Source organism: Argiope bruennichi, chromosome 11, assembly GCF_947563725.1.
Source record: "Argiope bruennichi chromosome 11, qqArgBrue1.1, whole genome shotgun sequence".
In the NCBI taxonomy this organism is placed as follows: domain Eukaryota; kingdom Metazoa; phylum Arthropoda; class Arachnida; order Araneae; family Araneidae; genus Argiope; species Argiope bruennichi.
Genome location: NC_079161.1, coordinates 9842211 through 10117614, shown reverse-complemented (window position 1 = coordinate 10117614; position 275404 = coordinate 9842211). Strand labels below are relative to the sequence as shown.

The 275404-nt window shown below is 31.0% G+C and overlaps 7 protein-coding genes and 1 long non-coding RNA gene across 13 annotated transcripts; 7 read left to right on the top strand and 1 right to left on the bottom strand.

Moving 5' to 3' along the window:
- The first annotated feature begins 55136 nt into the window (after positions 1 to 55136).
- Positions 55137 to 63243, top strand: LOC129957587 (uncharacterized). 2 transcript variants are annotated; one of them, XR_008782786.1, is made up of 3 exons: positions 55137 to 55308; positions 62386 to 62583; positions 62753 to 63243. It is a non-coding gene; the product is annotated as an uncharacterized LOC129957587 (long non-coding RNA). The 2 variants fall into 2 exon arrangements; XR_008782785.1 differs by having other exon boundaries at positions 62676 to 63243.
- A 20311-nt stretch (positions 63244 to 83554) lies between these two features.
- On the top strand, positions 83555 to 95198 carry LOC129957477 (uncharacterized). 2 transcript variants are annotated; one of them, XM_056069800.1, is made up of 8 exons: positions 83555 to 83634; positions 86108 to 86209; positions 86819 to 86980; positions 88536 to 88701; positions 89716 to 90465; positions 91751 to 91854; positions 91946 to 91973; positions 93064 to 95198. In XM_056069800.1, the coding sequence occupies exons 3-8, from the start codon at positions 86819 to 86821 to the stop codon at positions 93183 to 93185; spliced, it is 1332 nt and encodes a 443-aa protein (XP_055925775.1). In that variant the 5' UTR covers positions 83555 to 83634; positions 86108 to 86209; the 3' UTR covers positions 93186 to 95198. The 2 variants fall into 2 exon arrangements, with proteins under 2 accessions (XP_055925775.1, XP_055925776.1); XM_056069801.1 differs by lacking the exon at positions 83555 to 83634 and adding an exon at positions 84541 to 84803.
- An 18769-nt stretch (positions 95199 to 113967) lies between these two features.
- Positions 113968 to 184694, top strand: LOC129957236 (multidrug resistance-associated protein 1-like). Its single transcript, XM_056069478.1, has 31 exons — positions 113968 to 114283; positions 122444 to 122641; positions 123104 to 123232; positions 123828 to 123956; positions 124718 to 124849; positions 126362 to 126423; positions 127788 to 127922; positions 131392 to 131547; positions 133079 to 133253; positions 134649 to 134903; positions 136893 to 136958; positions 138768 to 138905; positions 140213 to 140359; positions 142458 to 142542; positions 149217 to 149413; positions 151396 to 151575; positions 152657 to 152824; positions 154360 to 154544; positions 155670 to 155865; positions 156958 to 157053; positions 157137 to 157257; positions 159627 to 159771; positions 166881 to 167046; positions 168254 to 168453; positions 170102 to 170228; positions 172226 to 172327; positions 174964 to 175113; positions 177383 to 177541; positions 179611 to 179777; positions 181502 to 181696; positions 184152 to 184694. Exons 1-31 carry the CDS (start codon positions 114239 to 114241, stop codon positions 184261 to 184263), a joined length of 4518 nt encoding a protein of 1505 aa, XP_055925453.1. The 5' UTR covers positions 113968 to 114238; the 3' UTR covers positions 184264 to 184694.
- Positions 184695 to 188539: 3845 nt separating this feature from the next.
- On the top strand, positions 188540 to 195573 carry LOC129957367 (gastrula zinc finger protein xLCGF3.1-like). 2 transcript variants are annotated; one of them, XM_056069656.1, is made up of 2 exons: positions 188540 to 188623; positions 194247 to 195573. In XM_056069656.1, exon 2 carries the CDS (start codon positions 194410 to 194412, stop codon positions 195532 to 195534), a length of 1125 nt encoding a protein of 374 aa, XP_055925631.1. In that variant the 5' UTR covers positions 188540 to 188623; positions 194247 to 194409; the 3' UTR covers positions 195535 to 195573. The 2 variants fall into 2 exon arrangements, with proteins under 2 accessions (XP_055925631.1, XP_055925630.1); XM_056069655.1 differs by lacking the exon at positions 188540 to 188623 and adding an exon at positions 188655 to 188767.
- A 5331-nt stretch (positions 195574 to 200904) lies between these two features.
- Positions 200905 to 231953, top strand: LOC129957086 (cryptochrome-1-like). Of its 2 annotated transcripts, XM_056069229.1 has the most exons (12): positions 200905 to 200975; positions 210007 to 210244; positions 210441 to 210635; positions 211881 to 212008; positions 215292 to 215446; positions 219136 to 219282; positions 221377 to 221544; positions 221715 to 221855; positions 227082 to 227233; positions 229364 to 229433; positions 230434 to 230560; positions 231662 to 231953. In XM_056069229.1, the coding sequence occupies exons 1-12, from the start codon at positions 200930 to 200932 to the stop codon at positions 231790 to 231792; spliced, it is 1698 nt and encodes a 565-aa protein (XP_055925204.1). In that variant the 5' UTR covers positions 200905 to 200929; the 3' UTR covers positions 231793 to 231953. The 2 variants fall into 2 exon arrangements, with proteins under 2 accessions (XP_055925204.1, XP_055925205.1); XM_056069230.1 differs by lacking the exons at positions 221377 to 221544; positions 221715 to 221855.
- On the top strand, positions 200982 to 204852 carry LOC129957085 (DNA repair endonuclease XPF-like). Its single transcript, XM_056069228.1, has one exon. The coding sequence runs from the start codon at positions 201130 to 201132 to the stop codon at positions 203677 to 203679; it is 2550 nt and encodes an 849-aa protein (XP_055925203.1). The 5' UTR covers positions 200982 to 201129; the 3' UTR covers positions 203680 to 204852.
- A 2216-nt stretch (positions 231954 to 234169) lies between the features above and the next one.
- Positions 234170 to 246923, bottom strand: LOC129957688 (XK-related protein 6-like). 2 transcript variants are annotated; one of them, XM_056070145.1, is made up of 4 exons: positions 246769 to 246923; positions 244413 to 244845; positions 242618 to 242829; positions 234170 to 240846 (listed from the first exon to the last, which is right to left on the bottom strand). In XM_056070145.1, the coding sequence occupies exons 2-4, from the start codon at positions 244826 to 244828 to the stop codon at positions 240227 to 240229; spliced, it is 1248 nt and encodes a 415-aa protein (XP_055926120.1). In that variant the 5' UTR covers positions 244829 to 244845; positions 246769 to 246923; the 3' UTR covers positions 234170 to 240226. The 2 variants fall into 2 exon arrangements, with proteins under 2 accessions (XP_055926120.1, XP_055926121.1); XM_056070146.1 differs by lacking the exon at positions 246769 to 246923 and adding an exon at positions 246642 to 246762.
- Positions 246924 to 247172: 249 nt separating this feature from the next.
- Positions 247173 to 271698, top strand: LOC129957687 (protein O-mannosyl-transferase 1-like). Its single transcript, XM_056070143.1, has 20 exons — positions 247173 to 247612; positions 250301 to 250479; positions 251199 to 251302; positions 251982 to 252032; positions 253600 to 253746; positions 255603 to 255708; positions 256912 to 256977; positions 257112 to 257205; positions 257818 to 257973; positions 259068 to 259229; positions 261181 to 261239; positions 261358 to 261450; positions 262123 to 262219; positions 264062 to 264154; positions 266300 to 266414; positions 267399 to 267499; positions 267605 to 267721; positions 268600 to 268726; positions 268821 to 268995; positions 271107 to 271698. Exons 1-20 carry the CDS (start codon positions 247373 to 247375, stop codon positions 271300 to 271302), a joined length of 2478 nt encoding a protein of 825 aa, XP_055926118.1. The 5' UTR covers positions 247173 to 247372; the 3' UTR covers positions 271303 to 271698.
- Positions 271699 to 275404: the final 3706 nt, after the last annotated feature.

Here is a 275404-nt window from a genome sequence, read left to right as displayed (position 1 = left end):
CTTCAAGACTATTCTTGTCAAATAGGATCGATTACATATTTTATTGGCGTGTCTCTTTAATGAGTAAAGCGAGTTCAAAATTTCTTTTCAATTAATTTTTGTTTTCTTTGATTATTTTTTTCATGTTGTATATTTGTTGCTGTTGTTGTTGTTGTTCTTGAACAAATTAATTTTGGGTCGATCACTGCCCATTTGTGAGGCAAAAATTGACTTGCCTTCGAATTAAAGTGTGTATAAAAAAATGACATTATTTAAGGTATGTGGCTACATCCGGGATGAATTTTTTGGAAAAACGTTCAGAAGCTGTTACATTTTTGAATATTTGCATAAAGAAGCATAAATATTTGCATAAAATCTACCAGTTAAGTGCCAAAAAGTTTTTAAAAATCGGAAGAAAAAGGGCATGTTTTTTTTTGTTTGTTTGTTTAAAAAGCGGTGTAAAGCAAAATTCTTGTAGTTTAGAGATTTATCAATTGATTTGCTTAAAGTTTTGTGGACAGCTTAAGGAAATATTATCTAGCTCCTAAACTAATAAATAAGCTGCATTTCTATTGATTCTTTAAATATCGGTGTTCGACTGATAAAAAAGACGAAATTTTCATTTTTTTTCACATTGTGCAGCGCTAAGACTACCACAAGATATTTATAAATGAATAGATTATTTATTCTGTAGCTCAGAAACTGCAAAAAATAATTGAGAAATTATTATACCAAACTGGAAGAAAAAAAAATACGCATTACAGTTTAATGGATGATGTTTTTCCGTAAGAAAATTCTATCCTATTCTGTATTTGAGAAAATAGCATCTAAAGATGCATAGTAGTATTAAAATGTATGCAACTGCAAATATAAAAATCAGTGCAACTTACCATAAAGTAGAATTAGAAACAAAATTTTAACAGTTTTATAAAGGAACCTGTTAAAACATTAAAGATATTAAAAACAACAACAAAAAAACCCCGTTTTTTTTAATGTAGTTATCTACCTTAAAAATGAAATAATGAATAAAACGACCTTTGAATAAATAAATGAATAAAATGATGAATAAAACGACCTTTGAATAAATAAATGAATGAAATAATGAATAAAACGACCTTTGAATAAATAAATGAATAAAATGATGAATAAAACGACCTTTGAATAAATAAATGAATAAAATAATGAACAAAAAGACCGTTGACAAAGACGCATCGGCATATCGCTGGTAATCCATCAAAATCTTTTTTTTAACTTTATCTTATATGAAATGTATAAAGAGAAAGTATTGTGATCGTCAAAATAATTCGAACTCGAGATTTTGATGATCTCCAAGTTCTTGACTTTCCTGAGTCACATTTGGAAGTCATGTCTGTCTGACTGTGAATACGAGAGATAAAAAACAATAAATAGCCGCAATAGATAGGTCAAATGCCATCCTCTAATTTTGAACTAGATGGATAAAATGTCACATATTGTCTTAATACCAAGCTTGCAAATTTCTATGAAATCTTGAAAGATGCAGGAGAAATCTGTCTGGTCGTCTAAATAAAAATGCTTATCACAACTGAAAAACGCAAAGAGATTCATAGAATAAATTTTGGACACAAATTTAGCATTTAAAGTGCAGATACACACCAAATTTAGAAATCGATTTGGTTTGGTTTGGTTATATTAATGTCCCGTTTGAAGCAACACTAGGGCTATTTTGGGACGGCCCTCGTAATTTTGAACCACGGTCAGATGACGAGGACGACACCTGAGCTGGCACCCCCTCCCCACACCACACCACACAAGAGGGAGGACGTTTGGTCAGGACTGATTTAACGTGCAACAGACCTCCTTACACGAAGGTTCTTCGGTGGAATCGGATCACGAACCTGAAATCCTCCGGTTCCGAAGCCGAGACCTTACCACAGGCCACCGCGACCCCTATTTAGAAATCGAATCTATCAGCGAGTTGATCGTCTCTCTGTCTGAATGTTCGCATTCATGTAAGTAATATAGCTAAAAAAATATCCAACCCCTTAAATGAGTGAAACTTAATAAGATTTTAGTATATAAGGTGAAGATCTATATCAAAATTTAAAAGAAATCTGTCAATGAGATCACCGTCTATTTGTCTGGGCATATACATGTAAGTAAACACCACCATTTAGGTAAGGGCAATTCAATTTATAATGTTATTCCCAGAATTAATAGTTAGGTCTCAAATTTTGCTTCCAATTATTTGTCAGAATAATTATGCCAATTTACTTGTATCTCGATTGCATATTGTCAAAATAATCTTCCCTCGGATCGCATTTCGAAATGTTGATATTTAACAAAGCGTTTCGCAGATTTTAATGATACAATGGACTGTATATTTTACAATCTGCAGCCAATTTAAACGAACAAGTCAACGAACTGAAATAAATATACCTTATAAGGCAAATTCATTCATAAAAACTAGCGCCCATAACTTTCTCGTATATTTTTTAATAAAGTTGTTATCCAGAGAATGTCTTGCATGGCACTGGCGTATGATAGTTATGAAATATTAACATTTGGTTTGAATTTAGAAATTTTACTGAATCTACTGTGTGATCCTTGGCGAGTTTTTTTGAGGGATTACTCCTGCCATGAGGGTTAATGATATTTGAAAATCGAATTTTCATTTTTGACGCGTTTTCCCTAATCGATTGAAGCAAAAATTTGACACAGAACAAATTAGTCACAGAATTTCATGCCAAATTTGATATCTTTAATATAATACGTTTTTGAGCTATCGTGTTTACATGTTTCTGAAAGTACAGATAGATACACGGTCAACCCCTTGTTGGATTTCGTTCAAAATCTGACAGGTGCCTACACTATAGGTGTTAAATCTGTGTTTCAAATTTTATCCATTTAGCTCTCTTGTTTTTGAAGCAATCGTGTTAACTTCACAATCCAACAATCGGAAAGACAGGCATACTTCCTCTGAAAGAATTTCTTTCAACATGTTATAGAAATCTACAAATTTGATAAAAAGACCGTGTATCAAATTTCATCCGTCTACTCAAAGGGTTTTTGAGTCATCTTTATCACAGACAGACAAACGACAGGCATAATGTCAAAAATATGCTTTCCAAACTGATGGAAATTTAAAACATGGAGATTTCTTCAAAAATTCGTGTTGATGCTTTTGAATAACTACAATATTGTTACGAATCTGTGAGGCGGCTTCCCAGCATAATCAGTTCCATAGGAGGTCCCAGAGCTTGGCGACCATTCGGTGACGAATTTGGCGACTTTGGCGCCAAAATAGATTATACCCGAAACATCGAGAATTTTCCCGAACCGTCCAGTAGGAACGGAGATACGCCTTGAACGTTCCTGATTGGTTGAGAGGCTTCTAGCCCCGCCTCCTGAGACCTATAAAAGGAGCAGCCTGTAGGTGACGGGTCGAGTCGTGACCCAGCAGTGGTGGACAGGTGGTGAATTGAGTCGTGGAGTCGAAGAGTAGTCGGAATCGACAGAAAGAAATGGCCTTCCAGAGATTAGCGGAGCAGCGACGGAGTCAAGTGAGTGCTGAATTAAGTTGTGCGCTACGGTCTGCATTAGAGTCTGTTGTGTGCTGTTGTCTGCACGTCTCGGCTGAAGATAATTGTGTGCTGTATATAGTTGTCGTCTTTGTGCTGTCCTGTGTGTCTTCGTGTAAATAAACGTCGTTGTTTCCTTTTCTACTGCTGATTGAGTGTTCTCCACACCATATAACTCCCACTATCCAAACGAACCCCGGAAATTTCGTAACAATATCTTCTCTATGCTTTGTATTCAAGAAAGTAAAAATTCTTACCCTCATAATGAAAAAGTTTCTTACCAAATTTTATTTACCATGCTTCTTGTATATTTGAATAATCATGTTTATATATGAATGGGCAAACAATCTACACTGGATGGTAAAGACTTCTAAGCAAATTTGAGCATCCTGGCTGAGACTAACTCTGAATCACAACTAGAAATCTCAGTGCTAAAGGGAATACCAATTTTGTCAAATAATAGAGAAATGGATGAAAGAAGAAGAAGAAGGGGGGGGGATATCTGTAGTGACCCCAAAACTTTCTCGCATTCTCTCTAATAAAGATGAATTTGTGTTTTGGACGCATTTTTTCCCAACTGATTGAAACGAAAATTTGACACAAGACTACAATTACAACCACAAAACCGCACACCCTATTCGATATATTTAAACCATTGCCATTTTGAGTTATCACGTTTAGACAGAGATGCATAATCCACGATTTTTCGAATAACGCATAATTTTGCTATTTTTTAAATATTTTTTCCAAATATCTGTTATTTCAATCATATTATTAATTAAAAATTAATACTAAATATGAATTTATTAAATGTAATTAATACTTAATTTACTAATTTAAGTAACGTGTGATTGAATTAATTTGTCTATTTCAGCTTACTTCTTAAATTTGATTCTTTTTCAAAACTAATTATTTAATTTCTTTATTGGAGTAAAGCATTTTCTGAAAAATTTGAATTAAATATATATGTCATTTCTTTAAATTGTTTACTTTAGTTCTATATTCTACGAATAGATGGCGCCAACAGTGAACAGAATATATGCAAAGTCATGCCACAAGCGATTAAAAATTATTTGAATGGAACAGTGCATCATCAAATGCGAATATCGGAAAGTCAAGGGCACTCTCATGAAGTGGAGCGGCGACGTCACACTTTCCAGTGAAGCCTCCGCTCCGATAAATTTCAGTGATTATTCAATGATTCGATAATTTCAATAACCGGTCCGTTCACTTTTCAATCCTTTCACAGATTTCTCCTTTTCTGTTTTGTTCGAGAGCTTCCATTGTAAAGATCGTATCGATTGTTACTTTCTATCGTGATCCAAAACCTGTAATCGAAATATCACCAGTAAGATCCTATCAAGGATTTTAATCACAGCCCTCTTTGAAAAGTACTGATCATTCATATTCGTGACTTTTTGATATTCGTTACGCAATAACCGCTCGTAAAATATTCGTCATCCCTACGTTTATATGCTTCTGAAAATGCAGACGGACAGACGTTCAATTCCTCGTTGGATTTGGTTGAAAATTTGACAGAAAATTTGGTTAATATTGTATACAATATAATTAATTCCGTGAGCTGCATTTTTTCCATCTATCCTCTTTGTTTTCAGTTATCGTGTTAACTTATATTCGAACAACCGGACTGACAGACTTTATCTAAATAGATTTTGCTCAAAATTTGATGGAAATCGCCGCATTTGGTTTAAAGACCATTTACCAAATTTCACCGTCAAGCTCAAAGCATTTTTGAGTTATCTTTGTGGCAATCGGACATGCAGACATTTTGTAAAAACGTGTTTTTCGGACTCAGGAGTCCACACTGTAGAGATTCGTTAAAATTTCGAGTTCAAATCGAGACAATTTCTACGCTTCGTATTCGAGAAAGTAAATTTCTCTGCTCTCATTAGCACTTTATACTTTTTAAAATAATCCACAGTTTTATATTTAATATTTATGGAGCTTATATTATTTTATATAAAAAGATGCAAACATCAAAATTATTCTGAAATGAATCACTCCTCTCACAATAAAAATCGTATTATTGAATTTAAAATAATCTCACTAAACCTCCTAAATTGTTTTAAAAAACGTATGATAAACATTTTAATGTAATTCTAATGTAGGCTTAAATGTGACACTACCAACATATTAGTTGTTAGCTTGTAGCAACTTAATTTATCATTGATAATGTTGACAATTTGCGTTACAAGCATATTTAGGATTTTCTTACTAATTATTTTTGTATGAAGGTTTTTTAAACAGATATACACATTAAAAGTTATTGATTTTAGAATATATATTATAAAAATATTTGACAGACTTTAGTTACAACCTTTAAACATATTTTTCTCTTAATATATTAAAAGTCATTATTAAATCCATTTTTGTTTCAAAATTAAATTACAATAGACTTAGTAAATTTTTAAGTGCTTTTGGATCTGTAATGCGTCTCTGGCTTTAGACAAAAAGATGGCCTTGTTGGCATATTAAGCACAAAATTAGAGATAAAAAATTTTGAGGTAAACATTGTTAAAATTCAGTTTGTTGCATTTTTCAAATTATGATGTTGAAATATGGGCGAATGAAAAGACAGACAGTCAACTGTCCAGTTTAGTTTAGTTATATTAACGTCACGTTTTAAAGCAACACTAGGCCTATTTTGAAACGGACCTCGTAATTTTGAACGACGGACAGATGACGAGGATGACATTTGAGTTGGCTTGTGACTTGACTTTGCATATAATCCGTTTACTGCCGGTGCCATCTATTGGTAGAATATACAACTAAAGTAAACATTTTAAAGAAATAAAATATATATTTAATTCAAATTTTTCAGAAAATGGTTTACTCCAATAAAGGAATTAAATAAATAATTTTGAAAAAAAATCAAATTTAAGATGTTAGCTGAATTAGATAAATTAATTCAATCACACGTTACTTAAATTAGTAAATTAAGTATTAATTACAATTAATAAATACTATATTTAATACTTAGTAATAATTTGCAATTAATATGATTGAAATAACAGATATTTGGAACAAATATTTAAAAATAACAATAGCAAAATTATTTTTCATTCAAAAAATCGTGGATTATGCATCTGTATCAAATCCGTGATACGATTTTACTGGTGATATTCCGATTACAGCTCTTGGATCACGATAGAGAGTAACAATCGATACTGGTAGATATCGATTCGAGAGCTTCCATTGGAAGATCGAAAGTAATACGATCTGTCCAATGGAAGCTCCCGAACAAGAGTTCAATCATGCATAGGGAAAGCCAATTACCCACTGAAGTGAACGGACCGATTATTTTTGGAATTATCGTCTCATTGAATTGCTTATCACTGAAATTTATCGGAGACGTGAATTCACTGGAAAATGCGAAATCACCGATCCACTTCATGGGATGGACTTTGACTTTCCGATATTCGTATTTGACGATGCACTATTCCAAAAAGATCATAAGGTTGCATATATTCTGTTTACGGCTGGCGCCATCTATTCCTAGAATAGAGAACTAAAGTAAACATTTTAAAGAAATAACAGTTATATGTAATTCAAATTTTTTAGAAAATGGTTTTCTCCAAAAAAAATTTCATTTTATGACCATTTCATTTGGTCATGCAGTTTTCATTTTATTTCCATTTTTACCATGTATTTTGGCCGTCTCTTTGGCAGCCGATTGTTTCCAAAATGTCACACAAAACCAAAGTTGTAGTCACAAGATAATATACCAATTTCACGGATTTAAGACATTGGACTTTGCGAGTTATGTTCTTTACATGTACGCGAAAATGCAGACAAACGGGCAGTCAACTGTCTGACAGTTTTGATTCAAAATATAATAAGTGTCTGCATTTTAGATTCTAAATCTGTATATCAAATTTTATTTACATAGTTCTTTGCGTTTTGTAGATATTAAGTTCACTTGGTTCTCTAACAGCCAGACAGACAGACTTTCCATTTAATGGATGTCGTTCAAAATTTGATAGAGATCTTGAAATTTAGTCATAATTCTATATATCAAATTTCAGCCGTTTAGCTCAAAGCGCTTTTAAATCATCGTGTTTGTGGATAGACAGACATTGTGCCAAAAAAAAAATGTTTTTCGTACTCGGAGGTCTAAAACATGAAAATTCAAAAAAAAACTCCGAGTTCGAATTTTTTTTTTTTTCACAATTATAAAATTTTATTTTGTGAGAAAGTAAAAAATACAAAACTCTCATATACGGAACACTAAAATTAAAAATATGCGCACTTTTGGCCCGTCCAAGGTTCATAATTTTATACGAGAGATGGATTAGACAACAGTATAAGAGAAACCACTCTTCCATATCAGCCTCGAGTTATTAAATTTGAAACTGCAGCCAGGGACTTCTTTTTTTAGTCGATTTGTTTTATATTTGTAAGGATGGAATTTAAAAATATATTTTTTTTTCCTAATGTGCTAGAATTCTAAAATTTTGTGAAAAAAAATCAATGAAATATTCTTTAACACTATGTTTGAGGACATTTCTTATATACCTATCTCTACAACACGTGTCAATTAGATGTGTGAATGACTACATATATTTAAAGAAAAAAATCACTTAGAAGGCAATATAATTTTGCTTTATTTAAGTAAAAAATAAAAAAGTATAAGATATCTATTGATAGAAAACTTTTATTTAAAAATTTTAGTACACATTTCAATATTATGCATTCATTTCGAGCATCTTTTACAAAAATACTCAATTGTGTTTGTTCACTTTCCGCAAACAATCTTTTCACATATTTTATAAGTGTTATTGCTTCTGTTTCTTTTACAAAAGCCAATTTGATAACCCCTTGCTTTCTTGCGAAATACTAGGAAGAACATAATTTATACTTTTATATTTTTTTTATTTCATCTGCAAGTTTATTTGACAAATAAAATAGAAAATCCTTAAGAATAGTTGATGTAGTATGTTCTTGTATGAGATCTATGCGTTTATTGCCGCTAAATCTCAAAAGTCGAAAACCAGCTTGAGAGGCCGTCGAAAAGATGCTACCTTGATGGTATATTTGCGCGCTGTTTGGTATACTATGTCGACTCCCAACTTTGTCTCATTATAATATATTGTTTCCTGGGTATGCTTGTTACCGTCTTTTAACACTAGGTTTACGATCGCGTCAAATTGACACACATTCGTAAATATGGGCATACCCATAAAGAATTATAATATTTCAACACGTTTGAAGAAAATAGACACCGACATATATTTACCTCGTTCAACAAATACAAGTCAGTGCAAGAGATAAAATAGAAATGCGAACTTTGTAATTTTTCTTATAATATTTGAGATTTGTCAAAATGACGCTCGTCCGTAAGCCTAGTGTTAAACAACACTTAAGTTTGCAAAAAGTACAATTTTTATTTTCTCGTTACTATGCAATATAACCATTTCACTTTATAAGATTTTTTAATTGGGATTAAAAAAACTTATTGCAATGCGGAAAAAATTTATTAATAATCTGCATGATTGAAATTTCTTACTTCCAGCGAAAATAAAATCAAGCTTAAACGTGTTTAGAGCCATTTCTTTCACCATTAGTACTTTCTAAAACACAATTTCTTACTGGTATTTGTTTAAAATTTTTATTTAACGTTTTTCGTATTTGTAATGATGCAATCGAATTTTAACTCATTTTTCTAATACTATAGAGTTTTAAAATTTGGCCTCTTTGCCCATTCCCCTTAACAATATATTATTTTAATATTTTTAGACCTTGATTGTTAATTTAATTAAATGAAATTTAAGTTTAAAAAGTTGAATATTGTTACAAGATAATTACAAAGCGCAGAATATATTCTTACTTGCTCATATACAAACTATAGGGAATATACTGTAATTGTCAAAAAAAAAAAATCGAAATTTCGAAAACGCTTTTCTGATAGAAAAGAACCTAAACAAGTTGAGCAAGATGGACGAAATTTGGTATATTGTCTTTAAACTAAAATTATAAATTCCTATAAAATTTTAAGTAAATTCAGAAGAAATTTGTCTATCTCGATTTTCGAATATAAATTAACCGCTGACTGCAAACTAAAGAGAGATAGACATATCCTCTAAGGATCGACCATTTCAATGACATCCAAGTATTCCGCCTTTTTCAATGTCAGACAGAGATATATTTTGTGACTAAGGCCATTGCTGAATCCTGCACGATATTTAAGTACAGAAGATGTGACGTCGTCATGACCGCAGATAATCTCATTTACATGGGAGTCCAAATACTTTTTGGTAGATAGTGTATAATCTCAAGTTCTGTTGTTTGAAATTGCCTTCTGGATTGCTATTTGTGCTATTAAGTATTTAGTATTTATTTATTATTACAATTTAGTATTTAACTCATCTTTTTGTTTTTGTTATTGTTGATATCAAAATTCTTTTTTAAATTCTAAAAAGTCACGAACATAATAATAGAATATTACTCTATCCTGGAGTTCTTTACCAGGGCTTCAAATACTTTTTACAAATGTAGCCTTATTTGAGTTCATACTATTGGCCTTCTCAAGTGTATTCATAATCAAGGAAATTGAAAACAAAAACAAATAACTGATCTGCAATAAAAGAATTTAAAAAGAAATATAGTTTATAGTGCTTATTTGTAAAACTGGAATGAAATTCTTAGAATTAGTTATTTATTGCAACTTAATAAATAAAAAAAATCCATATTGCAAAGGCTGACAAAATTTTAACAGCATAAAAAGTTTTCAAACAATCATGATTAGAACCTGGACCTATAGCTTAAGGAGTTATGCTCTAGTCCATTGATTTGAAGTGAAGTAGATTATAATTTGCAAAGATTTTTGGTATAGTGATATCTCACTTCGTGTGAATTCTGAGGCGGAGAGGGGAGTTCCTGACTGCCTTAGGATTGAGACAGTCTCCTGTTAATCAGAAAAAGGTAATTTTTCTCGTGTTTCTATCGCAAGTTGTTTATTATATTCGGTAAATATAAATATCATGACTATGCGGATGTTTTCTGGTACTTTGCTTTAGGCTAAAAACTGATAATTATAGACAATTGCCATTCTGACAGTTTTTTTTTCAACCTAAGTTTTCTGAGAAGTCAATTTTTTCATAACCCTGTAAGTTTTTTGCTGTAAATGAAAGTGAATAATGTTTGACGCTAGTTTTTAATGTTTCTGTAATTAGTTGTCTGTGGAATATTCATTCTCAGCCCGCGTATATTATGTATCCTCGTTTGTAACGTTTTGTCACGCAATTTTATTGAATGCGAAGTTGGTAATTGTGAGCCATTGTTCTGAAAATTAATTTAATCTTATTTTCGTCACTTTTTGGACGTCTTTTGAGCATTTTCTCTTCTACTTTTCTTATTTAAGCGAAATATGTGGATTAAGCTCAAATTATTGGCTTATAACAACTGCTTTATTGTTGAAGAATTTTTAATTGAAGTTCGAATAAGAAATTTATCAATTAAAAGTTTCAACGGCTTATCCCGACAAACAATTTGCTTGTCCATTTGGGTCACAACCTTTATGTTCAAAACCTTTATGGCTATATATTAGTATGTTCAATATTTAGTTCGCAAATGCAAAACAATCGCTTTCTAACTGCATTTTATCCCTACACTATGAAATCTGAAACTATAGAATTACGAGAATTTGAACAATCGAATTCAAACGTATTCCGATCCATTTTTTAATGAAACTTCTAATTTCTCAAAGCATATTTCAATTCTAACTGTTTATTTATTACTCTTTATCTCGGTTGGTTTTCTCTTGAACTGTGAAATTTATACTTAACAAGGAAGTGTATATATTTGTTGCCGAAGTTTACAGGACAGCCACTAAAACTATCAAATTCGGCACAGGTATACTTTATAAAATGAAAATGTTTATCTCTAAGCGATTTTATGAAACTTTAATTGCATACTAAATGAAACCTGAATTTTCTTGGGTCATTATTTCCTGAAACATCGAAGCAAAAATTTAATTTCTGCATCTATTTAAAATTTAAAAAATCGTCTATGAAATCTTATTACCATAAAATTTTTCAGAATTTTCACACTTTTTAAAATAACTATTAGTTTTTCTTGCATTACATTATTTTAATTAACATTCAAACCATTTGTATTGTTTCATCAAATAGCAATCGCATGACTTCCTTCCATTTCTAGAAGCTTCAGGAAAAAAAAGCTTCTGCTAATCCTGGAGCAAACTGTAATTACATTACCTTAAAAGATAACTTGAAATTTGATATAAAATACTCGGAAACTTAATTTTGTCGAACTCAATAAACATTTAAACGATGTCATGAAATGATGCTTCATTAATAACATGTTTCAGTTCAGGAGAGAATCATGAGCGTTAAGTTGTATTAACGAGATTCAGCATAAAACGAAAGCAATGTTCCCAGCAAATCAATTAGTGGTTAGTCTGCAATACTCTCCAACCTCAAAGCGCCTGTATTGGTCATTGAGAATTGCAAGTCGCGATCCTTTGGGCATCTGAAGCTGGAATGTTGCAGATATTGTTTTAACTTTAGAAATTCGTCTAAAACTATAATGTGAGCTTAGTAGCTTCTCTAATGCGTTGAATGCAAAAATTTTATATGCAAGCGTAGTGTTAAACTTTGAAGATAAAAGGACCAAAACGAGCCACTCTGATGTCGAAAATGCAACATATGGTTACAAGTGGAAAATACCGCTAACTTTGTTGACTACTCAATTATTTATGTAGAAATTTTTTGTGGAGTTCACATTTCAAAATGATACACGTTGCAATTATCCATTCCATTTTGTTCCGGAAAAATTTCAATCTTAAAGAAAATTGCATCTTGGGGCATTTGAATGATTGGATTATGTCGCACCTAATTAGTTATTCTTTGCGTTTTGATGGGTTTTAATTTGTCATGCCATTTCTCATAGCTCATTATAATCGCTAATATTCGAACTCGAGTTTTTGATGAATTGTCATGTTTCAGTCCTCCAAGAGTTCGGAAACTGTCTTTAGAGATGTCTGTATTTGGCCATAATCGAAACTCGTTGAGCTACAACAATGAAACGTCGCTCAAAATTTTAGGACCTCGGTTAAATTTTGGACCAAACCCATTCACAGAACATCTGTCGGAGTGCAACACAATAGCTATGAAGTATAAAAAGGTAGACGCTTGATATGTGGTACAATTTTAACATCTAAATTATCTGTGCCACATCTTGAAACTAATGCAGTCAATGGGTTGACTGTCAGTAAATATATTTGCATGTGAAAAAAACTCAACATTTTAGTAAAATGAAATCTGGCATGTGATTTTCGTACAACAATTGATCTTCTAACAATTTTAATTTCGATAGACAAAAAATCCTTACATTCTCGGTTCACTCTAATATTGAAGCACAAAACGGACATATGTGGACCTCAAATAAAAACTCGTAGTAGTCAATGGTTCACAATTTTAATGCTAGGGTAAGAGGATAACATCTGTATTGGTGAATTTCTTGAAGGCGCTTCGGCATGTTTTGTCAAGCATTTGTTCCACATAAAAAAAAAACTGAATAATTATCTAGCATCAGCTCAACACCAGTATGCTTTCTTTTAATTCTTAAGTTTCGCAAAAGATGATGAGTCTGATTCGTGCACCGAATTACTGAATTTTTAATCTGCAATGAAGTAAAAATATAAATTAAAAAGGCAAATCGCTAAAACGCTTCACTACCCAAATGCCCTTTTAATAGAAATTAAAATGCTCCAAATAAGTTGCATCATCTGATTAGCAGAATAAATCACTGTCAATGGTTTTATAAACTGAGATCACTTTAAGGGTCATGTCAATTTCTATATTTTAAAATTGTGAACAGTTTAAACACGTTTCACTGATGTATTTCCGTTCTTTTCAGGCCATTCAATCTGTCACCTCATCTGCTATTCCCTGGATACTTGGTTAATCTAGAAAATCCGAAAAAGGACGGGATTTTAGAAGACTTGCTATGCAAGAATCGGCTAATGAGAAAACGCCATGGAGGCTGACTGCTGTAATTACCTGCTGGTGCGTTACGCCTGTACGGGACTTCTGCAAATGTAAGTAAATTGAAATCATTATTTTTCTTAATTATCAATTTATACTACCTCTCAACTTTTAAGCCTAGATGCCGAGTGTCATGTTTCAAGCAGCTTACTTAAAATTGTCTCCTAAAATTACAATATATTCAATTGCTATTTATTGACAATAAAATCGTACTAAGTATATTACTAAATGAGTTTGCTGCATGTGCTCGGCAGAAGTGTTGATTTTTTAAATTGCGACTCCGTATTCATTCATACTTTCTAACATATGAAATACTGAAATCGTCGAAAAATTCAAATTCGAGATTTTGCCCCCTCCGATTATGAATAACAATAAGTTTATTCGTCTGTGATACAATTCAAAAACACTTTGAGACAGACGGGTGAATTTGTTCTACGGTTTTTACGTATGATTTATAAATTTTTGCCAAATTATAAGCTAAATACGCCCTAAAGAAATCTGCCCTGCTGTTTAAATACAAATTAGCGCCAACTTCGAGAGTTCAGATGAAACTTGGTACGTATTTTAATAGACTAGTGTTGCTTGAAAATGGACATTAATAGAGCTAAACTAAACTTGGTACAGGCTTAATATCCATAGGTTAGATGTCCATTAAATTTTGAATCAAATCTATCAAGGGGTTCACGTTGGTCGGTCAGTCTGTAATTTCAAAAGCATATAAACATGATATATCTATACTTGTATAAAGCTCAATGTGTGTGTTGGCGCTCTACAGGCCAGACCGTTTGACCTACAGCTACCAAATTTTGTACATGTATACCTTGGAGTCCGGGAATGTATACCTGTGGTCCCTTTTTTGAATTTTTAATTAGAGTTTGAATTATTAATTAAAAACTATCTTTCCCGCCAAAAATCCTTTCATTTTCCCCACCGCCAAATGTGTAAGTCTTCAGTTTTTTCCCTACCAAAATAAGGCTAGGATTAAGTTTTTTCGGCCGATTATTTCAAACGATTCTGTTTATTATCTTAATGTTTGAAGCATTTTAAATAAAACATTGTTAATAAATCGATCATTTAGATTCATTCTGAAGTACTTTTGAATTAAAATAAAACAGAATAAAGGAAATTAAAAATTATCTGCATAGCGTTACCCTAACTGGAGTAGAAAATTTCACGCATATGCGTTATCGTAACTGACGTTGAAAATTCACGCATGAGCATTGTGTTCTGATTGTTGTGACTGATTGCGAACTTGATTTAAATTATATTTAGGTTAGTGGCATGCTTTTGTTATTAAATTGTACTTATGTTACTTATATATTTTTTGTATATGCTTATAGTTTTAAGTGCATCGTTTTTTAAGTAGTTTTTTAACCTGTTTTCAGCGGATTATTTCAAACGATTCGTTTTATTTTCTTAGTGTTTGATGCATTTAAAATTAAACATTGTTAATTAATCGATCTGGCCATGGTGAATCTGAGAAATTTTTGTTGAAAAATTCTTGAAATAGTACATAAATTAAGAAAGATTCTTTAGTTTAAACGCTCAGTGACTGTTTCCAGTAATCATTTACAAAAAAAACTGTTTCAGTAAAAGATATTATTATATTAATTGCAGATTAATCCTTTCCACTTTAAAGTATAAATTCTACGGGATTTAACAGAAAATTAGACATACATATTACGTTATGACTGAAGGCCTTTATAATATGAGTGAATTATATGAATATCCAAAATTTGAAGTTTAAAAATATTTAAAGAAGATATTAAAGTAGGAATTGCATAAAATATATAATTAAAATTTTAACGAACATTAAGATTGGCGAACCGGCTGATCGCCAACGGCCTCTAGTGTATATATATATATAATGTGGTTTTGGGTCAAACCGATTTCAATCGGTTGCGATAAACGCGTCTAAAACGCATTAGTTTTTCGGGTACTATTAACCGCTTGCTAGGTATTAATGGGGACTCCGTAACATTCTTATGGATTTAGGATCACACGATAAATTCTTTATTGAAAACAATATTTCATAATTGTACACCAATGCAATGAAACATGTTCACTGGAATAACACCTTTTTAGAGTATGTGAGTTTTGATGACGACTTCAACTGGTTCTTATTTGTACGGTTAAGAATATATTTTATTCTTCAGTGTTGAAATTAGTTACAAATTGCAAAGTAAAATTCTTAAATTTACCGCTGTTCCCAATAATTTTACTCAACTAAAGCAGTCTAGTCAATTAGCAACAGGCTGTTTCAGTCATAAACTCTACTTAAAATCGTCCTTTCAGCATTTTTCAATTTGTTCATAAAATTAAAGTTAAATGTTTCAGAACTTTTAATTAAAATCCGAAATGTGCTCAAAATGGTTAATGGATCTGTTGGCATCTAGAATGTTTTTAACCGATTGAGTTCAGGAGTAAATTTACGCCATCTAAGTCAAATGCCGATGAAATTGTTCATGCACTCCACTACTTCAATTGCGCGCAGTGATGTGGCTCTTTCATACATAAATTACGAGTTTAAAATGCATGCGGTTTATTTAATATTGGACGCCTTTCTTGAACAAATGGGTCACCAGGTGTAAAACTCACAAAGTTCAGTTAAATATTTGTGCCTTGGTCTCTCAATAGCTTAATCAAAATATTCAGCTTCAAATTTACAGTTCCATAGCTCACATTATAGAAGCCTTACGACATTTTGTTCATTTTAATATCTAATTTGCTGTCATCTCCAATTTGCCGTACGATTTAAATTTGAATGTGAAATGAAAGTGCTTCAACAAATGCGAACTTTTTTACTGAAACCAGTCATTTTTAATAACAGAAAATCGAATCTTTTAGTATTGTAAGGTTATATGTATCGGAGAATATTTTATAATTCAGTATTTGAAAGAATTCAGGGAACTTCTGATTCGCCAAATTCAGTTTTGTCTTCAAAAAGATTTGAATGCGGCAAATGTTATTTCAATCAATAAATGCACTTCAGAAAATTATGAATTCTACGTTATACAGTTCTTCGATCCTGTAAATTATAGTCGGTAAAATTATCTTGCGTCTAACGGTGTTCTTCCGAGATCAAGCCTGATCTAGTTATAATGCTTTGAATAACATTATTTTACGATTATCAACATTTGCATTATTTTAGACAATCGGCTTTAGAAAATCCGAGCCCTGAGTAGCGCATTTTCATCAAGACGATGCTTTATTTATAGAATAGGCATTCAAATTTTCATGACTTAATACATTTTAATTGCAAAAGAGTGGAGCTTTTAATAAAATAGGCTTGAGACATTAATATTTAATGACTTATAGAATATAGGATCCATATAAAAAAAATTTTAATGTATAAAAAATCCTGTAAACGTAATTTATAGGAATATTTGGTTCAAACTATATGAAATCTCATTTAGACTAATTCGCGTATGTATCTAATAAAGTTGTAGAAATCAGCTGTTGGTCCCTGATTACTGTGGCTATCCTATGTATCAAGTTGTATATGCCTTAAATAAGATTGAATTATTGAACTGATAACCATTTTAAAACATCGTAGAACTTTTCTCGTATTGCTTTTTTAGAAAATATCGCATTTCATACAGACATTAATATCGAAAAATGCTAAATCGCTTTTTTAGGTTAAAATTTCAGAAAGAGTTAACTCAGTCTTTTAACTGGAGTTTTTGCCAGCGTAATTGCAACATGATAAATAAAACTTTTTTCTACGCACTTCATTTCTTTGTGAAATAAATTGTTTGAAAACAATTAAAATATTTTCTTAAAATTCATTAAAAGTAGAAACTTAATTTGTAAGTTAACATTGGTAAAATTTAAGATTTTTTGAACTTTAAAACGATGCAAAAACCATTTGTGCAATACTTTCGGAAGTCATAGAGGAAAGATACCGATATTTCGCTTCATTTTCAGTTAATGAAAATTCTGATTGTAATTTGCACCTTTTCCCGAAGTGAAATTTCCAGTCTCTAAAATAAGTTTCTGCCAAGTTCTAGGTCAAACGGTTTTGTATGCAAAGCGAAGATATATTAAATTAAATGAATAGAATATAAAATAGGGCGAGATTTTTCTCGCCCTGTATTTCATTTCCTGTGAAAGCCATGATAATCTTCAAGTCACAACCATTACGCCTATTTCATCAAACTTTACTTTCTTATAAAAAGTATTGCTATTTGCAAAAAAATTCAATTGGGGATTTTTCACAAATTTTTTCTGATGTCTTTAATTCCAAATAGCATTTTTGGCATTTTTTCCCGTGTTTCTGTGAAAATAAATTCAAACGCTATGAGCTAAACAGATGAATTGGTGTGGGACTTAATATCAAATTAGTAGTTCTGTCAAATTTTGAGAAAAGAAATCTAATCGGAGAAAGTTAGTTGAAGCTATCAGAGTAAAACGAACGTAGTAAATATAAAACTTACAGAACCAACGCATAGTTAAGTGCAGCCAACGTATAGTTTGATACACAAGTTCAGCATCTAAAATGTGGATACGGTTCAAAATTGGAATCAAATTCGTCTCAAAATTTGGCTTTTATCGATTTGTACTTTTACATGCATATAAACGCAATTTAAGATCATATACAAAATTCTATTAATTTCAGATTACATTTATATCTGACAAATTTTTGTTTTAATCAAACGTTAGCAACCAGTGGGAGTAGTTTCACGACGTTTCCTCGCATGCTCTCCAAATAAGTGTTATTCCAGAGAACGTCAAATGTAACATGTGTAATTGTATTTTAAGCATGCGTTATGTATATGCAAAAACTTTTTACCACTTTGAAGCATATATCGTTTTGTCAATTGACACCCTTTGGGCCGGCAATGCCTTACTTGGAGAAATTCGAATTAAAATGACTTGTTTTTAAGAATGTTCATTAAACATAACCTGGAAAATAACGTACGACAAATCGGTCTTTGTATCACTGAACCAAACTAATCCTAGCCAAATTCGGAGAACGCCTTGCATGGCATTAGTCTACTATAGACAAGAAATGCTAACTTTGACATCAGTTTGCCATTTCTATTGAACCCGTGTTTTGTTCTTTGGCGAGTTTTTTGCCGATTATTCCTTGGTTTGAAGCAAAGAGTATTTGAAAATCGAATTTGTTTATGCAATTTTTTATACAGTTTAATAGAAAGTCTACGCTTGTAGTCGCAGTCACATGCCAAATTTGTAATACTCAAGACAAGTTTACACATTTCTGAAAGTATAAATCGACCAACTGTCAACCAAGTTGGATTTGGCTCAAAATTTCATAGATGTTAAATCTGTGTACCATTTAGATCCCTTCTCTTTGTAATTACCGCTTTAACTTAAATTCGAACAGACATCCACTGAAAGGATTTTGTTCAAAATTTGACTGAAACCTACAACTCTCGTGTGAAAATTGAGTTTGGTGGACATTTGGAAAAGATCCATACAGAAATTTATTTCGGATCCGAATTTTTATGGTCTTTGTTTTTCCAATTCCGCACCATAGTCTCAAACTAAACAATTCGAACCTGACATTTTTGCAAGTTTCGTGATCTGTGGTTGGCAGCAACTGCAATGCAAATTTGGCTGCTGTTAAAACTCGCCTCATGTAAGTACTTTAGAAGGAATATGCGAAGTGGTTTAAGCTCTTCGGTCGAGGTGGAAGATAAATTAACTGTGGGCAACTGGTTTGTTGCTTCACCTTTTTTAAACGGTTTCTTCCAGTTCGTTTAAACTTTAGACAGAAAGAATGAACGGTTCGAATCTTTTGACCAAGATCTGGTAATGTTAATTTGAACTTGGATTTGAACATTTATCGTATTTTGATTGCACCATCAATGAGCACATTGGCTTTATAATCAATAAATTTAAGGAAACTGCTTTCAATTTTATGCCTCCTCTATATAAAATTTTCGTGTCAACTTTGCTAAAATTTGGCTTAGTTTACTCTGAGGAATAAGTTTTCATACGTCTAGCTTAAAGCTCTTTCAGTTCTTCCATATAGATCTAAGGCTGGATGAACACGGACGCACTGATATAATTACAAAAATGTTTATCTAATTCGATTTCTAAAATGGGGAGACTCGTCAATATCGAGTTTGAATTTTTTGACAATTACAATATTTTATCGATACATCGTATACGAGAAAATGCCAGTTACGCCAAATTTTAAAGTTTATTAACTATTGATCACCAATGCCAGTCAAAATATTAGCATATTTTGCCCAAGGTTCAGTTTTATGCGAAAGGGTAACGTTTATTAAATGAGTTTGGAGAAAGCTATTCCAATTTTTTTGGATGGAAAAAAACTTGTGGTCTTTATATAGTCCAAGTGCCACCTGCTCCATGTCCTTCAATTTTCCTTCCTTCTCTCCTTCAAATTTTCCTTCCAATTCTCCTTCAAATTTAAGCTCTCAAAATATAAAATTTCGATATAACCCCAGAATCACCCTCTTGAGTCATTTCGTCGTTTTCCTCCAATTTACGTACATATCTAACGAATAAAAATGTTGACGGCTAAGTGTTAAATTACATTTTCATCTAGTATAAAATTTATTTTATCGAACTCGAAGAACTGGTCACCTACGGTGGCTAGTGATTTCTAAAATAACAAGCCTTTTGACATGGCATTTGCAATTCGAAATAGCTTTAACTGTTTGGTATACAACTCTGTATACTGTGTACAGATAAGAATCAACTGGACGGGGTCTTGCAGAAATTTTCTAGCATACTTTCTCTTCATTGTCACACTTATCTTCCTTCACATATAATTATTGAACTGCGACGAGATTGAACTCCACGGGTGCTCAACTTCATTTTCAACCCCTGTGTGAGTCTTGCTTTTGAAGTAGAGAATTTTTTCGATGAACCATATATTCAGAAATATAGAATCTTTGTTCGACCGAAGCCACAATTTTGCAAAACTTCAATTTTAGTAAGATGACATAGACAAATAACATTTGATATAAATGCGTCGCTTATGGCGCTGCGTTTTTGAGTTATCAATTTTATATCCATAAGAAAGTACAGAACTGATAAAATCTCAATATATTTATTTCGAAATTTCCCTTTTGTGTTTCTACACTTTAAATGCTAATTCTATATACGAAATTTTATCTATCTAGTGCTTTACGTTTTGTAGTTATCGTATTCATTCGTTTTCGTATCAAATTTTGTAGAAATATAGATATTTACAAGATGTGTAAAGACCACATACCAAATTTCATCCACCGAATTCAGTTTGCGAGTGTTCAAATAAGATCCAAAAATGTTTTCCGAATGCGGAATGGCCTAAAGCGTGGATTCGTTAAAATTTAGAGTTCGAATTTCTTGACGTTCACAATATTTTCTTATATTTCAGAGAAGATTAAGTAATATTTGGTAAATTAAATTTTATCTCATTAAACTTTATAATACTATAAGTTTTATCTCAATCCCACATGTATAGAGGTTTAAATAAAGTTATTTCTTTTTAGGATTGTTGGTTCTTTCATTACTGAATGCATATAAGAATCTACTACAAGCTGCTCCATGAAGGAGGAACCTAACCTGATAAGTTTCTTTAGGAATATGTTGTTCCTGTAAACCCGAGCTTGTTTGCTCTTCCCGAACAGATCGGAAAGTTTCTTCAGAAAATACAGTCCAAAGAGCCCAAGGAATCGAATTTAACATGGTAATATTTTTTGACTTAAATTATAATTAAAAATATTTTTGAATATTTTCTGTATCATTTAAGAAATATTTATAGAATGTTATCCAAAATAGGATGTTTCTAAAGATATTAAATGAGCATGTGCAATGAATACTTGATGAGCTTCACTAACTCTAAATCCCCATTGTAGGCTGTCTTGGCAAGTGCTCTCTACTATTTGATCAGACTTCTGTGGCAGAGTTCTCCGAGTTTCGACTAAATTTCAAAAACCTGACCTTGTTAGCAGAAAAAATTGCAATTCTATTTCGCAATTGCATGCGAAAGATCTTGATACAGACGTTCAAATGATTTCGATTCTCTTTTGTCCATTAGATGTATAATTTTCAATATGTTAATCGTTTAAAGTGTTATGTGCAGTTTATTGCAAAGTAGTGTAGAAATCTCTTTCCAGTTCTGAAAGCCCGAAATACTTCGATTAAAGTTGGATCTAATATCTCACTTCATAACATTCACTTAAAAGAAACTCTTTATATTAATCAATATAAAAATCTTTAGAAGTAATGCTCTCAGTGGCTTTCTCCATTTTCTATCTGGAATTCAAACATATTTAAATATGGTAGGAAACAAATTTACATTCGTCTCCCCCCCCACCCCAAAAAAAGAAAAATCTTCATACCATTAAGGTTAGAATTCGAAACTAATCCTTCTATAAGTGACTGCTCCGAATAATAGTATACAAGCCTCGACGCATCAATAAAACTATTGTCTGTGAAGAATACGATATCTTGTCTTGTGTTTTGATAGACCATGTAAATATAAACATAAATCTGAAACCGTTTTAAATTATAGTTAAGTACTCACAACATACCGTTGAATAAAAGAAATTCCATCCAAGAAATTCAATACTTTGAGCACCGAACAGTATTCAATATTAATTCGTCCGATTGAAATGAATTTTTTTCAATATTTATGAAATTGAGAATAAAATTGACTTCCTCAAGTCATCTGACTTTTTGCCTTTAAAGACTCGAGTCTTAACTCTTCAAGCAATGATTTTTAATTTCAGAGCCGAGAATGTAAATAGGATGGATGTTAAAAGTGTATGCAAGTTTACACACGGTAAAACTGAATAAATGGTGACAATAATTTTGGAATTAAATACTCTGAAATTTATTAACTTAAAAACGACTATTAATAGTGAGTATCAGTAAAAATTCGTAAATTGTACAATTTTCCCCTCTGGATTCCATTTTTCTCCTAGGAAAATAATGCATCAGCATAGGAAATGCTACGCGTTTGTTGTTTTAAATTGTGAGAAAGTGTCCTGAATTACGATTCTGAAATTGGGGTTCAAAAATTAATATGGTGTCTACCACAATAATACAGAAGTAAAGACGTGGAATTAAGATGGAAATATAAATTTTCCGACCCTTTAACTAAGCGCCAAATGCTCATCTTTCTCGATATCGAAATCTTTGAAACTTCAAATAACCAGTAACAATGCATTTTAAAGAACTGAATGTAAAATGGCAGGAACACCATTTTCAATCCACTCTTGCAAAATCCTTCATTAGTAACATTAGATGCGGGAAGAATGTTTCATTTACATAAATTTGCAAATACTTCAATGAAGGAATTTTTTTCACCATTAAATTTAATTCAAGACCAGCATCTATAAATCTCTAATAAATTGCACTTCATTCTATCAATGTTGCCTTCTGTCTGGATTTATCTTCCTGTATCACAGATTGAAGTGAAAATGAATCGGTTTTGTATTAATCAAATCAGTTTCACTAACTTTTTAGTAATCGGTGCTCATCCACCCATGTCGATTCACTTAATTTTTTTTATCCGAAGGTCTCGATTGTAATCGTCATACATTCTTGCGTATGAATACATTCTTACGTATGAATACGTTGTTGAATACAAAAATGAATACTACATTGACCTTTCATTAATATTGCATTTACAACTCCAAACCATGATTGGCACAGTTTGGCCATATTTGGCTCTTTAATGAAACTATAACTTGTCAGCTTACATCTGCAATTGTGCATCTTGGCACAGATCTGAGCCTTGCGTCATGAAATCGAAACTCGATAACTTCTCAGGAGGTACTTGGATACCATTTCAGTTGCAGAAAGAGAAGGAGAAATTTCATTTCTTTCCCTCGTTCCAACTCTGAAGTATAAAGATGGGCTTCTTATTTTAGAGAGATTCAGATGAAAATAACGGGGAAGTGCGCGCGCACTATTAGGGATAGGTATTTAATAGAAAGGCTTAATATATTTAACATTAAATTGGGGATAAAAGGTTTAGGATAGCACCCTCCCCTCCCCCTTTTTCTTAAAAAATAGGACGGGCTAGCTTCCAGCCGGCTGGTGAGAGGGTGGGAAAATATTAATAACTATAAATTCAATTTCTCCCTTTACCACCAAAAGAAGCTTAATTTATACTTTCAGTTTTGGTAGTGTGGTGGAAAAAAATTGAAATTTCCCGTAAAAAGATATCGAACGATGTCAATCTTTCTCATGCTTAGCTATAAAAGCAAACCAGAGGCTCATTGAGTTGTTAGGAATACACATAAAACTTCCTGTTCTTCAAAGCTGAATGCGAAATGCAGAATCAAATTCCACAAATTAGTCGCATAACTCCAAAAATATGAATTGAATACTTATTGGTGCAGTAAAGTCAGGTATCACTGCTCGACTATTCTTGATAAGTCATTCAGTTATACAGTTTTTAATCAGTTTTCTACATGGAAATAATTCATAATCCAATAGAATTTTAAATTTTATCCAGAACCATTTCTAATTTGTTAAATATTTTACAGCGGTTCCCTCTTAACAACTTCATTGTCAAAGAATGTGTAGAATTCTTCCGAAATTGAGCGAGTTCTATAATTATAGATGCGTTCAACTGCATATTTAACGTTTCTTCAAATTTGCGCTACTCTTATTCTTGGAGGATATTGACATGTGGTTATGTTCTGTGGTTTATTAAGTCTTTGAAATAAAATTTACTTCGGTAGCAAACTTAATTTTTCAATTTAAAAATATTTGCACTAAAAGCGCTCTTCTAAAGAATTCAGAAAATTTTATGTATTTTAATGGATTGAGTAAAATTCCCGATTCCAGTTTTTCCCTTTGTTTGATATAAAATTTTTCCATCTTATTTTATGGATCATCTGTTGGAAATCACATTATTAAATACTTGTAGATGCTCAAAGTTATTGAATTATTAGGAAGCTTAACTAATAAAAAAAAAACGAAGTTATTGAGGAAACGCGCATTATGAAACGCTTTCAAAATTAATGTCGAAAAGTAAAAACATGCCCCAAGTCAATTTTAAAGGTGAAAACACATAAGCTCTAAAATGCTAGAATTCGTTCGAGACGAGTGCCGCAACGTTAACCATCCCAGTGCCTATGCAGCAATTCGTGCAAGTCGGAAGTTCTTGGCTGCAGCCTTTGATTTTTGAGGGCAACATTTCTATTAAAATTGCAGCGTTGAATTATATTGCGTAATTAGACATCGTATAATAATTTTCTAGATGTTAAAAAAAGATAGCAAATGTTACAACTAAATGCTTAAATCGGCAGGAAATGTTTACTCAACTGCTAACATAGTCTCTAGTAGACTTTGGAAGTCTATATTTTATCAGGCTAAAGTAACCTTAGTTCAATTTTTCCAATATTTTATATCTGTGCTATGGATTGCCTACTTATTGGTGCAATAGTTGATGTATTGGATAGCTTGAAATAATTTTTTCATAGATCAATCTTCAGTTGTACTTAAATGCATTGAAATTTCTTTCTTCATAACTATTTCCGAACAATACTACTCATTGTCAGAGGATATAGAACTGCAAAGAACAGAGCACTTGCTTTGAGTAATTATTTTTTTAATTCTTAAATTAAATAAATTGATTTGTAAACTTCATATTGGGAATCCAAACTTTTGATATTGATTTTGTATTCAAATATCTGGTAAAATGAATACAACGATAATTTATAGATGAATGTTGGTGAAATTTTTCATATTTTTACCCTATTTCATTCAATTTTATGTGCTTTCAACTTATGTTTACATTTTGTCATTAATACTGCATAAGCAAATATTAAGAATATATTTATATATTGTGCAATTTGAGATATGGGATAATTTTCTAGGAACTTCTAAAATAATGCCTTGAAATGTTACTACAATATGTACATTAGTGTTATGTTTTTACTCCTTTTAACTTAGATAATATAAAATAACTCCTTATTATTGAATAAGTAGTTGGTATGTTTAGCATAGCGAATTCGTTGAATCTTTTTATCCATTGAGGATTTTTCCAAATATTGAGCACTAAATGCTGAAATCAATTCTTCTGAAGAATCTTTTTATATATCTAATTTCCAATTATACTTATATATCTAATTCTTGAGCCTTCAAATTCTTGTTCGTTTATTAATTCTTGCACCCTGGCATAACTTTTCTGCTTATTTTGATACTGTAAAGAAATGAATCCTGCAAAGCTTTTTTCAATTGCTCTCTATTGAGTTGACCAGTAGAAATTACTCATGGATTGGATTTCCACATTTGCTTGGCCATTCTGAAATGGACCAAATGAATCAAGCCATTGTAATGCTTACTGCCTGGTTTTAAATAAATCTTAAAAGTATTCTGATAGTACAGGCTGTTAATCTGCGCTCCTTAAATAGGAGATAATGAATGGAGTTGTAAGATTTAGCATATTTTTATCAAGATTTCAAGATCATAAAATGGTACGTGTGCGCACCAAATTTGCTGGCTATGAAATCATGAGCAAAATTCTTTCAAATCCGTCTGCCTTTCTGTTCGAGTTAACACATTTAAAAAAGAGCTAAATAGATAGAGATGTTAATTTTTTTAACTAGTTTTTAAGGTACACATCTGGTTCTTATTTACAAAACTGCAATCTTTGAGGAAATTGGATATCCAAAATTCAAAGAATCTTAGGAGATGGAATTATTACTTTATCTTTAAATCGAGTTTCTAACAATACTCTTAATGTTATTGAAGTGCAGCATCTATATTCAAGCTTAAAATGACTGCGAGTCTATCATTTTTTCAATAATTATGTAATCTGATGCAACCTGAAATCCTAACAATGTATGCCCATCTAGTTTAATGATAGTAGCTGCCTTGTGTTTTATGTTGGTTTGGAGTCCGAGTTTTAAAATCCAGTATGTTCTTTTTTTATTTCATTAAAGGTTTTCTGGAAATTCGAATATTTAAATAATCCCCAACTTAAAATTTCGTTACATCATAGGGAAAATCATTGCGGTTATTCAGTTGTGTGAAGATTTAGTGCTTCTCGTGTTTGTCTCGTTCTTTTGTCCAAGTCATGGAGGCAACTTTCAATTTGCAACTTTTATCTCTAATTTGGAATTTTGTTACTATTTCACTGTTATAATGCAGTATCCTATGTATTGTCGCCATTCTGTAGTCTACAGTGTAGGAAACCTATATTGTCTACTTTATCGGTAGTGATGCGACTGATTTCTAGAGGTTTTGGCATGTTTAACAGTCCACTTCTTTTAGGTGAATTTCATATTTAATACTATTGCAGAAATAGACCAGTGGCTAAGTAGTATAAGTTTAGTATGCTGAGAAATAGAAGATACTTTTTTCTATGAATATTTCAGGGGAATTCTGAATAGTTAACATAGCCGAGTTGGACGCATAAAAGACAATTGTAGATACTAAGGCATAAGCAGAGGCATCTCGCTCTCTAAAGGACACAACAGCACAACAATGTTCGGAGTAAAACTGAAGAGCGCGCTCTGCGTTTCACTTTAAAATTAGCTTCTGCAGTTTTGTATAAATTTTCTTGCAAAGATTGCAATTACCAAGGGAACTTTTTTTGGATCTCCGTTCTTGAAAAGTTTAAATCTCTAAGTTGACGTATCCACGTTTTTTCATTCGTATAAAGCATTTCGCTTGAGTTCCGCTATTCAAAAGGACCCATTTTAAAATTGACCATCGGTTAAATTTAAAAATAGCTTCTTGGTTATATACAAGATACAACAGTTTCAGTTTATTAAAACGCGAGTCGATTCTTTCAGTAGATTTCTATAACAGAACATTCAAGGATAGTCTCTGAAATAAATACATTGTTCTTTTAGTAAAAGAATCGAATTACACCCAATATACTTCAGGATCTTCGAAAATTATACCGAAATACATTACTAGTTTTTTAAAATTCATTCTTTACTTCAGTTAAGTAAAATCTTTATTAAATTAAATATTAGTCCAGCCCTTTAAATTTCTTTAGATTTAAGAACCATAAAAACGAAGGATCTTAATGTAGTGAGGAATTTTTATGAAGAACGCAATATGTAGAAATAACTTGGTGTCGTGTTTCTTCTCCTTTTAATCGTGAAATTCTAGTGCTCAAAAATCGAAACCGTAATGGATAGTAAGGTATAAGAGGGTCGGGAAAGGGAAGGCTTAAGAGGACTTGTCGTCATCTGGCATGGATGAAAGATTAATAGGTCCGTCTTTCAATATCCCTTACGCAACATGAAAACGAGACTAATTTTATCGATCCCAGAAAGGTCTAGGATAAATTCAATGTCTAACTTCAAAATCCAAAGTGTACATTGATAGTTGAAAATCGTATGGAGATATTGATAGCTTTTATAAGGAAGGAAAGCTATATTTAGTAGCAATGCCAATCAAAGCGAACTTTGTAGGGATGCAGTTAAATCTGATACACATCCTCAGAGAATTTGAGGCTATCCTCCGAAACTGAAGAACGTTTACAAAAGACAGGCTGTCATGCATTGGTGCTCCACCAGTCTGCTCACTTCATGAGCGGGCGGGAAGCCTATAACCGTGAACTACCCGTGTGGCTGTCATCGTCACCAATAATCAACATGCGCGATGATTCCCTGTAGTGCTTCTTGCAGCATACAGTGCACCCACTAATTTGGACAAGGCTCTCTGCATTGGAAAACGTACTTTATGAAAGTACTCCAGAAATGACCGCGCAAGGCATCTCTTCCCAATTCTAATGTCATTTTTTAAATACGATTGTAGGAAGATCATGAACAGTTTGGCAACTTTTGTAATAACAATTTCTCAAATATGGGCTAGAAATTGCATTTTTCATGACAACCTGAAATAAAACTGAATTGTGTTTACTTCTGTTAATTTTATTCGTTGTCAATACAATCATAAACTTACTAGCATAACATTTCCTATTGCAATGTTACCATGTAGACTATCTTATACGAATTCTATATTCCACATCAAGGCAAGGGATAGCTAACAAAGGAAATACCGATGCTTCTTTGCTTAACGCAATTGTGTCTTCTCTACAAAATGCTTAATTCTATTTGTTAAACAATTCATCCGGGAATTATCCATAATATCAAAGGTCTCTTGGGGAGGAGATTCCTTCTGTTAAACTAACTTAAGCGTATTAATTTGTGGTGTTAACGATTGATAATTTGAGAACTCGTTTGAATCCCGAGTGTGTGTCTGTCTCTTCCCACCCGAGTGTGTGTCTGTCTCTTCCCACCCGAGTGTGTGTCTGTCTCTTCCCACCCGAGTGTGTGTCTGTCTCTTCCCACCCGAGTGTGTGTCTGTCTCTTCCCACCCGAGTGTGTGTCTGTCTCTTCCCACCCGAGTGTGTGTCTGTCTCTTCCCACCCGAGTGTGTGTCTGTCTCTTCCCACCCGAGTGTGTGTCTGTCTCTTCCCACCCGAGTGTGTGTCTGTCTCTTCCCACCCGAGTGTGTGTCTGTCTCTGCCCACCCGAGTGTGTGTCTGTCTCTGCCCACCCGAGTGTGTGTCTGTCTCTGCCCACCCGAGTGTGTGTCTGTCTCTGCCCACCCGAGTGTGTGTCTGTCTCTGCCCACCCGAGTGTGTGTCTGTCTCTGCCCACCCGAGTGTGTGTCTGTCTCTGCCCACCCGAGTGTGTGTCTGTCTCTGCCCACCCGAGTGTGTGTCTGTCTCTGCCCACCCGAGTGTGTGTCTGTCTCTGCCCACCCGAGTGTGTGTCTGTCTCTGCCCACCCGAGTGTGTGTCTGTCTCTGCCCACCCGAGTGTGTGTCTGTCTCTGCCCACCCGAGTGTGTGTCTGTCTCTGCCCACCCGAGTGTGTGTCTGTCTCTGCCCACCCGAGTGTGTGTCTGTCTCTGCCCACCCGAGTGTGTGTCTGTCTCTGCCCCCCTGATAAGAGCTTTCTACAGGAAGACCCGTTATTGAAGAGAGCATAAGTTCGTTGTCGGTTCATGGGTTCGTTTAAGGGATTTATGGAAGAATGAAGAATTAAGCATCTTGCAGAGAAAGGAAAGTTACATTAAGCAGAAAACTATCGTCTTCATTTTATGTCGCCATCTCTTCCCGATATGGAATGCAGAGTTTTTAAAGGTTATCTACGAGTAGCGTTGTGATTGGAAAAGCTATATTAATGAATTTATTGTTGTTGAAATCGATTAACAGAAATTCTGATCTTGAGGCATTTTGGTGAGCACGTTGAAGAATTACCCGAAATGGTAATCTAGGATAACTTCAATGTTTTAGACGCTAATTAGCTTGGGATCGACAAAATTAGTCTTGTTTTTATTTTGTAGAAGAGAGTTTCGAAAACAGACCTAGTAATCGTCATCTGGCCTTGATGCCAGACACGTCCCTCTTAAGCTAACCTTTATTCGTAAATGTTCATAAATAGGAAACGTTACTCTTCTGTAATCCATGCTATCCATCTGTAATCCATTTTTTGGACCTACCAAACTCAAAATTAAATTCAAGCAAAAACAATTATTCTCAAATCTTTTTTAAATTTTGTGCACTCTAGTTAAAAATCGTAAACAATTCGGAAAATTATATGTATAATAGAAAATGCAATTTTCAAAATGTGGACGTAGATTATAGGTAAGATATTAAATTTAAAAAAAATTTCAGATATATTTAGTTTCTTTTAGATCAAACTAGACTTCAAACGGTTAATAAACCACCTTCCACCTAATGTATTAATCCAAAATTCCCCATTAGAAATAAAATAAGCAACTGCATGATAGCTTAATTTTTCTTTGCGATATCTAAGACACTGATTTTTGTGCTTTGTTCCCTTAATTCGAAATCTGTTTTCCTAGTGGCTGCTTATTCTAACACCTTAATTTTAAGCATAAGTCTTCAAAAGCCAATTCTGAGTTTTCGTCGAGGGAAAATTCTCGCATATACTAGTTCGAAAATGCAACGAACATTTGAAGTAAAATTTTCTGTTGCGCTAAAAGTAAAAATTAATTCGTGTATCAATTTTTTATTTAATCCGATAACGTAAATTCTCCTATTTACTGCAAAACTTAAAAATAAACACTGCGTGCTAGTTAGATGCGTGCATTCTTCTGAGAAAAAATTGAGCACTCTCTTCAGCTTATAGGAAACTGCATATCGATAAATGTGAATTATAGTATTTCAACATTGACTGAAATGAGAGCAAAAAGCATTAATCGACCCATTACTCGATTGCGAATCTTGCATAACGACTTTTCTGAAAAGTGGGTTGTCAGCTGTATGCTTAACACAATGCCTCGATAATCATTTCTAACTTTGTCGTAGATATGACTGTCGACACATATTTAATAAAAAGCAATTTTGAACTCAAACACAGCTGCAGTTGATTTTCAGTTGGCTGCAATATACAAAAGGGCTCTCTAAATAGACAAATTCATGAAAATTACTGCCCTTTTCAATCGTGGTTCGTAATTTGGTTCTTGGTCTATGAAATGGTTCTCCTGTACTTGTCAGACTTTCATCATTAGGTTCTAAAGATTCTATTTGTGCAGCTGTAGTTCTGTACTCTAATAGTGTCTTTCTTGGTTGTTTATTTAAAAACTTATCAGTTATTTTGTTCACTCTTTATCCGATATATGCTTTTGTTCGTATTACCTTTATGCAGGAATGCTTCAGAAGCATTGGTGTTACACATTTTCTATTAAACTGTTTTTGTGCGTTGTTGTATTCCTAAAAGTTGCCAATTATGCGTCGAAAACCCAATTTCATCTGGGAAATATCTGCTCTTGGATGAAATACATAACACACACTACAAGTTGGGTCCTGGAGTCATCTGTGTATACATGTCAATGTAAAACTGCAAAATGCCAGTCTCCAAGTGAGGTTTGTTCTTGGCCGAGGTATCTTAAGGAATTTTCTGTCCAATTTCCTGCTTTTTATTATATAGACTTAATGTCAACAGTCTTAGTGTGCAGATTCTAGTCATTCTATTTTCCATTTCTTGAGATTATTCAACCTATAAATGAAATGGTGCTCTCTATAATCTAATCGCGGATGTTCTACAAGCGCTTGAATTGCTGAATTTTCTGCCTATCTCTCTGCTAGGTTCAATATTGTGCGTGTAAGCCAAGGAGAAACCATCCGGTTTTATTTCGCCTGTCTTACGGAGATGACCCACTTGATAATCTTGTAAAAATGACTGATTGGTTGCTGGTTGTAGATAATGTCTCAATTGAATCTTTTCCATCTATATGGACATCGGGTGATTGATTGCTTACATCCTGCTACTTGTAAATAAATTGTTTTCTGACTCATAAAATCGAGTTTACTAAAGGATTTTAGGTAGAAACTGTTTACTCATTTTCAGTAATATAGTTGGATTGAACGACTATTAGATTTTCCTATTCAAAACGGGTTTGGTCTTGCCGTGTCGTTTACATAAGTTTGTATTAAGGTCTTGACTCCAATAACTATGACTTAATCATTATAATATGGTGCTTTGAGACAATGGTTGACTCATTCCTTGTTTTGAAAATATGGCATATGAAGTTGGTTATTTCTGGATGGAAACGGAAAGAAATTTTAAGGGATTCTTTGTTTAATTCATTTTTTGTAATTCTGTCTGGATAAAGCTTCTCCGATTGAGTATGGAATCGGTAAGTAATCAGTAATTTAAAATGGCTTCATCCGATTAACTAGGCAGAGTTGAAGGTTAAAATAAAAGGTTAGCATTGAAAGTATTCCAGTTATTTTGCATCTGTGAATTTTTGTTTGTTTTTCACTATCGAAGGCAGTTACTTTCCAATTGTCTGTACTATCGCAATTTTTTTAATGTTGGATACCATATTGTCATTTGTTGGGGGAAAGTGGGAGGGAATTGCATCTTTTAAAAAATATATATTATTTCAGTACTTGCTTTTGAGTTTCTAGTTTAATATTTCAACTTTAAAATTCTACAATACTTTGATATCAAAAGAAAATTCTAGAAGCCAATGGCTTGTTTCACTTCAGCAATAACAGCCATGGTTATGGGCATATATTGATCAATTCTTTGAATATATTCTGTCCTAAATATTTAGGAATTCAATTTGACTGAGCGAAAAGGACGGCGTAGTAAACTTTTTAATGCCTTCTGGTAAGCTACTTAATTTTCAATGATCTTCAGAAATTTATCTCGACTGATAAATGCCAGGAGACGAAAAAATGCTTTACTTCCTGTTAAAAAAATTTTTTTTTCTAGCAAAATCTCTTAACCTATTCAGCCAAGGTGCCTTTTTCGGTTTTTAATGATCATATTTAGAATTTAATTAAAAATTCAAATGCCATTTTAATCCAGAAACTGCCTGAAATCCAAGTCGCACGTGTTCTATGGAAGTGTTCGTCTCCAGAATTAAATTGTATCATTGGATAGACTCGAACACTGTCGCTTAGGAATCTGATTTATTGCATTTCGTAATGGAGATAAATATTGTATATTTGAGGTTTGGCAAATCCTTATAAATTATACTTCTAAATATTTAAAGAACACGATCTTTGATTCTTCTGACTTTCATAAGAAGGTGAAGAAACTGGCTTTCTCAGTCTCTGTTTGCTCTCGCCCATAAGTACTTTTGTCTTAATATCTAGTTGGAGCTTATCTGGTCTTCTATATTCGTAAAAAGCTTTTTCACTTTCTCTTTGCATTCATGCATGGAAAGCATAGTATATCGGGGTTACTTTAAACTCTTCTAAGAATAACAGGTTATTACAATAGTCTTGTTATCTACTACTTTAGTCTAATTCGCCATAGGTAGAATTGTGATCGTTTAAATTTCAATCTATTTTGTTTAGATTACTTCAAATTTCAAACTTATTAGACTTTCACATAGTCAAAGTATAATATTGTAATTGAATTGTGTATGCATATCTATAGAAAAAAACAATGTATTCAATTAGGGAATGCCCTAATCAGCTTTGAAAGTAAAAAAAAATGTCGGAAAACTCTCACTTAGCCTTTGTATTAGTCTTATGCCATATGTTTCATGCATATGTAAATTTTATCCATTGTTAGTGTGTGTAAATTTTATCCATTGTTAGTGTAGGTAAATTTTATCCATTGTTAGTGTGTGTAAACTGTATCCATTTTTAGTGTGTGTAAACTGTATCCATTTTTAGTGTGTGTAAACTGTATCCATTTTTAGTGTGTGTAAACTGTATCCATTTTTAGTGTGTGTAAACTGTATCCATTTTTAGTGTGTGTAAACTGTATCCATTTTTAGTGTGTGTAAACTGTATCCATTTTTAGTGTGTGTAAACTGTATCCATTTTTAGTGTGTGTAAACTGTATCCAGTTTCTAGAGCGTGTCAAGTGTCTCCAGTTTCTAGTGCGCGTAAAGTGTCCAGTTTCTAGTGCGCGTAAAGTGTCCAGTTTCTAGTGCGCGTAAAGTGTCTCCAGTTTCTAGTGCGCGTAAAGTGTCTCCAGTTTCTAGTGCGCGTAAAGTGTCTCCAGTTTCTAGTGCGCGTAAAGTGTCTCCAGTTTCTAGTGCGCGTAAAGTGTCTCCATTCCAAGTGCGCGTAAAGTGTCTCCATTCCAAGTGCGCGTAAAGTGTCTCCATTCCAAGTGCGCGTAAAGTGTCTCCATTCCAAGTGCGCGTAAAGTGTCTCCATTCCAAGTGCGTGTAAAGTGTTGTAAATGGCGCCATTTACAACGAGATCTATAAATGTAAGTGTGTAATCTCAGTTTTATGTATTACAATTGGTTGTATGCAATTTCTAATTATCCTTTATACTTGTATAATCCGTAATGTAAATAACTTCGACTGTGTGTAATAAAGTTGTTATTGTTCAAATTTGTCATTTGTTAATTTATATCAATCGTAAGTTCTCAATTCTTTGCCTGCTATGTAAAATCATTACGGAAAAAAAGTTCGAACTAAAGATTTTAACGTGTTGACTATGTATTTTAATTGCATCCAAATCTGAAATTAACTTGTGAACCAAATTTCGCGTGTAAATTTATTTATTTTATTTTAAAAGTATTTAGAAGTTTTGAAGATCTATTCTTAAACTAAAAATGTTTTTGTTCACAAGTATTTTGAAAGAATGCAATACCCTCTACTAATCTAACAAAATACTGAAAAGTATCTTATTCTAGATAATAAAACTTTGTAAATCTCGGAAATCCCCTATTAATCGTGTGTTAAATTTAAGTTCTCAAAAAATTATTATCAAAAGATTATAATTGCAAAAAAATCCTTGTAAATTAGTTGCTATCGGATCTACTGGAAATGGATATTGATGGAAATTACTCAAGACAAGTTTATGGAGTTTCGGTTTTTGATCTCCGTATTTAATGTAGGCATTAGCTTCTTAAGAAATGTCCAATTCATTCAATTAACTTGTGTTTAAGAAACGTGTTTGAATTGCGTTTCCGATCGTCTTAACTGTAAAAAACCATTTCTAAATCAATGGTCAAAAAACACGGGACGTAAGAAAATACAAGGGAAGCTGGAAAAGTAAAACGTTCTATATTAATCAGTTAAGTTGATGCTTAACAATACAAATGTCTTAAAATAAAAACTAATACAAACGATTCTTCAATTTTGTTGCTGCCAATCTGTTAAAAGTTTATTTAGATAGAAAAGATCATTCACAGAGTTAATTAGAATTTCGGAATTTTTTGATTCCGAAAATCCGGCTTTTTGGTCATTCGATCCAGTGTTTATGTGCATAAAATTTCATTCCAAAATTCGTATTGTGAGATAGTTAATTTTAGATCCTTTTGGGTAGTTTTAAGCAATCCATTATGGGCCACATATTAAAAAATCTGAGTGCTAAAAGCAAAATAAATGCATTAATTTTAATTTCACTTGGATTCCAAAGAATTAACTAAACTTGAATCTGACTGATCGTTAGATTAAAACTCGTCTCCAGATTCCAATTAATATATTTTTAAAAATTTCAGGACTTCATTACCTCAATTTTTCAGAGTCCGCCAGTGGTTTATCCCTCCCAAGCTAATTTTTGTGATTGAAATTCGCTTCTAATACTTCTAAGTGAAATTTTACTTTATGAAGGAACTAATTAGTTGAATGACATTTTAAGCCAATGACTTTATTTACGTTTAAATAAAGGTGGATTTAAACTCAGCCAATCATAAATTTCAGTAAGTCGCACATGAGCAGAAGTTAGATTGCTATTGTCTGTTCTTTCAGCTTATACACAAGATCTTGTTCTCGAAAAGGACGTACTTGCTACTGTACAGTAGGGTGGAACGAAAAAAGGAACTTTTGATTTTTAATTTGGAATAGCGCAGGAAAGTTGCCTTTTAGTGTAGATAAAATAAACTATAAATATGAGTAATATTAGTGTACGTCTTGAGGTATCGCAAGATCGTTAAAATGTCAGAAAATTGAAATTTTTGCTATATTTTAGTTTTTTTATGAAATATTCAGCTTTTGATTTTTAATTTGTAATAGCGTGGGAAAGATGTCTTTTGGTATAGATTAGATAAATAAAAATTATTAGAGTACATCTTGTGTTGCCAGAAGGACGTTAAATTTTCATAAAAACACTTTCTGCAAATTTTTAAAGACTTTTGCAAGTCTCTATTAGGAAATAAAGAGCTTTAACTAGGCGTTTTAATATGAATAGAGAAATACAATTTTTACTCTTACATTGGTATGGCATCCAGGAAACTGAGTCATCACTGAAGTAGATGTTATTGAGGGGAGACTGAGTTATGTCTGCGTTTGGTGATGAGATCAGAGCTGGTGCCGAGTTCAGTTGAGTTTAGGGATGACGAATATTTTACGAGCGGTTATTACGTAACCAATTTCAAAAATTAACAAATACCAGTAATCAATACTTTTCAAAGAGGGGTGCGATTCAAATCCTTGATACGATCTTACTGATGATATTTCAATTACAGGTTTTGGATCACGATAGAAAGTAACAATCAAAACGATATCATTCAAATTTACCGGAGCGGTGACTTCACTGGAAAGTAACAATCGATTGATCTGTTCAATGGAAACTCTCGAACAAAACAGAAAAGGAGAAATCTGTGAATGGATTGAAAAGTGAACCGACCGGTTATTGGAATTATCGTATTATTGAATTGCATATGACTGATATTTATCGGAGCGGTGATTTCATTGGAAAGTGTGAAGTCGCCGTTCCACTTCATGAGATTAACCTTGACTTTCCGATATTCGCATTTGATGATGCACTATTCCATACAAATCCTTTATTATTGCTTGCGACTTGATTTTCCATATAATTCGTTTACTGCTGGCGCCATCTTTTGGTAGAATAAAGAACTAAAGTAAGCAATTTAAAGAAATGACATATATATTTAATTCAAATTTTTCAGAAAGTGGTTTACTCCAATAAAGAAATTAAATAGTTTTGAAAAAAAAAATCAAATCTAAGAAGAAAGCTGTAATAGATAAATTAATTCAATCACACGTTACTTAAATTAGTAAATTAAGTATTAATTACATTTAATAAATTTATATTTAATACTATGTAATAACTTTTAATTAATATGATTGAAATAACATATTTGGAACAAATATTTAAAAATAACAATAGCAAAATTATTTGTTATTCAAAAAATCGTGGATTATGCTTCTCTATCAAATCCGTGATACGATCTTACTGGTGATATTCCGATTACAGCTCTTGGATCAAGTTAGAAAGTAACGGCAACGGCAACATTATGATGTTTCGGAGTTCCTCGATGTGAGAAAGTGGTCATGAGTACCTCCACATCATAATTTGGAATAGATGCTTTAATTTGTTAGTTTAGCGAAAAGTTAAATTTAATTGAAACTAGTTTGGACAAGCGAAATAAAGCTCTAACGTCATAAGATTTGGTATTTAATCATTATTATTATTTATGATATAATTAATTATAGAATAATATTTAGTTTATTTATGGGGTAAAATACAGAGAAATTTAATGGAATTACGTTGCACGTGCCTTATTAGCTATTGAGATTGATTTTTTTTAAAATAAATTTACTGAAAGAAAAAAATTCAAGAAATTTCACGCGTGTAGCTCATCGTAGCTATCAGTGGCCAAAGCAAATAATTTTGATAAATTTAATCCACCAGATTGGTAACGGAGTAAATTAGTTCTCAGTTTTTTTTTTTGACTGAGGGCAAATTAATTTAGACATTATCTATCGCAGCTCTCAATCTCTTCCTCGAGCTGGATACTGCTGTATCATATGCAGGTAGGTTAAGTAACTTGTTACGAATCTGGGGTAGTTTTTCGAAGAATTTAATTGATGTTCTTCTAATAAAGTCCGAAGCAGGTTCAATTTTGTGATCGCCATGCAAGATTTTTCTCCTGATATACCAGGGGGCTCCTACAATCTTCATCAGGTGCCTATTTTGGAAAACTTGCAACCTCTTAATGTTGGTGGGACAAGTTGCCCTCCAAATGTGGGAGCCGTACATCAGTATTGGTCTTAAGATAGCTTTGTAGAGCAGAAGCTTGAGCCTAATCGATAGCTTGCTCCGAGGAGAAATTAAGCTGTTGAGTTTAACACTCGTTCTAGTAGCTTTAGTGAGGGCTGCTTTAATATGACTATTAAAGCTTAATTTGGTGTCTAAAACTAACACTAGGTATTTATATTCATTTACGAAGGAGGCGGATTGGCCGAAAATTTGGATGGGGGCTAAGTCGGGCATTACCAGTTTTCTTAGTAAACAGGAGGCACGCGCATTTACTTGGGTTGACTTTTATTTTCCAGCCGATGAGCCAGCGCTGTAAAACGGTCACGTACTGTTATATGTTTGGATCCCTACGCTGTGTGAGAATGGCGGTATCGTCTGCAAAAATTGCTAAGTGACAATTACTAGCTCTAGGTAGATCGTTAACATAAATGTTAAAAAGACTTGGAGAGACTAAACTCCCTTGCGCAACCGCTCAGGATTGATCTGGAGGATGAAATGACATCATTTACTCGCACCCGAAAATTACGAAAATGTAGGTACAAGCGTAAAATTTTGATAAATTCCGCCGAAAATCCAAGTCCCATGCACTTGAATAAGTGCCCTTCGTGCCAAATTTTGTCAAAGGCTTTGGGCTATGTCCAGAAAAAGTGCACCTGTGGTTTTGGACTTCCCAAAGCCGTCGTGAATCACTTCTGTAACACGAATTAGCTTTTGATTCGTAGACAAGTGTTTCCTAAATCCAAATTGATCAGAAATAATATTTTTGTCGCTGAGAAATTGATTCAGACGCTTCAGAAGCACAGATTCGTACACTTTGCTCAAGCTACTAAGTAGCGAGATAGGACGGAAATTTTGAGGTAAAGTCAAATCGGAGTTTGGTTTTGGAATAGGGACAACCACAGTTGTTTTCAACCAATCCGGGAAATAACACAATTCCATTAATATGTTTATTAAAAAAGTTAAATATAAAATAAACCTACTGGGGGAGGTTTTTAATCATGCGATTTGTAATTAAATCCAATCCTGGCGATTTTTTCGGCTTAACGTTTTTTATAAATTCTATGATCTCCGTCGGCCGAACGGGTTCGAGATTGTTTACGTGGTCACGTGTCAAAAAGCTCCACAGCTGATCTGTGACGTAGTTCGTCAGGCCACGCGGCTGCGTGGGGTGCGAACTAGTCTTGGAGGCTATCTGCCAAAACTTCCACCTTTTCAATGGGAGAAACGGCGAGTTCCCCCGTTCCCCCTCTAAGGGGGGGGGATCGGGGAGAATATTTTTAGGGAAAAGGAAGAGCAGCGCCAGAGGCCCCGAGTGTCAAGGTTTTCTAGCTGAAGTAACAATCGATACTGGGAAATATAGATTCGAGAGTTTCCATTGGACAGATCGAAAGTTATACGATATGTCCAATGGAAGCTCTCGAACAAGAGTTCTATCATGCATAGGGAAAGTCCCTTACCCTCTGAAGTGAACGGACCGATTATTTTTGGAATTATCGTCTTATTGAATTGCATATCACTGAAATTTATCGGAGGGGTGACTTAACTGGAAAATGCGAAGTCACCGCTCCGCTTCATGGGAGTGAGCTTGAACTGCCGATATTCGCATTTGACGATGCACTATTCCAAAAAGATCATAAGGGTGTTTGTATTCTGTTAACTGCTGGCGCCATCTAATATAAGAACAGAGAACTAAAGTAAACATCTTAAAGAAGTAAGATATATGTAGTTCAAATTTTTTAGAAAATGGTTTACTCCAAAAAAAAAAATGTAAATAGTTTTGAAAAAAAGTCAAATATAAGAAGTAAGGTGAAAGAGATAAATTAATTCAATCACACGTTACTTAAATTAGTAAATTAAGCAATAATTATAAATTGTAAATTTTATATTTAATACTAATTAATAATTTTCAATCAATAATATGATTGAAATAACCTATATTTGGAACAAATATTTAAAAATTATAATAGCAAAATTATTTGTTATTCGGAAAATCGTGGATTATGCATCAACTCAGAAACCCAAATAGTCAGACTTCTGAATTACGTTTGTTCAGAATTTGATAGAAGTTCACGAATTTGGTGCGAGCCATATACTACATTTTATCTGTGTAGTTTTAAAAACTTTTCAGTTATCGTGAACACAGACAATTAGGCATTATTTGAAAAATGTGTCTTTCAGACTCCGGAAGATTTGTGAAACGCTCGAGCTCGATATTTTGGACGATTCGAATATTTTCTATTTAAATATTCCGTATGCGAGAAAGTGAAAATTCAATAAAACTGATATTTTTGGGCACAATGAAGTCTGAAGTTTGTTACTTCAATTCTTTTTTATGTACCTTGTTCTATAGTAAACCAAACAAAATAGTATTTTTAGAATAAAGTGCAGGGTAATTATTATCAAAGTTTCACTTTGAAATAGTCAAAAAAGGAAAACTACTGCACCAAATTTTATCAACCCTGGTAATAGTTTGAAAGAAATCATGGGAATTTCTTTTCCACCTACAAAAAAAAGTTCAAAAACGCATCACCAGGGGGAAATGGCGCTGTATGTCATATTGTTAAGCAAAATAGGACATGAAGACATCGTTTTAAAATGTGTTTAATCGTTTCTCAAACTTTAAAAAGATTGCTCCATGTGGCATCGACTATTTTCTGAATGCAAGTTAAATCGCATTACTGCATCCTCAACAGTAGCTCTTAGCATATCAGGAGGAATGTTATTCACATGTCGATGTATCGCACATTTCTGTTCCGCCAAATTGTTTAAATTATCACCATAAACAGTGCTTCTGAGATGACACACATTGAACATGCTTTGTAACACGTTTCAGAAACGATAAAACACATTTTAAACCCACAGAGAAGGAGAGGATACAGGTTTCACTTGAGCTTCTGGTTAACGATCGCAGCGCCTTCTCAACCTAGCAATTCTAAAAGAACTACAAAAGACAACACAATGACGTCACGTGGGTGACATATTGATCGTGTTGGTTATTCCGCCTTATTCTGTGTTTTTTTTTTTTTTTCTCGTCCCTGTGACCCTGCATTCTCATTTCTCCTGAGATTATCTTTTATTTTTGCCTAAATATAATTTTGTACATGTACTCTTTTCTGTTTGTGTGTTTTATATTTTTCAGGATTGCTATGGATCTGAACGCCGATGATGCCTGTCCGAAAATTAGAACCTTCTTTATGTGAAACTCCTGGACAAGTTTTATTCGGAATTCTTCCAGATGAGGACAGTTATGATTTCTTAGGCAATTTGTATAATTGCATGATATGTATATGCGAGGTAACTTTCGTTTGACATAACATTCGTTTTTGCTTTTTCACAGCCAATACCTACTGTTCATATGTATCTCCTCTCGTATAACTGTATTTTAAAATTTGGTGAAATGTAATTTGTGTTGATTATAAATTTTTTATGTTATATTTTCGAAATACAAATATGGCTCTCAGCCCTAAAATGGAACATACTATCAGAAAAATTAAGGTACATCTTAAGGAATGCCAGCTGTTTAACAAACATTTCTCTGATTCCGCTTTGCTCCGTGTTAAAAATTATTAGTAGATAAAGTAAAAATCTTGGATAATCACTTTTTGCATTTGTAAGAATATGATTTTTTTTCACCTGGGTAAAACTGGCCAGTAAATGATGTACTTCAATATTTTGTAAAACTACATGAATTTTTTATGACTAATTTCCACTTATTTTATGAAAAATGTATGAATAAAAAATTTGCTGGTATCTTATGCAAACTAAACATGGACTGTTTTGATAATCATGAAGTGCAAATTTTTTTTAAAACTTCTTTTGCTAGGATGATTATAAATTATAAAATAAAAAGGATGAACTGTGATTTGAACCCAATTTTAATTATGAAAAAAAGGTGAAATATTTTGGCATTTTTTGGAATGTTCCTTATTTGTAATATTTTATTATGTATGCTCAATAAATTTGTTTTATAACATTTTAAGTCTGTCATTTATTATAAGATTTTGGTGCAAAGCTAAATAACATTTTTTTTCTATGGTTACAAAAACTGATAATTAACTTTATAAAGAATTTTCTTTACCATAATTACATTCCATAAATTTTTATATCTTTAAAAAATGCTTGATAAATTAGGAAAAATGAATTTATTACTTCAATATATTCTCAACAGATAGCAAGAAGTTAAATTAATCTCCTTAAAAAATAATTTCATGGGGTTAATTTATTAAAACTTATATTTGAAAAAAAATTGAGAAAAGAATAAAAAGGAATTAATGTGAAAATTATTTTACACTTTTTAATTTTTTTTATCTTCTTATTTTAAAATATTAATACTCTACGAAAGGGATAAATATTTTCTGTTCATATATTTAGAAAATGAATATGATTTTATTTAAAATAAATTTAATACTTTTTTAATGAAATTTCCACATGCTTTAAATTATTAATTCTCTACAAAAAGTAAATCTCAAATAGTGAGGAAAGGGTGCTGGATTAGAATTTTTTCATAATAGTCATGGAGTGGTTTATTCACACACATGAATGAGAAGCAAACAATCTAAAAACTTCCGTCCGTCTATATCTAAAAATAAAGTACAAAATCTACTCCAATCTGTAGAAGAAAGTTGAAAGACTCCTTACATTGATGACTAAATAGTATTTCTAAATTAACAGTACATAAAAAAACTACGGCTGCTCCTAAATTTCATAATTGTCGAAGCATTATCAAAATCTAGGTAAGTTAATGATAGCAATTCCAAAAACTTTTCACATCGTTATCATGGCAACAGGCATCCTCTCCTGTCTTGATGACGTCTCAATGACGTAGACCGGTGAGTTCAATTGCGGGAAGTTAGAGGCACTACTGTCTATTGGAATCGCTATGTTAATAAAGTTGCCATTAGCGTCTATGAGAGTGAGACTCTCTCTGTTTCTCTCCTTCTTTGTGTTTAAACCTGTGTCTTCATGTCCTATTTTGATTAACAATATTGCCTACAGTGCCATTTCACCCCTGGTGGTAAGTTTTTCAACTTTATTTGGGGGTGGGGCAGGAAAGAAATTCTCATGATATCCTTTAAACTACACTGCTCAAAACAATGAAAGGATATTAAGTTTGTGGGTTGAACTTGCACCTAAAGAATTATTTGACTGATTGATACATTATCGACAGACGTAGTAGGCAATATGAGACAAAAATGACATTTGTCTGGCAGAAAAAAAAATGCGTTTTATTAAGTATTTGGGTACAAAAGGAAAAAAAAGAAATTGAGAAAAGGAAATAAAAAAAAGGTGTTTCCTTAAAAGAAAATCGTTTTTAGCAGAGGATGTGGTTTCTCTGGACGGCCAGAGACGTTGAACACATTTGAAGCATCGAGTCAATGAGGCTATTGATGATGAGCTGGGGTATTATGTCCACTCCTCTAGAAGAGGTCTTTCCAGTTCTTCGAGAGTTTGTAGGGGTGGTAGGCTTCCAGAAATTCGTCCACCTAGAATGTCATAATCATGCTCAATTGGGTTCAAGTCGGAGAACACCTGGCTAATCCATTCGCATGATTCCTTCCTCCAAAAGGAAATCTTTCACCAAGTTAACATGATGTGACCTGCAATTGACATCCATTTATATGAAGGCATTTCCAATTGCTGCAGCCTAAGGGACTACAATAGGTCTCAGGATCTCATCTTTATATCGACGACCGGTCAGAGCTCTTTTTCGAATGATACGGGAATCGGTGCGCCCATCAATGGAGATTCCAGCATACCATCATTCCCTCACCGTCAAATCTTATACTTTTGTGCACGAACGCGGGATTGTTTCTAATGCCACTTTTCCTCCAAATGAAAATACGCCTATTATCAGGATGAATAAAAAGACGGGACTCGTCAGAGAAAAGAATATTGCACCATTCCTTTCTCCTCCAGTTCACATGCTCTGTGTCCCACTCCCTACGGACACAACGGTACCTTGCTGTTAACGTGACACAAATTATTGGTCGACGAGCATACATATCTACAGAGTGAAGGCGGTTTCGGACAGTTTGTGCCGAAACTGAGGTGCGAGTTGCTGAGCGAAGGTATTCTTGAAGAAGAGTGCCATTCATATATCGGTATCTCAGAGCTGTTAGCATTAAATAACGGTCTTCATTGGGCATTGTTGAGCGTCGACGCTCTTGCCCTGATCTTCGGTCTGCATTTAAAGTCTCCAAAAAGCGGATCCAGATCATGGAAATCAAACTTTGTGAAACTCCAATGGCTTTTGCTACTTTGACTTGTGTTTGGCTCCTTCCCCCCCCCCAACAGCTCTCGAAGCTTCTGATTCGGTTAAATGGCTTCGTTGAGACATCGCACTGATCGAAACAACACGCTTACTGAATGTCGATCATTCTTTTCCGCTTTGTCTTACATTAAGTTGAAAGCCAAATCAAATTCGCTGCCTTTAAAGCGTCGTCTTCGACGTCAAACTCAAAATTTGCATACTGCGAAGTTTGAAAAAAAAAATTGTTTTTGTGACTCTCTTCTTCCATTTTATTCAAAATTTTTTTGCTTATACCGTTATTTTATACAAGGCTTACAATATCCTTTAATTGTTTTGAGCAGTGTATTACCAAGTTTGATAACGTTTGGTCATGTAGTTTTCATTTTATGGCCATTTCATTTGGTCATGTAGTTTTCATTTTATTTCCATTTTTACCATGTATTTTGGCCGTCTCTTTGGAAGCCGATTGATTGCAAAATGTGACACAAAACCAAAGTTGTAGTCACAAGATAATATATCCAATTTCATGGATTTAAGTCATTGAACTTTCCGAGTTAGGGCATTTAGATGTACGCGAAAATACAGACAGACGGGCAGTCAACTGTCGGACAGCTTTGGTTCAAAATATAGTAAGTGTCTGCATTTTGGATTCTAAATCTGTATATCAAATTTTATTTACATAGTTCTTTGCGTTTTGTAGATATTAAGTTCACTTGGTTCTCTAACAGCCAGACAGACAGACTTTCCATTTAATGGATGTCGTTCAAAATTTGATAGAAATGTTCAGATTTAGTCATCATTCCATATATCAAATTTCAGCCGTCTAGCTCAAAGCGCTTTTAAATCATCGTGTTCGTGGATAGACAGACTAGGGATGACGAATATTTTACGAGCGGTTATTACGTAACCAATATCAAAAAATCACAAATACCAGTGATCAATACTTTTCTAGGTGGGGTGCGATTCAAATCCTTGATACGATCTTACTGGTGATATTTCGATTAAAGTTCCTTGATCACGATAGAAAGTAACAATCGATACGATCTGTCAAATGGAAGCTCTCGAACAAGAATTCAATCATGCAATCTGTGAATGGGTTAAAAAGTGAACGAACCGGTTATTCTTATAATTATTCTATCATTGATTCCATATCACTGAAAGTGGAGCTATCACAGGAAAGTGTTCATAATTATGAAGTCACCGCTCTGCTTGACTTGCCGATATTCGCATTTGACAATGCGTTATCCCACTAAGATCATTTCTAATTGCCTATGACATGGCATTCTTTCCTCTCTTAAGACTCCATCTATTGGCAGAATATAGAACTAAAGTGAACATTTTAAAGAAATGACTTTTTTTTTAAATTCAACTTTTCAGAAAATGGTTTATTCCAATAAAAAAATTAAAATTAAAAATTAAACTGAAATAGATAAATTAATTCAAGCACACGTTACTTAATTAGTAAATTAAATATGAATTACAATTAATAAATTTTATATTTTATATTAAGTAATAATTTTTAATTAATAACATGATTGAAATAACAGATATTTGGAACCAATATTTAAAAATAACAATAGCAAAATTATTTGTAATTTTAAAAATCGTGGATTATGCATCTCTAAGAGAGACATTGTGCCGAAAAAATGTGTTTTTCGTACTCGGAGACCTGAAACATAGAAATTCAAAAAAAAATTCCGAGTTCGAATTTTTTTTCGACAGTTATAAAACTTTATTTTGTGAGAATGTAAAAAATACAAAACTCTCATATACGGAACACTAAAATTAAAAATATGCGCACTTTTGGCCCGTCCAAGGTTCATAATTTTATACGAGAGATGGATACGGACAGCACCTTTGTTACCGAGCATAGACGACAGTATGAGAGAAACCACTCTTCCATATCAGTCTCGAGTTATTATTAAATTTGAAACTGCAGCCAGGGCCTTTTTTTTATTATTATTCAGTTTGATTTGTTTTATATTTCTAAGGATGGAATTTAAAAATAAATTTTTTCCCCTGATGTGCTAGAATTCTAAAATTTTGTAAAATAATGAAAAAATTCAATGAAATATTCCTTAACACTAAGTGTGAGGACATTTCTTATATACCTATCTCTACAGCACGCTTCAATTAGATGTGTGTATGGCTACATATATTTAAAGAAAAAAAATCACTTAGAAGGCAATATAATTTTACTTTATTTAAGTAAAAAATAAAAAATATGAGATTTTTATAGAAAGACATTTGAGATATTTATAGAAATTTTTTATTTAAAAATTTTAGTACACATTATTTAAATATTATACCGTCTGGGTGTTCGAATATAAATTAACCACTAACTGCAAACTGAAGAGAGCTAGACAGATAATATTTGACGCATAAGAATAGTATTTCAAAAGTAGATTTTTACCAAATTTGGAGCCAAATTCATCAAGAGGTTTGACTTTCGTCGACCTGTGCTTTCTCAAGCATGTAAATCAATGATACAATAACTTAAGACCACATACCAAATTTCATTCATTTACGACCATAATTCTATTTCAAAGTCAAATTTTCGTTTCAATCGGTTAGGATAGAGACGCCTAACACAAATTCCCTTTTCGGATACTATTAACTGCATGTCAGGGATTCATCGGCAAGGATCACACAATACATTCAGTAAAAATGCTACATTCGCCCCAAAAGTGCAATTATTACCAAGCCAATGCTATGCAAGGCATTCTCTGCCTTATTGAAGATTCACAAATTTTTTGCGCAGGGCACGGAATAATAACTTTATTACAGAATATGCCAGAAAGTTTTGGGGAACTATTCCCACGGGATGATGTTTATAGACTGGCATACTATCTGCTAGTTGCAGCGAGGTAATGTGATTCGCAGAATTTAAAATCATGCAATAATTCTGCATGGATTGTTGATTCTAGGGCTAGTAAAGTTGACATAGTCAAATCTCATTAAACAAGGTTATTTCAACGTTTTAATTAGATCTTAACTAGTTCACTCTCATTCCAATGGGGTCCATTCACGGTCACGTGTCAGGTAGCAAACAAACCATTTCTGCTCAATTTTCAACCGTTCTGCGCCTGTCGGGATGTCTGCCGAAAACGCTGATGAAACCATATTGCTTAGTAAATATTAAGCTAACCGATCATTTATTAAAAACTTCTGATTTAAAAAAAAAGATATTATCTTGAAATATTTTCTCCAAATTTTCGTATTTATATAAATTTATTTCTTATATTAAAATTTTAATTAGTATTTTCAATGGAAATATTGTTTTTGCATAATTAATTAATATTGCTTTTTAATTCGTTTGGTGCCACTTTATTCTTTCCTTTCCCATATCCTTTTTTTTAATCCAAAGGATACATTTTGACAAATGACTATGGCAGTGTTTTTGAAAAATTACATATGTTCTTTTTTACATAATATTTAATTATTATTGAATGTTGAATCTTATGAATATAGTTCTTTTTAAAAATAATTATTACTCTTAGATAAGTTAATATCTTAAATCTTACTAATAAAATTATTACATTTTTTTTTCTTATGTATTAATATTGAGACTTTGATGTTTTCAGTTTGCTCAGAGGAAAGAACATGAAACTGAAATTCATATATATTGAATAAATTATATTTACGATTTCAAATTATGAAATATAAAAGGTATAGATACCTTTATTTAAATCTAGGCAACTTATGAATCAGTTATTTCATTTTAATTTGTAGAAATCCTTAAAGGAAAACAAAGAACACTTTCATATTTTTTATTTACGCATTACAAAAAAATAGATAAAATATATATGATAATTTTTTGAAAAAATATGATCAAATGGATGTTTCAGTGTACTTACTAACTCAAAAAACTATTCACTATTTATCAACATTTATTTTTCTAGACACTTAGAAAAAATATAAACACAGTATGACAAGAATGTCAATGTAAATGATGAAATCAATTTTAACATAAACATCCAGGATACTATTCAAAAGTTTTTTTTTTTATCATCAATAAAAACATAATGTTGAACAATATACTTTTAAAGCAGAACATTTATGAAATTTTTTTAAAATAATAAAGTTACATTGATAAAAATTATATTGAATGAATATCATAAAATAAAACGAAAACATACAATACAGTAAATTTAATAAATAAGAATAAGGTCATGATATATATATATATATATATATATATATATATATATATATATATAAGAGAGAAAGAGTTAAATAGGATATAAAGAGGAGTTGGAAGAAACACTTAAGCTTTCACAGAATTTTATAATTCTAAATTGATATGTCAAAGAAATAGAAAAAAAAATGAAACATGCATGTTGCAATGAAGTTGGGAATAAAAATTATATAATAAATGCTGATATGGAAATTGATTTTCAATGAAAAGACCTGTATTTATTAAAACAGAAATCACTGAGGTGCACAATGGTATAACATGATATTATGATAACATTCAATTTCAGTTTAAATACCATAAACTATTGAAATTTCATTTTTAACAATAGAATAGATATTTCATATAAATTTACTTTGAATCCATCACAAATCTGCAAATGCAATTAGAAATTATGCTTTCTGGAACCATCCAATTTGCTCTTTTCTTTTAGACACGATTACCCAGCAATAACTGAATAACATCTTTTTGTAATCTAAAAGATGAAGAAAACTTTAAGGTTCATCCTTTAAAAAGTAAAACCTCATAATGCATTTCATTATAATGAAAAAAACTGTTGTTAACTTTTCATAAAAAAAAACTGTTGTTACAAAATTAAAATACCTTGAAACTGTAGAATCTGAAATTTCAAACAAAACAGATAAAAATTCATTTGAAATTCTAGTCCTTAATTTTATGAAGAACACAACATATAAATCAATTGGATGCTTCGACAAATTTAATTTTTGAAGATCTGCTTCAGAATTTTTTTAAAAAAAAGAACATATATAGAGAAAAACCTTTCTTTAGTGAAATCTGTCAATGCCCTCATTTTCATATCGTTAGCAATATTTTCTGGAATGAATCTCTTTCTTTTTTGCAGAATCCTGAAGTTCGTGTAGCTCATTCTGCAAATTGCTGATCCTGTCGATTATTTCATAAAAAATAGTCTGGGAAGAAGCAGAGTACATTCCACTGAAATCAGAATTCATATAAATTTGCTTAGTAATCAATTCACTTGCATTTATATAGTTTACTAAATTACATGTTTTCAAAACTCAAATATTATATAATTTCTTATATATAGTATTCAATTTATCAAATTAAGAGCACTTTTAATAAAGTAAATCAATTATATATAACAGTCAATAAGAAAATTGGATTTTCAATAGTTAGTAAAGAATTCACTAATTTAAAAAATTTATTCACTTCTATTTAAGTTTAGCATTATAGCAGTTATTTTTGCAGCAGGAGCTTTATTTGCAGCAGTATTTAATCTTTTAACACATAATAAGAGAAAAGAAAATGACTTAAAAATTATAACTTCAAATGTAAACAAAATATCCGCTTCATACTTAGCGCAGAACGTTAATGGCAGACTAATCGATGAAAACGGTGCGGATAAAACTGAAGTGTCATGCGCAGAAGTTCATGACATGCGACTTTTACGTCACATGAATTGACCCCATTGTGGATTTTACCACTAACCTATAGTTCATAAGTAATTACTTTTTATTGGTAACACATTTGTTTGGAATCAATAAAGAAGTTTAGATACCACATGTTATGGTAATGACCCACTCCAATTCCCAACTTCAGATTCTACCATTAACCTATGATTCGTAACTAATTTAAGCATTGGTGCCGCTATTACCAGGCATCCATAAAAATAGTTTAAGTGCCATAATGGCATGGTAGTGGGACAGTGGATCTCGGTTTCCCAGCAGAAAAGTACGAGACATGCAAAAGAATACTCGAGTTCAATTCTCCGTTAAGATACACTATCAATAAATAATTGGACAGTTGTGATAACAATTTATTGATATTCAATTTTTGGTCTAGCCTCCACCTGAAGCAATTATAGATCAACATTGTAGGGTGTGCTTTTCACAAATATTTGGATAGTAAGCAGGGTTATTTTCTTTCGCTCGGATCGGAGGAGATATGCAAACCCATTCAACGACTTTGGGTGGCTTCTGCTCTCTTTAATTCGGCGATCTAACTCTTCCGAGATCATTTACAGGATTCAACTCTGACCTGGCTAGTCCAATCGGTTCACCTCATTATAATACCAATACATGGTGCACCCCTCAACATAATGCCGGAGTTCTAGCATAGGAGTAACGCTACTTTCCCGTGATATGGAGGTTCCGGATCGGGAATGGTTGTTCTGTGTTCTATCGTTGATGTGTGTGAATGTGCCTCCTTGTCAAAAAGGTTTCTGCAAGCGAATGTGACGCATTAAGTAGCCAAGTCGAACCCTTGGCCCTAGTTGGAACTACTGGAAAAGCGAGACGCTCACTCGGCTTAAATCGCTTATAGGTCTTGGAAAGTGCCATAAGTCACAACAATATGACAAGTGACATTGCCATCCAGAAAAAAACAACTATCCCACTCTTAAAATTGCGAGAAAGCACATTGTCGTTCAGAATAGTGGAGTCGGCGCTGAGCTTACCATGAATTGGGATCAAAGGTCCTAGTCTATACCACAAGAAATATCGCGAGATTATAATTCCTCCTCCCCCTCCAAGCTCTACTGTAAGTGTAATATTTTCTGCCGAAAGCGTTCTCCATATATATATATATAATATTCCCATGTTGTCATCCAATTGAACCTTGATTATTCCAGAAAACCCATTTACACTAATCTAGGATACAATTCTGACGTGCCTTGCACCAGAGCTGGATGGATTTTGTATTCGAAAGCGTTAGGACGGCAACAAGCCATGGAAACCAAGCAAGTGGGCTTCCTCGCGTTTGTTTATTATTTAATAAATAAATAGTCACAGATACTTATTGGAACTCCTGGAGTCTGTACGCCATCGGTCTGGTACGGTCTACTTCATAGTTGCGTGGGCTGCTGGGTTTAAATGTATTTTAACAACCACCACTCACCTTCTACTTCCTAAATACAAAAACTATTAACGATTTTGGAATGTTTAACTCGCTATATATGCCTTTCAAGGATCGACCAATTCAATGATATCCAACAATTAAACCTTTCTCGATATCAGAAAGAGCTGAATTTCGTGGCTAATGCCATTACTGGATCCTACACGATATTTAAGTATAGAAGATGTGACGTCATCATGACTGCAGATAATCTCATTTGCATGGGTGTCCAAATACTTTTTGGTAGATAGTATATAATCTCAAGTTCTGTTGTTTGAAATGGCCTTCTGGATTGCTATTTGTGCTATTAAGTATTTAGTATTTATTTATTATTACAATTTAGTATTTAACTCATCTTTTTGTTTTTGTTATTCTTGATTTCAAAATTCTTTTTTAAATTGTAAAAAGTCACGAACATAATAATAGAATTACTCTATCCTGGAGTTCTTTACCAGGGCTTCAAATACTTTTTACAAATGTAGCCTCATTTGAGTTCATATTATTGGCGTTCCCAAATGTATTCATAATCAAGGAAATTAAAAACAAAAACAAATAACTGATCTGCAATAAAAGAATTTAAAAAGAAATATAGTTTATAGTTCGTAAATGTAAAACTTGAATGAAATTCTTAGAATTAAATGGAGTTATTTATCGCAACTTAATAAATAAAAAAAATCCATATTGCAAAGGCTGACGAAATTTTAATAGCATAAAAAGATTTCAAACAATCATGATTAGAACCTGGACCCATAGCTTAAGGAGTTATGCTCCAGTCCATTGATTTCAAGTGAAGTAGATTATAATTTGCAAAGATTTTTGGTATAGTGATATCTCACTTCGTGTGAATTCTGAGTCAGAGAGGGGCGTTCCCGACTGCCCTAGGATTGAGACAGACTCCTGTTAATCTGAAAAAGGTAATTTTTCTCGTGCTTCTATCGCAAGTTGTTTATTATATTCGGTAAATATAAATATCATGACTATGCGGATGTTTTCTAGTACTTTGCTTTAGGTTATAAACTGATAATTATAGACCATTGCTGTTCTAACAGTTTTTTTGCTACCTAATTTTTCTGAGGAGTCAATTTTTTCATAACCCTGTAAGTGTTTTGCTGTAAATGAAAGTAAAAAATGTTTGACGCTAGTTTTTAATGTTTCTGTAGTTAGTTATCTGTGGAATATTCATTATCAGCCAGCGTATAATATGTATCCTCGTTTGTAGCGTTTTGTCACGCAATTTTATTGAATGCCAAGTTGGAAATTGTGTGCCATTGTTCTGAAAATTAATTTAATCTCATTTTCGTCACTTTTTGGACGTCTTTTGAGCATTTTCTCCTCTACTTTTTTTATTTAAGCGAAATATGTGGATTAAGCTGCAATTATTGGCTTATAACAACTGCTTTATTGTTGAAGAATTTTTAATTGAAGTTCGAATAAGAAATTTATCAATTAAAAGTTTCAACGGCTTATCCCGAAAAACAATTTGCTTGTCCATTTGGGTCACAACCTTTATGTTCAAAACCTTTATGGCTATATATTAGTATGTTCAATATTTAGTTCGCAAATGCAAAACAATCGCTTTCTAACTGCATTTTATCCCTACACTATGAAATCTGAAACTATAGAATTACGAGAATTTGAACAATCGAATTCAAACGTATTCCGACCCATTTTTTAATGCAACTTCTAATTTCTCAAAGCATATTTCAATTCTAACTGTTTATTTATTACTCTTTATCTCGGTTGGTTTTCTCTTGAACTGTGAAATTTATACTTAACAAGGAAGTGTATATATTTGTTGCCGAAGTTTACAGGACAGCCACTAAAACTATCAAATTCGGCACAGGTATACTTTATAAAATGAAAATGTTTATCTCTAAGCGATTTTATGAAACTTGAATTGCATACTAAATGAAATCTGAATTTTCTTGGGAAATTATTTCCTGAAATATCGAAGCAAAAGTTTAGTTTCTGTGTCTTTATAAAATTTAAAAAATTGTCTAAGAAAATCTTATTGCCATAGAATTTTCCTGAATTTTGACAAATTTTAAAATAACTTAGTTTTTCTTACATTACATTATTGTAATGATATTAAAACCATTTGTATTTCATCAAATAGTAATCGCATGACTTCCTTCCATTTCTGGAAGCTTCAGGAAAAAACGTTTCTGCTAATCCTGGAACAAACTGTAATTACATTACCTTAAAATATAACTTAAAATTTGATATAAAATACTCGGAAACTTAATTTTGTGAAACTTAATAAACATTTAAACGATGCCATGGAATTATACTTCATTAAGAACACGTTTCAATTGACGAGAGAATCATGAGCGTTAAGTTGTATTTACGAGATTCAGCATAAAACGAAAGCAATGTTCCCAGCAAATCAATTAGAGGTTAGTCTGCTATACTCTCCAACCTGAAAGCGCCTGTATTCGTCAGTGAGAATTGCAAGTCACGATCCTTTGGGCATCTGAAGCTAGAAAGTTGCAGATATTGTTTTAACTTTAAAAATTCGCCTAAAACTATAATGTGAGCTTAGTAGCTTCTCTAATGCGTTGAATGCAAAAAATTTTATATGCAAGCGTAGTGTTAAACTTTGACGATAAAAGGACCAAAACGAGCCACTCTGATGTCGAAAATGCAACGTCTGGTTACAAGGGGAAAATACTGTTAAATTTGTTGATAGCTCAATTATTTATCTAGAAATTTTTTGTGCAGTTCTCATTTCAAAATTATACAAGTTGCAATTATCCATTACATTTTGTTCCTGAAAAATTTCAATTTTAAATGAAATTTCATCTAGGGGAAGTTGAATGATTGGATTATGTCGCATCTAATTAGTTATGCTTTGCGCTTTGATGGGTTTTAATTTTTCATGCCATTTCTCATAGCTCATTATAATCGCCAAAATTCGAACTCGAGTTTTTCATGAATTGTCATGTTTCAGTCCTCCAAGAGTTCGGAAACTATCTTTAGAGATGTCTGAATTTGGCTATAATCGAAACTCGTTGAGTTACAAAAATAAAACGTCGCTCAAAATTTTAAGAGCTCGATTATATTTTGGGCCAAAAGCATTAAAAAAACATCTGTCCGAGTGCAACACAATAGCTATGAAGTATGAAAATGTAGACGCTTGATATGTGGTACAATTTTAACAGCTAAGTTATCTGTGCCACATCTTGAAACTAATGCAGTTAATGGGTTGACTGTCAGTAAATATATTTGTATGTGATAAAAACTCAACATTTTAGTAAGATTAAATCTGGCATGTGATTTCCACACAAATTGAGTTTCTAACAATTTTAATTTCGATCGACAAAAAAATCCTTACATTCTCGGTTCACTATAATATTGAAGTACAAAACGGTCATGTGCGGACCTCAAGTAAAAAAAATTCGTGGTGGCTATGGCCTTAACAATGGTTCACAATTTTAATGCTAGGGCAGGAGGATAACTGTCTTGGGGATTTTCTTGAAGGCGCTTCAGCATGTTTTGTCAAGCATTTGTTCCACATAAAAAAAAAACTGAAACTGATTATCTAGCATCAGCTCAATACCAGTATGCTGTCTTTTGATTCTTTATTAAAAGTTTCGCAAAAGATGATGAGTCTGATTCGTGCATCGAATTACTGAATTTTTAATCTGCAATCAAATAAAAATATAAATTTAAAAGGCAAATCACTAAAACGCTTCACTACCCAAATGCCCTTTTAATAGAAATTAAAATAATGCCCCAAATAAGTTGCATCATCTGATAAGCGAAATAAATCCCTGTCAATGGTTTTATAAACTGAGATCCCTTTAAGGGTCATGTCAATTTCTATATTTTTAAATTGTGAACAGTTTAAACACGTTTCACTGATGTATTTCCGTTCTTTTCAGGCCATTCAATCTGTCACCTCATCTGCTATTCCCTGGATACTTGGTTAGTCTAGAAAATCCGAAAAAGGACGGGATTTTAGAAGACTTGCTATGCAAGAATCGGCTAATGAGAAAACGCCATGGAGGCTGACTGCTGTAATTACCTGCTGGTGCGTTACGCCTGTACGGGACTTCTGCAAATGTAAGTAATTTGAAATATTATTTTTCTTAATTTACAATTTATACTACCTCTCAACTTTTAAGCCTAGATGCCGAGTGTCATGTTTCAAGCAGCTTACATAAAATTGTCTCCTAAAATTACAATATATTCAGTTGCTATTTATTGACAATAAAATCGTACTAAGTATATTACTAAATGAGTTTGCTGCATGTGCTCGGCAGAAGTGTTGATTTTTTAAATTTCGACTCCGTGTTCATTCTTTCTAACATATGAAGTACTGTAATCGTCGAAAAATTCAAATTCGATATTTTGACCTCCCCGATTATGAATACAACTGTTTGTTCGTCTGTGATAGTCAATTCAAAAATACTTTGAGACAGACGGGTGAATTTGGACTACGGTTTTTACATAAGATAATTAAATTTTTGCCAAATTATAAGCAAAATCAGTCCTAAAGAAATCTTCCCTGCTGTTTAAATACAAATTAGCACCAACTTCGAGAGTTCAGATGAAACTTGGTACATATTTCAATAGACTAGTGTTGCTTTAAAACGGGACATTAATAGAGCTAAACTAAACTTGGTACAGGCTTAATATCTATAGTATAGATGTCCATTAAATTTTGAGTCAAATCTATCAAGGGTTTGACTTTGGTCGGTCAGTCTGTAACTTCAAAAGCATGTAAACATGATATATCTATACTTATATAAAGCTCAATGTGTGTGTTGGCGCTCTAAAGGCCAGACCGTTTGACCTACAGCTACCAAATTTTGTACATGTATACCTTGGAGTCCGGGAATGTATACCTGTGGTCCCTTTTTTGAATTTTTAATTAGAATTTTAATTATTAATTAAAAACTAACTTTCCCGCCAAAAATCCTTTCATTTTCCCCACCGCCAAATGTGTAAGTCTTCAATTTTTTCCCTACCAAAATAAGGCTAGGATTAAGATTTTTCGGCCGATTATTTCAAACGATTCTGTTTATTTTCTTAATGTTTGAAGCATTTTAAATAAAACATTGTTAATAAATCGATCATTTAGATTCATTCTGAAGTACTTTTGAACTAAAATAAAACAGAATAAAGGAAATTAAAAATTATCTGCATAGCGTTACCCTAACTGGAGTAGAAAATTTCATGCATATGCGTTATCGTAACTGACGTTGAAAATTCAAGCATGAGCATTGTTCTGATTGTTGTGACTGATTGCGAACTTGATTCAAATTATATTTAGGTTAGTTGCATGCTTTTGTTATTAAATTGTACTTATGTTACTTATATATATTTTTTGTATATGCTTATAGTTTTAAGTGCCTGTTTTTAGCCTGTTTTCAGCCGATTATTTTAAACGATTCGTTTTATTTTCTTAGTGTTTGTAAAATTAAATATTGTTAATGAATCGATATGTCCATGATGAATCTGAGAAAATTTTGTTGACAAATTCTTGAAATATTACATAAATTAAAGATATTCTTTAGTTTAAACGCTCGGTGACTGTTTTCAGTAATCATATTACAAAAAATACTTTGTTTCAGTAAAAAATATTATTATATTAATTGCAGATTCATCCTTTCCACTTTAAAGTATAAATTCTACGGGATCTAACAGAAAATTAGAAATACATATTACATTATGACCTGAAGGCCTTTATAATATTATGAGTAAATTATATGACTATCCAAAATTTGAAGTTTTAAAATATTTTGATGAAGAAGGAATTGCATAAAATATTTAACTATTAAAATTTTAACGAACATTAAGATTGGCGAACCGGCTTGTCGCCAAAGGCGGCTAGTATTTATATATAATATAATGTGGTTTTGGGTCAAACAGATTTCAATCGGTTGGGATAAACGCGTCTAAAAGGAATTAGTTTTTCGGGTACTATTAACCGCATGATAGGTATTAATGGGGGCTCCGTAACATTCTTACGAATTTAGGATCAAACGATAAATTCTTTATTGAAAACAATATTTCATAATTGTACACCAATGACATGAAACATGTTCTCTGGAATAACACCTTTTTAGAGTATGCGAGTTTTGGTGACCACTTCAACTGGTTCTAATTTGTACGGTTAAGAATATATTTTATTCTTCAGTGTTGAAATAAATTTTAAATTGTAAAGTAAGATACTTAAATTTATCGCTGTTCCCAATAATTTTACTCAACTAAAGCAGTCTAGCCAATTAGTCATAAACTCTACTTAAAATCATCCTTTCAGCATTTTTCAATTTGTTCATATAATTAAAGTTAAATGTTTCAAAACTTTTAATTAAAATCCGAAATGTGCTCAACATGGTTAATGGATCTGTTGGCATCTAGAATGTTTTTAACCGATTCAGTTCAGGAGTAAATTTACGCCATCCAAGTCAAATGCCGATGAAATTGTTCATGCACTCCACTACTTCAATTGCGCGCAGTGATGTGGCTCTTTCATACATAAATTCTGAGTCTAAATTGATGCGTTTTATTTAATATTGGACGCCTTTCTTGACCAAATGGGTTACCAGGTGTAAAACTCACAAAGTTCAGTTAAATATTTGTGCCTTGGTCTCTTAATAGCTTAATCAAAATATTAGCTTCAAATTTACAGTTCCATAAGTCACATTATAGAAGCCTTACGACATTTTGTTCATTTTAATATCTAATTTGCTGTCATCTCCAATTTGCCGTACGATTTAAATTTGAATGTGAAATGAAAGTGCTTCAACAAATGCGAACTTTTTTACTGAAACCAGTCATTTTTAATTACAGAAAATCGAATCTTTTAGTATTGTAAGGTTATATGTATCGGAGAATATTTTATAATTCAGTATTTGGAAGAATTCAGGGAACTTCTGATTCGTCAAATTCAGTTTTGTCTTCAAAAAGATTTGAATGCGGCAAGTGTTATTTCAATAAATGCACTTCAGAAAATTATGAATTCTACGTTATACAGTTCTTCGATCCTGTAAATTATAGTCGGTAAAATTATCTTGCGTCTAACGGTTGTCTTCCGAGATCATGCCTGATCTAGTTATAATGCTTTGAATATCATTATTTTAAGATTATCAACATTTGCATTATTTTAGACAATCGGCTTTAGAAAATCCTAGCCCTCACTAGCGCATTTTCATCAAGACGATGCTTTATTTATAGAGTAGGCATTCAAATTTTCATGACTTAATACATTCTAATTGCAAAAGAGTGGAACTTTTAATAAAATAGGCTTGAGACATTAATATTTAATGACTTATAGAATATAGGATCCGTATAAAAAAAAATTTAATGTATAAAAAATCCTGTAAACGTAATTTATAGGAATATTGGGTTCAAACTATATAAAATCTCATTTAGACTAATTCGCGTATGTATCTAATAAAGTTGTAGAAATCAGCTGTTGGTCCCTGATTACTGTGGCTATCCTATGTATTAAGTTGTATATGCCTTAAATAAGATTGAATTATTGAACTGATAACCATTTTAAAACATCGTAGAACTTTTCTCGTGTTGCTTTTTTAGAAAATATCGCATTTCATACAGACATTAATATCGAAAAATGCTAAATCGCTTTTTTAGGTTAAAATTTCAGAAAGAGTTAACTCAGTCTTTTAACTGGAGTTTTTGCCAGCGTAATTGCAACATGATAAATAAAACTTTTTTCTACGCACTTCATTTCTTTGTGAAATAAATTGTTGGAAACGGTTAAAATATTTTCTTAAAATTCATTAAATGTAGAAACTTAATTTATAAGTTAACATTGGTATAATTTAAGATTTTTTGAACTTTAAAACGATGCAAAAACCATTTGTGCAATACTTTCGGAAGTCATAGAGGAAAGATACCGATATTTCGCTTCATTTTCATTTAATGAAAATTCTGATTGTAATTTGCACCTTTTCCCGAAGTGAAATTTCCACCCTCTAAAATAAGTTTCTGACAAGTTTACTAGTTCTAGGTCAAACGGTTTTGTATGCAAAGTGAAGATATATTAAATTAACATGAATAGAATATAAAATAGGGCGAGATTTTTCTCGCCTTGTATTTCATTTCCTGTGAAAGCCATGATAGCCACCAAGTCACAACCATTACGCCGATTTCATCAAACTTTACTTTCTTATAAAAAGTATTGCTATTTGCAAAAAAATTCAATTAGGGATTTTTCACGAATCTTTTCTGATATCTTTAAATCCAAATCGCATTTTTTGGCATTTTTTCCCGTGTTTCTGGGAAAATAAATTCAAACGCTTTGAGCTAAACAGATGAATTGGTATGGGACTTAATATCAAATTAATAGTTCTGTCAAATTTTGAGAAGAAATCTAATCGGAGAAAGTTAGTTGAAGCTATCAGAGTAAAACGAACGTCGTAAATATAAAACTTACAGAACCAACGCATAGTTTGATACACAAGTTCAGCATCTAAAATGTAGATACGGCTCAAAATTGAAATCAAATTCGTCTCCAAATTTGGCTTTTATCGATTTGTACTTTTACATGCATATAAACGCAATTTAAGATCATATACAAAATTCTATTAATTTCAGATGACAGTTATATCTGACAAATTTTTGTTTTAATCAGTTAGCAAAGAGTGGGAGTAGTTTCACGACGTTTCCTCGCATGCTCTCCAATAAGTGTTATTCCAGAGAACGTCAAATGTAACATGTGTAATTGTATTTTAAGCATGTGTAATGTATATGCAAAAACTTTTTACTTAGGCAATCCACTTTGAAGCATATATCATTTTGTCAATTGATACCCTTTGGGCCGGCAATGCCTTACTTGGAGAAATTCGAATTAAAATGACTTGTTTTTAAGAATGTTCATTAAACATAACCTGGAAAATAACGTACGACAAATCGGCCTTTGCACCACTGAACCAAACTAATCCTAGCCAAGTTCTGAGAACGCCTTGCATGGCATTAGTCTCCTATAGACAAGAAATGCTAACTTTGACATCAGTTTGCCATTTCTATTGAACCCGTGTTTTGATCTTTGGCGAGTTTTTTGCCGATTATTCCTTGGTTTGAAGCAAAGAGTATTTGAAAATCGAATTTATTTATGCAAGTTTTTGTACAGTTTAATAGAAAGTCTACGCTTGTAGTCGCAGTCACATGCCAAATTTGTAACACTCAAGACAAGTTTACACGTTTCTGAAAGTATAAATCGACCAACTGTCAACCAAGTTGATTTGGCTCAAAATTTCATAATGTTAAATCTGTGTACCATTTTAGATCCCTTCTCTTTGTAATTACCACTTAAATTCGAACAGACATCCACTGAAAGGATTTTGTTCAAAATTTGACTGAAACCTACAACTCTCGTGTGAAAATTGAGTTTGGTGGACATTTGGAAAACATCCATACAGAAATTTATTTCGGATCCGAATTTTTATGGTCTATGTTTTTCCAATTCCGCACCATAGTCTCAAACTAAACAGTTCGAACCCGATATTTTTGCAAGTTTCGTGATCTGTGGTTCTCAGCAACTGTAATGCAAATTTGGTTGCTTTTTAAACTAGCCTCGTGTAAGTACTTTAGACGGAATATGCGAAGTGGCTTTAGCTCTTCGGTCGAGGCGGAAGATAAATTAACTGGGGGCAACTGGTTTGTTGCTTCACCTTTTTTAAACGGTTTCTTTCAGTTCGTTTAAACTTGAAACAGAAAGGATGAATGGTTCGAATCTGTTGACCAAGATATGGTAATGTTAATTTGAACTTTGATTTTAACATTTATCGTATTTTGATTGCACCAATAATGAGCACATTGACTTTATACTTTATAATCAATAAGTTACTTTAAGAAAACTGCTTTCAACTTTATGCCTCCTCGACATAAAATTTTCGTGTCAACTTTGCTAAAATTTGGGTTAGTTTACTCAGAGGAATAAGTTTTCATACGTCTAGCTTAAAGCTTTTCAGTTCTGCCATATAGATTTAAGGCTGGAAGACCACGGACGAACTGATACAATTACAAAAATGTTTATCTAATTCAAAATCTTTATACAGTTCAAGTGTCACCTGCTCCATGCCGCACTTCAATTTTTAAGCTCTCAAAATATAAAATTTCGATATAGCCCCAGAATCGCCCTCTGGAGTCATTTCGTCTTTTTTCTCCAATTTACGTACATATCTAACCAGTAAAAATGTTGACCTCTTAATGTTAAATGGCCTTTTAATTTAGTGTAAAATTTATTTTATCGAGTTCGAAGAATTGGTTACCTAGGTTGGCTAGAGATTTCTAAAATCGCAAGCCTTTTGACATGACATTTGCAATTCGAAATAACTTTAACTGTTTGGCATCTAACTCTGTATACTGTGTACAGATAAGAATCAACTGGACGGAGTCTTGCAGAAATTTTCTCGCATACTTTCTCTTCATTGTCTCACTTATCTTCCTTCACATATAATTATTGAACTGCGACGAGATTGAACTCCACGGGTGCTCAACTTCATTTTCAACCCCTGTGTGAGTCTTGCTTTTGAAGTAGAGAATTTTTTCGATGAACCATATATTCAGAAATATAGAATCTTTGTTCGACCGAAGCCACAATTTTGCAAAACTGCAATTTTAGTAAGATTACATAGACAAATAACATTTGCTATAAATACGACGTTTATGGCGCTGCGTTTTTGAGTTATCACTTTTATATCCATAAGAAAGTACAGAACTGATAAAATCTCAATATATTTATTTCGAAATTTCCCTTTTGTGTTTCTACACTTTAAATGCTAATTCTATATACGAAATTTTATCTATCTAGTGCTTTACGTTTTGTAGTTATCGTATTCATTCGTTTTCGTATCAAATTTTGTAGAAATATAGAGATATTTACAAGATGTGTAAAGACCACATACCAAATTTCATCCAATGAATTCAGTTTACAAGTGTTCAAAAAAGCCCCAAAAAGGTTTTCCGAATGCGAAATGGCTTAAAGCGTGGATTCGTTAAAATTTAGAGTTCGAATTTCTTGACGTTCACAATATTTTCTTATAGTTCAGAGAAGATTAAGTAATATTTGGTAAATTAAATTTTATCTCATTAAACTTTATAATACTATAAGTTTTATCTCAATCCCACATGTATAGAGGTTTAAATAAAGTTATTTCTTTTTAGGATTGTTGGTTCTTTCATTACTGAATGCATATAAGAATCTACTGCAAGCTGCTCCATGAAGGAGGAACCTGACCTGATAAGTTTCTTTAGGAATCTGTTGTTCCTGTAAACCCGAGCTTGTTTGCTCTTCCCGAACAGATCGGAAAGTTTCTTCAGAAAATACAGTCCGGAAGAGCCCAAGGAATCGAATTTAACATGGTAATATTTTTTGATTTAAATTATAATTAAAAATATTTTTGAATATTTTCTGTATCATTTAAGAAATATTTATAGAATGTTATCCAAAATAGGATGTTTCTAAAGATATTAAATGAGCATGTGCAATGAATACTTGAAGAGCTTGACTAACTCTAAATCCCCATTGTAGACTGTCTTGGCAAGTGCTCTCTACTATTTGATCAGACTTCTGTGGCAGAGTTCTCCGAGTTTCGACGAAATTTCAAAAACCTGACCTTGTTAGCAGAAAAATTGCAATTCTATTTCGCAATTGCATGCGAAAGATCTTGATACAGACATTCAAATGATTTCGATTCTCTTTTGTCCATTAGATGTCTAATTTTCAATATGTTAATCGTTAAAAGTGTTATGTGCAGTTTATTGCAAAGTAGTGTAGAAATCTCTTTCCAGTTCTGAAAGCCCGAAATACTTCGATTAAAGTTGGATCTAATATCTCACTTCATAACATTCGCTTAAAAGAAACTCTTTATATTAATCAATATAAAAATCTTTAGAAGCAATGCTCTCAGTGGCTTTCTCTATTTTCTATCTGGAATTCAAACATATTTAAATATGGTAGGAAACAAATTTACATTCGTCTCCCCCCCCCCAAAAAAAAAAATCTTCATACCATTAAGGTTAGAATTCGAAACTAATTCTTCTATAAGTAGCTGCTCCGAATAATAGTATACAAGCCTCGACGCATCTATAAAACTATACTCTGTGAAGAATACGATATCTTGTCTTGTGTTTTGAAAGACCATGTAAATATAAAAACATAAATTTGAAACCGTTTTAAATTATAGTTAACTACCCACAACATACCGTTCAATAAAAGAAATTCAATCCAAGAAATTCAATACTTTGAGCACCGAACAGTATTGAATATTAATTCGTCCGATTGAAATGAATTTTTTTCAATATTTATGAAATTGAGAATAAAATTGACTTCCTCAAGTCATCTGACTTTTTGCCTTTAAAGACTCGAGTCTTAACTCTTCAAGCAATGATTTTTAATTTCAGAGCCGAGAATGTAAATAGGATGGATGTTAAAAGTGTATGCAAGTTTACACCCGGTAAAACTGAATAAATGGTGACAATAATTTTGGAATTATATACTATGAAATTTATTAACTTATAAACGACTATTAGTAGTGAGTATCAGTAAAAATTCGTAAATTGTATAATTTTTCCCTCTGGATTCCATTTTTCTCCTAGGAAAATAATGCATCAGCATAGGAAATGCTATGCGTTTGTTATTTTAAATTGTGAGAAAGTGTCCTGAATTACGATTCTGAAATTGGGGTTCAAAAATTAATATGGTGTCTACCACAATAATACAGAAGTAAAGACGTGGAATTAAGATGGAAATATAAATTTTCCGACCCTTTAACTAAGCGCCAAATGCTCATCTTTCTCGATATCGAAATCTTTGAAACTTCAAATAACCAGTAACAATGCATTTTAAAGAACTGAATGTAAAATGGCAGGAACACCATTTTCAATCCGCTCTTGCAAAATCCTTCATCAGTAACATTAGATGCGGGAAGAATGTTTCATTTACATAAATTTGCAAATACTTCAATGAAGGAATTTTTTTCGCCATTAAATTTAATTCAAGACCAGCATCTATAAATCTCTAATAAATTGCACTTCATTCTATCAATGTTGCCTACTTTCTGGATTTATCTTCCTGTATCACAGATTGAAGTGAAATTGAATAGATTTTGTATTAATCAAACCAGTTTCACTAACTTTTTAGTATTCGGTGTTCATCAACCCACGTCGTTTCACTTAATTTTTTTTATCCGAAGGTCTCGATTTTAATCGTCATACATTCTTACGTATGAATACATTCTTATGAATACGTTGTTGAATACAAAAATGAATACTACATTGACATTTCATTAATATTGCATTTACAACTGCAAGCCATGATTGGCTCAGTTTGGCCATATTTGGCTCTTTAATGAAACCATAACTTGTCAGCTTACATCTGCAATTGTGCATCTTGGCACAGATCTGAGCCTTGCGTCATGAAATCGAAACTCGATAACTTCTCAGGAGGTACTTGGATACCATTTCAGTTGCAGAAAGAGAAGGAGAAATTTCATTTCTTTCCCTCGTTCCAACTCTGAAGTATAAAGATGGGCTTCTTATTTTAGAGAGATTCAGATGAAAATAACGGGGAAGTGCGCGCGCACTATTAGGGATAGGTATTTAATAGAAAGGCTTAATATATTTAACATTAAATTGGGGATAAAAGGTTTAGGATAGCACCCTCCCCTCCCCTTTTTCTTAAAAAATAGGACGGGCTAGCTTCCGGCCGGCTGGTGAGAGGGTGGGAAAGTATTAATAACTATAAATTCAATTTCTCCCTTTACCACCAAAAGAAGCTTAATTTATACTTTCAGTTTTGGTAGTGTGGTGGAAAAAAATTTAAATTTCCCGTAAAAAGATATCGAACGATAATGTCAATCTTTCTCATGCTTAGCTATAAAAGCAAACCAGAGGCTCATTGAGTTAGGATGAGGCTCATTGAGTTAGGATGAGGCTCATTGAGTTAGGATGAGGCTCATTGAGTTAGGATGAGGCTCATTGAGTTAGGATGAGGCTCATTGAGTTAGGATGAGGCTCATTGAGTTAGGATGAGGCTCATTGAGTTAGGATGAGGCTCATTGAGTTAGGATGAGGCTCATTGAGTTAGGATGAGGCTCATTGAGTTAGGATGAGGCTCATTGAGTTAGGATGAGGCTCATTGAGTTAGGATGAGGCTCATTGAGTTAGGATGAGGCTCATTGAGTTAGGATGAGGCTCATTGAGTTAGGATGAGGCTCATTGAGTTAGGATGAGGCTCATTGAGTTAGGATGAGGCTCATTGAGTTAGGATGAGGCTCATTGAGTTAGGATGAGGCTCATTGAGTTAGGATGAGGCTCATTGAGTTAGGATGAGGCTCATTGAGTTAGGATGAGGCTCATTGAGTTAGGATGAGGCTCATTGAGTTAGGATGAGGCTCATTGAGTTAGGATGAGGCTCATTGAGTTAGGATGAGGCTCATTGAGTTAGGATGAGGCTCATTGAGTTGTTCGGATGAGGCTCATTGAGTTGTTCGGATGAGGCTCATTGAGTTGTTCGGATGAGGCTCATTGAGTTGTTCGGATGAGGCTCATTGAGTTGTTCGGATGAGGCTCATTGAGTTGTTCGGATGAGGCTCATTGAGTTGTTCGGATGAGGCTCATTGAGTTGTTCGGATGAGGCTCATTGAGTTGTTCGGATGAGGCTCATTGAGTTGTTCGGATGAGGCTCATTGAGTTGTTCGGATGAGGCTCATTGAGTTGTTCGGATGAGGCTCATTGAGTTGTTCGGATGAGGCTCATTGAGTTGTTCGGATGAGGCTCATTGAGTTGTTCGGATGAGGCTCATTGAGTTGTTCGGATGAGGCTCATTGAGTTGTTCGGATGAGGCTCATTGAGTTGTTCGGATGAGGCTCATTGAGTTGTTCGGATGAGGCTCATTGAGTTGTTCGGATGAGGCTCATTGAGTTGTTCGGATGAGGCTCATTGAGTTGTTCGGATGAGGCTCATTGAGTTGTTCGGATGAGGCTCATTGAGTTGTTCGGATGAGGCTCATTGAGTTGTTCGGATGAGGCTCATTGAGTTGTTCGGATGAGGCTCATTGAGTTGTTAGGAATGCACATAAAACATCCTGTTCTTCATAGCTGAATGCGAAGTTCAGATTTAAATTCCACAAATTAGTCGTATACCTCCAAAAATATCAATTGAATACTTATTGGTGCAGTAGTCAGGTATCACTGCTCGACTATTCTTGATAAGTCATTCAGTTATACAGTTTTTAATCAGTTTTCTACATGGAAATAATTCATAATCCAATAGAATTTTAAATTTTATCCAGAACTATTTCTAATTTGTTAAATATTTAACAGTGGTTCCCTCTTAACAACTTCATTGTCAAAGAATGTGTAGAATTCTTCCGAAATTGAGCGAGTTCTATAATTATAGATGCGTTCAACTGCATATTTAAGGTTTCTTCAAATTTGCGCTACTCGTATTCTTGGAGGATATTGACATGCGGTTATGTTCTGTGGTTTATTAAGTCTTTGAAATAAAATTTACTTCGGTAGCAAACTTAATTTTTCCCTTTAAAAATATTTGCACTAAAAGCGCTCTTCTAAAGAATTTAGAAAATTTTATGTATTTTAATGGATTGCGTAAAATTCCCGAATTCAGTTTGGCCCTCGTTTGATATAAAATTTTTCCATCTTATTTTATGGATCATCTGTTAGAAATCACATTATTAAATACTTGTAGATGCTCAAAGTTATTGAATTATTAGGAAGCTTAACTAATAAAAAAAACCGAAGTTATTAAGGAAACACGCATTATGAAACGCTTTCAAAATTAATGTCGAAAATTAAAAACATGCCCCAAGTCAATTTTAAAGATGAAAACACATAAGCTTTAAAATTCTAGAATTCGTTCGAGACGAGTGCCGCAACATTAACCATCCCAGTGCCTATGCAGCAACTCGTGCAAGTCAGAAGTTCTTGGCTGCAGCCTTTGATTTTTGAGGGCAACATTTCTATTAAAATTGCAGCGTTAAATTATATTGCGTAATTAGACATCGTATAATAATTTTCTAGATGTTAAAAAAGATAGCAAATGTTACATTTAAATGCTTAAATCGGCAGGAAGAGTTTACTCAAATGCTAACATAGTCTCTAGTAGACTTTGGAAGTCTATATTTTATCAGGCTAAAGTAACCTTAGTTCAATTTTTCCAATATTTTATATCTGAGCTATGGATTGCCTACTTATTGGTGCAATAGTTGATGTATTGGATAGCTTGAAATAATTTTTTCATAAATCAATCTTCAGTTGTACTTAAATGCATTGAAATTTCTTTCTTCATAACTATTTCCGAACAATACTACTCATTGTCAGAGGATATAGAACTGCAAAGAAAAGAGCACTTGCTTTGAGTAATTATTTTTTTAATTCTTAAATTAAATAAATTGATTTGTAAACTTCATATTGGGAATCCAAACTTTTGCCATTGATTTTGTATTCAAATATCTGGTAAAATGAATACAACGATAATTTATAGATGAATGTTGGTGAAATTTTTCATATTTTTACCCTATTTCATTAAATTTTATGTGCTTTCAACTTATGTTTATACTTTGTCATTAATACTGCATAAGCAAATATTAAGAATATATTTATATGTCGTGCAATTTGAGATATGGGATAATTTTCTAGGAACTTCTAAAATAATGCCTTGAAATGTTACGGGATAATTTTCTAGGAACTTCTAAAATAATGCCTTGAAATGTTACTACAATATGTACATTAGTGTTATGTTTTTACTACTTTTAACTTAGATAATATAAAATAACTCCTTATTATTGAATAAGTAGTTGGTATGTTTAGCATTGCGAATTCGTTGAATCTTTTTATCCATTGAGGATTTTTCCAAATATTGAGCACTAAATGCTGAAATCAATTCTTCTGAGGAATCTTTTTATATATCTAATTTCCAATTATACTTCATATATATCTAATTCTTGAGCCTTCAAATTCTTGTTCGTTTATTAATTCTTGCGCCCCCCCCCCCTTGGCATAACTTTTCTGCTTATTTTGATACTGTAAAGAAATGAATCTTGCAAAGCTTTTTCCAATTGCCCTCTATTGAGTTGACCAGTAGAAATAACTCATGGATTGGATTTCCACATTTGCTTGGCCATTCTGAAATAAACCAAATGAATGAAGCCATTGCAATGCTTACTGCCTGGTTTTAAATAAATCTTAAAAGTATTCTGATAGTACAGGCTGTTAATCTGCGCTCCTTGAATAGGAGTTAATGAATGGAGTTGTAAGATTTAGCATATTTTTATCAAGATTTCAAGATCTTAAAATGGTATGTGTGCGCACCAAATTTGCTGGCTATGAAATCATGAGCAAAATTCTTTCAAATCCGTCTGCCTTTCTGTTCGAGTTAACACATTTAAAAAAGAGCTAAATAGATAAAAACTAGTTTTAAAAAATTAACATCTCTAAGGTACACATCTGGGTCTTATTTACAAAACTGCAATCTCTGAGGAAATTGGATATCCAAAATTCAAAGAATCTTAAGAGATGGAATTCTTTATCGTTTAATCGAGTTTCTAGCAATAATCTAAATGTTACTGAAGTGCAACATGTAGATTCAAGCTTAAAATGACTGCGAGTCTATCATTTTTTCAATAATTATGTAATCTGATGCAACCTGAAATCCTAATAATGTATGCCCATCTAGTTTAATGATAGTAGTTGCCTTGTGTTTTATTTTGGTTTGGAGTTTGAGTTTTAAAATCCAGTATGTTCTTTTTTTATTTCATTAAAGGTTTTCTGGAAATTCGAATATTTAAATAATTCCCAACTTAAAATTTCGTTACATCACAGGGAAAATTATTGCGGTTATTCAGTTGTGTGAAGATTTAGTGCTTCTCATGCTTGTCTCGTCCTTTTGTTCAAGTCATGGAGGCAACTTTCAATTTGGAACTTTTATCTCTAATTTGGAATTTTGTTACTGTTTCACTGTTATAATGCAGTATCCTATGTATTGTCGCCATTCTGTAGTGTAGAAAACCTATATTGTCTACTTTATCGGTAGTGATGCGACTGATTTCTAGAGGTTTTGGCATGTTTAACAGTCCACTTCTTTTAGGTGAATTTCATATTTAATACTATTGCAGAAATAGACCAGTGGCTAAGTAGTATAAGTTTAGTATGCCGAGAAATAGAAGATACTTTTTTCTATAAATATTTCAGCGGAACTCTGAATACAGCTAACATAGCCGAGTTGAACGCATAAAAGATAATTGTAGATACTAAGGCATAAGCAGAGGCATAAGGACACAACAGCACAACAATGTTCGGAGTAAAACTGAAGAGCACGCTTTGCGTTTCACTTTAAAATTAGCTTCAAAAGTTTTGTATAAATTTTCTTACAAAGCTTGCAATTACCAAGGGAACACTTTTTGGATCCCCGTTCTTGAAAAGTTTAAATCTCTAAGTTCGCCTATCCTCGTTTTTTCATTCGTATGAAGAGTTCCGCTATTCAAAAGGACCCATTTTAAAATTGACCATCGGTTAAATTTGAAAATAGCTTCTTGGTTATATACAAGATAGAACAGTTTCAGTTTATTAAAACTCGAGTCGATTCTTTCATTAGATTTCTATAACAGAACATTCAAGGGTAGTCTTTGAAATAAATACATTGTTCTTTTAGTAAAAGAATCGAATTACACCCAATATGCTTCAGGATCTTCGAAAATTATACCGAAATACATTACTAGTTTTTTAAAATTCTTTACTTCAGTTAAGTAAAATCTTTATTAAATTAAAAATATTAGTCCAGCCCTTTAAATTTCTTTAGATTTAAGAACCATAAAAACGAAGGATCTTAATCTAGTGAGGAATTTTTATGAAGAACGCAATATGTAGAAATAACTTGGTGTCGTGTTTCTCCTTTTAATCGTGAAATTCTAGTGCTCAAAAATCGAAAACGTAGTGGATAGTAAGGTATAAGAGGGTCGGGAAAGGGAAGGCTTAAGAGGACTTGTCGTCATCTGGCATGGATGAAAGATGAATAGGTCCGTCTTTCAATATCCCTTACTCAACATGAAAACGAGACTAATTTTACCGATCCCAGCAAGGTCTAGGATAAATTCAATGTCTAACTTCAAAATCCAAAGTGTACATTGATAGAGTTGACAATCGTATGAAGATATTGATAGCTTTTATAAGGAAGGAAAGCTATATTTAGTAGCAATGCCAATCAAGGCGAACTTTGTAGGGATGCAGTTAAATCTGATACAGATCCTTAGAGAATTTGAGGCTATCCTCCGAAACTGAAGAACTTTTACACAAGTCTGGCTGTCATGGATGATGCACTGGTGCTCCACCAGTCTGCTCACTTCATGAGCGGGCGGGAAGCCTATAACCGTGAACTACCCGTGTGGCTGTCATCGTCACCAATAATCAACATGCGCGATGATTCCCTGTAGTGCTTCTTGCAGCATACAGTGCACCCACTAATTTGGACAAGGCTCTCTGCATTGGAAAACGTACTTTATGAAAGTACTCCAGAAGTGACCTTGCAAGGCATCTCTTCCCAATTCTAATGTCATTTTTAAAATGTGATTGTAGGAAGATCATGAACAGTTTGGCAACTTTTGTAATAACAATTTCTCAAATATGGGCTAGAAATTGCATTTTTCATGACAACCTGAAATAAAACTGAATTGTGTTTACTTCTGTTAATTTTATTCGTTGTCAATACAATCATAAACTCATTAGCATAACATTTCCTATTGCAATGTTACCATGTAGACGTATCTTATACGAATTCTGTATTCCACATCAAGGTAAGGGATAGCTAACAAAGGAAATAGCGACGCTTCTTTGCTTAACGCAATTCTCCCTTCTCTACAAAATGCTTAATTCTATTTGTTAAACAATTCATCCGGGAATTATCCATAATATCAAAGGTCTCTTGGGGAGGAGATTCCTTCTGTTAAACTAACTTAAGCGTATTAATTTGTGGTGTTAACGATTGATAATTTGAGAACTCGTTTGAATCCCGAGTGTGTGTCTTTTCCCACCCGAGTGTGTGTCTTTTCCCACCCGAGTGTGTGTCTTTTCCCACCCGAGTGTGTGTCTTTTCCCACCCGAGTGTGTGTCTTTTCCCACCCGAGTGTGTGTCTTTTCCCACCCGAGTGTGTGTCTTTTCCCACCCGAGTGTGTGTCTTTTCCCACCCGAGTGTGTGTCTTTTCCCACCCGAGTGTGTGTCTTTTCCCACCCGAGTGTGTGTCTTTTCCCACCCGAGTGTGTGTCTTTTCCCACCCGAGTGTGTGTCTTTTCCCACCCGAGTGTGTGTCTTTTCCCACCCGAGTGTGTGTCTTTGCCCACCCGAGTGTGTGTCTTTGCCCACCCGAGTGTGTGTCTTTGCCCACCCGAGTGTGTGTCTTTGCCCACCCGAGTGTGTGTCTTTGCCCACCCGAGTGTGTGTCTTTGCCCACCCGAGTGTGTGTCTTTGCCCACCCGAGTGTGTGTCTTTGCCCACCCGAGTGTGTGTCTTTGCCCACCCGAGTGTGTGTCTTTGCCCACCCGAGTGTGTGTCTTTGCCCACCCGAGTGTGTGTCTTTGCCCACCCGAGTGTGTGTCTTTGCCCACCCGAGTGTGTGTCTTTGCCCACCCGAGTGTGTGTCTTTGCCCACCCGAGTGTGTGTCTTTGCCCACCCGAGTGTGTGTCTTTGCCCCTCTGAAAAGAGCTTTCTACAGGAAGACCCGTTATTGAAGAGAGCATAAGTTCGAGGTCGGTTCATGGGTTCGTTTAAAGGATTTATGAACGAATGGAGAATTAAGCATCTTGCAGAGAAAGGAAAGTTGCATTAAGCAGAAAAGTATCATCTTCATTTTATGTTGCCATCTCTTCCTGATATGGAATGCAGAGTTTTTAAAGGTTATCTACGAGTAGAGTTGTGATTGGAAAAGCTATATTAATGAATTTATTGTTGTTGAAATCAATTAACAGAAATTCTGATCTTGAGCCATTTTGGTGAGCACGTTGAGGAATTGCCCGAAATGGTAATCTAGGATAACTTCAATGTTTTAGACGCTAATCTTCTTGGGATCGACAAAATTAGTCTTGTTTTTATTTTGTAGAAGAGAGTTTCGAAAACAGACCTAGTAATCGTTATCTGGCCTTGATGCCAGACACGTCCCTCTTAAGCTGACCTTTATTCGTAAATGTTCATAAATAGAAAACTTTACTCTTCTGTAATCCATGCTATCCATCTGTAATCCATTTTTTGGACCTACCAAACTCAAAATTAAGTTCAAGCAAAAACAATTATTCTCAAATCTTTTTTAAATTTTGTGCAATCTAGTTAAAAATCGTAAAGAATTCTGAAAATTAAATGTATAATAGAAAATGCAATTTACAAAATGTGGACGTAGATTATAGGTGAGATTAAATTAAAAAAAATTTCAGATATATTTAGTTTCTTTTAGATCAAACTAGACGTCAAACGGTTAATAAACCACCTTCCACCTAATGTATTAATCCAAAATTCCCCATTAGAAATAAAATAAGCAACTGCATGATAGGTTAATTTTTCTTTGCGATATCCAAGACACTGATTTTTGTGCTTTGTTCCCTTAATTCGAAATTTTTGTTTTCCTAGTGGCTTCTTATTCTTACACCTTAATTTTAAGCATAAGTCTTCAAAAGCAAATTTTGAGTTTTCGTCGAGGGAAAATTCTCGTATATACTAGTTCGAAAATGCAACGAACATTTGAAGTAAAATTTTCAGTTGCGCTAAAAGTAAAAATTAATTCGTGTATCAGTTTTTTATTTAATCCGATAAAGTAAATTCTCCTATTTACTGCAAAACTTAAAAATAAACAATGCGTGCTAGTTAGATGCGTGCATTCTTCTGAGAAAAAATTGAGCACTCTCTTCAGCTTATAGGAAACTGCATATCGATAAATGTGAATTATAGTATTTCAACATTGACTGAAATGAGAGCAAAAAGCATTAATCGACCCATTACTCGATTGCGAATCTTGCATAACGACTTTTCTGAAAAGTGGGTTGTCAGCTGTATGCTTAACACAATGCCTCGATAATCATTTCTAACTTTGTCATAGATATGACTGTCGACACATATTTAATAACAAAATGCAATTTTGAACTGAAACACAGCTGCAGTTGATTTTCAGTTGGCTGCAATATACAAAACGGCTCTCTAAATAGACAAATGGATGAAAATTACTCCCATTTCCAATCGTAGTTCGCAATTTGAATCTTGGTCTATGAAATGGTTCTCCTGTACTTGTCAGACTTCCATCATTAGGTTCCAAAGATTCTTTTTGTGTAGCTATAGTTCTGTACTTTAATAGTGTCTTTCTTGGTTGTTTATATAAAAACTTATCAGTTATTTTGTTCACTCTTTATTCGATATACGCTTTTGTCCGTATTACCTTTATGCAGGAATGCTTCAGAAGCATTACTGTTATACATTTTCTATTAAACTGTTTTTGTGCGTTGTTGTATTCCTAAAAGTTGCCAATTATGCGTCGAAAACCCAAATTGATATGGGAAATATCTGCTCTTGGATTAAATACATAACACAAACTACAAGTTTGGTCCAGTGGTCATCTGTGTAAACATGTCAATGTAAAACTGCAAAATGCCAGTCTCCAAGTGAGGTTTGTTCTTGACCGAGGTATCTTAAGGAATTTTCTGTCCAATTTCCAGCTTTTTATTATATAGACTTAATGCCAACAGTCTTGGTGTGCAGAGGCCAGTCATTCTGTTTTCCATTTCTTGAGATTAGTCAACCTATAAATGAAATGGTGCTGTCTGTAATCTAATCGCGGATGTTCTACAAGCGCTTGAATTGCTGAATTTTCTGCCTATCTCTCTGCTAGGTTCAATATTATACGTGTAAGCCAAGGGGAAACTATCCGGTTTTATTTCGCCTGCCTTATGGAGATGACCCACTTGATAATCTTGTAAAAATGACTGATTGGTTGCTGGTTGTAGATAATGTCTCAATTGAATCTTTTCCATCTATATGGACATCGGGTGATTGATTGCTTACATCCTGCTACTTGTAAATACATTGTTTTCTGACTGATAAAATCGAGTTTACTAAAGGATTTTAGGTAGAAACTGTTTACTCATTTTCAGTAATATAGTTGGATTGAACGCTATCGGATTTTCCTTTTCAAAACGGATTTGGTCTTGCCGAGTCGTTTACATCAGTTTATATTGTGATCCTGACTCCAATAACCATGACTTAATCATTGTATTATGGTGCTTTGAGATAATGGTTGACTCATTCCTTGTGTTGAAAATATGAAGTTGGTTATTTCTGGAAGGAAACGGAAAGAAATGTTAAGGGATTCTTCGTTTAATTCTTTTTTGTAATTCTGTCTGGATAAAGCTTCTGCGATTGAGTATGGAATCGGTAAGTAATCAGTAATTTAAAATGGCTTCATCTAACTAGGCAGAGTTGAAGGTTAAAATAAAAGGTTAGCATTGAAAGTATTCCAGTTAGCTTGCATCTGTGAATTTTTGTTTTTCACTATCCAAGGCAGATACTTTCCAATTGTCTGTACTATCGCAATTTTTTTAATGTTGGATACCATATTGTCATTTGTTGTGGGAAAGTGGGAGGGAATTGCATCTTTTAAAAATATATTTCAGTACTTGCTTTTGAGTTTCTAGTTTAATATTTCAACTGTAAAAGTATACTATACTTTAATATCAAATGAAAATTCTAGAAGCCAATGGCTTGTTTGACTTCAGTAATAACATCCATGGTTATGGGCATATATTGATCAATTCTATGAACATATTCTGTCCTAAATATTTAGGACAGAATTCAATTTGACTGAGCGAAAAAAAAGACTGCGTTGTAAACTTTTTAATGCTTTCTGATAAGCTACTTAATTTTCACTGATCTTCAGAATTTTATCTCGACTGATAAATGCCAGGAGACGAAAAAATGCTTTACTTCCTGTTAAAAAAATTTTTTTTCTAACGAAATCTCTTAACCTATTCAGCCAATGTGCCTTTTTGGGTTTTTAATGATCATATTTAGAATTTAATTAAAAATTCAAATGCCATTTTGATTAAGAAACTGCCTGAAATCCAAGTCGCACGTGTTCTATGGAAGTGTTCGTCTCCAGAATTAAATTGTATCATTGGATAGACTCGAACACTGTCACTTAGGAATCTGATTTATTCCATTTCGTAATGGAGATAAATATTGTATATTTGAGGTTTGCCAAATCTTTATAAATTATACTTCTAAATATTTAAAGAACCCGATCTTTGATTCTTCTGACTTTCATAAGAAGGTGAAGAAACTGGCTTTCTCAGTCTCCATTTGCTCTCGCCCATAAGTACTTTTGTCTTAATATGTAGTTGGAGCTTATCTGGTCTTCTATATTCGTAAAAAGCCTTTTCACTTTCTCTTTGCATTCATGCATGGAAAGCATAGTATATCGTGGTTACTTTAAACTCTTCTAAGAAGAACAGGTTATTACAATAGTCTTGTTATCTACGACTTTAGTCTAATTCGCCATATTTAGAATTGTGATCGTTTAAATTTCAATCTATTTTGTTTAGATTACTACAAATTTCAAACTTTTTAGATTTTCACATAGTCAAAGTATAATATTGTAATTGAATTGTGTATGCATATCTAAAGAAAAGAAACAATGTATTCAATTAGGAAATGCCCTAATCAGCTTTAAAAGTAAAAAAAAAAATGTCGGAAAACTCTCACTTAGCCTTTGTATTATTCTTATGGCATATGTTTCATGTATATGTAAACTGTATCCATTTTTAGTGTGTGTAAACTGTATCCATTTTTAGTGTGTGTAAACTGTATCCATTTTTAGTGTGTGTAAACTGTATCCATTTTTAGTGTGTGTAAACTGTATCCATTTTTAGTGTGTGTAAACTGTATCCATTTTTAGTGTGTGTAAACTGTATCCATTTTTAGTGTGTGTAAACTGTATCCATTTTTAGTGTGTGTAAACTGTATCCATTTTTAGTGTGTGTAAACTGTATCCATTTTTAGTGTGTGTAAGCTGTATCCATTTTTAGTGTGTGTAAGCTGTATCCATTTTTAGTGTGTGTAAGCTGTATCCATTTTTAGTGAGTAAAGTGTCTTCATTCCAAGTGCGCGTATAGTGTCTTCATTCCAAGTGCGCGTATAGTGTCTTCATTCCAAGTGCGCGTATAGTGTCTTCATTCCAAGTGCGCGTATAGTGTCTTCATTCCAAGTGCGCGTATAGTGTCTTCATTCCAAGTGCGCGTATAGTGTCTTCATTCCAAGTGCGCGTATAGTGTCTTCATTCCAAGTGCGCGTATAGTGTCTTCATTCCAAGTGCGCGTATAGTGTCTTCATTCCAAGTGCGCGTATAGTGTCTTCATTCCAAGTGCGCGTATAGTGTCTTCATTCCAAGTGCGCGTATAGTGTCTTCATTCCAAGTGCGCGTATAGTGTCTTCATTCCAAGTGCGCGTATAGTGTCTTCATTCCAAGTGCGCGTAAAGTGTCTTCATTCCAAGTGCGCGTAAAGTGTCTTCATTCCAAGTGCGCGTAAAGTGTCTTCATTCCAAGTGCGCGTAAAGTGTCTTCATTCCAAGTGCGCGTAAAGTGTCTTCATTCCAAGTGCGCGTAAAGTGTCTTCATTCCAAGTGCGCGTATAGTGTCTTCATTCCAAGTGCGCGTATAGTGTCTTCATTCCAAGTGCGCGTATAGTGTCTTCATTCCAAGTGCGCGTATAGTGTCTTCATTCCAAGTGCGCGTATAGTGTCTTCATTCCAAGTGCGCGTATAGTGTCTTCATTCCAAGTGCGCGTATAGTGTCTTCATTCCAAGTGCGCGTATAGTGTCTTCATTCCAAGTGCGCGTATAGTGTCTTCATTCCAAGTGCGCGTATAGTGTCTTCATTCCAAGTGCGCGTATAGTGTCTTCATTCCAAGTGCGCGTATAGTGTCTTCATTCCAAGTGCGCGTAAAGTGTCTTCATTCCAAGTGCGCGTAAAGTGTCTTCATTCCAAGTGCGCGTAAAGTGTCTTCATTCCAAGTGTGTGTAAAGTGTTGTAAATGGCGCCATTTACAACGAGATCTATAAGTGTAAGTGTGTAATCTCAGTTTTATGTATTACAATTGGTTGTATGTAATTTCTAATTATCCTTTATACTTGTATAATCCGTAATTTTTCTATAATTCTAGTTTATAGAAGACACTGTAAATAACTTCGACTGTGCGTAATAAAGTTGTTTTTGTTCAAATTTGTCATTTGTTAATTTATATCAATCGTAAGATCTCAATTCTTTGCCTGCTATGTAAAATCATTACGGAATAAAAGCTCGAACTAAAGATTTTAACGTGTTGACTATGTATTTTAATTGCATGCAAATCTGAAATTAGCTTGTGAACCAAATTTCGTGTGTAAATTTATTTATTTTATTTTAAAAATATTTAGAAGTTTTAAAGATCTATATTAAACTAAAAATGTTTTTGTTCACAAGTATTTTGAAAGAATGCAATACCCTCTACTAATCTAACAAAATACTGAAAAGTATTTTATTCTATATAATAAAACGCTGTAAATCTCGGAAATTCCCAATTAATCGAGTGTTAAATTTAATGTGTGTACAATTCTCAAAAAATTATCAAGATTATAATTGCAAAAAAATCCTTGTAAATTTGTTGCTATCGCATCTACCTGAAATTGTATCGATGGAAATTACTCACGACAAGTTTATGGAGTTTCGGTTTTTGATCTCCGTATTTAATGTAGGCATTAGCTTCTTAAAAAATGCCCAATTCATTCAATTAACTTGTGTTTAAGAAACGTGTTTGAATTGTGTTTCCCATCGTCTTAACTGTAAAAAACCATTTCTAAATCAATGGTCGAAAAACACGGGACGTAAGAAAATACAAGCGAAGCTGGAGAAGTAAAACGTTCTATATTAAACAGTTCAGTTGATGTTTAACAATACAAATGTCTTAAAATAAAAAATAATACAAACGATTCTTCAATTTTGTTGCTGCCAATCTGTTAAAAGTTTATTTAGAGAGAAAAGATCATTCACAGAGTTAATTAGAATTTCGGAATTTTTTGATTCCGAAAATCCGGCTTTTTGATCATTCGATCCAGTGTTAATGGGCATAAAATTTCATTCCAAAATTCGTATTGTGAGATAGTTAATTTTAGATCCTTTTGGGTAGTTTTAAGCAATCCATTATGGGCCACATATTAAATAAATCTGAGTGCTAAAAGCAAAATAAATGCATTAATTTTAATTTCACTTGGATTCCAAAGAACTAACTAAACCTTGTATCTGTCTGATCGTTAGATTAAAAGTCGTCTCCAGATTCCAATTAATATATTTTTAAAAATTTCAGGACTTCATTACCTCAATTTTTCAGAGTCCGCCAGTGGTTTATCCCTCCCAAGCTAATTTTATATCATGAAATTTTTGTGATTGAAATTCGCTTCTAATACTTCTAAGTGAAATTTTACTTTATGAAGGAACTAATTAGTTGAATGACATTTTAAGTCAATGACTTTATTAACGTTTAGATAAAGGTGGATTTAAACTCAGCCAATCATAAATTTCAGTAAGTCGCACATCAGCAGAAATTAGATTGCTGTTGTCTGTCCTTTCAGCTTATAAACAAGATCTTGTTCTCGAAAAGGACGTACTTGCTACTGTACAGTAGGGTGGAACGAAAAAAGGAACTTTTGATTTTTAATTTGGAATAGAACAGAAAAGTTGCATTTTGGTGTAGATAAAATAAACTATAAATATGAGCAATATTAAAGTACATCTTGAGGTATCGCAAGAGCGTTAAAATGTCATGAAATTGAATTTTTTTTTTTTTTTTAGTTTTTTATGAAATATTCAGCTTTTGATTTTTAATTTGTAATAGCGTGAAAAAGATGTCTTTTGGTATAGATAAGAAATAAAAATTATTAGAGTACATCTTGTGGTGTCACAAGGACGTTGAATTTTCATAAAAACACACTTTTTGTAACTTTTTAAAGATTTTTGCAAGTTTCGATTATTAAATAACGAGCTTTAAATTGGCGTTTTAATATGAATAAAAAAAATAAAAAATTTTACTCTTGTATTGGTATGGCATCCAGAAAGCTGAGTCATCACTGAAGTAGATGTTATTGAGGGGAGACTGAGTTATGTTTGCGTTTGGTGATGAGATCAGAGCTGGTGCCGAGTTCAATTGATTTGAGGGATGACGAATATTTTATGAGCGGTTATTACGTAGCCAATATCAAAAAGTCAAATACCAGTCATCAATACTTTTCAAAGAGGGGTGTGATTCAAATCCGTGATACGATCTTACTGGCGATATTCCGATTACAGGTCTTGCATCACGATAGAAAGTAACATCGATACGATGTGTCCATTGGAAGCTCTCGAACAAGAGTTCAATCATGCATAGGGAAAGTCCGTTACCCACTGAAGTGAACGGACCGATTATTTTCGGAATTACCGTCTCATTGAATTGCATAACACTGAAATTTATCGGAGCGGTGACCACTGGAAAGTGTTCGGCTTCACTGCAAAGTGCGAAGTCACGGCTCCACTTCATGGGAGTGACCTTGACTTTCCGACAGAGGCGGCGGCAGAGATTTGCCGACGGGGAGACAGGACAAATCCGACAGGGGGCAAACAAAATATCTCTAATCTGGCTTCAAAATAACTCATAATAATTAATTTTACATTTGATTAAAGAAAATGAATTATTTAGCTTCTTTTTTATCCAGATACTGACCCATTCTTTCATTGTTAAAAATTTGCAAAGATATTTGTAAAAAAAAAAAAAATGTTGTTCTCGTTTTCTTTTACTGACTGTGAAAATATCGCTAATATTTGAGCATATTTTTTAGGAGACTCTTGAGATTTAATTGCACTGAGATCTAATTTTAGAAAAAAAATAAGGCTTTATTTTATTATAGGTTGTAGTATATAGATAGGAACACAGATTGAGCCAGAATAGCATTCTATGTTCCTGCAAGTAAATGCATAAGAACATTCTAACAAATGCATAAGAAAATGCTTTTGTTCATTCTAAATGAACAAATGTATGTTCTTATATTGGAAACTATATGAAATGTATGTTGAAAGAAAAAAGTTTTGTAAAAGAAACTTTTTCAGAAATCCATAATAATAAAAAAATATTCGATGTTTTCACCAAAACATTGATTTTTCAGCGCAGTTCCCTACTTAAAATATTTGTTAAATACGGATTGCGACAACGAGCAGAGGTGTTTCGAATCTGAGGAGAATCAGTGTGCGTACTCAACAAAAATTGACTATAGTTCGGACACGAACAATATAGAATGCGGAAAAGATACAGTGATGTTGTTTCTTAAGAAGGCTGGAGAAAATATTTTCTAAATTTATGTATAAACTTACTATTTTACATAAGATATGAAAAATATTCTTACGAAATTTTTATGACTGTTTAAACATTATATCCCCCATGTATTTATTTTTAAATATATATTTAGGCTTAAAAAACCAACGCATTTTATTTAAAAACAATTAATCTTGAATATAAACTTCTCTATCTTCATTTTACAGCACGCGTTCTTGTGATTAAGTACTTTTTTAGTTCGAAGTTATTGCAAACTAACATTCCACCCAAAAACGTGAGTTTTATCCCCTCAGTTGCATGCATTGGTTTTCCCTAACCCCTTTGTATACAATGGCGAATCTGACTCGCTTATGGAATTATTGAATTTTAAATCTGAAATTAGGTGAAAGCATTAAGTAATTTAAAATGCAAAAATCACTTGAAAATGCATTACTTCAAATGCCCTTATATTTTTCTAAGGATTAAAATAACAATAATTGTCCCAAATAAGATCTGTCGTCTAATTAAGAAATTAAGTAAATCCATATGTCAAGGGGTTATTGCGTTATTTTTGAATATTCTAAAAATAACTATTTTAATCATCTTTTTACCTAGGCATCTTAAATCAAAGTCTATTAAAAATTTAGAAGCATCTGAAATTATATAGTTTTTACCGCAAATAGTAATTGAAAGAAAAAAATATATTTAAAAACGATACATTCCCCGATTACATAGTCATAATATTGAATGGAGAGTTTGAAGCTAGGTAGTAATTTATTTATTTAACAAATTGAATGCATATTTAGGTAAACTCTTTTAGTGTATCTAAAAAGCTATCATACCACAAATATTTATTTATTTTTGTCGTCAACTGTTGTCGGTAATATTTCTTTAGTGTATTAATTGTAGCCTGATAAATTATATTGCGAAAGAAAAGATATTTTACTGTTAAATAAATTTAATTTACAATTATACAATTTACTTACTTTATTTAGTGATTTATAATGAATTCATATAATATGACTTCAGCAAAATTATTTTAGCATGCATTTTCACAAGAATGTCAAAAGAAAAGAGCGTTTTATTAAATTTAGTTTAACCTTTAAGCAGATTTTAGTCAGACCCTTCTCATAGTGAAATGAATAAAATAAATTTACCAGTTCGTTACTGCGGAAGTAACAATTATATAGTCAGAAAAAAATGTGACGTTTTCATTTGCCATCTTATTAATTATTCTACTAAATTTAGTATAAATTAAATACTGAATGAACATTATGACATTTAAATAAAATGACTGAGAATTTGGACTCGTCGACATCCATTCGCGTTGAATTTTTAGTCGACCGATCAAACTGAGTTGATAAAATGTGGCATATGTCTTATTCACATGTCGTCTTGTCGGTTATATTGCCAAAAATAGTGCTAATTAAAAGCTTGATGAACTAAATTTGAATCAAATGTCTGAAAATCAGTGGATAGAATTTTCGACATTTGGCACATGCAGTTCATAATCGATCGCCCAAAAATTGTCGGCACAATGCGATATCTTATTCACTTGTAGGATATATTGCCAAATCTAGTGTAAATAAGCTAAATGAACATTTCAATCAAATGTCTGAAAATCTGCAGATTTAACGTCTTCGGTATTCACCGCATTGAGTTCATAATCGGTCGGCCAAAAATTACCAACAAAATGAGAATATCGCCTTATTGATATCTTATTGACTTGTTATCTTGTCGGTTATATTGCCAAAAGTAGTACAAATTATAAGCTTAATGAACGACATTTGAATCAGATGTGTGAAAATCTGCGAATTTAACATCTTCGACATCCATTGCATTCAGTTCTTAATTCAGTCTATCAAAAATTATCCGCAAAATACGGTATATTATTGGCCTACCGCCCTATTGATTATTTTGCCGAATAGAGTCAAAATACTTTAACCGTTACTTGGGATACTTCGACTGTTTACAGTATATTAACTAAAGTGAATTTTAAATCATCATATTCGACAATGTGCAACTCCCTACAACCATCCTGAAATGAACACTTTTGCCGACGAAACTCTCAATCTCTCGCCGACAGGGTCAATTGCCCCCCTGCTACCACCGCCTCTGCTTTCCGATATTCGCATTTCACGATGCACTATTGCATAAAGATCATTTTTAATTGCTACTGTGATTGCATATATCGCCATCTATTGGTAGAATAGAGAACTAAAGTAAACATTTTAAGGAAATGACATATATTTAATTCAAATTTTTCAGAAAATGGTTTACTCCAATAAAGAAATTAAATAGTTTTGAAAATAGCAAATTTAAGAAGTAAGCTGAAATAGATGAATTAATTCAATCACACGTTACTTAAATTATTAAATTAAGTATTAATTACAATTTATAAATTTTATTTTTTACATTAATTAATAATTTTTAATTAATAATGTGATTGAAATAACAGTTATTTAGAAGAAATATTTAAAAATAATAATAGCAAAATTATTTGTTATTCAAAATATCGTGGATTATGCATCTCTACTTAGTTTAAGCCTTGAGTATCAATATTATATTGTCAGAATATTATATTTCACCGCAATATTACCGATGGAATATTATATTTTCACCGCAACGCACCTTATTAATATAGTAGTTTAAAAATATTATGACATTAAAAAGTTTTACGTCTTGTAAATGGCTTTAGCCTTAAAAGTTTTATTTGTCTAAATAACCCTGGTGAGCACTTGGATTTTAATCTGACTGTGTGAGTATATAATTATGACTTCTCTACTCTTTGAGTATCTATCTATCTAACTTTTGCGAACCGAAACCGCGTTTATTTTTAAACAGGATAACTAATTCTAGGGGATGTCCCGTTTATTTTCTCGCCAATATTTTCGTGCCAACTATTTTTAACGCCAAATTCATCCTCTTCCTTCCATTGTGTAATATTTAAAAAACAGGTTAACTGTTATCTACAGTCGCCAAATGTCGCATGTAGATGTAAGTTTTATCAAAACAAGTTTTTGGGAGTTGTCTGCGTTGTTTTGTTGGGGCATGTAAGTTTTTAATAAAATTAATGAATTAAGTGAAATTTATTTAAATTTAGAAATATAGTTTATTTCGATATCATAAACAATCCATTAATTTTTATGTACTAAATTATTAATTTTTCTCTCTTATGGTAAATAAGAACTAATACTAAATCGTGTTTTGTTATAGAGCTATGTATGATTTTAATTTGATGATTAAAATCATTTACGTTTAAATTTCTATATCTAATTTATTTAGATATTAAACTCGTGACATATTTTTAATGTACTTTATTTTTGCATTTCTCCCCATTTTTGTTAAATTAAACAACTATAATCTTGTTTAGCTTGTTGGTATCTGTTTTGCAGTTACATTGATATTATTTCGTGAAGTTATATTATTTTCTGTTCTTATAGTTTGTATACAATAGATTTACGAAATTCTAAATGTAGACAATAGTTAACGATAAATATGAAAATTGAATAAATATGAAATTTATTGTCATTACGTCTTGACTTAAGTTGAAATTCCACTTCGTTAGGAGTTTTTTTACAAATTTAATTCTTGTACCAATACCACTATATATAAATACTTATTTAAAATCTGCCTTTTCATCGTGGTTATTTCTTAATATTTTGCATAACAGAAAATGAATAGCAAAAGCGTTGCAAGTTGGTGGTGATGATAGTAGCATGAAGCAGTAGATATTATATTTATCTATTGCTATCCAGTTTTGAAAATTATGTACAATATTTTTTGTTGCATTATGTGAAGTTTCAAATTTATTTTCTTAAAGTTGCTCATGTGCTTGCACTTTAATGTAGAACTCTCATAATTTGAATAGTTCATCAACCATTGATAGAATTTTATTTTTTATTGTCGGAACAACTATAAAAAATGCCCAATGTTCTTCAGTATTGCTTCCTGTAAGATGTTTATTATGAAGAGCATTGCAAATTAGTTATATTTTGAATTCTGAAAGATAATAAATTTCAAACTTATGAAATAAAATAAAGAAACTTCTAAATTAATGAATAGTAATAGTAATATCCAAAATTAATGTAAAAAGCACAGTGATATTATAGCATATAATAAATCTTATCTAGATAAAACAATGTGTTAGATGTCTTTGATTTGGATTTTATTTTTGGAATCTTGGTACAAGATTCTCACCAAGACTTAAAAGAAACTCAAGGTAAACCTATTAACTGATATAAGTACTAATTTTTGACATTGGTTACAAAAAGATACTTAAAAAACAGGAAATATTTTATATATTTACTCCTAATAGTAAAAGAAGTAATTGCTGCATATTAATCTGTTTTATAAATTCTTATACCCTAAAGCATCATTCTTAAAAAATTTTTAAAAATTCATAATATGTTATGGGTACTTACATTTTTATGTAAAATTATTATTTATGCTATACTGTATATATATTGTTGTTTGTACAATATTATACAAAATTACAGACTAGTGTTTATACATTGTTTCATCACAACTCTTATTCATTAATAATTATGGTTACGAAAAAGTACTTAGGTAAAAAACTAGGTTAAGTAAAAAAAACTTAGGTTATTCACAATTTTCCATTTCCTAAAATACACAATTTTTCTGATTCGGTCACTATTTTTCCATCATTAAGTAGGAAAACTTTTCCTTAAAAAGAGTAGCTTCTTATTTTCACTGCCATTTTTAAAAGAAGTATGGAGAAATAGAATGTCTTGGAACATTTCATGATTGGAAAATAGATAATGAGAAAGTCTGTATAGGTTCTCGGTGATACTGGTCTGTATGAAAAGTATTTCATTCTCAGATTTTTGTGCCTTTACGCACCTTCTTTTCTCTGTATTATTGTTCTGATTCTTCAGTATTTTATATAAAAATTAAAATGTATTTTTTTAAAATTAAGTATCTGTCCACGTGCACAAACTTAAATCTTTAAAAATAAATTCTCAAAATTTTGAAGGAAGAAAAAAAATTTTATTTTAATGATAATTGTTAAATTTCTAATATTTGGAGCTGTGTAGAATATTCTAGTATTGTCTTATGAAATCAAAATTATTGTTCTTCCATTAGTAGTATTGAATTTATCATAATCAAAGTTATTTATTAAAATTTCAATTTATGCATCAAATCATTCACTTAAGCGATATAAAAATGATGCTTTATTGTTTTTTCTTTTTCATTTAATACACGAGCACTTGAAAATAGACTTATTTTGCAATAATAGACAAACTAACTCCATTCTTCAAATGAAGGAGTACAGTAGTGATGTTTCTAATCTGGGACAATATATCCAGTCAAATTAAATGATACTGTTTTCAGAGATACTGTGCGAAATTACTGGAGTTATAATTGAACAATTTTATATATAACTAAAGAAATGCAAATTTTTTACTATACAACTATAACTTACTTTATATCTAATTTTGTATATAACTGAAGAAATGCAAAATTATATAAGTACTCTTATCTAATTATCATTTTCTATTGCAGTGAAAGATTTCAAATCTGTGCTTACTATATTAGGAATACTTCAGCATAAAAGGTTAAGACTACTGTTGTGACAAAACAATTCATCTACAGTACTCTAAAAAGGTATAATAATTTTTTATCTTGGCTATGGATTAATAGATAATAAAGTATATTATTATATTTGAAAGACATTTAAATCTATATTTATTTGAGATTTAGTAAAAAAGAAAAAAAAGTTATGTCAATTGTTTGTCATAGTATATAAACTTAATTTAAATATTTTTTGGAGTATTTAATGCAACAAAAATTATTTGGCTAAACTTAGAAATACTTTATTTCTAAGTTTAGCCAAATTTGAATTTTTTTCAAGCACTTAACTCGCAGAATCTGGCATTGTATTTAACGTATTTAAGACCTGAGCAAAAGTGATATAATTTTGATGATGGAAAACATACTATATTCTCAGGTTTAATCAAATGTTTGATATTAACAGAATTATTATGTATTCCAAAATTTCAACTATAACATACTATACTATAACAAACATACCATATTCTCAGGTTTAATCAAATGTTTGATATTAACAGAATTATTATGTATTCCAAAATTTCAGATTTTTTTAGTAGTGTTTATATATATATATATATTTATAATAGATGGGTTGAAAATTAGTTTCATTTTTCTTAATAAAATGTATAAATTGAAATCGTCTATGAAAATGGATTTTTTCAGATGGGTCGACAGGGTCCTAAATTAGTGCCTTTCTTGCATGATGGCGTGGTCAATAGGAAGTACCGAAATTTAATTTCTGAAGATGCTTCAGGACTGAAATTCAGCATAGTTTTACCTCATAAAACTAAAAAGTTAGATACAGAAGATGAGCTCATCTTTAAGGTGAATAAAAATTTAATAATTTTTTTTATAATTTTCTATTAATGAATTTGTTTATTTCAACTTCAAAAATATGTTAATGGTATTATTTTATCAATTATTTACAAATAAAATATTTAAACTAGATATTATTTTAAATTGAAACTTTATAAACTGTCTTTAGATTTAACAATACATACAAATTTTGAAATAATGGAATTACAGTAATGTTTGCTTTATTTAGGGTCTTCAGTACTAATTAGTGAATGTATTTTTGTATATATTTAATAATTCATTGAAATGTATCAATTAATTACAAGTTATAAGTTTTTGATTATTTATTTGTACTTCATATATACACACATATATATATAATGTGCTTATATGCACTATGAAATCACAAAAATTTCAAAAGAAAATTTGTTTAATATCATAAATAGAAAAAAATTGAATGTACTTATGTATTAACTGCATAGCATTGGCAAACATTTGACTGAACTGCATGTTATTGTTAAACTTTATTCTTTACCATATGCAATAGGTGCACATAGTCAATAGACTAGTGCAGTATATTTGCCAATTAATTGCTGGTTACAGTAAATGTTAACTCTGCTTTTTTTTTTTTTTTTTTTTTTTTTTTGCAATTAATTTCTAGCATGCTGTTAATATACAAGTTCTAAGATAAACTTTGTTTATTATTTTAAAAATATGAAATGTTAAAATATCAATTTTGAGAACAATTAGAAATTGTATTTCTATCCTTTGATTTACTATCAATTAAAGTTGTCTAGCGGAAAATCAGTTGTATTAAGTTTTTACAACTATTTCCTCTCAGGCTACGGAATAAAATATTCCTAAGTCCTTTAAGAAATGTTTTGACCTCTCCCTTGTTCTCATATAGAGACTAAATGATTGAAAACAAGCATAAATCCTGGAAAAGTGCAATTAAATAAAATAAGTATGTTTTATTAATTAGTCTTTTAATTGATATTTCCACATCTTAAAATTTTAAGCATTATCATTCCTTAAATATAAAATTTTTTTTCTGCTGCCATACATGCTAAAAAGTATGTAAGCTTCAATCAAACTTTGATAACTTTTGATCCTATTGTAGCTAATAATAATTGTCAAAATGTTTAGGACAAAAAATAAGATCAATGTATATAATAACAAGTAATTGTGTTTAGAGAATGTGTTAAAAGCCTGGCAATGCTATATTTTTACATTTAACTTCAGTTTTAATATATAGGTGAATATCAATTTCAATATTTGCTAGATTATGGATTAAATAGATCAACTATAAGGGGTATTTTTATATTTTGTAAATATATAATTAATTATATTTTTTAAAATTATAATTAATTTTTGAACCACTTTTATACCAATTTTAAAATTTGAGTTGGTATGTTTAAATTTCCAGTTTTGTGCAAAAATTTTGTACATAATAAATTTTATTTTTTCTATTTATTATATTTCGTAATTAGAAAGACAATTTGAGATTGAAAATCTGATTTCCATGCTTTATGCAGAGAACTTTTTTTTGGGATCAATTTTATATTTCCACTTATGTTTTTTCTAGGATTGGTATGCATTGAATGGTAAAAAGTATATTTTTGCATCCAAGCACTATACAGATGCAAAACAAGCCATGACAGCATCTTTAAGAAAGTCAGATTATGTAGAAAAAGTACACTGTACTGATTACAAACTAACTTACAGGATCTTGAATAAAGCAGAAGTAAAAGGTATTGTTTTAAACTGTTATAAATTTTATATGCATTTTTGGTATATTTGAATTATTTTTTTTTCACTATTTGTTTATTTAAAAATTATCTAAAATATAATTTTTACAATAAATGCCAGTTTTCATGGTACATATTTGCATTAGAACTTGAAAAATGATGCATTCTAATTGTATTAAACCTATCATGAAACACTGCTCAGTTAAGGAAAATATAAATGCACCAAATACATTAGTAGTTGTGTATTTATCCAAACTGTAGCCTTCTGCACATATTAAGATTCACATATTGCAGTTATGTTTTGAGAATAACATTTACTCAGTTCTGGAGTAATCTGTACTTAACCCTTTTGAAAAGCAATGGGGCAATTAGTGGAAGTTTTTTAGCAATCCATCAAAAAGATTAGATTTGAATAAAATATTATTCAATTCAATCATGAAGAGAATGATATCTTTTTCATATTGACTTTTCTGTAACAAAACTCTCATTATTAGGTTTATTACTTTGCATTTTTTATTAATATATCTTCTAATGGTAATTTTGTGCTGTATAATATCACAATAATTAATATTTCAATTATTTGAGAAGCCATATTTTTTTGTTTCTCATCCATATCCAATGGAATAATTGCAATTCAGCATTATTTCATACAAGGTTTGCTACCCATCTTTTTTTATCTGAAATTCTTTATATATGATGTACAATCCATCGCAAATGGGTTAAATAATTAGAGTTTGGTGTGTGCTTCCAATTTAAATAATGCTTTAAATGAAGTGGAATATTATTTGTTATTTTGTTTGAATCAATTGTTTTTTAACTGCAATAATAAGGTAACAGACTTAAGCATAATAATGAAAACTACAGTATTTTAGTTCTACTATCCATATTTTGTAAAATATTTTATTTTATTTTATTTGTTAAAAAAAATTCCATTCCTTGTAGATAATGTTTAGTAGATTATTTTTTTTTTTTAATGTAAGCTCTTGATGATAATATTCTCATTATATTTTCCCACAGAAAAAAAGAGGCTGAAAAAGGAACTAAAGAAAAAAAATGAACTCAAAAAAGAAACTCTTGATAGTGATGCTGCCTTATCTTCTGAAGAATCTGGATATGGAAGTGGGACTGATTCCCCACTTAATAATTATCCTGTAGGTGACAACCTAACTGCTTCTAGTGGCGAAGAATCCTTACAAGCTTCTTTTACCATGGCTGTAGATAGCTTGTTTGGAATAAATTCTCTTGAAAGTACATGTGCTGATGACTTAAATGGATTTCTCAAATCTGAACCAATGGATGTCAGTATTCCAGTTGCCGATTCACATGCTGTTCCCGATTATCTTGTTAACATCCAACCATTTGTTAATAACCTTCAATCAACAGATTGTTTTCCTGAAAGTAGTCCTAGTTTGGATTTAATGGAATGTTTTCCTGATGCATCTGAATTAAACAATTCAGGATTTACAGAGGAGCTTCCCATTGAAAATGGATACGATTTTCTTCAATTGAATAACTTGTCTTATGAAGATTTAAATAATGTGTTGTTAAAGGATTTTCCAGCATTTAATTTCAATTCTCCATTGGTATGTGAAGATTATATTAATGAACAAGCTTCTGAATTGCAAAATATGGAAAAATTACTTACAGAACCAGAAGATTTATTAACTGAAGAGTTATTTGATAAGCTAATGGAAGACATTTCAACTGCTAATTCTCATCCTTCTGTGGCATATGAAGATAATAATCAAGAAAATAGAATGCCTTCAGGTAAGTAGCAAATTTTTTTCAGTTTTTTTCTTTTAATTTTGTTTATATTTTATGCTGTGAAATACTTATAGGGATGTTATAATGACTTTTTAATAATGAAATACATTATGCCATAATTTTGAATGTTTCCTAAAAAAGAAAACACATCTATTAAAGAAAAAAACTGAGCAATATTTCTCAAAACACTACAGCAGTTAGGTAGGAAAATATTATAATTCCAATCTAAAGGAAGATTTCTACAGTTGGCAGTTTAAGAGAGTTCAGCATACAAGAGAATCGGAATTAAGATGAATATGTAGGCAATAATTTATTAAACATACATTGTTTGAAGATTATTAAACATTTTATGAATTTATTAAAGTTTTTAAATTTTATGAATTTTAAGCTGATAAACATTCAATGATTATTCACATTACCTATAGATATATCTTTTGAATTGAAGTAATATTAACATGTTATTGAGAAACTGTATTCTTTATATCATAACAGTAATTTCCCTTTATTAAGTCCTTAAACATTTGCTATATTCTTCAAATAAGTAAAATTTTATAGTTTCAATACATAAAAATATGTGAAATATATTACCAAAACAGAATTGTTTTGCTCAAGGAAAGTTAATGGGCATTTATGTTTTAACCATGGAGGTTTTCTAATTTAAAAAATCTCCAAATTGGATGATAAATATATTTGAAAGTCATCTGTATATTTGCACTAGATTATGGCTAAGAAGATTATTTTTATTATAAAAAGATATTAAAACTGGCTTAGACTATGATAATTACACAATGTGATAAATAATGCATGCACCAAATATTAAATGGTATTGTTAAGTAATATAAACTGTCATCAGTCAATCTGAACTGGACTCTCTCCTCTAATATAATTTGCAGTCCCTGACCTCTGATGGATTTATTTGCAAGCAAGTAATATATGTACCTAAAGCTCATTTTTGATAATTTTGAGAGACAGTTGCTCAGAATTATTGTTTAATTAAAATTTTAGCTTTCATTTATGTTGTATTTTTTCATTTATTGTGCCTATGAATAGAATTATCATATATATTTAAATAAAAACATTCACAATCCATATATTCTAACCTGAACCATTTTGTAAAATTGTATTTGTGTTTAATAGTATAAGATTTTAAACCATAGATTGACATAGAGAGCAAAAAAAGGGGGGGAGGGTTACATTTACTTTCGATTGTATAATTTCATAAGTTGCAAATTTAAAAAAAAAATGAAAAAAAATCTCAATAATTAATTTTTTTTTTATTTGTAAATAGATGCTGACTTGCATGATCAGAAAACCGAAGCAAATGAAAATGTATACTATTGCAAGAAATGCATTCATCTGGGGAAAATACCAATTTTATTGTGTGAACCTCAGGTAGGTAAAAGAAAAAGAAGTCCTTTCTACACTTTTTACAGACATATGTGAAATTTGCATATTAATTATTTCATTTTCCTCTTTTTTTCAGTTTGAAAATGGGCCTTCTGAAGCAAAGGGTGAGTTTTAAGTTTTAGTTTTTAAAAAAATGTTTAGTTTAATTTTCAGTTTACACATTAATAATCCTTTTATTTTATATGGATTGCACCTCATCACTGTAATATAATAGATGCAGTATTAGTTAATTTGCCTGGAAATAATTAAGCTATGTATAATTGAATTCATTATAAACCTATAGTCTGTATTATAAATTATATCTATCGTATGGTCATTCTCAATGATAAAGTTTGCAATATGTTGTCTGTTTTATTTAATAACAATGGTGCATATTTCAACATGGTTGAAATAGTAATCAATATATTTTTAATTTAGAAATAGACTATATCTTTTACACAATTTATATAAACTACATTAATTTTCTTTTGAGTTCAGTGGTTTGTAGAACATCAACTTTATATTATAGAAACATATAAATGTATGAATTTTTTGAAGGAATAGATTTTCTGAAAAACTTAAGATATTGTTTTCCTTTTTATCAAACATAATGCTATTCACAGAAAAAAATTACAGAATCTATGATGAATTGAATTATTACTATTAAAAATTCACTTTCATTTTCAAATAACCCTAGCTTTTCTTTATCTTGTTGTTTATGTATAATATTACGTCATCTGACCTCAGTTCAAAATTAAGAGGTTCATCCCAAAATAGCCCTAGTGTTGCTTTGCAATGGGACATTAATATAACTAAACAAAACTCTGTATGATATTAAAACTAATATATTTAAAATATTTTCTTGTAAGATTGGAAGATTTTGTCTCGATTCGTGATTCTCGATAATTTCTTTTACCCCTTCATGTAATTTTAAATAAATATTACTGCATACTTAGGCAGTAGAAAATAATTCTTGTTTAGTTCAAATTAAATTCTAATATGATTTCAGTAGTATTATTGGTATATGCAATAGTTATTTTTTAATTTTTTTTCTGCTTTAAATTTTGGATCCTTGTCCTATTCTTTTTAAATCCTCTTTAGTAAAAGTTTCATTTTTAATGTATTGGCTTTGTTCAATTTTGTATGTGCTTTAGTAAATAGATATGCAGCTTTTTTTGTAGTTTTAGGTGATCAAATTTGTTTTTGAAATTTTAGGTGAGATCAAGATTGCTTTTGAGGAACGCATATTAAAGGAAATAAATGGATTCAAATGTGTTAAGGAATACAAGTTCATCAATGATCATCTGATGGTTATTTTAGAGCCTAATGATGACTAATTGTGATTTGTTCCAAGCACCGACCGTCTTAACTAATATATTAAACACTGTTGTTTAATATATTTTTTATATTTATGCTATTTACGAATCAGTTCGTATGAATTACGAATCTGTTCGTATTTAATGCGTTTATTCTTATGTTTTTATGGTGGGAACTTAAAGCTTGCTAATATTCAAATATTAAATCATTCGATTTAAAATACTGCTATTAAATACCAAATAATTTGATTTGCTTTTATGTTTAGTTTGTTTTGTGTAAGAAATGTTTCATATGTTATGACCATATGCTTTAAGGATCAGTTAAATTTGCAGCAGTTATGCTTAAGTTCCCCCATTTCTTTTTTAACTCAGTTCTCATTTGAGAACTTATATATTTGTGTTTAAGAAGGCAAGATTTTATATCTTGCTTTCAAAACCAAACACTGACGTAAAGTCTTAACGTATGATTAAAACTCAGTTATGCCTTGTTTTAGGCATTGAGTTGCAAAGGAGTTTTTGCCTTTTTCCATTACTGTGGAAAACCAACACTGACACTTTTTAAGTCTTAACAAACAAAAAAAAAAGTTTATTGTTTATGTTTGAAAATGTTGTTTGGCTGGCATAAATGACTCCTTGTATTCTATTGTAATTATAACTGTTATGTAATTGAACATTTTTTAATAGTTGATTATTATGATACATAAATTTAGTTCTTATAATTATTATAAGATTATAAAACTTTTAAATGCTTAAATGAACTTCATTTTAATAACTGATATTGAATATCACATGTGTCATTCAGATTCTTTTAATGGATGTAATTTATCAGTGTATAAATAAAATGTTTCCAGCTTATATTTCTTCATACTAAACTGAAAATTGGAGAGCTGTGATTTTTTTGGAAACTTATTATGTAATGGCCAAAATTTTCAAAGTCTGTTTAGTGTATAGCTAATATACATCTTTCAAATTTAAGTTTATTCAAAATTTAATTTTGAGTGTAACTAGATAATATCTCCTTCGTATTGGGGGATAGTACTGTTTTCCACAGCAGATTTCTTTAATATTATTTTTTATTGTTACTTTTTTTTACCTTCTTTTCAGTATAGTAAAAGGGGGAAAAAATATGTATTTGATTGCTGATCAAATTTTTTATAAAATTTGACAGCAGGAAGAACAATTTATAATTTGAAATTTTTGAATCCATGTGATTAGATATTAAATCATTAAAAAAAATACAGGATCATTCTTTTCTGTATTCGTAAAATTATGTACTTTTAATAGACTTTTTCGATTAATATAATTGTTTCTGAAAAATTTTATGCTTGCAAGATTTATGTATTATTCTGAAATGCAATTAAAGCTAAAATTGAATTTAATATCTAATATGTTACACATTGTCTTTGAGATTTAATATTGTTTTAACATTGGATCATCCTTTGTGATTTTCTTTTTAGGTGATTATGTGATGTTATTTTTAAGATGTTGAAAAAGATCAATTAAAATATGATTGGCTTATTAATTCTGATGTTCAAATGAACCTTCAGATAGTAAAGAATTAATATATCTTTGTAATTGAATAGTATTACTGTTCATGAATTTAAATAGTGATTTGTGCATCTTTCGAAGTTTCTATGTATGAACAATTTTTGTTATTTTTATGTTTGTTGAAATTTTTTTCCTTTGTAATTTGTTTATTATCATTACATCCTTTTGTAACTTAAAAAAACAAGAACTGTTGCATAGCTCAGCTGTTTTTAGCTCAAAAAGTATACATTAGTGTACATGAACTATCAGCTTTTTTAGGTTTAATGAAATATATATTTCATCTTCTTTTGATGTTTCTTTTAAAATTTACCAACTTGTTTTAGCTAATCTTTTTTAATGCTTCATATTGTTATATATTTTCCTTTGTAATGTTAATTAAACAAGGATGATGAGATTTTATACGTATATGAATTTGTGTTGCACTCTAATAATGTTCATTTTATTGTTTTATTTGGACTATTAACAATATTGTAATTGCATGATTTGACTGCTTTTATAACTTCATTTAAATGTATTGTTTTCATAAGTACTATGAATAAATTTTTGAAAAGAATTTTTTTTCTGCCTTGATTTGATTTACTCTACACTCTGTCGATCTTATCATTGATTCTTACCAGACATGTCTTGACAGCTGCTGCTATCTTTTAAATGAAAATGATTTGCACAAGATTAAGTAGCACCTCAATATGAAATATAATACCAATCAATGTCATATATATTAAATATCATTTGATAATTTACAATGGTCAATAAATACACAAAACTTTTTAATAATCTTGAATCCATATATTTTCAGTGAAACAAATACTAGTTGAGTCTTCTCTTGCTACTAATTAAAGTATTTTTAATACTTAAAAATTTTTCTCAAAATATCCAAACTTGTTATATTTTGGTACAAACTTAAAATCTTTGAAAATTTTTAGCACAAAAGTATAGCATTAATCCTTGATAATATAAGTTGTCTCTTGTGTGATAACAGTGCTTTGTTAGTAAAGTCATGCATACAAATATAGCATTCGATAAAAAATTGTTATTATACATGGCATATTTTCTATTGTGCTATTGTATTGTTTCTATCTACCATTCATTTGTTTGTTAGATCTTCCAATTCGAATCTGTATAAAGGCTGCATAATTTTTTATTTCATTTTCTTTTTAGTTTATAGATTTTGTATATTATTTTAGATTCTATTTCTAAAATTTTAACAGCATATTCAAGTCATTTTACTTAATAAAACTGAAATAAAATATCTATACAGTTCTTATAAATTTTAGATATCGGAATCTTGCTTTTGTCCAATAAAATGTGCCAGACTAGGTATTGAATCTAATATCAAACACCTTCTAGTTATTAAATTAGAACTCCAATCTTAAGTTGCTTTCATAAAACAAGTAGCATAATGGAATGATCAGTGTGACATGTCATATTTCATATTCGTTGAATTATTTGTTGCCTTCAATTATTCAAAACCCCGTATCGAAAACAACATCATGTTCTTGCATGATAAAAAAAAAACAGAGCAAGTGGATTTGACAAAATTCGAAGAATAAAATTTTAAAATATGTGATGAAATTTTTTCGAATTCCTGTATGAAGCCCTGTGTATATCACAGTGAATAAGTCTACACATATCCAGAATCTCTTGCAGAACTTAGACTTTTATTTAATTATTTTCTTTATTTTGAGAGGATATTTAAGTAAAAGATTGAAATCTTTTTAAATTCTTCAAAAAGATATAAATTCAAAAAATAATAATTTTCACTAAACTTAAAATTTAATATAATGAAAAAATAAGCGAAAGAAAAACAAATGCCCAGAGCGGGAATTGAACCTGCGTCAACTGTTCGGCTGCATGACACTCGGATCACAAGGCAATACACGAGCAGTCCCAATACGCAATATAAATCCATACGTATAGTATTATATATATTCTGTAGTAGTGTGAATTCCTACAAGAAAGCTATGTGTATATTAGAAGGTATAAATTTGCACGTCTAAAATTTCTGTTAGAATTTGGACTTTTATTTCATTTTTTTATTTATTTTGAGAGCATTTTTAAATAAAAGATTGAAATCATTTTTAATTCTTGAAAAAATATCACAAATAGAAAAGAAAAATAATAATTTTCAGTATATAAAAAAAAAAATTATAGCGAATTCCTGCATGAAAACCATGTGTATGACAAAACGAGTAAGTCTGTGCATGCCCAGAATCTCTAACAGAATTTTGGCTTTTATTTGAATAATTTCTTTATTTTGATAGGAATTTTAAATACAAGTTGGAAATTCCTTTAAATTCTTGAAAAATTATCAGAAACTGAAAACAAAACTACAAATTTTAAAAAAATGTAAAATTTCCGAAAAAAAATATATTGAAAAAAAAAATTAGTTAAAGAAAAATAAATTCCAAGAGTGGCAACCGAGGCTGCGTCAACCTGTTGGCAGCCTGACGCTTCGACCACAATTCAACATATGAGATGTCCAAAGTTAAAATTTGAAGTCTGGCTTTTGTACCTGGTCTTTTGTGTATTTTCTATAATGGTGCAGATCCCTGCATGAAAGCCATATGTGTATCAAAACGAATAAGTCTGCGCAGGCCCAGAATCTCTGACATAATGTAGAATTTTATTTCATTAATTTCTTTGTTTAAAATTAAATGAGAGATTGAAATCTTTCTAAATTCTTGAAAAAGTTTCAGAAATTGAAAAGAAATTTAATAATTTTCAGTAGCTGTAAAATTTTTAAAATAAATAAATAAATATAAAAAATAGGTGAAAAAAATTCCGAGAGCGTGAACTGAACCTGTGTCAACTATGTGGCAGCCCAGCTCTCACACAACAAGGCAACATATGGGTCGTCCAAAGGCGCAATTTAAAGCAACATGCCTAACGTTTGTGTATTTTCTATAATGGTGCAAATCCCTACATGAAAGCCATGTGTATATCAAATCGAGTAAGTCTGCGCATGCCCAGAATCCCTGACAGAATTTAAACTGTTATTTCATTAATTTCTTTGTTTCCAAAGGAATGTTAAATGAGAAATTGAAATTATTTAAATTCTGGAAAAAACCTCAGAGATTGAAAAGAAAAATAATAATTATTACTAGGTGTGGTATTACAAAAAATGTAAATAAATTGAAAAAATAGGAAAGAAACGAATTCCAGAGCTCGAATTTTACCTACGTCAAGCAGGTGGCAGGCCGACGCTCACCGCACTTCAACATATGAGTCGTCCAAATGCGTAATTTAAAGCAACATGCCCGGCATTTTGTGTATTTTCTATAATGGTGTATACCTCTACATGAAACCCATGTATATATCAAATCGAGTAAGTCTACGCATTCCCAAAATCTCTGACAGAATTTAGACTTTTATTACATTAATTTGTTTGTTTCCAAAGGAATGTTAAATGAGAGATTGAAATTTTTTTAAATGCTTGAAAAAATCTCACTATTTGAAAAAAATAATTTTCAATAGGTGTAGAATTAAAAAATAATTAAATAAAATGAAAAAATAAGTGATAAAAAAGCGAAATCCCTGAACGTGAACTGAGGCTGCATGAACCAGGTGGCAGCTGGGCGCTCTTAACACAGCGCAACATATGAGTCGTGCAAATGAGCAATTTAAACAACATGCCTGGTCTTTTGTGTATTTTCTATAATGGTGCAAATCCCTTCATGAAAGCCATGTGTATAAGAGAAGGGATAAGTCTGCGCATGTCCAGAATCTTGCACAGAATTTAGACTTTTATTTCATTCATTTCCTTGTTTCGAAAGGAATGTTAAATGAGAGATTGAACTATTTTTAAATCTCACAAATCATAAGAAAAATAATAATTATTCCTAGGTGTGGAATTTTAAAAAATTAAATAAATTGAAAAAAAAAACGAATTCTAATAGAGTGGACCGTGTTATAACTTTTTACTTTATATTCCAGAAGAATATTGCTTACTGCTATTAATCTGCAGTGAATACTAGACTCCAAATGTTAAATGCTGCTCCAAGTACTGTTTTCTATTAAAATCATGTGAAATGAAGAAAAGAAAAAAAATCTCTCTAAACTAATTTTTAATACAAATCCTCAAAGCAGCAGTGAAAAGATTCTTTCTTAGTGTACACGAAGAAATGTTGTTAATAATATGTGTAAAGAACGTTGCTTACAACGGCATGTAAAACTATTTGGAACATTAAGTTGAAGCGAAACCAGGGCTAACCTGTATTGAAAAGAAGAATTGAAGTGTTTGAATTTCCTTCAACAGGATATCCTTGCGGACTATTCGGACGGAACAGAATGTTCTCCTCTCAACTCTTCAAGATGTTTTTGAAAGGACGCTTTACGAAAACGAATCTGGATAACATGGAATTTTGGCATTGTTCAAAGATTGTATTATTGTAAACTCAAATTTCGAGCAATAATGATCCTCACTTAACTGTTGCAACGCTTTGCAATAGGTAATCAACATGTTTCAAAATAATGTAAAAGGCATTGTTAAAAAAGGATATTAAATTGAATATAGGGCAATACTGTTTCTGAGTAGTATTGAAGTTTTATATTCAATAATATTTCGCATTGTTCCAGCTATTTATTCTCTTATTTCTAAAATGACTGTTGAAAGTAGAGCTTAATATGCTAATTCTTATCTATTTTCTGGTTCTTATTTTTCCTGAAAACATTAATTCTGTTCCCAAATGTATAGTATAAGAATGATTTTTTTTTCCTACCAAATTATATAAAAATAAGACACATCAAGTATTTGTTAGAGGATATAGTAGTGATTCAGGATTGAATTAATACATTTCCTCTGACGAAATGCATCTATCTCCACTGGCATGTTTGGGTTTTAAAGTGTGATGGTATTTAAAAATGCATTCTCAGTTCAGCTGTTAAAATGGTCACGTCTAACATTCAGATCCCGTTGGTTGCCCCAGCGGAGAAATGTTAACTTGATTGTGCTTGAGGTTTGTTTCAAAAGTGCCGAGTCGATAGCCTAACCTACAACCCACTTCTGATCCATTTCTTTTTTTAAAATTTGATATGTTGATCTGAAAATTCAGCCGAACGTTATTGCATTATTTTTAGCAAAAATATACAACCAGAATCATTTAGAGATTTCTTGTTTTCACATAAAAACTGTACGAAATTTACATAAATAGAAAAAAAAAATGTAAAGCTTTTCAGAAGTGTAAACATAATCAGTGATTTATTCTTTTAAATTTTTTTTTTATTATTGATACATTTTACTTCATTTGAATTTTCGCTGAAACATTTTTAAAAGAACTGAAATTAAAACTTTTGGATATGAAATTAAGCATTCATAAAAGGGTATTTTCTTAAAATTTTCATTTTTAAATAAATTTAAAATTTTAAAATTCTATATAAAAATGCGAAATGTCGAACACATGTAACTTAATAAGGAAAGACTTGTACTTAACGCTACTAAAAAAAAAATGGCGTCAAAATGCATAAATCATACTTGATTTATTCGACAGATTTTTCTTGTCGAAATACTATTCAAATTTTCGAATGAATTTCATAAAAGCAAACATATAAAGGAAAGTTGTATATTGATTTCAAAACAAGTAGCTTTAAATTGCCTTTCAGAGTGCGCCTTGATTTATTCTGTGGTTAGAATATCTGACATAGATTTGTTGAATATATTTTAGCTCACGAATCTAGCCTATGTTTTAAAAATTCATTTGTCGTAAAATATTACTTTAAATTTTCCGATCCCTCCAAGATTTGTAATTTCCCGATTATTTTGTTTCAAATTTTTAACCATAAACTATGATTGCTTCAAAATATCTATATTTTCTGTAGAAATCTTTAATATATAACTTGAAGAAATGCGCTTCATATTACTCAATGTTTTCAGTAGGCAAACGCTTATGAATTCAAGTTGTTTGCTGATTTGGAAACATGTAACTTTAAACTGTACAGCGGAGTGCTTTTTCTTTGGTTTGCGATTAATGTTTCGAACCTCGATAGGTTGAGTATTGTTTTGTTTCCTCCTTAACAACCCCTATACCTTCGAATTCACTAAACTTTTACTAATTAGATGACGAATCCTACTTGGGATATTTATTATAAGTTTAATTACAATAATAATATAAAAAACATTTGAGATATTGAAGCTTTCCTAAGTGTTTTTTGCATTTTAATACTTTTACTTAAAACTAAAAATTCAATAATTCTGTTCGCTCGTTAGACACATCAACGTATACGAAAAAGTTAATTTCAAAGAAAATTGCTGTTGATATTTTTTCTTTAGGCTTTTTGTATTGTTTGTGCGCACAAATGAGAATTCAGTCTTCTGTTTTCGAAGTCAATTGAGACTTAAATGTAATTTGTCAATTGTCATTTAAATTACAAGGGTTAAACATTCGAATAAATTTAAAGGAAAATCTAGTTTCTGTTAAATTTTAGAACATTATTTTTATATCAATTTTAAGCATATATTTTTTAACTGGAACTGCAGATTTGTTAGATTTTGAGACAAAACAGTTGAATGGTTAATAATTATCTGTCTGTCTGTAAATTCTTTTGAATGTGAATACGATCGATGCAACATGATAGAAAAATGAAAACTGATTTTTTTTCGTTTATATAATAAAATTGTAGATAAGTTTCAAATTTTTAACCCAATCAGTTTAAAAAAAGGGGACAAAAATGTATTCTCAGTTCATTTCATCTAATGATAAAGCTAAATGCAAAATTCGCCGAAATTTGGGAACATACGAATAAATCAAATATTCCAATTTTATCTACGATTCAAAAAGATCTAATTCATAAATATTTTTCTGGACAAAATTTTGGGTAGATGTAGTTTTTATAGAGGCTACTGATTTTTTAATTAGTTTTTCTTTATATAAATTTTAAGACCCTGTAGATGGAGACCCTGCATAGGGTTTACGAAAAATCAAGCTTCTATTGTTTAATAATATATTTGAATACTTCATTTGAAATTGAAATTTTTATGAAATTGATTTTTCTAATTTCAAATATGTATACCAAGCTATTTAATTTTTAAAAAGTATAAATTGGCTGTGAAATAAAACCTGTGTATGAAAACTAAATCAGTTTAGGAACAATAATTCTTTTTAAATATTACAATTTAATACCGTCAATGAAATTTGAAATGAACTTTAAGTATTTGAGATTTTTTTGAAGATTTTTGTCTCTAAATAATCCAAATATTTCTTTTATGATAGTTGTGTACTATTACAACTATATTGGCTAAGTTTGGTGGCTCTTTTTCTAAGAATGTATTAGACAATAAAATCGAATTTACCAATTTATACACTATTCACTACTGAAAAGTAGTGAATAGTGTACATTGATACATGAGTATCAAATTTATTAGGTAATCTAAAAATTCTTTAAAAAATTTCATTTTCGGGAAAATTTTAATAAATATCAAGGTGAAAAAAAAATCAAGTATGAAATGTTGATCCAAACAGGTTTTTTTTTTATGCAAGAATATTTGATTTATTTCGTTTCGTCAAATGTTACCATGAGAAAAATTGCATTTAATTAAAAAATCCTAATGAAAAGGCTTAATTATTGGAGAAAATATCAATTTACGGAAAACTGGGGAAATGCTTAATTTCTGTTGCAGCGTACAGAAACTAAGGCATTTTATTTAAAAATTAGCCTAATAAAATATAATACCAATAGATGGCGCCACGATATTTTAAATTAAAGTTTATTATTTATTGTGCATAAGTAGATTGTTGTAGCTTATAAAAAAAATTAATTATAAAGGGATACTTAGTTAAAAAGAAAAGCTACAAAAGTATATAGCCTCTCTTAAAAAGAAAAGAGAAAATTTTGGCAAAGTAAAATCGCATGAGAAAATTAAATTGCATGTTTATGATAGCAGTTTCATCGGAAATATTTAGGAAACGGTTGTTCCTATGATTAAACAGGTTTTCAGAGAAATTCGATAACGTAATTTCAAATGTGTAAATATATTTTTTTAAAAACTTATTAGGAAGAAGCTGTTGCGTTCACCACATTGAAATTTCAACAAGGTTAACGATTTCTGTTTCAATATTTGTAGAGGAGGGGAAAAAAAAAATTTTTTTTTTTTTTTTTTTTTTTTTAGTATGGGAAAGTCGTAATTCAAGGACGGAGACTAAAGAGATGTTTTTTCCCCCTGTTGTTTCTACGATATGTTTAAAGAATTGTCATATTAAGATTTTACCGTATTAACATGAAATCTCTTTATTGCATAGTGTGTGGAGATAAACCAGACATTTTATTGTTATATTTTATCGTTAAATATTTATTGTATGTTTTTTGAACCTACAATGCCTACTTTCATTCGCATGATGATTATATTGCATTATTTGAAATATCCTTGTGCACAGCGATTGCTATGAACTAGTTTTAATTGTTAGCCAATTGTTATTGCATACCTTTTCAGCAATGTTTTATAAATTCGAAATTTTGAATCAAACTACATACGGCAGAATCTCACTTATAAACAGCATAATTTATTCCAGAAACTTGCTCTTAATGTGAAACTCTTGACTAGCGAAACAATTTTATTCATTGAAATCTATGTGAAAGGAAACAAGTTTGAGTTATTTTTGTCAGAGACAGAGACACAAAGCCAAAAATGCATTTTTCAACCTCGGGGGAGTTTTAAAAGGTGGAAATTCAACGAAACAGACGTTCAATTGCTTGTTGGATTTTTCTGAAGATTCGATCTGTGTCTTTAATATAGATGTTGAAACTGTGTACCTAATTTTATCCATCCAGCTCTCTTCGTTTTGTAGTTAACGCGTTAATATTGTATTCGAACAGTTGGACAGATAGATTTACTCTAAATGGAGTTTACATAAAATTTTAAAGATGCCTACAAATTTGGTGTAATGGCCATATACCAAATTTCATCCACATAGTTTAAAATGTTTTTGAGTTATCTTTACCAGAGACAGACAGACAGATATAATGACAAAATTATGTTTTTCGAACTCAGAGTTTTGAAATACGGAGATTCGTCGAAACAGTCGTTCAACTCCTTGTTGGGTTTTTCTGAAGATTTGATAGGTGTCTACAGTATAGACGTTGAAGCTGTGTACTGAGTTTTCTCCATCTATAGTCAGTGTATTTTCTGTAAGCGGTTCAAGGTCACATTTTCTACCGCGTTAAGCGGCGTTCCTACGACCGGAGAATCTTCAGACGGACCACGCGTTCCCCCTTGAGCCCCTCTTGCGGTTTTCTGGGGTGCTTTGATGCCTGTCTAGTTTACCGACAAATTGTCCGTAAACTGGACAAACATCAAAGCACCCCAGAAAACCACAAGAGGGGTCGAGGTGGGAACGCGTGCCTCATCTGCCGTCTCGACAGGTCATAGGAACGCCACTTTACTGGCACCTGACAACCAAAAACGGGGTAGAAAATATGGCCTTGAACCGCCTACAGAAAATACAGACTATAATTATGTTCGTTTTGTAGTTATTGTGTTAATTTATATTCTAACAGTTGGACAGATAGACATACTCTAAATAAAGTTTACTCAAAATTTCATAGATATCTGCAAATTTGGTGTAATGTTCATATACCAAATTTCATCCACGGATTTTAAAATGTTTTTGAGTCATCTCTATCACAGACAGATAAACAAAAATTTGTTAAATTTGCCCAAAAATTTGTTCTTCGAACTCGGGAGGTCTAAACGCGTCGACATCTCGAGGTCGAATATTTTTAATGATTTTAATTCTTTCTCCTTCTATGCTTCGTATATGAGAAACTAAAAAAAGCATCTTCATACCAAAAAGAACAGGAACGGTGGTACGCGCAAATAAAATTGACTCGTCATTCATTACGTGTACGCCAAACGGAAACATTTCACGTGTCCTTCACAAATTACCTTTCGACGTATCTTCAGGAAGTGTGGCGCGACGTCAGTCATTCACTCGGGAAACTGTTGCCCCTCATTTCCAGCACGCGATTCAGCAGCTACAAGGCGCAATAGCATCATCACTTATGTAAAGAGACTCAGGAAAGTTGTTGCGTCATCTGCAGTGAAAGATGGGGCATTATTTTTTGTGTGTGTGTGAGTTTTCCCGCCTGTTCTTGCTATCATCTCTGCTGCAAAGTCGAAGAATTTTATTAATTTTTAATTAATATCTAATGAAGGACACGATTTCATTTATTCTTAATTTCTTACTGAGATGAATCGGGATGGGGGTAAAGGGATTAGGTGGGGGACATAGAAATATTTTTTAAGGGAATTATTAGCTTCTTTAGTTCCTTTTATTTTTTGTTTGTTTATTATTTATTTTTGACATTTCGAGGTAGCGGATGGGAGATTATAAACAGGATTAATTTCCGGTGATGGTTGTTTCATACAAGGTTTTGGATTGACATTTAAAAATAGCGTTAAAGAAACACGAATCAAATGTACAGCTTTTAACTTTGAAAATGACTAGTTTGTATGTTGCGTAAATAAGTAGCAGTAATGTACTTGGTAAGCAGTGGCAGAAATGAGCTGTAGTAATAAACTTGGTAATCAGAGGCATAAATAGTTAAGTAGCGGAATATACACTTGTTAAAAAGTGGCGTAAATAGTTAAGGAGCAGAATATACACTTGTTAAAAAGTGGCGTAAATAGTTAAGGAGCAGAATATACACTTGTTAAAAAGTGGCATAAATAGTTAAGGAGCAGAATATACACTTGTTAAAAAGTGGCGTAAATAGTTAAGCAGTAGTAAATACTTGAAATCAGTGGCCTAAATAAGCATTAGTAATATACTTGGTAAGTGCCGGCGTCCTAGCATAGGGGTAGCGCATCTTCCCCGTGATCTGGGGGTCTCGGGTTCGAGTCCCAGTATGGGCATGGTTGTTCTTCCGTTGTTCTATCTGTGAGATGTGTGAATGTGCCCTCTTGTAAAAAGGGGTTATGCAAGCGAATGAGTGATGCGTGAGTAGTCAAGTCGTACTCTTGGCCCAAGTTTGCTCTACGATTAAAACAAGAGGCGCTCCCCCTTCTCTCCCCCTTAGGCTTAAATCGGCTGTCTTTGAACAGCGGGCTTGTCCGTGGCAAGTGCCATAAGAAACAACAATATACTTGGTAAGTAGTGGCATAAATAATTAAGCAGCAGAATATGCACTTATTAAACAGTGCCATAAATAGTTAAGCAATTGTAAATACTTAAAATCAGTGGCGTAAATAAGCAGTAGTAATATACTAGGTAAGCAGTGGCATAAATAATTAAGTAGTAATAAAAACTTGAAATCAGTGCCGTAGATAATTGAACTGTAGAATATATACCTGGTAAGCAGTAACGTAAGTAATTTTTTTTCGTTGTGTGACTATTTTTTAAACCAAATTTTTGTGCAGTAACTTCTGAGGGTAAAGACCCCTGAGCATCCGAGAGCAGAAGTATGACTTCTAGCTCAAATGAAGATAGCACACACACACCCTTTTTACAAGGGGGATCATTCACACACCTCACAGAGAGAACACAAGGAAAAGAACAACCATGTCCTAACCAGGACTCAAGCCCGGGACGTCTAGATCACAGGGAAGACGCGCTACCTCTAGGCCAGGACGTCGGCAACGTAAGTAATGAAACATCAATAATGCACTTAGTAAGCAGTCGCTTAAATAGTTAAGCTGTAGTAATATGCTTGATATGCAATGGCGTAAATAGTTAAACTGTTGAATATATACTTGGAAAGCAATGACGTGAATAGTTGAGCATTTCCGTGAGTAGATGTTGTTCCGCCATCTATCATTAATGTTTTTCCTACTTTCTTGTACTTGACTTTATAAATAGTCCCATTTGATTATTATTATTGAAATAGATAAACTACGATTTTTAGCAACAAAGGCTGCCATCCCCTGATGGCAAGTGCCATCTGAAGAGAAGGTAACACACTGAAGTCCCCTCTCTATAGCACTCAAATTTGGGTTGAAAAATTACCGTATAAGTAATCAGGTTCTCCTTTTTTTAAAGGGCATAATAAGGGTGACGTTTTCTCTTTCGATTAACGGGTCTATTACTGATGACCGTACCTACCTCTTCAGGAGATTACCTGTGCATGAATCGTGAAATAACAGGAAACTATTTTGCGCGTATCACAGTACCTGGTGACCCGATCTACAGAGACTAGTCATTCAGTTTACCCGCATGTTGAGGTTATCTTCAAGTATTCTTTTTGGTTTATATTGTGCAAAAGTTCAGCACTTTCAAGACTGTCATTCGAATACCCACAAATTTCTTTTCAATTGATCTTCGATACTGTGGTTAGAAATCTAAAATTTAGAAAATTTTCAAAAGGGGATGATTTTCAAAAGTGATTTTTTTAATTAAATGTAATTATACGCGCGATGGCTTGGTGGTAAGATCTCAGCTTTGGAACCGGAAGGCTTTAGGTTCGAGATTCGATTTCACCGAAGAACCGTCTTGTGAGCGTGTCTGGTGCACGTTAAGAACATCCACACCAAACGTGCTCCCATTGGTGTGATGGGTAAATTTCGACAGGGGGTGCCAGCTCAGGTCATCTGACAGGGGTTCAAAATGACGAGGCCCGTCCCAAAATAGCCCTAGTGTTAATTTGAAACGGGACGCTAATAATAAAAGCAGTTTTTTGATGGAATCGGGTCTAGAAATCGCCACTACTGAACCCGAGATCTTGCCATCAGGCCACAGCAATCTGAAAAACTATTGTTAAAGAGGACCGAAAAAGATTTTTACTAAACATATACTTAATATTTTAATTGTTACAAAGCGTTTCTGCGCTAAGGCTGTGCACTTTCCCTGTATTCTGAACTCTGTGCTACGCATCAGTCGTCAAATATCTGGTTTATTCTAAAGCTGCCCTGTCGAGAGAAACCAACTCAACAATTCAATTTTCAAATGGCCATGACAGAGAACCTTAAAGAGCAATCGCAAATATTAAATTCTAAGTGTTGGTCAATGCCAAATAGATGAATGAAAAAATTTAGAACATGAAATAAAATAAAAACATTTCCTTTTTATGATGTTAAGGAAATAATTCCATCCAACAATGCAACATTAACCTGATACATTAATGGTTACAGTGAAACTAACGATGAAATAACAAACCGTTTCTGCTTGCTTCTTATTAAAATAAAATCAATTCCATTTTGAAAGTGAGCACAGTGAAAGAAGCCATCTTCAATGCACCTCTAAATACTCCTATACCAGTAGTTAAATTTTCTGTTTCAAACGTAACTTCCCAATCAGCATGTTATCCAAATATTGGCCGCGGTGGCCTGGTGGTAAGGTTCTGGTTTCGGAATCGTAGTGTTGCTTCTAAACCAAATCCGCCGACATACCACCGTTGATGTGGTGCAGAATTTTGAAGAGGGGAAGTGCCAGCCCAGGTGCCTTCCTTGTCATTTGACCGCAGTTCAAGTTTATGTTTCTCGTCTCCAAAATAAAACTAATTTTGCTTTAAAACAGGACGTTCAAATGATTAAACCAAATATGCAAAATCTGTTCCATTATCTAAAAACTTCATTTCTAAAACAGTCTACTATTACGAAAAGGGTATTCCAAATGTACCTTTAAACATTGAAAAAAATTATTAGAGAATTTTTTAATCGAGATTCAAGACTCTTGTGTGAAGCCTTCTACCATAACAATGATATGCAATTTGATTCTACTGTCTTTATATTATTATTTAATTTATATTGGATTATATTTAATTTATATTATTATATTTTATTTATATTGGATTAACACACACGCACACACACACACACAACATTCAATATTGTAGCAAGGCGCATGCGTAAATCTAGTAACCAAAATAAGGAAAATTACCTTTGTAAAATGTCCTTGAAAATATTTTTAAAAATGAATTGAATTAGAGAAAAAAACTGAAAGGATACAAAATTAATTTTAACCACTTAAATGGCTAAGTTATATTCGACTTTACAGATTCTGCAAAATAATTATTTTTATTGTGTTATATTTGTTTGAAATTTATTAATTTCCGCCTATTTGCTTCTCATAATTATTCATTGCTTTTACTTGTAAATAAGAAAATCACAATTATTAGTTATAATTAATTTTCATTTTTTTAAAAAATAAATTTAAAAAATATTTTTATAATTTATTTAAAATAATGAATATAAATTATAATGTAATTTATTAATATAACTATTATTAAATTAACAAATTATTTAAATTTCATTAATATAATATATTGTTACAAACCTGTAATTTTGCTTCCCAGCAAGACGAATAGTGTCATCCTAAGAAAGACCGTTGTACGATCTGTCCTGTGTGTGCTGAGCGGGTGCCGTGTCAATGAACTCAGAGGTTGGCGATTAACTTGGCGATCATTTGGCGACTTGGCGTTGAATTTGGCGAGTTTGGCGACTAAATGGATAATACCAGAAAGTTCGAGAAGCTTCATGATCCATCCAGTAATAACAGAGATACACTCAGATGCGCCCTGATTCGTCTGAAGATTCTAGCCCCGCCTCCCGGAACTATAAAAGATGGGCAATCTGAAGCTTCTCCTCACCCACCCCCACAAGATACGGCATATATTCTGCATCATTTATTGATCTTGTCGTAACTAAAAACATACTATTCCCTTACGATATCTCCTCAGTCCCGGAGCTCAGTTCAGATCACAATCCAGTTATACTAAATTATTACTTTAAATTTAAAACTCCTAATAATAGCAACAAAATCAAAACAAACTGGATTAAATTTAAAAAAGACACCATAAACAACACTAATCTTAATTCTACAGCAAACAACATTCACGAACTCGACACACTGGTAGAAGAATTCTCCAGCACAATTATTAACAACTTCAACGCTAATTCACAAACAATAGACCCACAAGCCCAATATGTCAACAATAAAGTAAAAAATCTCTACAAACTAAGGAATGCTGCGAGGAAAAAATGGCAAACCACTCGGGACCCAGCAGTTAAAAAAGAATACAATAAACTAAATAGATTAACAAACAAAACCAAGAAACAAGCTATACAAGACGATTGGAAAAACAAACTCACAACCCTTCAACCAAATGACAACTCACTCTGGAACACTGCAAAACACATGAGAAAACAACACACCAAAATATCAGCCCTTAACGGCCCGGCCGGTAAAGCAATTTCCAACACAGACAAAGTAGAAACTTTAGCGCAAAGCTTGGAGCAACAATTTACACTAAATGACATGCACAACACAAACACAGAGCACATTGTGAAATCAACACTACACAAATTCTACACTACACAAAACACAACAGAATTAGATCCCCCCCACATCATAGACTTCTTTAAATTCATTAAAAAATTAAATATTAAAAAAGCACCAGGAATTGACGGCATCTCTAACCTTATCATCAGAAATCTACCCTTAATCACTTTAATCAAATTCTATCACATATTATCACTAATTTTTAAATTTAAATACTTCCCCACAGCTTGGAAAACAGCAGTTGTGATTCCAATTCTCAAACCTGGTAAAGATCCAACTATCCCCTCCAACTACAGGCCAATATCTCTCCTTCCAAATTTCAGTAAAATTACTGAACATTTTATACTTGAAAAATTAAATAACCACCTAAATGATAACAATATTCTAATCCCCTCCCAATTTGGTTTCAAACCCAAACTTTCAACAACCCACCAGCTTCTCAGAGCAGTTGAATTCATCTCCTCAGGGTTTGAGAAAAGAGAACACACAGGTGCTGTTTTCCTTGACATACAAAAAGCTTTTGACAGAGTGTGGCTTGAGGGCCTAATTTACAAGTTAATAAAATATAATATACCACCCCCACTAATCCAAATCATAAATTCGTTCCTTTTCAATAGAAAATTCACAGTTAGAGTAAACGCCACACTCTCCAAACTTCGCTCCATACAAGCAGGCGTCCCACAAGGGGCAAAACTGTCCCCCACCCTTTATTCCATCTACATAAATGACATACCACAAAATTTAAATACTAAACTCTGCATTTTTGCAGACGACACCGCGATACTGGCCAAAAACAGAAACATAAGATACATTACACACGCACTAAATAAACACCTCAAAGACCTAGATAGCTGGTTCCACGAGTGGAAAATCGCCATAAACACCTCCAAAACAGAAGCTGTATTTTTCTCCAAGAGAAACAAAAAACCAAAATTTAACATTAAAATTAAAAACGCAATAATCCCCTGGTCTCAGGAAGCAAAATACCTCGGAGTCATAATGGACAAAAGCCTAACTTGGAAGTCTCATATTAACTACATTAAAAATAAATTCCGAGATAATTCGCGCAAACTTTACCCCCTAATTTCTCGGAATTCCGAAATGTGCAGGGACAATAAAGTGCTTATTTATACTGCGATGCTAAGACCTGTCTTAACTTACGCTTGTCCAATCTGGGCCTATGCAGCTCCAAAAAATTTCAACCATATAGACAGGTGCCAAAACATTATTCTCAGACAAATTTCAAAGGCGAGATGGTTCATGAAAAACGAAGACATCAGGCATGCCCTTAATTTACCTTCAATAAAAGATTTCATCAAAAAAATAGCAACTAAATTCTTCTCAGATTTAACCAATATAGACAATCCAGCAATAAAAGAAATTGAATCCTACACCCCAAACCCAAACTCCAGAAGACCCAGATTAATTCTACTATAATCAGATCAATAGTTTTTTCAATTAAATCATCATCCTCAACCCTTTCTAACCCTTTGATCCCATAAATAAAACCCCTATCTAATCTAAATAAAACCATCATCCATGTTCCATCTCGCCCCTCCTATTGGCAGTCACAAATAAAATCTCACCCCATCCCCCACACAACCACTCTACCGGCAATCTGTGTTTTTGACTCACTTACTTCCCAGGATGCACCTCTGCCATAGCCCAACCCTCCAGCCGTACCAAGACGACCTCGATGACAGACGAAAGCTTCCCATTGGTTGAGAGACAGATCCAGCAAGAACTATAAATGACGCCGCTCCCTGCCGCCAGCCTCATTCAAGACCCTCCAAGTGAGAGTCGGTAAAGAACTGTCATCGCACAGAATAACAGAAGCCGGGGTAGTACAGGGCTCAAAATTAGGACCCCTTTGTTTCAATATCTTCATTAATGACATCAGCCAAAACACTGCAACCCGCCTCTGTCTTTTCGCAGACGACACAGCGATTTTAAGCTCAAACAAAAATAGAAATAAACTTATGGAAGCACTGAATCAACACCTACTGGACCTAGGTAAATGGCTGATCAAATGGAAAATTAAAATAAATATCGACAAATGTCAAGCAGTATTTTTCACAAGGAAAAAGAACCTCCCCCCCACTCCACAGTTGTTCAGACGCCCCATCAAATGGGAAAATAGCACAAAATATCTTGGAGTCATACTAGACAAAACACTCACCTTTGGACCCCACATTAAGAAAATAGGAGATAAATTTAAAAAAGCAAAAGGTGCGTTGTACCCACTTCTGGGCCGGAACTCCAAATTATCGCTAAAAAATAAACTCCTCTTATACAAAACCCTGCTAAGGCCACTCATAAGCTACGCCTCCCCGGTGTGGGGGGCAGCAGCAAAAACCCATGTAAGAAAACTTGAAGCCCTCCAAAACGGAGCAGCAAGGCAAATAGCTAACGTGCCTTGGTATATCCGCAATAAAAATATACTCAAGGACCTACAACTTCCCACAATAGAAAAATACCATAAAGATATTTCATGCAAATATTATCAAAAACTCGACACAAATACCAACCTAGCACTGCAAGAGATCCCCACCTACGATCCAAGGAGCAATAGAAACAGGAGAAGGCCGAGAACCCTGCTCATATAAACACCTAGCCCCCATACGCCTCAACCAGATTAAACCCACGCCAATTAGCCAATGGAACTCTCTAGGACAACTAAAAAACCCCTCATTGTAAATAGGTTCTCTGTTTTGTTTGTTTGTCGTTGTTGTTGTGTGTCCTGTGTCGTCCATGTCTTTATACCCGAAAATAATAGCTATTATATCTGTAAAATATTATCTAATTCTACACTAGTTTATGCTCAACATAAGTTGTCTGTCACGAATAACCATTTCAGCTGAGCGGAAGATGAAAGGCCGCCGAGCCTAGGCGCTTCCAAAGAACCCCAACATCATTGGCATTGGCATTCAAGACCCTTTCCCACTTCTGTGTAAACCATCCTTCGTTCTGCCGAAAGTATTTGTCGATCGGAGATGGCGCCCTACGGGCGCCGGCGCTCCAAATTTTTCCTTGTGTCCTTGTGTGCTGGAGGAGAAGTCGTGTGTATCGTGGAAGAAGTTGTATGGATCGTCAAAAGTTGTGTGTGTGTGAGAGGAGTCGGAGTAGCCGACAAATAAGAGAAATTAGAGGATGAGACAGCAAGAAAGCTGCTGAACTAATGAACTATTAGCAATTAAATGCGCTGAGTCATTACGATTGATTAGTGGTATTTGTTGTAGTAGAAAATTTTTTTGTAACAATATTAATATAATTAAATAATATAATTTAAAATAATAATTATTAATATAATTCAAACATTTTTAACAATTAAATAATATAATTTAAAAAATAAACTAAAACATATTCTTTTTGCAAACTAACTGAAATAAAATATCATTAGTTCAAAATGAATCATTGGCATGGTGGTCAAGTTAAAAATATGAAAACAGACTTATTAATAAAAAGGGCTTCATAATGCGAATTGTCTAAGACACACACACACATAAATTCCCAAAATATTTACACGTTTTTAATTATTTATATTTTTTTATTTATCACTATAAACCAGTGATTTTTTTTAAAATTTCTTTCATTATTGTATGCTTTAAAAATTTCTTACAAAATAAAAATTCTAAGAACAGAAATATTTTGGGCAAAAAAATACATTTCAAAATTACAAACTCACGAGCAGGAAATATAAGATCATTGCATTACACAATGTGAATGGATATACTTTTAAAATAAAATAAAAAATTGCCTTAATAAAATATCTAAGTTTAATTCTTTTATTAAGACTTATTTTATTACGGCGGTATTTTTTAAACGGTATTGAAACAAAACAACAACAAAAAAAAACTACTTTTGCAAGAATTGAAAAACAATTTTCTTCGCAAACAAATTCTCGCATTAAAAAAAAAAGAAAAAGAAATGAAATATATATTATTCGAAAGCTTTCGTGCATTGAAAGAAAATGTCAATAACACGTGACTCGGCAAGAACAGCACTGAAGTAGGAAACCCATTGTTGCCCAAGATTTCCACTCAAACATTATCATTTCACAGAGATATCCAATTCTGCTTGAAATCGGTGCTCACATTTTCTTCTTGAAGACAGAATGACTTGAACAAAGAAACTTCTTAACTTTTGTCTCCATTATCAGCGATTCAAATGACATAACCGCCGTCGGGCTCACTCGTTTTTGTTTTTCTTTTCTTTTTTCAAAGCAGTGCTGAACGAAAATGGACACGTTTCGCCGTGTTGTGTTATTCGCAATTCCACGTGCTTGATCTAACGAAAGACAAAACATTTATTGAAGCAAGCATTATGACGGATGGATTAAAGATGCCAATTTGTGATTCGGCCTTTTGGGTATGCAATTTCTTCTCTAGTTAACTACTTGTTATTCTTGTGACTTAAAACTATATTTCGTAATATCCCTGTATATAAACTGGTTGAGCCATCTGTTGAGCATATTCGAAGTAAATACTACAAAGACTATTTTTTACGTGCTTGCATTCTATAAAGCTTTACATTTCACAAACTAATTAGCATATAATGGTGTTCGCAATAATCAATGTAAGCTAAATTGCAAATTGTTTTATGAACATTATTTTAAATAGAATATTATTCATGAAATAATGTAAATATAAAATATTTTATGAGCATAGTATTTTAATAATAAAAACTAAATAACAAATGAATAAAATGTATCAAGCTTATTGAAATGGTAGTAATAATCTTAAAAATATGAATATGTTGTTTTAGGTGAATAAAATGTATCGCGCTTATTAAAATGGTAGAAATAATCTCAAAAATAGAAATCTGTTGTGTCAGGTGAATAAAATGTATCAAGCTTATTAAAATGCTAGAAATAATCTCAAAAATAGAAATCTGTTGTTTCAGACGAATAAAATGTATCAAGCTTATTAAAATGCTAGAAATAATCTCAAAAATAGAAATGTCTGGTTTCAGGTGAATAAAATACATCAAGCTTATTAAGATGGCAGAAATAATCTTAAAAATATAAATCTGTTGTTTCAAGGTTTGTTAAATTAAAGATTTGTTGTGTGTATAAATCTTGTTTTTTTTATTTGAAAATTAATTTTTTGATTATTGGTTTTTTTAAAATCATTATTTAGAGGCAACGTCTGTAAACAAGTTAAACAAAGCTAATTATTATTATATGCTATCTGATAATGATATAATTTAAATCTATAATAGTAAAAAGTAAGCTCATTAGCCTTCAAAAATAGATTGACTTCTAACTCGTGAAAATAAGCAATTGATTAATTAATAATATTATGTTCAGCGTTTTGGTAAAACACTTGATTTTCAAGCTATTTGATGAATAGTTAATACAAACATATTTAAAATGGTACAAATATTTTTAAAAGAATCTTAAATATTGTTAACTAGTAATAAGTAATTAATAAGTACAAACTAGTTCGAAATGTTTCTTGAATCGAATTATTATAATATATAAATTTTTATTATTAATTTATAATCGTATTGAAATAAAGTATATTGAACTACAATTAACAGAACCGTGTTTGTTATTCTAAACAGCTCAGAGCTTTTCGTTAAATCGTACATTGCGAAATGTTGCAGTTATTTGTGATGTTTACCAACTGCTTGCTTCTTTCCTAACGTTATGTCATACATTTATTTATAGAATAAATAACAGTTTCTTGTTTTAAGACTTGCATATATATCATATTCATGTGACTTTAGTATATTATCGAATAAAGTGAAAAAACGGGAACATGCATATAACTTTAAAATTAAACCTCCCCCTTAAATTTTCTTTATATATTTAGCATTCGAGTTATTAGATCTAGAGCTATCAAACTTAGTACAAATATACTTTGAAAGGTGGGATTGTGCACTTTGGAACGACTCTATTTTGAAATTTTTAATTCAATTTTGATTTATTAAAAATTAAATTTTTGGTTTTTCCCACGACAATTTTCGTTGTTATTACAACATTGATTTTCTCCAGCTTAAAATGAATTTTACATCATCTTTAAAAAAAAATATTCAAAAAACGATTCAAATTTATCTGAAGTACATTTTTTTTTTTCGTCTATTTCAAATTCATTTTTTAAAATATATTTAGGCTTATTTTACAATAATATATATCACTGTTGTTGCAATGAAATTCGAGCCGCTTTTGTTGTTATTGCAAATATTTCATTCTGGATTTTTTTTTTTTTTTATCTCTATTGTGATAGTAAAAGTATAAAGATGTGGCTTCCATGATCCAGAGATGATCCATGATCAGTTGGTTTCCGCTTAAAGAATAAATAACTGTTTTAATAATTGTTTTTTGAAATTATGTTACTCTGAAAATAAAACTTTAACATTACAAGCAAGCAATGGTGGGAAATTTTTTTCATGTGCATGCATATACAAATCAGTTTTCCAATCATGAATGAAATTTCCCTTAAAAATAGAAGGAATTAAAAAAAAATAGCACGTTCAGTTTATATCTAGCTATACTATTAAGTTCGAACATGCATCAAATTCGCCAAACGAAATCGGCAAAGTGTTCAAATGAAGTAGGTAAAGATTATAGAGCAGGTAGGTTGGAGGGAATTCAATAAGTGTTCTCTAAATTTAAGTACCTTACATTTCACCTTAATTTCAAATATATAATATAAACAGAGAGAAAGAAAAATTTTAAAGTGGTTCGAAACTCAAATCCGAAGACTTTATTGCATGATAAAGTTGATTCTTCTATTTTTATTTCATTTTTATTTTCTCGTTATACGGAGTATAGAAAGTATAGAAATTATAAAAACATTTGAACCCGGGATTTCAATGAATCTCAACAATTCAGACCTCTTGGAGTCGGTCTGAGACAAAGATAACTCTAAACCCCTTTCAGTTAGAGTTGTAACTTTAAACCAAACTACATAGTTACCGTTGGGCGACAAAAACTATTCCTTGTAGGGAAAAACAAAACTCTTAAGGAAAGAAACTTAAATGATTTAAATCTTTTTAAGGAAACATTAAAGGACATAACGCACGAAAAACAATAATAGGACAAACAATTAATTCAAACATTTAAGGAAAAGTACAAATCTCGGGCTTAAACATCATGCTTAACCTGAGATTCCAGAGCACAGACTGAAGTTTCATCGAGCGGCCGCTAGGTGGCAAGCTGGAAAAATTGTCCGGTTACAGAGTAATGAAATTTATTATACATCAAATTTATAGATTTCTATCCAATTTTGAGCAAAATCTGTTCATAAAAAATTCTGTCTGTCCGGTTATTCGATTAGAAGTTAACATGAAAACTACAGTACTAAGAGAGCTAGATGGATACAATTCAGTGCACAAATTTAACAGCTATAATGTAGATCCTATCAAATTCTGAGGCAAATCAAACAAGGATTTGAACGTCTGTGGGTCTGTGGCTCTAGAAGTATCTCGATAACTCAAAAACGTAATGAATTAAATCTATCTAATTTGGTATGTGATTTTTCAATTACAATTGTAATTGTATGTCAAATGTTGGTTTCAATCGATTGGGAGAACCCCGTCTAAAGGATACATTCACCTTTATTAAATAATATGAGGAAAAATTTGAGGAGACCCGCTGACGTACATGCACTATTTTTATACGCATGTGCACTTAACTTTTTAGCCATGGTTAATGATTGTGATTGCTAAAACAAATGAGGGTGATCTCTCGAACTTTACCGCATACCCTTATCTTCGTATAAGAATTTGGGACCTTGGATAAAAGTGTAAAAACCAAGATCGCTTAAAGTTTTATTTTCAGAGTTCCGCGCATGAGCATTTTCTGCTTCTCAGTATAATGAATAAAACTGAATATGAACTTGCTTTTCCTTAATGGGCCGAAGCATTCATTTCACCACCAAACTGAAATTTTACTATCAGGCTTAAGTACTAAAATTCCTTTTTTTTTAAAATTATTTCATTTTTGAGTCGGCGTCCTGGGAGAGGGGGTAGCGCGTCTTCCCCGTTACTTGGGCGTCCTGGATTCGAGTCCCGGTTCGGGCATGGTTGTTACTGTGTTCTATCTGTGAGGTGTATGAATGTGCCCCCCCCCTGTAAAAAGGGGTTGTGCAAGCGAATGTGTTTCATCTTCATATGAGCTAGAAGTCAGACTTCTGCCCTCGGGTGCTCAGGGGTCTTTACCCTCAGAAGCTACTGCACCCTCTTTCCGTGGTAACATCATCATCATCATCTCATTTTTGAATTATATATTCTAATGTAGATAGCAATAGACGTTGAATTATTCGACGGATAAAATTTTACACGGATCTACACTCTAGACCAGAGGTTCCCAAACGTTTTTTTCTCTTGGACCACTTTCAAAGTTTTACTATTTTCGGTAGACCCCCTGCTGCTACATTTCTACTGTATTCCCAAAACTCCTAAAAAATATCACCCTAAATTGGGAGTGTTAAGAAGAAAAAAAAGTGGCACATTTTCTTGTGTCCTATTTATTAAAAAAATACTTGTGGTTATACAAAATTATAAACATTTATTATTACAAACAATCAACAAGTGACAAAAAACAAGACTCTAAACAAGCATCCCGGACGAGCGGGCGACACTTTGCAAGTCTCGACATATGGTGTACACTTGTACTATTATCTATTGTTCTATTCAATTCTGTGTTTGAACTGAGTCTCGAATATCTTTGAGTACCTACCTAGTGAATGATGCTACCTGCCTACGTTGATAGGTAAATCCAAGCCAAAATTTTTGTTCTTTATTATGAAAACCAGAAAATTTTTCGTGGACCCCCGTGTGGTCTTCTATGTACCCCTGGGGGTCCACCTGGACCACTTTGGGAATTTATGCTCTAGACGTTAAACCAAATTTTATTTATCTGGTTCTTTGCATTGTGTAGTAATCATGTATACTTGCAATGTGACAGACAAAATAGGTAAATTTTTTCTGAATGAATTTCTTTCTTGGTTGGTTGGTTGATTGGATTTTTATGGCGCAAGAGCCATGTTTGGCTATGCTGCGCCAAGCTTATGGTAAATAAACACTATACTGCGCTAGACGTTTGGTATTCAAAAAACATGTCAAGTACAATTCAGACATACAATTTAAAATTACAAATTCTCGTGATAAAATGAAAAACAAATAAGGAATAGTATCAGTATTCTTACAAATGCAAATTATATCCCAGTAAGTGAATATTATACTAGCGCAAGATATATCCCAGAAAGGGAAAATTTTCCAAAAATGTTAAAACATTAAAATATCAATGAAAATTAAAACGTGAGAATGCAAATCTCATAACATTAAAACATATGCAATATACTTCGAAAACAAGTTAAAAAATTCATTGTAATCTCTTTATTCGATGTTTCTTTAAGTATTTGTTACGAATAGGTGTATTTGAAGATTCATTGTAGAATTTTTTAAGATCAACCAATTGAACCGTACATTTTTGGGGACTTTGTCTAAAAACAGTTTCATTAACTGCAGTGAAATCGGTAGAAGGTTCCGGAGCAGGTGGGGTTTCATCGATTGTTTCGTGAGGGTTGTATTCAATAGTATTATCCGATTCTATTTCAGTGTCAGTATTTTGATTGGGCTTATCTGTGCACATGGTTTCAAACACGGGGTTGGTTTCATCCATTTTATCAGCTGATTTGGAATTTATGGTCTGCGAAGAGCTAAAATTAGAGGCTGGCATAGATTGGGAGACTTGTCGAGGTGAAGTCTTCCAGAATTTAGAATTCGATATATTTTCAGAATTGTGATCTTTTTTATATTTTTTCTTATATGTAACAGTTTTAAATTTATTCAAGTCCTGTGGTATTTCACCGGATGGGACATTACTAGTTTCGCCAGTTGGCTGAGGAACATCAGTTCCAAAAACTGCTGGATCAAATGCAAGTTTCGAAAGGTTTGTTTCTTTGCAAACTGGAGACATTTTACTTTCCGTTTTTTCAGTTCTCACTTCATATTTTGATTTTCCTTTTTTCTTAAGATTCTTTGCAGTTCGTGAAGGAAGGTGTTGAGCAATAACGGGAGTACATGGATTAGTATCTGGCTGTGATTTATTAGTTGTGAAAGGTTGTAACTTTGTAAGTGGAGGACAAACAACTCGAGTTAATTTTTCATCTGTCTGAGTACAGCCAGAAATAGTATTTTTGACTACTCGTGAGTAGGGTAATGAAGCTGATGTATTGGAAGGTTGGGGATACACAAGTTTCCTTGCCTCAGAATATGATAAATTTTTAGTTACTTTTAACTCTTGAATTTTTTTTTCCATTTTCCACTTATCGCAATCCTTGGAATCTGAGGTGTGGGGTTTATCACAATTAACACATTTGGGATCTGCATTGCATTCTGTACTCGAATGTCCGAATGATGCACAGCGGGAACAAGTCTGTTTACCGCGACAAGCATTTTTCGAATGGCCGAACCTCTGACAGTTAAAGCATCTCAAAGTAGTTGGAATATAAGGGCGAACCTTATATCGTGCATAACCAGCAAGAATAGTTTTCGGAAGCTGTGGAGTACAAAAAGTTAAGATTATGTGCTTCGTTGGAATTAATTGACCATTACGCTTTATTTTTATTCGGCGGGCTTCACAAACTGTTTGGCTTTTTAGCTCACTTACAAGTTCAGACTCTGAAACAGATTCGAGATCAAGTTCGGAAATAACACCACGGCAATAGTTCAATGATTTATGAGCATACGTTTCAACAGGAAATTCTCCTAAATACTTCAAATTTTTAAGAACAGATATTTGTGATTTTGTGGCTGCTTCAATCAATAAATCTCCAGATTTAAGTTTCTTAGTATTTTTGACTTCTCCAATGGTTGAGGCAATAAGTTTCTGAATGAGAAAAGGCGAGACTTTATGGAAGGTTTTGTCAGTATGTAAGATGATAAAAGGAGTATTTTCAGTAATTGAATATCCGGACAAAGACGTTTCGAAAAGACCCATGCAAAGTGCAATTCATATTCGGGTTTCGACGGCACCGCCCACCACGGAGCCCAACAAGGGAAGGCAGCCACCGGCTCTAGGCATCCCCAGCCTCGGCGCTTACCTTGATGCTAATCGGAACCTATACGCTAAGGGCCACTTCCAGGAACGTCTACCACCCTTAACGCAGAGCCCCAGAAGGTGACCCCTTCGCTTGATCCCTAGCAAACTAACCACTCTGGTGGTTAGCTACCGACCGAATTGATACACTGGGGACCAACAGTGGTTCTTTGCATTGTGTAGTAATCATGTATACTTGCAATGTGACAGACAAAATAGGTAAATTTTTTCTGAATGAATTTCTTTCAGTATTTTATAGAAATTTACAAAGTTGTTATGAGACTATCATTCCATATTTCATCCGTCTAACACAAACTGTTTTCGAGTTATATACGCAACAGACAAACTGACATGTTCTCAAAAATTTGTTTTCCATCTCGAGTTCCAATTTTCTGGCGATTACAATACGTTCTATTTGCATTCTTCAAATATGATGAATTAAAAATATAGCAAATAAGACACTTAAACTTTGAAATATGATCATTGTACCGAAATTATATATGCATCCAATTTTAGACAGAATCTTCCAAATTGGACAAAGGACCTCAGTGGGCCGGTTTTATAGTCTTGGCTTCTGAATTGGAGGGTTTCACGTTCGAGACCCGATGCCACCGAAGAAGCGTCGTGTAAGCGGGTCTGGTATACTTCAATTCCATCGGGCCAAATATTCTCCCGCTGCTGTGGTATGGGAGTTTAATGAGAGAGTGCCTGTTCAGGTTTCGTCTTCGTCCTCTGACCGCGGTACAAAATGACGAGGCCCGCCCCAAATAGCTCTTGTGTTGCTTTAAAGCGAAGCGTTAATATAATTAAACTAAACAAACTACATTATCAAAAGTGGAGAAATGTTATGACATAAAATATTACTCAATATCTTTATTATGATATAAAGTAAACGATGCACTTCAGTGTCGTATTTAGACATAAAAAAATGTCAAAATTGTATTAGACCAATGCTATTTATGTCAAATAAAAATTCTATTTATTTATTTTACTTTAATAATTATATTGAATATTATTTAATCTGTCCATCCAATTATTACCTTTTATATATATATGTATATAATATAATAAAATAAAAACATAAGTGAATACATTTATTGATGCCAATTATTGTGGCTAATGCTAAAATGTAGTTTTTAAAAAGTCGTTAGATGAAAAACGAGTTAATGAGAATCAATTGAAATGAGAAAAAAAAAAAAAAAAAACCATCAAATTGAAGTGGTGCATATCATGACAGTTATTTTTTTCAGTTTTATAATGGCTGATAAGTAATTGATAAAATTATCATTGAAAAACTCTCCAGTATGAAAAACAATTTTAGATAATTTTAATGGATTCTCCGAATATAATTCGAAAACGGTGGGTAATATAATACACAAATAAAATTTTATATCTTTTTTTTAAAAAAAGGTTCTTTTAAAAAAAACGACTTGAAAGCCTTCTATTGTTTCCTGTAATTTTACAATGACTCTTTTCAGGATTGGGATGCGTTTTGGAATGCTGATGTCCCAGGCCTCACGAGCTGTTTTCGCCATTCCATTTTGGTGCTGCTTCCCTGTACTTTTCTATGGATAGCCACCATTTTCAATTTTTGGCGGGAAAGAACAAGGAAACCGGACACTCTTCGTCCCAAGTCTGGTCCGAGTCCGTGGACATTGTTAACGATAGCGAAGCTGGTGAGAATCTTTTCATACATTTTTTAACGCAATTGAAACTAGCTTTTAATCATGAAGGGAAATTCGGAGGCCAAATATATGGAATTGGTCTGGTCAAAAATTCTTCCACATAAACATAAGAGTTCAATTCAAACAAGTGCTAATACTTACTAATACAGACTAATGCCGAATGTTACCGCGCACCTAACAGAACAGCATCTCATCTCCTTTTAATGACAATCGAAATGTAGCAATGTACTATGGGATGCTTACCTAATCAGGTGTCGCCATCTATTATCCAAAAGAGAAGTTAGAGTAATGCAACTGCTACATACCTTTAATTATTAAACAAATTAAACCTTATATTCTTCTTTCGATTCAAAAATAGGTTTTAAGATTTCTTTATATATATATTTATTTTATAATACAGAATACTAAGGTAACTTTGTGTGGGAGTCATAATTTTATCTTTTTCTTTTGCAGTTTCTGAGCACATCACTCATCCTATGCAGCTTATCCGAGGCGATTTATCTTGTATACCAAGACAGTCTTTCTCTGCGATACATAACAAAAATCTACTACGTGTCGACTGGATTTCGCGTATTCACATTTGTAAGTATTTTCTCGCATCTTGTTTTAAGATTTTTGACTCAAATAGAGGGTCGCGGTGTCCTGATGTAAGGTCTTGGCTTCGGAACCGGTGGGTTTCAGGTTCAAGACCTGATTCCACCGATGAACCGTCGTAAAAGTGGGTCTGGTGCATGTCCTCCCACTGGTGTGGTGTGGAAGCTTGGAGAAGGGGTGCCAGCTAACAGATGTCGTCCTCGTCATCTGACCGTCGCTCAAAATGACGAGGTCCGTCCCTAAACAGCCCTAGTGTTGCTCTAAAACGGGACGTTGACATAACTAATCTACAAAACGAAGAGAGCTATACTGATAAATTAAGACAACTAGATTTTTTTTTGCAGGCACCTCTATAATTTTGAGCCAAATCCTGAAAAGGGTTGAATGTGTGTTGGTGTGTGCTTTCAGAAGCATATAAACGCGATGACTGAATGTATGTTTTGACAAGCTGTTCTTACAAAGTAAGTATTTATGATCGTTCAAGGATCTTAAGCTGTTTGAAATCAATAGCGGCAAGTATTGGTATTTATGGCAAATCATTATTATTAGACTGCTTGTGAAAATATGTATTTTTTTCTTTCAGGCCCTTGCTCTTTGTCTCCAATTCAAGCAACAGAAAGATGGAGAGCTTAATTCCTTTACCTTGTCATTGTTTTGGATACTGTTTACAGTTTGTAATTTTTTCACTTCACCATTCTTTGATATTTTTAGGGTAAGTTGTCAACTTTCACATCATTTTAGTAAATTTATAATTTTTATTTCTTTTAAAATTTGATTCTTGTAACGATGAGTTAGTTTATTAGAAAATTCTCTTCTCATAAACTAATCAAATTATTCCTTTACGGTTATGAAATTTTTTATGCGTATGTATTAAATATAAATATGTCAGACATTTAAAAAAAACCCAGGTATATTAAAAACCAGGCTAACAGCTAAGAGATATTCTTGGCCCTAGATGGAATATCTCTACTGAAACAAGTGAGGCTAAAACTCAGTTTAAAATCGCTGACTTCGTCGGAGGGCTTGTCTGTGACAATTGCCATTAACAAAGACAACACTCTTAATTATGGAGCAGTGGTAACATGAGCACAGAAGAAAACAAAATCCATTTAATATCATCCTAACGAGGGTGAGATAAATCTAGTAAGTAAAAGAAACGAGATATATTTTTATTAAATACTAGTAAAATGATTAAAAAAATTGATTAAATTATAGAAAAATATTATAAGTTTATAAAATTGTATAACTGAATTTGAGAAATGCAAAAATGATTTTTGTGTATATTTTCTGTAGATACTAAAGGCAATTATCAATGTTTGAATAAATTTTAAAGAAAAATCTAATCCAAATATTGAAAAAGTCTCATTCAAATGTTGTTTTCTTAATGAACAACTGGAAGAATGACTATAAGTAATTAAGCAGAAATTTGGTATTCAATTTGCTTGAAATATGTATGTTTTCTTTTATTTATAGGTAGATTTAGGAGACATAAATGATTCATTTACTTTTATCTTTGGCGTCGTCACTTTCATGTTATTAACAGTGGAGGCTGTTCTCTCCCTGTTCACCGACCCTCAATACAGCATTTTCTGGGATGCAGAAAAAGTAAGTATAAATAAGATGTATATGACATGTAAAAGCTTTAGTGATTTATACTATGGCGGCATTAGTATATATTGTTACAAAATTTTCTTCTACTATACAAATACCGCCAATCAATCGTAATAATGCAGCGCATTTAATCGCTAGTTCAACAGCTTGCTTGCTGTCTAATCCTCTAATCTCTATTTGTCGGCGACTCCCGACTACTCTCACACACGACTTCTCTGCAGCTTCAGAGTGCCAATCTTTTATAGTTCCGGGAGGCGGGGCTAGAATCTTCCAGACCAATTAGGGCGTATCTTGCTTCCTACTGGATGGATCGTGAAACTTCTCGAACTTTCCAGCACGATCCCTTTTGTCGCGAATGTCGCCAAATTCATCGCCAAGCTGCCAAGTTTGTTGCCAAATGGTCGCCAAGCTCAGCACGCACAGGACAGATCTTACAACGGTTTTAACGGTTTGTCCCACGATGACACTATTCGTCCCGGGTAGCAAAACTAAAGATTTGTAACATATATATATAATCGTCCATTGCCGTCAGTAACGTAGGGAAAAATAAAAAATATTTTCGGGTTTTTGGTCTGCATCGTTATCGGAAGCAAAATCCAAATTCCTGATTTGGTATCTACCAACTGAGACATGCTTTTTTTAATGTTTATATTAAAGGATTTATCGGTATGCGAATAAAGATAAAAATATGTTATGAAATCATAAACTTTACATTTTTTTTTTCTTTGTCATTTTTAATGATGAATTGTTGGTAAATGTGTTGAGGTCTGTAATTTTTATAACTTTATAGTTAAACCGTATTTTATAGTTATTATTTTATAGACAATTTTATAGTTTTAGGGATTAGTTTCGATTTGAATGTTCGTAAACATAGATAATGAAGATCTCACAGTAAGAAAGAAACATTTTAATGTTACTATATATTTGCATCAAATGCGTATTACAAATAATTATTTTTTGAACCATAAGCATTCGCCAAAGTGCATGGGTTCGGACGTGGGGAAGCAGTCAATGGTTATCAATATACTTTGTATCTGGGAAAAAGTTTCAGCCATTTTTCTTTCATATTCATAATTTTTCACAGTTTTGACTAGCATTACGTTTCTCTAAATAATCTTTTAAGTTATTTTTTATTTAAACTAGTTAAATAGAGTCGCTGAGCTACTTCAGGATTTATAGAATGAACCTTGAAGAATAGAGAGAAAGCAGAACACAAATAGGACAAAGATTAATACCGGACTAAGTAATGAAATGCAGTGACATTTCGTTATGTAAGGAATCTATGGCAACTCTACCTATCGTCATTATAGAATAAATAAGAGAAACCAAGCGAGCATCTCCAAAAGAAATTTCAATTGTAATTAAAAATTAGATTAAAGATTTATTTAGTATATCACATGCTCAAAAAGGTTCTTTTTACAGAAGATGTGGTTAAAATTTAAAAGTTTATATTGTGTTTGAAATGTATGTTTAATCGACAATATATATATTTTTTTAATAATACAGGATGAATTCCTCATGGAACATCAGCCTTTATTATCAAGATTGTTTTTCTCCTGGTTAAATAGGTAAGTAAAGATAAATGAAATACTAGTAACATGCATTGGAAGTCCATACAACATTCTCATATATATATATATATATATATATATATATATATATATATATATATATATATATATATATATATATATATATATATATATATATATATATATATATATATATATATATATATATATATATATATATATATATATATATATATATATATATATATATATATATATACATAACATATTTTGATTTAAGTAGAATGTAGGTTCGAAACAGTGAAGAGACTTTGTACTTTTAATTTCGTTTTATTCTATTCCGAGTGGCAGGCATGATTATATACAAGAAAACGCAGCGCGGCACAAAGCAGAAGTAAGAAGAGCGAAAAAAAGGGGCCGAACAGATGATGACTTGCCTTATATAACATAGGATTTCCGGCCACGCGCCGAGGGAATGACCTTTGACACCTTTTCAAGGGTACCGAAGTATCACTCTCATTTGAAACGTAGTTCTTGATGGCGCATTATTTTTACAAAGGGATTAATTAAACTGAAAGTGGAATTGGATCACGAAATAAGAGAACATTTTAGAATGAAGTTACTATGGGCTAAATTAAGATAAAATCTTGGAAATTAATTAAATCGAAATTAGAATTAAAATATCATTACATATACATATTATATATATATATATATATATATATATATATATATATATATATATATATATATATATATATATATATATATATATATATATATATATATATATTCGTTCGTTAAAATAGTAATAAATACATTGGCATTATAATGATAAAAAAGTAATAATTTATTGCTGTACATTATTTTTAGATTCTATTTTTTGTAGTATTTTTTAAACCATCTTAAATTTTTTTTTCACTTCAATTTGACAGTTATTAGGTTTCAGTTTTTCATTTTCTGAGGGGTGGGGGTCAGTAAAAATAAATAAATTATTTCTATGAAAAAGTAGAAATTATTTCAATCATTGGTTTCTCAGATATTTCATTGTTAAAACTTACGAATGAATACAATATTTGGTAGTACACGTAAGACTTCTTACACAGTGAGCAGCGACCTGGGGAAGAATACAAAAATCGTGAAAAATTTCTCTATTTTTTAAGTCGTATAAGTTTTGTAAAATGAATTGATAAGAAAATATCATTGACAAGTAAATCCTTGACATAAAACATTTCAGTATAGAAACGCTAAATATAATTGATTGATTTAACTTAATTTTTTTCTAGTTTTGGAATACTGCTATTTTTCTTATTTCATTGTTTAGGTCCCATAAATGCATTTGTAAGAAATTATTTTATTAGAAAACTGAATCCTGAGTTACTTATACGAATGTTTTGCAGGTTAATATGGTATGGCTATCGGAACCTCTTTGATACAGATAAACTGGATGTTTTAGGACCGAAAATGAGAGCAACGTATGTTCATCAGCGTTTGCAGAAGCATTGGATTAAAGAAGAGAAGAGATATAAATGTTTGTAAGTAGCAAAGTAATAACCATTTAATAAAATTATAAAGTGTGTAACAAAATTTTTATACTTTCGCTCACCATTCTAGCATCCTCTACTCCACCCACCCCAAAAAACCCGATTCTGCATACGGAAAAAGAGGACCGAAAGTAAGTGACGAGTGAAACGTCCACACAACTGCTCTGGGACCCGGTTTCCTGATAGTAAATTCGAGACCCGATTCCACCGAAGGAACGTCTTGTAAATGGGTCTGGTGCACGTTACATCCATCAGGGCCAAACGTCCTCCCGCTGGTGTGGTGTGAAGGTTTTTATAGGGGGAGCGGTTGCCAGCTCAGGAGTCGTTCTCGTCATCTGACCGCAGTTTAAAATTAAGAGGTCCGTCCCAAAATAGCCCTAGTGTTATTTTTAAACGGGGCTTTAATAGCATAAACTAAATATCTGCTCTCCCCCTTCCCATTTGTCTTACATTTCATTCAACACTCGTGGCAACGAGCAAATGCGTTATTAGGCCTTTTTAAATGCACGTCACACAAGATGTCAAATTGAGTTATGATTGAAATAAAAGGAAACCAGTGATAGTGGTTTCTCCAAAACTTTGTCTCGTGCTCACTCTTAATGAACCTTTAGAAGGCTTTGCACGACAATAGTTACGAAACAACACTCCTTGACCTGAATTTGTCCTTTTTACTCATTTTATCATTAGATCCCTGCCGACTAATCTTTGGCGTGTGGCTAATAGTATCAGCAAATCAAATTTTAATTTCAGATGCATTTTCTCCAACCGAAACAAAAATTTGAATCGAAATTACACTTACAGTCACAAAATCACATGTCAAATTTGATATATTTAAATCTTTATGTTTTTGAATTATTGTGTTTGCATGTTTCCGGAGCTACAGACCAGCAGTCGATCAAGTCCTTATTGGATTTGGCTCAACATTTGAGATACATCTATGATATATATTGTTATGAAATTTCCCGGGGTTCGTTTGGATAGTGGGAGTTATATGGTGTGGAGAACGCTCAATCAGCAGGCGGCAGTAGAAAATAAAACAACGACGTTTATTTACACGAAGACACACAGGACAGCACAAAGACGACAACTATATACAACATAGAAGACGATTATCTTCAGCCGTGATGTGCAGCATACAAATCAGTATAAACAGCAGCATACAACAGACTCTATTGCAGACAGTAGCACACAACTTAGTTCAGCACTAGCTTCACTCCGTCGCTGCTCCGCTTATCTCTGGAAGGCCATTTCTTTACTGTCGATTCCGACTACGACGACAATTCTCCACCGGTTCACGACGACTACTACTCTTCGACTCCGCTGATTCACGACTGCCCGGCAGCTGCGGCTGCTTCCTTTCATAGGTCTCAGGAGGTGGGGCTAGAAGAATCTCAACCAATCAGGAACGTTCGAGGCGTATCTCCGTTCCTACTGGACGGATCGGGAAAATTCTCGATGTTTCGGGTATAATCTATTTTGGCGCCAAATGGTCGCCAAGCTCTGGGACCTCCTATGAAACCAGCTATGCTGGGAAGCAGCATCACTGATTCGTAACAATATTTAGATGATAAAATTGTGCATAGTATGTTGTCCGTCTAGGTCTCTTCTGTTCGTTGTTTAACTTATATATTATAACCTTCCTCTACACGAAGTTTGCTCTAATTGTAATAATAAATCTGGAAATGCTGTGTAAAAACCGCATACTATATTTCATCGTTCTAGCTCAAAGCGTTTTAATTGTTAAAATGTTAAAGTAGAAATGTGATTCATTTTCCAAAATCAAAAATTGATATACCAATGCAAAGACAAGAAGTTCATCTATTTTTAGGCATGCAAGCGCGGATCAAATCCGATGTATCTTGCTAGCCTTAATCTTCTTACCTATGTAAAATAATATTCATTCAGTTCTAATTTGTTTGTGTGGCCTTAACATGATAACTCTTCTTGCGAATCTGTGATCCCTATTAGTGCAAGATATTGTATGATATCTCCACGATGCTGTTCGACATTCTGAATGTCAGCCAATATCGTAAAGATATTGTTACGAACCTGCGATGCGGTTTCCCAGCATAACTGGTTCCATAGGAGGTCCCAGAGTTTGGCGACTTGGCGACGAATTTGGCGGCTTTGGCGCCAAAATAGATTATACCCGAAACATCGAGAATTTTCCCGATCTGTCGAGTAGGAACAGAGATACGCCTCGAACGATCCTGATTGGTTGAGAGGCGTCTAGCCGCGCCTCCTGAGACCTATAAAAGGAAGCAGCCGCAGCTGCCGGGCAGTCGTGAACCGGGACGGTGAATTGAGAAGAAGTCGGAAGCGGCAAAGCAGAGTAGTGTAAACCAGTGGTGAATTGGGTTGCGAACCAGTGGAGTCGAAGAGTAGTCGGAATCGACAGCAAGAATTGGCCTTCCAGAAATTAGCGGAGCAGCGACGGAGTGAAGCTAGTGCTGAACTAAGCTGTGCGGTACTGTCTGCAGTAGAGTCTTGTTATATCCTGTTGTATGCTGCACGTCTCGGCTGAAGATAATCGTCTTTTGTGCTGTATATAGTTGTTGTCTTTGTGCTGCCCTGTGTGTCTTCGTGTAAATAAACGTCGTTGTTTCATTTTCTATTGCCGCCTGTTGATGGAGTGTTCTCCACACCATATAACTCCCACTATCCAAACGAACCCCGGAAATTTCGTAACAATATCGTAAAAGATATCTTGAAGATATCGTATCTTGGACATTTTGGGGACAATAGGAATTATTGGGCATAGAGTTATGCAAGCGATACTCCGACCTAGCCAGAGGTCATACCGGAAACTTGATGGGGCCACCGATGCGTAACCTCACCTATCACGATGAAACAAACGACACTTGATGATACTTGACACTTGCAAACAACAAAGAACTCTCTAGAGAAAATGTATATAGTTACAGAAAAAAGAATAGAAAAAATATTACATTACTCATTAGATTGTGCAACTATAAACTGCATAAAATACATTAATGTACGTTACCTCTTTACATTAGGAGATAACTAAAGACAAGAGATTTGACAAAATATCCCTAATGAAAGATTTAATGCCTGGAATTCTTATGAGTTCTTCGACGTCAAGAGACATCCAATTTCGAGGCCATCTGAGTCTGTGCTCTCGTCATAGTGCATAGGCTTTGATCGCGTGATTTATAAATCCTTTTTAGGTGCCACACTGACGAGTCGAGCTATGGTCAAAGAAATGACTTTGGTGAACAGAAAATACAGAATAAGAAAAAATCCCCCTCTATTCGGTCAACAGAAACGTTTTTAATATGTTGATAGGTCGTTCTGCCTTTGATGGAATTAATCCAACTCTCTCGCCAATCCTTAATTATTAAGGACAATAGAGATATCAACTCTTTATTTCTTGGATTTAAATTTAGATGAATTTGATATAGATGTTTTAGTATTTTAATAATCATGTTCCTTTATTCAGGCAAGACGATAAAGCTGTCCCGACGAGGATTTTCTGCAATCGTGGACCTTCCCTCCTTTTAGCCTTAGCTAAAGCCTTATGGCCATGGCTGTTGGTTGCAGCTGTACTGGAATTTTTGTACAATTTTATTTCATTGATTCCACCTATATTACTGGAGTAAGTTTATTTGAATAATTATTATAAATTATTATGCTTATAAATTCGATTGAATATGTTTTTACTGATATTTTAATTTTTTTTCTACCAGTAATATTTTATTCAAAATTGTTTATTATGTCCATGGATTATTGTGTATTTCTTATCTAGCATCTGAACTGAAAATTTGACACTTGACTGACTTACAATTTACTCCTCGTTTCATATGCAAGAGTTATTGGAGAGGGCGTAGAAATTTGGATAGCACGTTCTTATGTCAGTTTCTTCAAAACCAAACGAGGAAAAATATTCTAAAATGATCTTGAGAAAGTCTTTAAAATAGAGCCATTTGTGTTTTCCTTTTGTTCTACTATATTCAAAAAGTTGCTGAATTTTTCAAATATTTCGTAAACGTATATGAATTATATAATTTGCCTCTAAGTAATAAGTGAGGCAAAAACTAACAGTTTGTCACAAACGGCTTGAAGCAGTAGACGCAGGCGTGTTTTTACGGAACTTTCACCCTTAAGTCCATGAAGTCAGTGGGTTCGTTTGTAGTGGGTGTATGGTGTAAAACAATCAACAGCCTCAATAGCAAATGACGACATTTATTAAACACGAGGACACGAATAAGCAGATGACAAATACACAGCCAAGACGTACATAAGCAGCACGCTTGGTACAAACAGCTGCCCAGAAGTAGTAATCGGTAGCTGACAACAATCAGTGTACACAAAGCGACCAAACAATATTCAGCAGGAGGAGGAAATCTCAGTAACCAGTCACTACGGTCTCTCCAAACGCCTGCGATTCTCACTATCTCCTCGCTTTAGGTATATCCAACTGCCGATTCATTACTGCACGACTAGCTACTCCTCACACGGCTCGATGCTGCTTCTATAATAAACCCCAGGAGTCGGCGCACAGTTCAATTCAGCAATCGTTTGAGCTCCACTCCACGCTTACACTTAACTGGACTGATCCAACTATTCCACCGTTGATTCGCTTTGCGACTCTAAACTTCTCGACGACTCTATACACGACTGTATTCGGCTTGGTCTATCAGCTTTTTATAGTTTCAGAGCAGGGCAGATAAGGTTCTTTAACAATCCAGCATATCTTAGCTTCTATTGGCTCTATCACCAAAATTCTTGAAGATTCTATTATTATTTATTTTCTCTCCAAATTCACCGCCAAGTTTATCGCCAAGCCTTGGAATCGCCGATTCGACATGCGATCAACATCCAACAGAGTTGATCGTAAAACGGTCTTTCCAAAGATTAAACTAACCGCGCCGGGAAGCATCATTAAAGATTTGTAACAGTATAGGACATTAATTGCAGACCAGACAGGTTGCGTTAGGATAGGGTGCCGTAAACCTGTACCATTTAGTTGTATAACAACTAAAGATAAAATTAATAAACACGTCTATTGTAAGCATCTATAATAATGGAAAAAAAATTCTAAGATCCATGAATGAATTCTAATTTTAATATTAAAATTTGAATGAAACTGTGTTATTTTATTATTTTATGAAATTAATTTCTTATAGCTATATTATAACATTTGTTGGAAATGATGAAGCTACGTGGCATGGATACGTGTACGCTTTCTTGTTGTTCTTCACGGCTTGCTTCACCACTCTGTCATCAGTCCACAACCAGCATTTCCTGATAACTGCATCTGTCATTCCACGAACAGGACTCAATACGGCAATTTACCACAAGGTACCGACACTATCTTTTAATTGTATTTGGAGTTATGTTGTAACTAGCTTCATTTTATTAATATACTTAACGTGTGAAATTCAAAGCGTTTTCAACAATCGAACAAAAAACTCGAAATATGTATGCTTGAAGTAAAAAAAAAACTATTTATAACTGCCTATCCCCCACTTTTTTTACTTTCTCGTGTACACAGTGTAGAGAAAATATTGTAATAATCCAAAAATTGGAATTCAATATTTTGACGAATTTGCACATTTTAGTCCTCCATCCATGAATCTCCATTCGGAAAAACATTAAAAAAAGGTCAACCCATTTGTTTGTGATAAAGATAACTCAAAATCGCTTGGAATCAATCAGATGTAATTTGGTATTTGGTCTTTCTACTAAGTTTATAAATTTCTATCAAATTTTCAGCAAAGTCCATCCAGAGGAAGTCTGTCTATCCGGCTGTCCGAATACATGTTAACACGATAACTTCTGAATGAAGAGAGCTATATGGATAGAAAAATTCGGTTCACAGATTTACATCTATGGTGTTGATATCTATCAAATTTCGTACCGAATCCAACAAGAATACAAACCGTCTGTCTGTCTGTACTTTCAGAAACATATAAGCGCGATAACTCAAAAATATAAAGATCAAATTTGATGTGTAATTTTGTAACTTCAATTGTAGCTCTGAGCCAAAATTGTTTTTTTTTTCAGTCAATTGTTAAAAACGCGTCTAAAACATAAATTCGATTTTCAGATACTTTTTCCTATATGCCAGGAATTCCATAGACTGATTGGAGTTATTGATGAAAGGAAAGAACCTCACGGTAACAGTTCTACTACAATTTTTTAGCTTCATTAGTTAACGAAGTCCTCCATTCAATGCAGCTTTAAAAATTGATCAATGAAATAGTTTGAAATTCGTATGTTCATTCACATATTATTATTGCCAGACGGGGATAAGTAATAAGAACTATTTCTTTTTGTGGTGTTAAATATATAAAATTTAATCATAATATTCAATATTCGCTATATATTTGAATTAATACTAAAACAGTATTGTTTAGAAGTTTGAAATGTTGGTAGGGATTAATTTTGTATATGTTTTTTTTTGACAATCTTTACTGCTCAATTACATTACACTTAAAACACTTAATTATTACATTACACTTAAAACAAAATTCCGGAATTAAAAAAATTAAATGGTTTTTCAATGCTTAGTAACAGTGCGCATATACGAAATGACACTGAAAGGAAACGATTTAATTACATCGTTTCCATCTTCCAAAAACGTCGGGAGAAAAGCTGTACATCTGATACCAAAAGGAAAATCCGATGTGCATAACGTTACATTTATTCCCAAAAAGGCAATTCTAACTGTTTTACATTTTGTTTTTTGCCCAGGTTCTGAAGCTCAGCAACAGTTCCAGGCGCAATTACACCGTTGGCGAGTTGTGCAACTTGGTTGGCGTTGATTCTCAAAGAATTTTTGAGCAGATGTGGACAGTGAATTTGGTGTGGAGCTGCCCCATGCGCATCATTCTTGCAATGGCCCTTCTGTGGCAGTATCTGGGAGTAGCCAGCCTTGCTGGGGTCTTTGTCATGCTTTTCATCATGCCGATAACTACTAAACTGGCCTCCACCTCCCACAAGCTTCAGGTAAACTTGATTATTAGTTTTGATTTATATTTGGGACAATATATATCAAATAATTAAATGATCTCAAATGAAGTGTACGAATAGTTATTAAGTATAGTTAATAAACAATGAAATACAGAGCTATTTTCTTCTGGAAAATTAAAGGAACGACCGACCTTGACCCGACCTTTGAATCGTCTGTTAACCCTTTAAAGGGCCATTTTTTTCTAGTCATATTATGTTAAAATATTTTTAGGCTTGAAATTAGAATAAGAAAAGGGATTCATTTAGCTTATTAGATAAATTTAATTAATTAATTTGGTTAATTAAGCATCAAATCAAGACACATCATTTTGTGTAAAATAAATAACTAAAGCATCTAAGTTTCTGTCTTTCTAAAAAAATTTGTCAGAACTTATGCCAACCTACATAAACTCATACAAAGATTGATAAATTTGGTGGGAAGCATACTTCCCACGGTCCTAGAAAGGGTTAAGGAACTATCTTTGTGGCCCACAGCTTCTTGAGCACATGTCAATTACAATCAATTCGCATCTAACGCCAAATGAAGTGCACTTGGGTCTGACACTTAATGACAATGGTTGCTGTTGATTGATCGGTTCTTGATGACATGAAGAGTTTCTTTATAAAGAAAAAAGTTTAGCATCTGGGTGTTTCGACTTTACTCTCCCTTGAAGACATGATGGATTTATTTGAAACGACGGGATACACACCTGTTTTCCCACATCTAGATACAGTAACAATTGACCAGACACAATGACTTTCCTAGTGAAAATAATCCACATCTGGAGATCCGAATGTACATGTGTGGAAAAACCGGAGACGTTTCATCTGGTCTGGATGCCCATAACCATGTGAGGGAAAAGAGGAAACGTTACATTGGTCTCTAAGAATTCGCTACATACTCATAAAATGTCTTTTGTTGTTTCTTTATAAGAGGGATGAACGCACAGGTTTTCGTATCATTTCATAAAACGCAGGTGTATCTAAATATATGTTTTAACTTCAGGAAAAACAAAGCTTTCTAGTTCGAACCTAGAATTTATTTTCTTTCTTCTCTCTGCATGATGGATAATTTTCCTTTTCTGTTTTTTTTCCTGATTTCTGCTAATTCAAACGTAGCAAATAGTTTTTTAACATAAATTTTTATTCAAACAATCTTACATTTTATTCTTCAAATCATCCGCTGTTATTTAATTTTAACAAATTTCATTTAATGCTCTAATTTATAGTTAACAAATCGCTCTCTGTTATTTTCTCATCAATTTGATCAATGTGTATGTTACAATCAATGTAATTAATTATCTCTTACGAATAATGGATCAAATTGACCGTTTTAATCTCTTAATACCATTGACTGTAACATATATATCTTTTCTTTTATTATTAAACACAAATATAGACAATTTTAGAATTTCTCTAATGTAACAGAATCTCTCTAACGTTTGGTCATTTTACAGACATACATTTTATATATGTATATTAAAACTAATGTACTGATTACGAAATAATGCATTTGGGTGATTTATCTTCTTAGTGTATATTGCAATATATGGAGTAATAAAAGTCGTGTACGCTTGTAATATTTTCATATATTGAGTATTTTTAAAGCAATACGACTTAATACTTGGGGAAATATACATGGGAAAATTCATTCACATTTTACTATCAATTGTTATTAATTTTTATTATGATGAAAAAAAAATGCAAAACAACAAACAGAGGAAGAACAAGATTTTTTTTTTTTTTAATGTAGCTTAAATTTACAAAAATTAAGAACAATTCAAGTTTGCATTTAGTTTTTTATTGCAAATGAATGAGTGTTTTAAAGTAACTATAAAAGTACATAATTCTGATTTATTATTTCTAAATTATCTTTTTGAAGATTGCGATTGATTATAAAAATTAAATCATTTATTTCCATTTTTAACTAATTAAATTATGAGAACTATCTTTAATTATATTCAGTTTTTTTTTTCTTTTTATTAGAAGAAACAAATGGGTTGGAAAGATTCAAGATTAAGACAAATGGGGGAAATACTGAGCGGTATAAAGGTAAGTTTGCAAACTTCACTCTTGTTTTAAAACATATTTTTGTAAGTATACCGATGTTCTGTTTGAATTCACAGTATTAACCCCTTGCCTGCCGCGGGTGTATATATACGTCTGCCTAAATCAATGTGTTAACTGCCCCTGGCGTATATATACGTCTCGCAACTATATACGTGCATATATATATTGCACTGGGGACCGAATCTCGCAAGTTACCCTCGGCAGGTAAGGGGTTAAAAGAGTGAGTTTATTTTATTTCAAATTTGTAAGATTTCACCGAATTTTGATCAAAATCTATTCAAAGAAATTCTGTTATTCGAATACAAGATTACACAATAATCACAAAAAGAAAAGAGCTAGATGGATGAAATTCGGTAAAAATATTTAACATCCATAATGTAGTCATTTATAAAATTTTGAATCAAATTCAACAAAGGATTGACTCTCTATCGGTCTGTTTTTTTCAAAAGCATATAACTGCGATAACTCAAAACCGCATTGACAAATATGTCAAATTTGGTTAGTAATTCTGTGACTACATTTGTATTTTTGTGCCACATGTTTTAAACTGCGTTGGGGAAAAACGCAACTAAGACACAAATTCGATTCCCGGATACTATTAACCGCATGCTAGGGATTGATTGTCAAAACAGTCGCCAAGGATAGCATGATACATTCAGTAAAAATGCCAAATTCGCGCCAATTGAAGATTAATATATAATAACTATAGTATTCAAATGCCATATTTCTAGGGCAAATTACCTTTATTAGCCTTTTCGCGACGGGTGTGTCTTATATGCATCACCAACGAACTTCTCTCACAGCCCGGCGACCCACTCGTGCATTTCTGGAAATCGAACTTGTGGTGAATCGCATATAAGCCAGTAACAACTCTTCTACCCGAACGATCGTTTTGGTATAATTGTTAAGTTACTGGACTGCTAACCTAATGGTCCCAGGTTCTATCCTCACGCGTCTCATACCGCTTCAAACTCATGGGACGGTAATGCATATGTACATTTTAAATTGGGACAATTTTTAAATGCCACTAGATGGCATCCTGCGTCCATTACTTTTGAAATAAATATAGCTTTAATGTCCTGACCTTCAGTTTGCTCATTTTCAGTCTTTGGTATTTTGCTCATCAGTTGTTGTGGGGTGGGGGGTTAAGTGTGATGTAAATAAACAGAGCTGGGTTGTGTAATTTTCCACTTGATAGAATCATTCTTGTTTATGATCTCCCTCCGAATTCTTTTTTGCTTTTTATGTTATTACTGTGTAACCGTCAACAATCTTTTTGGGTTTTACCGACCATTCTGTTGTATTTTGGGTAGGTTTCGGATACATTTCGCGGCGCACTTTTCTTTTTATTACGGAAATCCTTAGTTTCGGTTTATTATGGTTAAAAAAAAACGCTATTTGTCAGACGAAGAAAGTGCTCATACTATGAATGAACTAATAATCTAAAAAGGTGGAAAAAATGACGACGTTAGGAGTTAAACTTTATTTTTTGTGATTTTTTTTTCAAAGTTAGGTTTAACAACATAAAACCCCCGTCCTGTGGGATGATTCCTTTTGCATACTCTCCGCCCCGTGCGTGCGTCTAGAATAGAGGCCTCCCATCCCCAGAGGGTTAGAGTGTACAAGAAAATTTGAAGGAGAATTCTCTATTCTACTCTACTCTGTCTTTGCTATACATTATATTCTTTTGCTATAAATTGTAACTATATCGTTTCTATGATTGACCCGCATTTTCTTTTATTATTATTATTATTATTATTGGCAGCTACTTTATCATGTGTTGTTTTTTAGGTTTTAAAGCTGTTTGCGTGGGAGAACGCATTCATGAAAAGTATCGGATCCATCAGAGAGAAGGAAGCCGTGACACTCAAGAAGCTTGCTTTTGTGAACGGAACGATCACTTTTCTTTGGATATGTGCTCCGTTTCTGGTAAATCGATATTCAATATTTTACTCACTCTGATTAAATTCTCATAATTCGAAAGTCAAACGTAGGCTTTGTATATTTCCTAATAACTGACATAGTGCAGAAAACTTTTACGTATTATGTGTAACTTTAATACAAACTATAGGTTTATCTCTCGATCTTTTTCTTGATTTTTTTTTCATTTGTTGATTATTTTTCTCTTTTAAAATTACATATGTTTATATTTACGTCTACTCTTGTTTATAATAAATGTTTTATGTTTTATATGCATGTATAACTAACAGTACAGAAAACGTATGTATATTACGTGTAAATCCAATATATAAAAATGAATTTTTGTTTCTTCGTACCTTATGCGCTGCTGTCCCGTTCAACCGATTGCGATGAAACTTGGGCATCTTATCGCTTGCATCTATCTATTAAACCTCACATCTTTAACAGATATGATTTACAGATATCTGTAAATCTCTTTTCTTTCCTCTGAGTTTCGCAAAGAAATAATATTACAGATTTATATTAAACCTGCCTGGAACAGCCAATGGAAGCAATTAAAGATCGAGCATCGATGCGCTCGTTTCGTGTAAGATTTTCAAATACATTTTTAATAATAATAATTTCTAATGAATAATTCTTTGCTTATTTATACGAAACTTAGTGCCGTGCTGCGTTTTACCTATTAAACATACATTATGTTTAAAGACTAACATAGTTCACACATACTCTGTAACAGTTTGCACAATTATTCGATAATTGTTTGCGACAGAATTATTAAATGAGATAGTTGTTTATTCTTCTTACTCATCTTCTATTTAGTAGATTTCCGACTAGGGTTCCATCTTATTAATATATTAACATTTCTTAGGGCTACTAGGCTGAGAAGTCATAATACATAAAAAAAAAAGTCATAAAATATTAACGTATTAAAAATACATTGAAATAGTAAACTAAATTGACCAATTCATTAAAAGAGGAATTGTATAATGTGCATTGTCTATAGCCATAAAATACCAGAGTCCGCCCCTATTTATATAGGTAATAAGCATGCATGAAATTTACGGTTAAATGAATCGATATAAAACTTGCTTGTTCTGAACATTTGATTTACAATTCAGATTTATCGGAGCACTTTGCAGTTATTCTAAATATAACATAACTGAACACATTCTGCATGTATTCTGAAGCTATATACTTCTGCATCGCTACTCGGGTGAAAGAATTTGGTTTTGAAATAATTTGAATCGATCGATGACTTCCCCTCCCGATTTTCAGTGTGTTTTTGAAAATTTTATTGTTGTAACTTTATTTTGCAGATAGCCATCAGTAGTTTCATGACTTTTGTTCTGATTGATGAAAAGAATGTTCTGGATCCCAGCATTGCCTTTGTTTCTCTCACCCTTTTCAATACCCTCCGATCCAATATGGCCTTCATACCGCAGCTCGTAGCTGAAATTGCACAGGTAAGCTGCGCATATATTAACGTAAGGAAAAGTTATATTACATTCATGTACCATATGTCCGAAAAGTAAGGTTAACTTTTAAAATAAACGAGCAAAGACTACCGGTTCACTGGCCTAGGGGTAGCGCGTCTTCTCTGTGATCTCAGTGTCCCGGGTTCGAGTCCTGTTTCGGGCATGGCTGTTCATTACCCTGTGTTCTATCTGTGAGGTGTGTGAAAGAGACCCCTCTGTAACAAGGGATTGTGCACGTGAGTGTGTGAGCGTCATCTTCATATGAACTAAAGTCAGACTTCTGCCCTCGGGTGCTCAGGGCTCAGAAGCACCCCTCTCTCCCCGATCTCTTGGACTTGGTTTGGATTGGCGTTCAGTCCAAGGGGGATAAGCAGCAACAAATAGCTGAACAAAGACTTTCATTTATGGATTCTTAAGTTCCATAAGTAAAAGATTAGTTTCTTTTTCCTGAAATTTAAAGCCTCGATGTCGAACAGTTGCAGAAGAAATGTTTCAAAGAGGGAGGATGGTAAAAACTTTCTATTATGTGTAATGTTTTCAGATGAGACAACGCTTCACATATCTGAAACGTATTGTTAACCGACCCAATGCTCGATTATTTGGATTATAAAATCCTCATATCGTACTGGCGGAAGCAAGAGACAACTCTAAAGTAAAAGTGTGGTATGGTTTACTGCATGATCGATTTATTGGACTTTTTTTCTTTTTCGAAGTAACTGTCCATTCTGACTGATATGCTTGAAATTTTCGCATTTCCTCAAGTAGAGGACTTGCAACCAAATATCATTTTCCAGCTGTATGTGGAACCATTACTCTAGAGTTTGGAATTGCGATTGGTTTTAGATGAAAAGTTCCCCGGACGATGGATGAGAAGAAAATCAGTCACCGAGAAAGGTATAACTCTTTCCCAGACATAACATCTTTGGACTTCTTTTTATGGAGATACGTGAAAAACATTGTTTACTAATCTCCAGTTCGTGACACCGATGAACTGAAAAGTCGAACTAAAATTCATAAATTTTACTTGGTAAATAGTGCAGTTTTATTATTCAAAATTTATTTGAATTATAAATATTTGTAATCTCATCTGGAACATTTTATTCTTTTTCTGATATTAAATTAATTATGTTACCTTAATTCTTAATTGATAATTCTTATTTTTAGTAATTTACATTTTATTAGTTTAATTTAATTTAATTTAATTAATTATATTAATCGTCATTTAACTGAATTTTTATATTAATTTAAAATGTAATTATTAAATTAAAAAGTAAGTGATTTTAGACACTGCAAATAAATCACCATAAATCATCAATAAATTCATAAATTTCAAATTCATTATAAATATTTGAACATTCGGTACATTGTATGACGGAATTAAAATGATAATTTATTTGAAGAAGGTCTAAAATCATTAGTAAAAATGGTAGATTTAAACCAAAGATCTGTTCTTTGTAGTTATCACTAGATCTGTAAATTGTAATCACGTTGCATGTCGCTACTGAACGCCTTTCAAAGTATACGTGACTTTATTCAAGATACTGTTTTGCGCGGAGAGAGGAGGGGGTTGGAGTTAATCGGAGGATATATCAATATTTCGGGAAGATCATTCCCTTTGGTTTTTGTCTAAGGATTGAAAACAATTTGAAAATAATAACTTAGTTGATAAGAGGGCCACGGTGGTTTGATGGTAAGGTCTTGACTTCTGAACCGGAGGATTTCAAGTTCGAGACCCGATTCCACCGAAGAACCGTCGTGTAAGCGGGCTTGGTGCACGTCGAATCCGTCGGGGCCAGACGTTTTCCCACTAGTGTGGTGTGGAAGCGTGGAGAGGAGCTGCCAGCTCAGGTGTCGCCCTCGTCATCTGACCGCGGTTCAAAATGACGAGGTACTTCCCAAAATAGGCCTAGTGCTGCATTAAAAGCGGAACGTTAATATAACTAAGGCTAAACTTGTTGATAAGGAATCTACTTATGTCTTCCAGTTTGCCGAGAGCAATTATTTTATTCTAAATATCCCTTAATAAATAAAATATGCTGAAATGAAATGTTTCTTTGTGAGTATCATTATGCGTTTTTCATTTCAGAGCCGCGTCTCTTTCAAAAGAGTCATAGACTTTCTGTTGAGTGAAGAATTAAATGGCAGAGCACCAGATAATGACACAACAGACAGTAAGTAATATATATGTGTGTGTAAAAATTTCACGCCCACGTTCTAAAAATAATTATTTTCTGTTTGCCAATTGTTTAGGTCGTGGTGATTGAAGGTGATGAATAAGTAGCGTCAAGTGATTGGATCGCTATTATTGGAATATTCTGGAAGGTGTTGTATGAGCAGTAAAATCCAATGCAAATAAGGCAAATTGATTTTAAAATTATATTCTAACAAGTACAACATAATCACAGATTCTTTGAGATACACTTACACAGAGTACGGTATTAAAGTATATGAAAAGTTGTGAAAGTTTAAACACAAGCCATCATTGGAAAATCACGCGATCGTGCATATATTTCCGATATTAAGAATTTGCTTAAGGATCTATTTCAAAGTGGTTTTGAAATTCTTTTCTGTTCGATTACTTCCCATGTGAGTATTCAAAGGAATGAAATAGTGGATATTGCTGCAAAATTAGCAAACGAATCCTACAAACAGGTCATTCCTTATGTTGATATACCTTTTTCCGTTCGTAAATGCTTTTCCACAATTGGCAGAGCCAATGGAACCTTGAGACTGAAAACAAACTACATATTGTCAAACCTTTTATTAAACTTTGCTCCTTCCTAAATCGCAAATGCAATGTTATACTAGCACGATTATGTATTGGCCATTCTCGAATAACTCATTAATGTATGCTTTTTAAGCAGCCACCACCAACTTATAGCCGCTGTGGTGATAGTTTAACTATCCGACATATTTTGTTTGAATGTCGGGCCGCGATGGAATGGTGGCAAGGTTTCGGCTTCGGTACCGTAAGGTTTCAGGTCTGAAACCCAATTCCACCGAAGAACCGCCATGTAAGCGGGTATGGTTCTCGCTAAATCCGTCGGGGCCAAACGTCCTCCCGCTAGTGTGGTGTGAAAGTTTGGAGAGGGGGATGCTAGCTCAGGTGTCGTCGCCGTCATTTGACCGCGGTTCAAAATAACGAGGTCCGTCCCCAAATAGTCCTTAGTGTTGCTTTCAAAACGGGACGTTAATACATCTAAACTAAACTAATCAGACCTTACTGTCACTCTTCTCCGGAATTTCATTTTCCCACGTTGAAATTCTATGTGCAGAAACTAAAGGTGGTTTCTCTCTGAGTGCGTGTGCTACGAAATTCAGTTCAAGCACTTTCTAGAGAATGAGAAAGTGAAATTCTCGTTTATTCTTTAAACTTTTGTTAGAATATTTCTTCATCAAAAATTAAATGAAATTCGGAATTTTTCCTTGAGAACTTCAGAAAATATTGTAGTATAAAAGGGATTAAACATCCCATAAATATTTCTACAAAAAAGCATGTTAAAAGCCTGAAGGTAAAATTTAAATAAATAGATTGCAAGTTGTCTATCTGGTTCCGAAATAGAACTTCTGACGCAGACGTCGAGTTCAAGTACAAAGCTCTGAGTTTTAACTTGTCTATAATCCAGTTTCTTCACTTATTTGCATAAAAGAAGTATTTTAACCTAGTCGCAGCACGATCGGATACAAATCCAATACCTAAAAAAAATGGAAAGTATTGTTTAGATTCGTGCCAAAGTATGTTTTCAAAAATTGTTAAAATTGAAGATAAAATTATACCGGAATCAGATTATTGTGGAGGTGATTTCCAAGCAATAACAAGTTCGAGTTAGTTGATATTTGAGAATTTAATGAATGGCATTATAATTAGGTTAATAATGTTACACAAATTATGATGAACAAATTGGAGATGACAAATTTACAGGATGAGACTACGATGATCAGGTTCAGAGCTAACATAAAAGTTCGTCTTTTAAACAAAGCCTCGTAATAGTTCGTCTTTTAAGTAATGCGTAGTAATATTTCGTCTACACCCGTAGCCGTCGAGAGATAAGGCCTCAGTGCTGCTTCGTGACGTCATCATCACTAGGGTTATTCTCTACCGATTCGGGAATAGCGAACTGTTGCATACATCGTTTTGTCTCCATTTTAGATGGGGATTTATTTCCTTTTATTTTCAAAATTTGTTGGAAATTTTATTTTAAGTTCAAAGGAGATAGATATACTAAAATCATAACGTTCTTTTTTCGTTGATATTAAAAATGCTAACTAAATAGAAATAAAAACTTACTTTGAACTTTAACAAACATGGGAATTTTTTTTATTGTCTATCTTTAATATAACGATTATTTAAGAAAAAGGGAGTATTTTTAATCTTTTTAAAGTAAAAATTTATGATAAAAGTATCTCTTTAGAATATAAATTTCAAATTTTTCAATGCATTTAAAGAATTTTGCCTGTTTTCTTGAGGGGGAAAGATAATAAATTTCTTCCATTATCAATTGCAAAATTTGAGAACTAAAAATTATTATAAATATTTGTTCTATTTTATTATTAAAGTGTTATTTGATTTCAAATATATTTTTCCGGAGAGAATATTTACAAATATGATAAACATATTTAAACTATTAGTGATTAAGAGTTAAAAGACCAAGATCTTGACGAAAAATAACAGAAGTGTTTTCTTACATTACTCTGTGAAATGCTTAACAAAACAAATCACACAGTTTACAAATTATCAGATCATGACATTCATGCCAACTCTATCCCTCCCCATGTCAAATGCTATGCCTTAAATAATGCATAAGTGAAAAATTTTACAGCATAATTTTATTAACTTCAAAACATCAGTGAAAGATTTTAGATTTTCTCGTTGATTTTACTATAGGCAACATTTTAAAGTTATTTCTAATGTCAACATTCTTTTTTTCCTCACAAACACAAGGTCTACAGTGACAATCAGTTGATATAGCTTTTTTACCAACCTCTTTAAAATATAAAAATAAATTATTTAAATTTCTCAAAGAGGAAATTCAAACATAATATACAAAGATTTATTGTAAAGATAATCTTTGATAAATTGTCTTTATATTTCAGTGAAGTCTATATAATTTAATAAGAGAATAAAAATTCACTAACCTTATAAAAAGCCAGAAATTTCTGCTCAGTATTTGAAGATAATAGAAATGATAAAGTCCTAAAAGACTAGAGCTCAAGTGAAAGCCAGATATGCCTGGTCTATCACTTAAGCCAGACCATTGGGACATTTCTTTCAAGCAGCATATAATATGCAAAATAGAATATGTAATTAAAAGTATCTCCTGTATAAAAGAAAAATTTACATAAAAGCTAAACTGTAATTTCTTACAAACCAGACACGTCTTCTACATATGAAATAATGTATGTGCAAAGAATTTACAATAATCAGATTATTATGTCAGGAATGCTAAATTTTTGCTTGAAAGAAAGCTATTAAAACCAAGGACAATCTCTTAAAATATGGGGAATTTTAAATCCTTTATTGTAACTTTAAAATTTAAACTAAGTAAACAAAATTAATTTTTTTAGATACAATTTATAATATTAAAAAAAATTATTTTAGAGTTTGAAGTTTACGATTTTTTTTTTTTTGTTTTGCAGTTTGTTTCCTACACTGGTTTTTTTCTTTACAGTAATTATTTAAAAATATATTTGTAGATGACCCCAGTAACATTTTGAGAATTTTTTCATCACTATGTTTATTATCACAATAATGTTCAAATTAAGTTTTCAGAATTTAAATAATTTTCAGATAGTCCCAAAGCAATCTTTCTTGGATTTTCAGATGCAATAAAATCATCTTCAAAATTAAAACAGAGGTTTTTAAAAATAATATAATTATGTACAATAGCATTAACTATATTTGGTGTAGGACAAAGAAGCTGGCCCCTGTCTAATTTAAAAATGAGCCCATATCTTTCATCAATTTCAATTGTCTTATCTACTGTTAAATTACTTTTGAAGATATCACATTTTATTTTCTTAACAGCAATAAATACACAATATCCTGCTATGTAGGTTAATGGACCTAAAACCTCCCTAACTTCTTCTATATCCTCATCATTAACTTGAATATTTGGCCAAAATGAAAGAACTACACTTTCTTCATCTACATCACCAAAATCTTGCAAATCATTATTTGTAATTAAAACTTGACCAAAAGTTTTGGAAGATATACCTAATTTTAATAAAGAACGTATTCTAATCTTTTTTTCAGTTTCAAACAGCTGCCTTATAGATATATGATAATTGCCACCTGACATTTGTCGATACAGACCAAACCTACTTTCTAAATTATCTGTTTGAAATTTTCCTGGCAAAATAAAATCTAATCCAAACTTTTCTTTACAGTAAACAGCTATCTCTGCAATAGCATTTGTGGTTACTTTTAAGGCAGCATGTGTTTCATTTGACAATCCACCAGTTGTACAGCCCATTTCTTCCCATTTGTTCAACCAATTTAAAAATTTGTCAAGAAATTGAACTTTTTCATCATTAACCATGTACAATAGAGGCTGCTTAAATTTATCATTTTCTCTTAAACCTATACTAGGGGATTTTAAATTCATAACCTTCCACCAAGTCAAGATTATTTTAATAAACTCAGCTGTATCTGCAAAATGTTGAATTTCATATTTATTGCCAACCTCCTGCAATGCCCCAACAGTATGGTCATTAAAAACCTGTTAAGGCAAGACTGACATTTTGTCTCTCAAGACTTGAAGGAGATAATGCTTTTAATGTTAATTTACAGTTATGTTTAACTAAGTTATTAGCATCAACATTATGTAATTTTCTAAGTGACGCAAAAGAAGCTTGGTGAAAACTTCTCTTCATGTCTTTTCAAAATTTGGGGGAAAAAATGAATTACCATCATTTTTTTGGTTCAACTAATTGTTTCGTACACTTTTAAGTAAATGCACTGGATCAATCATGTAAAACAAAGGCCTTTCTTTATCACATGGATGAAGATAAACCATTCGAAATTGTTTTTTCTTTTTTGGATCAACCTGAGAATCAAATTGGGACATTGCACTTCTGTTAATGGAATTGTTATCACTAACAACAGCAAAGCGAATGTTTTCTAACTTATTGATTATTTTCCTTATCATGCAATGCAAATCATCATATTTTATGCTTTTAACTGGCCACACATGTACAACATCTTTGTAAGAAGAGGTCACACTTGAAATCAGAAATACATGTGCTGAGGTAGCCAACTGGCCATTATTTTTTGAGAGACCAACAATGTTTCCTGCTTTATAATCAACATATGGTTTTATGTGAATCTCATCAAACTGCAATATAACTTTTTTTATCTAAATCAGATAAATACAGAACCCTCTGACTTAAATAATTTAAAAAGTATTTTTCATTTTGTTCTAACTGAGGGTTAATGCCTGGTGATGAGCATAGATTTTGCATTGTTGTTCGGTGGGGCAAAATAAGTTTACTACTTTTTCTAATAAATTGATATGCATTTGGAGCCAAGCCATACAAAAGTGTACAAAACACCAACATCTCTGGGGAATATGTTAATTTTCGCATTTCTTTTAAACATAGCTGCTCACCTATAAATTGGAAAAAAGGATCTTTATCACTATGCATCATGATCTGACCCCGATTCGGAATTATTAGCATTTCAAACTTGATAATGGTAAATACATGTATATTATATAAAATAAATAAACAGCAATAAATGATGCTCAGGAATCAATAATCAAGCAGAGCAAAAATAATTAATAAAGAAAATTATCTTATTAGTACTAGATTCTGTTTAAAAGTAAGACCTATTTCGATATCTCATTTTTGAAGAAAATAAGATAACATAATTCTTACGTTATATCATGAAACGGGGATTTGAATAATATATTAATAAAATTGACGAAATAGTTTACATACCTTGCTGTTCTTGCTGGGTTCAAAATCCTTTCTGTGAATGACGGCAATCCACCGTTTTCGTAGATTCCCATCTTTCGGGAAATTAAAAACTGAAACTTTGGGCCCAGTTTTATAATTTCCTTTACAGTTGGGTACACAACAAGTGAATGGCATTTTATAATCCACAAAACTAGTGATGAGAAAAACGCAAAATAAAATGGCTAAGATTTCACACTCAAACAGAGCGGGAAAACAACGAAATGAACGAAACAAGAGTCAGAAGAAAGGATCACGGGAGTAACCCTACCGGATATGACGTCAGAGCAATAAAGAAATTCTTCGCTGCGGCCTTATCTCTCGTCGGCTACGCTACACCTCGCCTCGTCTAGGTGTCAACTGATAGAAACTCTCGTTTTCTCCACCAGAGGCGCTGCTCAATGGCGTGAAGTGAGATACTCGGTACCACATTAATACTAATGAATATTTTTAAAATTTATATATGGTGTGCGTATGCACCAAATACATATATTTTATGTAACAATATGCATCAACACTTTAAATTTTTTGATTAACATTTTATTAAATGTTAAATAAAGATTTTGGAAAGCTGTTTCTTAGTGAAAATCAACTACCCAAGAAATAACTACATGCCAAGTTTGAAAGGTAATGTTCTGTCCAAGTGTTCTTCCTTTTCCACAACTTTTACATCATACAATCGATTGCGCATTTACAGCTAATATTGAACCTAAAAATTTTATTTTGTTAAAAAAAAATGTTAAGTGACTGGTGTTGATTTAATTATGACTTTTTATGTCATTTACTTTTTACCTCAAAACCTTCTAAACCTCAAAAGGTTCCTATTTGGTTGGATATAGAAATAAAAGAACGTACGAAAACTTTCTAAATTGTTATTTGGTATTTTTCACAGACAATGCAATAGAAATCGACGGGGGAACTTTCTGTTGGACAAAAGAAGATCTTCCATTTCTCCGTGATATATCTCTGTCAGTTAAGCATGGAAGTTTGGTAGCCATTGTGGGGCCTGTAGGTGCTGGAAAGAGCGCCCTGTTCTCTGCCATTCTTGGAGAAATGTACGCCGCAGAAGGAACCGTGCGGATAATGAAGGTGGGTTAGAGGTGAATATTATTCATTTAGTGCCTATTTCTTAAAACATTATTTATACGTAACATTTTCAAAATAGCTCCAATGCACGCCGCAGAAGGATCTGTGCGGATAATGAAGATGGGTTAAGGGTGAATAAAATATGATTAAGTGTCGATTTCTTTAAATGTTATTATGCAATGTTTGGAAAATGGATGAAATGGACGCCACAGAAAGGGCCGTGCGGATAATAAAAGTGGGTTTCGAATGAATATAATATTAATCCCTTAAATGTCGATGTCTTAAAACACTATTTATATGCAACGTTTGCGAAATAGAGAAATTGTTTCCAGAACGAAGTGAATATAAACGTTAAATGCGTAATATAAATTCAATACGTATTGGTAGAGAAAAAAATCGGAAGCAAAAATCGCAAGTTTCAGCAGAAAATAGAATGATTTCTGATATGAGGAAACAGCAAGATAAACAATTGGGAAAGTTAAGTAAATTTGATTGTCACAAGAATTTAAACAGAAAAAATGTAGCATTTTAATTTGAAAAAAGATACTCACATTAACAAATAAATTCTTTGATTCTGTCAGTAGTTTTTGGAATAGTTGAAGAATATTCCAAATTGGTGGTCGAAATATTTGGTGACTTTTCCTTTAAATATGCCGATTTAGTTTGTTTGCATCAAAATCTTATTTTGAAGCTAAACGAGGATTGTTTTAGAATGAACCTTGTTATTTCGTTCAAATAATATCAGTGACATAATGAGGATGTCTTTTAAACAGTTAATTTTCGCTCCAAATTCACTTTTTTTCAAACTGAGAGAGGAACTTCGACATCAAATTAAACGTGCATTGATTCTACATATTCGAAATAATCTTTGGTGAAATCAAGCTTCGAGTCTGAAGCCTTTAATCCTTGAGCAAAGCACTGTACCACAGAAAACGTTTGAAACAATTGAATATTTGCATTTAATAAAAGATGCCATCAAAGTGTATAGATAATTGTATCCCTATCTGTCCCTCACAAAAAATGTGAATCTTGAGAATCAAGAAATATAATATCAAGACTTGCCTACTTTTTCTTTCGTTCCGGGATGTATGGATTTTTTTCTACTATTAACTGCGAAAAATTCCATTTACAAATTGTCGCCATTAAATAATGCTGAATATGATCTGTATTGAAAGATTATATTGAATTTAAAACATACATTAGCACTTTACCCATTACTGCACATAGAACATTGATGAAAGGGAAAAAATCTTGCTTTTCAAGAATTCGCATTGCTTCTACTCTTAAGTTCCAGATTCATCTCTCGCACTTGAAGCTGCATGTTGGCGCGGCCTCAAATAGATAGAAACAGAAATATACCGTGATAAAGAGGAAGAACAGTCTGTTCTGAACATATATACTTTCCTATCATTTTAAGTGAAGTGAATAGGAAATATTTTGCTTCCATGGAGTGTAAGTGACGTCCTTTTGTCAAAAAGAAGGGCACAGTTATTATTTATTGTTCTTTTTAAAGAGGGCTACCTCATAGTAAAAGTATTTAATGTATCACAATACATGTTAAGGCTGCGATAACCTGGTTGGTAGGGCGTTGGATTCGCATCCCTTGGTTTGTGAGTTCGAACCCCACCAACCGAAGACTCCTCTTGTCTATGGTGACTGGTGGACGCATAAATCTGTCTTAGCTATATAGTCCTCCAAATAGGAACAATATCACTAGAGGTACTGATTCAGAGGTGATCGTTCTCTGATTCAGGACTAAATTACAATCTGTGGATGAGTGAAGGAAATGTATGAATGAATGCTGCCTCTTCAAAAGGGCTGTGACGCATGAGTAGCCAAGACATACTCTTGGCATTAGGTGGAGCTATTGAAGCCAGAGACGCTAAAATTCGGCTTGAAATCGTCGACTTTGTCAGCGGGCTTGTCTATGACAAGCGCCATAAGCAAAAACAACATAATACATGTTAATTGACTTTCTTTTCCAGGGTGGTCGCTTGGCGTATGTTTCTCAGCAAGCCTGGATTCAGAATGCCACTCTCCGCCAAAATATCCTCTTTGTAAAACCGATGGAAAGAGCGCAGTATGATTTGACTCTCAGCAGATGTTGTTTGAAGCCAGATCTCAAGATCCTGCCAGGAGGAGATCTCACTGAGATTGGCGAAAAGGTGAATTCCGATAGAAATGTATCAAGTGAAAAAAAAATCAATAATGCTTGTGGCCCTTTTTCTTCTTCATATTATCTTTCTGATCAACATATCTATTGATGAAATAATTTATAATCTGCAGGTCTCTTAACACAAAGTACAACTTTGTTGTTCATCGGTAATTAAAAATGATACCTGAAAGTTTCATTTCAACACGATTATAAGTGTTTAATGTAAATCCCTCCAGAAATGCGGAAGATATCGAAGCCATACGATAACATCCCACAATTTGTTAATTAATTTGTCTAATCTTCCGAGCGTGCTCAAGAATTCAAAATACAACAACCTATTAATAATAATCATTGTTATCGTCTAAATTGGTGTTAATTTAACTAGAAATATTAATGAAATTAAATGAAAAGCAAATTTTTATCTAATGAAACTTACTCCAATGTCTTAATTTAAAAAGAAATTGAATATTAATTATTAATTTTGAAAATTTTATGGTGCTGTGAAATTAACCTTTTGATTACATCTGACATTCCAAATAATTTTGAGCTTAAGATTTAACTCAAAAAACAATTATGGACAATTATGAAAATATAGAAAAATATGACATAGCAACATGCTCATTTGCAGAATATGAATTATATTACATAATATCATTAAAAGAAAATTTCAATAAAAAATTAATTATTGGTCATATTATAGAATTATATGGTATACAGTTCACGATTTTTTCTATATGATTTAATTTTCACACCAATATACTGAGAAATCTTCAAATAAAACATGTAATAATAAATATAAATCTTTATGAAAATGGATATAACTAGAAATCGTAGATCTGGCAAGTCTGAATGTTTCTAACGAGTTTATCTTATATGAGTTGCTTATCTTTGAATTCATTACAGAAATTTTTATTAGTGAGACAATGATAACGTATTCAAAGTTAGGATGCATTAATTTATTGAGTATGTTTTCAAAAACAATTTAAGAAAATGAAGACTTTATCCATCTTTCTAAGAGGGATCTCCAATTTATTTGTTAAAAAAATATTTAGTTGCTAATTTATAATTTACTTATTTTGAAAATTACTCAGGGCGTTAATTTAAGCGGTGGCCAGAAGCAGCGAGTCAGTTTAGCCAGGGCTGTGTACCAGGATGCCGACATTTACTTCCTGGACGATCCCCTCAGTGCAGTGGATTCGCACGTCGGAGCTCACATTTTTAAGCACGTTATTGGACCCAACGGAGCCTTGCGACGAAAGGTAAACTGTATTATTTTAATATTAAATTTGGTTTTGGTCTAAAATTATATGGAGTTAAATTAAATTATCTGTCAAAAATATTTTAAAGCGAATAGGAGAAATGATTTTTGTAATTCAGTAGGCGATACAATGTTGCACATGCTGATGTTACGCAACAATTTTAACTGTTGAGCATTCAGTATTTGTATATTGTTGTACATATTGTACAATAAAAACACATGGTTTAAATAAGAGAAATCAGGAAAACACTTCTTTCATCCAGTGAAATTATACCACATCTAATTATTGACCCTAAAGTGACTCAAAGCACGATGTTAATCTAGCAAATATATTCAAAATCATATCATGATTTATATTCATGATATAATCCAGCAAATAAATTCCAAATCAAATCATTATTTATATTCCCCGATATACTTTTATAAATATTAAGTTACTTTCTAAGAGAATAAGTGTACGTATCTTTCCTAATCTAAAATTGTGACTGCCTAGCATAATGCTACTAGCGCCTTAACGTCACTTTGCATAACTAGAATCGGAGCATAAACGTCACTTTTTTCATCTAGTCAAATTATTCTGCATCTAATAACTGACCATAAAGTAACTCAACACGATGTTAATTTGCAAACAAATTCCAAATCAGATCATGATTTATATTCTATGATATTATTTTAGAAAGTCACTCAAAATTCATAAAAGTATAAGTACCTTTCCTAATCTAAAAATGTGATTGCTTTGCAATATTTGGTTGTCAGTAGAAATAAAAAAATTAGACCATACGACCTTTGAAAAAATTCCGTTTGAATTATAGCAAATGAGTATAGAGCATTTCTTCAAATTAAAGTTGAAATTTCTTATGAAGTTCTTTCGTTTCAAAATTAATAAAGTAAAAATACTATAAAAATTTGCTTGTTCCTTTTTAAAAATTGACTAAACAAGAAGTATATTTCATGAGAGAATTGCAATTTCCTTAATTTGTAATAGTATGTTATATTTTATTCAAAAGTTTAATTTTTGATTTCATTATCATTTCTACCGATTCCTGACAACTAAACATTTAATCTTTAAAAAGACTAGTTTAATATTTTTATCTTTTCTTGTTTCCACAAATGGTTGTCTACCTTCTTTTTTTAGTTCCTTCATTCGACCTTTTATAATAAATGACACTTTTTATGCTGGATTCCGTTTTAAAAATTTTTAAACTCAAATAATTTCACTGAATTCGAAAATTTATTCGAAATATCTCATCTTTAAATAGAGTTTTTTTTAATATATATAATTTTTTTCTAAATAACTTTTCTGATAGTATTTCGAGAGTATTTTTGTATAGCTTTTTAAAAGGAATTTTCCATAAATAAACTTTAAATTATATCACATAAACGATGGAGTTAAAAAAATGAGTATGAAAAGTTTTAAACAATTTCATTTTGATGACAAAAATGAAATAGTATTATATTTTAGAATTTATCATGAGCGATCTGTTTGTTCGAGGACATAAATGAAAATCGTCCATTGTTGTGTTGTTTTCTTTTTAGACCAGAATTCTCGCCACTCATGACATTTCAGTTTTACAAGATGTTGATAAAATCTACGTGATGTCAGAGGGCAAAATCTTGGAGTCCGGCAGCTACAGGGATTTGTTGAGCCAGAAAGGAGAATTTGCAAGGTTCATCGAAGAAAATCGGAAAAAACAGAATGAAGAAGAATATGACGGAGAGAGGTGAATTTCCAAAACCGATATATATATATATATATATATATATATATATATATATATATATATATATATATATATATATTCTTAGCTATATTGCACTTCCTTTGCTTTTATTTTCGGCTGCTGATGTGGGCGTCATTATTTGCAACAGGAATCAGGTGATGAAAATAACACTTGCGTCAGTTTATTTTATTTATTAATTGCCGCCTTTGGCGACTAGCTAATTTGCCGAAGTTAATGACTGTTAAAATGTGCAAGTATTTTAATAGTATTGGCATACTGGCGTCTTCAGCAATTTTTGACTTTCAAAGTTATATAAATTATAGCATTTTAGAAGTTTTGCTTTGTTTATTACTTTATGCTTCTCCCTGATTTTTCTAGTTCTTCCTTATTTTCTAATTCTTCCCAATTTCTTTTTTTAATAATAACCACACCTTAAATTTGAACTAATGACTTTCTCTTCAAGTTTAAGGGGAGATACCAAACATTGTTTTTAAAAATATGAGTATAGAAGTTAAAGTCATCCAAAATTAAATGTTTACAATTGTCTCGTAGATAAAGTAGATAAACCGTGTGTTAACTAAAGTCAAAGATAACACTCGCTAATCTTAACGCGACACTTAACCTTGCATCTATTTTTATCCACAAGACGAAATGATTCGAATCTTCCAGATTTAGAAAGATACAGAAATTATAAGAACATTCTAGAACAAACGAGAAATAACAGAAAGTAAATCAAACACAAAACAATTTTTAATCAACTTGCTGCAATCAAATACGAACTTACGAACTGTCGCTTTCAGTTCATAGCATTCTATTTCTGAGTCATTCCGTCCGCGCAAAGTTAGAGCAAATTTCGTTACACTATTTTTTTTTTTCATAATTTATGTAATATCTTATTGGATAATTCCATAAAATGATTTGATTTTATATAAATTCAGTTAACTAAATTAAGAAAAATTATTAAACATTTTAAGACCGAAAACTTGTATAAAGATTTTAAATGCGTCTTTAAATTCTATAAAATTTGTCATCAAAACTTTAAAATTTCTTTAAACATTCAGTCTGTATTTTCTCTTCCTATTTTGTATTATTCGGATGGCATTGAGTAAAATCGGTGTTTTTCAGTTCTTCAGAAGCAAAGGAGAGCGAAGACAAAGCAACGAAGCGAATGTCTGCTGGAGACCTGAAAGCGCAGATACAGAGGATGGAGTCACGCCTGTCCAAGTCTCTCTCCCGGACTATATCCAGGACAGTCTCTGTGGAAGAGAGCGAAAAGAAGAAAGCTCAATTCATTGAAACCGAAAAGATGGAAACTGGACGAGTAAGTTGATACTGACAAATTTTTGTTAAGCAGATTCCTGAGTGACAAATGAGAGTCCTTTTCCATAATCAATTGACTTAAGTTTTCATGCCTTGTGTTATACTGAGCGAGCAAGGTGATACTGATAAACTTTTAATAAGTAATCGACTTATGTTTGCATATCTTGTGTTATATTAGGTGAGTAAGTTGATATTCACGAACTTTTAATAAACCGATTCTCGAGTAACAAATATCAAATAGAATCCTAAGAGAATCTGAATCCCAGAGTCTCCTTTGAAATTAAAATATTTTAGCCTAGTTTTGAAAATTATTTAATATAAAAAAGATATTTAAAAAATGAAGCTGTAGTTAATGCTTAGCAGTTAAATGTTTAAACATGTAATTAAATATGATGTCAATATTATTCATGGCGTGGAAAATTCCAACAGGATAATGCCCCACCCCACAGGTATACAGTAGTTACCGGATGCCTTGAGGAGCACTCTTCCGTATTTTGTTCCCTCTCTTGGCCACCTAGTTCTCCTGACATGGACATTATCGAGAACTCTGGGATGTTTTGCATCGTGCTGTCCTTAGTAGATCCCCACCACCTCACACTCCCATGGCTTTGTGGACTGCATTGCAGGAATCTTGGTGTGAACTGTCTACAGAATACATTCACAAATTAGTTGAATCCATTCCACATCTTATTGCGAGGATTCTGCGTGCTCGTGGGGGCTGTGCACGATATTGGATTGTTGTACCAGTTTTTCTGGCACTTCATTGTGTTTCCGTATAAAATTGTTGTAATCAGTTGACAAAAAGGTTTCGAAAACTCATACACTCGCATTTCTTCATTATACTACGAAGCACAAAGTGCTCTTATGCAGGACTCAGCCAATAAAAATTAGAAAAATTTGGCCGTAATGTTTCCGGTGTTGGTCAAGGTTCTCAGTTTTTATGCTAGAGAAGGCTGACACTTTTATTAGGAAATATACGAAAAAAAATCGGGAAGTCCATTCCTACAATTTGTTTTTATGCTTTTAAGTTTTACGCCAAATGCCGCAAAGTTGGCTGTAAATCGTACTAATTGGTTTCTTCTTATTCCAACAGGTTAAAGCTAGCATATTTTGGACATACTTTCGATATGCAACACTGCATCTTACATTCCTTTTCATGCTGGGTTTTGCAGCCTTCAAGTGCTTCGAAGTGAGTCGACTCAAAATTTCATGAATCTAATATGATTCTTTTAGTTGATGCAGATTGAATCGAAACGCACGAAAATCTTTCAGATCGGCTCCAATGTTTGGTTGAGTCAGTGGAGCAGTGACGAGCCTTTACCTGATGGCTCACAGAACGTACCGCTTCGAAATATGAGAATGGGAATCTACGGATTGTTGGGATTCGGCCAAGGCAAGTATTACTGCAAATGAAGCATTTATTATTTATGAATAATAAATGTTATGTGAAAAGTTGATGTTAATCTGAGTGAGAAAATATTTGCATGTTTACATTTTAAATGATTTCATTAACACTTTCACTGCCTATTTTCTAATTATACCTAACCATTTATTAGATTACCCATTCTCTACTATAGAGGAGAGATAGCAAAAAAGGCCAGATATCAGGCCTGAGCCATAGCAGTGAAACGGGTTAATGCCTGGTTTTGTTGAAAATTTCTACATTTTTTGGTTTCTCATTTAATATTTTGGAAAGAACATTTTTTATAAAACAAATCATCATTTATCTTCCCACTGAACTTTTATTCTATGAATTAATTATATAATAATGACAATATTCTGAGATATAAAATTTTAGTTTTTCAGGAAATTGAAAATTATTGGGTGTTTGCATGTATTTTGATCATTTTTTCATTTGGCATTTATTGAGAAAAATGGGTACAATATATATCAATCAAAATATTTTCCATCATTTTCTACAACTTTTGCCCATTTTCGTCCAATAAGTCTTGCAACTGATTGTCTTCGAATTTTTTGGATCCTCCAGGCAGTTCTTTATCATTGACATCGAAATCACCACCAAAATGGACAATTGGAATATGACAGAATAGCATCACTATAAGTTTCTAAAAGTGTCTGATGGGCCTCAGCAGCAGATTTCTTCACATCAAACAAAAAAAAATAATGAATGTCGAAAATAAAATTTGGAGCGTCTCAAGATTGGGGTCTTTATGCACCGAATAACTCAATCATATTAGATGGAAAATTTCAAAATGCTAACAATAAAGTAGTAGTAAATTGATAAAACCCAAAACCATTTTCACTGATTAGATACTTCGCATATTTACCAATAGATGTCGCTGATTAAAATACATGCAAGCACCTAATATATCACCTTTAAGTCAGTGTAACTTTCTCTTTTACAATGTAATAATATCCGTGCATTTATTGTGTAAGCATGTATCGGAATATAGGGCGCAGAATACAGGATAAAACCTTTTCATTTATCAGATGCTTTTCATAATCATTCATGAAAAATTGAAATAATTTAATACTAAGAATGAATTGTTTTTCTCCTTTTTTTATGACGGAGAAAGAAGTAGAAATCGGATGATTAAATTGTTTCTCTTTTTAATTTTTAAAGTGAAACACTTCATTTCCTTACTAATTAATTTATCGTAAAAATCTTTTGTAATATACCATTTTATTTGAGAAAATAAGTCTGTAATTTTACAAATTTCAGTGTAGCTGTCTGTTCATCATTACTCATCACCAAAAACTTTGAAATTTAATACTCTTATCAGTTTTATATTCTACCCATTTTCTTAACCGAATGTCTGGAAAGTTAAACATCAAATATAAAATTTAAGCAGATTTGGAATTAAAGTATGTGATTACGTTGAGAATAAATTTTTTGACAAATGCTTTAAAACAGTTATATTTTTGCTAGAATTGAGTAAAAAAACTTGCATGAAACCAAAATATGTCAGTTAACTCTTTATTTACTGAATTATTTTATCATCCATTTTTCAAATTTATTTTTGAACCATTAGTTAAATTTTCGTTCATAACAAGCCTAGGAAGAAATTTTTTAATTAATTAAATTAGCAATAAAAGATTTTTAATGTTAATTTTAGTTCTCTTCTACTCCTTTCTATTGGAAATACGTACTTTGTGTTTTTTAAAATGGTCTTATAAAAAATAGTCGTATTGTGCAGATATCAGCTATATTTAAACGGTACTTTAAAGTACCGTCGGTAAATAAAGGGTTAAATGGCAAAAAAGGGTTTTTTTTTTTTAATTGGGGAACAACAATTTGGGGGTGGGTCGTTAGGGAGGTAAAAAGAGATATGAAGCAAAAAGCTATATACACAACAGACCTGTTGCTCTCTACAAAACTGACCGGCGTAGCCGGTTTGAAAAACTTCTTTATTTCAAAATTGTTAAAATAAGCAGCGATAACGATCCCAAAGTTTTAAAAAAAACTCAGATAAAACAATAATTACCAGTAAAGATCATAATTTTAATGCAGAAAGTGGTAACCTCAGCCGTTTTGCAGAATTGTTCATTTGGTCTACCATCTTTGTTGGTAACTTGGCATCCTTGGCGTAGCAAAGGGCACACTAAAGTACGATTTTACCCTAAATTTAAACGGTTTTGCAAAGAAAACGGTTCAAGCATTAAGAATATTAAATAAAAAATATTTTTGATTTTTGAAAAAAAAAAAGATTTTTAAACATAGTCACCTACTTTAATTTAGTTTTTATTTATTAAAATTTAGTATTACTATTTCTTTTCTTTCTTTACTTGTGCTTTCAACAGGTTTATCGACTCTCATTGCAACTATTATCATGGCCATTGCTTCGACCCGCGCCTCCATTCGTTTCCACAAAACAATGCTTTGGAGTGTCCTCAGATCTCCGATGTCGTTTTTCGATACCACGCCACTAGGAAGAATATTAAACAGGTGAATCTATATTAACTAATTGAATTTTTTAAGATGTCTTGTTCTTTTATCTTAATCAAGTCTATAAGCATATTTATATTATATATTTAAAGAATAATAGAGTACCTTTACTTCTTTGTCTTGGTCTACCCCACGACGACCCACCTACCCGAAGGGGTGTAAGACCTTGAAGGTCGCCGGGGAGAGAACCATTATTTATTTGTTGAAAGGCTTACGATCATCACCATAATATGAGCGATAAATAAGGGTATACATTACAATTCATTTGACTAAAATAAAATATTTAAATTAAATAGTTAGCCTTCCAATTCTGGGATCAGAAGAATAAGTTGAAAAGTACATATAGAAAGCAGTAGCACACATAAAAAAATATCACAATGTCCAATGGATGGAAGACATGATATACTGTACAGCAATATCAAACCAATATTGAAAATCATATATCCAATATCTAAATATCTATCTGTATCGTATATCTATCCCATTATATAAAGTGAAAAATAAATGCATGGCACAAATACAAGGTGAAAATACAAAGCAGATCCAGAATGACAAACACATAAAAAAAAACCACCACTAGAAGGTAAATCAAGTATATAAGTAGAAACGTACAAAGTTTTTAATCGTTATAATCCAACATAAAAAACCACTAGAAGCTGTGTCAAAATCATTACCTAAATAAAGAATCAATTAAAATAAGACTGCAAACAACCGAAGACACAGATCCATTATCCTAGCCTCTTCTGAATTTCTTCACAAATATCTCTCCATATTTCAAAAATCTTTCCCATCATCCTTAGCGAAGGCTCGTTCCTGCTTCTCCTTTAAATCATGTTATTTTGGAAGATGATGTAAAGGAGAAGTTACTTTAGTAACTAACGATCGTTTGCTTCATTCATGATGAAGTCGGGGGTGGATTTAGTTATTTTGCGACGCCAATCAGAGGATATTATAAGATTTCTGTTTTAGTAAAATTGAATTTAGTTTTCACATTTCAGCACACTCTTGTCTTCATCGACATGCCAGAGGTTTATTTGATTTTAATTTTTATTTCTGTTAGTAATGTTATAAAAATATGTATTATTTTTATATAATTTTAATAAATTAAAAAAATAACTAAAATATTTAATTAATTTGATAACTGATACGTCTGCACGATGTTGTTTTATACTCTGAATGCCAGCCAATATCGTGAGGATACCATAAAAGTGTTATTGGACATTTTGTACTAATAGGGATAAAATATCACAGTCACATGGCAAATACATCTCATCTTACGTTTTATGCTGCGCTCTGACATGTCACATTTCCCACAAATTTCGTACCAGAAAGCAATTTTGTTCAGCTCTTTGCTTTTATGAAACAGAAGTGAAAGATGATTGCCGCACAAAAATGTGTTCTCTTTCCACTTCACAATTCTGCGTTATTGAAAGAGTGTGCATTTCTAAAGGACGATTGTAAGCCGATATCAAGGTTTCATTGTGTTATTTTCGGTATAAAAACTTCCAATACTCTAAAGTACATAATTGGTTATTTATAAAGAAGCAGTTTAATAAATTATTATTAATTATAAAACTGCTGCTAAAAATTAGAAACAGTTTAATAAATTATTTCAGCAAAATTAACTAAATATGCTATAAATTCAAAAACTTCAAACAACCTGTTTTCCCGCGAACTTCCGTAAAGCCGCGCTCCGACGGCACATGCGCATCTTCAGACAGGCACATTTTGCCCTCTTTCCTCTCTCTTGTGGTTTTCTGGGATTCTTTGATGCCTGTTCATTTTATCGACAACTTGCGGAAAGCTCCCGACCGATGTCCACAGAGGTGTGTGTGTGTGTCCTACAGTGGGTCAGTTCGTAGATTTACGACCATATCTGTAAAGGCAACAGGCCGTCGAAACGGAGCTAAGGCACCTAGGATAATCAAAATGGCTATCGTCGCGACAGCATTAATTTTGAGTCGCATCCAATCAGGGATTAACCGTATGTCATCTGTATTTTTAGAAACATGTCAACCTGATTACTAAAAAACGCAATGACTTAAATATATCAAATGTGGTTTGTGATTTTGTGACAACAATTGTAGCTCCGTTTCAAAATGTAATTCTTCAAAAAATCTTGATTCCGAATGTTTTTGATGATTACAACACTTTCTCTGGAAGTAACTGCTAGAAGAAGAGACAAGCAATGACAAATATGTCAAATTTAATAGGTGATCTTGTGACTACAACTGTAGCTCTATGTCAAGTTTTTGTTTCAGTCGGTTGGGAAAAACTCTTCTAAAACTCAATTAACTATACGCCAGAGAGATTAATCGCCAAAACACTCGCCAAGGGTCACGAGAGATTCATTGGAAATGCTAATTTCACGCCAAAATTTAATATTTCATAACTGTTATAAGCCAATAACATACAAAGCATTCTCTTGGGAAAACATCTTCGTTAGAGGGTGCGTGAGAAAGTTGTGAGGAGACTACTCTTCCAGATTCTTATTACGTAAAATTAAAAGTTTTAAAATAAAGAGAAAGAAAACATAATGCCGGGTTTACACTCGACCAGTTAGTTATAAGACAGCCAAGTAGGCAGAGCATGTGTAGAAAGGGACTAAATTAAGTTTGCCACAATTTCATAAGATTCAGGTTTTCCATACTTGGCTATATATTGCCGTTTTGGCGTCCCTGAATTTTTTTTTTTTTTTACTGTGTATTGTATTAAAATGATGGATATTTACACAAAGAAACATGGTAAAATAAAAAAAAATGTCAACATATCAAAATGTGGAAAACTATAGAAAAGAAAAGGCAAATAAAATGAAAAAAGAACACAACCTCGCATCAGGAAGAGCAAAAAATGTCGGAATTAATCTATGATCAGTTATCAATTTTTTTCCCGCCAAAAAAAACCCCCGCCAAATACTGCAAACGCATGCGCAGTAAGAAAAAATACAATACAGCGGATGTAGTTGTCCCGACGATACAATTACTTACCATCAATCGAACAGCATTTTTCAGCCTTTCTACGCCATGCGCAGCCTACTTGCCGTCTTATAACTGGCCGAGTGTAAATCTGGTATAAGCGCCAACTGTTCAAAATGCATGTCAGGAACTTTCCATTGAAACATATAACTGTATAATAATTATTATTATTATACTAGCCGCCTTTGGCGACCAGCCGGTTCACCAATCTTAATACTCGTTAAAATTTTAATAATCAAATATTTTATGTAACTCCTATTTTAATAGATTCTTCATCAAAATATTTTAAAGCTACAAATTTTGACAGTCATATAATTCATTCATCTATATCTATACTTATAATAAAGCTCAATGTGTGTGTGTGTGTGTGTGTGTGTGTTGGCGCTCTACAGGCCAGACCGTTTGACGTACAGCTACCAAATTTGGTACATGTATACCTTGGAGGTCGGGAAATGTGCACTGAGGTTCCTTTTTTTTGAATTTTTAATTAGAATTTTAACTATTAATTAAAAACTAAATTTCCCGCCAAAAATCTTTTCATTTCCCCCATCGCCAAACGAGAAAGGCTTCAGTTTTTTTTTCTCCCAACAGTAATGAGGCTAGGGTTAAAATTTTTCGGCGGATTATTTCAGTCGATTCTGTTTATTTTCTTAATGTTTGATGCATTTAAAATGAAACATTGTTAATTAATCCATGTTTCAGATTCATTCTAAAGTACTTTTGAATTAAAATAAAACAGAATAAAGGAAATTAAAAATTTCTAATCCGCATAGCGTTACCCCAACTGGCGTAGAAAAAATCACGTATTTGCGTTACGTAACCGGCGAAGAAAATTCACGCATGCGCATTCTGTTCTGATTGTTGCCATGACAACCGTTATCAATGGATGATTTAAATTATTTTTAGGTTAGTTGCATGCTTTTGTAAGTAAATTGTATTTATGTTAGTTATATATTTTTTGTATATGCTTATAGTTTTAAGTACATCGTTTTTTTAAGTAGTTTTTTTAAAACCTGTTTTCAACCGTTTATTTTAAACGATTCGTTTTATTTTCTTAGTGTTTGATGCATTTAAATTTAAACATTGTTAATGAATCGATCTGCTCATAATGAATCTAAGAAAATTTTGTTGACCAACTCTTGAGATATTACATAAATTAAAAAAGATATTCTTTAGTGCGCATAAAGTTTAAACGCTGAGTGACTCTATTTTCAGTAATCAGATTATAAAAAAAAATGCTTTGTTTCAGTAAAAAATATTATTATATTAATTGAAGATTAATTCTTTCCACTTTAATTTAAAGCATAAATTCTACGAGAGCTAACAGAAAATGACAGAGATACACATTACGTTATGACTGAAGGCCTTTATAATATTATGAATGAATTATATGATAATCAAAATTTGAAGTTTTAAAATATTTTGATGAAGAAGCTATTGAAGTAGGAATTGCATAAAATATTTAATTATTAAAATTTTAACGAACATTAAGATTGGCGAACCGGCTGGTCGCCAAAGGCGGCTAGTACTTATAATGAAGCTCAATGTGTGTGTGTGTGTGTGTGTGTGTGTGTGTGTGTATGTGTGTGTGTTGGCGCTCTACAGGCCAGACCGTTTGACATACAGCTACCAAATTTGGTACATGTATACCTTGGAGGTTGGAAATGTGCACCTGGGGTTTCTTTTTTCGAATTTTTAATTAGAATTTTAATTATTAATTAAAAACTAACTTTCCCGCCAAAAAAATCTTCCATTTTCCCCACCGCCAACTTTTCCGCCAAAAAAATCTTAAATTTTAAACACCGCCAAACGAGAAAGGCTTCAGTTTTTTTTTCTCCCAACAGTAATGAGGCTAGGGTTAAAATTTTTCGGCGGATTATTTCAATCGGTTCTGTTTATTTTCTTAATGTTTGATGCATTTAAAATTAAACATTGTTAATGAATCAATCTTTCAGATTCATTCTGAAGTACTTTTGAATTAAAATAAAACAGAATAAAGGAAATTAAAAATTTCTAATCCACATAGCGTTACCCCAACTGGCGTAGAAAAAATCACGTATTTGCGTTACGTAACCGGCGAAGAAAATTCACGCATGCGCATTCTGTTCTGATTATTGCCATGACAACGTTGGATGATTTAAATTATTTTTGGGTTAGTTGCATGCTTTTGTAAGTAAATTGTATTTATGTTAGTTATATATTTTTTGTATATGCTTATAGTTTTAAGTACATCGTTTTTTAAGTAGTTTTTTTAAAACCTGTTTCCAACCGTTTATTTTAAACGATTCGTTTTATTTTCTTAGTGTTTGATGCATTTAAATTTAAGCATTGTTAATTAATCGATCTGCTCATAATGAATCTAAGAAAATTTTGTTGACCAACTCTTGAGATATTACATAAATTAAAAAAGATATTCTTTAGTGCCCATAAAGTTTAAACGCTGAGTGACTCTATTTTCAGTAATCAGATTATAAAAAAATGCTTTGTTTCAGTAAAAAATATTATTATATTAATTGAAGATAAATTCTTTCCACTTTAATTTAAAGCATAAATTATACCGTCTTCAACCGTTTATTTTAAACGATTCGTTTTATTTTCTTATTGTTTGATGCATTTAAATTTAAACATTGTTAATGAATCGATCTGCTCATAATGAATCTAAGAAAATTTTGTTGACCAACTCTTGAGATAATACATAAATTTAAAAAGATATTCTTTAGTGCCCATAAAGTTTAAACGCTGAGTGACTCTATTTTCATTAATCAGATTATAAAAAAAATGCTTTGTTTCAGTAAAAAATATTATTATATTAATTGAAGATAAATTCTTTCCACTTTAATTTAAAGCATAAATTCTACGGGTGCTAACAGAAAATGACAGAGATACATATTACGTTATGACTGAAGGCCTTTATAATATTATGAATGAATTATATGACAATCAAAATTTGAAGTTATAAAATAATTTGATGAAAAAGCTATTAAAGTAGGAATTGCATAAAATATTTAATTATTAAAATTTTAACGAACATTAAGATTGGCGAACCGGCTGGTCGCCAAAGGCGGCTAGTAATATTATAAAGGCCTTCAGCCATAACGTAATATGTTTCTCTCTAATTTTCTTTTAGCTCCCGTAGAATTTATGCTTTAAATTAAAGTGGAAATGGTTAAATTGCAATTAATATAAGGACATTTTTTACTGAAACAAGGTATTTTTTTTAAATATGAGTACTGAAAACAGAGTCGCTGAGTATTTAAACTAAACCTTATGAGCACTAAAGAATATCTTTCTTAATTTATGTAATATCTCAAGAAGTTTTCTATAAAATTTTCTCAGATTCATCATGAACAGATCAATTAATTAACAATGTTTAGTTTTAAATTCATGAAACTCTAAGAAAATAAACAAAACCGTTTAAAATAATCGGTCGAAAACCGGTTAAGCCTTCAAAACGTCCGTATCCGTTGTCAACAATCAGAACACAATGTGCATGCGTGAATTTTCTACGCCAGTTATGGTAACGCAAATGCGTGAATTTTTCTACGCCAGTTGGGGTAACGCTATGCAGATTAGACATTTTTAATTTCCTTTATTCTGTGTTATTTTAATTGAAAAGTACTTCAAAATGAATCTGAAAGATCGATTCATTAACAATGTTTAATTTTAAATGCATCAAACATTAAGAAAATAAACAGAATCGTTTGAAATAATCGGCCGAAAAATGTTAACCCTAGCCTCATTACTGTTGGGGAAAAAAACTGAAGCCTTACTTATTTGGCGGTGGGGAAAATGAAAAGATTTTTGGCGGGAAATTTAGTTTTTAATTAATAGTTAAAATTCTAATTAAAAATTCAAAAAAAAGGAACCTCAGTGCACATTTCCCGACCTCCAAGGTATACATGTACCAAATTTGGTAGCTGTACGTCAAACGGTCTGGCCTGTAGAGCGCCAACACACACACACATTGAGCTTTATATAAGTATAGATAAATCCCCAGCATTAGAAATTACCAACATATTTATATTATGATTTGTGAATTTGTTTGAATACTTCATAACTAATGTAGATATATGTTGTTATAATTTAATTTAAAACTGATACTTTATGAAAACAATGATATTTGTTCCTACCCAGGTTTGGAAAAGACATCAATACAGTTGACGTAGGCATACCAACAAGACTTCAAAGTGTCGTTACTATGATCATTGCCATCATTGGTTCATTTGTTGTAATTATAACAACCCACCCTATTTTCATAGCCATCATGATACCACTTTGCGTTATTTATGTTTTCATTCAAGTAAGTGATTCTATGTCATAATCTCAATATCATTTTAATAATTATATATGTTCCTTTAAAATCTAGAGATTTTTTTTAGTATATCGGTGTCTATTTTCTATGAGAAAATTAATTAAAAAAATATTATATGTTATATACATTTTGAAAAATATAGTTAGATTATTTCAAAAACTTTTTTATTGTCTATTTTGGATAGTTTGTTAGTTTTAGAATTGCAGTGCTGGTAAAATCATATTTTAAAAACGTGCCGATTTGGAAAATTGCATAATGGCTAAACAAGAATTGTATCTCTTTTTTTCTACTCAATTGTTTCATGTAGAAAATATTTTCTTGGAATCATAATGTCAAATATATTGCATTGCGATAGTTGAAAGTAACAAATAAATAATGCCAAATAATTTGATCGCAAATTCGCCATTCCTGGAATATTCTAGAAGCTATTGTATGTGCATTAAAATCCAATGAATATAATGCAGCTCGATTCTAAAATTACATATAATTTTCGTATTTAGAACATATTTACAGATTCCTTGAAAAACACTTAAAAGTATGCAAAAAGTGCGATGAAAGTATGCAGAAAGTTGTTGAAGAATACACATTTGTGTATTACAAAAATGCGATATTTAAAACATTAAAAAAATCGAAAATACCAAACGATATTTCCTCAATTCTTTCTGGTGCGAGATTAGTTAATTTAAAACAAGAAATCAAACGATAAATTTGTATCGCTATCTGAAGGTCTTAATTAATTAAAAAAAAACCACCAAACGATAAATTAGAAGTACTGTCTGAAGGTGACGTCACTTCATCGAAACGCCGAACCCATAGATTCTCATATTTTAAAAAGAATCCTCAAATTATTTCAATGCAGAGCGCTCACTTTTATAAGATGATTCTATTGATAGTCGAAATTTTTCCTTTTTCCGTAATGATTATCTGGCCTTTTGATGTTTGAGCAAAATTATTTTTTTGACACACATGATCAATGGTTCACAACAGAGAAATGACGTTTACATAAATTAAACATTGACAATATTCTGAAAAGTCAAATGGTCATTATAATTTAGAAAATTACTTTTTGGCCTGATTCAAATATATGTTTAAATATATATTTTAAAGTTTCAGACTATATAATTCCATTATTCATTTTCATATTTCTTCAAATAAAATTATTTAAATGTAGTAGTTCTTGATTCAATACTTTTAGATATTCTACATGGCAACATCTCGTCAAGTCCGACGACTGCAATCCATCTCGCTGTCCCCCGTGCTGAGCTTCTTCTCCGAAACAGTGCAGGGAGCGAGCACGATTCGGGCTTTCGGATCCCAATATGAATTCATCCAGAGGCAGAACAAGCACATTGACACTAACTGCCGAACGTTTTTCACTTCCACCACACTAAACAGGTAGGGCAATGAGCAAAGTCTTATGTTATATATTTTATATCATGACTGACGAATATAACCCATTACACTTCTATGTTCAAAAAGTTCTGGGGCTACTAGTCGCATTTAGTGACCCTCATGTTCACTCAGATAATTGAGTTTGTTCAGAGATTAACCCTTTCGAGGCGGGTGTGTCATATATGCATCACTAGCGAATATTTTGAATTTTAAGATAATGTAAATACTGTTTGTGTGAGATAATAGTTCTGTTGGATATGAATATCAATTTCCATAGGCAAGTCATAGCAATTATTCATCTAGCGTTGCTTAAGCTTATTTTAATACTCGAATAAACTTTTTGATGCCTATTTCTATAGTTTTGACTTCTTTTACTATTTTTTCTCTCTGATAAATGCAGTTTTTGGTGCCATGACGATTTGGTTAAAAAAAAAAGTGGGTTTTTGCTGGAGAATTTTGAATAATATTTTGTAACTCAATAAATTAGTTAAGTGAAGTTTGGGTTGTAGAAACTGTATTTTAGAACTATAGAAACGTCCAAAAAATAATGTGACACGCTCGTATGATGGTTTGTTTATATTTAACTATTGCCATTCCACAACAAGTAACAAGAGCTGTTTCTGTGCCACCTATATTAGCATTTTTAATATATAAATTCTTCAAAAGTAAATGTATGGTGCGATTCTATGCAGAGAGAGGAAGGAATGACCGATTCATTAATCAAAATATGATTCGTTCGGTTCAAATAGTTCAGCGCATGCGCCTAGCTAGTAATTAAAGGTTTTCAAATATTCCTATTGCGAAGAAGGCCTTAATTTTGATACTCCATCGTGATAAGGACATATTTTCGAGTTCCTCCCTTCTGTAAAATTATCCATTAAAATATCATAACTCACACGGTGAGCATTTTTCCTGATCTCACCTCATGTGATGTTTTCCTCGGTTTTTGGTTTGGGGGGGATTTTTTTGGCGCAAGAGCCATATTTGGCGAAACTGCGCCATGCATATGGTTAAAAAGTAAAAACGATCACATCAAAAGCTGAAAGGTCAACAGAAGTTTCTAAATGTGTGCTAAAAGTTTGTAAACTTGATAAAATTTCTAAAAAAAATAAAGTAAGCTGCAATAGAAGAAGAAAAAATGAGTTATCAAATATAAGGGAATAAACGAATAGCTTTCAAGAAATTAAAAAGATTTAGATGGTTTATTTCATCCATCAAGTCACGCAAGGCTTCAAATAAAATTAGTCTGACAGGTGGGACATACGGGTGTGCTTTCTCCAAAAATGAGGTTCTTATGCGTGAAACGTGTATGTCCTATACAGAGGCGAGTCCATTTGACGTCGATCTCTCGTACAGGAAGGGCAGGCCACAATCCAATGAAAGATTCCATCCGTGTAACTCGCTATATATTTGAAGTATCTCGCTCATATACCCATGGATAATCAGACTAACAGACAGAAAATCTTTTTGTAAACGAATTTGGTGAAAAATATTATGTATATCTTCCAATACCATATGTTATTCAAAAATTACTACATCCTACTAAAAAAACAGTAAACGTTAAAGCATAACATTCAGGTAGATGTTTGCATGTATTTTGATATTTTGTTAAGATTCATGTAATATTGCACTTCATTATCATATTTTCCAGGTGGCTTGGAATTCGTCTGCAATTCTTAGGCAACACTGTCGTGTTTATTACAGCTTTACTTTCTGTGATCCAAAGAAGAACCTTTAGTCCAGCGATAGTTGGCCTAACTCTATCCTATGCATTAAGTGTGAGTGTTTTTCGTTTTTGTGCGTGAGTGTGTGTTTATAATCCAAATTTTGATCTTTAAACTATGGCATTCATATCTACAAACTAGCAGATTATACTTGAGATTTTTTAATCTCCATTTTCATTCTCTCTATAAGGGAAAGTATTGTAATTGTCAAAAAATTCGAACTCGCGATATTCACGAATCTCCTTGATTTAGACCCCCATCCCCTGAGTACGAAAAACACACTTTTAAAAATACCTATCTGTCTGTGATAAGGATGGGTAAATAGAAAATTGGTATACGGTCTTTACTCAAGATTTGATATAAATTTAGAAATTTAGTGTAAATTCCATTCATAGGAAATCTGTTTGGTTATTCGAATATCAGTTAATATGATAGCTATGAAACTAAGAGAACTAGATGGATAAAATACTTTACACAGATTTAAATATATAGTGTAGATGCTTCTGAAAGTTTTAGCCAGAACGAACAAGTTGACCATCTGTCGATCTGTACTCAGAAAAACATGTAAACGAGTTTTCTCAAAAACATAATTATATAAATGTACAGTAGACTCCCGATTATCCGCGCCTACCGCACAAAGTTTTTTTTTTTTTTTTTTGACTGATTTTTTCAAAAAGGTGCAGTTTTACAGTTATGCTTTTGTAATTACATAATACATTACAGTGTTAAAACAGTACATATGTATTCATTTTTCTGTGTATCCTTGACGCCTCTCGTAAGTACAAAGCACTTTTCTGTTTTCATTAACAAAATGCATGTTAGGTTAGTTTTGAGTGATATACTAAAATATTAAGCGTTAGTTAAACATTTCCTGCTGTTTTCTTTTACGTTTTATTGTACATAAAACGATTTTTCAAAGTTGGAATGACTGTTTTCTCTTTTGCTATAGCAGTTTTTAGCTTTTTTCGGATTATCCGTAATTTTTGTTATCCGCAGCGGCCGCGCCACCCAATTCCGCGGATAATCGGGAGTGTACTGTATCAAATTTGTTACATGATTTTCCGATTACAAGTACAGCTCTGTGCCGAAATTTTGGATTCAATCGATTGGAAAAATGCATCTAAAACACAAATCGCATTCCATAGATTAATTTCAACAAAATTCGCCAAGGATCTCACAGTAGATTCAGTAAAAAGGCTAAATGGATGCCAATAATCAATATTTCGTACCTATTGTACGCCAATTCTAGAAGGCGTTTTGTGCGATAACACCTTTATTAGAATGAGGGAAAAGTTTGAGGAAATCACTCCATCTGGTTTTTAGATATATAAGACCGTTAATTCATTGTCTTTTTTATTAGTACAGTTTTGTTTGTTTACAATGCAGTTGCAAAAATTGCTTATGTAATGAAAGTCTACAAATGTTACAATGCTGACAAGATTTTTCAGATTTCCAAATATAACGACTGATAGTAAATCTTAGACTACATTATCATTAATCGAAGAATGTTAAGAAGACGTTTTAAGAGTTTTTTTAATAAATTTGTTACATTTGGGTGACAAAAGCTCGCATTATAAAATATATATTAAATCTTCACTGTAATATTTGCAATAAAATTAAACGTAAGCAGCAATGAGTGAAGATGAAACTTCGCTTCTCTGGTCTTAACCAAATATTTATTTACTCTTAAAACTCATCATAATTTTTAATTTTTTTAAGAAACCTAGTTAATATCGATTACAACGTTACATAATATTGATATAAATATAAAAATATTGAAAACATATAAGATTAAATGATTTTATATGTTATAAAAAACATATGAAAGTAAAAAAATAATCTAATATAAATTACATTATTGATATTAAAGCTTAAAAGGAATAATAATGTGCATTAAATAATAAAAAATAATTATATGGATGTTGTATGAGAAGTGTTACAGAAAGGAGTACGATATTTTAAAAAGTTGCACTGCTGATTAAAAAAAAAAAAGAAAGAAAATATATGAAATACGTTTTTAGAATATTAAAGTAGATTCATTTTAATTTCAGGTGACGGAAAATTTGGCGAACTTTGTAAGAATTTGGACTATGGTGGAAAATCAGATGGTTTCAGTTGAAAGAATTCACGAATATTCTCACCTGACTCCAGAGGTCTGTACTCGTTATTCATCCGTACATTTTTAAGGAGATGATCTATTTTTCTCTCATGGATCCATACATTTTAAAAGAGATGATCTATTTTTCTATCATGGATTCGTACATTTTTAAAGAGATGACCTACATTTCTATCATGGATTCGTACATTTTTAAAAAGATGACCTACATTTCTATCATGGATTCGTACATTTGTAAAAAGATGACCTACATTTCTATCGTGGATTCGTACATTTTTAAGGAGATGATTTATTTTTCTATCATGGATCCGTACATTTGTAAAAAGATGACCTACATTTCAATCGTGGATTCGTACATTTTAAAGGAGATGATTTATTTTTCTTTCATGGATCCACACATTTGTAAAAAGATGACCTACATTTCTATCATGGATTCGTACATTTTAAAAGAGATGACCTACATTTCTATCATGGCTCTGTGCATTTTAAAAGAGATGACCTACATTTCTATCATGGCTCTGTGCATTTTAAAAGAGATGAACTATATATGTATCAAATATTTTCCCTCTTCAATACTTAAAAAATAAGTTGTGCAATTTTGTATTTTTTCTCGACCTTTATTTTTGCAACGGTCGATTGTAGATATATAGTTTCAGTTATAAAAAATCTACCAAATGTGCTAACAAACTCACATTATGGTATTTTGGAAAGTAAAACAAGTTTTATTAAAATTTCAAATTCTAACTTCACGTATAGTTTCCCTTTCCCTGTAATTATATTTAGTAAAAGTTTGCACGGTAAAAATAAAATTAAGATAATATGATGCATCCTGAATTTACGATAAAATTAATGTTAATTATTGGAACTCAAAGTTTTCCTTCATATTTGAGTTCAGGAAAGGTTGGATACAATCATCCATGTCCCACCACCAAAAAAATTTTTTTTTCATTTTGTGAAACAATATCTGTCATACTTTGTTGACAGATAAACTATCATAGAACTCTGTATTAAAAATATAAAATAAAAATTTAAAGAAATTATACTGTTCAATCCATTTGTAAAAAAAATGTGTATTTTCAAAGAGTCATTCATTCTACGTTAAATATGGCTATGCAAAATTTCAAGAGCTTTCTTTTAGCTGATAAAATATAAATAAATTATATTGCCTTTGGGTCTATTGCAAATAAGAGCAACATTTTTTTTGTAGTATTGTAGGCCAAAATAAGTCTGTTTTAGCTATGTTGTAAAGTCTTGATTTCAATTTCAAAAGATCTTTAGTTTCAAAACGAAAGAGCAGAGTTAAAACATTTATTTCTAATGAATGACAATATATCGAAACACATAAGGTACATCACTGGATAAAACAATTTTTTCTCCCACGAATAATCCAACAAAAAGCCACCCCTATCGTTTCTTCAAACGGTGGTGTCTCAGGAAAGGCAGTTTTGGATGTTGCAGAATGCATAAAAGGAATTTATTGTTGCGTTGCAACATTCATTTCATTATTAGTTCGAGAAGACTCACTTTGTCATTAACAAATTTATAGAAATTCTTAGAAATGGTACGAGAAATTTATACAAAATGGTTGCATATAAAGTGGTCATCCTCACACATGAGATGAAAAGTTTGAGCATTGAATTGCTTTCAAACATAATACGTCTGCAAGCAGTGGAAGCAGAAACCTTGAGATTTCATAGGGCGCCTGCTTAAAATCTATACGTGCTAATTTTCAAGATCTGTAAAATTGACTTGTTACAGCAATGAATTCAATAAAGAGCAAGATCGATTTGTTACAGCAATGAATTCAATAAAAAGCTAGATCGATTTGTTACAGCAATGAATTCAATAAAGAGCTAGATCGATTTGTTACAGCAATGAATTCAATAAAGCTCAAGATCGATTTGTTACAGCAATGCATTCAATAAAGCTCAAGATCGATTTGTTACAGGAATGAATTCAATAAAGTGCTAGATCGATTTGTTACAGCAATGAATTCCATAAAGAGCAAGATCGATTTGTTACAGCAATCACTTCAATAAAGAGCAAGATCGATTTGTTACAGCAATCACTTCAATGAAGAGCAAGATCGATTTATTACAGCAATGAATTTAGTAAAAAGCCACCTCATCATAAACAGATTTACAGTTGATACAAGAAAACATTTACTTTTGACGTGTGTCATTCATTACAAATTAATATTTTAAATCTGTCACTTCATTTTGAATAAATTTGTAGTGGTATAAGCATTGAGATCTGAGAGTTTATAAAATGAGTTTCAGGATCAAGTGTCTTTCTCCTTGTTGTGAAGAGATTTAAAACCGAAAGATCTGTGTCTGCCACTTGACATATATATTTCAGTCGAAATGTTAATCTTGTGAATAATCTTATCGATGGTATTTTGAATGATCTTAGTAGTAAAGTTAGATATTTAACAATTGAATTGATAATTAAATGTCTAGCAATTTATGATGTTTAATTTTGATAGAAGAAAATATGTAATTAATTAATAATTTGAAATGAGTAAAATAAAGAAAAATTCGATTCAGCTCTAAAATGGAATGGAAATAACGATTAATAAGCTAAGAGGATTTCACTTATATTGTAAATTTCAGTTTTTTTTTGTTTTTTTTTTCTTTATTTTTTTTAGAAAGTAAAAGTTTTATAATTTTCTAGGCATCATGGGAAACGAAATCCATTCGTTTCGATCTGAGCAAGTGGCCATCTAAAGGAGCAATTACATTTCGAAATTACAAGATGAGGTACAGGACAGGAATGGAACTTGTGCTCCAAGGTATTAATGTGGACATCCTTCCAGGCCAAAAGGTGACAGTGAACTGCCTTCTCCTTTTAAATCTTATCATTCTCAGTTATAACAACGTATACAATTTTGTGATTGGGCCATTTGTGTTTGAATAATATTGTTACGAATCTTTAAAATTAATTTCCTGCCATGTTAATCTCCTTCTTAAAAAGAGAAGTTTACAGGAATTCTTAATGGATGTTGAATAGATGCCAGATGAGTGTCCTCCAGCTCTGGCCACAAAATTAGTGAGTTTGTGGGAAAAGCGAAGGTTCTAGAAAATGCCAAAACTATTGCACTATATTTATAGGGCATGGAGATCTAGAGATTCGTCTAAAGAATTTTTTAGAACATGCTTTGTTAAAAAAAACCTATGTAAACTCTAGAATCTGAAGCGAAATCATTCTCTTTGTATTCGAATTCAGAGCATATAATGTGATCTAAGAAGTGTAATTGAAAAATGTGAGCACTAAAGTGCATGCCGTTTATTTAATTAGAGATTTACTGAGTGCTTTTATTATTAGTATCTACAAATTCGTTTCTTGTGTACAACTTGGCTGTGTATTTGTTTCCTGTACTCAGTGTATTTTTGAAATATTCACAGAATAAGGTGTCGTTTTCCATCGCACAGCTTGTCGGTTTTGATTTATTTGGGCTTTTCTGGCGCAAACGCCATGATGTTGAATCAAACTGCGCCAAACAATGGGTAAAATTATATCATTTTCAAAGAGTCATCGAAGAGAAAATGAGGAGAAACTCTAAAATGTAATCGACTTAAATAAATGGATAGAATTTTATGGACTTTAAAAATCTATCTTATCTTTAAAAACGTATCTTATCAAGCAAGAAATACAATGGAGTGCGAGACTTTTGAAAAAGAAAAAAACTAAATGTTGGGCATTGAAATTTGGGCCATCTGACAATTATATGTTGGACAGACATTTGAAAATGACATCTCGAACACAGAGGCAGTTGTTCACGTAGGAACAAGTGAATATGGTAATAAGTGAATATTTTCCATGAAACATTACCTAAATATAATTGAACGAAAATTTTTCTCGAGTGTAACTAATAATATGGTTAATGTTATTTCTGAATAATTTGTATCGCAAATTCAGTTGAAACATTACTCAACTTTACTATATGAAAAACGTGTCTAAAATATATTAGAGCATTAAATAAGTTTTAATAGTTTTAACACTAATTCAACGCTTATTTTTAATCAGTTAATCCTTAAATGCATAATTATTTGCATTTTTCATTTACCATTATTAAAAGAAATTAATCAATTTCTTCTATGCGAATGCCGTATACATATGTGAAATTACTTGTATTGGCGATGATCAAATTTTGAAAGTAATATTTTAATATATTCCTCCACCAGCATCCATAACATAATAATTTTTCATAAAATATTCAACATCTTTGAAATATAATTCATTATTGACGGTCTGGCCTAGGGAGAGTCAAATTTTCGACGATCAATCCTTATGATTTACTTGATACGAATCCGTCTTTAAGATCCTCATGGTTCGCCTCATATCCGAATCATAGTTCTCAGATTTGACAGAAGAGTGCCAAAACCTATTCAGTATCGGTACTATTTATTTGAGAAATTTTAAACAACTTTCCTCTCCATTACGTCCAAGGTACTCTTGCTGACCGCAGCACACATTGACCACCAGAACTCCACTGTAAAAAAAACTAACGATTTTAATCAGTTGGCATATTGAGGCTGCATGTTTACGATCGTTCAAACACAACATTGTGTCGCCATTTGTTAACGTTTAAAAAACCAGCCTAGAACTTTGCTTTTTATCTACGTGCTTTTTATTGCATTAAAGTGAAAAAAAGAATAAAAAACATATAAAGTAAGCAATGAAAATTTTAACTCCCTGTTTTGTACTTTACTTTATAATAATTTTAAGGAAGTTTTTAGAAAAAAGTTTAAATATCGTCAATACAATGAGAAAAATTAAAGACAGTTTGGGTAGTGTAGGAATAATGGGTAGTGTAGCGAGAATTCTTTCCATTCGCCAGAACTATAATGCATCCTCAAATAGGATAACCGAACTCTGCCTTTGGCGAACATTGATTGGTAACCCCTCACAACGGAAAACGAACTTTTCAAGATTTCTTCAGTCGGTTTGTGATTCTTTTGAGTGCATGCGGTAATCCAATATTTACTTTCTGGTTGTGATTGTTTTATAGTATTGATAAATTAAATTTTATTATAAATTTTAATTGAACTAATTCCAATCGTATGTACTTAGATTGCTTATTGCTTCGCAGGTTGGAGTAGTTGGCAGAACTGGAGCAGGCAAAAGTTCGTTAGCTCTTGCACTTTTCCGTATCGTAGAGCCAACCGAAGGCACCATTTTTATAGATGGCGTCGACACTACAGTGCTTGGACTTCATGATTTGCGCTCAAAAATTACGATAATTCCTCAAGTACTGTTCAAGTTTTCGTAAAGTTTTATTGAATTTAGTAAAAATTATAGAAATTTTACTTATTAGATAATATATTAAAATATTAGATATTTTATTTATAAATAGAATATAAAATAAAAACTAATATATTAAATTTTATCTTATATTATTTTATATTATAGAGGGGGTTATAATTGAAGTTCTACTTTGAAATGGTCATAAAAAGAAAACTACTGGGCCAAATGTTATCAAACTTGGTAATAGTTTAAAAGAGGTCATAGGAATTTCTTTTCCGCCCCCCCCAAAAAAAATCAAAAACGCGCACTTGTAAATGCCATAAGTAACAACAATAACAACTGTATTGTTTGCCTTTTAATTTAGTAAGATTAGGGTTCCAGTACTGTTTTTGAACATATTTTCATAGTATTGAATCTTTATCAGATAAAGTCAAATTCTGTCCTCCATTCTCTCCAGCTGAAAGACATTTCACTATCGAAGTCAAGTTTTAGTTATACAGTTGATCAAGAGTTTTTTCGCATTTCAACTATCCAGTCACTAAACCAACCGGCCACTGAGGCCATTTTTCATTATTACACACTTTAATAGCAAATGGTGTTGTTGTTGTTGTTTTCGGTATTCGCAAAATGCGTAATGATATCATTTACATAATACAATATAATTTAGTTTCGGCAATAATGTGCATACAAATGTAAAAATCTTTTTACGTTTGAAAAAAGTACTTCTAAAGTAAAGTAAAAGGAGAAGTAAAAAAATACTTCTCCGTTAACTACACCATAATTGTCGAGATTGTTTCTGTTATTGTTGTTGTTTATTGGCGCAAGAGCCATATTTGGCTATGCTGCGCCAATCAAATGGTAAAATATGATTGTCGAGATAAATATTTTATATTGGAAAAGGTGGGGTGGGGGGGAGAATTTCACAGAATTCTATTCACGTCTATTTATTCTATCGTGAAGCGCTACTAACACATTACACAGGGGGAAAAAACCATGTAGATTTTCACACAGCTTAGGTATTCATGTTACATTTATTAACCCTTTCGCTGTTTTCTTTTTCCGCGAAAATTTCTCCCCAGAAGTCCTCTGTTTTTTGCCACATATAGTATTATTTTCTATGTACAGATTAGTATACATCTCTGTATAGTAATTATATTATAATAGTATACATATATTATATTTGTATACTACAGGATGAGTACAAATGATGGACCGGATTTTAAAAAATTGTGTTTTTGAAACTACTGTCCATATTACGATAAAGGATACATGAATTTAAAGAGAAATATATTCAGAATTTAGAAACGCATTTGTGCAGCATTCAGAACCATTGACAGAGTGATGCTACAAAATGTTTAGAATGAACTGGATTACATATTGGACGTATGCCGTGTAACAAGAGGGTCACACATAGGACATTTGTAACTGAAAAAAACTTGGTATATTTCTCTTTAATGTCATACATCATTTATTGTAATATTGGCCGTAGTTTCAAAAAGATGATTTTTTAAAAATTCGATCCATCATTTCTACTCACCCTATATAATATATTAGTACAGATATCTCTCCACGTATTAGTTTTCTCTGAACAGATTAGATCAAACAAAAATAAAAACTCAAACAAGTAAACATTTACAAAGCGTTTCAAACGTTTAAAAGTTTTAAAATATGGAAGCGCGTTACAGTCGCCCTGCAGAAGTTTCACTTGAACGCGTTAGACGCGTTACGGATGACGAAGAGGTTAAATCCTTTACAGTTACTTTTTCTAACATCCGGTATTCAAACAGAATAATTTTATAAAACATTTCAGAAACTGAAGAATGCCACTAAAACCCAGAAATAAAAGGAAGAAATCGTTTTTTTTTTAATTCAATTAAATCCCTTGCTTTTAAACTACTATCACAACATCGCCTTATCTATTACAAATTGTGTTCTTGAAGTATGAAGTTGCTCAAGCTCGGGCCTTGTCTTTTTAAGTGTGATGGAATCAAAGGAAATGGTTTCAATGAATAAGTATTTGAGAAAAAACCAATTTTTATTAAATTCATGATGAATGTTCTTTTGATCTTTCAGGATCCTGTGGTGTTCAGTGGAACTTTAAGGATGAATCTCGATCCTCTGGAAGAGAATTCGGATGAAGATTTGTGGAGGGCAATCGAACAATCGCATTTAAAAAGTTTTGTTCTTTCTTTAGAGGCTGGGTTGGATTATCAAGTATCTGAAGGAGGAGAAAATTTGAGGTACAGTCCCTTTAAAAACAGCAATATTTCTCATTCTTGCAATAAATTTAAACAGTATTCATTGCTTTTGCAAATATTTTACGAGTGTTTTTCTACCATTGTTAAAAGCTAAGGAATGAGGATTCTGTTTTTAGATTTTTTTTCCTTTCCTATTCTCTCACATTATTATTCTTTCTTTATTTCATCAATTTTATTTATAGAATTAATTAATGAAGGCCTCTAAAATATTAAGTAATATATCGATTAGCTGAAAGACAATAGTTTTTTTAACTTACATATTATCATGTTTGAATCCACTTAATACCTACTGTTAAGTACCATTAAACGACACGATATACGATATGTACGATACAGAAATGAAATGCGCCAAATCCTTTCGATGATGGAATCAACTGTGCGTTTTAAGTGAGACTTACATAATAAAGTCAACCTCTTTAATCACACATTCTATAATGAGGCAATATATGATACAGACAATTAAATTTTACTGCCAATGTAACTTTGTGACTTGATTCAATAGAAAAGTTCATAAATAGAATAGGCAAACGTCACTATACCTGCTGCTACAAGTACAACGATACTTTTATGAATTAAAAGGGCCAAAATATTCTTCATATAATTTTTTTTTCAAAAAGAGAAAAAAAAAACTTGAAAAAATTTTGAAAATGCATTATTGTGTTCATTATCAGAAAGATCCATGCGATATTTAGAAAGATTCAGGCCCGACGGTATCGTTCCCCACGGAGCTCAACAAGGGTTGATAGTTACCGGCTTTAGAAATTCCTAGCCTCGGTACTTGCCATAATGCTAGTAGGAACCTATACACTGGGAGTCCCACCCACGGGGACAGTCCACCCTTAACGCCAAGCCCAAGGAGTAACCCCTTCGCTTGATCCCTGGCAAACCAATCTCTCACGTGGTTAGTTACCGGCCGATTGATACATTGGTGACCACAATGCGCCGCCCGTTTAATGGGTCACAGGCACGGCCAACACGTGGGGTTTTGGCTGTCCATGAGAAGCAAGAAGCAAACAGAGTGGCAACAGCTTCTCATGGAGATTTCCTTCTCTTGCCGTCGAGGGAAGGAAGAAAAACAGCAGAGCAGCAGGCTTAGGAGAGAAAAATCTGGAAGGCAGATTAAGTCATTGTGTTTATATGTATGGGAAAATATAAACCGACGGATTTTCAACCCTTTGACAAATTTAGCACAAATCGTGATTAGAGTCTACATTTTTTATGCTAAACTTATGTACCAAATTTTATCTATCTAGCTGGTAACAATTCTTAGATATAGAATTCATTTGTGGTCGAACAGCGTAACAGAGAGCCTTTTTCAAAACGAATTTTAGTCCAAATTTGATAGAACGCTTCTAATTTGTTCTAAAGTCCATATAACAAATTTTATTCATCTGAATCTAAGCGCCCTTAAGTTATCATAGACAAACGGACTGACGGATGGATAGACGCAGTGCCAAAAATGTATTCTTCGAACTCGGAAAGGTCAGAAACATGGAAACATCGTTAGGCGCAAGTGGGGGAAAGGAGGCTATATGAGGGAATGTCTGAGAAAATCTGGGGGTTTCAAAACATTCATTAAGATACGGAATTTTCTTCTCGAACTCATCAATAATTCTCGAAAAACTTCAAAAAATAATTAATTGTTTTATTTTTGACCTAAATTTTATAACGATGTACATCAAACATTTTTATTTTGCTCTTTTTAGTGTTGGTCAAAGACAGCAGCTGTGTCTGGCAAGAGCTCTGCTGAAAAAGACGAGAATTCTCGTCTTGGACGAAGCAACGGCTGCAGTGGATTTGGAGACGGATAAGATGATTCAAAACACAATAAGGCAAGAGTTTTGGGACTGTACAGTTATCACCATTGCGCACAGGCTGTACACGGTTTTAGATTATGACAGGTGCGTTTCAAAACTTTATAATATATCCATGATCTTAATACTTTCATTTTCAAAAAGCAACGGTTAACGGACTTTGATAAACATCTGATATAATCATCTACGTTTAAAAAGTTCCTAAATTTATAAGTGTGATGGTTTTAAAAACCTACACACACACACCATAAATTTAGCCCGTGTATGTGTTCGCGCGCGCTCTAGAGGCCAAACCGTTTGCTTACAGCTACCAAATTTATACTATGACAAGTGCATCTTGGAGCGATTTTTTTTTATATATATAATTACAAATTAAACTGAATTTTGTCGTTTCCCACGATGACTCCCAAAAATATTACTTCACAAAAATGAATTTTTACACCATTTCAAAATTTAAAATTTGTCCTTTTAGTGATACCAGTTAAATAATAGCACGAATTTTCGCCAAATAGGCGAATGTTGCACATTTCCAACAATAGATTACATTGTTTCTCTGAATTTTAAACATTGCATTATCCCATCAAGTATCTGATCGCATGATTTTTTTTTCCATTATTGAAAGTAAAAATTAGTTTAAAACCTGTAATATAAAAGATAAGAAAGTGAAGCTATAATATCGCGAAATTTAGAAAATAGATTAACCGGATATTTACGTTTTTAATACCACTATGATATGGGATGTTGCCATTAGAAAGGTTCATTTACACAATAACAGAATTTAAATAAGACAACAAAAAAAAATGGCTTCGACGTCAAACAATTGAGTGGAATCAGGAGCATGAAGTTTTATGTAAACGATCTGCCAGAAGTCAAATGTAACCAAACTTCCCTCTGAACCTGTTGGCGAGGAATAAAAATGTGCAATTATTATGATAGAAAAGTTAGTACTATTAACCCTTAACTGGGGAGGTGAAAACTTGGGACTTAACTGGGGAGGTGCGGTCTACGAGACCGCATTTTCTTTACACTCAAATTAAAATTTCTAATGAAAGTATTAATAGGAAAATCAGCCAATATATTCTGTAGATATTTTTCTTGATATATAAATATGATTTAGAAGTTTTTCAAAATATACTATCATTATAAAAGTGTAATTGCGTTTGAACATACATTTTTTCTCAAGTTACATGTTAGTACAAATACGAGCAATATTCTTGAAAAAAACATATTACTTTTTAAATCATATTTATTTTTCCAGTATACAAAGGCATATAGAAAACAATATAATAAAAAATTAAACAGTTATATGGAAAATTAAAAAAAAATAAAAATGGCAATGGGTAAAATTGGCCCTTTTCTTATCGGCATCATTTCTATACAGAAACTTATGAACATTCGTAGCACGGTTTACAAGGACATTTTAAACATACAGGTTAAGTATTAGTATAAAATGCCTGTAAATCAGCCCGTAAGTGCTGTAGATACTTCTCTTGCTATATTAATATATTTTATAAATTTTTCAAAATGCATTACCACTAGAAAAATTAATTACATATGAAATTACATATCAAAAACAGTCGAATTCGAAACTTTCATCGGAAAGGAACACTTTTTCCTTCATTTAAAAGTCTCTGAAGCTGTATTTCATAAGGGGATCAGTAGGTTGGATGATATTTCGAAGACCAAGTTTTACAGCTATCTGCTAAACCTTGTATAATACTGAGGCACTAAAGCCGGGTTGCGACGGCCTGTACCCTTTACGGATATGGTCGTAAATCTACCAATTAACCCATTTCAGGATAACATCAAAATGCGTCGGTCTCAAGGCGCACACAGGTCGTCGGGCGCGACTTAAAAAGGGAGTGCGGTCTCAAAAATGTCACACAAAGAAATCGGCGAAATATTAAAAAAAAAAGCATCCGCTGAAATTGGTTGAAAAAGTGCACGTGTGATAAAGGTCTTGAAACAAGGCGCTACAGGGTCAATCCATTCGATTGAGCTAAAAATAGAACAGGGGTGGCTGAAAGTCCATCCTTTGCGGTCTGAGATACCGCACCTCCTCAATTAAGGGTTAAAAGCCTAGCTTTCTGAAAAGCTTTATGATGACATGAAATTTGATTCCATTAGGATACATAATGCAATATAGAATGAATAATTATAAGCAAAAGAGAATAGATATCAGGCTATTATTGTCATAGTTTGATGCTTAAATATATTCTTATGGAGGAATCATAAACGTTAAGTTTTACCTAAGAGATCTAATCACAAGTAAAAACTACTCATTCCTACTCGCTTGAGGCGACTAGTGAACAATAAAACGAATTTTTCACTTTTGAGGTGTTATGTTTCAAATGGATAATTTTATGTTATTCTTTTCAAAAACATAGTTTGACATCAATTATTATGTAATTACTAAATGTTTTCTAAAATTAAATCATTTTAATTAATTAATTTATTTTTAATAAGTCTCAACAAAAAATGTGCGTCTTTATTGATATTTTTAAAACTTTTTCTAACTTCTTATTTTTTAATTAAATTTTAGAATATTAGTAATGGAAAATGGAAACATTGTGGAAGACGGAAAGCCAGATGATCTGCTGGAAAAACCAGATTCCCTCTTCTGTCAGTTAGCAACTTCTGCTGGTCTTCTGTAACATTAATTATAAGCAATACGAATCAATTCGTTTTTTCCTTGACTGTCAATAAGTTCATCTGTCATAAGAATGATTAAATTATTTACTCAGATCTAATTGGTTATATAAATCATGCTTTTATGTCATGGAATTACAACATTCCTTTTATATTCTGTTAGTATTTTAACATTTGATGTTACCATTCACAAATGTATGTTCATTTTACATTATGATTATCAATAAACAATTACTAGTATGCAAAGCATAAGATAATTTTGCTAGATAATATTGTTAAAAATGTGTAATGTTGCTTCCCAACACGGTTAGCTCAATCACTTGAAAGACCATTTTAAGATCAACTCTGTCGGGTGCCACATCAGTGATCTCAGAGCTTAGCGACGAATGTGGCGACTTTAGTAACAAAATAGATATTACTGGAAACTTCCAGAATTTTAGCGATTGGGCCAATAGTAACCGAGATATGCCTGATTGTTCCAGAACATTCTCTGCACGCCTCCGGAAACTATAAAAGGCCAGCAGTCACAAACTGAAGTCAGTCGTGTATTGAGTCAAGGAAAGAGACGGCGGATAGTTTCGGTCCAGCGAAGAACAAGCGTTGTGTGGAGCTCAAGTGTTTGCTGAATTGAACTGTGCGCCGAGTCCTGGCGTTCATTGTAGAAGCAGCATCGAGTCATGTGTGGAGTAGCAATCGTGTAGGAGTGTGTTGGTAGTTGGCTACAGCTAAAGCGAGGAGACAGTGGATGACTGCAGACGTTTGGAGAGGCCGTTGAGAGAAGCTAGTGTTACGGAATTTCCGGGGGTTCGTTTGGATAGTGGGAGTTATATGGTGTGAAGAACACTCAATCACCAGGCGGCAGTAGAAAATAAAACAACGACGTTTATTTACACGAAGACACACAGGACAGCACAAAGACGACAACTATATACAGCACAGAAGACGATTATCTTCAGCCGAGACGTGCAGCAACAACAGCATACACAGCAGCATATAACAAGATAGACAGACAGTAGCGCACAGCTTAGTTCAGCCCTTGCTTCAATCCGTCGCTGCTCCGCTTAGCTTTGGAAGGCCAGTTCTTTACTATCGATTCCGACTACTCGTCGACTCCACTGGTCCACGACGACTCCGCACTGTCGCTTCCGACAACTCTTCGACTACTCTCTGGTTCACCACTCAATTAACCGTCGGTTCACGACGACTCGGCAGCGGCAGGACTGCTTCCTTTTATAGGTCTCAGGAGGCGGGGCTAGAAGCCTCTCAACCATGCAGGAACGTTCAAGGCGTAACTCGGTTCCTACTGGACGGATCGGGAAAATTCTCGATGTTTCGGGTATAATCTAATTTGGCGCCAAAGTTGCCAAATTCGTCGCCAAATGGTCGCCAAGCTCGGGGACCTCCTATGGAACCAACTATGCTGGGAAGCAGCATCACAGGTTCGTAACATTAGGAAGATTCTCTGCTCTTGCTGAATTCTGTCTGGCCGCTTTGTGGGTTATGGTTGTTATTACTACCGATTACTACTTGTGGGCAACAGTTTGTTGTAATGTGATGCTGCGTGTTGCCTGCCTTCGTCTCGAGTGTATTTGCTGCCCTTGTATTAAAGTCTTCGTGTTTAATAAACGTCATCGTTGTTTCTACTAAAGGACTGTTTTCTTCATCGACCAACAAATCGGAAAAGAACCGTCAGAAGAAAGTATCCTTAATAGTATTTATTACAAAAGTGTTTTATCATTCAAGAAAAATCAAGATTTTCTCATCAGTAATCTTGAAGAAGAATGAAAGTGCAGAAAATTTCATCCAGGAATGTTACTTATAATACTATATATATATATATATATATATATATATATATATATATATATATATATATATATATATATATATATATATATATATATATATATATATATATATATATATATATATATATATATATATATATATATTGTATTTTCCCCATAAACTATGCACAAGATCAGTGCAGTGCAAAACGTATTTTGGACGTGTTTGCTAGTTAGTAATTTGATACATACTTATGTGCTGCACACTAAAGATCATAATACGAATTACGATCATCGGAGCTGAATATTAATTATGTAATTTCGGTCAATGCAAATAGTTAAGATATTGTAAAATATTTTATTGCGTAGAAGTTTATCCATTTCCCGTTTACCGAATTTGTGTTTTTACCTTCATACTTTTTCAATTTTACTTCTTTCTAAATAAAATGCAAGTATTTTATTTAAGATTCAATTAATCTTAAATAAAATATCCTTTAATGCCTTTATCTTGTTAGATGCTAGCAAGATAAGAGACCGCGGTGGCCTGATCATGAGGTCTCGGCTTTGGGACCGGAAGATTTCAGGTTCGAGACCCGATTCCACCGAAGAACCGCCATGTAAGCGTGTTTGGTGCACGTTAAATCCAAAGGGGCCAAACGACTTCCCGCTGGTGAGGTGTGGAAGTTTGGAGAGGGGGTGCCACCTCAGATGTCGTTCTCGTCATCTGACTGCGGCTCAAAATGACGAGCTCTGTCCCAAAATAACTCTAGTGTTGCTTTAAAACGAGACGTTAATGTAACTAACTAGCTAGCTAGCTAACTAAAGGCATTTAATCTAGAATAGCAATTCCCTATTCTTGAAACAATTGAAGAATCTAAGAATTTGTCCACCGAAAATTGATGATTTTATTATCAATAAAATGCCTAATGTATTACCATGACATCGGAAAAATCATTTAACATATATAATTTTCCATACGCATTCTACATTTAACTGAAATTATCAGTACTTATATGTTCGGCGTTTACTGGCCTTTGAATCTATTTAGAGCAATCCATGATATGATACTATTTGATTTGCTGCATCGATTTCATTCGAGAATAAATCGCCACTTGTTATTCTGTAACATTTTTTTCTAATAATCGCAGCCATCTATAAAATAACGTTTCAAAACTCTTCAATGTGGAATATTACTGTCAGAACATAATCTCACATTTAGAATTGCAACGATTTTTTTTTTTTTTTTTGTCTGATACATTTTAGTTCGAAGGCTGATTGTCAAAACTATTGACTAAATTTCAATTTATTGATTATGCATTTATTTTACCATCGCTTCGGAATTAGACAAGTAGAGTGCATATTTAAAAAGAAAGTGGTAAACAAAGATACATTAGGTTTCACTACCTCAGACAAAAAGCAAGAGATTTTGTAAATCATGCATTTAAACTTTTTAATATATGGATTTTTGCGCATGCCCAGAATGTTTGGCTGAATCTGGACATTTATTTCATTGTTGTATTTTATTTCCCCTGGATATTTATATAAATGATTGAAAACTTTAAATTTCTGGACCAAACTTTCAAAATGCAGCTTAGTATTGTGTCGAAGAAATACATTTTGAACAAATTTTAAGCACTTCATTTTTCTTTTAAGCGAGCAAATTTTTTGTAATCCCACTTAAATATATGGGATACAGAATTTAATATTGATCAAAAGTTTCAGATTGCATTATTTTTCGAAAAATAAATACATCAGAAAATGTTTATAATTACTTTCCTACTGTCCCCGCCGGTCGAAGACACCCCGTGTGTGGTGGTGGGGGTTGGTGCACGTATAAATCTGACTTGGTCACAAAATCCTCCGAGACAATTCCCCTGGGGGCTACTGGAGCAGAGGTGATTGTTCATTGATTCATGTCTAAATTACGATCTGTGGTGGAGTGAATGAAATGTATGAATGAAGTCCGCCCCGTAGAAAGGGTCGTGATGCATGAGTAGCTAAGTCGTACTCTTCGCCCTAGATGGCGTTACTGAAACAAGAGACGTTCTTTCGACTTAAATATCGTTGACTTCGTCAGAGGGCTAGTCTATGACAAGTACGAATGAAACAACAACAAATAGCTCTTTCGCATTGAATTAAATTTGTTTCTGTGTTGCATAAAAATAGCATCCTTGAAGTTATCACACCATCAAATTTATAAAATTATAAAAAATTTCGCAATATGTACTATGGTGAAAGTTATTATATTAAATGAATTTGAGCAATTTATCGTATCTTTGGAGTCTTCTTATTCGTGCAATGTGGATAATTTCATTCGGGGAATGTTTAAAACATTACATATTACTCTTTTTTTTCTAGTGGGAAAAAATTAGAATTATTTCTAAATGCTTTCTTGCTTTTAGAAATGTATAAAGCATATGAAAATATAAGCTTGCCATTCAATTAAAACGGTCCTTCTAATATTTAGTTATTCCAATACTTCTAAAATCACTTGATAATATTTCGCTGGATAATTTGAGATAAACAACTGAAGTGAAATAAATTTCGAAAAGCTTCAAATCCGATCAAAATCACATTGGTATGTAAACAAACTTGATAATTATCACTGGAAACTGCAATTTCATTCGTAAAGAAAATTATATTTATAATATAGATACCGTTAAAGGAATATAAATTTTCGAAAAATAAGCTTATATTCGTTTTCACAAAATCAATGAAACTGGTAAATAAATCAGATTTATGTTTTTTGATTTGATTTATTTCATTGCTTATGCAACTAATTTTCAACGATTCCCTAATAGTTTCCCATGATTTTATTTGCTCTATAAAAGTGAATTTAGCTTGCAAAATGATTTTACACTTTTATGTAAATTTACGAAATTAGGTTTAAGCAATAGTAATTAAACAAGAAATCATCTATCAACATTTCATTAGCAACGAATAACCGGTGAAATAATTTTTTAGCTTCGTAGCGTACCGTCGAAAAAGGGTTGATAATGTCATATTAAAAGTTTCCAAATTGTCATAATGTGAACATGTTTCAATTTGTGAAACATTACGATTTCTTACAAATTGAAAAATCTAAATAAAGACAAAATATATTTTGTTTTCTTAACTATTGTATGAAAAAACATGTCAAGTGAATTAGATATTATCTTAGTCCATTAACTATATACAAGTATCACACCTTCTACAAAAAAAAAAAAAAAAAAAAAAAAAAAGCTTATCCTTTTGTGCCAAAATAACAATTGATGAATTTAATTGTTCCATAATGATAGGTGCAGAAGAAAATAAATACTTGTATTTATTATCAAAAAGATAGATTGAATTATAAATGTAATTCATAATTGTTATATTAAGCATTCAAATAGTTTCTGGATTTTTCAATGATTTCACTACTGCATTTTAAATGTACAATTGTATCCATTTGCTACTAAGCTTTGCTTTCTTATTCCTTTCTATAAGAGATGGTTTAACAGTTCTTGAAACTTATTTTATGGATTTTCCAAAATTCCAACAATGTAGATTTGGGAACTTTTTTAACAGTTCTTGAAACTTATTTTATGGATTTTCCAAAATTCCAACAATGTAGATTTGGGAACTTTTGTGGCATGAGATGCTAATTTTATGATGTCTCTTCTTTTAAGAAGAATATGTCGTATGTTTTCTTACATAATATTTACATTTACATCCTCATTTCAAAAAATGAACATGAGCATGAGATTGATTCATCTCTACAATTATTTTTTATTTTTGGAAACACATTTGAAAATTCTGGATATAGGCATTCTGTTTCATATAATCATAATACAATTAACATAATTGCATCTTTCTGCAATTTTTTTTTTTTCAAGCATCAAAATTTAAACAATCAAAACTCGATTTTGCTTGAAATTTTTTTTTCTTTTTTCCCCCCCATTCTTACTTTTACAATTTGATATTCAAGTCAGATAAAGCATTCAGTTCCAATCTATGAATAAAATTACAAAAATAATTATAATTTGTAAAAATTAAATTAACCTAAAAATTAAAAGATTTGTTGAAACAAATTATAGATATTATGGAACAATAATTTTAATTGAAGGCTTCATAATTTTGCACTACAACATAACCCTACAATGGTATTCCCGGATAATTCTCATTTAAATATTCACTTACCATTATTATTCTGCGTACACTGCACACTTTTTATTAATTTATTCTGTGTAATTGAAATAAATAAGAAACAATCAATTGTTATAGTTTAGATGTGTAGAATTAAGTATTGATGAAAGAAATTGCATTAAAAACCAAAAAAAAAGGTCCCTTTCATGATATCCCCCCCCCCTGAAATTCAATTAATTAACACTTTTATTACTTGACAAAACTGTTCAATTCATGAATAAATTATCCAAAATTTCATACAGTTTACTGCAGTAACTAAATTAATGAATTCATTTCCACATTCTATCATTATCTATTTTGTTTGTGGATGAAAATTTGTTTTGGAACATTCAGTCTATAAGTATCTAATTAAGTTAATGACTTTATTACAATAATAAAGTCATAATTCAAAATAAGTATCATTGATTATTTTGGGGATAATAAATTGTCTTTATTCTGTATATAAAGTCAAAAAAAGACATTTGTAATCAAAGATTTTCACTACTTCCTGTAATAAATAAGATATTTAAGCAATACATGCTTTTTCATTTTTACTTTAAAATTAAAGCTGCTTTTTATAGAAAAAATAGAACTGAAAATAGTATATATAAGTATGTTTTGATGCAATATAAATTACCCTGAAAATGTTAAAAGAATATGTTAGTGTTTTAAACTTTAAAAAATAATGTTACTCTTAAAATCATGTAGCTTTTGCACAGAACAATAATCTAAATATATGATTGCATATCTATTTTTAATTATTTCTATAAACAAATGAAAATTGTATTTATATGAGCAGTTAATAAAATAGAATTAGTATTCTTACAAAAATTTCATTTGTGTTATCATATGATTGTTACTAATTACAATTTAATTTGCTAAATGCATTTAAAATTGTATTATTAATTAGAAGTATTATGTCAAAGTGATGCTATTTTGACTACTCTAATTTAAAAGTATTAGCAGGATATATCCTGTTGTATAAGTAATATTATTGTTATTTAAATATTTTGTTTTCTTCTTTGCTAATTTTCATTCATATATCTTTTTGTGTATTAAATTCCAAACAAAATAAACAATGGAAATGTTAAAAACTAGTAAGATTTACTATATCAGAATGTGTTAGATAATCTGTTTACAAATTACAAAGTGAGTGTACTTCTGAAATAAAATTGATATAAATGCAGATCATAAAATCTGCATCAAATCTAAAATATTTTTTACAAAAATAAATTAATAAACTCAGCCAAAAATATTTTCTAATTTTATATGTATTTATATGCACATTGGCATTCCTTAACTTGCACTCTGCATTATACTCCATGAAATTATTTTCTAAAATTTTAACTCAAGAAATTAAGAATGTTCAGAGCAAACAATCTAGAAATTTCTTTGCTTTGAGATACTGTATTTTTCCTTGATTTAATAATTAGTGTCAATGCACATGCAGATCCCTTAATACCAACTATTATTAAAAACAGAATTGTAGTTTTTATAAAATTCAAATAAAGCTCAAGTATATAATTTTCATGGAATAAAATACACTGAGCCGAATGTAATGGCTTTGAAAATGGCTAGATATTTTTTATGGAAATATTTTTGTTTTAGTGCAGATTTCATCATCTGCATTCACATTTGTACTATTTTAAGAGCTACGATTTTCAATTTTTTTTTTTTTAATATTTAATGAAATATTCAAATTCTAAGTGCTTTAATTTTGAACATAATTTTCTTTATGTTGAGTAATAGTTGACATTAAAAATATGCCTGACTTCTAGATTTTTTTAAGTTAAAAGAAGGGCAAAAATCTTAGAAAATACAAAGCTTGAAGAAACTATCTGTTGATTTGATTGCCAGTTTTGAACAACATCCTTTAATAGAAAATCTGTCTTTGTGAGAGCAATAATATAAATATTCCTTGAGCTAGGTACATGAAATTTGTTGGTCTTTATACTGAATTTGTGGATATCTAATAAATTTTGTACAAAATCTGTTCAGAGGATATCTGTCTTTCTAGCTGTACAAATACACGTGAACACAATAACTAATAAGAGTTAGATGAATAAAATTTGGTACATAGATTTAACATCTAAATTGCAAATCCATATGAAATTTTGAACTAATTGTATCAAGGGTCAGATCATTTGCTGGTCTGTACTGTCACATATATGTTAATATGAGTATTCAAAAATGCAATCTCTTTGATAAATGAAATTTGGCTTACCAGTTTACATTAAAATTTCAAATTTGTACCAAAAATTAATTTGAATGAGCAATTGCCTATCAGACTGTAATTTCTCATGTATAAAAAAATGATAATTCAAAAACTGAATGTTTTAAATGAATGAAATTTGGTATGTGATTTTCTTACTTAAATTATATTACTTTGTCAAATTTTGATTTTAATCAGTTTGAAAGATGAGAATTTCCCTTATTGTGTATTTTTTATAGGAAATTTTACAGTAATTGTTCACATTTGTTTAAACTGATTGTTCATCAACATAAATTATTATTAACTATATGTAAAATCCCATCATATTGATTTGATTATAAATTTAAATAATTATCATGTTTAATAATATAACTTATTTACCCAAGTCTATCAAAGGAATAATAGTATAACATTTTCTTTTATATAAAAAAATTTAATTAAATTTTAAAAAAATGCAACTGAAATTGAAATAATTGTTCAATTGGTGGTTAAGAGAAATAAATAATATTTTTTGATTGTCAGTAAAATTCTTTCATTCAGTAGCCTTAATTCTTATTATTTGTGATATATATTATGAATGTAAAATATTTGAAATACATCAAGCACATCAAATTTTTAAATAAAAGTAGGATATAGTTGTTGAAGTAAATTGCAGCGGCAGAATACTTCTTACTCAAATATTTTAAGAAACTATTAATTTTCTTTTTAATACAAATTTCAAAAACATTTTTAATTTATAATCCAAATGCAAATCATTATAAATGAAATTAAAGATTGTCAATTTTTGAAGCATATTACTTTATTATCATTATGATTAACTGTTTTCTAACAGATGATAAATTTAACCAATTAATCCTGTCGAATTGTCCTGAAAGGTATCAAAATATAGAAAATAATAGCAATTTTATGGATTTAAATTGTTAAGTTGGCTTTCCAAAAGAGACATCTAAGTTTGCCTATGGATTTTTACTGGATAAAATGTGAAAATTGAAATACAGATTTTTCGTTTTTCAATAAACAGCTAGTAGACTGAGAAGAATTTTAAATTAAAACTTTTTTGATGTTTAAAAAACCTATAATATGAGCTATAGTATGTTGTGATAACTTTTTTTTAGGTGGGAAGTAAATTTTTTTTTAAAGTTCTAATTTGGAAATTTTTTTAAAATTTTCTTTTCAAATTATAGCGAAAATTTTGGAAGTCCATTTAAATATGTCTTATGCAAAAGGAAATAAATGGTAAAATTTTCAAATCGGTATCTGGATTATTTTTTGAAAAAGTTGGCTTCATCTCTGTCTTGACTAATAATAAAAAGCATTTGCGTGTTCATTTACCCTAGAGCTACCAAGCATGGGTGTTGTTGTTTCTAATGGCACTTGTCCTAGACAAGCCCACTAAGTTTAAGAAGTCAGGATTAAATCAAGGATATGTCTCTTGTTTTTTGAGTAGCACCATCTAGGGCCAAGAGAACGACTTAGCTACCCACAGGTCACAACCCTTTTTACGGGCACTCGACCACAGAATGTAATTTAGACCTGAATCATAAAACAGTCACCCCTGATCCAGTACCCCCAATGGTATTACTCTCCACATGAAGGACTTTGTAACCACAACAGATTTATACGCGTGTCAACCACCGGGGCGTCTTCGGCTGGCGGGGTTCGAACTTGCAACCCAAAGAACGCGAATCCAATGCCCTACCAACCAGGCTATCCAGACTTGGTAGATATATATATTATGGAGCGTAGAAATGTGCATTTCTGAACAATGACACATTAGTGTTATTTATATATAGATAGATTGCATGGAATTGTATAGTGACATTGGCATGCTTTTTTTTTCTTTCAGGTGACTTCGAAGTTAACGAAATGCAAATTATGAGCTTGCAGTTTTTTCGAAATGGAGAGGAAATATTTACTCAGTGTCTACAGATGAAAAGCATATTTTAATGAAGGTTAAATTCTGTTTTGACTTCAGCTCTGTTCTGGTTTGAGAGAGGAAACAGTAGAAAATGGAGTCATCCAACGAAATGAAGGAAACACATTTCATTTGTGATTTGCAGTTTGAAGTGTTTGATGATGATAAAAAAGTCGAAGATGGAATTCAATCTGATGAGAAACAGTTCACATGTGAAACTTGTGAGAGAGTTTTTGCTCTAAAATGTGATTTAAAGAGACATATTCGTTATCACGAATACAGCAACAAAAAACCTTATTCTTGTGATATTTGCAATAAAGCATTTTCTTGGAAATGCCAACTAAGCGAACATTCCTATATCCATACAAATGAAAAACCTTATTCTTGTGATGTATGCAATAAAAAATTTGCTCGGAAAAGTAATTTACTTGTACATTATCGAACTCATACAAATAATAAATATTCTTGTGATATATGCAGTAAAACATTTTATCAAGCAAGTAATTTGAAAGAACATTTGCTCACTCATTCAAACGAAAAGCCTTTTTCTTGTGATATATGCAGTAAAGCATTTTCTACGAAACGTTATTTAGATGAACATTTATACGTGCATACAGATGAGAAGCCTTTCACTTGCACCGTATGCAAGAAAGCATTTTCTCGCAAATATGTTCTAGCGAAACATTATCGTTCTCATACAAATGAGAAACCTCACTCATGTGATATATGCAGTAAAAAATTTTCCCTTAAAAGTTGTTTAAATGTGCATTATCGTACTCATACAAGTGAAAAACCTTATTCTTGTGATGTATGCAATAAAAAATTTTCTCAGAAAGGCCATTTAAATCTGCATTTGCGTACTCATACAAACGAGAAACCTTATTCTTGTGATCTATGCAGTAAAAGATTTTCCCATAAAATTAGTTTAGATGTGCATTTGCGTACTCATACAAACGAAAAACCTTATTCTTGTGATGTATGCAGTAAAGCGTTCTCTTCGAAACATTATTTAGATGACCATTTACATGTGCATACAGATGAGAAACCTTATGCTTGCACGGTATGCAAAAAAGCATTTTCTCGTAGTTATGTTTTAGTGAAACATTATCGCTCACATACAAACGAGAAACCTTATTCTTGTGATCTGTGCAGTAAAAATTTTTCCCATAAAGTTAGTTTAGATGTGCATAAAAATGAAAAACATCCTTGTGATTTATGAGATATAAGATTTTCCCAGAAAATTGTTTTAATTTCGAAATGTTGTGCTCATAATACAAATAAAAGAAGTTATTCTTGTGATGTGTATAATGGAATATTTTCTCAATAATGGCATTTATATGGACATGTTTTTCATTCGAAGAAAATTAACCATTTTTTTAGAGTGTTTGTGATGAAAGAAATAAATATCTGTAAATATTATACAACTTTGCATTATCCTTTTATAAAGAAGAATAAATAATAATTTTCTGGGTGATAATGTAAATTTTTTTCCTCTAAGAAGCAAAGTCGTTTCATTGCCGTATGAAAAGATTTTCTTTCGCGATTTATTTGACCATTCTCTTTGAAAGCTTATTTATATGCACGGTGGTAAGAGGGGGGGGGGAGCAACCACCCATATTTATTCTGCTGTCAGTCACCTTAAATGAAAGCTAAAAAAATACCATCTTAAAAATTGTTTAAAAAAAAGACGCGAATATAATGAAATCAAGAATTCTACACATATTAGTTTCCGTAAAGTTATATTTTTTCTCCTTTGTGTTTTTACAAAATATTTAATACTAGGAATATTGAACAATCGATTTTTATGTTAAATTCTGTTATTTTCATAAATTAAATATCTCCGATATAAATTTTCTTCGCCGTTTATAATGGATGAATATATCTCTACTATTCCACTGCAACACATACAACCTCTTTAAAATGTCAAAACTGTTATTCTTATTGTGTACAAAAAAAAAGCTTTTTTGAGAATATTTTCGGAATTGAAATTCAATATACATTGGTACTAAGAAAACAAAGCAAAATAACTGTTTTTATTATGTTGATTATATTTGATTTCGTCCTTTCATTCATTTTTTTTTTTTTTTTTTTTTTTTTTTTTTTTTACAGATTTTTATACTATTGTAAATTTTATTACCACTATATCTACAAAACATTCAATAATTTTCACTTCAAATAGCAGAAATAAACTACAAAATATATGTATGAAAATTATAATTTTTTGGATGTCAGGATCTCGCACAAGCGCAAAACGCTCTTCTGTATAATGTATTTTGCTAATGCTGTCTAATGTATTATTTTATATACAATAAAAAAAATTAAGATTATTTTTTCCAGAATTGAAGGGCAATCCTGTGGTCACTTTCTTCTTTTTCCAACTATTGATAAAAGCACAGATCAAAATATTAAAGAAATTTCATGGAATTTTTAAAAAAATTCAAAAAAGAAAAATTGTCAACCAAAACCTTCTTCGAAAATTCATAATCTTTTCGATCTATACATTCGACTCTTCTCCGAAACAACGAAACTACTCTACTCTGTATTTATACATTCATATCCAACAACAGAGATCTAAGTTCGAAAAAATGCTCAATGTTTTCCTACTGTGGGATAGCAGTGTACATTTTTATCCGAATTCTAGTTGTTTATATCCACAACTATTCCTTCATACCCACATTCATTCTTTCACCCGCTAGTTGTAAAAAATATAGATCAAAATGCTATAAAATTGCGTAAAACTTTAAAAATGAAGGAAAATTAATATTGTGAACCAAGACTAGATTCGAACATGAAATTCTAAAATTAAAACCAGCAAGCAATGGGCTTCATTTTATTTAACAATGCATTTTATAATTGCGATGTTTTATAATGGCATATATTTTGGTCATGAACAATAGGAATAAATATTTCGTATTTTCATCTTTATTACTTTTTTTCCAAAAGATGGATTCTAGAGTTTTTCACTTTGATAACATACCATGTCTCAACGCTTTAAGTTATTCAAGGTGTTGATTAGATCTCTGTGTATTCCAGCGGAACAAAGACTCCAAGCCATGATGCGCTGATCATTAAACCGAAATTCAGATAAGGTTATTCAATAAAGAGACAAACACAGTAAAGTTTTAAACAGAATGGTAATTAATTTGAATTTAGGAATGCACAATTGATTGTTTTAAAAGGAACAACATTGTCTTGTAAACATATTTCACTTAGTTCGGATTTATTGTCACGATTCGTGGTGTTTTTTTCTCATCAAATTCTTCATTTACTTCTATGCTGATGAGTAAATACTTTTTATTTTCTCTAAAAGAAAAATAAATAAAATATTTAATGTTTTTACCGCATATACTGAATGAATGTTAACTTAGTTGCATCATATTACCATCCTGTTTTGAATATGTAGTGGTCAAATGAAGACGATGATACCTGAGCCCTCTTCATGTATCTGCAGCACTAGCAGGCAGACTGCGTGCTTTGATGATCCTCGGCATCCTATTTAACACGTTCACTGGCACTGCTCAAAGCTAATATTTGAACTCTTATCGAATTGGATTCCTTTTTTACTAACCCAAGAGAAAGGATCATCTATTTAGAAGATGGTTTAGTACAATCAGAATCCACGTGTCTCACTTGTGAACAGCAGGTGAAACACGTGGCAGTGAGCGTGCTAATATTTGTGAAATACACATGCAAAGGGTGTCGGGGTTTTTTTTTTTTTTTTTTCAGATTTAGAGCCGTCCTGTTCTGAAATCGATATTTTATCACCATATATCCACGGTCTTCGGACGAATGGCTAATGTATTCTTCCATTTCCCAACATCTCTCTCAGAAATGATCGTTTCGTTTTTGTTTTTTTTAATATTGAAATTGAAAATTCATTAAATACGTTATAATGTGTCATTTTCCATATTTTTTTTTAAATCATCCAAAATCTTTCAATACGAGAATCGGTGTTTTCAACATGATATGGCTGTTGAAATCTTTCAGTGTGCTAGCATAAGATTCTATTGGATTCAACTCCTAATCCCTAGCTTCATAGAGATTTTGACTACCATGCCTTTACAGCGATTATTTCGTATCAATTTCTTGAAGAAAAGAATTATGAATGACTGAAGTGTAGCACTTTGCACTTACAGAGTATTTAGTTCTTTTCTTGCATTACGCATTTTCTTCTGCATTCTTTGTGGAAAATCATCGACATCGATTTTATTTACAATTAAATTAGCACTGAAGATTACTCTATATTTTTAGCCTTTGGTGGCATGCAAAGTCTTTCTTATTTTATCCAAACAACCAGGAATTGAATTTCAGGTTTGATTTTATGGATAATAACAAGGTACGATGGTTTTTTTACATAGTTTGCGTAAGTTTAATGTTTTTTGTTAATATTGAATTCATTTTGATATTGAAGTAAACGCTTGCCATAAAAAGTCTGCGCACAAACACATAGCAAATATTCAAAAATTAGAAACAGCATATTATAATGACGGTATCAGTTTTATTTTTATTAATTTCTCTAAACAATCCAATATCTCTTAATAACAATTTGAGAAATATAACTTTAAATATCAACATTTAAGAAAGACAAGTGGTAAATAGAAAAAGTTTGAACTATTAATTAAACTTTAATAGCTGGGGGTATACCCCTTATATTTAAGGACCTCTGTCAATGGTGTGGTGGTAACATCATAAGCCAGATAACAACTTCCGGAGAAGAGTGTACACTTTTGTCTAGTGGCTTTGTTACTCGGCTATGAACCCTGACGTTGCGAGTTCGAACCTCAAACTTGCACATTGGTGACCCGGACGTCCCTCACCTCTAAATTGGTGACCTCGGGCGCTGAACCTTCAACCTTCATACACATGTTGTGGCGCCATCTACCCGCAATCAAAGTCGTCAGACTCACGTGACGCTGCAACCCAAAGTCGTCAGACACACTTGGCGCATCAGCACCCACACACGCTCGCCATAACGCTTGGCGCTATTCTAACTGGGTACAGGCCCATTAAGACAACAGCTACTACTAATAATAATTCAATACATCACCACTCAACATCGTTCGTCTCCCCTTCGACTCGCTGGAGGGAGAGTACTGTGGTGAGTTGCATATAAGCCAGTAATAGCGCTTCTACCCGAACAGCTGTTTTGGTAAAATCGGTTAGTTACTGGACTGCTAACCAAAAGGTCCTAGGTTCTATCCTTCAAGCATCCCATACCTCTGAAATGGTATAGGAATTGTATGGGCTAACATGGATGTTTCTACAGAAGATGTGTTATTTCATTTTGGTATAATCACTCGCATTAATATCTTACGGGCTTCTGCCATATTAAAATATCAAAATGAATCCCCCCCCCCTTTCTTTCAATGTATGTTTTTGACTCCTTGCATTTGCTTATCCTACACAACGTCCCCGCTAGGGATGACGAATATTTTAAGAGCGGTTATTACGTAACCAATATCAAAAAGTCAAATGCCAGTCATCAATACTTTTCAAAGAGGGGTATGATTTAAATCCGTGATACGATCTTACTGGTGATATTCCGATTACAGTTATTGGATCACGACAGAAAGTAACATCGATAAGATCTGTCCATTGGAAGCTCTCAAACAAGAGTTCAATCATGCATAGGGAAAGTCCGTTACCCACTGAAGTGAACTGACTGATTATTTTTGGAATTATCGTCTCATTGAATTGTATATCACTGAAATTTATCGGAGCGGTGACTTCACTGGAAAGTGTGAGGCTTCAATGCAAAGTGCGAAGTCACCGCTCCACTTCATGGGAGTGGCCTTGACTTTCCGATATTCGCATTTCACGATGCACTATTCCATAAAGATCATTTTTAATTGCTACTGCGATTGCATATATTCTGTTTACTACTGGTGCCATCTATTGGTTGAATAGAGAACTAAAGTAAACATTTTAAAGAAATGACATATATATTTAATTCAAATTTTTCAGAAAATGGTTTACTACAATAAAGAAATTAAATAAATAGTTTTGAAAATAGCAAATTGAAGAAGTAAGATAAATAAATTCAGTCACACTTTACTTAAATTAGTAAATTAAGTATTAATTACAATTTATAAATTTTATTTTTAATACTAATTAATAATTTTCAATAATATGATTGAAATAACAGATATTTGGAACAAATATTTAAAATAACAATAGCAAAATTATTTGTTATTCAAAAAATCGTGGATTATGCATCTCTAGTCCCCGCCTATTGGTGGTTAAATTTCGCTTCTCTTCTCAACATGTCCCAATGACTGTTGATTTTCGACAAAATATGAAGATTTGTGTTGTCTTTTTACATCATTTTCTTAAATTTTTGACCTGAAAAATTCAATAATATTAATTTAAGAATGTGAATCGATAAAAGTTATTATGTAATGCAGAGATTGACTAATAAAATATTATAAAATAGTGCCATATAAAAATTATGAGACGTGAAAGCCTGCGATTCTTTTTGGTGGCAAATTCAATTAGAGTAAAAGCATTTTACAGTAAAAATAGTTTCAAGTTAAAATCCATTTCATAAAAACGTTTTTCTATCACGTACACACTTACGACAATATCCAAGCATATGAAAATATATTCTTATCCAGATGAAATTGGAAAGATTGGCAACAGTTCCACCGTCTCCAACGTTACGTAAGTGTTTACATTTACTGTTTCAAATTTTGAAAGTTAAATTTGTTTTGAATTTTGATTAACAAAGCGTTTTGGCATGCATTTTAGCATTCATAAAATTAATTTTCTTTCTGAAGATTAAAAAATTAACTGAGATTTATAATTAATTGCAAAAATGGCGGAGCTTTTAGATTTTGAAAATCAGATGTATCTTGAACTCTTTCACGATGATGCTTTAGCTGTCCTTGCTAAAGGGATCGGAATAGAGCGGTTGGCAATAAATTTAATAAAGACATACAACGACCCTGGTAATCTGGTATTTGTAATTGGTTCTACTCCGGTTGAAGAAGAATATATTACTAATAAACTTCAAGAGTCGGGTGTTACATTGCTTCCAAAAACCATAACATCAGAAGTTAGCGTTAAAGATCGTCGCGATGTTTATATGGAAGGCGGAGTTTTGTTTGTTTCATCCAGGATTCTTGTTGTAGATATGTTAGTTGATAGAGTGCCAATCGATCTAATAACAGGCATGGTTGTGTTTCGAGCCCATAAAATTTTAGAATCATGCCAAGAAGCATTTATTCTCCGCTTATATCGAATGAAAAATACTAAAGGATTTATAAAAGCAATTTCTTCAAATGCTGCTGCTTTTACTAGAGGTTTTTCTCAAGTTCAACGTATCATGAGAAATTTATTTGTCAGAAACCTCTTTCTTTGGCCTCGATTTCATGCTGTTGTTGCTAGTAGCATAGAAAGAGCTAAGCCAGATGTTGAAGAAATTCATGTTCCTATGACAAATGCAATGACATCAATACAAATTGCTTTATTGGATTTAATGAATGTATGCGTAAAAGAATTAAAACACATAAATGCATCTCTAGATACAGATGAATTGACTGTTGAGAATGCCATTGCCAAATCATTTGATAAAATCATCAAATACCAACTTGATCCTGTATGGCATCAATTAAATTCTAAAACGAAAAGATTGATTTCAGATTTGAAATTTTTGCGTTCTGTTTTACAATGCCTAACTCAGCAAGATTGTGTTACATTTTATAGAATGCTGAAATCTATTAAAGAAAATGTTACTGTTGATACACAAATGTCTGATTGGCTGTTTCTTGATGCTTCAGACTCGCTGTTTCTGTATGCCAAAGAACGAGTTTTAGGCCCATCAAAGAAGAAGGATGTAGTTAAAGATATAAAAAAGTTATCTTTTGAAGAAAATGCTAAGTGGAAAGCTTTTCGTGATATATTATCTGAAATTTCCAGTGAAAATAAGGAAAAAGAAAATCAATTGGTTATAGTAATTGTAAATGATGATAGTATTAGCAAACAATTAAAAAATATTTTAACTGAAGGTAGTCAAGAATATTTATTGAGTAAATTTTTGAAACTGTTTCCTGATATGGCTTCTGAATTTAAAGGAAGTCGTAAGGGGCAGAAAAGAAAATTGAAAGAAGATGAACAAACTTTGACTCAAATGGTTCAGGATTCAGAAACTACTACTGAGAATACATCAGATGAAGTGAATGAATCAAGTGATAATTTCTTAAAATTTAAGAATTTAAATATTGAATTTTATCCTATTAGAAATGCTGCAGGGAACCATTTTCGATTTCAAAACATCTGTGAACTGCATCATCCAAAATACATGATTTTTTATGATGGTGATATGGAACTTATTCGTAGAATTGAGCTGTACCAAGCTTTAAATTCTGAGAAGAAACTGAAAGTATACTTTCTTGTTTACAGCGGATCATCTGAAGAACAAGCCTTTTTGACTTCGCTTAGAAGAGAAAAAGAAGCCTTTGAGTTCTTAATAAAAGAAAAAGCACATTTAGTGTTGCCGGAAGGGATTGATGGTAAATCTGGTGATCATCCAGATTTAGAAAGGGGCTCAACATTAGCTAGTGATACAGTCAATTCTCGCAAAGCTGGAGGGCAAGTCCGAAAGTTAGAGGATCAGAAAGTTATTGTTGATATGCGTGAATTTAGAAGCGAGCTTCCATCATTGATACATCGTAGAGGAATTGATGTAATTCCTGTTACATTAGAGATAGGAGATTATGTTTTGACTCCCGATATGGTTGTGGAACGGAAAAGTGTTAGCGATTTGATTGGATCTTTAAATAGTGGGCGTCTTTATACTCAAGCTCAATCCATGTGTCGATTATATAAGAAGCCTATTTTACTGATAGAATTTGATCAAAACAAAGCATTTAGCTTACAAGGAAAATATTACTTCAATAACAGTGCATCATCTCAAAATGTGATTTCTAAATTAATATTGCTTACTATTCATTTCCCTGAACTTCGAATTTTGTGGTGCCCATCACCATATGCCACTGCAGAAATGTTTGAACTTTTGAAAGTGAAAAGAGACCAACCAGATGAAAAAACTGCTGCTCTACTTAAATCAGAAGGCAGTGAGGGAGAACTTTCTGCTAGCAAATTCAATACAGTTGGGTATGACTTTGTTTCAAAGTTACCTGGCATCAACTCTAAAAACATGTGGCCTATCCTAAGGAATGTAAATAGTATAGCTGATTTGGTTAATCGTAGTGAAGAGGAATTCAGCACTATGCTGGGTAATTCTGGGGCTGCCAAAACACTTTGGCGAAGTATAAATGAAGAAATGCTACCCGAGGCTCCAACTTCTACCAATTTCAAAAAGCCTAAAAAACCATGGAAATCTAAAAAACCACAACATTTATAAAATATTTAAGTTGTAAATTTTATTCTTTTATCAGATGTTTTAAAATTTTCCCTGGTACATTTCTATTACCCTAACAGTAGCTAAAATGTCAATTCCAAGAATACTGTATGATCCATTTTTTTTTATTTTGCCAGCCGTTAATATGTTATTAAATATAATATTATTACTTGAAAAATTCAGATTAGATAGCAACACATTGCTTTTAAGCCTGATCCAAGCAAAATACCTACCTAATTTATCAAACACTGCAGTTTTATGAAACTAAAATGCATGATTGCTTGCTTTTTTTGTCGTTCTGGTCACTTTAAGTTCATATACTAGCACCTTTGCAGTTGTACCATAAACAGAACTGTGTTATTTCATGCCAGACAACAACTGCAGTGAAATTAACAGGAAAATATAATTTAGGCTTTGTAAATAATTTCCATCATTTTCATTATGTTATAAAAAATAGCTTTGAATTTTTCTTATAAAATAATTAATAATTTTTTTAATTTCAACAATAAGAAGGTTGAAGTTGGGGAAATAGTTTTCTTGCAGAACAAAGCTTCTTAAACTTTTTCCATTCACAAACACGAAAGGTTTTTTTCTTTTTTTTAGAAAAGGAAAACTTTCGAAAGTCCAAGTTTTGAGAAATATTTTTCTTGTTCACCACTTGAATATAAAATTAAGAAAAAGAAAGAAACATTAGTTTCTTATTATTATAGAAGTAATTGAAGGTAGTATTAAAATTTTTTTAAAAATTTTTTTTTGTGCTCTAAAAAAAAAGATTATTAATAATATTATGGTTAACCATAATATTATTAATAATATTATGGTTATTAACGATGTATATGCATAGCAACCTTAATATTATGTTGTTTGAACCCATATGGTCCACAGTTTAAGAAACTTAGATGTAATATAAGGAAATATTGAATATTTTAATTGAAATATGATTTATTTCTGGTGTTATTTATGAATGATTCACATTAATGAGTTTCTTTAAGTGTTGTCTTGAATTATTTTTATCCTAGTCATTTGAACAAAAATGAAATATTTATAAAAAATACTTTTGCTACTAATGATGATTTTTTTTTTTTAAATTGTTTTATCTTCAGTGAATTTCAAACAATATTTATATTATCAGCTATGTTTTTTCAAATCTTGTGCTTTTACAAAATAGCTTGCTATCTTATAATATTAATACCTGTTGTTATCAGATTGATATTTGTTTAAGTAATGTACTTTAATAGAAAGTACAGCATATTTATAACCCAGTTATAAGAATATATATGTATGAAATATATGCATATGAACATGTCTTTCAGCATCTGATTAAATGATATAAAAATTAGCCTTTTCATATTTTTTAATACTTGTCTGAATGACTTACTGCTTATGAATAATACAAAATTCCATTTAATTTGAATAAAATATGTGTAGATATTGTTTCAATAACTTTTCATAGTATTAAACATTTATTCATTTAAAAACTATTGTTTTAATATATTTTTATTGTCAAACGCTATATTTTTTAAAAAAATATTTACTTTCAAATTTTGAGAGCAAATATATTATTATACAGTATTTAAATCTAAATCACTTGTGTATAAATCAAGAAAATTATCTACTTCTATAGACTGATATTTATTGTATTTCTTTTTTTATTTTTTTTAAAATTAAATAATTTTTGTCTTCAATTTTCTTATTTTTTTTAATATGAAATTTCCTTTTGTTTTGAATTTATTGCTTGTATTTTGCTTCTGTTACTTTATGTTATTTTTAAAGATCAATTTTCAATGGATGTACATAGTATGTATATACTTTTTAGATTTATATGCAAAGAATTTATTTTAGATAGAAGAGAAATTTATTATCTCACCTTAAAAGTATTTAACCAAATCATTTTAAGGAATTTCTACATTTTTTTTTTTTCAATTTCTAAAAGTCAAAGAAGGGGGGGGGAGCGAAGGAATTACATTTGTTTCTGAACATAACTCAAAAGAAGAATGAGCTTGTTGTCTGAAATTTAATTCCTGATATTTAAAATAAAATTGTAGATTTGTATTTAGAGATTTAAATTATAGATTTGTATTTAGAGATTTAAATTATAGATTTGTCACAAAGATTGTAGTAGATCCATATCAAATAAATCTGAATGAAATTTATCAAAAATTGATTGTGTTTTGATTTATCTCTTCTTGTGCATGCTATTTCTTAAAAATAATATGGTATGTAATTTGAAAAAAATATGATTGCATAATTATATTTGATTTAAAATTTTTACAATAAAAAGCTAATTGTTCTAAGGAAAAATACCCAAAACATTAATATGATTTTTTTTTTTTTTTTTCATTATGTTGCAAAGCTAAACCCAAAAAATACAATATTGTGCTAATATATGAGAAAGTTGAGGGCAGGTCTCTCCTGCTTGTTCCATCATAATAATTCTAAAAATCTTATGTTTCATGTATTAACAAAAAAATTGGGAGCATATAATATGTGTGCTTTGTTGCTATAATAAGAATAAATTATTTCTTATTCCAAACAAACAATATAAAAACAATAAGCACATTAATTGTATTATTTTGTAACTTTGTAAATCAATAAACAAGAAAAATCATAAAATATTTAATGACGATTTTCTTGGTTTCATAAACTACATGTAGGGCTAAATTAAGCTCTATATGTCTTCTGTGCAATTAAAGCTTTTGAGCTATTCTGCCCTCATTTCAAAACAGGGATTAATGAGCGCTAAAATGCTCCTCAAACGAAATGTGCTTCTCGTTGAAGATATAACAATTATTGGTATGATGGCGCCGAGTTTAAGTTTTTCTAAGACGATAAATCGCCGAATGTGTCGACCTATTTAAAAAAAAATATCATTATATTAGTTTGGCAAGTTTTGATGGGTTTGGCTTGAATTTTTTCCGTCTTGTATAGGATCTGATATTCCATTCTCCTGTTTTATCTCTCCAAATGTGGGAAGATGCATATATATTCAAGATCTTCTACCGACATATTTAGAATTGTTCCGAGTCCCACAGTTTGAGAACCCCCAACCCCTCACTGGCATCATATTGTAAGCCAGGAGTCGTAATTAATTTTTTTCATATATTATTACCCACATTTGTCATCCGCCCGGTTCATTACAATTAGTCGTTTCTAAAAACAAATGATTAAATAATTTATGTAACTTGGTTTTGATAGCGTTATCAGAAATTGTTTTTAAGTTTTTAAAATTTTTACAGCCAAATAACTCATATTATTTTAGAAATATTGCACCTTTCTGTTCATTGTGCTGTGCAATCCCCTAATTTTCTGTTCTCTCCCCTTAATTTGAACTTCAGTTCGAAATTTAAGTGATTAAACTTATACAAAAACGTTTTTTTTTTTTAAACCAAACATGTTTTTAAATAGTCTGAATGTAGAATCGTTCATCATTGAAATCTTATTTGTAAGTATTTAAGGGGAAGTGGACTTTGAAATAAGCAAAAATGGACGAAAACGTGCAATTTTATTTTTATCGTTTCATCACCAAACTGTATGTTTATGTACCAAATGTATGTCAACTAAAATAGTGTTATAAAATGTATTTTTCAATAAAATAAATATTTGAAGTGCTAAGAGAAAAAAAATGTACATCATAATGATTTTTCTCAAAATGACATTCTGATTTGATTTAAATACCTTTGAAATGTTCCAGGTGTTTTAATTTTTAAAGAAATTAAATGAAATTGATAAAAAAAGATTTCGGCCAACCATTAAAAGAAAGTGGGGTCTGCATTTTATATTTCAATTTGTTTTAGCTCGTTAAAATTTAATTTTAGTTCAGAAAAACATAACATTCCTATGAAAATTCAGTAAGTGTGCATAAAAATATTTCTAAAAAATTAGTATTAAATTAAAATTACAAAATCATAAGTACTTTTGTTCCAAATAAATTTACATTGGTAATAAGAAAAAAGGATAGAAAAAAGTAAAAAGCTTGGAATATTTTGAAATTTTTAAAAATTATATATCTTTTAAATTTAAAAAAAAAATATTGTATTTTATTTTAAAATGTTTTTTTTAAAGAAATGTGACGTATTTATATTTTAATACATATACATAAAAAAAATTTATAATGTTCCAAAAGTATCTAATAGATTCCGCTGTCCCCTTAAAGTTTAATCACTTAAATACTTATGACTTAATCACATTATTCAATATCGCAGAGGATTATTCAATATTGTGATACAATATTAGAATGTGATACAATACACAGAAGATTATGTTTCTGATTCTACATAATATTTAACTCAATACATTAAGAAAGAATTTATTAAATATAGCTCATTGTACCATATATATATTTAAAATTCGTAATACAGCAGAATATTTGTCGATTCAAACTACATAAATTATAATTATTTACGTCATTTAAACCATTTTTCTTACTAGATGTGCATTCTTATTATAAATAGCTTAGATATTAGCTGTTGTGTCCCGATTTCAGTGGATTCCTGTATATATTAAATCATATTTGCTTTAAATAACACAGAATTATTGAATTAATAATATAAATGTTTCAAAAAGGACGCAGAAAACTTTTTCTTGTATTTATTTTTCCAGAAAATATCATGTTTCATATTTATTTCATATAATATAGACACGTGCTGAAAATTACATTTTTCGAGATATAGTTTACAATAAGAGTTAATAATCTTTTGATGTGAGCTTTTATTAGTGTGATGCCAATAAAAGCGATTTTTTTCTATGCTAGTGTAACATGCTCATGGAGGTTAATTTAATTTTTATTTTTTATGAAATAAAAATTTGGAAAATATATTACACACACACACATACTGTTTATATCAAGATCCTGAAATTTCGACAATTGTACTTTGCTAACCGGTGGTGTTTAGAAAGTTGAGCAGTTATTATTCTCCAGCGAATAATCTGAGTTCAACCTATTGCTAAATGTAAAATCTTTTCTTTTCATCGTTCCTCTCGCCCCTTTTACGACGCAATGAATGGCTCCTGACGCATGCGCAAAAGCGCGAAAGGTTTCTAAATATGAGAATAAAGAGCACACATTCATCTTTCTTATTAGTAGCGATTTGTTAGAACTTATGCGAATCTACAATCTGCTTATAAAGATTTGTGAAGTTGGTGGTAAATACACTTTCCATGAGAAACAAATTAAAAAATTATAAATTGCAGAATTTAGATATTAAATAAATAAAAAGGGAAATCGAAATTTGCGTAAAATTATTAGCAAGAATATCTCAAATTTGAAGAAACGCCTGCTTGCTACCTTAGCAGTTTTTATCAAGTTCCAAATCGTAAAATTGAATTTAAATTAAATAAATTCGGTAAGAAAAAAAACTGATAGTTAAACATAAAATATTTTAGACATTAAAAACAGAAAACAAATATGTATTTCTGAAAAAAAATTTCGTGAGTTGAAATTTAATGAGCTCTATGTCGCTATAAAAACACCGAAGTTGTGAACTTCATTGGTAAGTATATTAACTATATTTGAATGTAATTGCATTTTAAAAGATATATTTAACGCTTTTCTGGGTTATTATTGTAGATTCTATCGAATCCTCAGCATCCAGTTATCTTTTTACAATACTTTTTCGCGATATTAGAATTTTTTTTCATTTGTTAAAAATATGTAACATAAGTTTGCAGATGAGTGGAAAAATTGAGAATTTTATTTCCCGCTGGAGAGTTAATAATTGTTGTTGTTGTTCATGTTTATAGAACTTGTCATAGACAATCCAGTTAAATTCAGATAATCCGTAGAAAATTTCAGAATAAAGTAATATGGATTAATTTAAGATAAAAAATAGAAAATTTATTAGGATTTAAAGTAGACGAATCGATATTATTACATATATCCGTCGGTCTATAAAGGGTTAAATGGAAACAAACCGTTATTAGATACCTCAGAGACAGGCTTGCAAAAAATATCATGAAAAAAATTATAACAAAAATCTTCCCTTTGAGCAGGTTTAGTTTAATTTAGTTATATTAACGTCCCATTTTTAAAGCAAAACTAGGGATATTTTGGGATGGACCTTGTAATTTTGAAACGCTGTTTAGATGAGGATGATGACACCTGAGATGACACCCCCTCTCCCAATTTCCACACCATACGAGCGGCAGGACGTTTTGCGCCGATTGATTTAACGTATATCAGACCCGCTTACACGATGGTTCTTACGTGGAAGCCTTGTCAAGCATGCTTCTAGAGCGTTCAAAAATGTGCGGGCCCTGGGTACGCGCAGGGTGTCGTACGCAATGTGTTAACAAACACGCATAATCTAAACAAATCAATTGTTTCGTTTTCAGCTCCTGTGACAATCATGTCCAAGTGTCAAGTAAATTCCATCCACTGGTTCCGCAAGTGTCTCAGACTGCATGACAACCCAGCTCTCGTGGAAGCCGTAAAGAATGGCCAACAATTTTGGCCTATTTTTATTTTGGATCCTTGGTTTGTGAAAAACATGAGAGTTGGTCCCAACAGATGGAGATTTCTGGTCCAGTCTCTCCGTGATCTGGATGAATCTTTAAAACAGTTTAATTCAAGGTAAAGCAATGCACACTTTCTTTTTATGTTACTAACCGCCTTTGGCGACCAATTTGTTCGCTGGGAATATAGGGTGTGTTTATGCGTTATGCAAGGCGCTTGTTAAGCGAAGTTTCACTGTATGTATTAATTTTTTTAGATGCAGCTCAGCTTGCGTAATATTATTTTAAATGTTTATTACCGTAACTTATTTTAGATTATTTGTTATTCGTGGGAAACCAACCGAGGTCTTGCGAGATGCAGTGGGGAGATGGCACATAAAGTATCTGACATTCGAAAGCGACACAGAGCCTTACGCAAGAGCCAGGGACGAGGAAGTAGAGAATCTCATGAAGGCCTTGGATGTCGAAGTTATTAAATGTTGCACGAACACGTTATATGATCCCGAAAGGTGAGTAAAACTTCAAAAATCAAAGGGACCAAGCTAATGTAATAATTATTTATGAATTAAATGCAAATATTGAATCTTTATGTTTGATCCATTCGTATTTAAAGATTTTAATCCCTTTTACACTCTTGTAAAAGGGATTGTAAGTATTGTAATTGTAAAAAAAAAAAGTACTGTAAAGTACTTGTGTAAAATATTGTAATTGTCAAAAAAATTCGAAATCGGGTTTTGACGAATCCCACCTTTTAGATTCTTGAGTTTAAAAAACATATTATTGGAAAATGTCTATCTGTCTGTGACAAAGATAATTAATAAATGATTTGAGCTAAATGGCCGAAATTTGGTATACGATTTTTAGATTTTTTTTTTATCAAATTTTGAACAAAATATTCAGAGGAAGTTTGTGTGTCCAGCTGTGATGATAGCTTAACACGATGACTACTAAATGAAAAGAGCTTGATGGATAAAATTTGGTACACAGATTTAACATCCATTGTATAGCCACCAATCAAATTTTGAACCAAATCAAAGCTTTAAATGTTTTTATTAAATAATTTATTCATTTGTCAAAATGCTCATTTGCGAAACAGAACTCCACACTTATAAATATATTTCCTAATTGTAACACACCTAATCCTAACACTTATAAATATATTTCCTAATTGTAACACACCTAATCCTAACACTTATAAATATGTTTCCTAATTCATTGTCTAAAGTTGTTGGTCTTGATCAGGAAAATTCGAAATTACCAGATCTGAATTAGAAAACCAACTTTGGCATTTGAGAACGACTGGTGCGTTTGGATAAATACTACAAATGTTTTTTGTAGCAATCGTTGCTTTACTAGCACCGTGAAACTCAAAAGGCATACACAGGAAATGTACCTCTTCTTGTATAAAAGGAAATGTACAAAAGGCATAAAAGGAAATGTACCTCTTCTTGTATTTGGCTGACAATTTCAACATAAACTGGAAAAAAAATTAATTAATAACGAGTAAACAGTCACTCTAACAAAATGTCTTTGCACGACTTTAAAGGACACAATGAACTGATCAATGCCTAACTAATATCGACATGAATGGAAATGACATTACTTTCCGGTCCCTCTAATATATTGCTACATTAAAGATTTTTTTGCATAAAAATAATTTATTAAAAATTAATTATTTTGTTAATTTTAAAGAAATGCTTAGTAAATACAAAATTGTGTAAACAGTGCTGAAAATATTTAAATTTCTTTTTCAGAATAATTGCTGTTAACGGAAAAGTTCCTTTGACATATCAAGCCTTTGTAAATTCTGCAGATAAAATTGGTTTGCCATCGAAGCCCGTTCCGTCTGTTGACCTACTTAAAGATCTTGTTAAAGAACAAGGTAATATTCTTTTCTTATAAAATTATATTTCAGTTATACAGGTTAGACATCTATTTTATGGATTTGACATTCCATTTGATTAGATGCAGTTCGTATAGGTAATTCTTCTAGGTCAGATGGTCTATATATCTATATATGATCTATTTTTTTATACGAGGTGTCTACTCTGTCCTTGGCCAGTAGCTATTTTCCAAACGATTTGAGATAGACATGCACGTCCAGCAGGAACAATTATTTAAATGATGTAAAGAATTGTGTTTTTTTAGTCAATGAATATATTGCTGAAGAAAATTACAAAGCATGATTCTTATGTAATTTTACAGTTCTATCATTCATCTAATACATAAAAATGGATTTTTGTTTGTTCGTATTTTATGCGCTGCCGTACCGTTCATCCGATAGCGATAAAACTTTGCCAACTTACAGCTTTCAACCTAGAAAATCCATGTTTTTCACATGGCCATTTATATGCTGGGTGCTACGAGTCAGGCAGCCAAGAAATTTGTTTTTGTTAAAAATGACAAAAAAAAAAAAAAATGATTCTATAGTTGAATAATACAGCCCCCCCCCCCCAATATATATATATATATTATTTCTACTTCTCCTTAATTCAATTTCAATGAATGCATTTGTTGTCGACAAGAAAATAAATATCATTCTTTCTATCATTCCTAATTAAACAAGATAGCTTTTCGAATTTCAAACGATATTTCCAAAATTATTTCTTCTTGGGCAATAACATGTCGGGTACCAGCTAGTAATTTAATAAAATATTCTTGATTTACTTTAAATTAACAAAAAAAAAAAGCAGTTTAAAACTACAATCGTTTTATTAAAACTGACTAAGAAAGCTTTTATATTATCTTATCAGACGGTTTTATGACTACCTCTTGGAGGAAGATTCACGAATGAAAGACCAGTACTTCTTCGATTTGTCCGTTAATTGACAAATAAGTAAATTGGGAATAAAATTCCAAAAAAAGAAAATTTAAATCTTCATAATACAGTTAAGTTTTGTTCGCTGAAATCATTGTTTGTTTAATATGTTACTTTGTCAAGAACATTTTACTAAATATGGCAGATAGAACAGAAGGATTGTGTGATTTTGGAATTTTTTTTCAATATCACATTCTTTCATTCCAGCATTATAAAATATATTTCTTTACATCATTTAGAGTATTTTTCTCACTAGAAAGTGGAAAGTCACTAGAAAAAAAATTGCAGTGTTGTAGATTGGCGGCCATGATTTCTTTGACATGATTTTTTTCGTCCTCTCATCAGAACTGTTTAACTAAGAAGTAAGATACATGCTTCAATATCTTGATATTATGATGCTTCCGTAAACTGTGCACCTCCTCTCCCTCCTAATTGCTAAGCCTCTGGGAAGCAACACTTATCTCTAATGGTTTGAAAAATGGTTATATATATATATATATATATATATATATATATATATATATATATATATATATATATATATATATAACCATATATATATATATATATATATATATATATATATATAACCATATATATATATATATATATATATATATATATATAACCATATATATATATATATATATATATATATATATATATATATATAGTAACCAATCTAAAGTAAGAAATAGTTTGAAAACGAAACAAAACAGTTTCGAAATCGCAACTAAAAATTATTACCTATTCAAACTAAAACTAAAAAAGGAAAAGGAAAAAAACCTTCATAGTATTTAGAGAGCGCAACTGCAGCTACTTCTAAAACACAGATGAATTGATACAAAAGTATTAAAATCAAATTAATAGAAAAAAGCAAAAAAACCAAATAAAAATTAAACCAAAAAAATATGAAAAAGAATCCAGCCTGAAGACTTTTTCAAGGGTCACCCTCAGGCGGGCATTCAAAGAAAGGGAATTTTTCTGTGAAGGAAATGCAGACATTAGTCTAATAATGATTCCTCGTGACCCGAAAATCCTCTGAAATTAAGCCCAAGAGATATACCATTTTAACAGAAAGGAAAATACAAAACAACAAATTAGAAGAAAATAACCACTACTAAGTAAAAATACAATAACAAAAATAACAATAAAAACAAAAATACCATAAAATAACACTAAAGGAAAAACGAAAAGGCAAGGACATACCATCAGTAGTCAAGAAAATTTTAAGCTATTGATTGTGATTCCCGCTTTTTAAAAACACTAACGATAAAAAAGCTAACGGTAAATTAGGTAAAAAATTGTAGGCTCTCAGCGCCATCTATTGAGTAATCTAATATGCAAGGAAAGTTCTATTTTTATTTAAGTTATTATTCTACTTTTATTTTACATGATTGAATCATGATATATATATAGCCATGATTGAAGTGGAAACATTATCTATCGATTTATAAAACGCTAACGTGGCATAGAAATCACTCATAGTAATTATTTTTGAATGGCAACAGTCAAATGTAAATAAATTTCTAGCTGAATGTTTCAGATTGCTTCAATGAACGTTTTGACAGCTGCACTTAAATCAACACCTTGCGAATTAATTGCGCTGTAAAGTGTTATTAGAAATGCTCTGTAGCCGGTCCATCATATCGCAAAAAAAGTTCCATTCACTCCGAGGAAAGAGGATGTAAAAGAAATTAAAAAATAGCCGTCAAGCAGAAAGATAATCGAACGCGGAAATAGGCTTAACCATCGCCAAATGGTTAATCGCTGTGACTTATCTATAAAAATTGATGACCTTGTCTTCTAAAAGTATTATTTAACAAAAATGGGGTTTTTTTTTTGCATTATTTTTTATTACCGAAATTTATATTCTTAATTATAGTATTCATTTCGTCTCCGCACATTTTTCTTTATTTTAACTTAAAAAATTTAATTTGATACACAAACTATAGCGATATTTGTAATGTTAAGCGGAAATTCAAAATCATCCGACAAATATTCACTTGCTTGCTTTGTTGGTTAAAATAAAAAATCTTTATTTTCACCATAATTCCGAAGCAGGATTTTCACTTCACTTTTTATTTCACAATATATATATATATATATATATATATATATATATATATATATATATATATATATATATATATATATATATACTTTTCAATGTGCATGTGTAGTAATTTGAATAGACTGATAAAATTAAATTCAAATGTTTCTGTCTTACGGCATAAGAAAATTTTTAAAAATGCATTCTATATTAATAATGTAACTCTCAAAAAGTCAATAATCTGGATGAGCAAGTTATCGCCATGTATAAATACAATTTCATTTTTGTTTGTAGGTCGAAATACACCCGTCGATGATGACTATGACGTAAAATATAGCGTACCCACATTAAAGGAAGTGAACGTTAATGAATCGGAACTGAACCCTTGTTTATACCCCGGTGGAGAAACTGAGGCACTGGCACGCCTTGAGCGAGTCACTCTCAATGAGGTGAGCATTCAGCAATTCAGAATGAATAGATTCGACTATTGACACAAATATATTAAACCATTGCTATATTTAGGTTACTAGTAATTAGATTTGTATCATTTTTTATTTGTTTATTACTACTCTAATGAGTGCATCCCCATTTTTTAGATATGGATTCCAAATTTGTGTTTAGTTTCGTTAGACTCTCTTCCCGTTTAGAAAGTCCCTCGGGGGGGGGCACCTCGTAATTGAGATGAGAAGTTTCGGTATGGTGGTTCGTTCACACCACCTTTGAGGATATACGAAAAGGTGCGAGTGCCTACCTCCCATCGATGACGGAACATACTTCCTTAAGGAAGGGTTGCACCGTGGCCGGTGATTGTCCTTGAGACTTGACCACAGTTCCCGCCAGTATTGCTGTCGCGACGAAACGGTCATTCAAATTTTTTCCACATGTCTTCGGGCGGGTCGGAGTAGTTAGCCTATGATTCCCGTTTAGAAAAAACTATGCGATCGCTGAGTGGTTATCTTGGGATGGAATGCGTGGTATTGAATTGAGCCCAGATTGTAAAGACGATACCATTAAGTCGGCCTCGTTTTAAGCAGACATATACCTTACAAACATGAGAACACTCTATCCATAACGGCCTCCCACCTGTTGGGGAGGGAGAGGACCCTGAAACATGGAGATGAGAAATTTTCTGGTTTGGTGACTGATTCCCGCCATCCTGGTGGATACAGAAGTGTTATGGGGTCAGCCGTTGACGGAGTATACCTTCTGCGGTAGTAGTTGTTATAAAAGCATGTCAAATGTCATTGACTAACTTAGTTTTCTGATAAATTGTATGCGGACGCCAGTAAATAATTTACTGTACTTCATGTTCTAAGAAAACAGTTTTAAATAAAACTCATCCAGAGTTTAGGTATATACAAATATTTACAGGCTTAAATGCCTAAAATTTAACAGTCACAGGAAAAAGAATTCTATAAGAACTTACAACGAACAATTCCTTTTTGTGCCGAGATTACATCTGAAAGTAAACATAATGACATCAGAAGAGAAGCGATGTTGCTAAAAAAGGAATTTATAAAGATGAATTACTTTTTTAAAAAAGATAATAACGTAGAGACTTAACTTCAAATTATATAAATGTAAGGCAGCCTTGGCGATGTCTACTCTACTTTAACAGTTGTACCAGGGCAGTTAATGACCTTTACCACTCAACCTTAGTTCCCGTTTAAATTGCGTTCCGACAGCCTGTGGCCTTTACCGATATAGTCGTAAATATGCCAACTGGCCCATTGTTGGACCATCCTCGTCTATGAACGTCAGTCCGAAACGTTTCACAAAATGTTGGTAGATGAGCAGGCATCAAAGAACCTCGTAAAACCATAAGATAGGTTAAACAGGGCAAAATGCGTCGATCTCAAGGCGCGTACAGGTCGTTGTAACGCGGCTTATGCTGTCTCTACATCTAGTCATTCAGATTTTTCTATGAGCCTTCAGGCGATTCGAAACAGCTGCCTATGGTTATCCATAGCAGCAAATCCGACACAATAGGTTATACGCATAGCAAATCTTCTTTGGAATGAGATTCGAACCTGAGATCCACCGACCTCTAAACCATGGTTCTTCGACTAGATCGCTATTTTTTTGTTTTGATTTCAAACGAATTTAAATCAACGGGAATGATCTCGAAACTTCTCACATACTCCCTTATAAAAGTGTTTGCCATCCACACACACACACATAAACAATTATGGACCTTGTGAAAGATCATGAACGTTTTGCAATTCTTAGTATAGTGGAGGAAACTGAGTATTTTAATTTTGCACGCCGTTTCATCGGTCGATTAAAATCAAAATTGAATGGACTGCGATTTCAGGAACAAGATTACTTAACGAAGTTCATCAGTCTAAGTCGTTACATTTTTGAAGTGATCGCATTTACATGCTTTCAAATGCATAAATCCGTAAATGGAAAATCAAATGACGGATTTGGTTCAAAATTTGATAGGGTTCTATATTTTAAATACTAAAACTGTGCATTAAATTTTTAATTATTTTTGAATTATTAGATAGATATATTCCAAATGTGATATTCCAAATATGATTCCAATGCGCAGATAGATATATTCCAAAAATGTGTTTTTCCGACCTTGTTGAGTTTGGCTCAAAATATGACTAGTATAGTTCGTCAACGGATTCTGAGAAGACCACTTTTCGACGACCCCATCTCATTAAGGGGTCAGATGCGGAACGATATGCGCGTTTCCGGTATAATTATCTGTAATGTTTACGCCTCAGAAAACCGCGAGTCTTCATTGTTAAATGTAAATCTCCTTCTTTCATCTTTCCTCTCACCCCTATTTTGACGAGGAGCGGTTTTAAAAGCGCGGAGGGTTTTACAATCCATTGCTGAACTTTATAATTCGTAAATCTGTGTACAAAATGTTATTCATCTAGCTCTCTTCGTTTTGTAGTTATCGTATTAACTTATATTTAAACAGTCCAACAGCCAGATCTCCTAAGAATGTATTTTACTCAAAATTTGATGGAAATCTATAAATTTACTATAAAGATCACATGCCAAATTTCATTCATCTAGTTGAAAGCGTTTTTTCATCATTGTCGCAGAACAGGCAGGCATAATGCCAAAAGTGTGTTTTTCTAACTCAAAGAGATCTAAAACGTGGAGATTCTGCAAAATTTCGTTCGAATTTCTTTGACGTTTACAATATTTTCTCTATACTTCATATACAAGAAAGTTAAAAACAATAATGAAAGAAAAACTGTTCAATTCTTAGTTGTCCGAGTAAATCAAAAAGCAATGGGTTGTTGGTTCACATTCTCAATTCACGGCTTCAGAAATTAGAAAAAGAAGAGGGGGATGGCGACCGAGGTCTGCTGAGTCTGTTTAATGTTATACTGATAAAAATTTTGAAGCAAACATATAAAACTCCATCAATCTGGCGAATTCTATTTCTGAAATATCATTACGCATACTTGCAGAAAGACAAATATAATTCTAAAAACGGTTTTCAGTCTTCTAGTTGTGACCTGGTGGTAAGGTCTTGGCTTCGAAACCGGTGAGTTTCAGGTTTCAGATCCACTTCCACCGAAGAACCATCATGTAAGCTGGTCTGGTGCATGTTAAATCCAAATGTCCTCCCGCTGGTTTGGTATGGAAGTGTGGAGAGGGGGAGTGCCAGCTCAGGTGTCGTTCTCATCATTTGACCGCGGTTAAACATTACGCGGTCCTTCCCGAAATAGCCCTAGTGTTGCTTTAAAACGGGACGTTAATAAAACTAAACTAAACCAATAAGTCTTCTAGTTAGAGATCTACGCATACGAAGAGGAGATCGAATTCTTTGACGATAATAATAATTTTTCTCCTTATATGAGAAAGTAAAAAATGAATCTAAATATTTTCATTACTAATAGGAAATGTCTGTCGTTCCAACATTTCTATAAGTAATTTAAAAGTGCGAAGTCATTCTTGTGTGAATTACCAAGTTTGAATAATTTTCCATGGACTAACATTAAGGAGGACTTAACAAAACTAAAAGCTGTTAATATTTCCCGGTCAGAGATTAAAAAGAGAGAGATTCATTGTGCAGAACATATTTAAGGGTTTGCATGTAGCTGCGAATTTAGAAATTGTTTTTATAAAATATTATATGCAATAAATTTATTATATGTATTTTCAGGAATATATTTGCAAATTTGAAAAACCAAATACTTCTCCAAATGCTCTCAAACCCAGTACTACTGTGCTAAGTCCGTACTTGAAATTCGGATGTTTATCTGCACGGACATTTTATTACAAGATAAGAGATATTTATCTGAAAAGCAAAGTGAGTATGCAGTTTTTTTCCCCTATTTTCTAAATATCTAAAATTTATTTTTGAATTTGTTTATGAGGTAATGGCAAACACAATATAACTGTTTATAAATCACTACAAACGATCTCGTCAAAGATAACATATGCATGTTGGAGAGATATATCGGATGCTTACTAAATTCTGTTATAAATATGGAGTCATTTTATCTTATAGATATAAAATAGGAAATGACAAATGTATCAATATGATGAACATCAAAAATAAATAGTTGCGCTAAAATATTTATTTGAATCAACCGCTGCGTTGTCGCTATCTTATCTCTTCCGCCTTTGTACGATTGCGCATGAATTATATTAAGACCTAATATTTTCCGTTTCTATGATATGGACGCTTTGGCACTTTTAACGCTACCGGCGAGATATCTCGGCTTTCAGATACTTCCAATTACAGGTTTTTGTGGGCTAAAATTTGTCTCTTATGCCAGTTAGAAAAAAGTAAAGGTATTCTTCAAATATTATTAGAAAGTTCAACCTATGTAAACTGACATAAGAGACAAATTTTAGCCTACAGAAACCTGTAATTGGAAGTATTTGAAAGACGAGATATCTCGTCGGTAGCTTGGAAAGTGTTAAGAAATTCCGAATTTCCACGCTTTTTCTTCTAGCCCTTTGGACTCAGAATACCTAAGATGCTTATCTCCTCCTCAACTTTCAAAACCACCTGTTCTTTATTGATTTTAATAGGTATGCGATTATATTTTAGAGGAATTGTTTGGAAAACGCTCTAAAATAGCTTTATTTTTTAATGTTTGCATAAAAAAAGATTGGCAAAGCATCTATGAAATCAAAATATACAATTTAAGTGACTAAAGTTTTTTTAAAAAATATTAAATATTTTTTGTTAAAAAAGAGGTATAAGGCGAAAATTTTTGAGTTTAGAGATTTATCAAAGGATTTGGTTAAAATTTTGCAGATAGCTTAAGAAATACACTACTTAGTTCCCGAAATTTAAAAAAAAAAATTCTGCATTTCTATTTACACTAAATATTGGGAATCGGCTGACAACTAACATGAAATTTTCAATTTTTTTCACATTGTGAGTCATTGAAACGATTACAGAATATTTCTGAATGAGCAGATTGTTTATTCTCCGATGTATAAAGTTGTGATTATCATCTGATCCTTTATTGTAATCTTAAACTTTTTTTCCAAGACTTAATTTTATATAGAGGCGAAATTTCTCGGTCCGTTTAACCAATATTTGAACGCAAAAGCTTTTATTTCATCATATGTCTTTGTAATTGGATTGAAAACGAGTCGCTTTAAGTGACTAGCTGGTTTACCGAGAGTATTGTTATATCTGATTGCGGATAATTTTCCCTCTTTTATTACTCCATCTTCATGATTCTGTCAAATTAACTGATATTAAAGCCGTGTTATTTTAATTGTCTTAGTTAGACTTTATTTATCGTATTCATTAATCTTTTTTATTGAAACAATCCTATAATGGCGCTATTAAAACATTAATAATCAGTTTATCTTCAATTTTTTAATTTGTCTTTTAATAAATTACACAGATTTTAAAGAGAATCTCTCCTTTTTAGCTTTCAACAATGAAAGAAGATCACGCTATTCAGTATTGGAGGAAACTATGAAAATGTTTTTAATTTCAGGGCAATAATGTAATTTATTGTTAGAAATCGCCAAAAGAATTTAAAAATTTTGCAAAAAAATCTATTAAATTGTTATTCATTTGGTATCATTAAAAACTATTAAATTTTGTATCATTAAAAAGAACAATTTTTTAAAAAAATTTTGAAGTGATATAAAATTTATTAATGCAATAATACTTTCGAAAGTTATCGCGGGAAGATGCCGAAATTCAACTTAATTCTAAATTAATTAAACTTCTAATTAAAATGTGTAAAAAATCGCTCCGAATTGCATGTTTCCCCTCTCCAAGATATACATGTGACGAATTTCATATGCTAATCAAACGGTCTGGTCTGTAGAGGGCCAATACATCTTTATTATTAGCATCTTCATATTATTTCAGTGTCACAGTATAGAGAATACTCAATGTAATTTGATTCCATTTTTTTAACAGAAAGGCTACTCCAAACCTCCCGTTTCACTTCATGGGCAATTGTTTTGGCGAGAATTTTTCTATACAGCTGGTTTTGCTACGCCGAATTTCGATCAAATGGTTGGAAATCCAGTCTGCAAGCAGATACCTTGGATCGATAATGATTCATTTCTTCAGTCATGGGCTCATGTAATTTCTTGGTCGTCTTTTCTCTTTTTCTTTTGTAACTAAGTCTATGCTTTCAGTATTTCTTTTAATCCTATGTGTGTTTGTAATTGCCCTTTTACTAAAAGGGCAATGACTAAAATTAAACTTACTAATATTTAGTCTCTTATCTTATCTTGTATTGATTCTTTTAGGGCCAAACGGGTTATCCATTCATTGATGCCATTATGACGCAATTAAGAAGAGAAGGTTGGGTTCATCATTTGGCTCGGCATGCTGTTGCTTGCTTTTTAACACGAGGAGACTTGTGGGTCTCTTGGGAACGTGGGATGAAGGTAATTAAGTGTTCCCTTTTACTCAAAGAGCGCAGGACTTTAAAAGCAATTCCGCATTTCATAATTATTTTTAAAAACTAGACAACTTTGGCGACCCCCCTGTCAGCCAAAATTATTGAATTTTCAGTCTGTTAACACTAGAAATCAAGGGAAAACTTTTAATTACTTTTCTTTAAGAAAATTATTGCCGTAATTTATTAGAATATTTTAATAAATTTTTACTTACATTTATAAGACATAGAATCGCAAATCTTATCTTTTTCTTTTTTTAGTTTCGGAGGATTGTATATAGTATATTTACTTTTACTGAAGGGGTCCTTTTGACTATTCGAATAAATATTATTGAGAGTACATGCATTTATATTTAAATATGCAACTGCTTCATAGGGATGCACATAGATATAGGTATAAATATAAAAATAAGTATGTGTTTGTAAAATGTGCGTATATAAGAAGCAAGAAGACGAAGCCGAAAGACAGTCAGATAGAAGCTATTATAGGATGTTAGTAAGAAGACGTGTGAGTCAATGTTTTGATAGAAGAATAGATGATCTTGAAGACCTAGATTAGAAAATAAACACTTTTTTTAGTAAATAAAAACAGAGAAATTCTCTTTTCATCACACCACTATACAACAAATATATTGAAAATATAAAAGTTTTTTCTACTTTAACTTCATAATAGATAAGTCAATTTATATTTTTTCTAATTAAATACCGAAAGGGGTCAAAGTGACCCCTTTGGTAGAAATAAGTATATACCAATTCATGGTATACCTAGTGATAAACTGTCAATACGGAATGCAATTTTTTAGTTTCATTTTGTTATTTGACAAGAATAAAAAGCATGAACTTAATCGAATCAGTAATTACTGAAAAAAATTACTGTGTGGATAAACTAAGTACTGTATATACTACAAAATAAAAGCGAAAATGCAAATCTTACTTTGGAATTAATGTCAAAGAAAACAATTACTATATTTTAATTTTAACATTAGTAAAAGCACGCCACTGTGTATTTTGATAAAAGAGTTTGAATTTCATCGCAGCATTACAGATTGTTTATTAAATTAAATTTAAAAAAAATGTCATGAAAAATAAAGAAAAAAATTGTATTGAAATGTAATCTATACTTATAATAAAGCTCAATGTGTGTGTGTGTGTGTGTGTGTGTGTTGGCGCTCTACAGGTCAGGTCATTTGACATACAGCTATCAAATTTGGTACATGTATACCTTGGAGGTTGATAATGTGCACCTGGGGTTTCTTTTTTCGAATTTTTAATTAGAATTTTAATTATTAATTCAAAACTAACTTTCCCGCCAAAAAAATCTTCCATTTTCCCCACCGCCAACTTTCCCGCCAAAAAAATCTTCCATTATCCCCAGCGCCAAACGAGAAAGGCTTCCGTTTTTTTTTCTCCCAACAGTAATGAGGCTAGGGTTAAAATTTTTCGGCGGATTATTTCAATCGGTTCTGTTTATTTTCTTAATGTTTGATGCATTTAAAATTAAACATTGTTAATGAATCAATCTTTCAGATTCATTCTGAAGTACTTTTGAATTAAAATAAAACAGAATAAAGGAAATTAAAAATTTCTAATCCGCATAGCGTTACCCCAACTGGCGTAGAAAAAATCACGTATTTGCGTTACGTAACCGGCGAATAAAATTCACGCATGCGCATTCTGTTCTGATTGTTGCCATGACAACGTTATCAATGGATGATTTAAATTATTTTTGGGTTAGTTGCATGCTTTTGTAAGTAAATTGTATTTATGTTAGTTATATATTTTTTGTATATACTTATAGTTTTAAGTACATCGTTTTTTAAGTAGTTTTTTTAAAACCTGTTTTCAACCGTTTATTTTAAACGATTCGTTTTATTTTCTTAGTGTTTGATGCATTTAAAATGAAACATTGTTAATGAATCGATCTGCTCATAATGAATCTAAGAAAATTTTGTTGACCAACTCTTGAGATATTACATAAATTAAAAAAGATATTCTTTAGTGCCCATAAAGTTTAAACGCTGAGTGACTCTATTTTCAGTAATCAGATTATAAAAAAATGCTTTGTTTCAGTAAAAAATATTATTATATTAATTGAAGATAAATTCTTTCCACTTTAATTTAAAGCATAAATTCTACGGGTGCTAACAGAAAATGAGAGAGATACATATGACTGAAGTCATATGTATCTCTTATGTCATATGTATGTAGTCATTATGACTGAAGGCCTTTATAATATTATGAATGAATTATATGATAATCAAAATTTGAAGTTTTAAAATATTTTGATGAAGAAGCTATTAGAAATTGCATAAAATATTTAATTATTAAAATTTTAACGAACATTAAGATTGGCGAACCGGCTGGTCGCCAAAGGCGGCTAGTTAGTATAAATAAAATAGTAACTTTTTGAGTTTTAAGGTAATGCAAAAATAATTTATGTGAGATAATAGTTTGGGAAGATATAACCATCAATCTCTATAGGTAAGTCATAACGATTGTGCATTTGGAAATGATTAAACCTATTTTTGCTCTGTATTAATCTATCTGACACTTATTTCTTGACTTTTTTTCTCTGATTGAATGAAGCGTTTATTGAACATTTCTAGTAATATTTGCAGCTCCATTAATTTGCGAAGTATTTATTTAAGTGCAACTGTAAAATCGTTCCATGAAACAGTCTGAACAGTTCGCATTGCACTTTGTTTACATTTGAATGTTGCCATTCGACATTAAGTTAAAAAATGAATTTTTGTGCCACGAAAGTTAGCATTTTATATATATAGATTATGATGGAATTTCTAAATTCCGTGACATTTGCTTGCAGAGGCTGCTGTTTAGTCAGAAATGTGCAAAAACTTTTAGATTTGAATGTAACCTAAACCTTTATGCCCGGTTTATACTCGGCCAGTAGGCAGCGCATGCGCAGAAAGGAACTGATTTATGTTTGCCACAATTTCATAAGATAGATTCAGGCACTCCATTCATTCTTTTATAAATTATCCTGAGTTTTTCTTTTTCATTGCGCATTGTATTAAAATGATGGATATTTACACAAAGAAACATGGCAAAATAAAAAAATAAATAAATAAAAAGTCAAAATAGCTAAATTTTGAAAACTATGCGGGGGGGGACCCTCGCATCAGAAAAAACAGAGTAAAAAATGACGAAATTAATCTATGATAAGTGAACAATTTTTTCACGACAAAAATCACGCCGAATTCTACAAACGCATGCGCAGTAAGAAAACAATAAAATACAGGAGCATGTTGTTGTCCCGTCGGGACAATTACTTGCCATCGACCGAACAGCATTTTTTAGCCTTTCTACGCGGGCGCTGCCTACTGACTGTCTTATAACTGGTCGAGTGTAAATCTGTTATTACATTCATTGTCAGATGATAATTTTTCAACATTTCCATATTGTTTATATATTAAAAATAAAACGAAAAATTTAAGAATCAGTTCTCCAACAATTGGTTTGATTTCTGTAATTTTTATTTCATATGAAATTTGATTACCCCCCGCCCCTAGACATGACATCAGTGATCACATATTCTCTGTCTAATCCTCATTTTCGAGAAAAACACAGTATCAAAATATAGTCTTCGTAGGAAAAATGGTAAAGTGCCCCCAATTACTGTACCATTTCGTTCATTTTTTTTTATTTCATATGAAAGCACTTGACGATTAGATATATCATTAATGGCCACCTGTTCTTCTCGTACCCCTTTTTTCTAAATATATCCGAAATAAATTAAAATGCAGACTCCAAAAAAATTGATCGATTTCGCTAATTTTCCTACTTTGTGTAGTACTTTCATTTGATGTGATAAAAGGCAGTTCATAAGTTGATTGGCATTTATTATATATTAATGCTATTAATATTGTTATGAATTCGAGGTTCTTTCGATTTGTTAGTCGGTGAAAAAACACAATCAACAGGCCTCAGTAACAAACGATGACTTTTATTAACACGAAGACAAGAATGCGCAGACAACAAATGCACAGCTGAGACGTATTCAAGCAACATCAGCACACTACAATAAACAGTAGCCCACAAGTAGTAATCGGTAGCTAATAACAATCATAGCACACAAAGCGGCCAGATAGAATTCAGCAGTAGGAAGTAATCTTCGTAGCTACTCTCAACGGTCTCTTCAAACGCCTGAAAATCTCCACTGTCTCCTCGCTTTAGCTATATCGAACTGTCAACTCACTACTACACAACACACAATTTCCTGCTAAGTAATAAGTAAGGCAAAGACTAGCAGTTTGTCACAACCGGCTTCAAGAAGTGGACGCATGAATATTTTTACGGAACTTCCACTACTTACAAGTCTGTAAAGTCAATGGGCTCGTTTGTAGAGAGTGTATGGTGTGAAACAATCAATAGGCCTCAATGGCAAATGACGACGTTTATTAAACACAAAGACACGAATAAATAGATGACAAATACTCAGCCGAGACGTACACAAGCAATACACAGCAGCACGCTTAGTACAAACAAAGCCCACAATCAGTAGCTAACAACAGTCATAGCACACAAAGCGGCCAAATAGAACTCAGCAGGAGGAGGGAATCTAAGTAACCAGTCTCTGCGATTCCCCACTGTCTCCTCGTTTTAGGTATATCCAACTGCCGATTCACTACTACACGATTGGCTACTCCTCACACGACTCGATGTTGCTTCTATAATAAACTCCAGGACTCGGCACACAGGTTAATTCAGCAATCGCTTAAGGTCCACTCAACACCTGCGTTTCGCTGGACTAATCGAACTAATTCACTGTTGACACGCTATGCGACTCTTAAACCTTCTGGCGACTCTTTCCACAATTGCCTTCAGCTTAGATTGCCGGCCCTTTATAGTTCCCGGAACCGGGCAGAGAAGGTTCTGGAACAATCAAGCATATATCAGTTCTTAAAGGCTCTATCGCCAAAATTCTGGAAGATTCCAGTATTATCTATTTTTTCGCCAAGTCACCAAATGGTCGCCAATTTTATCACCAAGCCCTGAGATCACTGATTCTGCATCCAGTCAGCATCCAACAAAGCTAATCGTAAAAAGGCTTTTCCAGTGAATGAATTAACCGTGCTGGGAAGCAACATTACAGATTTGTAACAATATTGCAAGCTGGTCACTGAAGGCATTTATTTAAGATTTAATATCTGTTACTGTTGATTCTTTTAAGTTTTTATCAATTTATATTTTTTAGGTATTTGAGGAACTGTTACTTGACGCAGACTGGAGTCTGAATGCAGGAAACTGGATGTGGCTTTCAGCCAGTGCCTTCTTCCACCAGTATTATCGTGTTTACAGCCCTATAGCTTTCGGGAAAAAGACTGACAAAAATGGGGACTACATTAGGTTTGTGTCGAATTTGTTTTATGCCGGGATATAATCACTTTGTTTAAAATTAAAATAAAAGCTAATTTAAAAAAAAACAATTTTTTAAACTGCAATTTTGTTTTTTTAATTGTTTTAAAATAAATAAATCCAACTTTTATCTCGAATGATTTCTTTATTCAAGACTTTATATTGGAATATTTGATTTTTACTGACTCAATTTTTCATATTTTGCCCAAGTTTAATTAATTTTGAAATTATGGAGGTATTGCCGGAATACTTATAATTTAGAATATATTAATTTTATTTTCGTATTTTTGTCTTATGTATTTTATTTGTGATAATTTTAAAAAAATCCATGATGATTAAAATGTACGAAATCTTATCCATATGCAAATGAAATTCTGTAATTTTTCATTAAATAATTAATCACTCCAATCAAATTTCCTTTTTTAGATATAATTAAGTAATTTTTTAACATTTGAATAGTATTATTATATTGAATGTGTGACAGGATAAACTGACATAGTTATTCAATAGAAACCGTCTCCAAAATGCCCATTTTCACATATAATTGTCTTTGTAGAAAAAAGTTAATTCGCTATGAAATAACTTCGTAAATTATTAAAAGAAAATTAAGCAAGAAGAGACATCAATTAAGAACTATATCTATTTTATTAACGACGCATTTAGCTGGATACTTGAATACATATTGCTGCTAAATGTGTGACAATGGCTTGTAATGTCTTGATCCTGACCGATCAAATAAGAGAATAGCGTTACAAAACTTATTTACAGCCTTATATGTGTACACATAAACAACTTGTTCTCATCTAGGTTAATATTATTTACGAAATCTACACAACAGTTGAAAGTTTAATCGTGAAATAGTTCCTCCATCAAATCGGAGAATAGACACCAAAAAGACGCAAACTGGCTATTAGCTAAAAACGGCTTCTCCAAGGACCGTTCCAGAAATCTACCGATCTTTACCGTCTGGATCCTAACATAGAACCCCGAATAACACGGAGCTTCTCACAAAATCAGAAACAATTTCTTCAGATACCGACTTCTCTCCGAAATCTCCTTCGACGCCTCTCACTACTCTCTTGGGGGCCGCGATGGCCTGGTGATAAGGTCTCGGCTTCGGAACCGGAGGGTTTCAGGTTTGTGACTCGATTCCATTGAAGAACCGTCGTGTAAAATCGTGTTTGTTGCACGTTAAATCCGTCAGGACCAAACGTCTCCCCGCTGGTGTGGTGTGGTGTGGAGAGGGGGGTGCCAGCTCAGGTGTCGTCCTCGTCATCTGGCAGCGGTTAAAAATGACGAGGTCCGTCCCAAAATAGCCCTGGTGTTGCTTCAAGCGGGGCATTAATATAACCAAACCAACCAACCAACTCACTACTCTCCTCTCTCTTCACCTGCCTCTCCCTCTAAAAACAAAAATACAGTGCTTTATTTCCGTCTTATGTTCGCCTTTGATTTTCTCATTGGTGAACTTGAGTTCCCTGTCACCCAATAGCTGCTTCCTTAATGGTCTCCAGTCGATCGAGGGAATATCTGTTCAGGATTCCTCTTTGCAGCTGATCCCTCCCAAACATATGTTATTTATAATCAATTCACAGCTAACACCGGCTAAAGTCCACCTGGATTCGATACTTAATGATAACGGTTGCTGGGGATTTTGATCGTTTCTACATATCTGACCTTTCACCTGGATACAAAAAATGGCGAGACACAATGACTTTATTAGTGGAAAGGAACCACATCTGGAGGTCCGTAGACACTTAACTATGTGTGGGAAAACGAGTGACGTTACATCTGGCCGGAATACCAATAGCCATGTGAGGAAAAAGGGGAAACGTTACAGGCTTATAAATATTATCACATGTTATTGCATGATAAGTAATTTGTTATAAACTTTGTGGAATTGTTTTGAATTTTGCTTAACAGACACATTTTAAAGGCACAATTGATAATAAAATACTGATTTTTTTCCCCCTCCGTTGCATACTATGTTGAAACTAACAAACACAGTTGAGTTTTATATTGATATTAAAATATTACATATTCTTTTATCAATGATACTTTGTTTTGCAATGTAATTTTAAAATTTATTTTCTATATTTACGTTGAAATTAATGATTACAGGAAATACATTCCAGTTCTGAAGAAATTTCCACCTGAATATATTTATGAGCCGTGGAAGGCACCCAAAAAGGTTATTATAATTATTTTTTTCCCTTTAAAGTATTATCAATTGCATGTCAAACAGAACACTTTTAATTATTTATTTTTAAGCGCTTTATGTGCTATAGAAATATACTGTGCTGTGTATACATGTACATTTAGAATGAAATTCGTTAGAAAAGTTGGATGATCTGTCAGTGAATTTCAAACATATAAAAAAAAAGTTGCAGTCAAATAAAATTGCATTTTACAGGGGAGTTCCGGTCACTGGCCACAGAGATGATGTGGGTTCATTCTGTTTCACAGAAAACCGCTAATGGTTTCAATTTTCAAAAATCAACTTTTGCCCTGCATTTTTGTCTTTAAAAAAACTTTCATATTTGTTAAAATAAAAAAGATTTATTACAAAATCTCAACTTTTCCCATCCAGATTTTATTTATAAAAGAAATAGTTTTTAACCAAATCTTACGAAGCTTTCAAAAACTAGCCGCCTTTGGCGACCAGTTTGTTCGCCCAGAATACTGGCATTTCTAGCTGCTTAACTATTAATAAGGAATGAATTTTTAAATTTTCATCATATTATTTAATGAAACATATAAATTAAATGAAATCAATCTACAACAAATTACTAATCTGGTAAATTAAAATGTGATCTAGACTTAATATCAATATACTGTCCCAAAGTTAATAATTTTTGGGACGATTTTTCGTCAAATAGAATCGTGGCATTTTGTTACAACTCTGAAAGCTGTTTTTTATCATTTTGAGAATCATCCAAGATGATGGTCTTTTGGCGAATTTTTGGATAATTGCCACGATTTTGACGTTTTTGGTGAGAATTCAATTTTCAATCTTATCAAAATGTAGTATATATGTTAGTGTTAAATTTGTTTTTGTAAATTTCATTGTAAAATTGTATTTGTAAAGAATTGTAAATTTCAGGTCATTGCGTTTATATCTTTCTGAGAGAAATAGTACTACTAAATAGAAACGATTGTGTATGTTTCATCTTGTTTATGATTACATGTAGCTTCAAGAGCAGCTTGGCTGTGTTATTGGCAAAGATTACCCTTCGCCTATCGTGGATCATGATAAAGCCCGAGTGGAGAATCTAAGACGGATGGATGCTGTATACAAATCAAAACAAGAAAATAAAGGCAAGATAATTTTTTTTATATATATTTCAAATTGTGGCGGAGGTATGAAAAGTCACGAAGCACAATTTAGGATTAAACTAAATTTATTAATTTGACCTAATTCGTAACATATAACAAATTAAAATGTAATTTCTTAGATTAGACTACCTTGGATGGGATTCGAAATATTGATAAACTTGTAGCGATATGTGATGCGCGAAGGATAGAACCTGGGACCTTGTGGTTTGCAGTCCAGTAACTAAACCATTATACCGAAACAATTGTTCGGGTAGAAGAGCTGTTAACTGGCTTATATGCTATTCACCACAGACTCTCCCTCCAGTGAGTCGGAGGTGAGACGAACGATATGGCTGTTGAGTAGTGATGTATTGAGTTATTAGTTGTTGTCTAAGGTGCCTGTACCCAGTTGAGTAGTGCCAAGCGTTATGGCGATCGTGTGTGAGTGAGTGGTTGCTGCGTCAAGTGAACCTGACGATTTTGGTTTGCTGCGTCAAGTGAACCTGACGATTTTGGTTGCGGGTAGATGGCGCCACAACAGCTGTTACGAAGGTTGAAGGTTCATCATCCGAGGTCACTAATTTAACGGTATGTGATGCGTGAGGGATAGAACCTGGGACCTTGTGGTTCGCAGTCCAGTAACTAAACCATTATACCGAAACAATTGTTCGGGTAGAAGAGCTGTTAACTGGCTTATATGCTATTCACCACAAACAGATTAACAGTTCGATGCTCAATCAGTTGAGCCACTAGAATTGATGGTGAGGTTTATTTGTGGGTACTTCAACTTACTTAAAATGGCCATAGGCTGACCATATGACTGAAATTAAACCTGGCTTAAGAGCACCTCGCACAATGAGTGATTTGTATATTGAACCAAAAGAAATGTAACAAAAGTGACTCACTTAATGAGCGAGTAGCGAAAAGACCCCATATCGTCACATGCCGGATTGGCGAGATAATGACGCAGACCAAAAAGGCAGGGATATTTTTCAATCTACCCAGCGTTACAGACGACGGGGGGCGGTTATATATAATGATACTAATAATATATGCATGAATTTCTTTTCTTAATTTTTTTTATTTTAAATTTATATTTTTTAGATAAAGACAAAAAAGAATCTCCAATGAAGTCTAAAAATTCACCGGTGCCAAAAAAGGCACCCTCCAAGGGAAAACGAAGTTTGGACGGAAACAGTCAAAACAAAATATCGAAATTTTTGAAAAATAAATGACATGATTGATTTTGATTTGAAAAAAAAGATCTGAAGTATTTTAGACCCGAAAAAAAAAAATGTGTAGGACTGAAAAAATGTTTTACTATTTTAAATATATTTGTAAAATATTCAATGAAAAATGTATGTATGCGAATATTAAATCAAACCGTGATAAAGAATGTCTCTGTTTATTGTGTTTCATCACAATGTGACATTTATTTATATTTAACTATTATATAAAATAAGTCTTCCAAGAGTTTGTCTGTAGAAGTATCAAAAGACAGAAATGGTTCTAGTTGTAAAGTATTCATAATATACTCGAGTTTCGACAGAGAAGCATACGAGAAGTACGAGAGATGTGATTTCCGTCAACTGCACGCTATACGCTCTTTTGAAAGCTCAAATACTTGTTATGAATGATAGTGCATATTTTATTTTACGATTTTTTGGTGATACGATGTTCTTAATTTTTTTAAAAATCTAACAAATAGCGCACCTATGCCGAAACAGTAATTTTACATTTGATTTTTAATGAAATAACATCATCGGTGAAAAAAAAATTTAATGTGTTCTTTAGTTCTATGAATTCAGATTGGCCATTACTGTATAAGACAATTTTGAGATTACTTAAAGAACAAAGTGTATTTTTGCAATGCTAGTTAATACACTCAAAGTTAAGATCGCAGATGCTGTGTTTAGTGTGACATCTGAAATGTTGGTTTAGATTAATTGATTTATACAGGGTAATTCAAAATGAAAATAGTGATTACAAACGGCTATAATTATTTAATAAAAAGGAATTTATCGATAAGATTAACACATAATAGAGACGGAACTTCAAAATTTAGTATACATACGTCATGGATGTTTTATGTGACTTCCCTTGGTCACACGGACAATATTTAAGCGGTAATCCATTTCACACCATACATTCTGAAGCATGTCTGTAGTCACGACGTAAGCGTATTACAAATGCGTAGTTTGAATTCTGTAATTGTATTGGGCATGGAAAGCACATATACCCTGTCTTTCACATAATTCCAATGATAAAAATCGCAGGGTGTTGAGTCCGGACTCGCCCTTTTTGCCAGGGCTATTTTGGGATGGACCTGGTAATTTTTAATGGCGGTCACATGACAAGGACAACACCTGAGCTAGTACCTCCCTCTCCAAACTGAGACAACATTTGATTCACGACATCAGATTTAAAGTGAGGCAGGTCCACTTACACGACGGATTTTTAGCGGAATCGGGACTCGAGCTTGGAACCTTCCGGCTGTAAAACCGAGATATTACCACTAGCCCACTGCGGCCGACTAAATGTTGGATAATTCTTGGAAAGAATTGGAATACAGCTCTCTCATTTTTCGTGCTACGAAGGCTGCTCACATCGAAATTTACTGACGCAAGTTATTAGTGTTAAAAACTTTATAAATATTTTTACAATATATCGAACCATTTTAAACAGCGGTCAGATGACGAGGACGACACCTGACCTGGCATTCACCCCCCCCCCCCTTCTCCAAACTTCCATTCAAAAATTCTAAGAAATGCTTTTGTTTAATTCCCAAATATCGGCATACAAAATTAAGAAAGTCACCTTAAATTTAAAAATCCCAATGAAAATTTCTCCTATGACAAAACTCGATCCATATCCACCTTCCACATACACATGACCACTTTCTAAGAACTAAAAAACTTATAAATGTCCACAGTTGATCTGAAAAGTGGCTCCATCAATTCAGTATCTTCTGACAGCATGCATCCTATAAGCAGCAAAATTAAAAAAATTCTTTCTGACTTTGCCCCTTTACGTAGCAAACCTTACATTTTCTTCACCAAGACTTCTCCAATAATATACAAGATAGATTTTTTTTTTTTACCTTCCACTAGAAAATTGTTTCATTCCCAATATCTTCTTTATGGTTCTTTCCTAAAATCTCCTACTCAAACCACCATAAGAGTACCTGCTCTTTAAAAAAGATGGGAAGTTTTAACTCTTTCAGAACCAAAATTAAAAGAAATTGCTTCTAGCAGAGAAGTCTTCGAACCCAGGAGAAAGTACAGAACGTTTATGACCAATGCGCACTATGAACAAAGCCACTAAACATGAGGCAATGACAAATTCAGATACTGAAAATATGGTGTTAAATTTCTCATGATGATTATATTCAACATTTATAACTTTTCAATACTACTTTTGAAGTGATCGGTAAAATATTTCATTTTGTAAATACAGTTGTAAGAGATTTTATTATTTTGTTGCCCTGATTATGATACATTAATGGGTAAACTGTGTTTTTATAGGGAGTGAACTTATGACTTAATAGTACTAAGAAAAAACATACAAAACAATTTTCAATACTACACTAGTACTTTAATATTTCACTAACATTTCATCAGATACAAATTTGTATAATTTATTTCATATAAAATGAAAAACCTTAATTCACATGCTTTAATGTGACAGAAATGTTAAAATTGCTCATGATGAGTGTAAAATTTAACTAGAAAAGTTTAGTTTATAAAATTAAAAATTAAGAATCTTATTCATTAATTAGCAATAAAATAAAATATCATTTAATATCAAATACAAAAAAAAATGTACATTTTCCATTTTTTTTCAATATTTCTATACAATATTTAATGATTTTAATTCTTTGACGACACAATCAAATTATCTGACAGTGATTTTTCATTCAGTTCAATCAAAAATAAAAACATACTACATTTTGTAGTTTCCAGATACATGATAAATACAATATCATGTGATTTGTTATTTTATGTTAAAATATTTAAAAAATACTTTTCTTAAACAGTGATGAAAATTTGTACTTAATTTTCAAGAGAAAAATCTAAAAATGTATTAAATTTATTCAATAAGTCAATATTTACAAATTTTAGTATCCCTGTTGTTCCTATTTCTGGCTTTGAAATGTAATGACAGATCATTATTTAAAAGAAGCAAAGTTTTATAAACAATTGACACAATCTAAAAATTAGATTTCAGCTGTTAACAAAATTCATTAAAAAATTAAATCACCTTCAAAATGTGGACACTAGTGATAATAACTATCATTAAATTACAATATAGTTGTAAAACATTTTTTTTATTATTCATAATGATTTAATACACTACTATATTATTTCATTAGTAATACTTTCTAGTAAAAATAGAGTGATATTAAATTCAATTTTTACTTTAAATTAATAATGTGATAAAATCATTTAATTATCAGAAATAAGAACATTCAGGACACTTATAATATTTTGTTTATACATTATTGCTATAACTGATAAAAACACACTCTCTCAGTACTGGATATTTATATGGGCTTCAGTATTTAAGGCTGCATCAGAAACGAGCAAGGTTCAAGCCAGACTTGGAAGATGAACCTCTTTTGGCATTATTAATCACACATCCAGTCTATGAAGGTTCAAGGGGAAGGAGAAGAAGGTGACATTAAAAAATACCTTTCTTTCATTAAGAACGGATGCAGATCAATTCCATGATTTTCACCTTAATTATGCAAACTTGTGCAGTGTTCCATAAACACAGAATGATTTTTTAAAAATGCTATGCTGTAAGAAATACAAATGTGGGTATTATTTACAACTGCACATGGAAATTGAAAATATTCTATCTATTCTTTATTTCCTAAAATAATGAACTGAAATTGATAAAAGATTAAAATTTGAACCACAGTAATTTAATATAATAAAAATTAAAATCCTAATCTATGAGAATAAATATCACAAAGAAATATATTATATAATTTTAATTATTAACTGAATATTGTTTGAAGAGAAATGAATATTCCTTAGCCTTCTTTTTCTTTCTTCCTTACAATATAAAATGACACTTTCAGTTAAACCACAATGTTTTCATATCTCATTCATATTGAATAATATTATATATATTCAATGAATTATAGTCTTAAAATTATTTTTGCATAAATTTTGATATCTAATAAGTTTAATTAAAGTTAATTTTATATAAAATATCTGTGACAGATACATACAAAAAAAATTAGAATTTCTACACATATTATTTAAGAATAAAAACTGAGGGAGATGGAATGCCAAATTTGAAAACAACAATGCACCCACTTAAACTTTTCTTAACTTCTAAAGGAAAAAGATATAATAAAAGCTAAAAGTTACTTATAATAAACTTTGTATAATACAACCTTATATATAGCAAAATCTTTTTCTATGCCTGTAAAAAAAAAAATTCTTGGTAACATGATGCATAAATATTTTCAGCACTTCGAAAGCAATCCTGCATCATTTTTAAGCATGAAAGAACACAATCAACTTATTCCTTTTCACAAATCAACAAAAGGATTATATATAAACAAATTATGCACATCAATAAGTCATTACATAGGGCTTTCTAAACTGTAGAACTGCAAACAATTTCATTGCTTATCTTTCGGGCAGATATACTAGTGTAATTAAATAAAAATAAAATTATTTTTAATGGATACTTCAATAATTAAATAATTGCAAGAGAATTTCCTATTACTTATGACTGCTGCTGCAACAGCAAAAAGTTTAAGAAGCCCTGTATGAAAATTATGACTAAGCTGACAGTGTAACACAAAAATAGTACATTGTTTAAAAAGACAAAACAATTTTAACAAATGACACAGAACTTGGTCAACAGTAGTAAACAGACAATAGAATAATAAATTTTGAGCTTATACAAACATATACATGAAATACATATAGGTACATACATATATATGGATCTTGAGAGGAGGAAGAAAAAAAAATGTTTAAATCACATACAATCAATTCCAGAATTGAAATACAAAACATTACTAGCAGAAATAAAATATACTTCATACAACAAAAACTTCCTATTCAAAATAACATCTCTATTCATATAGGAACAAGAATTAAAAATATTCAATAACAATGATCATATTTTGGGCAGCAAGATCATTGAAAAATTGTATTTAAAATATATTAAAGTTATGATTAGAAAGAATTTCTTGTTTTTAAAATGAAATTGATTTGCAATGTTAAAGTCACAATTCTTAATTCAATTACTTTTTAAATTAAGTTAAAACTTCATATTTATAACAAACACATTTATTTGCTTATTTCTTTTATTAAAAAGATTAAAATTTATGCATTTTAAGGAAAAGAAAATTTACTTAAGTATACAAAAATTAAAACTAATAAATACACAAAAAATACCAGATTTTTAATACTTTGTGTAGAGAAGATTAGCATTTTTTAATGCATCTTACAATGTATTGAGGCTGTATAGTTAAATTTATGCTACAGATAAAAGTATAATTATTTTTTAAGTAAATTTTTTTATTAAAAAAAAACAAAGAACTTATAAGATGAGAATTAACAAGTCAAATTAGACACAAACGAATAATACTGATATCTTCAACTGTGTATTTTAAAACACTTTTTATTTAATTTGACTTGTTTTATGTTAGCAAAAATGAAACTATGTAATCAATTTTTCACCCAGTATCTAAAGTGCTAGTTTCAAAATTTTATATTTTTCTGCATTATTGATGAGAGTATAAATTTTCAATTAATATTTCACTTTAATTTTTGAATCGGTATGTTTGGAAGCTCTGGTAGAAAATTTGAGAAAAAAAAATGACTCTACACCATTTATAATTAACAATTATAAATAAAAGTACAAAATAAAAAATTCCAATTTTCTAGTGCTTTACTAAAAATATGGTTTAAAAATTGTTTGTTAAAACATATAAATGTGAAAACATCACATTTATATCATATCTTCAGATATTTCGGACAAGTTTATTAATTTGGAGCAAATGCTGCTCTATTAATAGAAGTTCAAAAAGAATGAAGAGAGGCTTATCAAAACTTTGATTTTAAAATACAAAAAAGATCAAATTATAAAACGAACTATGCATAGTAAATACATGTTGTAATTTCTTTAAGAAATTGAGTTAAAAAATCTTATTCTAAAACACCATAAATAAGTCTCATTTCTTTCTTTAAAATTTCAATGTACACATATTTTAGCTGCCTTAAAAGAAAGTTATCTGCAAGCAAAAATATGTGATTTCAATTACAGCAAATAGTTCAAAATTCAAGCTTATATTAAGAAGTGAACAATAATACTGTTTAAGTAAAAATACAAGAATAAAAACTAACATTGTTGCACAACAAAAGGAAAAGTTTTAGCAACTAATCTATAAAACATAATTCACTGACGTAAACATTGCATTTGTACTAGAAATGAATGCAATTAATTATCACAATTATTTCAACATTCAAAATTATGTATCACAAAAGCTTTCAGTCTTTATATAAACGAAAAAAAAAAAAAAAAAAAAAAAGGATTATATATATAAAAGGAAATTTAAATAATTTTTCATACAATGTAGCTCACTGTTGTATGATAAGTATAATAATATAAAATCACATTAACCACATAATTAAGTTACATGTAGATTTTTCTTATCATTTAAATTATAGATACTGCCAATCAAATGGTCTTACAACTCACATATTCCATAAGCATACCCTCCAACAGCTACAATAATTAGGTGGAAATTACGGAGTAATGAATATATTGTAAAAACTACAGAAATAAATGAATATAAATAGGGGGGGGGGACCAGCAACTGCTCTTTTTTTGAATACTTAGTCATAGCATTCCTGACAGTGAAAGAATTTCTAGCATGTTTAAGAAATATATATATATATATATATATATATATATATATATATATATTCAATATGAATACAAAAAACACTGTTGCTCTTCATTACAAAAATGATGTTAAATTGAGCAATGACTACTTAAAAAATAAAAGTTCTTGCTATTTAAAGATAAAAAAATATAAATATCTAACAAATAATTTGTTTTATCACCAAAATCACGTTATATGATTTTTTTTTAATTATTTCACTTCTATATTTAGTTAATAATGAATGTGTGTTTGGTTTTGAATAATGTCTAAAAAATGTTTGTTTTAATTAAAGATTTTTGGAAATATCTATTCTTAAATAATTTTGTTAATTCTACATTAAATGTAACATATATGTAAAAAGTGTTACAAATAACTGGACATTATTGGAGGGTATACATAAAGGATTATTCTACAGACATTGATTATTTGTATATATATGAATATATAAATTTAAAAATGAAATGCACGCAGGTATGCTTAGTTAAGAACAAGAAATATATCATCAGCCTAACAATAAAATTTCAATAATTCAATAAAAATCCAAATTTCAATTTCAGACTATTTAAAGAATAATCTGTCATTTTCAAGTAAAAAGTAAAAATTAATGAAAAGTTTACTGCCCTTGAAGACATGCTTTAAAAGATGAAATCTCAGATGACACATTTCTGATCTTGAAAATTAAAATTTCATAATAAAAATTAAAAACATTCAGTCAATAGATTTCATCGAATAAAAACTGTGAATTATATATAATAATAATCTAAATTCATTCACAATTCCTAATTAATAACTCAAAATTCATAAACATACTAAATATAAGCATAAATTTAAAAGAAATCAAATACACAAATATTTATAATAAAAAATAATCTCATACAATGGTAAGAACAAAGAAAACTTATTCATGAAAATAAAAGTCATAAATAACTAATGTAAAATAACCATCAAAATCGGAACAAATAATGTTCTACAAAATTAACATAATTTCATCTATCACTTAAGCATAGATACATTTTTAATTCAATAAAAGTTTAAAATGTCTGCTACAATAAACAATTCTTTTAAAAGCATTTTTAAGCATATACTTGTATAATAAGCCTATCAACTAAGCTCAAGCAAGATGATGAAATCATTAGTATGATACTAATAATACTCATATTCAATCAGGTACATATACAGGAAATTATAATGAAAATGGAATGGAATGAAACGAAATGAGCAACACTCGGTTTAAAATATACATGGGGATTTGAAAATATCTGAAGCAAATTTAAAGCTAGGCAGAGGGGTCCAACTAAACAGATTTATTAATAGGAATTCATTACAGTGCATATTTCCAATAAACAATGAGCCTGCCAGTATGCATTTTGTAGGAACAACGAAATCTAATCGAAGGATATCAACCATTCAACTTATTAAGTGGAATGTAAAATCCTACTAAGTAGTTCAAGCCTACCCAAATATTAATGGAAATCTTTCTAGGTATGCAGTTAATGCCTTGTGGATAATTTTACATTCAAAAGTAAGAATTGTAGGTATTAAAAATATCCACATGTATAAACAAAGCCTCAGTAGTGACGATTCCATCAACACTTCTTGCCACTTTAATGTACTACTTCTGATCATAGATTGCATTAAAATATCTTCTTTCTCCGCGTGCTTTAGAGTTTGGATCAGTTATTTATGAACCACCCTGTATAGCAATTACATAATAAATTAATTGGCACTATTCAATATCACAAACAAATAAATCATTCTACAGGAGGCCTTGCTTTCTTTAACAAATAGAGATAAAAAGGTCTTAATAAGCCTAAATAAAATAACATAAAAAATATCCCCAGGAAAAACAAAACAAAGTGAGTAATAACAACAGGAAGGTGATAGGAGTAGACTCCAGATGATAAAAAGTAAGCAGACAATACCATGCACACATTTTGGCTAAATGTAAAAGCATAATAAAGTATGTAAAGTCCAACAACTCTACCAAGCATTCCAAAATCTACTTTGTACTCTACAAAGCAAAATATGTAAACAAGGCCCATGAATATAGCAATAACAAAGTTGTTCAATGAATAACTAGGATGATTGAAAATAAGACAAGTTGATATAGTAGCAGCATGAATAGCGCAGATTATGAAAACCCAAAATTTAAAAACTGTTGCAAAGAATGCAAGTGCCAGAACTCTAGCTGTAATGGAGCACATCCACCAGAGATATTCAACAATGACGCAGCACAAATCGCTTACTTCCTGACTTTGTTCTGGAGTTGTTGCTGTACGGCTTGGATGATGCTTGCTGTTGACTTCAAAATGGACAATTACGATCGTCAGAGAATTTAATGAAAAGATGATGGAAATGACTTCAGTAACAACTGAAATGGACAATAAAGAAAATAAATATAATTTGTTATAATAAAAAACTCACTTTTTATTTAAACCATCCTCATATATGACAATTAAAAATACAACCTCTCAGTTCAAAGCACTCAAAAGTTATCATAAAGAGGCAAGTTTTATGATATGCATTTTAGATTATAGGCAAATGAATAATGTAAAAAACATTATTTTACTCAAAATACATTAATTAAATTGTTGACAATAATTACTTTTGAGGGGAAATTTTGCACTTAAAACATATACAATTAATATTAACAAGGCATATTAAATTATTGTACAATGACCCTAGACTAAAATATTTTGTTAAAATCTTAAGTTTAATATCTAAAGACTTATTAAAACTGTGATCTCAAATAATAATAAAACCAACAGTGTATTTGTCTCTATGTTGTCTGAAGCATGCAATTAGATTTAAATGACACATACTTACATGGTTCGATTCCTTTAGGGAGGTTAAAATATATAATAAAACAAAATAGCTGTAACTCTTTTAAAATAGCATGGCCTTTAATGCCTGGTACAATCTGAAGTGACAAATATTTTGCTGAGAGAGCTATGTATATTAAATTTTGTATAGAAGAATTAGTGAAAATTAAACAAAATCATTATTTTCAGTAAGCTAAGGTTGCCTATTGATTAATAAGATTTTATTAAATGTTGCCTTTTATAAATGTTTCATGGTTTAATCATTTTTGTTGAATTATTTTAATTAAATGCAATGTTTGTTTTCATTGAGTTGTTTATTTTAAGTAAATTTCATAGCTGTAATATCATGACCAGAAATAATTGATTTATAACTTTATGACCAATCAAGTTTAGCCATATATTCTTAACAACTGTATAAAAGTATATTGTGAACATTTATGTACAGCAGAAGCTGCAAGATAATAATGTTATTTTTATTCTCTTTTCTTATTTCAGTTGAAATAAAGCTGTTTTTATGGCAGATGAAGTAGTTATTTTTGCAGCAACAGAGATAACTTAATCTCACTTTCCAACTTTAAATTTAATGCAAATTAATCGGTTCGATTTTAAATGTATCTGAATGAAAATTTCTATATTTTTTTAATTTTTCCTTAAATAATAAATAAATAAAAATAATAATAATAAAAAGCATAAGAACCAGCGAGTTTAATCCCTAGAACTTAACAGCAAAGGGTGAATTACACTCTCCCAATGATTTCATCCAAACTTACATAAGAAAACCTATGGCATTGTTTTATATCGAGTAATTTAAAACTTGCAAACTTATTTTGACTGGCAATGTATCTTGTGACCATCCATCAACAAATAATTTTATTTCATGACTTGAATTTTAATATGTATGGAAAAATAATGGCAATACAAAGCATTGATAAATTATAAATGAAAATTTTTAGTTAAAATACATTTATTAGCTAAATTACTGTGAAATATTCTAAATCCAGTTAACCTTTAAAATTGTTCTTGAATATTAATATTGAAAACAAAATTTAGAGCTATATTGAAGATTTTAAGGGAGAAACTTACAACCAATACTTTTTAAATCCGAAAATTTATGCATGCAATATAAATAAGAGATGGAACTAACAGTTTAAGAAGTTTGCCTTTGCATATAAAAGAGTTTACAGCATTTTCAATACATTCCAGATTTTAAGAATAATTTTATACATCTTACTCTTACAGAGTTGTTTTATATAGAGTCAAATTGATGAAACAATAATGCTAATAAACTTAATTCAAAGAAAATCAAAAGTCACCACATACTTGTATATTGATCTTGCTCACCAGGTGATGATGATATTAAGATGTACATCTGTAATAATAACTGAGGAGCAGATTGAAGAAATGCCTTAAGCATTTCATGCATTTTGCCAGAAAAAGATCCAGAACCAACACTATGAAATTTTTCAAGGTGAACAGTGCTATTTTCTTCATCTGTAATGGCTCGTATTGCATAAACAAGCTTTTTAACATAACTAAAAATAGAAGAAGTTTCAGAATTCTGCATATAAAATACCTTTGAATAGATTTTATTATTACAAAAACAATGCTTTCATTGAAAATATATTGGGATAATAATTAATTATTCATCATCACTCAGTGTAGAATAACCTAATATACATAAGAATAGTTTCCAATAATTAGCACACTGGAAAACAAAGAAGTTGAATAAATAATAAGGGCTCAAATCATTTTTTGAATTGAAGCAACATTGAATGAAATTATTACACAATGAAATATTTTATATTTTAGACAGATATGCAAAGGATTTTAAAGAGCTAAAAGTAACAACAACACCATCAAGGTTTGTAGACAGTTGTTAAATATGTTCATAAAATGAATATATCAAAACTATTTATAATATTTTTTCAGGGAAATAAAATCGTTTTTCTGAATTGATCAGATAATAAATATAGTTCTATTTCTGTTTGAACTAAAATATTCCAAAAGGTAAAAATTAAATGTTAATATTTAAGAAATAAAATATGATTTGCAAATTGTAGTACATCCATCAAATTTAACAACTGCATACATCATTTGGATTTATAAAATTAATATTTTGAGAGAACAATTTGCCATATGAATTAAAGCTGAATTAAAAGTGTAGCTTTTCACAAAACCACAGCAAATATTTAGTTATTTTGAAGTTTATGAACAAAACAGTTTGTCCTTTAAAACTTCCTTTACACTTTTTTTACTTTAAAAAGATATTTCACAATAAGCCAACTTTTATTAATGAAATCTTTTCTATTATTGTTCTTTTTTTAAAAAAATACTTTTTCCCCTCTCCTGCTTTAGAAAAACTTTTCTTTAAAAAAACCTTTTTCTAAAATAATAATAATAATATATCTTGAATTCAAATTTTAATTTATTTTTAATCTTATAAAATAAAAACAATACTATTATTACCTTATTCAAAAGCAACCTAATATTTAGACACTAATTTAAAAATATCTGATACATTTAATTAACAGATATAAGGAAGACTTAATAACTATTACCCTTTAATTACGTAGTTTTCTCGACTATAATCAACTGACACTTTCATTCAGTTTTGTGAAGAGCTAAGTATATAGATTTAACTAATAGTTCATAGAATATTTTAGTTTTTTGTGGATTGATCACCTTTTGATCAAATTAATACTTGTAAATGATTTACTTGTAGCTTATCATTTGGAAAATGTGATTATTTTATAAATAAGTGAGAACCACAGTTAAGAATTAAAACATATCAAAAACTAAATTTGAAATCTGAACTACTTCAATTAAGTTTATAACAATAGTAGCTCAATATGGATAAAAGCATCAAGACTGCTTTAACTGGTGATCAAACATATTTTGGTGGTTACCATGTTAGCAGAAAAGAAAAGATTTGCTCCAAAATTTGGCATTCTAAATATTGTTTCTGATTCAAATATAAAGCTCTAAAATTTATTTAAAGACTATTTTATTCAAAAAATCAGTAGCAAGATAAAACTATCTTAAAGCACCTCTTAACTATCCATCCTTTAAAGTTAAGTAGTGAAAATATTAATCAAAAAATAGTAAAAATAATTACTCCCATAAAGGCCACAGCAAACATCCAGCTCCAGTGCAAATGTAGAGAACAATCCAGAGAAGTTTCTTCTTAAAATGGACTTCTGGATTGGTAATAGTTACCAGAATTGCATGGGCAATGAACATAACAGCTGGAGCACAAATAAAAACAATTGTTAAACTGAACCACCAAATATGATTATCGCGATAATGACTGATAGCAACAGCAACTCCACTAAAAATGTCTGCTGCAAAGCTGAAAAGTAATATGAGGGTTGGCGCTACATATTTTGCAAATAAAAACAAGCGCCTTGGAAGGGGAATGCAACATATTTTCAGAGAGGAGTTCAGTTCTTCTGTTTCTTCATTACTCCAGCTCTTGCAATCACCCTCCGTACGTATGTACTCGATGTGGTCGGGAGACTCTTGGACATTCATCTTTAGATGAATTTTGACTGTAAAATAAAAATACATTATCTTTAATAAAGAATCATTAACAATTTCATCATATATCATAATATTTACTTCAAAGTCAAAATCAATTTACTGGAAAAAAAAAGTAATTTTCTCATATTATTTCTATTAGAATAATTGTGAAGTAATCAGTTTAAAATACAACATATGAATATTAAAATGCAGTATTATTCACAGATACTACATCTGCAGATAAAAAATTATTTGCAATTAATGTGATTGCAAATAAAGCATTATTTACAGATTGTGTACATTCGTTCCAATTTTAATTTTCTAATTCAACAGGAATACTCCATAAATTCCTGATTACCTGGGAAATTAGATGGTGTGACAATCATGAATAATCCACAAAATGATTTTAAAAAATACAATATTTTAGAACAAATTTTATGTACTGTAAGGAACTTATGTTTATAATTAAGATTTAGATTCTATTTATTTTATTTAAAGAAAAGGAAAAGCAATTATTTAACTTTTTATATCCCTTCTTTTATATAAATTACTGAATGAAATATTTTTAACAATGCTTATCTGTTAGCAGATAATCAAGTATATAGTATATGAAATTAGACTTGCAATCATTTTGTAAAGATGCGACTTGAAAAAAAAAATAGCATTCTCCAAACTTCTAAAAACATTATAAGGATTTTTGATAAACAATAAACTTAATAAAAGCAGACTTAGACCTAGAAATCTGATGAGCTTTTTGAGCAAAATGGATTTTGAGATTAGCATATTCCTAGCTTTAAGCTGAAACTATCATCATTGAAACCATAACCAAAGTTGTAATACATTATAGCTTACTTAATAAAATTTCATTTTATAAGAAATTATAAACAGTTTTAGAAAAATGCAAAATATTACAAATAGCAAAGTTTGCTTCATATTTATTATTACATCAATACCAGAAAGTTGGAAAAAGAATCACTTTTTAGGCCTAACATTATTTTTATATTAAACATTTTTATGCTTCATAAAATATTGAAAAAAAATTACTAAACTCATTCCACTTATGACTACTTAATTTGTTTAATATCTTTTTTCAAATTAAAGCATTTTAAAATAAGTTTAAGGTTAGCTTAGTTTAAAGGAATTTTAATATATTTTCACCATTTATAAAAATGAACAAAAAGGACCATAATTTTAAAAAGCAGAATATGTCAAATGCCTTATAAAATATTAATGAATGTTACTGCAGGCAATATAATTGAACAACAAAAAATTTTAAACTACCTATACAATATTATTTTACTTGATTTCAGAAAAGTAAAATTGAATAGTACCCAATTGACAAAAAGCAATTAGAAAGTATTTCGAATTTTCATTTTTTATAATATTAATTAAGGAATGCTCATATTTACTTATGTTTATCATATATTGATAAACACAAAATAATGGCCATGCTGTTACCTTTTAAAATATAATTTAGTTAATAGTTTAAACAATTTTACATAAAGATAAGGAGAAATAAAATCTAAATATACAGAAAACAATGAGGTATATAAAACTGAGAATACATATGAATCTTTTAATTGCTTCTTTAACACTATGAGCAATAAAAAATACTTCTGTTGGAAATATTTATTATACTTATACTAAAAATAATGCTAGAAACTTAAAAAATGTTATGAAATAAATATAATTATAATCTGTTTAATAAATAAAAAAAATTCAATAGTATATCTTGTTTCATTTATTAAATCCTTCTTACATCTAAATCATATTTCGGAATAAAATTCTGAAGGAAAAAAAAAATGTGAAAACACTTCTCACTTACAAGTAAACTTATTTGACAAATGGGTTGATGAGCATTAAAACTTAATTTAGCAGCCGATTGTAGCTTGTATGTAATAAGAGCGAATGCACAGCCTTAAATTGCCGAAAGAATGAAAAAATTTACTCACATTCCAGAGATATTCAATATTCATGCTTCAATTGGAGATTATAAGCCCCACTAAAGCCTCCCAACCACAACAATTAGTTTATTACTTTTTTTTTTTTTTTTTATCTGTTTTACTTTCGATTTGGAATTGCCAGATGAAAAATACTGATAATTACTTGAATAGAAAATACGCAATTTTTGTAGTATGCTTACGCATGATCATACTTAGAGAACCAGTAAACAATATTTATTTTTAGATTATGTATTCTGAACACGTTTAATGTCTGATTTTAATTTGAACTCACTCTCAAGTACGTAACGGATATATAAGAAAATCTACATGTAACATTGCTTATCAGTTTATACGAAATATCAGTTTATTTGACGAGCAAGGTTAATATCACATTTTGCCGATAAACGGCTCTTATCTATTAATATTGACATTTTTTAAAGGTAAATCTGTTGCCAATTGCGTAGGTGCTTTTTTTTTTTCTTGGATGGAAACTGTAACCATGTTTTATTTTAAATGTCAATCACTTTTATTTTTGCACGATGCTGTATTGTTGACAAGCGAAATACTTGAAAGACACCGACTATGCTTTTCGGTTTATGATCTATAAATCACGATGACCAATAAATTAAAGCAGCGGAAGAAAACTGAAAACTCTTCGAAAGAAAGTGATTCCAATGGCCGTCATTCAGAAGCGATATATAATACCGAAACTAGTTTGGACAACAACGTGTCACTTTCTGCCACTGAAGGAGACGAAAAGAAGAAATTAAATTCTTCCGATCACTGTGATAATTCAAAAAAAGTTTCTCCAAAAAATGGTATTGAAATGCTCACAAAAAAGAAAGCCTTGCAGGTAAATTAAAATTTAGTATTTATCGAATAAAATACTGGCAGAAAATTATTTTATCATTCTGCCTTTACTATGATTTAAATCGGAATTCTTTAGATTTTAAGCAAACTTTTTTTTCATAGATATTTTCTCCTAACAACTTTATAATGCTATTTTCTTTCATTTTTTTTTATTTTACAATAAAAAATATAAATATCATTTGCGAAGTGGATGCTTTAGAATCAATGAAAACAACATTGTGAGAACGTAAATAAAATTAATGTATTATTTTTATAATGATATCTACTAATAGTCTAAACTTGTAAAAAAGTCAAAGACATTTGTGCAATTTTAATTATCTTATTTTTTATTTTTATTTTATCTTTTTCCTTCCCTATTTTTTTTTATTTTGATAAGCCATTTATGCTTTTAATTTATTATTTAATGATTTTATGCAAATATATATATATATATATATATATATATATATATATATGTTGTTGATTAAATTTTATGATGATTGAATTGATATATTTAATTTTAAATGTTATTCATTCTTTATCATTCAACACTATCTATACACTATGAAGATAAATTGTAACATGAAATTGACTTTTTTTTTCTTTCTTTCTATCCGAGTTCTTTCTTTATAAAAATCTGTCTTTGTGATTCTTTTAGTTTGCTTCACCTACATGCCATGACAATAAATGTTATCCTTTAAATAGTTATTATCATTTATTGGCTATTATCCAAAAATAAATTCTGGTATCTATACTTAACTAGAAATATAAGTTTTTGATAATTGTTCCTTTTGAAAATTAAATCAGTACTATGTAATCATTATAATTTAGAAAAGATGCTTTAATTTTTTTAAGGTTAAGTTCTTTTTTAAACTGATGTATGGAAATTTATATATACAACATCATTTGCATCAAAAGGAATTATACTTCTAATTTCTAATGGAAATTCAAAAAGCAATTTTTGGCAAAAGTTTCCTGATAAACTTCTTTTAATTCTAATAATTACTCTCAATTGTAAATTAAAGAAAGCAAAACTTTCAATCTGAGGTATAAAAAAAGTATATTTCCTTGCATTGTTTTTTCAAAAAAACTATTTTTATTTTAAAGAAATGTTCATTTATTTTATAAGTAAGCTATATCTAGGAGGCTTTATAAAAGATAATTTGTGATATGGTTAATCATTGTGAGATTTTATTGCCTTTATTCTTGAAGTTGATGTAGCTTTAAGGTTTTTAAAAGTGAATCATCGGGTATCATTTTCACCATCTAGCCATTGTTCAGAAATACATTGTTTATTTCCATTTTTTTCTCAATTCTTTAAAAATGATTTTGTTAATTAGCCCTTTGAATTAAATCTATTCTGTACATAAATTTGTGATACATTTTTTTATTATTATTTATTCAATTTTAGCAAGTGACATAAATACCAATAGAAACTGAATATAGTTTGAATTTATTTCTAGCTGTCATGCGCTGACTTAAATTTTCATAGAGACATGTTTAAATTATGAAGTTGGTTGCGATCTTAGCATATTGATAGGAGAGAGGTTGTATTATAGACAGTTTCTATTGTGGCTAAATCAAGCATGTTCTTTTTTTATTGTTGTTTTATATAACAAATGAATGCATATTTTCAAAATCCAGTACAATTTTCAACTAGCTTGAACTGCTCTTTAACTAGATTTTAAAGTTAAGTCAGTATTTTCATTCTTTTCCCTCCCTTTGATTAAATTTAAGGCAAAGCGAAAATTTTCATTTTTGATAACTATTTAACTAATTTTTATCTAAAAATTTTAATTTAAAATTGAAAAACTGTGTTTATTTTGTTTATATTAAAATACCATCAAGAAAAAACTATGTTAATTATTTCTAGATTGAAAAAATATAAATTGTTTATAAGTTGGCAGATTTGATAATCACTTAACTGCCTCTTCCTGTTCTCTTATTGTCTAATTAGATGTCACCTTCTGTTAAAAATGCACTATAATTTTCATTCAATCAAGAGTCCATAGAAGCCTCAAGATGTTTATATACCCTTTTGAATTATAAACCCTTATAATTCAGTCAAATTATAAAATCTATGAATGACTTAATTTTAATTTCAAATTTTTAAAATCAAAGAATTTTACACTCCTACGTTATTTGGGCAAATAAATGAATCATCTATCGAAAAGTAAAATTTTCACAATTTTTAATAGTCATATTGTGCATTTAAACATCTAATAAAATTAATTGGAAATACTATAAAAATCACTATTATTTAATTTCGAGAGGTGTAAAGTAAATTTTGAAACTAAATAAATTTAAATAAAAGCAAGTCTTCTCTTTGCCTAAGTGTCAATTTAATTAGTGCTCTGATATATTGGATATATTGTATCTTAATTTGAAAATGTGACAGAACTTTTGTAGATACCTTCAAGATTTGATACAAAAGAAAATCATATTGTGTGCATTTAAAAAAATGTTTGCTCTCTGCATTCTTTATTAAGCAAATTAATTATATGTTTTTGCATGTAACACTTTGCTTTTTATTTCTTTTGTATCATATGATATCTCTTTATATTATAATAAAAACTGTTTTATGGCCCATTTTTTTTCATGAAAATAAAATTTATCTTGGAAAAATTTAGGAGTAAAATTAAATTTTAGCATAGCTTTTTCTTGTGCTTATATTAATTTTTTTTAATTACAGGTAAAAGAAGCAAATTTAGACTCATTTTCTGATGAGGAGGAGGATTTACCTAGTGCCTTTTTCAACAAAAATGTTAAACCACCAGCTTTTCACTTTGAAATTGATGCAGCTGCTTTGACAATGTTTGTAATTGCCATATGCACTCGTATGTGGCGATTAGAAGATCCTAAAAGCATTGTGTAAGTATATCATTTGAAAAAGTAGTAATTGTAAGAACAGAGCTGTTTTGGAAATTCTTGATCTGTACTATCTTTTTTCATTAAAGATTTTGAAATTGAATTTATTGAATTAAACATTTTGAGGTTTATATTTAAGAATTACTTGTGTTCCTGTTTTTAGCAAAGAGAATGACATATATACTACTCCTCAAATGAAATTCACTGTAAAATTGTAATTACTTTCCCTTCTTATTAGTATGCTATATTTCTGTTAAAAATATGTTTGAATTATCTTAATACAAAAGGTTACAGTGCAACAAAAATTATTTATGCTTATCAATTTTTAATTACTGGTGTTTCTAGTAATAACGATTTAGCCATTGTTCTTATCTTCATCTTATCACAATTCCAAAGTATGTGATTGATCTCTAAATAAATAGCTTTGATATTGTTTCAGAATGGAACATTAATTAAATTTTAATATTTTCTATTTGTTCTTGGTCTTCAGTTTTTTTATCATTATTTTGTAAACGTCTGTTGAAAATTATAGAAAATTTTTGATTCTGATTCCTTTAGCTGATGATTAGACTGTCATGTACTATTATAATTTTTCATAAAGATATTTAAAAATGGAAGAATTTATTATAAAATAATTAAAAATCCTTATTCTTTTTATTCAAATAATCATTTATTATAAATGTTTCTTAGTTCTAGCTTTTTTTATTATTTTGACTTTACAGTTTTGATGAATTGCATTATGGAAAGTTTGCTAGCATGTACATGAAACGGACATTTTTCTTTGATTCTCATCCTCCTCTTGGTAAACAACTTGTAGCTCTTGCTGGTGAGTTCTGTAACTAATTTAAAATAACATTGAATATTACTAACCAAACTTTTTATAGCAATTCATACAGAATATTTAAAAACTGTTGATAAAAATATTTAGATACTTGTTATACTTGTTTGTTATGTTCTTGTTATATAATAAAACCTTTTTATCTATATCTTTCAAAATAAAATCACTACAACTTTCACTGTCCCATCTTGACTATCTGTTTCTAATGAACTTCACAAACTTTAACAAAGTATTGAATCGACATTTTCTTATTACATTCATAAATATAATATTCCCTACTTCAAACTTATGAAAAAATTTGCCACTACCTTGATGTAATCTTACTATGATTTGATGTTCATTAGAAATTTATACAACTGTATATTCTGCATTTCAAGAAGTAATGTTCTGCAACCTCTTAAAATATATATATATATATATATATATATATTAATTTGCTTATAAAAAAATTCATTACTTATCTTGTTTAGTTAAAAATTATGTGTATTATGCAGTAATGGATTTTTAATGCTTATTTGATGGCAAGACTGCATAAATGTCTATAGTACCTGTATATCTTTGTAGTGTTTAATTATCTAATTATTTTACAAATTTCATTAATTATTGTCACTTATCATTAGTACCAAGTTTACTCAACTTTCTTTTCAATATGATCATTCAATTTCAGGTTACCTTACTGGGTTTGATGGTAATGCACAGTTTGATCGCATTGGTGGAGGTAAATATTTTATACACAAATGCATTCTACTGAACCTTTGTGTGCAATATAAGTATCTTTATTTTTTTAGAATGTAATTTCAAATGTCTGTGAATTTGAAAACTCTATGATGACCAGTGGAGGGCTAATATTTTATATGATTATTGAGAAAAGAGAGCACTAAGAGGAATTTGTATAGAATAGTTCAGGGATTATAAGTTTTCACAGTTCTTATTTTTAAATTTAATATTTGGAGGGCAAAATAAAATTTCGAAAAACACTCAAATTTTGTATATGTGAATTAGGGGGGATTAATAATTCTAAAGAGAAATTAATTAATAATTAACTGGTCATTAAAACAAAGTAAAGTTACATTAAAGTTTTATTTCTTGAAAAATATTTACAAGAGAAGGGAGAACTTTAAAAGCTCTTATTTTAAAAGGACTAAATATATTGTGATAACTTATTGACTTCCAAAACATACTTTGATTTGTATCATAAAATATATTGGTTGGAATTGAGTTATTTGCTTATTATTCATTCATGTTAAAAAAAAAAAAGTGTTTGAGGAAAGGGAGCACCAAGGGAATTTGTGCAGTATTCTTAATATTATTTTTATTGCAGTATTCTTCTTCTTATTATTTTCTGTATAAGTGTAGTTCTAATTTTTGTCTGAAAATGCTCTTATATAAATATCGAATATTTGTAGATAGAAATGTTACATATCTGTCTTGGATAAGATGTTTTTAAAAATAAAAGAAATAAGAAGGGGGAAACCTAACAACCATTGTCTTATTTTATGCAATTACCTTAGATTGTTTATTAAAATATTAATTTTCCAACTTGTTATTTTGTTAATATAGAAGAACTTTTTTTTTGATGCCATTTAAATTCATATATTGTAATATGTGTTGTTCATAATAAAGAATATATTGTATATGTCTGTGAAACCTCCAGTCATAAATAAATATAAGGGTTATAAAAAAGTGAACTCTTCATAAATTCATTTGATTTCTGAAAAATTTCTTTTTTAAACTGAAACAACTATCACATATATATGCTTCATATTATATATTCATATACATATATTACATCTGTAAAACACACCCATATAATACGTATCTATAAATGAATATAAGAAAGCAGTAGCAGTAATTTTTTTAAAGGTTATTTATAAAATATTGTTCAATATATGTTCCTTATGTTTGTTTCAAATATTGTATTCTGAAAAAAGCACAGCTATAGAGGCCTGATGACAATGTCTGAACTTCATGACTAGAGGTTTTTCAGTTCATGACATGATTCCACTCAGGATGTGCTATGTGCAAGGGCCTTCAGCATACTAAATCTATTGAATTCAAATATCCTTCTAGTTTGGTATATGTGCTGTTATTAATTTTGTTCAATTTTCAAATAATGATTGAAAATTGTGGAAATAAATGTATAAGTTATGTAATAGTGTATTTTCAAATAAAAGCAAGCATACGTGGTGTAATAATTTTATCATGAATTGAAATGAATTAAATTCTTCTGTTTTAAATTAAATACAACAACTTTTGTACATGCTAATTTATATTTTAACTTTCAGATTATTCTGAACATGTTCCAGTTCGAGCTTTACGTGCTGTTCCTGCATTTTTTGGCAGTCTACTTATCCCAACAGTTTATTACTTAATCATTGAATTAGGTTTCACAAGCAGGACTGCCATGCTGGCTGGCATACTAATTATTTTTGGTGAAAAGAATTTATTATTTCAATATATAAACTATTTTGCTTAAAATCTATCTATTAAGAAAGATTAGAAGATTTTAAAATTATTTTGATGCATTAATATGTTCTACTTGACAAATATTAACTTAAGTTGAAGTGTTGTGTGTGTATATATATATATATATATATATATATATATATATATATATATATATATATATATATATATATATATAGTAACCAATCTAAAGTAAGAAATGTTTTGAGAACGAAACCAAAATGAAAATGAAACAAAATAGTTTCAGAATCGCAACTAAAAATTATTTCTTATTCAAACTAAAACCGAAAAAGGAAAAGGAAAAACTTCATAGTATTTAGAAAGTGGATTCTTTTTTTATTTGTTTTATTTAATTTTCCTATTAACTTGATTTTAATACTTTTATATATATATATATAATTTTTAAACATCAATGACCCATATTTTACAAAATTCATCTTCAGAGATATTTTTATTGCTTTGTGTGTTTAATAACTTGATATTTCTTAATTATAATTCATTTAAAAGAAGATTTTTTTCATCATTTATATGGAAATTAAAATTGTTGATAAACATTTCAAATAGTAAAATTTTTTATTTTGTTTAGGTTTTTACTATTTCACTTCTCAGGTATGCATAATGTTGTGAAATAAATTTATCGTAATATTATGGTTCAATTAATTTCAGTCATTTTGTTGTAGCATTTAATTTGCTTAATAAGAAGAGTTCTTATAATTGCATTGAAGATATTTAAGGATTTTCTTTTCAGACCATACCTTCTAACTCTACAAAAGACATTTAATTAAGCTTTTCATTTCTATAAGCCTTCAGAATTTCAGAAATGTTACTATAAATATGAAATTCATTTTTTAAACTTATAATCATTAATTTATTTACTATCTTTCAAAACATTTTTCCATTATGAAAAATGTTTTTAGTAAAGAGAGACAGGGGAAGGATCTCAACAATTAGAGCAATTTTCCATGCATATACAAAATATATTATATAACATTTTTAAAGACTAATGAAAATTTTTAAATAGTTATTTTTCTCATATAAATGTAAATGAAAATATTGTTTAAATGTACACTATTTCACATCTTATATTATGAACTATATTGTAATTCAAATGAAAAAAAAAACTGATGTATAAGTCCTAAAATCAGTTTAAAAAATCAAATTGTGAAGAACCAAAACCTGTTAAATCTAAAATTTAAAAAGTGTATGTGTATTAATGCAAATTTAATTAATATTTTATATATTCCTTTTCAAGTTAAAAGATAATTTCTATATTATATCAATTTTATGAATCATAATTGAATTTTTTGTAGCAAAATATTTATAAAGCAGAATTAATTTTGACTCAAAACTTAATAAGAATTTTAGGAAGAATGTTTTAACTGGATGGAAAGTTGAGTCCCCCAAACAATGTGTTAAACTGTAGTAAGCATTGAGATAAAATTTTTCTAATTAATTTAGTTATTTAATTTATTTTATTTTGATTTAAAAAATTAAAAATTTGCTATTTAAGCCTATTCTTTTATTCTTTTCTACAATACAATGAAGCATACATTTGAACAAAAAGATAATTTATTGTGATGGTTCTTTAATTGGGAAAATTCTAACATGAAATTTGAGATCATAATTTTGAAACATAAGTCCATAAATAGAAAGCCTTTTCATTATAGTGAACTTTCAAGATGATTTTACTACATTTGATTATTTGACTTTCTGTATTGATATCTGATGTTTAAAAATAACTTGAACAATATAATAATTTTTGCCTTAAGTTGTCCTCCCTTATAGTATATATTAATATTTGAACTTTTTTTTTCTCTTTCAGAAAATGCATATTTGACTCAATCACGTTTTATTTTGATGGAAAGTATGCTGATTTGGTTTTCAGCATTTGGTTTATTAGCCTACTTAAAATTCAGGAAGATTTCCAGGTGAATTGTTTTCTCTATTTTTATTTTATGGTTTCTATTTTGGTTTGATTTGAATTGTAAAAAAAGAATTTCTTGAAATTTAAAAATAAAACTAAAATCTTGTGTAAATGTTTCTTAATAGTATATTAATATTATTTTCATCTGTAGTTCATTTGCTTTTATAATTTGATTTTTATAAGAATGATCAAATAAGTTAAATAACCTTACAGTAACATGCATAAGATCATAAACAATAACATGAATATACAATAAAGTATCTTGAAAATATATCTTTATCCGATATATTTGCCGATTTTATATCATTATCATCATCTGTGGTATAAAATCATATTTTCTAATGCATATTGAAAGTGAGCCTGTTGAATTTAAATTAGAATTATTATTAAGATATGTATTGTATATAAAAAGAAAATACCTTTTTGTTATTTTCTTTGGGACCTATGCTTCCTGGGACAATGATTTTAAACATCTAAATTATGTCTAACGTAGAAACAAATAATTTACCCTTGAAGCACCAAATTATTTTGATTGAATTGGATTTTCAAAAATTGTTTTTAAATTAATAAGTTGAACTACTTTGTATTCAATGAAGTCTTAAGAGTATTTTGGGATTTTAAGAAAATAAATGCTCAAACAGAAGGAAGTATGAGCTTTTGAATATGAGAAACATAAAGGGTTCGTTCAGTTGCTAAAAATGTAATGAATTAATTAAAAAGCTTAAAAACGTATTCATTTTTTTATTTTTATTTAATTAGTACTAAATTATTTCCTTGGAGCAATCAGATTTTTATTTTTTGCTGATAGTTAATCTCTGGTTTTCTTGCTATTGAAAAGAGAGAGAAAAAAAATCTTTACATACTAGATGCTGATTTAATTCAAAACTATTCAGTTATATTGATAGAATTAATTCAAAAATTGTTTATTTATTCATGAAGCTTGATTGCTTTTCCTTCCAAATGTTATTTCCTTTAAAAAAATATTTGAAAATTTTCATTGTAAATATGACTCACATTTCATTTGTACACTATGAGAATTAAAAAGAAGAAAAAACTGAGGCATTCTTTTACTATTTTTAATGATACAAGTTTATTATTATTATTTAGCTTTTAATTATGTAATATTTGTTTTCTAATAAAATTTTGATGACTTTTTAAAAATAATTAATTTGATTTTTATTTGATAGAATATTTTTATGAATTACAGGCCCTTTAGTACTCAGTGGTGGGCCTGGTTGATTACATGTAGTGTTTCACTTACATGTGCTATATGGTATGTTTTTATAATTTATTCTTTCTGCTGTTACACTATGTTCTATCACTGTAGTTAAATAGTTAGCTTATGATTTATATACTATAATTTAACAGCATTTTATGTGTTATAAATTTTTGTATAATTTTCTTTAGTGTCAAATACTCAGGGATTTTCTCAGCATTCTTAGTAGTTGGTTTACTCATCTCTGATTACTGGAAGATGATATCTGATAGAAGTCTTAGTTTTGTAAGTCATTCTTCTGTTGTGGTATTGTTGCATTCATTGCTTTGATATTGTATATCTTTTGCTGTGTATAAAATTGCAAAATAATGTTATAATTTTCATAAATTAAAGAGAATCATTCAGTTTGAAAATTATGTATTAAAAGAAAATAAATTATTTCCCCCTTAATTTTAATTCTATTTCATGTTCTATGAATTTTCTGACCTTTCCATGGTTAAAATGATAATTTATTAAATAAATTTATAATGCCTTTTCACTTAGCCCTTTTTTTCTCATTAATTATTAAAGTTGCCATTTCTTCAGCATTCTTTGTTAAAGATTTCTTTGGTCTTTGTTTTATTTTAGTAAATCTGTAAATAAATTTTCCCTTATCTTTATTGATATAACTATCAGGTGTTAAGTTAAAATCTCTTCAATTCAAAATTTAAATGTTCTCTCTCTCTCTCTCTCTCTCTCTCTTTCTCTTTTCAAATATTAAAATTAAGAAGGATTAATATTTATATAATACTGAAAAAATTTAAATGACTTGAAGGATATATTAAAAATTTTGTCTGCATTTGTTGTTGTGTGTGGATTTTTAAATGAATTATTAATATAGTTCTTTTCTTCCTGTAGGTGAAGTTATTGGCTCATTTGTTTGTGAGATTTATAGCAGTGTTCATTATACCCATGTGCATTTATCTGTTAGTTTTTTATATCCATTTAAATGTTCTGACAAAAGCTGGTCCACATGATAATATTATGACAAGTGGATTTCAAGCTAGTTTAGAAGTGAGTTTTGTATTTGAAAGAATGTGATGAAGAATGAAATTATCAGTCAATAGCTTTATGATTTATATTTAAAAAAATTTTATTATGATTTATTTAATCATTATAGGAATATTCTTTATTTATAGACAGGAAAAATCAATACATAATAAAATGGATGTCATACCTGTCATTTTACTTAATTCAGAGTTAAGATTTCTAAGAGTAAAGTTAATCATGTATTGTTATTCTTGTATTTGAAATTGTGCTTATAATTAATTGTCTCTAATTAATGCAATCATAGGTGTTTTCATCCTTGTATAAGAATAATTTAAAATGTTATAAATCTGTGTAAAACCTATTAATGTTTCTGTGTATAGTTGATATTTTATATTTGAAATTATTTGCTAAATGCTATCCTATGCTAATGTTATCCTATTATTTGTCTTTAAAATAATAACATATCTTTAATTATTAAATGTCTTGAGATTTAAATATGCATTTTATTTTTCAAAAATGTTGGTATAAAATTCAATTGTGTCAACTGCAGATTGGGCAATGTGTTACTCTCAAAATAAGTTGCTCAATGAAATATAAAACATTACCATTCTTTCTGATAGTGATGTTTATTTTCAAATGATGGAATTGTAGACTGTGAATGAAAGCTTTGATTGTTTATTTGTTTATGATTGCAGAATTAATTTTAGTAATGTAATATTATAATTTGAGATTAAGTTCCTTCTAATCATACATATGAATTGAAGTTATTTATCAAATTATAAATTAAGAACATAAAAAATAAAGTGTTCTATGCTTTCAAGTACCTGGATATTTTGTCTTGTCGCATATATTAATTGGTATGCTTCTTTAAAAGTGTGATTGTTTAATGTTTGTTTCATGTTGCTGCATCTCCAATGACACTTTTAATTTGCTGATTTTGTTGCCACACACTATATTTATGTATTTTTATGTACCACATTATGTTAATAGAATTTTAGTTTTTTAAAATTAATTTTGTTGTATAGTATATAAAGTATTTTTAGTTTATTTTAAGTACTCAGTATATAAACATTGAATATAAATGTTACCATTTTATTCACTGAATTAATTTTATGTAGGGTGGTTTGGCATCTATTACTAAGGGACAGCCACTGGAAATAGCGCATGGATCTCAAATTACCTTACGCCATACGCATGGGCGCGCATGTTGGTTACATTCTCATCCACATGTGTATCCTCTCCGTTATCCAGATAAAAGAGGAAGCTCTCATCAGCAACAAGTATATTACTTTGAATATTAGATTATTATATATTTTATTACTTGCATCAAAAAGAAAAATAAGAAATAATCTAAAATTTTGCAATTTTTTGGATTTTTTCCCATTATATTTATGGCTATCTATACAAAAAAAAGTCAGTAATGGGGGGGGGGAACCTTTATTTAATTTCTTACTTAAGAATCTTTTTAAAGTTAACAACGTTTGATAACAAAGTGTGACATTAATTTGTCATTTACATAAATTAAGAATCTGACCTGTTTCTTCTAATTTTTAATTTTCATTAACTGAGCCATGCTATTTAAAAATGATTCCAAGCTTTATATGGTTCTACAATTGGTTTTGATTACAATCTCCATGAACTTGGAGGTCTGAAGCATAGCCCAGATTAGCTCAACCAAAAATATTTTTTACTTTTGTTGAGAGTCATTTTCCTCTATATATTGATGAGTACAGACTTTAATGTGTTTAAATTAATAAATATCTTTTTAAAAAATCAATTTTTATTTTTCTATTTTTGAGGGAGGGAAGAATTTTTCTTATTTTATCTAAAATATGACTTTGATTAGGGAAGGGAGTTCCTGTTTTAAAGATAAATTCTTGTTAGTGAAATGCATTTAGCAGGTATATATAGATTTTACTTATATTTCATTTCATTCACTGTTTGCCTATTATACTCAAATTGCCCACCAGTTATTGGCCAGTTGTATATATATATATATATATATATATATAATATTGATTTTTCTGAATGGATTCAATTTCATTATCTATTTTATTTCATAAAACTTTTTGTGGTAATCTTTTTGAACTTTTGCATTCTCTTATCCTCCTGTCATCTTATTTTCTTTTTATTATTTTCAGTTTTTCAGAAAGAAAAAGTATAGTAATTCTCTAAAAATTTGAACTTGAAATGTTGATGTATCTTCATGTTTCAGACTTCCCTGAATTAGAAAAACAGATTTTTGGAATTATGTCTGTTTGTTTTTCTTTAATGTCTGTTTTTAATTTTAAAATGCTTTAAGCTAGACGAATGAAATTTGGTGTATGGTTTACAAATTCATAAATTTCTATCAGATTTTAAGTTATATTTATTCAGGAGAAATTTGTCTGCCAGGCTATATGAATGTAAATTAATATATTAACTACAAAATGTAGGGAGCTAGATGGATTAAATTTGATTCACAAATTTAAAATTTAGTAACTAATGTATGTATCAAATTTGGAACCAAATTTATCAAAAATAAGCTGTCTGTTGGGCTGTACTTTTGCAGACATAATTCAAAAATAAATAATAAAAATACAAAAATATTCATTGCAAACATAATTCAAAATATATTGGCTTAAATATCTGAAATTTGGTACCTTATTTTGTGGCTACATTAGATGTTTCAATTGGTTGGAAAAGAGGCGTCCAAAATACCCACTCTGCTTTTTGATGCTAGTGTATTAATTGCATCTCAGCAATTAAGTGTGAAGGATTGCTTTCTAATCGACTGTTTCATAAGTATTATTTGTCTGTCATTATGGTTAATAATAATAAGTATATTTGTTACAGAGTATGAAGAAATTTGCTTCTGTAACCCTTTGTTTGGTATATAGCATATATCAAATCAAACTTTTATATTTATATTGTGTCTTGTTAGTATGTTGATGATAGTATTTAAATGACATGACATTGTAACCCTTGTAACATTATCACATTTCACCCTTGCTTCATAAATCTTGGTTTTTGATTTTTGTACTTTTATTTAATCATTCATGACTGTGACATTGATTTACTCTAAATTTAACTTCTTAACCAATTATTGAATGATATACATTTTTGATATAATTACTTACACTTATTTACTTTCAATTACAGAAAAATAATTAAATTAAATAGTTTAAGAATTTCTATATAACTTTAAGATTTATAGAATTTTAAACTTGTTCATTTTTCTGAATTTTACAGGTTACATGTTACAGTTTCAAAGATGTTAATAATTGGTGGATTGTTAAACGTCCTAATGTGTATGTTTTCATTTTTTAATTATTCTTAATTTTTAAGCAGTCAAGTGTTAACTGTACATTATCTTGATTTGTTGTAAGCTATTTATAATTATCTCAATTGAATAAATATATTTTTCAGGCCTGATTTGGTGGTTTCAGATCCTATTGATAAAATCAAACATGGGGATGTAATTCAGATTATCCATGGTATGACCAGTCGTCCTCTCAACAGGTATACTTATTTGTTATAAATTTTTCATGAGAGAGATTTTTCTGTTGAAATTATTTTTATATTTGGACTTGATAAAATACCATTTAAAAAAAAAAACATCCCTTTACTTTTATTGAAATTTTTACTATGTAAAATTTGTTGATAGTTAAATTTATAAAAATTTAAGTATTAACATACAAATTATAATTCATTTTATGTACTCACCATTACTTGAAAAATGGTAGTTAATTGTTCATATGTCTGATCTACATACACCATTTGCAACTCATTATATTAATTTGAAATATGTATTGTAAATAAACGATTTGTTGCAACACATACTACTTACACAGTTATAAAAGTAATTGTTTTTGTGAAAAAATGCAGAAAAAATTGTATTTTGTAATTTTCTAAAATTAATTACAAATTAAAGATTTTTTTTTTCATTATATATTATGAACATTCTTCAAATACAAATAAGAAATGATATAAAATCTGGACTAATTAATCAATCTGTTTGATATTATTGAGTTATACCATGAGATATTGTTAAAAACCATATTTAAATAACAAAATTAAGAATATGTAAAAAGAAATTAAATACCTCTTAAGTATTGCAAATGAATAATTCCTGTTTAACCATATTGCTAAAATCCAATTTATAAATTAACAAGCATCTAAATTCTTTAACAGCCATGATGTTGCTGCTCCAATGTCACCTCAGAATCAAGAAGTGTCTTGTTATATTGATTATAATATTTCATTTCCTGCTCAAGATTTATGGAAAGTTGTAAGTATAATTAATTATATATCTTTAGCAATCAATCAAATACATTACTGGAAATTAAATTAAAAGAGAGCTTGTGATGATTTTAAAATTGATAATTATTCTTTAATGTATATGTTGAAACTAGAGTAGTTGTGACCAGATATAGTCCAAATTTTGAATTTTTCTTTTTTGAGATTTATGAAATAGAGACTTCTTACATTCCTTAATTTTTCTTTGAAACAAATATCATTTAGAAGATCATATCAGTGGTAGGTCAGAATGTGCTACATCTTAGTACATTTATGAATTGAATGCTTTGCAGGACATGAAATATTAAATCTCATTAGACAATAATGCATGTTACATTTTGATATAATCTTTTTCAAAACCCTGTGTTGATAATGATTTTAGTGATAATTTGTTTAATAATTGGACTGTTTCAAGATTTTTTTTTTTGTATTTCATGATCCGTTAATTCCCTGCTAATGGTTCTTTATCTCCAACATGTTGGAGATGAGAAACTTTTAATATTTAAATTCTAACATTTGTATTTAATACTAATATTTGAATAGTTGAATGAAAGCTATTGACTGTATGAAAATGTATTGCTAATCATTTCAAACATATATATAATCATTAAAATAAAATAAAAAATAGGAACACAAAAGTTCATAGAATTCAGCTACCTTCCACTAGAAATAATAATCATTTAATATTGAAAATTCAAAATCCAAACCCAATTCATGGAATCTTAGAATGATTTAATTTTAGCTTGTTAGTTTGAGAAGTAATAATTCAATGCATGCAATTCAATTTATCTTATTAAAGAGTTAATAAGATAAATTTGATATTGCAGTTGATAATTTTAAGTCAGTATTAATTTTTTGTTTTATTTAAGCATGCATATTAAGAAGAAATCTTTTTTTTTTCTCCCTCCCCCTTAACATTATTAGTGTTATAAACATATTTATTAAGAGAAATAAGTTCACTTTTGTAAATAAATAATATATACACTATAGAATACCCCTGAAATTTCACTTATTTTTCCTTTTTTTGGAATGCAAAATAAAACTTTTGTAGCTTCCTTCCTTCCAGAAATATTTTTCTGCATTGCAAAAAAAAAAAATGTTTAATAAATTAAAAATTCATTGCATTAATTAGTAATAATTATTCATTAAATTGTACTAATTTAAAAAATTGTGATTTTTTTAATTTAAAATGATTTTTTGTATATATTTGTTTACATATGGTATAGACATTAAAAAAAAAGAAAATGAAGAAACCCTACAAATGCTTTCATGTTTGTTCTTATTTTAGAATTAGAACCATAAATTTAAGAAACCCTGGATTAAAAAATATTGTATGAAATTTTGACATAAATCACTTAAGACTTAATATTTCATTTGAAATTATTTTCCCATTCAATAAAACTACAATTTTTGAGCTGAAATCTTTAATGATTGTTAAATTTTTAATATATAACTACAAAATTTATGATTTGCTTATGAATGAGAATTTTTTTTCCTTATCAATAATAATATTCTCAACTAAATTCTGTTATTTTAACAAATTTTAGATGAGATGTTTAGTCTTTATTCTAGAAATTGTTTTCCGAGATTTAAATGTTTTTAAAAAGTTTACTAAGATTCGATGCCTTTCCAGTCCTGTGTCTAGCTAATTTATTTTCCATAAATTTTAATTTTTTTTTATTTAATTTTTAAATGGCTTAACATCATTTCTGTTTATCTCAGTTATAAAATATCTCTATTGATTTCATGTATTTTCTAATGAAAATTATATTTTTTAAATGTTGCTTGAATTTATGTTTACATTCTCATGCTTTTATTGTTTGTTTGCTTGTAGGAAGTGCTTAATAGAGAAACTGAAGGTGATGTATGGCACACAATCCATTCCCATGTGCGTTTTATCCATACAACTTCTGGTCAAGCATTGAAAGTATGTACACAATTAGAAATTGGTTATACATCTTTTAAAAAGTCATATAAAAAATTGTTGAATAAGGTTAAAAAAATCAATGTTTTTATGGTAAAGTTTTTATTAATGAAGGGAAGGGGACAATCCTTAAATTGAAGCATGAATGTAATGACACATACAATTTTTAATTTCATGTTCATATGTTAGTATATTTATAATATCTAACCGGTTTATAGAAATTCGTTAATAATATTACTTGTAATCAAAGTTATTTTTTATGATTAAATTTTGAAGACAATAGACTGATATTGCTATGTTCAGTGATTCCCAAATTTGAGTATCCTCCTCTTACGTTCTTCACTAAATGTCAAAAATAACAGTATAAAATGTTAATTTAAGTTTAATATTTATAAAAATATTAAACTGATCTTTAGGGAATGTACTAAACAAGAAAATAAACATGAAAAAATGATGAGAATTTAATTATCTATATTCCTGTTTTAAAATTCAAAATATAATAATAATGATGGTATACATATAAAAAAAATGTTAAATAATACTTGGGAATTTATTATTCAAAAGTCTGATGGAGGTAAATCCGTATGTAAAATTGCAAATAATATGTTATGTATTTGTGAATGCTTATAAGGAAATTCAAAAATATAACAAATCTAGATTAAGAACTAATAAGGAGGGCCAAAGAAATTTTAATTTGAGAACTAAGGAAAATTTTAAAACAAAAACGAAAAAGTCCTAAAATGAGCACTGTGAGTTCTTCTTCTGCACATCTGCTTCTTCAGCAGTAGAAAGGAATGTTTCAGCAGAAACAATCAGAAGGGGCCTCAAAAATGTGGTTGTAATGGTAGAGCAAAAAAGCAGGGGAACATTTGCATTTCCTCAGTCAATAGAAGTAAAAGAATTGCTTATGCTAAAAAGCATATTTAAAAGCCTATAAAATATTGAAAAAATATCATATTCAGTGATGACAGCTAATTTAAGTTTTGGTAGTAATATTTAAAACTATGTAATGTAGAATTTTAATGCTGAATATCTTTTTAAAAGCATCATTTCTAAAATTTGGCATGGAGTAGGAGGGGGGAGGAGATGATCTTTGATGGGATAAGCATATCTACAAATGAAGTAAGAAATCCAGTTTTTAGAGATAAAATAATAGACAAACTGAAATATTTAGATGTACTAAAGAAAAATTTTAAACAAAGTGCTGACAAATTACTGATCAAATTTTATTTTGCAATAAGACAATAACTTAAATATACAGCCAAAATTGTGAAGTTATAGTTATTATGCAATTGTAAAATACAATAACATACTCCATCTTGCTCATCTTGGATCGCAATGTTCTGGAAAAATCTATTCAAAAACAGAATGTTAGAAATACAGAATGCTTAAAATTGTGCTATAAGAGAAATGGTTAAAAATAAAATCTGATATGTAAACATTTGTTAATTGAGTATGCTGTGAGAAGCTGCTTTAAAAGCAAAAAGATATACAACAAAATATTAGTTCATGGTGTTTTTCTTAATGAGTTTCACTAATTGCACACTGACATTTTGTGATTAAGAAATTGGCAACTTTGATTAAAAATTTATGTTAGTAAATGTAATCTATTCTGTTTATATGCTTTATGTATTTCTTAATGTTTCATTTATTATTTTTTTCAGTTCTTAAACTTAAACAAAAATTTAATATAGCTTTTTTAGACCGTTAGTGAAGAGTAGCAGAGAGGCATACTCAATTTTGTGAGCCAATATATATATATGTTTGTGATAATTCTTTTTTGTTCTATTTAACTTCAAAGATTAAATACACTTCAACTTTAATTTATGTCTTAGAAATTTTTAATTTTCCCAAGCGTTAATCAATCTGCTGAGCTAACAGCTCTTTAATTTCATCCTCAATTGAAAAGATTTCCCTTTTCTAAATGGTATAAAACTTTGAATACATTTTTGTATTCTCTCTCTTTTATGTTTATTATGGTGTCTAAGAGCTTGCTGGTTTAGGATTTTGGTCTTGAAAAAACAATATAACTACAGAATTGTTTCTAAGATGAAAATATTTGTGAATATATAAATTAATTAATTCTTCTTATTATTTTTAAAAATTATTTTTAATTAATGAAATTTAAAAGCCTTTCTTTTTATTCAGTTTAGTGGAAAGCAATTGCCAGAATGGGGATTTAATCAGCATGAAATTGTCACAGATCGTGTTGTTAACCAAGATGACACTATTTGGAATGTTGAAGAACATCGTTACACTAAAAGTATTTAAGTTATTTTTTTATATAAATTATTATTTATTTTGAAAATAATAGTACAAGAAAATTTTGTTTTTGATTTTTAATTTCTTCTCGGCTGAGAAAATTTCTTGGAATAAGAGAGATTGATTTTAGAATTCTAAGTATTAATTTACACCAGCCTTTTTTTTAAATTATTTATTTATTTGTTAAATTTGATTTTACTGTTGAAAGTAAGGAAATTAAAACAAAATGATGTTTCATTTTTATTATTAATATCTAAGTGATACAAAGTAACGACCAAGCCGAGAAATCAGAGATTTCAGGGAAATTGGTAAAAATATCTAAACTTTGGAATAAAAAAAAAGTGATGAGTTGCTCTGCTCCAAGCTAAGCCTGGCTTTTCTTTTTCCTCAGGGCTTCAAAATTCAAAGGGAGAATGGTTTCTTTTAATGAAATAAATAAGCAAGCTGTGGGGTAATTTGAGTGCATTTGCAATTTTCTTGCTTGTTGATTTCCATTTTATCTTGTTTTAACATATTTATAGCTCTTTTTTTCTACTTTTATTGACCACTCTCTTAAAAATTGAGAAAGATTAAATAATAAATATAATAAAATAAACTATAATAATAATTCGAAGTAAAATAAAATAAACAAAAATGTAACTAAAAAATATTTTTGTATTCCTTTTTGCAGCCCTAAAGAGTAATCCATTATTGTTTGCTAATATTTTTTTTCCTCCCTCCAAATGGTTATTCCTGCCTTGAAGAAAAATATTTTTGTATAATTATACATTCTTAAATGTCTATAATTTATAGAAATTATGTGAGTATAATTCAAATATTTAGCAAATTAAGGCTTGTTTCAGTACCTTGTTACTTAGTATGGTACGTTTTTCCTTGTAAGTTCGAATAAATATATTCTAATATTCTGGATATAAAACAAAAATTTTCATTTGCATATAGCATATGCACCTTTATTTCTTAATCTTTGTTCATTGCTTTTCATCAGAGGCTGATCAAAAAGAAAGAGAGCGTGATATGGGAATGGCAGAATTTGTACCTCTGCAGCCAACAAAATTATCATTTTTTGAAAAAATGTGGGAATTACAGGTAAGATTACACTAAAAGCATTTTATATGTTTCCATTTTATTCATTCATTAATTTTTTTTCTTAATATAATGGAAACTGGTACCATATACTTTTTGTCTTTGCAGTACAAGATGTTTACTACTAATAGTGAAAATGTGCAAGATCACATTTATAGTTCGACAGCATTTGATTGGTTATTCCTAACACGTGGTATTGCATATTGGGTTAGTCCTCATAGTAATGTAAGTGTTTTCTTTTTTCTTTAATATTCAAAGTAAGATGTATGGAGACATTAAATTTATTTTATATTTATATATATAATATTAGGTAATTTTCAATTTGACTTTTTAATATATAAAAAACTTATTATATAATATATAATTTTCTTTACCATATTATTTGATTTTTTAAATCTTTTTTTGGTTATTGATTGGTTGATATATTTGAATGTAAATTATCAAAAAAAATTTATAAAATAAATAGAGTTTATTTTCCATGATAATAGAGGCTAAGTCAATGAAAAACTGTGTAACATTTTTTACGGCCATGCGGAGCTTATTTCTCACCAAATTCACCGATCTTTGTATGAAATTATATTGATTGATATAATTTTTCAATAAAACAGAAACAGATCTTTGGTTCCTTGTCTCATGCAAAGTGTGTCTTAATTTCTTATTTAATTTTTAACTAACTAAATTAATTTATCAAGTTAAATTTATTTAATAAGCTATTTGAATCACTTTTTCAAAACCAATCTCAATCCTAAAAATATTTTAATATATCATGACTAGAACAAAATGGCTTTTTAATGGGTTAAATAATTAACTCTTAGTATTATGCTTTGCTACCTGATTTTTCTGTTGGAATAATCCCGAACAAATTGGTTTTAGTTTGTTAAATCATATGAAATACATGACATATTTTTTTATATATTTGGCTTAAGAAGTTTTAGTTGATGATTTGGCATGCACTTTATATATTAAACATATTAAGTGCATGCTAAATCAAACTTGATATACTCATAAAAATTGTATGTTTTTTTATTAGATGCTCTCACAAAAAACTTTGTAAGAGGATAGTTCTTTTTTACTTTAAGACATAATTTTTTTTTCCTTTATAGGCTCAAATACATCTGCTTGGTAACATAACTACATGGTATAGTGCAACTTTGGCTTTGGGCTTATACTTATTTGTTTTTGTTTATTATTTACTGCGTCGGCGCAGGCAATGTTATGACATACCTGAAGGTAAATATATGTTTATATATCTTTCATATTTTTTGAAAAAAAAAATAACCCCTCAGTACTGAACATCAAATTAAAAGTAATTTTTTTTTTTCAGATGTATGGAATAAATTTTGTATTGCTGGCAAAGTATGCATATTAGGGTATCTCCTGCATTTTATACCATATTTTTTTGTTGATCGCACATTATTCCTTCATCATTATTTACCAGCATATTTTTTTAAATTGCTGCTTTTGGTTACATTGATAGAACACATTAGTTGCTTAGTTTGGTAAGTATTTTTTTAGACATTTGGTATTTTTCAATATTGAACAATATATATGTTTTTTTTTTATTTAGCAAAGTATGATTTCACTTTTTTTTTTTCTGTTAGTCTTTATAGCAATAAAATGAAAATTTAAGTTAAAAGAAGTATTAAAACTCAGAGAATTGAGAGTCTATTTTAAAAAGTTAAGGTACAGAATTTGGTTTGTATTTCAAATGCATATAATTATAGAATATTTAAAGCATTTATATAATTTTAAATGAGCAAGTTTAGGTAATTTATGAATTATTACTATGTATTTGAGTTGAATTTTGGAATGCAATTTTTTCTTCTATTATTTATTCATCACTCTATTTTGAATTAATTTTTCAACTATTACAGAGTTAACAGTTTTTTAATTTGTGTATCACTTATTATCCTTATGTACTATTGACTAAGTATAGTTTTATTCAAAGTAATGCAGATTTTTACTCTTTTTATTCAATATCAATGACAAACACATATTTTGCTACTATAATTCCATTGTGCATTATTTCCCTTGCTCATTTATTTTATTCTTTTCTTCATGGATTATTTGTTTTTAAGCAAAAAATTTTATACGGGGATACTGTATGAAAATCACATGGCTTTTGATTTGAGTTTGAGTTTTCTTGCACAAGAGCCAGATTTAAACATACTGCATCAAACATATAGTAAAAAAAAAATATTGCAAATGGTAAAAATTAGAAATAACATGTACAGAAATTGCTATATTATAATTAGCAAAGTGGTAAGTCAAGTAAAAAGAATATAAAACTAGATATGATGCAAAAATCCAATTAGTGTTCAGTAGGGGATGATAACTGATCAAAAAGAGCTCCAAAATAATATAATATATGGTGGTTAAAAAAAAGACATTCTGTTTTAGTATCAATGTGGCAGAATCAATCTGGTATGCTGAACAAGTTGGACTCCATTCACCAAACAAAAGTCGTTTATGAATGAAATTTGTGTGCCCGATGTGAAGTTGAGCCAATCACATGGCAGTGGTTCCTCATACTTTGTTGATTAAATCAACAAAATTACCAAAAAAATGGCAAATAATTTGAAATTAAATAACAATTTATCTTGCATAAATTTGTCTTTCATTAATAAAGAAAAGAATTGTTTGAAAAAAGAATATATTGTGTCTGCCATTTTGAGAATCGTAATATCATGCTATGTTTAGTCAAGTGTCCGAATTGTCACTGTGGATTATGTTTTGTACATTTTTAGTTACATTAACAGCTATGAGAAAATCAATAATAAAATATTGATTTATTAAAGATTCTATACTTTTTGAAATACATAATTTTTTTCGTTCATTTTTTTAAAACTTTAATGGTATCCTTATTAAAAAGAAGAAGAAGGCAAAATTCTTCTCAATGTCCTCTTTCTAAAATGTTAAAATGAAGGTGTAAACTTTTAACATTATTATAATGCAGTTATTTATGCCAATAAATAATTTACTTTTCTCTTTTTAACATAGCGGCAGTTTTTAACATTTTACTTTATTCGTTTTAACCAGTGGTGGTTTTATTTCCTTACATATTTATTTCAATGCAGTTATATAAATTTAATAAACAAAAATTGATTTTCTCTTTGGTTAGCTTGATATGTCCTTTAAAGTTGATATTAAATAAAATTCTTTTGAATATATATATATTTAAAAGCATGCAGAAAAAATTTGATATTTTTCATTAAAAATCTAGTTTATTATTTCTATTTACTTTGCATTAAAAAAAAAGATTTCATCTTTTCAAAATTTTTGATATGGTGATGTTGAAAAGTTTACAATTGCACTAAGAAGTCTAGTAAACATATTTTTTATCTACTATTTAAGATTTTTTGGAAATTTTGCTATTTTTTAATTGGTTAAGAATGTGATTTTCTCAAAATATTTGATTTTTCAGTCTTGAACTCTTTTTCACTCTCACTTTCTCTCTTTTGATATCGTTGTTTAAGACTATTGTACATGATATCATTGAAAATTACCATTTATAATTTTTATAAAATTTACTTTAATATTTTTATTTGTTGTTTTCATACGCTTTGATAGAAGCACCTAATGTATGCATTTATTTTTATTTTTCTTTTAGCCTTATTAAATACAGTTTTCTACAACGCACATTTTTACGTATTTTTATCGGAGTTATTGTTATTTGGGTTGGAATTGTGCTGTATACATTTAGAGCTTTTGTTCCATTTAGTTATGGAACATATCCTTTGTCTTCTCAACAAGTTCTTCAGCTGCGCTGGAAGGATACATGGGATTTTATCATTCATGTTCCATAAAGTGATAAATGTGATTTGTTTTATGTATCGAGATTTCTGTAAAGATAGCATTTTAAAATTGCAGCAATCTGCATAGATGTTTCTATTTCATGTGGTTATCCATTAATATGGAATTTTGGAACATGACTAAAAGCCATTTTGCATTTCATTTTAATAAATGAAAATTGAATATCTTTACATAAAATTTAGAGTGGTAATCTTTACATAAAATGTAGTGTAATATCTTTACATAAAATTGTTTTTCCTCCCATATAGCCTTAAAGAAATAAAATTTACTATGCCTCTTTTATACAATAGCAGGTAGACGAAAAAAAACAACTGTGTTATCATTATACTCATAAAAGGAATACTTATTTTAATTTTATTTGAATCTCAGTTGATTTTTTTTTTTTTTTTTTTTTTTTTTTTTTGAATAGGGGGGGGGGGAGGAAGCTTCATTTTAAACTGTAAGCTAATTATTTAGAGTGGTAATTTTTAGTTTGAAAATTTCATTTATTGTTAAAAAATTTACTGCATTTGAAAATAATTTTTATTTAAAAAGAAATGTTCCTTTTAATTTATTTTTTGTTAAAAGTTTTGGTGGCAAAAAATGTAACCATTGTGTTTTATAGAGAATTTAATTTGAAATCCATTTTGAATTTAAAGAAAATATGAAAATAGATTTTTTTAAAAATAGTTACATTACTCAGAATATGGAACTGGATCTTCAAAGTATGTAGTTGAAAGTTCAGAATTATAATATATTTTGAATACACAATTTTGATTGAAGTTCTTTTTTTTTTTAGTTTAAATGTTGATATCTGTTTTATATATATATCTGTTGTATTATGGAATTAAATACAATGATTACTTACTTTTCTTATATTTACATTTTTAAAAAAAAGACTCTTGATTCTGTGTACAAATAATAATCGAGTTCTCAGGTGTTAGAACTCGAAGAATAATGAATGTTTCTATAATGAGCCTGTAAAAATGTTTTTGATTGAAATATCATAGATATGTTCAAATCACTTCTTATTAGTGACAAAGCAATGATTTGATAGTTATACAGCTTTTATAGAGGTGGATTTTCTTAAAAAGAAAGAAATTAGGTGTGAAAATGGTGAAGATATATACTTAGATGCCGTCCATTTATATGTACATAGTGTTTTAAACTTTCTTTTATTATGAGGAAGATTTTTTTATGTAATTTTATTTGTTATTGTTAAAACAAAACAAATAACTAATTAGTATTCTCTATTTCAAATCAGCAATATTACTTATGTGTCTTTTTTATTTAATGTATAAAAATATCAAAAGGCAAGCAGAACAATTTTTCTTGTATTTTTTTTAATTTAGAAATAAAATACTGTGCATTGTTATTTTTCTACTTAATATAATTGAATTTCTATCTATATTAAATTATTGTGCTGTCATTTATAATCTTTTGTTTTGTTTATTTAAACACTACTTGTGATAGATATTTATGGAAAATTTATTCTATAAATAGAATAAAAATTAAGTTTTTTAATTAATTTTTTTCAGTTTTTTCAAATATTTGCTTATTTTTATATATTTTTTTAAGTACAATTAAAGTTTTTTTTATGCAAAATAAATACCTCATCACATTTTGTGATTGATATCTGCTTATTTATGCCATTCTTCAATTATATCTACCATTCATTGTATATTATTATTATGGTAGGTTAAAAATTTTTGATAATTCTTACTTATTTAGATCAATCTTGTTTTTGAAATTTTGGTCAACTATTCAAAATTTCAAAATCAGTATTTAATGATTTAGTTGCATTTATTTACAAATTAAACTACTTATTATGAATTCTTCCTTGAAGTTTTTGTTTCATTGTCATGATTCCCTTTAAATTATTTTTAGACTAGCACATTTGGAGAATTTATATATATGATGTATTCATTATTGGAAGTTTTGATTCTTTCTGTTTAAAATAAATTCCATCTCTTAGATTGGAATTGTTAATTATAAATTTGCACTTTCTGGAAAATCATTAATCTGTCACAAGATTACCCTTTTCTTTCATTTGTATTCCTCTTGAAAGATAATATTGTAATCATTGTAAGATCCCCAATAAAATAAATAATTTTTCACTGAAGTAAATTCATGATCAGTACTCCCGGATTCATTATTTTATATTGTAGGCTTTAAAGTTCCATACAATAAATCCTTACTAATACTAACTGTTACATTTTGACAGTGAATGCTATACTTTCCTTCATGGAATAGAATTTTTTTTTTACATTTCAGAACACTTTAGGCAGTATCATGATTATTAGTGAGAATTATCAATGAATTGCTTATATACTAAATTGAAAAACAAATATTTATTTATGTGTTATGCATCTTTCCTGAGATAATGTCTTATATTTGTTTTTTACATACTTTAAAAGTCTTCAGTTATTTTATATTATGGATGTATTTATGAATGCTAGAATTTTAATATAAAAAGTTTTTAAATATGCATGAAATGGTTCAAATTTTTATAAGTATTTTATTACACAAAATATTTAATATATTTTCTTCTAATGTATTTATTTATAATTTGATATTTGCTAATGCCGGTGACAATACAAACTGAGAAATGTATAAGTAGTAGTACATTGAAAGTTAGACTGTATCATGAATGAGTGATGTATATATGTTTCTTATTTATATTTGAGTATTATAAGAAAGAGCTTTATAATTGAAGCAATTTTCATTTTAAATACAGAGATTCATTATTGTAAACATGAGTTAATTCAGTTTCAATAATGAGTGTTTACATTTAAAAGATTTTAATGAATAAAAATTAGAACAATTGATTAAAAACAAGGTTCAACAGCAAATAATTATCAATAAAAAGAATATTCAGAGATTGATATATTTTGCAAACACTCAAAACCTGAATGGTCACTTTATAGTTGAGTTCAAACTTAAAATTTTATCTTTCCTTTGAGCTGCTCTCTTTAGATAACCTAATTTAAAATTGCATTGTGTTGCAACCAGTTTGAATTTTCCACTATATGGGCAATTTTTTCAAATCAAGTTTTTTTTGTGTTAAAATATTGCGGATTGAGATTTATGTGCAGAATTTTGAACTCATTTTTATTTATACAATTTTATATTTATTTGTGTTAATCTTACATTTTGTTTCAAGTATTTGCTTTCCATTATTAATTTTTTTAAAGTGCCAAATCATATTATATTTTAAAATTGTCTTAAAAATAACCAGAATAAAATGAAAAGCTTTTAATGAGTTTCAAAAACTTTTTTTAATTAAAATCTTAAAAAAATACTAAATTAAAGAATTGTCTAGAAGGTTTAAACTTTGTTTCTTCTAATGAAGATTTAATTTAAAAATTCTTCTTCTGTATATTTAGTTTTATGTTCTTGAAAGTTTTGATGTGCAAAGAAAATTATAGGAATAGTTGTAGGCTATAATATTTAATTTTGTATTATTTTTATGTATTTTTTGAAATAAAAATTTTTTAAATCATGTGTGTCTTTTTTATTATTATTTAATATATACTATTTTTATTGAATATGAATTCTGAGAATTCTTGTGAAATACATTTAATCTTCTAAATCCATGAAGGGAACATACTTCTATAGCAAAGCTGGGCTTACACGAAAAAAAATTTTGTTCTATATGTGGTGCAATACAGGAGATTTAATCTATTATGAATTACTAGGAAATAATCAGATGATGATCACTGGCAAAATTTAATCATTAATGTTGAACTGCATAAAGCAAATCTTATTCAAAAGAAGCTTAATTTTTGGCATAGAAAATATTTCACATATACAGTCTAAATATAATACTTGCAGATTATCATATATTTATATCAATGTAGCATTTTCTTGTGAAAAACTGCTAATTAAGACTATAATTGCAATAAATATTTTTTGTATCAAACAAAACAGTATTCTGCAAAGCAAAAATTGTAAAGTTGCACATGGGATAGATAAAACATTAGAGATAATGGAGACAGTATTAATGAATAGTTAATTTTTTTAATTAATTAAAATTCTTATTCTTAATTATACATAAGTAAGTTTCCAATTAACTTAATAATTTAACTTTTAAATGTGACAGACAACAGATAATTT

Excerpts from the sequence above, each read along its gene's own strand:
- LOC129957085 (XM_056069228.1), top strand. The coding sequence starts at position 201,130 with ATGGCGGAGCTTTTAGATTTTGAAAATCAGATGTATCTTGAACTCTTT.
- LOC129957477 (XM_056069800.1), top strand. The coding sequence starts at position 86,819 with ATGGGTCGACAGGGTCCTAAATTAGTGCCTTTCTTGCATGATGGCGTG. Across the intron at positions 86,981-88,535 it reads AAGATGAGCTCATCTTTAAG|GATTGGTATGCATTGAATGG; the intron begins GTGAATAAAAAT and ends TGTTTTTTCTAG. Across the intron at positions 91,855-91,945 it reads TTTTATTGTGTGAACCTCAG|TTTGAAAATGGGCCTTCTGA; the intron begins GTAGGTAAAAGA and ends TCTTTTTTTCAG.
- LOC129957687 (XM_056070143.1), top strand. The coding sequence starts at position 247,373 with ATGACCAATAAATTAAAGCAGCGGAAGAAAACTGAAAACTCTTCGAAA. Across the intron at positions 247,613-250,300 it reads CAAAAAAGAAAGCCTTGCAG|GTAAAAGAAGCAAATTTAGA; the intron begins GTAAATTAAAAT and ends TTTTAATTACAG. Across the intron at positions 262,220-264,061 it reads CTCAAGATTTATGGAAAGTT|GAAGTGCTTAATAGAGAAAC; the intron begins GTAAGTATAATT and ends GTTTGCTTGTAG.
- LOC129957367 (XM_056069656.1), top strand. The coding sequence starts at position 194,410 with ATGGAGTCATCCAACGAAATGAAGGAAACACATTTCATTTGTGATTTG.
- LOC129957236 (XM_056069478.1), top strand. The coding sequence starts at position 114,239 with ATGACGGATGGATTAAAGATGCCAATTTGTGATTCGGCCTTTTGG. Across the intron at positions 114,284-122,443 it reads TTTGTGATTCGGCCTTTTGG|GATTGGGATGCGTTTTGGAA; the intron begins GTATGCAATTTC and ends GACTCTTTTCAG. Across the intron at positions 157,054-157,136 it reads CAGCCTTCAAGTGCTTCGAA|ATCGGCTCCAATGTTTGGTT; the intron begins GTGAGTCGACTC and ends AAAATCTTTCAG.
- LOC129957688 (XM_056070145.1), bottom strand. The coding sequence starts at position 244,828 with ATGAATGTCCAAGAGTCTCCCGACCACATCGAGTACATACGTACGGAG. Across the intron at positions 242,830-244,412 it reads TTGCTGTGGCCTTTATGGGA|TTATGTTAAAAAGCTTGTTT; the intron begins GTAATTATTTTT and ends TTCTATTTTTAG. Across the intron at positions 240,847-242,617 it reads TGAGCAAGATCAATATACAA|TTGTTACTGAAGTCATTTCC; the intron begins GTATGTGGTGAC and ends TGTCCATTTCAG.
- LOC129957086 (XM_056069229.1), top strand. The coding sequence starts at position 200,930 with ATGAAATTGGAAAGATTGGCAACAGTTCCACCGTCTCCAACGTTAC. Across the intron at positions 210,245-210,440 it reads TTAAAACAGTTTAATTCAAG|ATTATTTGTTATTCGTGGGA; the intron begins GTAAAGCAATGC and ends AACTTATTTTAG. Across the intron at positions 212,009-215,291 it reads AGATCTTGTTAAAGAACAAG|GTCGAAATACACCCGTCGAT; the intron begins GTAATATTCTTT and ends TTTTGTTTGTAG.